Below are 288,358 nucleotides of genomic sequence, written 5' to 3'. Positions count from 1 at the left end.
AAAATTACCATTCTAAACTTGTCATTAATAGTGCACATTAAAGTTATCATTAATATCTTTAATCTGATCATTATTAGTATATTCTATAATTATCCTTATTAGTACACATTAAAGTTATCATTAATATCACTTTCTAACAATTAGAATATTCTAAACACATCTTAATTGACATGTTCTAAACTTTTTATTTATAGTGTTTATTAAACATATTCCAAACATGACAATATTAATGTATTCTAAAGTTGCCATTATTCTAAACTTGCCATTGTTATTATATTCTAAACTTGTTAGTATTAATACACATGATTGGTAGCATTATTCGTATATTCTAAATGTCATTATTAGTACATATTACAGTTATCATTGATATTACCTTCTAATATTTGTAATTATCAGTATCGTCTATTATTGTCATAATTAGTGCATATTAAAGTTATCATTAATAGCACCTTATCTTGTCCTTATTAGTATATTCTAAACATGTGATTATGAGTTATCATTAATAGTGCTTTCTAAACGTAATTATCTTTCATATACTAAGCTTAATTTGTTATTATTAGTAAACTTTGAGGTTATCACAAATATTACCTTCTAAACTTGTCATCATTAGTATATTCTAAACATGCCATTATTAGTATATTCTAATAATTCTTAGTATATTCTAAACTCGTCAATATTAGTTAACATTTATAGTATCTAGAATATTCTATTTTTTCATTATTAGTACACATCAACGATATCATTAATAGTACCTTTTAAACCTGTCACCATTAGAGTGTTCTATACTTTACATTCTTAGTACACATTAAAGTTATCATTAATAGTACTTTCTAGACTTCTCATTATACGTATATTATAAACATGTCAATATTGGTATATTCTAAATATGTCTTCATTGATGTATCTAAACTTGTCATTATTAATATGTTCAAAACTTGTTATAATATATCATATGAAATTTATCATTAATAGGACGTTATCATTAGTATATTCTAAGCCCGGCAATATGCTAAAGTTGCCATTATTTTAACTTTGTCATTATCATAATTTAAACTAGTATATTCTAAACATGTCATTAATAGTATATTCAAAACTCGTAATTATTAGTTAACTTATCATTAATAGTATATTCCAAATTTGCCATTATTAGTACATTCTAAGCTTGTATTTATATAGTACAAGTTAACGTTATTAATTATAGTACCTTCTAAACTTACCCTTATTAGTAAATAGTACTTTGTTTATATTGGTACACATTAAAATTATCATTAATAGTACTTGCTAAAAGTTGTCATTAAGGTACCTTCTGAACTTATCTTTTGTATATTACAATAATGCTATTTTTAGTGTATTCTAAAATTGTCATTATTACCACATTAGCACATATTAAATGTAACCGTAATATTACAAAATTGTCATTACTAGCATATTCTAAATCTGTCATTATTAGTGCACATTAAAGTTATGATGCAATAGTACCTTCTAAACTTGTCATTACTATATTCTAAACACGTTAAAATTATCATTAATAATACCTTCTAAACTTGTCATAATTAGAATATTATTAGTAATGACATGTTTAGAAGGTTACATTAAGGATAACGTTAATGTGTAGTAATAATGACACGTTTAAAATATACTATTAATGCAAGGTTTAGAAAATACTAACAATAGCATAGTAGAAGTTGCTATTAATGATAACTATAATACGTACTAATAAATAGTTTTGAATATACTAACAATAACATGTTTAGAAGACACTACTAATGATAACTTCAATATTATTACATGCCATACTCAATAGTATACTGTAGAATATGCTAATAATGACATGATTAGAATAATGATAAACTCGGAATATATTATTATTACCAATTTAAGAATATACTAATAATAATAAGGATACAAGGTCCTAGTAATGGTAACTTAATTTCATGTATACTAATAAAGTTTAGAATACCGAAGAAGATATGTTTAGTATTTACTAATAATGATGTTTCGAATTTACGAACAATGACCACTTAAAAAGTATTTTTAGTGATAACTAATGTGCACTAATAATGAGGGTTTAGAACATAAAACTGACAAGCTTTAATGGGTACTAGTTAAATATTGACAAGATTGACAAGTTTAGAAGATACTGTTAAAGATAAATTTAATGTGTAGAAATAGTGACAATCGTGGATTATACTAATAAGGATAAGTTTAGAAGGTTCTATTAATGATAACTTTATTTTGCACTAATAATGACAAGTTTAGCATATAAGTTTAGGTTGAATGATAAAACAAGTTTAAGGTGTATCAATAATCACAAGTTTAGAATATAATAATGATGATTTTAGAATATACTAATAATGATAATTTTAGAATATACTAATAATAATAAGTTTAGAATATACTAATAATGAAAGTTGAATATCCGAACAATGACAAAATTATAATGACAATTTTAAAGGCACTATGATTATAACTTTAATGTGTACTAATAATCACAGATTTACAATATTTTAATAATGACATGCACAGAAGGCTACATTGATGATAATGTTATTGTGTAGTAATAATGACACGTTTGAAATATATTAACAACGTAAGGTTTAGAAAATACATTATAAGCATGTTCTAAATACATTAGAAAATACATTAGAAAATACATTATAAGCATGTTCTAAATTTGTCATCAGTAGTATATTCTACACTTGTCATTATTGGTACAAATTAAAGCTTGTCAATACTTTCTAATGTTGTCATTGTTCGAAACATATCAGTATTATTATATACTAAACATATCTTCTTGGGTATTCCAAAATTTTCATTATTCGTACACATTAGAGTTATCATTATTAGGACCTTGTATACATATCATTATTAGTATATTCTAAACTTGGCAATACTAATATATTCCAAAGTTTATCATTATTCTAAACTTGTCATTATTGGTATATTCTAGACTTGTGAGTATCAATACATATTAAAGTTACCATTAGTAGTTTCTTCTAAACATGATATTGTTAGGCTATTCAAAACTACTGATTTTGCTATTACTAATATATTCCAAAGTTTATCATTATTCTAAACTTGTCATTATTGGTATATTCTAAACTTGTGAGTATTAATACATGTTAAAGTTACCATTAGTAGTGTCTTCTAAACATGATATTGTTAGGTTATTCAAAACTAATCATTATTAGTACGTATTATATTTATCATTAATAGCAACTTCTGATTTTTCTATTACAAGAATTTTCTAAACTTTGCATTATTAGTATGATTCAAACGTGTCATTATTACTACACATTAACGTTATCATTAATATAACCTCCAAAACTTGTCATTATTACAAAATTGTAAACTTGTGATTATTGGTACATATTAAAGTTATCATTAGTATTTTTCAAACATTATTAGAAGACATCAAAGTTTTCATTTATAGTACATTCTAAAATTGCCATTAGTACGTTCTGGTCATTATTATTACAAATTAAAGTTATGATATATATTACCTTCTAAAGTTGTCATTATTAGTAATTTCTAAACTTAATCAATATGTTCGAAACATGTACACATTAAAGTTATCATTAATAGTACCTTGTAAACTTGTCATTATTTCTACACATCAAAGTTATCTTGAGGATAAACCTGTCAATCTTAGCAGATATCTCAAGTTTATCATTTATTCTAAACTTGTGAGTATTAATACATGTTAAAGTTACCATTAGTAATGTCTTCTAATCTTCTAATCTTCTACCAGAACTTTGCATTATCAATATGATTCAAACGTGTCATTATTACTACACATTAACGTTATCATTAACAGAACCTCCAAAACTTGTCATTATTACAAAATTATAAACTTGTGATTATTGGTACATAAGTTATTATTTACAGTGCCTTTAAACTTTTAAATATTGGTATTTTTCAAACATTAATTATTAGAAGTTTTCATTTATAGTACATTCTAAATTTGTCATTAATACGTTCTGGTCATTATTAGTACAAATTAAAGTTATGATATATATTACCTTCTAAAGTTGTCATTATTAGTAATTTCTAAACTTAATCAATATGTTATCATTAAGATAACTCAGATATGTGTTAATAATAACAAGTTTATAATATACAAAAATTGATAAGTGTAGAGGGTACTAATGATAATGAATTGAATGTGTACTAAAATGACAAATTTAGAAAGATACTATTAATGATAACTTTAATGTGTAGTTACAAAGACAAGTTTATAAGGTACTATTAATGATAACTTTAATGTGTACTAATAATGACAAGTTTAAAATGCAGTAACAATGACAAGTTTAGAAAGTTCTATTAATATAAATTATAATAAATTCCAATAACGACAAATTTAAAAACACCAATAATGAAAAGTTTAAATTATATTAAAATGAGATGTTTAGAAGGTACTATTAATGATAACTTAAATGGCAAATGGCAAATGACGACAAGTTTAGAACATACTAATAAAAAGTTAAGAAAGTTAATGATAACTTCAGTGTGTACTAATACTGTCAAGATGCTAGTAATCACAAATTTGAAAAATGCAGTAAAAATATATTAAAAATGGCATGTTTAGATGAAAACTTTAGAAGATAAATTTAGAATGTACTGATAATAACAATTTTAATATAATGATAATGGCGATTTTAGAAGGTGCTAATATGTGGTAATGTGGTAATATTGACAAGTTTAGAATACATTGAAAATAGCATTTTTGTAATATACAAGTAAAGGTAAGTTCAGACTGTATCTTCATGACAACTTTTAGAGGGTACTATTAATGATAACTTTAATGTGTACTAATATAAATAAAATCACTATATACTAATAAGGGTAAGTTCAGAAGGTACTATAATTGATAACGTTAACTTGTACTAATAACGACAAGCTTGGAATAATGCCAAGTTTAGAAGGATAACTTTAATGTCTATTAATAGTGATAAGTTTAGTATACACTATTGATGAGAAGTTTAGAATAATAATGACAACTTTGGAAAGCACTATTAAAGATAAAATCTATGCGAAATGATGTTTCGAAGGTACTATTAATGACTTTAATTTTTACTAGTGATAAGTTTAGAACATACTAATAATGTCAAGTCTAGAATGTACTAGTTTAAACGATAACAATAATAATAATGTTTAATGACAATTTTAACATATACTTATAATGATAAGTTTAAAACGTCCTATTAATGATAAAATTGATATCAAGTATTAATGACAAGTTTAGAATATACCAATGAAGACATGTTTAGTCTATACAGAGGTTTAGAAAGTACTATTAATGATAACTTTAATGTGTACTAATAATGAAAAGTATAAAACATTCTAATTATGACAAGTTAGGTACTATTAATGATATCTTTGATGTAAAGAAGAAATGCACTAATAACCACAGGTTTACAATGTATACAATTAAAAGTTTAGAATCTACTAAGATTGACAAGTTTAGAAGATACTCTTCAAGATAATTTTGATGTGTAGAAATAATAAAAAGTGTGGAATATACAATACTTTCTAAAGTTGTCATTGTTCGTATATTCGAAAAATATCAGTATTAGTAAATACCATATCTTCTTTATTATTCTAAACTTGTCATTATTAGTACACATTAAAGTTATCATTATTAGGACCATTATTAGTATATTCTAAACTTGGCAATACTAATATATTCCAAAGTTTATAATTATTTAAAACTTGTCATTATTAGTATATTCTAAAATTGTGAGTATTAGTACATGTTAAAGTTACCATTATTACTGGCTTTTTAATATGACATTAATAGCTTTTTTCAAAACTAATCATTATTAGTACGTATTATAGTTATCATTGATAGGAACTTCTAATTATGTTATTATTAGATTTTATTAAACTTTACATTATCAATATATTTAAAACGTGTCATTATTGTTACACATTAACATTATTAATATAACCTTTTAAACTTTATTACACTATTGTAAACATGTGATTATGTGTACATAATACATGTCTTATAATAACATGTGAATAATAACATATGATATGTGAATATGTGTACATATTCAAGTTATCATTAATAGTACCTTTGAACTTGTCATTATTAATATATACCAAACATTAATTATCAGAAAACATTAAAGTTTTTATTTAAAAGTTGTCATTGTTCGTAAATTCGAAACATCACTATTAGGAGATACTAAACATATCTTCTTTGGTATTCTAAACTTTATTAGTATACATTGAAGTTATCATTACTAGGACCTTGTATCCTTACCATTATTAGTATATCCTACACTTGGTAATAATAATATATTCCGAGTTTATCATTATCCTAAACTTGTCACTATTACTATATTCTAAAATTTTGAGTATTAGTACATATTAAAGTTATCATTGGTAGTGTCCTCTAAACATGTCATTGTTAGTATATTCAAAACTAATGAAAATTTTGATTATATGGGAAATTTATTAAAAAAAAGTATAGCGTTTAGCAGGTACTATTATCAAAATCTTTAATGTGTACTAATAATTACTTTAATGAGTACTAATAGTGAAAAATTTACAAAATACTAGTAATGACATGTTTAGAATATACTTTTAATAACTTTAATATGCACTGATAGTAACAAGTTTAGAATATACTAAGAATAACATAGTCGGAACTATTGATGATAAATTTAATATCAAAAGTTTAGAATATATTAATAATGAATATTGTCGATAGTACTATTAATGATATATACAACAAATGATATTTGTAATAACTTTAATATGTTTTAATAATGACAATTTTAGAAGGTTCTATTAAATATCTTTGATATGTACTAATATTGAATAATTTGATCTGTGTTAATAATGAAAAGTTTAGAATATACTAACAATGACAACCATAGAATATCAGCATAATGTATATTAATAGGGACAAATTTATGATATTCTAATTATGACAAGTTTAGAAGGTATTATTAATGATAGCTTTAATGTGTACTAGTAATAACAAGTTTGGAATATACTAATAATAACAAGTTTAGAAGGTACTATTGCATGATAACTTTAATGTGCACTAATAATGATAAATTTAGAAATAGCAATTTTGTAATATGCAAATGATGTCAAGTTTAGAAGGTATACCTAAGTTTACAAAAAGTTTACTGATAATGCAAGGCACAGTTAATGATAACTTTTATGTGTACTAATAATGGAAAAACTAGAATATACCAATGTATTCTATTAATGAAAAATTAAAAGATACTAATAATGGCAAGTTTGTAATATACTTATATATATTGATAATGCATTTAACTTTGACAAGTTTAGAAGGTATTATTGATAATAACTTTAATGTGTAATAATAATCAGAAGTTTACAATATACTAATAAAAAGATGTTTAGAAGGAAAGAATTTAGAATTTAGAATAACTAATAATAATAAGTTTAGAAGGTACTAATAATGATAACGTTAATATGAACTAATAATGACAAGTTTAGAATATATAAAGAAAATCTAGGAGTAATAATAAAAAAATTAGAATATACTAATACTGACAAGTTTAGAATATAACAACAAAAACAAGATTAGAAGGTATTTTTAAAGATAACATTAATGTGTAGTAATCATGAGAATTTTAGAATATACTAATAATGAAGAGTGTGAAAATACAATTAATATATTTATTGTGTACTAATAATGACAAATATAGAACATACCTATAACGACATGTTGAAAAGGAACTATTAATGATAACTTTAATGTGTACTAATAAAAACAAGTTTGGAATATATATTCTAAACTTGTTTTTATTAGTACACATTAAAGTTTAGTAGTGATAAGTTTTTAACGATAATGATAACTTTAATTTGTAATAAGTTTAGAATATACTAATAATTACAAGTTAAAAGGATACTGTTAATGATTAGTGTATAAGGTACTATTAATAAGTTTAATTTTCACTGATAATAAGTTTAGAACACACTAATAATGCCAGGTTTAGAAAATACTAATAATGATAACTTTAATGTGTAATAAGTTTAGAATATACTAATAATAAGTAATAATAATAATAATAATAAAGTAATAATAATAATAAGTTTAGAATATACTAATAATTACAAGTTAAAAGGATACTGTTAATGATTAGTGTATAAGGTACTATTAATAACTTTAATTTTCACTAATAATAAGTTTAGAACACACTAATAATGCCAGGTTTAGAAAATACTAATAAAAACAGGATTAGTGGGTACTATTAATGATAGATTTAATGTGTACTAATAATGTCAAACTTGGAATATAGTAATAATGAGAAGATTAGAAGATAATATTAGTGATAAGTTTACTAATAATGGCGAGTTTTGAATATACTAATAACGACATCTTTAGAATATACTAGTTTAAACTATAATAATAATGACAAGGTTTAATGAAAACTTTAACATATACTAATATTACCAAGCTTAGAATATACTAATAATGATAGATTTAATATGAGCTATTAATGACAAGTTTAGAGCATACTAATAATGACAAGTTTAGAATATTCCAATGTAGACATGTTTAGAATATACGTATAATGAGAAATTTGGAAAGTACAATTAATGATAACTTTAATGTGTACTAATAATGAAAGGTATAGAACATTCTAATGATGACAAGTTTAAAAGGCACTATTAATGATATCTTTGATGGGTACTAATAATGAAAAGTTTAGAATATTCCGATAATGACAAGTTTAGAAGATACTACGAGTTTAAAATATGACGAGTTTAAAATATACTAATAATTACATATTTAAAGGGTACAGTTAATGATATTTTTCGAATGTACTATTAATGTTTTTATTAGTATGTTCTGAACTTATCATTATTTTAGAATGTTAAGAATATTCTAGTTTGAATGATAATAATAAAGACAACTTTAACATAATATTGCCAAGTTTAGAATATACTAATAAAGATAAGTTTAGAACATACTAATGATGACAAGTTTAGAATATACCAATGAAGACATGTTTAGAATATACATGTTTAGAATATACTGAAGTTTAGATAGTACTATTAATGATAACTTTAATGTGTACTAATAATGAAAAAATATAAAACATTCTAATAAGTTTAAAAAGGTTGATGTGTACTTATAATGAGAAGTACTATACTATTTAAAATGTACTGTTAATGAGTAGTACTATACTATTTAAAATGTACATTTAATGATAAGTTTAGAACGTACTATTAATTACTTTAATTTTTACTAATGATAAGTTAAAATGTACTAATAAAACAAGAATAGAAGGTACTTTTAATTATAAATTTAATGTGTGCTAATAATGGCAAATTTGGAATATACCAATAATAAAGATTAGGATATACTATTAATGATAAGTTAACTAATAATTACGAGTTTTGAATATACTATTAATGACATGTTTAGAATATACTAGTTTAAATTATGATAATGACAAAGTTAGAATAATGGCAACTTTAGCATATTGCCAAGCTTAGAATATACTAATGATAACGTCATATTAATGATAAATTTCATATGATATATTATAACAAGTTTTGAACATATTAATAATGACAAGTTTAGATACATCAATGAAGACATATTTAGAATGTACCAATATTGACATGTTTATGATATACGTATAATGAGAAGTCTAGAAAGTACTATTACTGGTAACTTTAATGTGTACTAATAATGGAAAGTATAGAACACTAATGGTGACAGGTTTAAAAGGTACTATTAATGATATCTTTGATGTGTACTAATAATGGAAAAATTAGAATATTCTAGATGCTATAAATGTTAACTAATATTGACGAGTTTAGAATATACTAAGAATTATTAGAATATACTAATAATGGCATGTTTAGAATATACTAATGATGACAAGTTTAGAAGGCAATATTTGTGATAACCTCAAAGTTTACTAATAATAACAAATTTAGAATATACTAATAGTAAGAAGTGTGCGATTAATGATTAATTTTATTTGCACAAATAATGACAAATTTAGAATGTGGTAATAGTCGGTACTTTTAATGACTTTATTGTGTTGTCAAGATTAGAATATAATAGTAATAATAATTTTAATGTATATTGATATTGACAGGATTCTCTTAGCAATATTTTTAACATGTACGATTAAAGAAAGTTTAGAATAATGACATTATGACAAGTTTTATGTGTCATAATGTCATATTCAAAAGGTACAATTAAAGGTACAATTAAAAGGTACAATTAAAGGTACTTTAATGTGTACTAATAATGAAAAGTTTAGAGTTTTTGAATAGTGACTAACAATAACAGTAACAATAACAATAACAATAACAATAACAATAACAATAACAATAACAATAACAATAACAATAACAATAACAATAACAATAACAATAACAATAACAATAACAATAACAATAACAATAATAATAACAATAATAATAACAATAATAACAATAACAATAACAATAACAATAACAATAACAATAACAATAACAATAACAATAACAATAACAATAACTAATAATGATTACTAACTAATGTTTGAATTATACTAATAATGACAAGTTGAAAAGGAATTATCAATGATAACTTGAATATGTTCTAGTAATGATATGTTTAAAATATACGATTAATGACTAATGTGTACTAATAATGACAAGTTAAGATTATGGTATTAACGAGTGCTATTAATGACAAGTTTAGGATATACCAATAACGACAAGTTCAGAATATTCTTTTAATAATAAATTAAATATGTAGTAATAGTGAAAACTATAGAATATACAAGTTTATACAAGCTTGGAAGCTACTTATAATGTGTACTAATTATGAAAGTTTACCAATAGTGACAAGCTTAGAATATGTTTAGAAAGTACTATGAATGATAATTCTAATATGTACTTATAATCACATAAGGACATAATCACATAAGGACAAGTTTAGAAGGTACTATTAATGATAACTTTGATATGCACTAATAATGGCAATTGTAGATACTGATAATAACAAATATTATGAAAGTTGAGAATATACTATTATGGGGAAGTTTATAATATACTAACAATGACAAGTTTAGAAAGTTTAATGTACAGTATTGATGATACGTTAAGAATATACTTATAATGACGAGTTTAGAGCATACTGATAATGGCAAGTTTACAAGATACTGTTAATGATAACTAATACTAATAATGATAATTATAGAACACTAATAATGATCAGAATAAAGATACTATTAATGATAACTGTAATTGTACTATTAATGACAAGTTTAGAATATACTAATAATGAAATTTTAGAATATTCTATTAATGATAACTTTAAAGTGTATTAATAGTGAAAAGCTTAGTATATGAAAGATAATTACGTTTAGAAAGCACTATTAATGATAACTCATAATCACATGTTTAGAATATACTAATAAGGACAAGCTTAGAAGGTACTATTAATGATAACTTTAATATGCACTAATTATGACAATAATAGACGATACTGATAATTACAAATATTAGAAGGTAATATCAATGATAACTGTAATATGTACTAATAAAGACAGTTAGAATATACGAATAATGACAACTTTGGAAAGTGCTACCAATCATGTTTAGAATATAATAACAATGACAAGTTTAGAATAATGGTAACTTTAAATTACACTAATATTGCCATGTTTAGAATATGTTGAATAAACACTATAAATAAAAAGTTTAGAGCATGTCAATTAAGATGTGTTTAGAATATTCTAATGGTTAGAAAGTGATATTAATGATAACTTTAATGTGCACTATTAATGACAAGTTTAGAATGGTAAATTTAATGTGTTCTAATGTGTTCAAATAAACATTTGGAAAATTCCTTTAATGATAGTTTTAACATGTACTAATAAATTTTTTAAAAGGTATTTTTGATAAAACAAGTTTACAATATACTAATGATGTCAAGTTAAGAAGGTAATATTGATAACAACGTTAATGTGTACTTATAACGAAAAATTTAGAATATACTAATGTTTAGAAAAAACTCTTAATGTGTACTATTAATACTAGAATATACAAGTAATGAAAAGTTTAGAAGATACTACTAATAATAACTTTAATATGTAGCAATAATAACAGGTTTATAATATACTAATAAAGAAAAGTTTAGAATACACTAATACTAACAAGTTTGGATAAGTTTAATATGTAGTAATAATGACAACTTTATAATGTACTAACAATGACAAATTAAGAAGGTGCTATTAACTATAAATTTAATGAGTCCTAATAATGACAAAATTTTAATATATATTAATAATCACAGGTTTAGAATATACTTTAATTAAATAATGACAATTTTAGAATGTATTTCAAATGATAACTTGAATGTGTACTAGTAATAGTAACCTTAAAGTGAATAATAATGACATATTTAGAGTATACTAATAATAAGTTTAGAATATACAAATAAAGACAGGGTAAGTACTATTGATGACAACTTTATTATATACCAATGATGAGATGCTTAGAATATACTAAAAATGACAGTTTAAAAGGAACTATTAATGATAACCTTAAAGTTTAGTAATAATAACAAGTTTTGAGTATACAATATATGAATATACAATATAATGACAAGTTTAGAAAATACTATCAATGATAACTTTAATGACAAGTTTAATACACAAGAATAAAATGTTTAGAATAAAAGGTAATGACAACTTTAGAAGAATCTAATATTGACATGTTTAAGATATAGCAATAATGATGAATTGAAAAGATCCTATTAATGATAACTTTATGTGAACTAATAATGGCACGTAATAATGAGAAGTTTAGAAGGTACTGTTAATGAAATACAAGTAATAAAACGTTTAGAATAAAAGATAATGACAAGTTTACAAGAATGTAATACTCACATGTTTAAAATATAGCAATAATGATAAGTTTAAAGGATCCTATTAATAATAACTTAAATATTTACAAATAATGACACGTAATAATGAGAAGTTTAGAAAGTACTGTTAATGAAAACTTTCATGTGTACTAATAATGAAAGTTTAGAATATACTAATAATAACAAGTTGAGAAGTTATTATAACTGTTAACTATAATATAATAATAATGACAAGTTTAGAAGGTACTATTAGTGATAAATCTAATGTGTTCTAAAAATGACAAGCTTAGAATATATAGGTATATATTGGAATAATATATAGGTTCTGAAGGCACTGTTAATGAGTGCTAATAATGAGAATCTTAGAATATACCAATAGTGATAAGTTTAGAAGGTACTAATAAAAAAAACTTTAATTTGTATTATTAATGAAAAGTTTATCATATAACGATAATAGCAACTTTTAAAAAATGAAAGTTTCCTGTCTACTTATTATGATAAGTTTAGAATATACAAATAGTAACAGGTTTAGAAGGAACTATTACTGATAGCTATAAGGTATTCTAAAAATGACAAGTTATAATATACTAATAATGGCATGTTTAGAATATACCTACATTGAGAAGTTTAGAAGGTACTATTAATGAAAACTTTAATGTGTAATAATAATGACAAATTTACAAGGTACTACTAATAGTAACTTTAATGTGTATTAATAATTAAGAATATACTCACAATTATAAGTTTAGAAGGTGCTATCAGATATAACTTTAATTTGAACAAATAAGGACAAGTTTAGAACATACTAATAATGACAAATTTAGACCGTTCTATGAATAAATAATGTCATGTTTAGAAGTTACTATTAATGATGACTTTAATGTGCACTAATAACATGTTTAGAATATACTAATAATGAGAAGTTTAGAAGGTACGATCAACTATATCTTTAATGTACTAATAAGAAGAACTTTAGAATGTACTAATGATATATCTAATTTGTACTAATAATCACAAATTTAAAATGTACGATAATTTTAATGTGTTCTAATAAGAAGAGGTTAATAATATCCAAATAATGAAAAATTAGGAAGGTATATTTAATGATAATTTTAATGTCTACTAACTGACAAGTTTAGAATATAGTAATAATGACAAATTTAGAATATACTATTAATGATTACTTACATGTGTATAATATACTAATGATGTCAAGTTACTGTTAAGGTAGAAGGTACTGTTAACGTGTACTAATAATATTAGAATATACATAATAGCTTTTATATGTATGGATAATGACAAATTTATAAAATACTAATAAAGAAAAGTTAAAAAACAGCAATAATGACATGTTTAGAAGGTTATATTAATGATAACGTCAATGTGTAATGACACGTTTGAATTATATTAATAATGCAAAGTTTAGAAAATACTAATACTATCAATGATTTATTTTGAATAAACCAACAATGTCATGTTTAGAAGACACTACTACTTTAACATTTACCAATACTCACAAGTTTAGAATATACCAATAATGACAAGTTTAGAAAAATGATAAACTTTGGAATATATTAGTTTTGCCAAGTTTAGAATATACTAATAATAAGTATACGAGGTCCTAATAGTTTTAATATGTACTAATAATGAAAAGTTTAGAAGGTATTTCTACTGATAACTTTACTGTGTACTAAAAATGAGAAGTTAAGAATATACTGATAATGACAATTTTAGAATATACTATTAATGATTAATTTAATGTGTACTGATAATGACAAGTTTAGAATATACTAATAATGATGTTTAAAAGGTACTGTTAACGTGTACTAATAATACAAGTTTAGGAGATACTACTAATAATAGTTTTAATATGTATCAATAAAGACAATTTTATAATACAGAAATAAAGAAAAGTTTAGAATGCACTAATACTGACAAGTTTGGAAGGTGTTATGATTGATAAGTTTAATGTGTACTAATAATGAAAAGTTTATAATATAACAACAATAACGAATCAAGAAGGTGCTATTAGCTATAACTTTAAGTTGTCCTAAAAATGACAAAATTAGAATATACTAATAACGACATGCATAGAAGAAATGCACTAATAAAAAGTGTGGAATATACTAATAATGATAAGTTTAGAAGGTTCTAGTAATTATAACTTTATTTTGTAATAATAATGGCAAGTTTAGCATATAAGTTTTAAGTATTTAAGTTTTAAGTATTAATGATAACATATTGATTAAGTTTAGAAATTACTAATAATGACAACTTTAGAAGGTAATATATATCATAACTTTAATTTGTACTAATAATGACCAGAACGTACTAATGACAAATTTAGAATGTACTATAAATGAAAACTTCTAATAATTAATGTTTGAAAAATACCAATATTGAAAAGTTTAAAGGCACTGTTAATAACTTTAATATGTACCGATAATCACAAGTTTACAATTTTGTAATAATGACAAGTTTTGGAGGTTCTATTAATGATAACGTTAATGCGTAGTAATAATGACACGTTTGAATCATATTGATAATGCAAAGTTCTGGTAATAGCAAAATCAGAAGTCACTATTAATAATAAATATGATACGTACTAATAATGATTAGTTTTGAATAACCTAATAATATCATGCTTAGAAGACATTACTAATGGTAACTTTAACATGTATTAATACTCACAAGTTTAGAATATACCAATATTGACAAGTTTAGAATAATGATAAACTTGAGAAATGATAAATAATGACAATAATGATAAACTTGAGAAATGATAAACTTGAGATATCTGCTAATAACCACAGGTTATGTATATACAGGTTATGTATATACAATCAAACGTTTAGAATCTACTAAGATTGACAGGTTTATCCTCAAAATAACTTTGATGTGTAGAAATAATGACAAGTTTACAAGGTACTATTAATGATAACTTTAATGTGTATCAATAAATACATGTTTCGAACATATTGATTAATTTTAGAAATTACTAATAATGACAATTTAGAAGTTAATATATATCATAACTTTAATTTGTAATAATAATGACCAGAACGTACTAATGGCAAATTTAGAATGTACTATAAATGAAAACTTTGATGTCTTCTAATAATTAATGTTTGAAAAATACTAATATATAAAAAGTTAAAGGCATTGTTAATGATAACTTTAATATGTACCAATAATCACAAGTTTACAATTTTGTAATAATGACAAGTTTTGGAGGTTATATTAATGATAACGTTAATGTATAGTAATAATGACACGTTTGAATCATACTAATAATGCAAAGTTTAGAAAATTCTTGTAATAGAAAAATCAGAAGTTGCTATTAATAATAAATATAATACGTACTAATAATGATTAGTTTTGAATAACCTAACAATATAATGTTTAGAAGACACTACTAATGGTAACTTTAACGTGTATTAATACTCACAAGTTTAGAATATACCAATAATGACAAGTTTAGAATAATGATAAACTTTGGAATATATTAGTAACAGCAAAATCAGAAGTTGCTATTAATGATCAATATAATACGTACTAATAATGATTAGTTTTGAATAGCCTATTAATATCATGTTTAGAAGAAACTACTAATGGTAACTTTAATATGTATTGATACTCTCAAGACCTAGAATATACCAATAATGACAAGTTTAGAATAATGATCAACTTTGGAATATATTAGTATTGCCAAGTTTAGAATATACTAATAATGATATGTATATGGGTACGAATAATGAAAAATTTGGAATACCCAAGAAGATATGTTTAGTATTTAATAATACTGATATGTTTCGAACAATGACAACATTAGAAAGTATTGACAAGCTTTAATTTGTACCAATAATGACAAGTGTAGAATATACTACTGATGACAAATTTAGAACATGCTTATAATGTATTTTCTAATGTATTTTCTAATGTATTTTTCAATGTATTTAGAACATGCTTATAATGTATTTTCTAAACCTTACGTTGTTAATATATTTCAAACGTGTCATTATTACTACACAATAACATTATCATCAATGTAGCCTTTTGTGCATGTCATTAAAATATTGTAAATCTGTGATTATCAGTACACATTAAAGTTACAATCAATAGTGCCTTTAAAATTGTCATTATAATTTTGTCATTGTTCGGATATTCAACTTTCATTATTAGTATATTCTAAAATTATTATTATTTTTAGTATATTCTAAAATTATCATTATTAGTATATTCTAAAATCATCATTATTATATTCTAAACTTGTGATTATAGATACACCTTAAATGTGTACTAATGGCAAATTTGGAATATACTACTAATAATAATTAGGATATACTATTAATGATAAGTTTACTAATAATATCAACGCGTTTTGAATATACTAATAATAATATGTTCAGAATATACTAGTTTGAATTACAATGACAAGGTTAGAATAATGACAACTTTAACATATACTAAAATTGCCAGACTTAGAATATACTGATGGTAACGTCCTATTAATGATAAATTTAATATGAAAATACTAATATTGACATTTAGAATATACCAATATTGACATGTTTAGAATATACGTATAATGAGAAGTCTAGAAAGTACGAATAATGACGACTTTAATGTGTACTAATAATGAAAAGTATAGAACACTCTAATGGTGACAGGTTTAAAGGGATATCTCATAATGACAGGTTTAGAACACTATAATAATGACAGATTTAGAAGATACTATTTAGAATACTATTTAGAATAATTATTAGAATATACTAATAATGACATGTTTAGAATATACTAATGATGACAAGTTTAGAAGGTAATATTTATGATAACTTCAATGTTTACTAATAATAACAAATTTAGAATATACTGATAATAAGAATGTGGTAATAATCGGTACTTTTGACAATTTTATTGTGTTGTAATAATGTCAAGATTAGAATATAATAGTAATAATAACTTTAAAGTATATTGATACTGACAAGATTAAGATTCTCTTAACAATATCTTTAACGTGTACTATTAAAGAAAGTTTAGAATAATAATGACAAGTTTAATGTGTCATAATGTCATATTTAAAAGGTACAATTAATTGAAATTTTAATGTGTACTAATAAAGAAAACTTTAGAGTTTTTGAATAATGACTAATAATAACAAGTTTAGAATACACTAATAATGATTACTAATTAATGTTTGAATTATACTAATAATGACAAGTTGAAAAGGAATTATCAATGATAACATTAATATGTCCTAGTAATGGCAAGTTTAGAATATACGATTAATGACTCTTTTAGGTACTTCTAATAAAAACTTTAATGTGTACTAATAATGACAAATTAATGATAATTTTAACGAATGCAATTTTAGGATATACCAATAACGACAAGATCAGAAGATTCTTTTAATAATAACTTGAATATGTACTAAGAATGACAACTTTAGAATATACAAGGTTATACAAGTTTGGAAGCTACTATTAATTGTAAGTTTAATGTATAGTGATTATGATACGTTAAGAATATACTTATGACAAGTATAGAAGATACTAATAATGACAAGTTTACAAGATACTCTTAATAATAACTAATACTAATAATGATGATTATAGAGCATGCTAATAATGATCATATTAAAGATACTATTAATGAGAACTTTAAAGTGTACTATTAATGACAAGTTTAGAATATACTGATAATGAATTTTAAAATTTGAAAGTACATGTTGCGAAAGTACTATTAATGATAACTAATATGTACTCATAATCACATGTTTAGAATATACTAATAACGACAAGTTTAGAAGTTACTATTAATGATAACTTTAATATGCACTAATAATGGCAATTGTAGAGGATACTGATAATAAATATTAGAAAATATTATGAAAGTTGAAAATATACTATTATGGTTAAGTTTATAATATTACAAATAATAACAAGTTTAGAAAGTACTATTAATGGTGAGTCTAATGAATAGTAATAATGATACGTTAAGAATATACTTATAATAATAAGTTGAGAACATACTAATAATGACAAGTTTACAATACAAATAATGATCAGATTAAAGTTACTATTAATGATAACTTTAATGTGTACTCCTAGTGACAATTTCAGAATGTGCTAATAATGAAATTTTAGGACATTCTACTAATAACTTTAAAGTGCATTATTAATATATCTTTAAAACTAGTCATTATTAGTATATTGCAAACTTGCCATTATTAGTATCTTTTATTTTTTCATTAATGCTACACATTAAAGTCATTGTTGGTATATTCTAGTCTTTCCATTATTAGTACACATAAAAGTTATCATTAACTGTGCCTTGCATTATAAGTATATTGTAAACTTGTCACATTAAAGCTATTATTAATAATACCTTCTAAACTTGTACATGTTATTCTTAGTATATTCTAAACTTGTTACTATTAGTGCATATTAAAGTTATCATTAAAAGTACATTCTAAACATGTCATTACTAGTGTTTTGTAAACTTTTCACTATTAGTACTCATTTAAGTAATTATTAGTACACATTAAATTTTTTACTAACAGTACCTGTTAAACACTATACGTTTTTTGTAAAAAAATTCATAAACAACTTGTCATATTCTAAAATTTTCATTATCATTTCACATAGATTTATCACTAATAGTGCTCTCCAAACTTGTCATTATTAGTATATTCTAAACTTCACATTAAAAGAATATACTAAACTTACCACTGTTAGTAGACATTAAAGTTATCCTTAATAGTACCTTCTAAACTTGGCATTATTAGTATATTCTAAGCTTGTCTTTATTAGTACAAGTTAACGTTATTAATTATAGTACCTTCTAAACTTACCCTTATTAGTAAATAGTACTTTGTTTATATTAGTACACATTAAAGTTATCATTAATGGTACCTTCTAAAAGTTGTCATTAAGGTACCTTCTGAACTTATCTTTTCTTGTATATTACAAAAATGCTATTTTTAGTGTATTCTAAACTTGTCATTATTACCACATTAGCACATATTAAATCTAACCGTAATATCACAAAATTGTCATTACTAGCATATTCTAAATCTGTCATTATTAGTGCACATTAAAGTTATCATGCAATAGTACCTTCTAAACTTGTCATTATTAGTATATTCTAAACACGTTAAAATTATCATTAATAATACCTTCTAAACTTGTCATAATTAGAATATTATTAGTAATGACATGTTTAGAAGGTTACATTAAGGATAACGTTAATGTGTAGTAATAATGACACGTTTAAAATATACTATTAATGCAAGGTTTAGAAAATACTAACAATAACATGTTTAGAAGACACTACTAATGATAACTTTAATATGTACTAATATTCAAAAGTTTAGAATATACTAATAATGACAAGATTAGAATAATGATAAACTCGGAATATATTATTATTACCAAGTTAAGAATATACTAATAATGATAAGGATACAAGGTCCTAGTAATGATAACTTTAATGTATACTAATATAGATATTTACTAATAATGATGTTTCGAATTTGTGAACAATGACCACTTAAGAAAGTATTTTTAGTGATAACTAATGTGTACTAATAATGAGGGCATAAGATTGACAAGCTTTAATGGGTACTAATATTGTCAAGTGTTAAATATTGACAAGATTGACAAGTTTAGAAGATACTGTCAAAAATAACTTTAATGTGTAGAAATAGTGACAATTGTGGATTATACTGATAACGATAAGTTTAAAAGGTTCTATTAATGATAACTTTATTTTGTACTAATAATGACAAGTTTAGCATATAAGTTTACAAGGTTTAATGATAAGACAAGTTTGTATCAATAATCACAACTTTAGAATATAATAATGATGATTTTAGAATATACTAATAATGATAATTTTAGAATATACTAATAATAATGTTTAGAATATACTAATAATGAAAGTTGAATATCCGAACAATGACAAAATTATAATGACAATTTTAAAGGCACTATTGATTATAACTTTAATGTGTACTAATAATCACAGGTTTACAATATTTTAATAATGACATGTACAGAAGGTTACATTAATGATAATGTTAATGTGTAGTAATAATGACACGTTTGAAATATATTAACAACGTAAGGTTTAGAAAATACTAATAAACCTGCATGTTCTAAATTTGTCATCATTAGTATATTCTACACTTGTCATTATTAGTACAAATTAAAGCTTGTCAATATTTGCATGTTCTAAACCCTCATTATTAGTACATATTAAAATCATCATTAACAATACTTTCTAATGTTATCATTGTTCGAAACATATCAGTATTAGTATATACTAAACATATCTTCTTGGGTATTCCAAACTTGTCATTATTAGTACACATTAGAGTTATCATTATTAGGACCTTGTATACATATCATTATTAGTATATTCTAAACTTGGCAATACTAATAATAGTCCTAATAATGATAGCTTTAATGTGTACTAACAATGACAAAGAAGATATGTTAGTATTTACTAATACTGATATTTTTCGAATATACGAACAATGACAACTTTAGAAAGTATTGTTAATGATAACTTTAACGTGTACTAATAAGGAGAAGCTTTTAATTATAACTTAGATATGTGTTAATAATAAGTTTATAATATACAAAAATTGGCAAGTGTAGAGGGTACTATTGATAATGAATTGAATGTGTACTAAAATGACAAATTTAGAAAGATACTATTAATGATAACTTTAATGATACTAATTATACTAATGATACTTTAATGATACTAATGATACTAATGATACTAATGATACTATTAATGATAACTTTAATGTGTAGTTAGAAAGATAAGTTTATAAGGTACTATTAATGATAACTTTAATGTTAATGACAAGTAACAATGCAGTAACAATGACAAGTTCAGATACTAATGATACTAATGATACTATTAATGATAACTTTAATGTGTAGTTAGAAAGATAACTTTAATGTGTACTAATAATGACAAGATTAAACTGCAATAACAATGACAAGTTCAGAAAGTTCTATTACTGTAAACTTTAATAAAATCCAATATTGACAAATCTAGAAAACACCAATAATGAGAAGTTTAAATTATACTAAAAATGAGATGTTTAGAAGGTACTATTAATGAAAACTTACATGGCAAATGGCAAATGACGACAAATTTAGAACATACTAATGAAAAGTTAAGAAACTACTATTAATGATAACTTCAATGTGTACTAATACTGTCAAGATTATGATATGCTAATAATCACAAATTTGAAAGGTACAGTAAAATATATAAAGAAAGGCATGTTTAGAAAAAACTTAAGAAGATAAATTTAGAATATACTGATAATGACAAGTTTAATATAATAATAATGACGATTTTAGAAGGTGCTAATATGTGGTAATATGGTAATATCGACAAGTTTAGAATACATAAAAAATAGCATTTTTATAATATACAAGTAAAGATAAGTTCAGACTGTACCTTAATGACAACTTTTAGAAGGTACCATTAATGATAACTTTAATGTGTACTAATATAAACAAAGCACTATATACTAATAAGTGTAAGTTTAGAAGGTACTATAATTGATAACGTCAACTTGTACTAATAGAGACAAGCTTGGAATATACTAATAATGCCAAGTTTAGAAGGTACTATTAAGGATAACTTTAATGAGAAGTTTAGAATATACTAATAATGACAAGTTTGGAAAGCACTATTAAAGATAAAATCTATGCGAAATGATAATGAAAAGTTTAGAATATGACAAAGTATAATTCAATTTATAATAAAATGGGAAATTTAGAAAGAAAACGTATAGCGTTTAGCAGGAACTTTAATATGTACTAATAATTACTTTAATGAGTACTAATAGTGAACAATTTACAAAATACTAGTAATGGCATGTTTAGAATATACTTTTAATGATAACTTTAATATGCACTGATAGTAACAAGTTTAGAATATACTAAGAATATCCTCTACAATTGCCATTATTAGTGCATATTAAAGTTATCATTAATAGTACCTTCTAAACTTGCCCTTATTAGTACAAATTATGTGATTATTAGTACACTTGAGTACATATTAGAATTATCATTAATAGTGATACACTTTAAAGCTATCATTAGTAGAATGTTCTAAAATTTCATTATTAATATATTCTGAAATTGTCATTAATAGTACACATTAAAGTTATCATTAATAGTATATTTAATCCGATCATTATTTGTATTTTAAACTTCTCATTATTAGTATGTTCTCAACTTGTTCTTAACGTATTACTATTCTTAACGTATTACTAATTTTAACGTATTACTATTCTTACCGTATTACTATTCATTAAACTTACCATTAATAGTACTTTCTAAACTTGTCATTATTAGTATATTATAAACTTGCCCATAATAGTATATTTTCAACTTTCATAATATTTTCTATTATTTGTTATTATCAGTATCCTCTACAATTGCCATTATTTGTGCATATTAAAGTTATCATTAATAGTACCTTCTAAACTTATCGATATTAGTATATTCTAAACATGTGATTATGAGTACATATTAGAGTTATCATTAAGAGTACTTTCTCAACATGTACCTGCATATTCTAAGGTTGCCACTATTGGTACACTTTAAAGTTATCATTAATAAAATATTCTAAATTTCATTATTAGTATATTCTAAACTTGTAATTAATAGTACACTTTAAAGTTTTCATTAATAGTATCTTTAATATGATCATTATTAGCATGTTCTATAATCATCATTATTAGTATTAGTTATTATTAAGAGTATCTTGTAAACTTGTCATTATTAGTATCTTCTATACTTGTCATTATAAGTATATTCTTAACGTATCATAATCATTATACTTTAAACTTACCATTAATAGTACTTTCTAAACTTGTCATTATTCTCAACTTTTATAATTAGTACACATTAATGTTATCATTAATAGGAGATTCCAAACTTGTATAACCTTGTATATTCTAAAGTTATCGTTTTTAGTACATATTTGAGTTATTATCAAAAGAATCTATTAATTTTGTTGTTATTGGTATATCCTAAACTTGCACTCGTTAAAATTATCATTAATAACATAATCTTAATTTGTCATTATTAGTACACATTAAAGTTTTTTATTAGAAGTACCTAAAAGTGTCATTAATCGTATATTCTAAACTTGTCATTACTAGGACATATTAAAGTTATCATTGATAATTCCTTTTCAACTTGCCATTATTAGTATAATTCAAACATTAATTAGTAATCATTATTGTTATTATTAGTCATTATTCAAAAACTTTACAATTTTCTTTATTAGTACACATTAAAGTTTCAATTAATTGTACCTTTTAAATATGACATTATGACACATTAAACTTGTCATTATTAGTATATTCTAAACTTTCTTTAATAATACTCGTTAAAGATATTGCTAAAAGAATCTTAATCTTGTCAGTATCAATATACATTAAAGTTATTATTACTATTATATTCTAATCTTGACATTATTACAACACAATAAAATTATCAAAAGAACCAATTATTACCACATTCTAAATTTGACATTTTTTGTGCAAATAAGATTTATCAGTAATGGCAGACCTCTTATTATCAGTATATTCTAAATTTGTTATTATTAGTAAACATTGAAGTTATCATAAATATCATCTTCTAAACTTGTCATCATTAGTATATTCTAAACATGTCATTATTAGTATATTCTTATAATTATTCTAAATAGTATTCTAAATAGTGTCATTATTAGAATGTTCTAAACTTGCCATTATAAGATATCATTAATAGTACCTTTTTAACCTGTCACCATTAGAGTGTTCTATACTTTTCATTATTAGTACACATTAAAGTTATCATTAATAGTACTTTCTAGACTTCTCATTATACGTATATTCTAAACATATATTCTAAACATATATTCTAAACATATTGGTATGTTCTAAATGTGTCTTCAACTTGTCATTATTAGTATGTTCTAAACTTGTCATTAATAGTTCATATTAAATTTATCATTAATAGGACATCATTAGTATATTCTAAGTCTGGCAATTTTAGACTATGTTAAAGTTGTCATTATTCTAACCTTGTCATTATTATTATAATTCAAACTAGTATATTCTGAACATATCATTATTAGTATATTCAAAACTCGTTATTATTAGTAAACTTATAATTGATAGTATATCCTAATTATTATTAGTAGTATATTCCAAATTTGATATTATTACTACACATTGAATTTATCATTAAAAGTACCTTCTAATCTTGTTTTTATTAGTACATTCGAAAATTGACATTATTAGTATGTTCTAAACGTATCATTAGTAAAAAATAAAGTAATTAATAGTACCTTCTAAACTTATCATTAACAGCACCCTTTAAACTTGTAATAATTAGTGTATTCTGAACTCGTTATCATTAGTTATTTTTGTAGTATCTTCTAAACCTGTCATTATTAGAATATTGTAAACTTGTCATTGTAAGTACACATCAAAGATATTATTAATAGTACCTTTTAAACTTGTCATCATTAGAATGTTTTATAATTTTCATTATTAGTACACATTAAAGTTATCATTAATAGTACTTTCTAAACCTCTGTATAGACTAAACATGTCTTCATTGGTATATTCTAAACTTGTCATTAATACTTGATATCAATTTTATCATTAATAGGACGTTTTAAACTTATCATTATAAGTATATTCTAAACTTGGCAATATTAGTATATGTTAAAATTGTCATTGAACCTTATCATTATTGTTATCGTTTAAACTAGTACATTCTAGACTTGACATTATTTGTATGTTCTAAACTTATCACTAGTAAAAATTAAAGTCATTAATAGTACCTTCGAAACATCATTAACAGTACCCTTTGTCATATTCTAAACTTTCATTATCATTTCGCATAGATTTTATCTTTAATAGTGCTTTCCAAACTTGTCATTATTATTATATTCTAAACTTCTCATTAATAGTGTATACTAAACTTATCACTATTAATAGACATTAAAGTTATCCGTAATAGTACCTTCTAAACTTGGCATTATTCCAAGCTTGTCGTTATTAGTACAAGTTAACGTTATCAATTATAGTACCTTCTAAACTTACCTTTATTAGTATATAGTGATTTTATTTATATTAGTACACATTAAAGTTATCATTAATAGTACCTTCTAAAAGTTGTCATTAAGATACAGTCTGAACTTACCTTTACTTGTATATTACAAAAATGCTATTTTCAATGTATTCTAAACTTGTCAATATTACCACATTATCACATATTAGCACCTTCTAAAATCGCCATTATCATTATATTAAACTTATCATCAGTATACTAAATTTATCTTCTAAAGTTTTCATCTAAACATATATATTTTTACTGCATTTTTCTTGACAGTATTAGTACACACTGAAGTTATCATTAACTTTCTTAACTTTTCTTTAGTATGTTCTAAACTTGTCGTCATTTGCCATTTGCCATATAAGTTATCATTAATAGTACCTTCTAAACACCTCATTTTAATATAATTTAAACTTCTCATTCTTGGTGTTTTTAAATTTGTCGTTATTGGAATTTATTAAAATTTATATTAATAGAACTTTCTGAACTTGTCATAGTTACTGCATTTTAAACTTTTCATTATTAGTACACATTAAAGTTATCATTAATAGTACCTTATAAACTTGTCTTTGTAACTACACATTAAAGTTATCATTAATAGTATCTTTCTAATTTGTCATTTTAGCACACTTGTCAATTTTTGTATATTATTATTAACACATATCTGAGTTATCATTAAAAGCTTCTCTTTATTAGTACACGTTTAAGTTATCATTAACAATACTTTCTAAAGTTGTCATTGTTCGTATATTCGAAAAATATCAGTATTAGTAAATACTAACATATCTTCTTTATTATTCTAAACTTGTCATTATTAGTACACATTAAAGTTATCATTATTAGGACCATTATTAGTATATTCTAAATTGGCAATACTAATATATTCCAACGTTTATAATTATTTAAAACTTGTCATTATTAGTATATTCTAAAATTGAGTATTAGTACATGTTAAAGTTACCATTATTACTGGCTTTTTAATATGACAATGTTAGCTTTTTTCAAAACTAATCATTATTAGTACGTATTATAGTTATAATTGATAGGAACTTCTAATTATGTTATTATTAGAATTTATTAAACTTTACATTATCAATATATTTAAAACGTGTAATTATTGTTACACATTAATATTATTATTAATATAACCTTTTAAACTTTAATACACTATTGTAAACATGTGATTATGTGTACATAATACATGTCTTATAATAACATGTGAATAATAACATATGATAACATGTGAATATGTGTACATATTCAAGTTATCATTAATAGTGCCTTTGAACTTGTCATTATTAATATATACCAAACATTAATTATCAGAAAACATTAAAGTTTTTATCTAAAAGTTGTCATTGTTCGTAAATTCGAAACATCACTATTAGGAGATACTAAACATATCTTCTTTGGTATTCTAAACTTTATTAGTATACATTGAAGTTATCATTACTAGGACCTTGTATCCTTACCATTATTAGTATATCCTACACTTGGTAATAATAATATATTCCGAGTTTATCATTATCCTAAACTTGTCATTATTACTATATTCTAAACTTGAGTATTAGTACATATTAAAGTTATCATTAGTAGTGTCTTCTAAACATGTCATTGTTAGTATATTCAAAACTAATGAAAAATTTAATTTATATGGGAAATTTATATAAAAAAAAGTATAGCGTTTAGCAGGTACTATTATCAAAATCTTTAATGTGTACTAACAATTACTTTAATGAGTACTAATAGTGAAAAATTTACAAAATACTAGTAATGACATGTTTAGAATATACTTTTAATAACTTTAATATGCACTGATAGCAACAAGTTTAGAATACTAAGAATAACGTAGTCGGAACTATTGATGATAACTTTAATATCAAAAGTTTAGAATATATTAATAATGAATATTGTCGATAGTACTATTAATGATATATACAACAAATGATATTTGTAATAACTTTAATATGTTTTAATAATGACAATTTTAGAAGGTTCTATTAAATATCTTTGGTATGTACTAATATTGAATAATTTGATCTGTGTTAATAATGAAAAGTTTAGAATATACTAACAATGACAACCATAGAATGTCAGCATAATGTATATTAATAGGGACAAATTTATGATATTCTAATTATGACAAGTTTAGAAGGTATTATTAATGATAGTTTTAATGTGTACTAGTAATAACAAGTTTGGAATATACAAATAATAACAAGTTTAGAATGTACTATTCCATGATGACTTTAATGTGCACTAATGATAAATTTAGAAATAGCAATTTTGTAATATGCAAATGATGTCAATTTAAGAAGGTATAGCTTTAATGTGACAAGTTTACAATATACTGATAATGCAAGGCACAGTTAATGATAACTTTTATGTGTACTAATAATGGAAAAACTAGAATATAATGTGTACTAATAAAAACAAGTTTGGAATATATATTCTAAACTTGTTTTTATTAGTACACATTAAAGTTTAATAGTGATAAGTTTTTAACGATAATGATAACTTTAATTTGTAATAAGTTTAGAATATACTAATAATTACAAGTTAAAAGTATACTGTTAATGATTAGTGTATACGGTACTATTAACAACTTTAATTTTCACTAATAACAAGTTTAAACACACTAATAATGCCAGGTTTAGAAAATACTAATAATCATAACTTTAATGTGTAATAAGTTTAGAATATACTAATAATTACAAATTAAAAGGATACTGTTAATGATTAGTGTATAAGGTACTATCAATAACTTTAATTTTCACTAATAATAAGTTTAGAACACACTAATAATGCCAGGTTTAGAAAATACTAATAAAAACAGGATTAGTGGGTACTATTAATGATAGATTTAATGTGTACTAATAATGTCAAACTTGGAATATAGTAATAATAAGAAGATTAGAAGGTATTATTAGTGATAAGTTTACTAATAATGACGAGTTTTGAATATACTAATAACGACATCTTTAGAATATACTAGTTTAAACTATAATAATAATGACAAGGTTTAATGAAAACTTTAACATATACTAATATTACCAAGCTTAGAATATACTAATAATGATAGATTTAATATGAGCTATTAATGACAAGTTTAGAGCATACTAATAATGACAAGTTTAGAATATTCCAATGTAGACATGTTTAGAATATACGTATAATGAGAAATTTGGAAAGTACAATTAATGATAACTTTAATGTGTACTAATAATGAAAGGTATAGAACATTCTAATAATGAAAAGTTTAGAATATTCTGATAATGACAAGTTTAGAAGATACTACTAATAATGAGTTTAAAATATACTAATAATTACATATTTAAAGGGTACTGTTAATTATTAATTTTGAAGGTACTATTAATGTTTTTTATTAGTATGTATTAGTTTAGAATATTTAGAATATTCTAGTTTAAACGATAATAATAGAGACAACATTAACATAATATTGCCAAGTTTAGAATATACTAATAAAGAGAAGTTTAGAACGTCCTATTAATGATGAATTTTAGACCATACTAATGATGACAAGTTTAGAATATACCAATGAAGACATGTTTAGAATATACATGTTTAGAATATACTGAAGTTTAGATAGTACTATTAATGATAACTTTAATGTGTACTAATAATGAAAAATATAAAACATTCTAATGATAAGTTTAAAAAGGTTGATGTGTTGAGAAGTGTTGAGAAGTTTAGAACATTCTAATAATAATAGGTTTAGAAGATACTATTTACTATACTATACTATTTAAAATGTACTATTAATGATAAGTTTAGAAGGTACTATTAATTACTTTAGTTTTTACCAATGATAAGTTAAAATGTACTAATAAAACAAGAATAGGTACTTTTAATGATAAATTTAATGTGTACTAATAATGGCAAATTTGGAATATACCAATAATAAAGATTAGGATATACTATTAATGATAAGTTAACTAATAATTACGAGTTTTGAATATACTATTAATGACATGTTTAGAATATACTAGTTTAAATTATGATAATGACAACTTAAGCATATTGCCAGGCTTAGAATATACTAATGATAACGTCCTATTAATGATAAATTTCATATGATATATTATAACAAGTTTTGAACATATTAATAATGACAAGTTTAGATACATCAATGAAGGCATATTTAGAATATACCAATATTGACATGTGATATACGTATAATGAGAATTCTAGAAAGTACTATTAATGATAACTTTAATGTGTACTAATAATGGAAAGTATAGAACACTCTAATGGTGACAGGTTTAAAAGGTACTATTAATGATATCTTTGATGTGTACAAATAATGAAAAAATTAGAATATTCTAGATACTATAAATATTGACGAGTTTAGAATATACTAAGAATTATTAGAATATACTAATAATGGTTTAGTTTGAAGGTAATATTTGTGATAACCTCAAAGTTTACTAATAATAACAAATTTAGAATATACTAATAGTAAGAAGTGTGCGATTAATGATAAATTTTATTTACACAAATAATGACAAATTTAGAATGTGGTAATAATCGGTACTTTTAATGACTTTATTGTGTTGTCAAGATTAGAATATAATAGTAATAATAATTTTAATGTATATTGATATTGACAAGATTCTCTTAGCAATATCTTTAACATGTTCAATGAAAGAAAGTTTAGAATAATGGCATTATGACAAGTTTAATGTGTCATAATGTCATATTCAAAAGGTACAATTAATTGAAACTTTAATGTGTACTAATAATGAAAAGTTTAGAGTTTTTGAATAGACTAACAATAATAGGTTTAGAATACACTGATAATGACAAGTTGAAAAGGAATTATCAATGATAATTCTAATATGTTCTAGTAATGATAAGTTTAAAATATACGATTAATGACACTTTTTAGGTACAACTAATAAAAACTATAATGTGTACTAATAATGACAAGTTAAGATTATGGTATTAAGTGCCAATAACGACAAGATCAGAAGATTCTTTTAATGATAACTTAAATATGTAGTATGAGTGACAACTATAGAATATACAAGTTTATACAAGTTTGGAAGCTACTTATAATGTGTACTAATTATGAAAGTTGAGAATATACTATTATGGGTAAGTTTGTAATATACTAATAATGACAAGCTTAGAAAGTACTGTTAATGGTAAGTTTAATGTATATGCAACATACTAATAATAAGTTTACAAGATACTGTTGATGATAACTAATACTAATAATGATAATTATAGAACATACTAATAATTATCAGATTAAGGACACTGTTAATGATAACTTTAATTGTACTATTAATGTCAAGTTTGAAATATACTAATAATGAAATTTAAAGAATATTATATTAATGATAACTTTAAAGTGTACCAATAGTGACAAGCTTAGAATATGAAAGATAATTATATGTTTAGAAAGTACTATTAATGATAACTCTAATATGTACTCATAATCACATGTTTAGACTAACTAATAAGGACACTGATAATAACAAATATTATGAAAGTTGAGAATATACTATTATGGGGAAGTTTATAATATACTAACAATGACAAGTTTAGAAAGTTTAATGTACAGTATTGATGATACGTTAAGAATAACGGCATGTTTATAAGATACTGTTAATGATAACTAATACTAATAATGATAATTATAGAACACTAATAATGATCAGAATAAAGATACTATTAATGATAACTGTAATTGTACTATTAATGACAAGTTTAGAATATACTAATAATGAAATTTTAGAATATTCTATTAATGATAACTTTAAAGTGTATTAATAGTGAAAAGCTTAGTATATGAAATATAATTACGTTTAGAAAGCACTATTAATGATAACTCATAATCACATGTTTAGAATAAGGACAAGCTTAGAAGGCACTATTAATGATAACTTTAATATGCACCAATTATGGCAATAATGGACGATACTGATAATTACAAATATTAGAAGGTAATATCAATGATAACTGTAATATGTACTAATAATAACAGTTAGAATATACGAATAATGACAACTTTGGAAAATGCTACCAATCATGTGTATTAATACTAGCAAGTTTAGAATATAATAACAATGACAAGTTTAGAATAATGGCAACTTTAGAATACACTAATATTGCCATGTTTAGAATATGTTTAATAAACACTATAAATAAAAAGTTTAGAACATGTCAATTAAGATGTGTTTAGAATATTCTAATGGTTAGAAAGTGATATTAATGATAACTTTAATGTGTACTAATAAGGATAATTATAGAATATACTAATAATGATCAGATTAAAGATATTATTAATGATAACTTTAATGTGCACTATTAATGACGTTTAGAATGTTTTCTAATGTGTTCAAATAAATATTTGGAAAATTCCTTTAATGATATTTTTAACATGTACTAATAAATTGTTAAAAGGTATTTTTGATAAAACAAGTTTACAATATAATGATGTCAAGTTAAGAAGATAATATTGATAACAACGTTAATGCGTACTTATAACGAAAAGTTTAGAAAAAACTCTTAATGTGTACTATTAATACTAGAATATACAAGTAATAAAAATTTAGAAGATACTACTAATAATAACTTTAATATGTAGCAATAATAACAGGTATAATATACTAATAAAGACAAGTTTAGAATACACTAATACTAACAAGTTTGGATAAGTTTAATGTGTAGTAATAATGACAAGTTTATAATGTACTAACAATGACAAATGACAATGACAAAGGTGCTATTAACTATAGTTAATGAGTCCTAATAATGACAAAATTTTAATATATACTAATAATCACAGGTTTAGAATATACTTACAATGATATTTAGAATATGCTAAGATTGACAAGTAATACAAGTAATAAAACGTTTAGAATAAAAGATAATGACAAGTTTAGAAGAATGTAATACTCACATGTTTAAAATATAGCAATAATGATAAGTTTAAAGGATCCTATTAATGATAACTTAAATATGTGCAAATAATGACACGTAATAATGAGAAGTTTAGAAAGTACTGTTAATGAAAACTTTCATGTTGTTACCATAGTCACCCCCTGGTGCTAATTACATTCTCTATTTTTCTAAATGCTTGTAGTGCCTAGCTAGTGTAGCTAATGTTTACATACGGACGCGAATTCACGGTCTGATATTAAAGTGTTTTAGATAAAATGTATCTAGAGATACGTTTATACTTTTGAGATCCACGGTGCTCTAGTTATGTAAGAATTTATAGAAATACGTATTGTAGTTGCGTTTTGGTGTATGACCCATGTACGGTGTGTATTGTACGATATTGAACGTGTCGTTAGGAGGGTGCCAAGATTGTTCGAACAAGTTGTGAATTCAAATCCAAACAAAGGGTGCTTTGTTCCTCCTCTTTCTCTGCTGCGTGAAATTGGAAATGGACGCTTAGTCCTTTTGCTGGGGGAGGTTATGACTGCATATCTGGTAAGGATGTATACATAATACAGATTGAAGTGATTAGCAAGGATCCAATTTTCATGTGTTTATAGGAGCAGAACTTGTTTGAGGTGGTTAGATAGAGATTGTATAATTTGTGCATGTTTGTGAAACCCATGATGATAATAGGAATTGGTGCTTTTAATTACATGGAATGTTACTGTAATACAATGATTATGTTGAAGTGGAGGCAGTAGCTCAACTGAGTAGCAGTGGAAACATTGAATAATTACCTCATATGATAAGAATGGACTTGAATTGAGATGCAATGATAAATGTACACATTTAGTTCTGTACTATTAGGCTTATTCAATATAGGTATAGATATAATTACCTACTATCTTTTTGTATCCTCCATTTATGATGATAATTAATGTGGGATGATGATTTTTCCTGACTGAAAGGGGATAAGATATATTTACAGAAGGAAGTGTTTTGGAGGAAGTGAAATAGATATCCGTTTATTGTCACTCCACCTTTAAGGGATGAGGCAAGATCTGTTGTTGTCCTCCTAGATCCTTTATTTACTAACTAATTGCTTTAAGGTTAGAGGTGGTGCCGTGACAATGACTAATGGTAACTTTAACATGTATTAATACTCACAAGTTTAGAATATACCAATAATGACAAGTTTAGAATAATGATAAACTTGAGAAATGACAAACTTGAGATATCTGCTAATAACCACAGGTTTAGAATGTATATACAATTAAAAGTTTAGAATCTACTAAGATTGACAGGTTTATCCTCAAGATAACTTTGATGTGTAGAAATAATGACAAGTTTACAAGGTACTATTAATGATAACTTTAATGTGTATTAATAAATACATGTTTCGAACATATTGATTAATTTTAGAAATTACTATTAATGACAACTTTAGAAGGTAATATATATCATAACTTTAATTTGTAATAATAATGACCAGAACGTACTAATGGCAAATTTAGAATGTACTATAAATGAAAACTTTGATGTCTTCTAATAATTAATGTTTGAAAAATACTAATATTGAAAAGTTTAAAGGCACTGTTAATGATAACTTTAATATGTACCAATAATCACAAGTTTACAATTTTGACATAATGACAAGTTTTGGAGGTTATATTAATGATAACGTTAATGTGTAGTAATAATGACACGTTTGAATCATACTAATAATGCAAAGTTTAGACAATTCTTGTAATAGCAAAATCAGAAGTTGCTATTAATAATAAATATAATACGTACTAATGATTAGTTTTGAATAACCTAATATCATGTTTAGAAGACACTACTAATGGTAACTTTAACATGTATTAATACTCACAAGTTTAGAATATACCAATAATGACAAGTTTAGAATAATGATAAACTTTGGAATATATTAGTAATAGCAAAATCAGAAGTTGCTATTAATGATCAATATAATACGTACTAATAATGATTAGTTTTGAATAGCCTATTAATATCATGTTTAGAAGAAACTACTAATGGTAACTTTAATATGTATTGATACTCACAAGTCTAGAATATACCAATAATGACAAGTTTAGAATAATGATAAACTTTGGAATATATTAGTATTGCCAAGCTTAGAACATACTTTTAATGATATGTATACAAGGTCCTAATAATGATAACTCTAATGTGTACGAATAATGAAAAATTTGGAATACCCAAGGAGATATGTTTAGTATATAATAATACTGATATGTTTCGAACAATGACAACATTAGAAAGTATTGACAAGCTTTAATTTGTACCAATAATGACAAGTGTAGAATATACTACTGATGACAAATTTAGAACATGCTTATAATGTATTTTCTAATGTATTTTCTAATGTATTTGGAACATGCTTATAATGTATTTTCTAAACCACGTTGTTAATATGTTTCAAATGTGTCATTATTACTACACAATAACATTATCATCAATGTAGCCTTCTGTGCATGTCATTATTAAAATATTGTAAACCTGTGATTATTAGTACACATTAAAGTTACAATCAATAGTGCCTTTAAAATTGTCATTATAATTTTGTCATTGTTCGGATATTCAACTTTCATTATTAGTATATTCTAAACTTATTATTATTAGTATATTCTAAAATTATCATTATCAGTATATTCTAAAATCATCATTATTATATTCTAAACTTGTGATTATTGATACACCTTAAACTTGTTTTATCATTAAACCTAAACTTATATGCTAAACTTGTCATTATTAGTGCAAAATAAAGTTATCATTAATAGAACCTTCTAAACTTATCCTTATTAGTATAATCCACGATTGTCACTATTTCTACACATTAAATTTATCTTTAACAGTATCTTCTAAACTTGTCAATCTTGTCAATATTTAACTAGTACCCATTAAAGCTTGTCAGTTTTATGTTCTAAACCCTCATTATTAGTGCACATTAGCTATCACTAAAAATACTTTTTAAGTGGTCATTGTTCGTAAATTCGAAACATCATTATTAGTAAATACTAAACATATCTTCTTCGGTATTCTAAACTTTATTAGTATACATGAAATTAAGTTACCATTACTAGGACCTTGTATCCTTATTATTATTAGTATATTCTTAAATTGGTAATAATAATATATTCCGAGTTTATCATTATTCTAAACTTGTCATTATTAGCATATTCTATGCTTTTGAGTATGGCACGTAATAATATTGAAGTTATCATTAGTAGTGTCTTCTAAACATGTTATTGTTAGTATATTCAAAACTGTTTATTAGTACGTATTATAGTTATCATTAATAGCAACTTCTACTATGCTATTGTTAGTATTTTCTAAACCTTGCAATAATAGTATATTTTAAACGTGTTATTATTACTACACATTAAGGTTATCCTTAATGTAACCTTCTAAACATGTTATTACTAATAATATTCTAATTATGACAAGTTTAGAAGGTATTATTAATGATAATTTTAACATGTTTAGGATATGCTAGTAATGACAAGTTTAGAAGGTACTATTGCATGATAACTTTAATGTGCACTAATAATGACAGATTTAGAATATGCTAGTAATGACAATTTTGTGATATTACGGTTAGATTTTATATGTGCTAATGTGGTAATAATGACAATTTTAGAATACACTAAAAATAGCATTTTTGTAATATACAAAAGATAAGTTCAGAAGGTACCTTAATGACAACTTTTAGCAAGTACTATTAATGATAACTTTAATGTGTACCAATATAAACAAAGTACTATTTACTAATAAGGGTAAGTTTAGAAGGTACTATAATTAATAACGTTAACTTGTACTAATAAATACAAGCTTAGAATATACTAATAATGCCAAGTTTAGAAGGTACTATTAAGGATAACTTTAATGTCTACTAATAGTGGTAAGTTTAGTATATACTATTAATGTGAAGTTTAGAATATACTAATAATGACAATTTTCCAAAGCACTATTAGTGATAAATCTATGTGAAATGATAATGAAAAGTTTAGAATATGACAAGTTTACATGTCTTTAATATGTACTAATAATTACTTACATGAGTACTAATAGTGAAAAGTTTACAAAATACTAGTAATGACATGTATAGAATATACTTTTAATGATAGCTTTAATATGCACCAATAGTAACAAGTTTAGAATATACTAAGAATAACATGTACAAGTTTAGAAGGTATTATTAATAATAGCTTTAATGTGACAAGTTTACAATATACTTATAATGCAAGGCACAGTTAATGATAACTTTTATGTGTACTAATAATGGAAAGACTAGAATATACCAACAATGACTTTAATGTGTACTAATAATGAAAATAATAAAATATACTAATAATGGCAAGTTTGTAATATACTAATAATGACTTGTTTTAAAGATATGTTAATAATGCATTTAACTTTGACTAGTTTAGAAGGTATTATTAATCAGAGTTTTAGAAGGTACAGGTATGTGTACTAATAATGGAAAGATTAGAATGTACCAATAATGACAAGTTTAAAGAGTACTGTTCAAGAAAACTTTAATTTGTACTGATAATAAGTAAGTTTGTAATATACTAATAAAGACAAGTTTAGAATGCACTCTAATGAATTTAATGTGTACTAATAATAAAAAGTTTAGAATATTGTAATGATAAGTTTAGAAGGTACTATTGAGATCTTTAATGTGTACTAATAGTGACAAGTTTAGAATATAGTAATAATGAGAAATTTAGAAGGTACTATCATTGACAAGTTTACAATGCACTAATAATGTAATGTTATACTAATAAATACAAACAAATAAAAAACTACAAAATACAAAAAATATATATATACATATATATAAATACAAAACAAATACAAATACAAATGTATAGGCTATCAATAATAACTTTAATGTGTTCTGAAAATGAAAAGTTAAAAGTTTAGAATATACCAATAGGTTTAGAATAAGCTAATAGTGTACTAGTAATGACAGGTTAAAGGTACTATTAATAGTAACTTTAAAGTGAACTAATAATGACATATTTAGAGTATACTAATACTAAGTTTAGGATATACAAATAAAGGACGGGTAGGTACTATTAATGATAACTTTGTGTACCAATAATGAGATGGTTAGACTATACTATATATGACAATTTTATAAGGAACTATTAAAGTTTAGTAATAATGACAAGTTTAGAATATACTAGTAATGTCAAGTTTAGAAAGTACTATTAATGATAACTTTAGAGTGTACTAATACTGTAAAGTTTATAATATACAAATAATAAAAAGTTAAGAATAAAGAATAATGACAAGTTTAGAAGTAACTAATATTGACATGTTTAAAATATAGCAATAATGATCATTTTAAAATATCCTATTAAATGATATATTTAATGTATACTAATAATGACACGTAATAATAAGAAGTTTAGAAGGTACTGTTAAGTTTAGAATATACTAATAATAACAAGTTGAGATGTTACTATAATTGTTAACTATAATATGTGCTAATAATGAATTTAGAATATACTAATAATAATAAGTTTAGAAGGTGCTCTCCAAACTTGTCATTATTAGTATACTCTAAACTTCACATTAATAGTATATACTAAACTTACCACTATTAGTAGACATTAAAGTTATCCTTAATAGTACCTTCTAAACTTGGCATTATTAGTATATTCTAAGCTTGTCTTTATTAGTACAAGTTAACGTTATTAATTATAGTACCTTCTAAACTTACCCTTATTAGTAAATAGTACTTTGTTTATATTAGTACACATTAAAGTTGTCATTAAGGTACCTTCTAAAAGTTGTCATTAAGGTACCTTCTGAACTTATATTTTCTTGTATATTACAAAAATGCTATTTTTAGTGTATTCTAACCGTAAATCTAACCGTAATATCACAAAATTGTCATTATTAGCATATTCTAAATTTGTCATTATTAATGGTACATTGTAAGCTTGTCATTATTAGTATATTCTAAACATGTAGACACTAAAGTTATCATCAATACTGTATTCTAAACTTCTCATTTTTAATATTAGTAGTACTTGCCATTGTTAGTATATTCTAAACTTTTCATTATTATTACACATTAAAGTTTTCATTAATAGTACCTTCTAAACTTTTCAATGTTAGTATATTCTAAACATGCCATTATAAGAATATTATAACTTGTCATTTTTAGAATACCTTATAGCTATCAGTAATAGTTCCTTCTAAACCTGTTACTATTTGTATATTCTAAACTTATCATAATTAGTAGACAGGAAACTTTCATTATTAAAAAGTTGCTATTATCATCATATGATAAACTTTTCATTAATAATACAAATTATTTTTTTTAGTACCTTCTAAACGTATCACTAAAATTCTCATTATTAGCACTCATTAACAGTGCCTTCAAAACCTATATATTAGTATATTCTAAGCTTGTCATTTTTAGAACACATTAGATTTATCATTTATCATATCTTAATTAGTATATTGTAAACTTTCATTATTAGTACACATGAAAGTTTTCATTAACAGTACTTTCTAAACTTCTCATTATTACGTGTACATATTTAAGTTTTCATTAACAGGATCTTTTAAACTTATCATTATTGCTATATTTTAAACATGTGAGTATTAGATTCTTCTAAACTTGTCATTATCTTTTATTCTAAATGTTTTATTACTTGTATTTCATTAAAAGTACCTTCTAAACTTCTCATTATTACGTGCCGTTATTAGTTCATATTTAAGTTATCATTAATAGGATCTTTTCAATTTATGATTATTGCTATATCTTAAATATGTCAATATTAGATTCTTCTAACGTTGTCATTACCTTTTATTCTAAACTTGTCATTATTAGTATATTGAAAAGTTATCGTTGATAGCATTATCATTACTAAACTTTAAGGTTATCATTAATAGTTCCTTCTAAAACTTTCATTTTTAGTATATTCTAAGCATCTCATTGTTGGTATATATTAAAGTTATCATCAATATATCCTGTCTATTTGTATATTCTAAACTTATTATTAGTATACTCTAAATATGTCATTATTAATTCACTTTAAGGTTACTATTCAAGTTATCATTAAAAGTACATTCTAAAACTGTCATTACTAAATTATTCTAAACTTCTCATTATCAGTATATTCCAATCTTTTTATTTTGATAACACATTGAAGTTATTATTTTTAGATTCCAAATTTGTATTTATTAGTACACATTAACGTGCATTATGAAATTGTCAATAATACTTCCTTCTAAACTTCTCATTATCACTATATTCTAAACTTGTAACACATTGTAGCACATATTATAGTTAACAATTATAGTAACATCTCAACTTGTTATTATTAGTATATTCTAAACTTAACAGTACCTTCTAAACTTGTAACACATTGTAGCACATATTATAGTTAACAATTATAGTAACATCTCAACTTGTTATTATTAGTATATTCTAAACTTAACAGCACCTTCTAAACTTCTTATTATTACGTGTCATTATTAGTATACATTAAATATATCATTTAATAGGATCTTTTAAAATGATCATTATTGCTATATTTTAAACATGTCAATATTAGTTTCTTCTAAACTTGTCATTATTTTTTATTCTTAACTTTTTATTATTTGTATATTATAAACTTTACAGTATTAGTACACTCTAAAGTTATCATTAATAGTACTTTCTAAACTTGTCATTACTAGTATATTCTAAACTTGTCATTATTACTAAACTTTAATAGTTCCTTATAAAATTGTCATTATCAGTATATTCTTAACTTGTCATTGTTAGTACACAGTAAAGTTATCAGTAGAAATACCTTCTAATCTTTTCATTATTAGTACATGTTAAAACTATTAGGACCTCGTATACTTATTATTAGTATATTATTCATTCTTAGTATATTCTAAACTTGGCTAAACTAATATATTCCAAAGTTTATCATTTTTCTAAACTTGTCATTATTGGTATATTCTAAACTTGTGAGTATTAGTACATGTTAAAGTAGTAGTGTCTTCTAAACATGACATTGTTGGTTTATTCAAAACAAATCATCGATAGTATTAGTATTTTCTAAACTTTGCATTATTAATATAATTCAAACGTGTCATTACACATTAACGTTATCATTAATATAACCTTCTAAACATGTCATTGTTGCTGTTTTTTTAACTTTTCTTTATTAGTATTTAATAAATTTGTCATTATCCATACATATAAAAGCTATTTGTGGAAAATCCCGATATGCATAATTTGTACCAGCTTAAGGTAGACGACTTGCACAAGTTAGCGGAGGTATATGAGATTACGGTGTCAGACGCTCCCAAGGGTCATTTACAGAAACAAATCATGACAGCCTTTGGTTAGGAAGGAATTTCTTGGCGGAATTAGTGGGAATGAGTCAGAGAAAGAAGAAGGGCAGTTAAGTGGCAATGTAGAGTCGGATAAATGTGACTGGCGAGCGCAAGTTGAGATAGAGAAAATCCGAGCAGATAAGGAATTAAAACTCAAGGAGATGGAAAACAAAATAAGATTAAAAGAGATAGAAGTCTTTGGTGCACAAGGAGGAAGAAACGCAGGAGGCGGAGGAGATGATAGGGTCAGTCAGTTACCCGAATTTATAGAAGGAGAGGCAGAAGATTTCTTTATCCAGTTCGAAAAACTGGCCACCATCAGAAAGAGAGAGCGGATGGGCGATGTTGGTTCAAGCGAAATTCACGGGAAAAGCGAGGGAGGCCTTTGCAGGTTTATCATTACATTATTCAGTCCGATACCACAGAGTGAAGGAGGCTGTGCTCAAGACAAGTGAGATGACACCTGAAGTATATAGGAGGAAACTCAGAAATATGAAGAAGACAGATGGACAGACATATGGCGAGTTGGCCAGGGAGAGTACCATGCGATTCGAACGGTGGTGCAAATCGGAGAGAGTAGAAGACTTTGAGGACCTGAAACAGTTGATGTTGTTGGAACACTTTACAGAGATGGCGCACCCTGATATCAGATATGAAATCTGTAGGAGTCGGATTAAGAATATAACGGATGCAGCACTGTTAGCGGATGAATTGACTGTTATGCGGAAGATGCGTACAGGGCAAGTGAGCCACAAGCCAGTTGGAATAAGGAATGTGGGACATGCTCATGGAAGGAATGACCAAAGAGTAGGCCACTTTGATTATAGGCAGGACCATTACAACCCCCAGAGATCACAACCCCATTATGTTCCGCAGTATCAAGAGAGAAGCAAACCTAGGAACCCACCCCAGTATAACCCTATGAGGCAGCAGAATTTTAACGGTTATGTGAACAGGCAGGAAAGGTCGCATGTGAAATGTTACGGATGTGGAGAGAGTGGTCATGTGCAGTATCAGTGTAGGAAAGTGTCCAAATCTACTGGATTGACTGTGGCATGGAGGAAACCACAAGTGAGCTTGGATGTAGAACCTAAGAGGAAGGAAAAAATTGTGGATAGTTTCCAACCGTTCATAACAGAAGGAACGATATCATTACCTGGAGGATCAAAGAAGCAAATAAAAATCCTAAGGGATACAGGGGCGAATCTGAGTCTAGTCCTCCGAGAGACATTGGATTGGACCGAAAGTTCATATACCGGTGAAGAGGCTAGAATAAGAGGTGTGGTTGCAGGAACGAATACCCCATTGCATTATGTAGAAATAGACACAGGATATGTTAGTGGCAAGGTGAAAGTTGGAGTCCGTGAAGAACTCCCTATAAATGGTGTGGATATGCTTTTGGGAAATGACTTAGCCGGAGATAAGGTGGTCCCAGAGCCAATAATGATTGCTAAACCCCTCGGGAATGTGAAGGATGGGAATGTCGACGTGCAAGGTGAAGGAGATGTCTTAGATATTGGAATTCGGAAGAAGGTCCAAAGTGACTGTGGAAATGGAGAAGGAACTCCAGTTGCAGGGAGTAAGGAATCTCTGAGCGGAGGTGAAGTAAATGCAAGTGAGGAGAGTGCGGATGATGGAAGTATCCAAAGAATTTACCCAGCTTGTGTAGTGACCAGAGCCATGATGAGGAATAAGGAAACTAACGATGAGGATATGGGTTTAGGTGATATAATTGATGAGGAAAAGGAACATAAGCCTGTGAAAGATGAAAGCGTGGAGATGAAATTAGAGATATCCCCTGATTTCAATGTTGGCAGGAAGGAACTTATCGAGGCCCAGCGCAATGATCCTACTTTGAAGGAATGCTTTGGAGAAGCAAATAGAAATGGCGTGTCTGATGATAGTTCTACTGGATTCTATCTTCACGACCATGTATTGATGAGGAAGTGGAGACCTGCGAGTGTACCCGCAACAGAACATTGGGAAATGAAAATGCAGATAGTGGTACCGAAGAAGTATAGGCATACATTGATAGCCTTGTCTCACGAGTCTAGTTTGGCAGGACATCTAGGAGTGAGGAAAACAGCAGGGAAACTGTTGACTCATTTCTATTGGCCAAGTCTGAAGAAAGATGTTGCGGAGTTCTGTAGAACTTGTGACGTGTGCCAGAGAGTGGGTAAACCGAATCAAGTGATCCCACGAGCACCATTGCAGCCCATACCAGCATTTTGCAAGCCGTTCAGCAAAATAGTGATAGACTGCGTTGGACCTTTACCGAGAACTAGGAGAGGAAATTCCTATCTACTGACAATAATGTGTGTAGCCACGAGATTCCCAGAAGCTATTCCACTAAGGAGCATTCATGCCAAGAGTATAGTGAGAGAGTTGGTGAAATATTTCTCTTGGGTAGGACTCCCAGAGGTGATACAATCCGACAGAGGAAGTAACTTCACTTCCGGCATGTTCAGGAAGATATTGAAGGGCTTGCATATTGAACAGAAGTTGGCAAGTGCTTACCATCCACAATCACAAGGTAGCTTGGAGAGATTCCACCAAACTCTTAAGAACATTCTGAGAGTATACTGTGAGGATCTTGGTATAGATTGGGATGAGGGAGTCCCACTAGCTTTATTTGCGGTCAGAGATGCAGTACAGGAATCGACTGGATTCAGTCCATTCGAACTAGTGTACGGCCATGATGTGAGAGGTCCTTTGAGCATGATGAAAGAGAAGTGGCTCGGCAAGAGTGATGACCCGCATTTGTTAACGTATGTATCAGAATTCAAGAGTAGATTGATGAAGGCGAGGGAACTTGTCGCAGAAGAAGAACCAGTTGTGCCATGTGAACATGATCAAACCATATCATGGAAGGGAGGAGGAGAAGACGGAAGTACCCGAGGAGATGACTGAGTTGAGTTGCGGCGTGGTGAATGCAGAACAAGAAATGGATGATGGAGAGGAGGAGAAATTCAGCAGGTGCGAGGAGAAGAACTTGGAGAACTCGATGGTGTTGGAGAACCTAGGAGCTAAGCTGAATCATCTGAGCAGTGAAAGGAGAGATGATATCATCCATGAAATACATAAGTGTGGAACCTTATTTTCGGATACTCCGAGAAGATGTACTGTGGTGGAACATGATGTCGATGTAGGTGATGCCAGGCCGATAAAGCAACACCCATACCGAGTGAATCCAAAGAAAAGGGAAATTATGAAAAAGGAAGTCCAGTATATGTTGGAAAATGGATTAATTGAGGAAAGTAACAGTGCGTGGAGTTCCCCGTGTGTGTTAGTGCAGAAGGCAGGTAGTGATTCGTACAGGTTCTGTACAGACTTTCGGAAAGTGAACCAAGTGACTAAGAGTGATTCGTACCCGATACCAAGGTTGGATGACTGTATCGATTGTGTGGGAAAGGCGAAGTTTGTCAGTAAGCTAGATATGTTGAAAGGGTACCGGCAAATAGGTTTGACGGAGAGGGATTATGATCTAATTATCCGGAGTGTCAAGGGAGCGGATAATATCCTGGCGGATACACTGTCCCGTCTTCCTTCTCCAACATGAGTCAATCCAAGGATCGCCTCATGTCTTGAAGGGGGAGGGTGTTACCATAGTCACCCCCTGGTGCTAATTACATTTTCTATTTTCCCAAACGCTGGCAGTGCTTAGCTAATGTTTATATACAGACGCGAATTCACGGTTTGACATTAAAGTGTTTTAGATAAAATGTGTCTAGAGATACGTTTATACTTTTGAGATCCACGGTGCTCTAGTTATGTAAGAATTTATAGAAATACATATTGTAATTGCTTTTGATGTATGATCCATGTACGGTGTGTATTTTACGATATTGAATGTATCGTTAGGATGATGCCAAGAGTATTGTTGGAACTGTGGTGCCAACTCAAACGCTTAGAACAATGAAAGCGTTGTTCTTTCCGTCTCTTTCTCTGCTGCATGAAAATGGAGATAGACGTTTAGTCCTTTTGCTGTTGGAAGTAATAGTTGGGAAAAGAATAAATGGGAGGAATAACGGGAATAGATATAATGGAAAACACGCAGGAGGGAGAGAGCAATGATTTCTGGTAAGTTGTGACTGCATGTCTTGGTAGGATGTATATTATTTGAGATGATTAGCAAGGATCCAATTTTCATGTGTTTATAGGAGCAGAACTTGTTGAAGTGGTTAGATGGAGATTGTATAATTTGTACGTGTTTGTAGAACTGTGAGGATAATAGGAATTGGTGTAAATTGCATGGAATGCAATATGATGACTATGTTGATGTAGAGGCAGTAGCTCAACTGAGTAGCAGTGGAAACATTGAATATATATGATAAGAATGAACCCGGTTTGAGATGCAAGGATAAATGCATTCATTTAGCTCTGTACTGTTAGGCTTATTCAATATAGGTATAGAGAAAATTACCTACTATCTTTTTGTATCCTCCATTTGCCATGATTATTAATGTGGGATGATGATTTTTCCTAACTGAAAGGGGATAAGATATATTTACAGAAGGAAGTGTAAAGAGGGAAATGAAATAGATATCCGTTTATTGTCACTCCACCTTTAAGGGATGAGGCAAGATCTGTTGTTGTCCTCCTAGGTCCTTTATTTACTAACCAGACGTTATCATTAGCATATTCTAAGTCTGGCAAATTTAAACTATGTTAAAGTTGTCATTATTCTAACCTTGTCATTATCATTGTAATTCAAACTAGCATATTCTGAACATATTATTATTAGTATATTCAAAACTCGTTGATATTATTAGTAAACTTATCATTAATAGTATATCCTAATTATTATTATTGCTATATTCCAAATTTGCCATTATTAGTACACATTTAAGGTGTATCAATAATCACAAGTTTAGAAAATAATGATTTTAGAATATACTAATAATGATAATTTTAGAATATACTAATAATAATAAGTTTAGAATATACTAATAATGAAAGTTAAATATCCGAACAATGACAAAATTATAATGACAATTTTAAAGTCTATTGATTATAACTTTAATGTGTACTAATAATCACACGTTTACAATATTTTAATAATGACATGCACAGAAGGCTACATTGATGTAGTAATAATGACACGTTTGAAATATATTAACAACGTAAGGTTTAGAAAATACATTATAAGCATGTTCTAAATACATTAGAAAATACATTAGAAAATACATTATAAGCATGTTCTAAATTTGTCATCAGTAGTATATTCTACACTTGTCATTATTGGTACAAATTAAAGCTTGTCAATACTTTCTAATTAATCAATATGTTCGAAACATGTATTTATTAATACACATTAAAGTTATCATTAATAGTACCTTGTAAACTTGTCATTATTTCTACACATCAAAGTTATCTTGAGGATAAACCTGTCAATCTTAGTAGATTCTAAACTTTTATCTATTAACCTGTGGTTATTAGCAGATATCTCAAGTTTATCATTTCTCAATTTTGTCATTATTGGTATATTCTAAACTTGTGAGTATTAATACATGTTAAAGTTACCATTAGTAATGTCTTCTAATCATGATATTGTTAGATATCAAAACTAATCATTATTAGTACGTATTATATTTATTATTAATAGTAACTTCTGATTTTGCTATTACCAGAACTTTGCATTATCAATATGATTCAAACGTGTCATTATTACTAAACATTAACTTGTGATTATTGGTACATATTAAAGTTATTAACAGTGCCTTTAAACTTTTCAATATTGGTATTTTTTCAAACATTAATTATTAGAAGTTTTCATTTATTTTGTCATTAGTACGTTCTGGTCATTATTAGTACAATTTAAAGTTATGATATATATTACCTTCTAAAGTTGTCATTATTAGTAATTTCTAAACTTAATATGTTATCATTAATACTTAAAACTTAAATACTTAAAACTTATATGCTAAACTTGTCATTATTAGTACAAAATGAAGTTATCATTACTAGAACCTTCTAAACTTATCATTATTAGTATATTCCACACTTTTTATTATTTGTACACATCAAAATTATCTTGAAGAGTATCTTCTAAACTTGTCAATCTTAGTAGATTCTAAACTTTTAATTCTATATACATTCTAAACATTATTAGGACACCTTAAAGTTATAGCTAATAGCACCTTCTTGATTCGTTATTGTTGATATATTATAAATTTTTCATTATTAGTACACATTAAACTTATCAATCATAACACCTTCCAAACTTGTGCATTCTAAAATTTTCTTTATTTTTATATTATAAACTTGTCGTTATTGATACATATTAAAACTATTATTAGTAGTATCTCTTAAACTTGTATTATTACTACACGTTAACAGTACCTTTTAAACATCATTATCAGTATATTCTAAACTTGCCATTATCAGTACACATTAACGTTAATATCAACATTACCTTCTTAACTTGACATCATTAGTATAGTATAAACTTGCCATATTAGTACACATTAAATTAATCCTTAATAGTATATTCTAAAATTGTCATTATCAGTATATTCTTAACTTGTCATTGTTAGTACATAGTAAAGTTATCAGTAGAAATACCTTCTAATCTTTTCATTATTAGTACATGTTAAAACTATTAGGACCTCGTATACTTATTATTAGTATATTATTCATTCTTAGTATATTCTAAACTTGGCAAAACTAATATATTCCAAAGTTTATCATTTTTCTAAACTTGTCATTTTGGTATATTCTAAACTTGTGAGTATTAGTACATGTTAAAGTAGTAGTGTCTTCTAAACATGACATTGTTGGTTTATTCAAAACAAATCATTGATAGTATTAGTATTTTCTAAACTTTGTATTATTAATATAATTCAAACGTGTCATTACACATTAACGTCCTTAATATAACCTAAACATGTCATTATTGCTGTTTTTTAACTTTTCTTTATTAGTATTTTATAGATTTGTCATTATCCATACATATAAAAGCTATTAGTAGTAGTATCTTCTAAAATTGTCATTATTCGTATATTCTAGTATTATTAGTACACGTTAACAGTACCTTCTACCTTAACAGTAACTTGACATCATTAGTATATTATACACATGTAAGTAATCATTAATAGTATATTCTAAATTTGTCATTATTACTATATTCTAAACTTGTCATTGTTAGTAGACATTAAAATTATCATTAAATATACCTTCCTAATTTTTCATTATTTGGATTATAAACTTCTTATTAGAACATTAAAATTATCGTACATTTTAAATTTGTGATTATTAGTACAAATTAAATATATCATTAGTAGATCCGTCTAAGCCTGTCATTTAGTACATTCTAAACTTCTTCTTATTAGTACATTAAAGTTATAATTGATCGTACCTTCTAAACTTCTCATTATTAGTATATTCTAAACATGTTATTAATGCACATTAAAGTCATCATTAATAGTAACTTCTAAACATGACATTATCTATTCATAGAATTTGTCATTATTAGTATGTTCTAAACTTGTCCTTATTTGTTCAAATTAAATTTATATCTTATAGCACCTTCTAAACTTATAATTGTGTGTATATTATTAATTATTAATACACATTAAAGTTACTATTAGTAGTACCTTCTAAATTTGTCATTATTAGGACACATTAAAATTTTCCTTAATGGTACATTGTAAGCTTGTCATTATTAGTATATTCTTAACATGTAGACACTACTTGCCATTTGTTAGTATATTCTAAACTTTTCATTATTATTACAAATTAAAGTTTTCATTAATAGTACCTCAAAACTTCTCAATGTAGGTGTATTCTAAACGTGCCATTATTAATATATCATAACTTGTCATTTTTAGAATACCTTATAGCTATCAGTAATAGTTCCTTCTAAACCAGTTATTCTAAACTTATCATAATAAGTAGACAGGAAACTTTCATTTTTCAAAAGTTGCTATTATCGTTATATGATCAACTTTTCATTGATAATACAAATTAAAGTTTTTTTATGTACCTTCTAAACTTATCACTATTGGTATATTCTAAAATTCTCATTATTAGCACTCATTAACAGTGCCTTCAGAACCTATATATTATTCCAATACATTATACCTATATATTCTAAGCTTGTCATGTTTAGAACACATTAGATTTATCACTAATAGTACCTTCTAAACTTGTCATTATTATTATATCATAGTTAACAGTTATAGTAACTTCTCAACTTGTTATTATTAGTATATTCTAAACTTGTAAACTGTAAACTTTCATTATTAGTACACATGAAAGTTTTCATTAACAGTACTTTCTAAATTTCTCATTATTACGTGTCATTATTTGTACATATTTAAGTTATCATTAATAGGATCCTTTAAACTTATCATTATTGCTATATTTTAAACGTGAGAGTATTACATTCTTCTAAACTTGTCATTATCTTTTATTCTAAACGTTTTATTACTTGTATTTCATTAACAGTACCTTCTAAACTTCTCATTATTACGTGCCATTAATAGGATCTTTTCAATTCATCATTATTGCTATATTTTAAACATGTCAATATTAGATTATTCTAAAGTTATTAGTATATCCTACACTTGGTAATAATAATAATATATTCCGAGTTTATAATTATCCTAAACTTGTCATTATTACTATATTCTAAACTTGAGTATTAGTACATATTAAAGTTATCATTAGTAGTGTCTTCTAAACATGTCATTGTTAGTATATTCAAAACTAATGAAAAATTTAATTTATATGGGAAATTTATATAAAAAAAAGTATAGCGTTTAGCAGGTACTATTATCAAAATCTTTAATGTGTACTAACAATTACTTTAATGAGTACTAATAGTGAAAAATTACAAAATACTAGTAATGACATGTTTAGAATATACTTTTAATAACTTTAATATGCACTGATAGCAACAAGTTTAGAATACTAAGAATAACATAGTCGGAACTATTGATAACTTTAATATCAAAAGTTTAGAATATATTAATAATGAATATTGTCGATAGTACTATTAATGATATATACAACAAATGATATTTGTAATAACTTTAATATGTTTTAATAATGACAATTTTAGAAGGTTCTATTAAATATCTTTGATATGTACTAATATTGAATAAATTGATCTGTGTTAATAATGAAAAGTTTAGAATATACTAACAATGACAACCATAGAATGTCAGCATAATGTATATTAATAGGGACAAATTTATGATATTCTAATTATGACAAGTTTAGAAGGTATTATTAATGATAGTTTTAATGTGTACTAGTAATAACAAGCTTGGAATATACTAATAATAACAACTTTAGAAGGTACTATTGCATGATAACTTTAATGTACACTAATAATGATAAATTTAGAAATAGCAATTTTGTAATATACAAATGATGTCAAGTTTAGAAGGTATAGCTTTAATATGACAAGTTTACAATATACTGATAATGCAAGGCACAGTTAATGATAACTTTTATGTGTACTAATAATGGAAAAACTAGAATATAATGTGTACTAATAAAAACAAGTTTGGAATATATATTCTAAACTTGTTTTTATTAGTACACATTAAAGTTTAATAGTGATAAGTTTTTAACGATAATGATAACTTTAATTTGTAATAAGTTTAGAATATACTAATAATTACAAGTTAAAAGTATACTGTTAATGATTAGTGTATACGGTACTATTAACAACTTTAATTTTCACTAATAACAAGTTTAAACACACTAATAATGCCAGGTTTAGAAAATACTAATAATGATAACTTTAATGTGTAATAAGTTTAGAATATACTAATAATTACAAATTAAAAGGATACTATTAATGATTAGTGTATAAGGTAACTTTAATTTTCACTAATAATAAGTTTAGAACACACTAATAATGCCAGGTTTAGAAAATACTAATAAAAACAGGATTAGTGGGTACTATTAATGATAGATTTAATGTGTACTAATAATGTCAAACTTGGAATATAGTAATAATGAGAAGATTAGAAGATATTATTAGTGATAAGTTTACTAATAATGACGAGTTTTGAATATACTAATAACGACATCTTTAGAATATACTAGTTTAAACTATAATAATAATGACAAGGTTTAATGAAAACTTTAACATATACTAATATTACCAAGTTTAGAATATACTAATAATGATAGATTTAATATGAGCTATTAATGACAAGTTTAGAGCATACTAATAATGACAAGTTTAGAATATTCCAATGTAGACATGTTTAGAATATACGTATAATGAGAAATTTGGAAAGTACAATTAATGATAACTTTAATGTGTACTAATAATGAAAGGTATAGAACATTCTAATAATGAAAAGTTTAGAATATTCTGATAATGACAAGTTTAGAAGATACTACTAATTATGAGTTTAAAATATACTAATAATTACATATTTAAAGGGTACTGTTAATTATTAATTTTGAAGGTACTATTAATGTTTTTTATTAGTATGTATTAGTTTAGAATATTTAGAATATTCTAGTTTAAACGATAATAATAAAGACAACTTTAACATAATATTGCCAAGTTTAGAATATAGTAATAAAAATAAGTTTAGAACGTCTTATTAATGATGAATTTAAATTGAAGTATACCGATGAAGACATGTTTATAATATACATGTTTAGAATATACTGAAGTTTAGATAGTACTATTAATGATAACTTTAATGTGTACTAATAATGAAAAATATAAAACATTCTAATGATAAGTTTAAAAAGGTTGATGTGTACTTATAATGAGAAGTTTAGAACATTCTAATAATAATAGGTTTAGAAGATCCTATTTACTATACTATACTATTTAAAATGTACTGTTAATGATAAGTTTAGAATGTACTATTAATTACTTTAGTTTTTACTAATGATAAGTTAAAATGTTTTAATAAAACAAGAATAGGTACTTTTAATGATAAATTTAATGTGTACTAATAATGGCAAATTTGGAATATACCAATAATAAAGATTAGGATATACTATTAATGATAATAATAATTACGAGTTTTGAATATACTATTAATGACATGTTTAGAATATACTAGTTATGATAATGACAACTTTAGCATATTGCCATGCTGAGAATATACTAATGATAATGTCCTATTAATGATAGATTTCATATGATATATTATGACAAGTTTAGAACATACTAATAATGACAAGTTTAGATACATCAATGAAGGCATATTTAGAATATACCAATATTGACATGTGATATACGTATAATGAGAAGTCTAGAAAGTACTATTAATGATAACTTTAATGTGTACTAATAATGGAAAGTATAGAACACTCTAATGGTGACAGGTTTAAAAGGTACTATTAATGATATCTTTGATGTGTACTAATAATGAAAAAATTAGAATATTCTAGATACTATAAATATTGACGAGTTTAGAATATACTAAGAATTATTAGAATATACTAATAATGGTTTAGTTTAGAAGGTAATATTTGTGATAACCTCAAAGTTTACTAATAATAACAAATTTAGAATATACTAATAGTAAGAAGTGTGCGATTAATGATAAATTTTATTTGCACAAATAATGACAAATTTAGAATGTGGTAATAATCGGTACTTTTAATGACTTTATTGTGTTGTCAAGATTAGAATATAATAGTAATAATAATTTTAATGTATATTGATATTGACAAGATTCTCTTAGCAATATCTTTAACATGTACGATTAAAGAAAGTTTAGAATAATGACATTATGACAAGTTTAATGTGTCATAATGTCATATTCAAAAGGTACAATTAATTGAAACTTTAATGTGTACTAATAATGAAAAGTTTAGAGTTTTTGAATAGTGACTAACAATAACAGGTTTAGAATTATACTAATAATGACAAGTTGAAAAGGAATTATCAATGATAACTTTAATATGTTCTAGTAATGATAAGTTTAAAATATACGATTAATGACACTTTAAGGTACAACTAATAAAACTTTAATGTGTACTAATAATGACAAGTTAAGATTATGGTATTAACGAGTGCTATTAATGACAAGTTTAGGATATACCAATAACGACAAGATCAGAAGATTCTTTTAATAATAACTTAAATATGTAGTAAGAGTGACAACTATAGAATATACAAGTTTATACAAGTTTGGAAGCTACTTATAATGTGTACTAATTATGAAAGTTGAGAATATACTATTATGGGTAAGTTTGTAATATACTAATAATGACAAGCTTAGAAAGTACTGTTAATGGTAAGTTTAATGTATATGCAACATACTAATAATAAGTTTACAAGATACTGTTGATGATAACTAATACTAATAATGATAATTATAGAACATACTAATAATTATCAGATTAAGGACACTGTTAATGATAACTTTAATTGTACTATTAATGTCAAGTTTGAAATATACTAATAATGAAATTTAAAGAATATTATATTAATGATAACTTTAAAGTGTACCAATAGTGACAAGCTTAGAATATGAAAGATAATTATATGTTTAGAAAGTACTATTAATGATAACTCTAATATGTACTCATAATCACATGTTTAGACTAACTAATAAGGACACTGATAATAACAAATATTATGAAAGTTGAGAATATACTATTATGGGGAAGTTTATAATATACTAACAATGACAAGTTTAGAAAGTTTAATGTACAGTATTGATGATACGTTAAGAATAACGGCAAGTTTACAAGATACTGTTAATGATAACTAATACTAATAATGATAATTATAGAACACTAATAATGATCAGAATAAAGATACTATTAATGATAACTATAATTGTACTATTAATGACAAGTTTAGTATATACTAATAATGAAATTTTAGAATATTCTATTAATGATAACTTTAAAGTGTATTAATAGTGAAAAGCTTAGTATATGAAAGATAATTACGTTTAGAAAGCACTATTAATGATAACTCATAATCACATGTTTAGAATAAGGACAAGCTTAGAAGGTACTATTAATGATAACTTTAATATGCACTAATTATGGCAATAATGGACGATACTGATAATTACAAATATTAGAAGGTAATATCAATGATAACTGTAATATGTACTAATAATAACAGTTAGAATATACGAATAATGACAACTTTGGAAAGTGGTACCAATCATGTGTATTAATACTAGCAAGTTTAGAATATAATAACAATGACAAGTTTAGAATAATGGCAACTTTAGAATACACTAATATTGCCATGTTTAGAATATGTTTAATAAACACTATAAATAAAAAGTTTAGAACATGTCAATTAAGATGTGTTTAGAATATTCTAATGGTTAGAAAGTGATATTAATGATAACTTTAATGTGTACTAATAAGGATAATTATAGAATATACTAATAATGATCAGATTAAAGATATTATTAATGATAACTTTAATGTGCACTATTAATGACGTTTAGAATGTTTTCTAATGTGTTCAAATAAATATTTGGAAAATTCCTTTAATGATATTTTTAACATGTACTAATAAATTGTTAAAAGGTATTTTTGATAAAACAAGTTTACAATATAATGATGTCAAGTTAAGAAGATAATATTGATAACAACGTTAATGCGTACTTATAACGAAAAGTTTAGAAAAAAACTCTTAATGTGTACTATTAATACTAGAATATACAAGTAATAAAAATTTAGAAGATACTACTAATAATAACTTTAATATGTAGCAATAATAACAGGTTTATAATATACTAATAAAGAAAAGTTTAGAATACACTAATACTAACAAGTTTGGATAAGTTTAATGTGTAGTAATAATGACAAGTTTATAATGTACTAACAATGACAAATGACAATGACAAAGGTGCTATTAACTATAGTTAATGAGTCCTAATAATGACAAAATTTTAATATATACTAATAATCACAGGTTTAGAATATACTTACAATGATATTTAGAATATGCTAAGATTGACAAGTAATACAAGTAATAAAACGTTTAGAATAAAAGATAATGACAAGTTTAGAAGAATGTAATACTCACATGTTTAAAATATAGCAATAATGATAAGTTTAAAGGATCCTATTAATGATAACTTAAATATGTGCAAATAATGACACGTAATAATGAGAAGTTTAGAAAGTACTGTTAATGAAAACTTTCATGTTGTTACCATAGTCACCCCCTGGTGCTAATTACATTCTCTATTTTTCTAAATGCTTGTAGTGCCTAGCTAGTGTAGCTAATGTTTACATACGGACGCGAATTCACGGTCTGATATTAAAGTGTTTTAGATAAAATGTATCTAGAGATATGTTTATACTTTTGAGATCCACGGTGCTCTAGTTATGTAAGAATTTATAGAAATACGTATTGTAGTTGCGTTTTGGTGTATGACCCATGTACGGTGTGTATTGTACGATATTGAACGTGTCGTTAGGAGGGTGCCAAGATTGTTCGAACAAGTTGTGAATTCAAATCCAAACAAAGGGTGCTTTGTTCCTCCTCTTTCTCTGCTGCGTGAAATTGGAAATGGACGCTTAGTCCTTTTGCTGGGGGAGGTTATGACTGCATATCTGGTAAGGATGTATACATAATACAGATTGAAGTGATTAGCAAGGATCCAATTTTCATGTGTTTATAGGAGCAGAACTTGTTTGAGGTGGTTAGATAGAGATTGTATAATTTGTGCATGTTTGTGGAACCCATGATGATGATAGGAATTGGTGCTTTTAATTACATGGAATGTTACTGTAATACAATGATTATGTTGAGAGGCAGTAGCTCAACTGAGTAGCAGTGAAAACATTGAATAATTGCCTCATATGATAAGAATGGACTTGAATTGAGATGCAATGATAAATGTACACATTTAGTTCTGTACTATTAGGCTTATTCAATATAGGTATAGATATAATTACCTACTATCTTTTTGTATCCTCCATTTATGATGATAATTAATGTGGGATGATGATTTTTCCTGACTGAAAGGGGATAAGATATATTTACAGAAGGAAGTGTTTTGGAGGAAGTGAAATAGATATCCGTTTATTGTCACTCCACCTTTAAGGGATGAGGCAAGATCTGTTGTTGTCCTCCTAGATCCTTTATTTACTAACTAATTGCTTTAAGGTTAGAGGTGGTGCCGTGACAATGACTAATGGTAACTTTAACATGTATTAATACTCACAAGTTTAGAATATACCAATAATGACAAGTTTAGAATAATGATAAACTTGAGAAATGATAAACTTGAGATATCTGCTAATAACCACAGGTTTAGAATGTATATACAATTAAAAGTTCAGAATCTACTAAGATTGACAGGTTTATCCTCAAGATAACTTTGATGTGTAGAAATAATGACAAGTTTACAAGGTACTATTAATGATAACTTTAATGTGTATTAATAAATACATGTTTCGAACATATTGATTAATTTTAGAAATTACTATTAATGACAACTTTAGAAGGTAATATATATCATAACTTTAATTTGTAATAATAATGACCAGAACGTACTAATGGCAAATTTAGAATGTACTATAAATGAAAACTTTGATGTCTTCTAATAATTAATGTTTGAAAAATACTAATATTGAAAAGTTTAAAGGTACTGTTAATGATAACTTTAATATGTACCAATAATCACAAGTTTTGGAGGTTATATTAATGATAACGTGTAGTAATTTGTAGTAATAATGACACGTTTGAATCATACTAATAATGCAAAGTAATAGCAAAATCAGAAGTTACTATTAATAATAAATATAATACGTACTAATGATTAGTTTTGAATAACCTAATATCATGTTTAGAAGACACTACTAATGGTAACTTTAACATGTATTAATACTCACAAGTTTAGAATATACCAATAATGACAAGTTTAGAATAATGATAAACTTTGGAATATATTAGTAATAGCAAAATCAGAAGTTGCTATTAATGATCAATATAATACGTACTAATAATGATTAGTTTTGAATAGCCTATTAATATCATGTTTAGAAGAAACTACTAATGGTAACTTTAATATGTATTGATACTCACAAGTCTAGTATATACCTATAATGACAAGTTTAGAATAATGATAAACTTTGGAATATATTAGTATTGCCAAGCTTAGAACATACTTTTAATGATATGTATACAAGGTCCTAATAATGATAACTCTAATGTGTACCAATAATGAAAAATTTGGAATACCCAAGGAGATATGTTTAGTATATAATAATACTGATATGTTTCGAACAATGACAACATTAGAAAGTATTGACAAGCTTTAATTTGTACCAATAATGACAAGTGTAGAATATACTACTGATGACAAATTTAGAACATGCTTATAATGTATTTTCTAATGTATTTTCTAATGTATTTGGAACATGCTTATAATGTATTTTCTAAACCACGTTGTTAATATGTTTCAAATGTGTCATTATTACTACACAATAACATTATCATCAATGTAGCCTTCTGTGCATGTCATTATTAAAATATTGTAAACCTGTGATTATTAGTACACATTAAAGTTACAATCAATAGTGCCTTTAAAATTGTCATTATAATTTTGTCATTGTTCGGATATTCAACTTTCATTATTAGTATATTCTAAACTTATTATTATTAGTATATTCTAAAATTATCATTATCAGTATATTCTAAAATCATCATTATTATATTCTAAACTTGTGATTATTGATACACCTTAAACTTGTTTTATCATTAAACCTAAACTTATATGCTAAACTTGTCATTATTAGTGCAAAATAAAGTTATCATTAATAGAACCTTCTAAACTTATCCTTATTAGTATAATCCACGATTGTCACTATTTCTACACATTAAATTTATCTTTAACAGTATCTTCTAAACTTGTCAATCTTGTCAATATTTAACTAGTACCCATTAAAGCTTGTCAGTTTTATGTTCTAAACCCTCATTATTAGTGAACATTAGCTATCACTAAAAATACTTTTTAAGTGGTCATTGTTCGTAAATTCGAAACATCATTATTAGTAAATACTAAACATATCTTCTTCGGTATTCTAAACTTTATTAGTATACATGAAATTAAGTTACCATTACTAGGACCTTGTATCCTTATTATTATTAGTATATTCTTAAATTGGTGATAATAATATATTCCGAGTTTATCATAATTCTAAACTTGTCATTATTAGCATATTCTATACTTTTGAGTATGGCACGTAATAATATTGAAGTTATCATTAGTAGTGTCTTCTAAACATGTTATTGTTAGTATATTCAAAACTATTTATTAGTACGTATTATAGTTATCATTAATAGCAACTTCTACTATGCTATTGTTAGTATTTTCTAAACCTTGCATTAATAGTATATTTTAAACGTGTCATTATTACTACACATTAAGGTTATCCTTAATGTAACCTTCTAAACATGTTATTACTAATAATATTCTAATTATGACAAGTTTAGAAGGTATTATTAATGATAATTTTAACATGTTTAGGATATGCTAGTAATGACAAGTTTAGAAGGTACTATTGCATGATAACTTTAATGTGCACTAATAATGACAGATTTAGAATATGCTAGTAATGAAAATTTTGTGATATTACGGTTAGATTTTATATGTGCTAATGTGGTAATAATGACAATTTTAGAATACACTAAAAATAGCATTATTGTAATATACAAAAGATAAGTTCAGAAGGTACCTTAATGACAACTTTTAGCAAGTACTATTAATGATAACTTTAATGTGTACCAATATAAACAAAGTACTATTTACTAATAAGGGTAAGTTTAGAAGGTACTATAATTAATAACGTTAACTTGTACTAATAAATACAAGCTTAGAATATACTAATAATGCCAAGTTTAGAAGGTACTATTAAGGATAACTTTAATGTCTACTAATAGTGGTAAGTTTAGTATATACTATTAATGTGAAGTTTAGAATATACTAATAATGACAATTTTCCAAAGCACTATTAGTGATAAATCTATGTGAAATGATAATGAAAAGTTTAGAATATGACAAGTTTACATGTCTTTAATATGTACTAATAATTACTTAAATGAGTACTAATAGTGAAAAGTTTACAAAATACTAGTAATGACATGTATAGAATATACTTTTAATGATAGCTTTAATATGCACTAATAGTAACAAGTTTAGAATATACTAAGAATAACATGTACAAGTTTAGAAGGTATTATTAATAATAGCTTTAATGTGACAAGTTTACAATATACTTATAATGCAAGGCACAGTTAATGATAACTTTTATGTGTACTAATAATGGAAAGACTAGAATATACCAACAATGACTTTAATGTGTACTAATAATGAAAATAATAAAATATACTAATAATGGCAAGTTTGTAATATACTAATAATGACTTGTTTTAAAGATATGTTAATAATGCATTTAACTTTGACAAGTTTAGAAGGTATTATTAATCAGAGTTTTAGAAGGTACAGGTATGTGTACTAATAATGGAAAGATTAGAATGTACCAATAATGACAAGTTTAAAGAGTACTGTTCAAGAAAACTTTAATTTGTACTGATAATAAGTAAGTTTGTAATATACTAATAAAGACAAGTTTAGAATGCACTCTAATGAATTTAATGTGTACTAATAATAAAAAGTTTAGAATATTGTAATGATAAGTTTAGAAGGTACTATTGAGATCTTTAATGTGTACAAGTGACAAGTTTAGAATATAGTAATAATGAGAAATTTAGAAGGTACTATCATTGACAAGTTTACAATGCACTAATAATGTAAAGTTTGGAAAATATTACCAATGATAACGTTAATGTTATACTAATAAATACAAACAAATAAAAAACTACAAAATACAAAAAATATATATATACATATATATAAATACAAAACAAATACAAATACAAATGTATAGGCTATCAATAATAACTTTAATGTGTTCTGAAAATGAAAAGTTAAAAGTTTAGAATATACCAATAGGTTTAGAATAAGCTAATAGTGTACTAGTAATGACAGGTTAAAGGTACTATTAATAGTAACTTTAAAGTGAACTAATAATGACATATTTAGAGTATACTAATACTAAGTTTAGGATATACAAATAAAGGACGGGTAGGTACTATTAATGATAACTTTGTGTACCAATAATGAGATGGTTAGACTATACTATATATGACAATTTTATAAGGAACTATTAAAGTTTAGTAATAATGACAAGTTTAGAATATACTAGTAATGACAAGTTTAGAAAGTACTATTAATGATAACTTTAGAGTGTACTAATACTGTAAAGTTTATAATATACAAATAATAAAAAGTTAAGAATAAAAAATAATGACAAGTTTAGAAGAAACTAATATTGACATGTTTAAAATATAGCAATAATGATCATTTTAAAAGATCCTATTAAATGATATATTTAATGTATACTAATAATGACACGTAATAATAAGAAGTTTAGAAGGTACTGTTAAGTTTAGAATATACTAATAATAACAAGTTGAGATGTTACTATAATTGTTAACTATAATATGTGCTAATAATGAATTTAGAATATACTAATAATAATAAGTTTAGAAGGTGCTCTCCAAACTTGTCATTATTAGTATACTCTAAACTTCACATTAATAGTATATACTAAACTTACCACTATTAGTAGACATTAAAGTTATCCTTAATAGTACCTTCTAAACTTGGCATTATTAGTATATTCTAAGCTTGTCTTTATTAGTACAAGTTAACGTTATTAATTATAGTACCTTCTAAACTTACCCTTATTAGTAAATAGTACTTTGTTTATATTAGTACACATTAAAGTTATCATTAATGGTACCTTCTAAAAGTTGTCATTAAGGTACCTTCTGAACTTATCTTTTCTTGTATATTACAAAAATGCTATTTTTAGTGTATTCTAACCGTAAATCTAACCGTAATATCACAAAATTGTCATTATTAGCATATTCTAAATTTGTCATTATTAATGGTACATTGTAAGCTTGTCATTATTAGTATATTCTAAACATGTAGACACTAAAGTTATCATCAATACTGTATTCTAAACTTCTCATTTTTAATATTAGTAGTACTTGCCATTGTTAGTATATTCTAAACTTTTCATTATTATTACACATTAAAGTTTTCATTAATAGTACCTTCTAAACTTTTCAATGTTAGTATATTCTAAACATGCCATTATAAGAATATTATAACTTGTCATTTTTAGAATACCTTATAGCTATCAGTAATAGTTCCTTCTAAACCTGTTACTATTTGTATATTCTAAACTTATCATAATTAGTAGACAGGAAACTTTCATTATTAAAAAGTTGCTATTATCATCATATGATAAACTTTTCATTAATAATACAAATTATTTTTTTTAGTACCTTCTAAACGTATCACTAAAATTCTCATTATTAGCACTCATTAACAGTGCCTTCAAAACCTATATATTAGTATATTCTAAGCTTGTCATTTTTAGAACACATTAGATTTATCATTTATCATATCTTAATTAGTATATTGTAAACTTTCATTATTAGTACACATGAAAGTTTTCATTAACAGTACTTTCTAAACTTCTCATTATTACGTGTACATATTTAAGTTTTCATTAATAGGATCTTTTAAACTTATCATTATTGCTATATTTTAAACATGTGAGTATTAGATTCTTCTAAACTTGTCATTATCTTTTATTCTAAATGTTTTATTACTTGTATTTCATTAAAAGTACCTTCTAAACTTCTCATTATTACGTGCCGTTATTAGTTCATATTTAAGTTATCATTAATAGGATCTTTTCAATTTATGATTATTGCTATATCTTAAACATGTCAATATTAGATTCTTCTAAAGTTGTCATTACCTTTTATTCTAATTTCTAAACTTGTCATTATTAGTACATTGAAAAGTTATCGTTGATAGCATTATCATTACTAAACTTTAAGGTTATCATTAATAGTTCCTTCTAAAACTTTCATTTTTAGTATATTCTAAGCATCTCATTGTTGGTATATATTAAAGTTATCATCAATATATCCTGTCTATTTGTATATTCTAAACTTATTATTAGTATACTCTAAATATGTCATTATTAATTCACTTTAAGGTTACTATTCAAGTTATCATTAAAAGTACATTCTAAAACTGTCATTACTAAATTATTCTAAACTTCTCATTATCAGTATATTCCAATCTTTTTATTTTGATAACACATTGAAGTTATTATTTTTAGATTCCAAATTTGTATTTATTAGTACACATTAACGTGCATTATGAAATTGTCAATAATACTTCCTTCTAAACTTCTCATTATCACTATATTCTAAACTTGTAACACATTGTAGCACATATTATAGTTAACAATTATAGTAACATCTCAACTTGTTATTATTAGTATATTCTAAACTTAACAGTACCTTCTAAACTTGTAACACATTGTAGCACATATTATAGTTAACAATTATAGTAACATCTCAACTTGTTATTATTAGTATATTCTAAACTTAACAGCACCTTCTAAACTTCTTATTATTACGTGTCATTATTAGTATACATTAAATATATCATTTAATAGGATCTTTTAAAATGATCATTATTGCTATATTTTAAACATGTCAATATTAGTTTCTTCTAAACTTGTCATTATTTTTTATTCTTAACTTTTTATTATTTGTATATTATAAACTTTACAGTATTAGTACACTCTAAAGTTATCATTAATAGTACTTTCTAAACTTGTCATTACTAGTATATTCTAAACTTGTCATTATTACTAAACTTTAATAGTTCCTTATAAAATTGTCATTATCAGTATATTCTTAACTTGTCATTGTTAGTACACAGTAAAGTTATCAGTAGAAATACCTTCTAATCTTTTCATTATTAGTACATGTTAAAACTATTAGGACCTCGTATACTTATTATTAGTATATTATTCATTCTTAGTATATTCTAAACTTGGCTAAACTAATATATTCCAAAGTTTATCATTTTTCTAAACTTGTCATTATTGGTATATTCTAAACTTGTGAGTATTAGTACATGTTAAAGTAGTAGTGTCTTCTAAACATGACATTGTTGGTTTATTCAAAACAAATCATCGATAGTATTAGTATTTTCTAAACTTTGCATTATTAATATAATTCAAACGTGTCATTACACATTAACGTTATCATTAATATAACCTTCTAAACATGTCATTGTTGCTGTTTTTTTAACTTTTCTTTATTAGTATTTAATAAATTTGTCATTATCCATACATATAAAAGCTATTTGTGGAAAATCCCGATATGCATAATTTGTACCAGCTTAAGGTAGACGACTTGCACAAGTTAGCGGAGGTATATGAGATTACGGTGTCAGACGCTCCCAAGGGTCATTTACAGAAACAAATCATGACAGCCTTGGTTAGGAAGGAATTTCTTGGCGGAATTAGTGGGAATGAGTCAGAGAAAGAAGAAGGGCAGTTAAGTGGCAATGTAGAGTCGGATAAATGTGACTGGCGAGCGCAAGTTGAGATAGAGAAAATCCGAGCAGATAAGGAATTAAAACTCAAGGAGATGGAAAACAAAATAAGATTAAAAGAGATAGAAGTCTTTGGTGCACAAGGAGGAAGAAACGCAGGAGGCGGAGGAGATGATAGGGTCAGTCAGTTACCCGAATTTATAGAAGGAGAGGCAGAAGATTTCTTTATCCAGTTCGAAAAACTGGCCACCATCAGAAAGAGAGAGCGGATGGGCGATGTTGGTTCAAGCGAAATTCACGGGAAAAGCGAGGGAGGCCTTTGCAGGTTTATCATTACATTATTCAGTCCGATACCACAGAGTGAAGGAGGCTGTGCTCAAGACAAGTGAGATGACACCTGAAGTATATAGGAGGAAACTCAGAAATATGAAGAAGACAGATGGACAGACATATGGCGAGTTGGCCAGGGAGAGTACCATGCGATTCGAACGGTGGTGCAAATCGGAGAGAGTAGAAGACTTTGAGGACCTGAAACAGTTGATGTTGTTGGAACACTTTACAGAGATGGCGCACCCTGATATCAGATATGAAATCTGTAGGAGTCGGATTAAGAATATAACGGATGCAGCACTGTTAGCGGATGAATTGACTGTTATGCGGAAGATGCGTACAGGGCAAGTGAGCCACAAGCCAGTTGGAATAAGGAATGTGGGACATGCTCATGGAAGGAATGACCAAAGAGTAGGCCACTTTGATTATAGGCAGGACCATTACAACCCCCAGAGATCACAACCCCATTATGTTCCGCAGTATCAAGAGAGAAGCAAACCTAGGAACCCACCCCAGTATAACCCTATGAGGCAGCAGAATTTTAACGGTTATGTGAACAGGCAGGAAAGGTCGCATGTGAAATGTTACGGATGTGGAGAGAGTGGTCATGTGCAGTATCAGTGTAGGAAAGTGTCCAAATCTACTGGATTGACTGTGGCATGGAGGAAACCACAAGTGAGCTTGGATGTAGAACCTAAGAGGAAGGAAAAAATTGTGGATAGTTTCCAACCGTTCATAACAGAAGGAACGATATCATTACCTGGAGGATCAAAGAAGCAAATAAAAATCCTAAGGGATACAGGGGCGAATCTGAGTCTAGTCCTCCGAGAGACATTGGATTGGACCGAAAGTTCATATACCGGTGAAGAGGCTAGAATAAGAGGTGTGGTTGCAGGAACGAATACCCCATTGCATTATGTAGAAATAGACACAGGATATGTTAGTGGCAAGGTGAAAGTTGGAGTCCGTGAAGAACTCCCTATAAATGGTGTGGATATGCTTTTGGGAAATGACTTAGCCGGAGATAAGGTGGTCCCAGAGCCAATAATGATTGCTAAACCCCTCGGGAATGTGAAGGATGGGAATGTCGACGTGCAAGGTGAAGGAGATGTCTTAGATATTGGAATTCGGAAGAAGGTCCAAAGTGACTGTGGAAATGGAGAAGGAACGCCAGTTGCAGGGAGTAAGGAATCTCTGAGCGGAGGTGAAGTAAATGCAAGTGAGGAGAGTGCGGATGATGGAAGTATCCAAAGAATTTACCCAGCTTGTGTAGTGACCAGAGCCATGCCAGCGCAATGATCCTACTTTGAAGGAATGCTTTGGAGAAGCAAATAGAAATGGCGTGTCTGATGATAGTTCTACTGGATTCTATCTTCACGACCATGTATTGATGAGGAAGTGGAGACCTGCGAGTGTACCCGCAACAGAACATTGGGAAATGAAAATGCAGATAGTGGTACCGAAGAAGTATAGGCATACATTGATAGCCTTGTCTCACGAGTCTAGTTTGGCAGGACATCTAGGAGTGAGGAAAACAGCAGGGAAACTGTTGACTCATTTCTATTGGCCAAGTCTGAAGAAAGATGTTGCGGAGTTCTGTAGAACTTGTGACGTGTGCCAGAGAGTGGGTAAACCGAATCAAGTGATCCCACGAGCACCATTGCAGCCCATACCAGCATTTTGCAAGCCGTTCAGCAAAATAGTGATAGACTGCGTTGGACCTTTACCGAGAACTAGGAGAGGAAATTCCTATCTACTGACAATAATGTGTGTAGCCACGAGATTCCCAGAAGCTATTCCACTAAGGAGCATTCATGCCAAGAGTATAGTGAGAGAGTTGGTGAAATATTTCTCTTGGGTAGGACTCCCAGAGGTGATACAATCCGACAGAGGAAGTAACTTCACTTCCGGCATGTTCAGGAAGATATTGAAGGGCTTGCATATTGAACAGAAGTTGGCAAGTGCTTACCATCCACAATCACAAGGTAGCTTGGAGAGATTCCACCAAACTCTTAAGAACATTCTGAGAGTATACTGTGAGGATCTTGGTATAGATTGGGATGAGGGAGTCCCACTAGCTTTATTTGCGGTCAGAGATGCAGTACAGGAATCGACTGGATTCAGTCCATTCGAACTAGTGTACGGCCATGATGTGAGAGGTCCTTTGAGCATGATGAAAGAGAAGTGGCTCGGCAAGAGTGATGACCCGCATTTGTTAACGTATGTATCAGAATTCAAGAGTAGATTGATGAAGGCGAGGGAACTTGTTGCAGAGAATCTGAAGAATGCACAACAGGAGATGAAGAAGTGGTATGACAAGAAGGCGAGAGTTAGAGAATTCAAACCAGGTGACAGAGTTTTGGTGTTATTACCTATCCAAGGGGATCCCTTGAAGGCAAGATATTGTGGTCCATGGACAGTTGAGAAGAAGGTAGGAGAGCTGAACTACATAGTCAACACTCCTGGTAGGCAGAAGAAGAACCAGTTGTGCCATGTGAACATGATCAAACCATATCATGGAAGGGAGGAGGAGAAGAGATGACTGAGTTGAGTTGCGGTGTGGTGAATGCAGAACAAGAAATGGATGATGGAGAGGAGGAGAAATTCAGCAGGTGCGAGGAGAAGAACTTGGAGAACTCGATGGTGTTGGAGAACCTAGGAGCTAAGCTGAATCATCTGAGCAGTGAAAGGAGAGATGATATCATCCATGAAATACATAAGTGTGGAACCTTATTTTCGGATACTCCGAGAAGATGTACTGTGGTGGAACATGATGTCGATGTAGGTGATGCCAGGCCGATAAAGCAACACCCATACCGAGTGAATCCAAAGAAAAGGGAAATTATGAAAAAGGAAGTCCAGTATATGTTGGAAAATGGATTAATTGAGGAAAGTAACAGTGCGTGGAGTTCCCCGTGTGTGTTAGTGCAGAAGGCAGGTAGTGATTCGTACAGGTTCTGTACAGACTTTCGGAAAGTGAACCAAGTGACTAAGAGTGATTCGTACCCGATACCAAGGTTGGATGACTGTATCGATTGTGTGGGAAAGGCGAAGTTTGTCAGTAAGCTAGATATGTTGAAAGGGTACCGGCAAATAGGTTTGACGGAGAGGGATTATGATCTAATTATCCGGAGTGTCAAGGGAGCGGATAATATCCTGGCGGATACACTGTCCCGTCTTCCTTCTCCAACATGAGTCAATCCAAGGATCGCCTCATGTCTTGAAGGGGGAGGGTGTTACCATAGTCACCCCCTGGTGCTAATTACATTTTCTATTTTCCCAAACGCTGGCAGTGCTTAGCTAATGTTTATATACAGACGCGAATTCACGGTTTGACATTAAAGTGTTTTAGATAAAATGTGTCTAGAGATACGTTTATACTTTTGAGATCCACGGTGCTCTAGTTATGTAAGAATTTATAGAAATACATATTGTAATTGCTTTTGATGTATGATCCATGTACGGTGTGTATTTTACGATATTGAATGTATCGTTAGGATGATGCCAAGAGTATTGTTGGAACTGTGGTGCCAACTCAAACGCTTAGAACAATGAAAGCGTTGTTCTTTCCGTCTCTTTCTCTGCTGCATGATGGAGATAGACGTTTAGTCCTTTTGCTGTTGGAAGTAATAGTTGGGAAAAGAATAAATGGGAGGAATAACGGGAATAGATATAATGGAAAACACGCAGGAGGGAGAGAGCAATGATTTCTGGTAAGTTGTGACTGCATGTCTTGGTAGGATGTATATTATTTGAGATGATTAGCAAGGATCCAATTTTCATGTGTTTATAGGAGCAGAACTTGTTGAAGTGGTTAGATGGAGATTGTATAATTTGTACGTGTTTGTAGAACTGTGAGGATAATAGGAATTGGTGTAAATTGCATGGAATGCAATATGATGACTATGTTGATGTAGAGGCAGTAGCTCAACTGAGTAGCAGTGGAAACATTGAATATATATGATAAGAATGAACCCGGTTTGAGATGCAAGGATAAATGCATTCATTTAGCTCTGTACTGTTAGGCTTATTCAATATAGGTATAGAGAAAATTACCTACTATCTTTTTGTATCCTCCATTTGCCATGATTATTAATGTGGGATGATGATTTTTCCTAACTGAAAGGGGATAAGATATATTTACAGAAGGAAGTGTAAAGAGGGAAATGAAATAGATATCCGTTTATTGTCACTCCACCTTTAAGGGATGAGGCAAGATCTGTTGTTGTCCTCCTAGGTCCTTTATTTACTAACCAGACGTTATCATTAGCATATTCTAAGTCTGGCAAATTTAAACTATGTTAAAGTTGTCATTATTCTAACCTTGTCATTATCATTGTAATTCAAACTAGCATATTCTGAACATATTATTATTAGTATATTCAAAACTCGTTGATATTATTAGTAAACTTATCATTAATAGTATATCCTAATTATTATTATTGCTATATTCCAAATTTGCCATTATTAGTACACATTTAAGGTGTATCAATAATCACAAGTTTAGAAAATAATGATTTTAGAATATACTAATAATGATAATTTTAGAATATACTAATAATAATAAGTTTAGAATATACTAATAATGAAAGTTAAATATCCGAACAATGACAAAATTATAATGACAATTTTAAAGTCTATTGATTATAACTTTAATGTGTACTAATAATCACACGTTTACAATATTTTAATAATGACATGCACAGAAGGCTACATTGATGTAGTAATAATGACACGTTTGAAATATATTAACAACGTAAGGTTTAGAAAATACATTATAAGCATGTTCTAAATACATTAGAAAATACATTAGAAAATACATTAGAAAATACATTATAAGCATGTTCTAAATTTGTCATCAGTAGTATATTCTACACTTGTCATTATTGGTACAAATTAAAGCTTGTCAATACTTTCTAATTAATCAATATGTTCGAAACATGTATTTATTAATACACATTAAAGTTATCATTAATAGTACCTTGTAAACTTGTCATTATTTCTACACATCAAAGTTATCTTGAGGATAAACCTGTCAATCTTAGTAGATTCTAAACTTTTATCTATTAACCTGTGGTTATTAGCAGATATCTCAAGTTTATCATTTCTCAATTTTGTCATTATTGGTATATTCTAAACTTGTGAGTATTAATACATGTTAAAGTTACCATTAGTAATGTCTTCTAATCATGATATTGTTAGATATCAAAACTAATCATTATTAGTACGTATTATATTTATTATTAATAGTAACTTCTGATTTTGCTATTACCAGAACTTTGCATTATCAATATGATTCAAACGTGTCATTATTACTAAACATTAACTTGTGATTATTGGTACATATTAAAGTTATTAACAGTGCCTTTAAACTTTTCAATATTGGTATTTTTCAAACATTAATTATTAGAAGTTTTCATTTATAGTACATTCTAAATTTGTCATTAGTACGTTCTGGTCATTATTAGTACAATTTAAAGTTATGATATATATTACCTTCTAAAGTTGTCATTATTAGTAATTTCTAAACTTAATCAATATGTTATCATTAATACTTAAAACTTAAATACTTAAAACTTATATGCTAAACTTGTCATTATTAGTACAAAATGAAGTTATCATTACTAGAACCTTCTAAACTTATCATTATTAGTATATTCCACACTTTTTATTATTTCTACACATCAAAATTATCTTGAAGAGTATCTTCTAAACTTGTCAATCTTAGTAGATTCTAAACTTTTAATTCTATATACATTCTAAACATTATTAGGACACCTTAAAGTTATAGCTAATAGCACCTTCTTGATTCGTTATTGTTGATATATTATAAATTTTTCATTATTAGTACACATTAAACTTATCAATCATAACACCTTCCAAACTTGTGCATTCTAAAATTTTCTTTATTTTTATATTATAAACTTGTCGTTATTGATACATATTAAAACTATTATTAGTAGTATCTCTTAAACTTGTATTATTACTACACGTTAACAGTACCTTTTAAACATCATTATCAGTATATTCTAAACTTGCCATTATCAGTACACATTAACGTTAATATCAACATTACCTTCTTAACTTGACATCATTAGTATAGTATAAACTTGCCATATTAGTACACATTAAATTAATCCTTAATAGTATATTCTAAAATTGTCATTATCAGTATATTCTTAACTTGTCATTGTTAGTACATAGTAAAGTTATCAGTAGAAATACCTTCTAATCTTTTCATTATTAGTACATGTTAAAACTATTAGGACCTCGTATACTTATTATTAGTATATTATTCATTCTTAGTATATTCTAAACTTGGCAAAACTAATATATTCCAAAGTTTATCATTTTTCTAAACTTGTCATTTTGGTATATTCTAAACTTGTGAGTATTAGTACATGTTAAAGTAGTAGTGTCTTCTAAACATGACATTGTTGGTTTATTCAAAACAAATCATTGATAGTATTAGTATTTTCTAAACTTTGCATTATTAATATAATTCAAACGTGTCATTACACATTAACGTTATCATTAATATAACCTTCTAAACATGTCATTGTTGCTGTTTTTTAAACTTTTCTTTATTAGTATTTAATAAATTTGTCATTATCAATACATATAAAAGCTATTAGTAGTAGTATCTTCTAAACTTGTCATTATTCGTATATTCTAGTATTATTAGTGCACGTTAACAGTACCTTCTACCTTAACAGTAACTTGACATCATTAGTATATTATACACATGTTAGTAATCATTAATAGTATGTTCTAAATTTGTCATTATTACTATATTCTAAACTTGTCATTGTTAGTAGACATTAAAATTATCATTAAATATATCTTCCTAATTTTTCATTATTTGGATATTATAAACCTCTTCTTATTAGAACATTAAAATTATCGTACAATTTAAATTTGTGATTATTAGTACAAATTAAATATATCATTAGTAGATCCGTCTAAGCCTGTCATTTAGTACATTCTAAAGTTCTTCTTATTAGTACATTAAAGTTATAATTGATCATACCTTATAAACTTCTCATTATTAGTATATTCTAAACATGTTATTAATGCACATTAAAGTCATCATTAATAGTAACTTCTAAACATGACATTATTTATTCATAGAACGGTCTAAATTTGTCATTATTAGTGTTCTAAACTTGTCATTATTTGTTCAAATTAAAGTTATATCTGATAGCACTTTCTAAACTTATAATTGTGAGTATATTCTTAATTATTAATACACATTAAAGTTACTATTAGTAGTACCTTTTAAATTTGTCATTATTAGGACACATTAAAATTTTCCTTAATGGTACATTGTAAGTTTGTCATTATTAGTATATTCTAAACATGTAGACACTACTTGCCATTTGTTAGTATATTCTAAACTTTTCATTATTATTACAAATTAAAGTTTTCATTAATAGTACCTCAAAACTTCTCAATGTAGGTACATTCTAAACATGCCATTATTAGTATATTATAACTTGTCATTTTTAGAATACCTTATAGCTATCAGTAATAGTTCCTTCTAAACCTGTTACCATTTGTATATTCTAAACTTATAATTAGTAGACAGGAAACTTTCATTATTAAAAAGTTGCTATTATCGTTATATGATCAACTTTTCATTAATAATACAAATTGAATTTTTTTATTAATACCTTCTAAACTTATCACTATTGGTATATTCTAAAATTCTCATTATTAGCACTCATTAACAGTGCCTTCAGAACCTATATATTATTCCAATATATTATACCTATATATTCTAAGCTTGTCATGTTTAGAACACATTAGATTTATCACTAATAGTACCTTCTAAACTTGTCATTATTATTATATCATAGTTAACAGTTATAGTAACTTCTCAACTTGTTATTATTAGTATATTCTAAACTTGTAAACTGTAAACTTTCATTATTAGTACACATGAAAGTTTTCATTAACAGTACTTTCTAAATTTCTCATTATTACGTGTCATTATTTGTACATATTTAAGTTATCATTAATAGGATCCTTTAAACTTATCATTATTGCTATATTTTAAACGTGAGAGTATTACATTCTTCTAAACTTGTCATTATCTTTTATTCTAAACGTTTTATTACTTGTATTTCATTAACAGTACCTTCTAAACTTCTCATTATTACGTGCCATTAATAGGATCTTTTCAATTCATCATTATTGCTATATTTTAAACATGTCAATATTAGATTATTCTAAAGTTGTCATTACCTTTTATTCTAAACATTTTATTACTTGTGTATTAAACTTGTCATTAAAGTTATCATTGATAGTATTTTCTAAACTTGTCATTATTAGTATATTCAAAACTTGTTATTATTACTAAACTTTAAGGTTATCATTAATAGTTCCTTTTAAACTGTCATTGTTAGTATATTCTAAGCATCTCATCGTTAGTATATAATAAAGTTGTCATCAATAGTACTTACCCTGTCTTTATTTGTATATTCTAAACTTATTATTAGTATACTCTAAATATGTCATTATTAATTCACTTTAGGGTTACTATTACTAGTACACATTCAAGTTATCATTTAAAGTACATTCTAAAATTGTCATTATTGAATTATTCTAAACTTCTCATTATCAGTATATTCCAAACTTTTTATTTTGATAACACATTAATGTTATTATTATTAGATTCCAAATTTGTATTTATTAGTACACATTAACGTTTTCATTATTTGTGCATTATGAAATTGTAAATAATACTACCTTCTAAACTTCTCATTATCACTATATTCTAAACTTGTAACACATTAAAGTTATCATTAATAGTACCTTCTATACTTGTTGTTATTACCATATTATAAACTTTTTATTATTAGTATTTTACTATTAGTACATACTGAATTTATTATTTATCTTCTAAACTTGTCTTTATTAGTATATTGTAAACTTGCTTATTATCAGTACAAATTAAAGTTATCTTGAACAGTGCTTTTAATTATTGGTATATTCTAATCTTTTCATTATTAGTACATATACCTGTACCTTCTAAACCTCTGATTATTAGTATATTGCAAACTTCTGATTATAAGTACACATAAAAGTTATTATTAACAATAACTTGTCAAAGTTTAAAAGTTAATATTAGTAGAACATATCGTTATTAGTATATTCCACACTTGCCATTATTTCTAAACATTAAAGCTACCATTAACAGTATCTTCTGAACTTGTCAATCTTAGCATATTCTAAATATCATTGTAAGTATATTCTAAACCTGTGATTATTAGTATATATTAAAATTTTGTCATTATTAGGACTCATTAAATTTATAGTTAATAGCACCTTCTTAATTTGTCATTGTTAGTACATTATAAACTTGTCATTATTACTACACATTAAACTTATCCAAACTTGTTAGTATTAGTGTATTCTAAACTTTTCTTTATTAGTATATTATAAACCTGTTATTATTGCTACATATTAAAGTTATTATTATTAGTATCTTCTAAACTTTTCACTACTTGTATATTCTAGTATTAAAAGAGTTTTTTCTAAACATTAGTATATTCTAAACTTTTCGTTATAAGTACACATTAACGTTGTTATCAATATTACCTTCTGAACTTGACATCATTAGTATATTGTAAACTTGTTTTATCAAAAATACCTTTTAAAAAAAATTATTAGTACATGTTAAAACCATCTTTAAAGGAATTTTCCAAATGTTTATTTGAACACATTAGAACACATTAAAATTACCATTCTAAACTTGTCATTAATAGTGCACATTAAAGTTATCATTAATAATATCTTTAATCTGATCATTATTAGTATATTCTATAATTATCCTTATTAGTACACATTAAAGTTATCATTAATATTCTAACCATTAGAATATTCTAAACACATCTTAATTGACATGTTCTAAACTTTTAATTTATAGTGTTTATTAAACATATTCTAAACATGGCAATATTAGTGTATTCTAAAGTTGCCATTATTCTAAACTTGTCATTGTTATTATATTATAAACTTGTTAGTATTAATACACATGATTGGTAGCACTTTCCAAAGTTGTCATTATTCGTATATTCTAACTGTCATTATTAGTAAATATTACAGTTATCATTGATATTACCTTCTAATATTTGTAATTATCAGTATCGTCTATTATTACCACAATTAGTGCATATTAAAGTTATCATTAATAGTACCTTCTAAGCTTGTCCTTATTAGTGTATTCTAAACATGTGATTATGAGTTATCATTAATAGTGCTTTCTAAACGTAATTATCTTTCATATACTAAGCTTAATTTGTTATTATTAGTAAACTTTGAGGTTATCACAAATATTACCTTCTAAACTTGTCATCATTAGTATATTCTAAACATGCCATTATTAGTATATTCTAATAATTCTTAGTATATTCTAAACTCGTCAATATTAGTTAACATTTATAGTATCTAGAATATTCTATTTTTTCATTATTAGTACACATCAACGATATCATTAATAGTACCTTTTAAACCTGTCACCATTAGAGTGTTCTATACTTTACATTCTTAGTACACATTAAAGTTATCATTAATAGGACGTTATCATTAGTATATTCTAAGCCCGGCAATATGCTAAAGTTGCCATTATTTTAACTTTGTCATTATCATAATTTAAACTAGTATATTCTAAACATGTCATTAATAGTATATTCAAAACTCGTAATTATTAGTTAACTTATCATTAATAGTATATTCCAAATTTGCCATTATTAGTACATTCTAAGCTTGTATTTATATAGTACAAGTTAACGTTATTAATTATAGTACCTTCTAAACTTACCCTTATTAGTAAATAGTACTTTGTTTATATTGGTACACATTAAAATTATCATTAATAGTACTTGCTAAAAGTTGTCATTAAGGTACCTTCTGAACTTATCTTTTGTATATTACAATAATGCTATTTTTAGTGTATTCTAAAATTGTCATTATTACCACATTAGCACATATTAAATCTAACCGTAATATCACAAAATTGTCATTACTAGCATATTCTAAATCTGTCATTATTAGTGCACATTAAAGTTATCATGCAATAGTACCTTCTAAACTTGTCATTACTAGCATATCCTAAACGTGTTAAAATTATCATTAATAATACCTTCTAAACTTGTTATAATTAGTAATAATGACACGTTTAAAATATACTATTAATGCAAGGTTTAGAAAATACTAACAATAGCATAGTAGAAGTTGCTATTAATGATAACTATAATACGTACTAATAAATAGTTTTGAATATACTAACAATAACATGTTTAGAAGACACTACTAATGATAACTTCAATATTATTACGTGCCATACTCAAAAGCATAGAATATGCTAATAATGACAAGTTTAGAATAATGATAAACTCGGAATATATTATTATTACCAATTTAAGAATATACAGTACTAATAATAATAAGGATACAAGGTCCTAGTAATGGTAACTTAATTTCATTTATACTAATAAAGTTTAGAATACCGAAGATGATATGTTTAGTATTTACTAATAATGATGTTTCGAATTTACAAACAATGACCACTTAAAAAGTATTTTTAGTGATAGCTAATGTGCACTAATAATGAGGGTTTAGAACATAAAACTGACAAGCTATGGGTACTAGTTAAATATTGACAAGATTGACAAGTTTAGAAGATACTGTTAAAGATAAATTTAATGTGTAGAAATAGTGACAATCGTGGATTATACTAATAAGGATAAGTTTAGAAGGTTCTATTAATGATAACTTTATTTTGCACTAATAATGACAAGTTTAGCATATAAGTTTAGGTTGAATGATAAAACAAGTTTAAGGTGTATCAATAATCACAAGTTTAGAATATAATAATGATGATTTTAGAATATACTAATAATGATAATTTTAGAATATACTAATAATAATAAGTTTAGAATATACTAATAATGAAAGTTGAATATCCGAACAATGACAAAATTATAATGACAATTTTAAAGGCACTATGATTATAACTTTAATGTGTACTAATAATCACAGATTTACAATATTTTAATAATGACATGCACAGAAGGCTACATTGATGATAATGTTATTGTGTAGTAATAATGACACGTTTGAAATATATTAACAACGTAAGGTTTAGAAAATACATTATAAGCATGTTCTAAATACATTAGAAAATACATTAGAAAATACATTATAAGCATGTTCTAAATTTGTCATCAGTAGTATATTCTACACTTGTCATTATTGGTACAAATTAAAGCTTGTCAATACTTTCTAATGTTGTCATTGTTCGAAACATATCAGTATTATTATATACTAAACATATCTTCTCGGGTATTCCAAAATTTTCATTATTCGTACACGTTAGAGTTATTATTATTAGGACCTTGTATACATATCATTATTAGTATATTAAAAAATTGGCAATACTAATATATTCCAAAGTTTATCATTATTCTAAACTTGTCATTATTGGTATATTCTAGACTTGTGAGTGTCAATACATATTAAAGTTACCATTAGTAGTTTCTTCTAAACATGATATTAATAGGCTATTCAAAACTAATCATTATTAGTAACTTCTGATTTTGCTATTACTAATATATTCCAAAGTTTATCATTATTCTAAACTTGTCATTATTGGTATATTCTAAACTTGTGAGTATTAATACATGTTAAAGTTACCATTAGTAGTGTCTTCTAAACATTATATTGTTAGGTTATTCAAAACTAATCATTATTAGTACGTATTATATTTATTATTAATAGCAACTTCTGATTTTTCTATTACAAGAATTTTCTAAACTTTGCATTATTAGTATGATTCAAACGTGTCATTATTACTACACATTAACGTTATCATTAATATAACCTCCAAAACTTGTCATTATTACAAAATTGTAAACTTGTGATTATTGGTACATATTAAAGTTATTAACTTTTCAATATTAGTATTTTTCAAACATTATTAGAAGACATCAAAGTTTTCATTTATAGTACATTCTAAAATTGCCATTAGTACGTTCTGGTCATTATTATTACAAATTAAAGTTATGATATATATTACCTTCTAAAGTTGTCATTATTAGTAATTTCTAAACTTAATCAATATGTTCGAAACATGTACACATTAAAGTTATCATTAATAGTACCTTGTAAACTTGTCATTATTTCTACAAATCAAAGTTATCTTGAGGATAAACCTGTCAATCTTAGCAGATATCTCAAGTTTATAATTTCTCAAGTTTATCATTATTCTAAACTTGTCATTATTGGTATATTCTAAACTTGTGAGTATTAATACATGTTAAAGTTACCATTAGTAATGTCTTCTAATCTTCTAATCTTCTACCAGAACTTTGCATTATCAATATGATTCAAACCTCCGAAACTTGTCATTATTACAAAATTATAAACTTGTGATTATTGGTACATAAGTTATTATTAACACTGCCTTTAAACTTTTAAATATTGGTATTTTTCAAACATTAATTATTAGAAGTTTTCATTTATAGTACATTCTAAATTTGTCATTAATACGTTCTGGTCATTATTAGTACAAATTAAAGTTATGATATATATTACCTTCTAAAGTTGTCATTATTAGTAATTTCTAAACTTAATCAATATGTTATCATTAAGATAACTCAGATATGTGTTAATAATAACAAGTTTATAATATACAAAAATTGATAAGTGTAGAGGGTACTAATGATAATGAATTGAATGTGTACTAAAATGACAAATTTAGAAAGATACTATTAATGATAACTTTAATGTGTAGTTACAAAGACAAGTTTATAAGGTACTATTAATGATAACTTTAATGTGTACTAATAATGACAAGTTTAAAATGCAGTAACAATGACAAGTTTAGAAAGTTCTATTAATATAAATTATAATAAATTCCAATAACGACAAATTTAAAAACACCAATAATGAAAAGTTTAAATTATATTAAAATGAGATGTTTAGAAGGTACTATTAATGATAACTTAAATGGCAAATGGCAAATGACGACAAGTTTAGAACATACTAATAAAAAGTTAAGAAAGTTAATGATAACTTCAGTGTGTACTAATACTGTCAAGATGCTAGTAATCACAAATTTGAAAAATGCAGTAAAAATATATTAAAAATGGCATGTTTAGATGAAAACTTTAGAAGATAAATTTAGAATATACTGATAATAACAATTTTAATATAATGATAATGGCGATTTTAGAAGGTGCTAATATGTGGTAATGTGGTAATATTGACAAGTTTAGAATACATTGAAAATAGCATTTTTGTAATATACAAGTAAAGGTAAGTTCAGACTATCTTAATGACAACTTTTAGAAGGTACTATTAATGATAACTTTAATGTGTACTAATATAAATAAAAGCACTATATACTAATAAGGGTAAGTTTAGAAGGTACTATAATTGATAACGTTAACTTGTACTAATAACGACAAGCTTGGAATAATGCCAAGTTTAGAAGGTACTATTACGGATAACTTTAATGTCTATTAATAGTGATAAGTTTAGTATACACTATTGATGAGAAGTTTAGAATAATAATGACAAGTTTGGAAAGCACTATTAAAGATAAAATCTATGCGAAATGATAATGAAAAGTTTAGAATATGACAAAGGGTACTGTTAATGATGTTTCGAAGGTACTATTAATGACTTTAATTTTTACTAGTGATAAGTTTAGAACATACTAATAATGTCAAGTCAAGAATGTTTAAACGATAACAATAATAATAAGGTTTAATGACAATTTTAACATATACTTATAATGATAAGTTTAAAACGTCCTATTAATGATAAAATTGATATCAAGTATTAATGACAAGTTTAGAATATACCAATAACTTTAATGTGTACTAATAATGAAAAGTATAAAACATTCTAATTATGACAAGTTAGGTACTAATAATGATATCTTTGATGTGTAGAAGAAATGCACTAATAACCACAGGTTTACAATGTATACAATTAAAAGTTTAGAATCTACTAAGATTGACAAGTTTAGAAGATACTCTTCAAGATAATTTTGATGTGTAGAAATAATAAAAAGTGTGGAATATACTAATAATGATAAGTTTAGAAGGTTCTAGTAATGATAACTTTATTTTGTACTAATAATGACAAGTTTAGCATATAAGTTTTAAGTATCTAAGCTTATCATTAAAAGCTTCTCTTTATTAGTACACGTTTAAGTTATCATTAACAATACTTTCTAAAGTTGTCATTGTTCGTATATTCGAAAAATATCAGTATTAGTAAATACCATATCTTCTTTATTAGTACACATTAAAGTTATCATTATTAGGACCATTATTAGTACATTCTAAACTTGGCAATACTAATATATTCCAAAGTTTATAATTATTTAAAACTTGTCATTATTAGTATATTCTAAAATTGTGAGTATTAGTACATGTTAAAGTTACCATTATTACTGGCTTTTTAATATGACATTAATAGCTTTTTTTAAAACTAATCATTTTTAGTAGGTATTATAGTTATCATTGATAGGAACTTCTAATTATGTTATTATTAGATTTTATTAAACTTTACATTATCAATATATTTAAAACGTGTCATTATTGTTACACATTAACATTATTAATATAACCTTTTAAACTTTATTACACTATTGTAAACATGTGATTATGTGTACATAATACATGTCTTATAATAACATGTGAATAATAACATATGATATGTGAATATGTGTACATATTCAAGTTATCATTAATAGTACCTTTGAACTTGTCATTATTAATATATACCAAACATTAATTATCAGAAAACATTAAAGTTTTTATTTAAAAGTTGTCATTGTTCGTAAATTCGAAACATCACTATTAGGAGATACTAAACATATCTTCTTTGGTATTCTAAACTTTATTAGTATACATTGAAGTTATCATTACTAGGACCTTGTATCCTTACCATTATTAGTATATCCTACACTTGGTAATAATAATATATTCCGAGTTTATCATTATCCTAAACTTGTCACTATTACTATATTCTAAACTTTTGAGTATTAGTACATATTAAAGTTATCATTAGTAGTGTCTTCTAAACATGTCATTGTTAGTATATTCAAAACTAATGAAAAATTTAATTTATATGGGAAATTTATAAAAAAAAAAGTATAGCGTTTAGCAGGTACTATTATCAAAATCTTTAATGTGTACTAACAATTACTTTAATGAGTACTAATAGTGAAAAATTTACAAAATACTAGTAATGACATGTTTAGAATATACTTTTAATAACTTTAATATGCACTGATAGTAACAAGTTTAGAATATACTAAGAATAACATAGTCGGAACTATTGATGATAAATTTAATATCAAAAGTTTAGAATATATTAATAATGAATATTGTCGATAGTACTATTAATGATATATACAACAAATGATATTTGTAATAACTTTAATATGGTTTAATAATGACAATTTTAAAAGTTTGGAATATACTAACAATGACAACCATAGAATATCAGCATAATGTATATTAATAGGGACAAATTTATGATATTCTAATTGTGACAAGTTTAGAAGGTATTATTAATGATAGCTTTAATGTGTACTAGTAATAACAAGTTTGGAATATACTAATAATAACAAGGTTAGAAGGTACTATTGCATGATAACTTTAATGTGCACTAATAATGATAAATTTAGAAATAGCAATTTTGTAATGTACAAATGATGTCAAGTTTAGAAGGTATAGCTAAGTTTACAAAAAGTTTACTGATAATGCAAGGCACAGTTAATGATAACTTTTATGTGTACTAATAATGGAAAAACTAGAATATACCAATGTATACTATTAATGAAAAATTAAAAGATACTAATAATGGCAAGTTTGTAATATACTGATAATGACTAGTTTAAAAGATATATTGATAATGCATTTAACTTTGACAAGTTTAGAAGGTATTATTGATAATAACTTTAATGTGTAATAATAATCAGAAGTTTACAATATACTAATAAAAAGATGTTTAGAAGGAAAGAATTTAGAATTTAGAATATACTAATAATAATAAGTTTAGAAGGTACTAATAATGATAACGTTAATATGAACTAATAATGACAAGTTTAGAATATATAAAGAAAATCTAGGAGTAATAATGAAAAAATTAGAATATACTAATACTGACAAGTTTAGAATATAACAACAAAAACAAGATTAGAATGTATTTTTAAAGATAACATTAATGTGTAGTAATCATGAGAATTTTAGAATATACTAATAATGAAGAGTGTGAAAATACAATTAATATATTTATTGTGTACTAATAATGACAAATATAGAACATACCTATAACGACATGTTGAAAAGGAACTATTAATGATAACTTTAATGTGTACTAATAAAAACAAGTTTGGAATATATATTCTAAACTTGTTTTTATTAGTACACATTAAAGTTTAATAGTGATAAGTTTTTAACGATAATGATAACTTTAATTTGTAATAAAATTAGAATATACTAATAATTACAAGTTAAAAGGATACTGTTAATGATTAGTGTATAAGGTTCTATTAATAACATTAATTTTCACTAATAATAAGTTTAGAACACACTAATAATGCCAGGTTTAGAAAATACTAATAATGATAATTTTGATGTACTAATAATAATAAAGTAATAATAATAATGATAATAATAATAATAATAATAAGTTCAGAATATACTAATGATTACAAGTTAAAAGGATACTGTTAATGATTAATGTATAAGGTACTATTAAAAACTAATTTTCACTAATAATAAGTTTAGAACACACTAATAATGCCAGGTTTAGAAAATACTAATAAAAACAGGATTAGAGGGTACTATTAATGATAGATTTAATGTGTACTAATAATGTCAAACTTGGAATATAGTAATAATGAGAAGATTAGATGATACTATTAGTGATAAGTTTACTAATAATGACGAGTTTTGAATATACTAATAACGACATCTTTAGAATATACTAGTTTAGACTTTAATAATAATGACAAGGTTTAATGAAAACTAATAATATACTAATATTACCAAGCTTAGAATATACTAATAATGATAGATTTAATATAAGCTATTAATGACAAGTTTAGAGCATACTAATAATGACAAGTTTAGAATATTCCAATGTAGACATGTTTAGAATATACGTATAATGAGAAATTTGGAAAGTACAATTAATGATAACTTTAATGTGTACTAATAATGAAAGGTATAGAACATTCTAATGATGACAAGTTTAAAAGGCACTATTAATGATATCTTTGATGGGTACTAATAATGAAAAGTTTAGAATATTCCGATAATGACAAGTTTAGAAGATACTACGAGTTTAAAATATGACGAGTTTAAAATATACTAATAATTACATATTTAAAGGGTACTGTTAATTATGAATTTTGAAGGTACTATTAATGTTTTTTTATTAGTATGTGTTAAACTTATCATTAGTTTAGAATATTTAGAATATTCTAGTTTAAATGATAATAATAAAGACAACTTTAACATAATATTGCCAAGTTTAGAATATACTAATAAAGATAAGTTTAGAACGTCCTATTAATGATGAATTTTAGAACATACTAATGATGACAAGTTTAGAATATACCAATGAAGACATGTTTAGAATATACATGTTTAGAATATACTGAAGTTTAGATAGTACTATTAATGATAATTTAATGTGTACTAATAATGAAAAATATAAAACATTCTAATAAGTTTAAAAAGGTTGATGTGTACTTATAATGAGAAGTACTATACTATTTAAAATGTACTGTTAATGAGAAGTACTATACTATTTAAAATGTACATTTAATGATAAGTTTAGAAGGTACTATTAATTACTTTAATGTTTACTAATGATAAGTTAAAATGTACTAATAAAACAAGATTAGAAGGTACTTTTAATGATAAATTTAATGTGTACTAATAATGGCAAATTTGGAATATACCAATAATAAAGATTAGGATATACCATTAATGATAAGTTAACTAATAATTACGAGTTTTGAATATACTATTAATGACATGTTTAGAATATACTAGTTTAAATTATGATAATGACAAAGTTAGAATAATGACAACTTTAGCATATTGCCAGGCTTAGATTATACTAATGATAACGTCCTATTAATGATAAATTTAGAACATACTAATAATGACAAGTTTAGATACATCAATGAAGACATATTTAGAATATACCAATATTGACATGATATACGTATAATGAGAAGTCTAGAAAGTACTATTAATCATAACTTTAATGTGTACTAATAATGGAAAGTATAGAACACTAATGGTGACAGGTTTAAAAGGTACTATTAATGATATCTTTGAGGTTTAGAAGATGTTAACTAATATTGACGAGTTTAGAATATACTAGAATTATTAGAATATACTAATAATGGCATGTTTAGAATATACTAATGATGACAAGTTTAGAAGGTAATATTTATGATAACCTCAAAGTTTACTAATAATAACAAATTTAGAATATACTAATAGTAAGAAGTGTGCGATTAATGATTAATTTTATTTGCACAAATAATGACAAATTTAGAATGTGGTAATAATCGGTACTTTTAATGACTTTATTGTGTTGTCAAGATTAGAATATAATAGTAATAATAATTTTAATGTATATTGATATTGACAAGATTCTCTTAGCAATATCTTTAACATGTACGATTAAAGAAAGTTTAGAATAATGACATTATGACAAGTTTAATGTGTCATAATGTCATATTCAAAAGGTACAATTAATTGAAACTTTAATGTGTACTAATAATGAAAAGTTTAGAGTTTTTGAATAGTGACTAACAATAACAATAACAATAACAATAACAATAACAATAACAATAACAATAACAATAACAATAACAATAACAATAACAATAACAATAACAATAACAATAACAATAACAATAACAATAACAATAACAATAACAATAACAATAATAATAATAATAATAATAATAATAATAATAATAATAATAATAATAATAATAACAATAACAATAACAATAACAATAACAATAACTAATAATGATTACTAACTAATGTTTGAATTATACTAATAATGACAAGTTGAAAAGGAATTATCAATGATAACTTGAATATGTTCTAGTAATGATAACTTATGTGTACTTATAATGACAAGTTAAGATTATGGTATTAACGAGTGCTATTAATGACAAGTTTAGGATATACCAATAACGACAAGTTCAGAATATTCTTTTAATAATAAATTAAATATGTAGTAATAGTGAAAACTATAGAATATACAAGTTTATACAAGCTTGGAAGCTACTTATAATGTGAACTAATTATGAAAGTTGAGAATATAATATTATGGGTAAGTTTATAATATACTAATAATGACAAGTTTAGAAAGTACTGTTAATGGTAAGTTTAATGTATATGCAACATACTAATAAGTTTACAAGATACTGTTGAAGATAACTAATACTAATAATGATAATTATAGAACATACTAATAATTATCAGATTAAGGACACTATTAATGATAATTTTAATTGTACTATTAATGACAAGTTTAAAATATACTAATAATGAAATTTAAAGAATATTCTATTAATGATAACTTTAAAGTGTACCAATAGTGACAAGCTTAGAATATGTTTAGAAAGTACTATTAATGATAATTCTAATATGTACTTATAATCACATAAGGACATAATCACATAAGGACAAGTTTAGAAGGTACTATTAATGATAACTTTAATATGCACTAATAATGGCAATTGTAGAGGATACTGATACTAACAAATATTATGAAAGTTGAGAATATACTATTATGGGGAAGTATATACTAACAATGACAAGTTTAGAAAGTTTAATGTACAGTAATGATGATACGTTAAGAATATACTTATAATGAGTTTAGAGCATACTGATAATGGCAAGTTTACAAGATACTGTTAATGATAACTAATACTAATAATGATAATTATAGAACACTAATAATGATCAGAATAAAGATACTATTAATGATAACTGTAATTGTACTATTAATGACAAGTTTAGAATATACTAATAATGAAATTTTAGAATATTCTATTAATGATAACTTTAAAGTGTATTAATAGTGAAAAGCTTAGTATATGAAAGATAATTACGTTTAGAAAGCACTATTAATGATAACTCATAATCACATGTTTAGAATATACTAATAAGGACAAGCTTAGAAGGTACAATTAATGATAACTTTAATATGCACTAATTATGACAATAATAGACGATACTGATAATTACAAATATTAGAAGGTAATATCAATGATAACTGTAATATGTACTAATAATAACAGTTAGAATATACGAATAATGACAACTTTGGAAAGTGGTACCAATCATGTGTATTAATACTAACAAGTTTAGAATATAATAACAATGACAAGTTTAGAATAATGGTAACTTTAAATTACACTAATATTGCCATGTTTAGAATATGTTTAATAAACACTATAAATAAAAAGTTTAGAACATGTCAATTAAGATGTGTTTAGAATATTCTAATGGTTAGAAAGCGATATTAATGATAACTTTAATGTGCACTATTAATGACAAGTTTAGAATGGTAAATTTAATGTGTTCTAATGTGTTCAAATAAACATTTGGAAAATTCCTTTAATGATAGTTTTAACATGTACTAATAAATTTTTTAAAAGGTATTTTTGATAAAACAAGTTTACAATATACTAATGATGTCAAGTTAAGAAGGTAATATTGATAACAACGTTAATGTGTACTTATAACGAAAAATTTAGAATATACTAATGTTTAGAGAAAACTCTTAATGTGTACTATCAATACTAGAATATACAAGGAATGAAAAGTTTAGAAGATACTACTAATAATAACTTTAATATGTAGCAATAATAACAGGTTTATAATATACTAATAAAGAAAATTTTAGAATACACTAATACTAACAAGTTTGGATAAGTTTAATGTGTAGTAATAATGACAACTTTATAATGTACTAACAATGACAAATTAAGGTGCTATTAACTATAAATTTAATGAGTCCTAATAATGACGAAATTTTAATATATATTAATAATCACAGGTTTAGAATATACTTTAATTAAATAATGACAATTTTAGAATGTACTTTTAATGATAACTTGAATGTGTACTAGTAATAGTAACCTTAAAGTGAATTAATAATGACATATTTAGAGTATACTAATACTAAATTTTAGAATATACAAATAAAGACAGGGTAAGTACTATTGATGACAACTTTATTATATACGAATGATGAGATGCTTAGAATATACTAAAAATGAGTTTAAAAGGAACTATTAATGATAACCTTAAAGTTTAGTATTAATAACAAGTATTGAATATACAATATATGAATATACAATATAATGACAAGTTTAGAAAATACTATCAATGATAACTTTAATGACAAGTTTAATACACAAGAATAAAATGTTTAGAATAAAAGGTAATGACAACTTTGGAAGAATCTAATATTGACATGTTTAATATATAGCAATAATGATGAATTGAAAAGATCCTATTAATGATAACTTTATGTGAACTAATAATGGCACGTAATAATGAGAAGTTTAGAAGGTACTGTTAATGAAATACAAGTAATAAAACGTTTAGAATAAAAGATAATGACAAGTTTACAAGAATGTAATACTCACATGTTTAAAATATAGCAATAATGATAAGTTTAAAGGATCCTATTAATAATAACTTAAATATTTACAAATAATGACACGTAATAATGAGAAGTTTAGAAAGTACTGTTAATGAAAACTTTCATGTGTACTAATAATGAAAGTTTAGAATATACTAATAATAACAAGTTGAGAAGTTATTATAACTGTTAACTATAATATAATAATAATGACAAGTTTAGAAGGTACTATTAGTGATAAATCTAATGTGTTCTAAAAATGACAAGCTTAGAATATATAGGTTTAATATATTGGAATAATATATAGGTTCTGAAGGCACTGTTAATGAGTGCTAATAATGAGAATCTTAGAATATACCAATAGTGATAGGTTTAGAAGGTACTAATAAAAAAACTTTAATTTGTATTATTAATGGAAAGTTTATCATATAACGATAACAGCAACTTTTTAAAAATGAAAGTTTCCTGTCTACTTATTATGATAAGTTTAGAATATACAAATAGTAACAGGTTTAGAAGGAACTATTACTGATAGCTATAAGGTATTCTAAAAATGACAAGTTATAATATACTAATAATGGCATGTTTAGAATATACCTACATTGAGAAGTTTAGAAGGTACTATTAATGAAAACTTTAATGTGTAATAATAATGAAAATTTTAGAGTACAATGGCAAGTACTGCTAATATTAAAGGGAGAAGTTTAGAATGCAGTATTGATGATAACTTTAGTGTCTACATGTTAAGAATATACTAATAATGACAAGCTTACAATGTACCATTAAGGAAAATTTCAATGTGTCCTAATAATGACAAATTTAGAAGGTACTACTAATAGTAACTTTAATGTGTATTAATAATTAAGAATATACTCACAATTATAAGTTTAGAAGGTGCTATCAGATATAACTTTAGAATGTACTAATGATATATCTAATTTGTACTAATAATCACAAATTTAAAATGTACGATAATTTTAATGTGTTCTAATAAGAAGAGGTTAATAATTTCCAAATAATGAAAAATTAGGAAGGTATATTTAATGATAATTTTAATGTCTACTAACTGACAAGTTTAGAATATAGTAATAATGACAAATTTAGAATATACTATTAATGATTACTTACATGTGAATAATATACTAATGATGTCAAGTTACTGTTAAGGTACTGTTAACGTGTACTAATAATATTAGAATATACATAATAGCTTTTATATGTATGGATAATGACAAATTTATAAAACACTAATAAAGAAAAGATTAAAAAACAGCAATAATGACATGTTTAGAAGGTTATATTAATGATAACGTTAATGTGTAATGACACGTTTGAATTATATTAATAATGCAAAGTTTAGAAAATACTAATACTATCAATGATTTATTTTCAATAAACCAACAATGTCATGTTTAGAAGACACTACTACTTTAACATTTTCCAATACTCACAAGTTTAGAATATACCAATAATGACAAGTTTAGAAAAATGATAAACTTTGGAATATATTAGTTTTGCCAAGTTTAGAATATACTAAGAATGAATAATATACTAATAATAAGTATACGAGGTCCTAATAGTTTTAACATGTACTAATAATGAAAAGTTTAGAAGGTATTTCTACTGATAATTTTACTGTGTACTAATAATGACAAGTTAAGAATATACTGATAATGACAATTTTAGAATATACTATTAATTATTAATTTAATGTGTACTGATAATGACAAGTTTAGAATATACTAATAATGATGTTTAAAAGGTACTGTTAACGTGTACTAATAATACAAGTTTAGGAGATACTACTAATAATAGTTTTAATATGTATCAATAACGACAAGTTTATAATATGAAAATAAAGAAAAGTTTAGAATGCACTAATACTGACAAGTTTGGAAGGTGTTATGATTGATAAGTTTAATGTGTACTAATAATGAAAAGTTTATAATATAACAACAATAACGAATCAAGAAGGTGCTATTAGCTATAACTTTAAGGTGTCCTAAAAATGACAAAATTAGAATATACTAATAACGACATGTATAGAAGAAATGCACTAATAAAAAGTGTGGAATATACTAATAATGATAAGTTTAGAAGGTTCTAGTAATGCTAACTTTATTTTCTACTAATAATGACAAGTTAAGCATATAAGTTTTAAGTATTTAAGTTTTAAGTATTAATGATAACATTGATTAATATTAGAAATTATTATTAATCACAACTTTAGAAGGTTATATATATTATAACTTTAATTTGTACTAATAATGACCAGAACGTACTAATGACAAATTTAGAATGTACTATAAATGAAAACTTCTAATAATTAATGTTTGAAAAATACCAATATTAAAAAAGTTTAAAGGCACTGTTAATAAACTTTAATATGTACCAATAATCACAAGTTTATAATTTTGTAAAAAAAAAAGACAAGTTTTGGAGGTTCTATTAATGATAACGTTAATGTGTAGTAATAATGACACGTTAAATGTGTACTAATGGCAAATTTGGAAGATACTACTAATAATAATTAGGATATACTATTAATAAGTTTACTAATAATATCAACGCGTTTTGAATATACTAATAATAATATGTTCAGAATATACTAGTTTGAATTACAATGCCAAGGTTAGAATAATGACAACTATAACATATACTAAAATTGCCATACTTAGAATATACTAATAGTAACGTCCTATTAATGATAAATTTAATATGAAAATACTCATATTGACATTTAGAATATACCAATATTAACATGTTTAGAATATACGTATAATGAGAAGTCTAGAAAGTACTATTAATGATGACTTTAATGTGTACTAATAATGAAAAGTATAGAACAATCTAATGGTGACAGGTTTAAAGGGATATCTCATAATGACAGGTTTAGAACACTATAATAATGACAGTTTTAGAAGATACTATTTAGAATACTATTTAGAATGATTATTAGAATATACTAATAATGACATGTTTAGAATATACTAATGATGACAAGTTTAGAAGATAATATTTATGATAACTTCAATATTTACTAATAATAACAAATTTAGAATATACTGATAATAAGAATGTGGTAATAATCGGTATTTTTGACAATTTTATTGTGTTGTAATAATGTCAAGATTAGAATATAATAGTAATGATAACTTTAATGTATATTGATACTGGCAAGATTAAGGTTCTCTTAGCAATATCTTTAATGTGTACTATTAAAGAAAGTTTAGAAAAATAATGACAAGTTTAATGTGTCATAATGTCATATTTAAAAGGTACAATTAATTGAATCTTTAATGTGTATTAATAATGAAACTTTAGAGTTTTTGAATAATGACTAATAATAACAAGTTTAGAATATACTAATAATGATTACTAATTAATGTTTGAATTATACTAATAATGACAAGTTGAAAAGGAATTATCAATGATAACTTTAATATGTTCTAGTAATGACAAGTTTAGAATATACGATTAATGACTCTTTTAGGTACTTCTAATAAAAACTTTAATGTGTACTAATAATGACAAATTAAAATTATGGTATTAATGATAATTTTAACGAGTGCAAGTTTAGGATATACCAATAACGACAAAATCAGAAGATTCTTTTAATAATAACTTAAATATGTACTAATAATGAAAATTTTAGAATATACAAGGTTATACAAGTTTGAGGCTACTATTAATTATAAGTTTAATGTATAGTGATTATGATACGTTAAGAATATACTTATAATGACAAGTATAGAAGATACTAATAATGACAAGTTTACAAGATACTCTTAATAATAACTAATACTAATAATGATTATCATTATTAGTATGTTCTATAGAACATACTAATAATGATCATATTAAAGATACTATTAATGAGAACTTTATAGTGTACTATTAATGGCAAGTTTAGAATATACTGATAATGAAATTTTAAAATATGAAAGAACATGATGAGAAAGTACTATTAATAATAACTAATATGTACTCATAATCACATGTTTAGAATATAATAACGACAAATTTAGAAGGTACTAATAATGATAACTTTAAAATGCACTAATAATGGCAATTGTAGAGGATACTGATAATAAATATTAGAAAATATTATGAAAGTTGAAATATACTATTATGGGTAAGTTTATAATGTTACAAATAATAACAAGTTTAGAAAGTACTATTAATGGTAAGCGTAATGAATAGTAATAATGATACGTTAAGAATATACTTATAATAATAAGTTGAGAACATACTAACAATGACAAGTTTACAATACAAATAATGATCAGATTAAAGTTACTATTAATGATAACTTTAATGTGTACTCCTAATGACAATTTCAGAATGTGCTAATAATGAAATTTTAGGACATTCTACTAATGATAACTTTAGAGTGCATTATTAATATGTATTTAAAACTAGTCATTATTAGTATATTACAAACTTGCCATTATTAGTATCTTTTATTTGTTTCATTATTTCTACACATTAAAGTCATTGTTGGTATATTCTAGTCTTTCCATTATTAGTACACATAAAAGTTATCATTAACTGTGCCTTGCATTATAAGTATATTGTAAACTTGTCACATTAAAGCTATTATTAATAATACCTTCTGAACTTGTACATGTTATTCTTAGTGTATTCTAAACTTGTTACTATTAGTGCATATTAAAGTTATAATTAAAAGTACATTCTAAACATGTCATTACTAATGTTTTGTAAACTTTTCACTATTAGTACTCATTTAAGTAATTATTAGTACACATTAAAAGTTTTACTAACAGTACCTGTTAAACACTACATTTTTTTTAAATTTTTCATTAACATATAAACTTGTCATATTCTAAAATTTTCATTATCATTTCACATAGATTTAACACTAATAGTGCTTTCGAAACTTGTCATTATTAGTATATTCTAAACTTCACATTAACTTACCACTATTAGTAGACATTAAAGTTATCCTTAATAGTACCTTCTAAACTTGGCATTATTAGTATATTCTAAGCTTGTCTTTATTAGTACAAGTTAACGTTATCATTAATAGTACCTTCTAAAAGTTGTCATTAATTTACCTTCTGAACTTATCATTTGTATATTACAAAAATGCTATTTTAGTGTATTCTAAACTTCTCATTATTACCACATTAGCACATATTAAATCTAACCGTAATATCACAAAATTGTCATTACTAGCATATTCTAAATCTGTCATTATTAGTGCACATTAAAGTTATCATGCAATAGTACCTTCTAAACTTGTCATTATTAGTATATTCTAAACACGTTAAAATTATCATTAATAATACCTTCTAAACTTGTCATAATTAGAATATTATTAGTAATGACATGTTTAGAAGGTTACATTAAGGATAACGTTAATGTGTAGTAATAATGACACGTTTAAAATATACTATTAATGCAAGGTTTAGAAAATACTAACAATAACATGTTTAGAAGACACTACTAATGATAACTTTAATATGTACTAATATTCAAAAGTTTAGAATATACTAATAATGACAAGATTAGAATAATGATAAACTCGGAATATATTATTATTACCAAGTTAAGAATATACTAATAATGATAAGGATACAAGGTCCTAGTAATGATAACTTTAATGTATACTAATAAAGTTTAGAATACCGAAGAAGATATTTACTAATAATGATGTTTCGAATTTACGAACAATGACCACTTAAGAAAGTATTTTTAGTGATAACTAATGTGTACTAATAATGAGGGTTTAGAGCATAAAATTGACAAGCTTTAATGGGTACTAATAATGTCAAGTGTTAAATATTGACAAGATTGACAAGTTTAGAAGATACTGTTAAAGATAACTTTAATGTGTAGAAATAGTGACAATTGTGGATTATACTAACGATAAGTTTAAAAGGTTCTATTAATGATAACTTTATTCTGTACTAATAATGACAAGTTTAATATATAAGTTTACAAAATTTAATGATAAGACAAGTTTGTATCAATAATCACTACTTTAGAATATAATAATGATGATTTTAGAATATACTAATAATGATAATTTTATAATATACTAATAATAATGTTTAGAATATACTAATGATGAAAGTTGAATATCCGAACAATGACCAAATTATAATGACTATTGATTATAACTTTAATGTGTACTAATAATCACAGGTTTACAATATTTTAATAATTACATGTACAGAAGGTTACATTATTGATAATGTTAATGTGTAGTAATAATGACACGTTTGAAATATATTAACAACGTAAGGTTTAGAAAATACTAATAACCTGCATGTTCTAAATTTGTCATCATTAGTATATTCTACACTTGTCATTATTAGTACAAATTAAAGCTTTTCAATATTTGCATGTTCCAAACCCTCATTATTAGTACATATTAAAATCATCATTAACAATAATTTCTAATGTTATAATTGTTCGAAACATATCAGTATTAGTATTCCAAACTTGTCATTATTAGTACACATTAGAGTTATCATTATTAGGACCTTGTATACATATCATTATTAGTATATTCTAAACTTGGCAATACTAATAATAGTCCTAATAATGATAGCTTTAATGTGTACTAACAATGACAAAGAAGATATGTTAGTATTTACTAATACTGATATTTTTCGAATATACGAACAATGACAACTTTAGAAAGTATTGTTAATGATAACTTTAACGTGTACTAATAAGGAGAAGCTTTTAATTATAACTTAGATATGTGTTAATAATAAGTTTATAATATACAAAAATTGGCAAGTGTAGAGGGTACTATTGATAATGAATTAAATGTGTACTGAAATGACAAATTTAGAAAGATACTATTAATGATAACTTTAATGATACTAATGATACTAATGATACTTTAATGATACTAATGATACTAATGATACTAATGATACTATTAATGATAACTTTAATGTGTAGTTAGAAAGATAAGTTTATAAGGTACTATTAATGATAACTTTAATGTGTACTAATAATGACAAGTAACAATGCAGTAACAATGACAAGTTCAGATACTAATGATACTAATGATAACTTTAATGTGTAGTTAGAAAGATAACTTTAATGTGTACTAATAATGACAAGTAACAATGCAGTTACAATGACAAGTTCAGAAAGCTCTATTACTGTAAAATTTAATAAAATCAAATATTGACAAATCTAGAAAACACCAATAATGATAAGTTTAAATCATACTAAAAATGAGATGTTTAGAAGGTACTATTAATGAAAACTTACATGGCAAATGGCAAATGACGACAAATTTAGAACATACTAATAAAAATTTAAGAAACTACTATTAATGATAACTTCAATGTGTACTAATACTGTCAAGCTTATGATATGCTAGTAATCACAAATTTGAAAGGTACAGTAAAATGTTTAGAAAAAAATAATATAAATTTAGAATATACTGATAATGACAAGTTCAATATAATAATAATGACGATTTTAGAAGGTGCTAATATGTGGTAATGTGGTAAAATTGACAAGTTTAGAATACATAAAAAATAGCATTTTTGTAATATACAAGTAAAGATAAGTTCGGACTGTACCTTAATGACAACTTTTAGAAGGTACTATTAATGATAACTTTAATGTGTACTAATATAAACAAAGCACTATATACTAATAAGGGTAAGTTTAGAAGGTACTATAATTGATAACGTTAACTTGTACTAATAAAGACAAGCTTGGAATATACTAATAATGCCAAGTTTAGAAGGTACTATTAAGGATAACTTTAATGAGAAGTTTAGAATATACTAATAATGACAAGTTTGGAAAGCACTATTAAAGATAAAATCTATGCGAAATGATAATGAAAAGTTTAGAATATGACAAAGTATAATTTAATTTATAATAAAATGGGAAATTTAGAAAGAAAACGTATAGCGTTTAGCAGGAACTTTAATATGTACTAATAATTACTTTAATGAGTACTAATAGTGAAAAATATACAAAATACTAGTAATGGCATGTTTAGAATATACTTTTAATGATAACTTTAATATGCACTGATAGTAAGAAGTTTAGAATATACTAAGAATACTCTACAATTGCCATTATTAGTGCATATTAAAGTTATCATTAATAGTACCTTCTAAACTTGTCCTTTTTAGTACAAATTATGTGATTATTAGTACACTTGAGTATATATTAGAATTATCATTAATAGTGCTTTCTAAACATGTAATTATCTTTCATATTCTAAGCTATTGGTACACTTTAAAGTTATCATTAGTAGAATGTTCTAAAATTTCATTATTAGTATATTCTGAAATTGTCATTAATAGTACACATTAAAGTTATCATTAATAGTATCTTTAATCTGATCATTATTTGTATTTTAAACTTCTCATTATTAGTATGTTCTCAACTTGTTCTTATAAGTATATTCTTAACGTATTACTATTCTTAACGTATTACTAACTTTAACGTATTACTATTCTTAACGTATTACTATTCATTAAACTTACCATTAATAGTACTTTCTAAACTTGTCATTATTAGTATATTATAAACTTACCCATAATAGTATATTTTCAACTTTCATAATATTTTCTAATATTTGTTATTATCAGTATCCTCTACAATTGCCATTATTAGTGCATATTAAAGTTATCATTAATAGTACCTTCTAAACTTATCGATATTAGTATATTCTAAACATGTGATTATGAGTACATATTAGAGTTATCATTAAGAGTACTTTCTCAACATGTACTTGCATATTCTAAGGTTGCCACTATTGGTACACTTTAAAGTTATCATTAATAAAATATTCTAAATTTCATTATTAGTATATTCTAAACTTGTAATTAATAGTAAACTTTAAAGTTTTCATTAATAGTATCTTTAATATGATCATTATTAGCATGTTCTATAATCATCATTATTAGTATTAGTTATTATTAAGAGTATCTTGTAAACTTGTCATTATTAGTATCTTCTATACTTGTCATTATAAGTATATTCTTAACGTATCATAATCACTATACATTAAACTTACCATTAATAGTACTTTCTAAACTTGTCATTATTAGTATATTCTCAACTTTTATAGTCAGTACACATTAATGTTATCATTAATAGTAGCTTCCAAACTTGTATAACCTTGTATATTCTAAAGTTATCGTTTTTAGTACATATTTGAGTTATTATCAAAAGAATCTATTAATTTTGTTGTTATTGGTATATCCTAAACTTGCACTCGTTAAAATTATCATTAATAACATAATCTTAATTTGTCATTATTAGTACACATTAAAGTTTTTTATTAGAAGTACCTAAAAGTGTCATTAATCGTATATTCTAAACTTGTCATTACTAGGACATATTAAAGTTATCATTGATAATTCCTTTTCAACTTGTCATTATTAGTATAATTCAAACATTAATTAGTAATCATTATTGTTATTATTAGTCATTATTCAAAAACTTTACAATTTTCTTTATTAGTACACATTAAAGTTTCAATTAATTGTACCTTTTAAATATGACATTATGACACATTAAACTTGTCATTATTAGTATATTCTAAACTTTCTTTAATAATACTCGTTAAAGATATTGCTAAAAGAATCTTAATCTTGTCAGTATCAATATACATTAAAGTTATTATTACTATTATATTCTAATCTTGACATTATTACAACACAATAAAATGATCAAAAGTACCAATTATTACCACATTCTAAAATTGACATTATTTGTGCAAATAAGATTTATCAGTAATGGCAGACCTCTTATTATCAGTATATTCTAAATTTGTTATTATTAGTAAACATTGAAGTTATCATAAATATTACCCTCTAAACTTGTCATCATTAGTATATTCTGAACATGTCATTTCATTATTAGTATATTATAATAATTATTCTAAATAGTATTCTAAATAGTATCATCTAAATCTGTCATTATTAGAATGTTCTAAACTTGCCATTATAAGGTATTATTAATAGTACCCTTTAAACCTGTCACCATTAGAGTGTTCTATACTTTTCATTATTAGTACACATTAAAGTTATCATTGATACTTTCTAGACTTCTCATTATACGTATATTCTAAACATATATTCTAAACATATATTCTAAACATATTGGTATGTTCTAAATGTGTCTTCAACTTGTCATTATTAGTATGTTCTAAACTTGTCATTAATAGTTCATATTAAATTTATCATTAATAGGACGTTATCATTAGTATATTCTAAGTCTGGCAATTTTAGACTATGTTAAAGTTGTCATTATTCTAACCTTGTCATTATTATTATAATTCAAACTAGTATATTCTGAACATATCATTATTAGTATATTCAAAACTCGTTATTATTAGTAAACTTATAATTAATAGTATATCCTAATTATTATTATTAGTATATTCCAAATTTGATATTATTACTACACATTGAATTTATCATTGAAAGTACCTTATAATCTTGTTTTTATTAGTACATTCGAAAATTGACATTATTAGTATGTTCTAAACGTATCATTAGTAAAAAATAAAGTAATTAATAGTACCTTCTAAACTTATCATTAACAGCACCCTTTAAACTTGTAATAATTAGTATATTCTGAACTCGTCATCATTAGTTATTTTTTGTAAACTTGTCATTATAAGTACACATTAAAGTTATCATTAATAGTACCTTTTAAACTTGTCATCATTAGAATGTTTTATACTTTTCATTATTAGTACACATTAAAGTTATCATTAATAGTACTTTCTAAACCTCTGTATAGACTAAACATGTCTTCATTGGTATATTCTAAACTTGTCATTAATACTTGATATCAATTTTATCATTAATAGGACGTTTTAAACTTATCATTATAAGTATATTCTAAACTTGGCAATATTAGTATATGTTAAAATTGTCATTAAACCTTATCATTATTGTTATCGTTTAAACTAGTACATTCTAGACTTGACATTATTAGTATGTTCTAAACTTATCACTAGTAAAAATTAAAGTCATTAATAGTACCTTCGAAACATCATTAACAGTACCCTTTGTCATATTCTAAACTTTTCATTATCATTTCGCAGAGATTTTATTTTTAATAGTGCTTTCCACACTTGTCATTATTATTATATTCTAAACTTCTCATTAATAGTGTATACTAAACTTATCACTATTAATAGACATTAAAGTTATCCGTAATAGTACCTTCTAAACTTGGCATTATTCCAAGCTTGTCGTTATTAGTACAAGTTAACGTTATCAATTATAGTACCTTCTAAACTTACCCTTATTAGTATATAGTGTTTTTATTTATATTAGTACACATTAAAGTTATCATTAATAGTACCTTCTAAAAGTTGTCATTAAGATACAGTCTGAACTTACCTTTACTTGTATATTACAAAAATGCTATTTTCAATGTATTCTAAACTTGTCAATATTACCACATTATCACATATTAGCACCTTCTAAAATCGCCATTATCATTATATTAAACTTATCATCAGTATACTAAATTTATCTTCTAAAGTTTTCATCTAAACATACCATTTTTTATATATTTTTACTGCATTTTTCTTGACAGTATTAGTACACACTGAAGTTATCATTAACTTTCTTAACTTTTCTTTAGTATGTTCTAAACTTGTCGTCATTTGCCATTTGCCATATAAGTTATCATTAATAGTACCTTCTAAACACCTCATTTTAATATAATTTAAACTTCTCATTCTTGGTGTTTTTAAATTTGTCGTTATTGGAATTTATTAAAATTTATATTAATAGAACTTTCTGAACTTGTCATAGTTACTGCATTTTAAACTTTTCATTATTAGTACACATTAAAGTTATCATTAATAGTACCTTATAAACTTGTCTTTGTAACTACACATTAAAGTTATCATTAATAGTATCTTTCTAATTTGTCAAAGTTTAGAATGCACTAATACTGACAAGTTTGGAAGGTGTTATGATTGATAAGTTTAATGTGTACTAATAATGAAAAGTTTATAATATAACAACAATAACGAATCAAGAAGGTGCTATTAGCTATAACTTTAAGGTGTCCTAATAATGACAAAATTAGAATATACTAATAACGACATGTATAGAAGAAATGCACTAATAAAAAGTTTGGAATATACTAATAATGATAAGTTTAGAAGGTTCTAGTAATGATAACTTTATTTTGTAATAATAATGGCAAGTTTAGCATATAAGTTTTAAGTATTTAAGTTTTAAGTATTAATGATAACATATTGATTAAGTTTAGAAATTACTAATAATGACAACTTTAGAAGGTAATATATATCATAACTTTAATTTGTACTAATAATGACCAGAACGTACTAATGACAAATTTAGAATGTACTATAAATGAAAACTTCTAATAATTAATGTTTGAAAAATACCAATATTGAAAAGTTTAAAGGCACTGTTAATAATAACTTTAATATGTACCAATAATCACAAGTTTATAATTTTGTAATAATGACAAGGTTTGGAGGTTCTATTAATGATAACGTTAATGTGTAGTAATAATGACACGTTTGAATCATATTGATAGTGCAAAGTTCTGGTAATAGCAAAATCAGAAGTTACTATTAATAATAAATATAATACGTACTAATAATGATTAGTTTTGAATAACCTAACAATATCATGATTAGAAGACATTATTAATGATAACTTTAACATGTATTAATACTCACAAGTTTAGAATATACCAATAATGACAAGTTTAGAATAATGATAAACTTGAGAAATGATAAATAATGACAATAATGACAAGTTTAGAATAATGATAAACTTGAGAAATGATAAACTTGAGATATCTGCTAATAACCACAGGTTATGTATATACAGGTTATATTAATAAATACATGTTATATTAATAAATACATGTTTCGAACATATTGATTAATTTTAGAAATTACTAATAATGACAACTTTAGAAGTTAATATATACCATAACTTTAATTTGTAATAATAATGACCAGAACGTACTAATGGCAAATTTAGAATGTACTATAAATGAAAACTTTGATGTCTTCTAATAATTAATGTTTGAAAAATACTAATATTGAAAAGTTTAAAGGCACTGTTAATGATAACTTTAATATGTACCAATAATCACAAGTTTACAATTTTGTAATAATGACAAGTTTTGGAGGTTATATTAATGATAACGTTAATGTGTAGTAATAATGACACGTTTGAATCATACTAATAATGCAAAGTTTAGAAAATTCTTGTAATAGAAAAATCAGAAGTTGCTATTAATAATAAATATAATACGTACTAATAATGATTAGTTTTGAATAACCTAACAATATCATGTTTAGAAGACACTACTAATGGTAACTTTAACATGTATTAATACTCACAAGTTTAGAATATACCAATAATGACAAGTTTAGAATAATGATAAACTTTGGAATATATTAGTAATAGCAAAATCAGAAGTTGCTATTAATGATCAATATAATACGTACTAATAATGATTAGTTTTGAATAGCCTATTAATATCATGTTTAGAAGAAACTACTAATGGTAACTTTAATATGTATTGATACTCTCAAGACCTAGAATATACCAATAATGACAAGTTTAGAATAATGATAAACTTTGGAATATATTAGTATTGCCAAGTTTAGAATATACTAATAATGATATGTATACAAGGTCCTAATAATGATAACTCTAATGTGTACGAATAATGAAAATTTTGGAATACCCAAGAAGATATGTTTAGTATTTAATAATACTGATATGTTTCGAACAATGACAACATTAGAAAGTATTGACAAGCTTTAATTTGTACCAATAATGACAAGTGTAGAATTTACTACTGATGACAAATTTAGAACATGCTTATAATGTATTTTCTAATGTATTTTTCAATGTATTTAGAACATGCTTATAATGTATTTTCTAAACCTTACGTTGTTAATATATTTCAAACGTGTCATTATTACTACACAATAACATTATCATCAATGTAGCCTTCTGTGCATGTCATTAAAATATTGTAAATCTGTCATTATCAGTACACATTAAAGTTAAAATCAATAGTGCCTTTAAAATTGTCATTATAATTTTGTCATTGTTCGGATATTCAACTTTCATTATTAGTATATTCTAAAATTATTATTATTATTAGTATATTCTAAAATTATCATTATTAGTTTATTCTAAAATCATCATTATTATATTCTAAACTTGTGATTATTGATACACCTTAAATGTGTACTAATGGCAAATTTGGAAGATACTACTAATAATAATTAGGATATACTATTAATGATAAGTTTACTAATAATATCAACGCGTTTTGAATATACTAATAATAATATGTTCAGAATATACTAGTTTGAATTACAATGCCAAGGTTAGAATAATGACAACTATAACATATACTAAAATTGCCAGACTTAGAATATACTAATAGTAACGTCCTATTAATGATAAATTTAATATGAACATACTAATATAGACATTTAGAATATACCAATATTAACATGTTTAGAATATACGTATAATGAGAAGTCTAGAAAGTACTATTAATGATGACTTTAATGTGTACTAATAATGAAAAGTATAGAACAATCTAATGGTGACAGGTTTAAAGGGATATCTTATAATGACAGGTTTAGAACACTATAATAATGACAGATTTAGAAGATACTATTTAGAATACTATTTAGAATAATTATTAGAATATACTAATAATGACATGTTTAGAATATACTAATGATGACAAGTTTAGAAGGTAATATTTATGATAACTTCAATGTTTAATAATAATAACAAATTTAGAATGTGGTAATAATCGGTACTTTTGACAATTTTATTGTGTTGTAATAATGTCAAGATTAGAATATAATAGTAATAATAACTTTAATGTATATTGATACTGACAAGATTAAGATTATCTTAACAATATCTTTAACGTGTACTATTAAAGAATGTTTAGAAAAATAATGACAAGTTTAATGTGTCATAATGTCATATTTAAAAGGTACAATTAATTGAATCTTTAATGTGTATTAATAATGAAACTTTAGAGTTTTTGAATAATGACTAATAATAACAAGTTTAGAATACACTAATAATGATTACTAATTAATGTTTGAATTATACTAATAATGACAAGTTGAAAAGGAATTATCAATGATAACTTTAATATGTTCTAGTAATGACAAGACTCTTTTATGTACTTCTAATAAAAACTTTAATGTGTACTAATAATGACAAATTAAAATTATGGTATTAATGATAATTTTAACGAGTGCAAGTTTAGGATATACCAATAACGACAAAATCAGAAGATTCTTTTAATAATAACTTAAATATGTACTAATAATGAAAACTTTAGAATATACAAGGTTATACAAGTTTGAGGCTACTATTAATTATAAGTTTAATTTATAGTGATTACGATACGTTAAGAATATACTTATAATGACAAGTATAGAAGAAACTAATAATGACAAGTTTACAAGATACTATTAATAATAACTAATACAAATAATGATTATCATTATTAGCATGTTCTAAAAACATGCTAATAATGATCATATCAAAGATACTATTAATGAGAACTTTAAAGTTAACTATTAATGGCAAGTTTAGAATATACTGATAATGAAATTTTAAAATTTGAAAGTACATATTGAGAAAGTACTATTAATGATAACTAATATGTATTCATAATCACATGTTTAGAATATACTAATAACGACAAGTCTTGAAGGTACTAATAATGATAACTTTAATATGCACTAATAATGGCAATTGTAGAGGATACTGATAACAAATATTAGAAAATATTATGAAAGTTGAAAATATACTATTAGGGGTAAGTTTATAATATTACAAATAATAACAAGTTTAGAAAGTACTATTAATGGTAAGCGTAATGAATAGTAATAATGATACGTTAAGAATATACTTATAATAATAAGTTGAGAACATACTAATAATGACAAGTTTACAATACAAATAATGATCAGATTAAAGTTACTATTAATGATAACTTTAATGTGTACTCTTAATGACAATTTCAGAATGTGCTAATAATGAAATTTTAGGACATTCTACTAATAACTTTAAAGTGCATTATTAATATATCTTTAAAACTAGTCATTATTAGTATATTGCAAACTTGCCATTATTAGTATCTTTTATTTTTTCATTAATGCTACACATTAAAGTCATTGTTGGTATATTCTAGTCTTTCCATTATTAGTACACATAAAAGTTATCATTAACTGTGCCTTGCATTATAAGTATATTGTAAACTTGTCACACTAAAGCTATTATTAATAATACCTTCTGAACTTGTACATGTTATTCTTAGTGTATTCTAAACTTGTTACTATTAGTGCATATTAAAGTTATAATTAAAAGTACATTCTAAACATGTCATTACTAATGTTTTGTAAACTTTTCACTATTAGTACTCATTTAAGTAATTATTAGTACACATTAAAAGTTTTACTAACAGTACCTGTTAAACACTACATTTTTTTTAAATTTTTCATTAACATATAAACTTGTCATATTCTAAAATTTTCATTATCATTTCACATAGATTTATCACTAATAGTGCTCTCCAAACTTGTCATTATTAGTATATTCTAAACTTCACATTAAAAGAATATACTAAACTTACCACTGTTAGTAGACATTAAAGTTGTCCTAAATAGTACCTTCTAAACTTGGCATTATTAGTATATTCTAAGCTTGTCTTTATTAGTACAAGTTAACGTTATTAATGGTCCCTTCTAAAAGTTGTCATTAAGGTACCTTCTGAACTTATCTTTTCTTGTATATTACAAAAAAATTATTTTTAGTGTATTCTAAAATTGTCATTATTACCACATTAGCACATATTAAATCTAACCGTAATATCACAAAATTGTCATTACTAGCATATTCTAAATCTGTCATTATTAGTGCACATTAAAGTTATCATGCAATAGTACCTTCTAAACTTGTCATTTAGTATATTCTAAACACGTTAAAATTATCATTAATAATACCTTCTAAACTTGTCATAATTAGAATATTATTAGTAATGACATGTTTAGAAGGTTACATTAAGGATAACGTTAATGTGTAGTAATAATGACACGTTTAAAATATACTATTAATGCAAGGTTTAGAAAATACTAACAATAACATGTTTAGAAGACACTACTAATGATAACTTTGATATGTACTAATATGCAAAAGTTTAGAATATACTAATAATGACAAGATTAGAATAATGATAAACTCGGAATATATTATTATTACCAAGTTAAGAATATACTAATAATGATAAGGATACAAGGTCCTAGTAATGATAACTTTAATGTATACTAATAAAGTTTAGAATACCGAAGAAGATATTTACTAATAATGATGTTTCGAATTTACGAACAATGACCACTTAAGAAAGTATTTTTAGTGATAACTAATGTGTACTAATAATGAGGGTTTAGAGCATAAAATTGACAAGCTTTAATGGGTACTAATAATGTCAAGTGTTGAATGTTGACAAGATTGACAAGTTTAGAAGATACTGTCAAAGATAACTTTAATGTGTAGAAATAGTGACAATTGTGGATTATACTAACGATAAGTTTAAAAGGTTCTATTAATGATAACTTTATTCTGTACTAATAATGACAAGTTTAGTATAAGTTTACAAGGTTTAATGATAAGACAAGTTTGTATCAATAATCACAACTTTAGAATATAATAATGATGATTTTAGAATATACTAATAATGATAATTTTAGAATATACTAATAATAATGTTTAGAATATACTAATGAAAGTTGAATATCCGAACAATGACCAAATTATAATGACTATTGATTATAACTTTAATGTGTACTAATAATCACAGGTTTACAATAATAATGACATGTACAGAAGGTTACATTATTGATAATGTTAATGTGTAGTAATAATGACACGTTTGAAATATATTAACAACGTAAGCTTTAGAAAATACTAATAAACCTGCATGTTCTAAATTTGTCATCATTAGTATATTCTACACTTGTCATTATTGGTACAAATTAAAGCTTGTCAATATTTGCATGTTCTAAACCCTCATTATTAGTACATATTAAAATCATCATTAACAATACTTTCTAATGTTATCATTGTTCGAAACATATCAGTATTAGTATATACTAAACATATCTTCTTGGGTATTCCAAACTTGTCATTATTAGAGTTATCATTATTAGGACCTTGTATACATATTATTAGTATATTCTAAACTTGGCAATACTAATAATGGTCCTAATAATGATAGCTTTAATGTGTACTAACAATGACAAAGAAGATATGTTAGTATTTACTAATAATTTTACGAATATACGAACAATGACAACTTAAGAAAGTATTGTTAATGATAACTTTAACGTGTACTAATAAGGAGAAGCTTTTAATTATAACTTAGATATGTGTTAATAATAAGTTTATAATATACAAAAATTGGCAAGTGTAGAGGGTACTATTGATAATGAATTAAATGTGTACTAAAATTACAAATTTAGAAAGATACTATTAATGATAACTTTAATGATACTAATGATACTAATGATACTTTAATGATACTAATGATACTAATGATACTAATGATACTATTAATGATAACTTTAATGTGTAGTTACAAAGACAAGTTTATAAGGTACTATTAATGATAACTTTAATGTGTACTAATAATGACAAGTAACAATGCAGTAACAATGACAAGTTCAGATACTAATGATACTAATGATAACTTTAATGTGTAGTTAGAAAGATAACTCTAATGTGTACTAATAATGACAATGCAGTAACAATGACAAGTTCAGAAAGTTCTATTACTGTAAACTTTAATAAAATCCAATATTGACAAATCTAGAAAACACCAATAATGAGAAGTTTAAATTATACTAAAAATGAGATGTTTAGAAGGTACTATTAATGAAAACTTACATGACAAATGGCAAATGACGACAAATTTAGAACATACTAATGAAAAGTTAAGAAACTACTATTAATGATAACTTCAATGTGCACTAATACTGTCAAGATTATGATATGCTAGTAATCACAAATTTGAAAGGTACAGTAAAAATATAAAAATAAAAATGGCATGTTTAGAAGAAAACTTAAGAAGATAAATTTAGAATATACTGATAATGACAAGTTTAATATAATAATAATGACGATTTTAGAAGGTGCTAATATGGGGTAATATTGACAAGTTTAGAATACATAAAAAATAGCATTTTTGTAATATACAAGTAAAGATAAGTTCAGACTGTACCTTAATGACAACTTTTAGAAGGTACTATTAATGATAACTTTAATGTGTACTAATATAAACAAAGCACTATATACTAATAAGGGTAAGTTTAGAAGGTACTATAATTGATAACGTTAACTTGTACTAATAAAGACAAGCTTGGAATATACTAATAATGCCAAGTTTAGAAGGTACTATTAAGGATAAAGTTTAGAATATACTAATAATGACAAGTTTGGAAAGCACTATTAAAGATAAAATCTATGCGAAATGATAATGAAAAGTTTAGAATATGACAAAGTATAATTTAATTTATAATAAAATGGGAAATTTAGAAAGAAAACGTATAGCGTTTAGCAGGAACTTTAATATGTACTAATAATTACTTTAATGAGTACTTATAGTGAAAAAAATACAAAATACTACTAATGGCATGTTTAGAATATACCTTTAATGATAACTTTAACATGCACTGATAGTAACAAGTTTAGAATATACTAAGAATATCCTCTACAATTGCCATTATTAGTGCATTTTAAAGTTATTATTAATAATACCTTCTAAACATGCCCTTATTATTACAAAATACGTGATTATTAGTACACTTGAGTTCATATTAGAATTATCATTAATAGTAATTTTTAAACATATAATTATCTTTCATATTCTAAGCTATTGGTACACTTTAAAGCTATCATTAGTAGAATATTCTAAAATTTCATTATTAATATATTCTGAAATTGTCATTAATAGTACACATTAAAGTTATCATTAATAGTATATTTAATCCGATCATTATTTGTATTTTAAACTTCTCATTATTAGTATGTTCTCAACTTGTTCTTAACGTATTACTATTCTTAACGTATTACTAATTTTAACGTATTACTATTCTTACCGTATTACTATTCATTAAACTTACCATTAATAGTACTTTCTAAACTTGTCATTATTAGTATATTATAAACTTGCCCATAATAGTATATTTTCAACTTTCATAATATTTTCTATTATTTGTTATTATCAGTATCCTCTACAATTGCCATTATTTGTGCATATTAAAGTTATCATTAATAGTACCTTCTAAACTTATCGATATTAGTATATTCTAAACATGTGATTATGAGTACATATTAGAGTTATCATTAAGAGTACTTTCTCAACATGTACCTGCATATTCTAAGGTTGCCACTATTGGTACACTTTAAAGTTATCATTAATAAAATATTCTAAATTTCATTATTAGTATATTCTAAACTTGTAATTAATAGTAAACTTTAAAGTTCTCATTAATAGTATCTTTAATATGATCATTATTAGCATGTTCTATAATCATCATTATTAGTATTAGTTATTATTAAGAGTATCTTGTAAACTTGTCATTATTAGTATCTTCTATACTTGTCATTATAAGTATATTCTTAACGTATATCACTATACATTAAACTTACCATTAATAGTACTTTCTAAACTTGTCATTATTAGTATATTCTCAACTTTTATAATTAGTACACATTAATGTTATCATTAATAGGAGATTCCAAACTTGTATAACCTTGTATATTCTAAAGTTGTCATTCTTAGTACATATTTAAGTTATTATCAAAAGAATCTATTAATTTTGTCGTTATTGGTATATCCTAAACTTGCACTCGTTAAAATTATCATTAATAACATAATCTTAATTTGTCATTATTAGTACACATTAAAGTTTTTTATTAGAAGTACCTAAAAGTGTCATTAATCGTATATTCTAAACTTGTCATTACTAGGACATATTAAAGTTATCATTCATAATTCCTTTTCAACTTGTCATTATTAGTATAATTCAAACATTAATTAGTAATCATTATTACTTGTTATTATTAGTCATTATTCAAAAACTTTACAATTTTCTTTATTAGTACACATTAAAGTTTCAATTAATTGTACCTTTTAAATATGACATTATGACACATTAAACTTGTCATTATTAGTATATTCTAAACTTTCTTTAATAATACTCGTTAAAGATATTGCTAAAAGAATCTTAATCTTGTCAGTATCAATATACATTAAAGTTATTATTACTATTATATTCTAATCTTGACATTATTACAACACAATAAAATTATCAAAAGTACCAATTATTACCACATTCTAAATTTGACATTTTTTGTGCAAATAAGATTTATAAGTAATGGCACACCTCTTATTATCAGTATATTCTAAATTTGTTATTATTAGTAAACATTGAAGTTATCATAAATATCATCTTCTAAACTTGTCATCATTAGTATATTCTAAACATGTCATTATTAGTATATTCTAATAATTATTCTAAATAGTATTCTAAATAGTATCTTCTAAATCTGTCATTATTAGAATGTTCTAAACTTGCCATTGTAAGATATCATTAATAGTACCTTTTAAACCTGTCACCATTAGAGTGTTCTATACTTTTCATTATTAGTACACATTAAAGTTATCATTAATAGTACTTTCTAGACTTCTCATTATACGTATATTCTAAACATATATTCTAAACATATATTCTAAACATATTGGTATGTTCTAAATGTGTCTTCAACTTGTCATTATTAGTATGTTCTAAACTTGTCATTAATAGTTCATATTAAATTTATCATTAATAGGACGTTATCATTAGTATATTCTAAGTCTGGCAATTTTAGACTATGTTAAAGTTGTCATTATTCTAACCTTGTCATTATTATTATAATTCAAACTAGTATATTCTGAACATATCATTATTAGTATATTCAAAACTCGTTATTATTAGTAAACTTATCATTAATAATATATCCTAATTATTATTATTAGTATATTCCAAATTTGACATTATTACTACACATTGAATTTATCATTAAAAATATCTTCTAATCTTGTTTTTATTAGTACATTCTAAAATTGACATTATTAGTATGTTCTAAACTTATCATTAGTAAAAAATAAAGTAATTAATAGTACCTTCTAAACTTATCATTAACAGCACCCTTTAAACTTGTAATAATTAGTATATTCTGAACTCGTCATCATTAGTTATTTTTTGTAGTATCTTCTAAACCTGTCATTATTAGAATATTGTAAACTTGTCATTGTAAGTACACATCAAAGATATCATTAATAGTACCTTTTAAACTTGTCATCATTAGAATGTTTTATACTTTTCATTATTAGTACACATTAAAGTTATCATTAATAGTACTTTCTAAACCTCTGTATAGACTAAACATGTCTTCATTGGTATATTCTAAACTTGTCATTAATACTTGATATCAATTTTATCATTAATAGGACGTTTTAAACTTATCATTATAAGTATATTCTAAACTTGGCAATATTAGTATATGTTAAAATTGTCATTAAACCTTATCATTATTGTTATCGTTTAAACTAGTACATTCTAGACTTGACATTATTTGTATGTTCTAAACTTATCACTAGTAAAAATTAAAGTCATTAATAGTACCTTCGAAACAGTACCCTTTGTCATATTCTAAACTTTCATTATCATTTCGCATAGATTTTATCTTTAATAGTGCTTTCCAAACTTGTCATTATTATTATATTCTAAACTTCTCATTAATAGTGTATTATCAGTATTAATATGACATTAAAGTTATCCGTAATAGTACCTTCTAAACTTGGCATTATTCCAAGCTTGTCGTTATTAGTACAAGTTAACGTTATCAATTATAGTACCTTCTAAACTTACCCTTATTAGTATATAGTGATTTTAATTATATTAGTACACATTAAAGTTATCATTAATAGTACCTTCTAAAAGTTGTCATTAAGATACAGTCTGAACTTACCTTTACTTGTATATTACAAAAATGCTATTTTCAATGTATTCTAAACTTGTCAATATTACCACATTACCACATATTACCACCTTCTAAAATCGCCATTATCATTATATTAAACTTGTTATCATCAGTATATTCTAAATTTATCTTCTAAAGTTTTCATCTAAACATGCCATTTAATATATTTTCACTGCATTTTTCTTGACAGTATTAGTACACACTGAAGTTATCATTAACTTTCTTAACTTTTCTTTAGTATGTTCTAAACTTGTCGTCATTTGCCATTTGCCATATAAGTTATCATTAATAGTACCTTCTAAACACCTCATTTTAATATAATTTAAACTTCTCATTATTGGTGTTTTTAAATTTGTCGTTATTGGAATTTATTAAAATTTATATTAATAGAACTTTCTGAACTTGTCATTGTTACTGCATTTTAAACTTGTCATTATTAGTACACATTAAAGTTATCATTAATAGTACCTTATAAACTTGTCTTTGTAACTACACATTAAAGTTATCATTAATAGTATCTTTCTAAATTTGTCATTTTAGTACACATTCAATTCATTATCAATAGTACCCTCTACACTTGTCAATTTGTGTATATTATTATTAACACATATCTGAGTTATCATTAAAAGCTTCTCTTTATTAGTACACGTTTAAGTTATCATTAACAATACTTTCTAAAGTTGTCATTGTTCGTATATTCGAAAAATATCAGTATTAGTAAATACTAACATATCTTCTTTATTATTCTAAACTTGTCATTATTAGTACACATTAAAGTTATCATTATTAGGACCATTATTAGTATATTCTAAACTTGGCAATACTAATATATTCCAAAGTTTATAATTATTTAAAACTTGTCATTATTAGTATATTCTAAAATTGTGAGTATTAGTACATGTTAAAGTTACCATTATTACTGGCTTTTTAATATGACATTGTTAGCTTTTTTCAAAACTAATCATTATTAGTACGTATTATAGTTATCATTGATAGGAACTTCTAATTATGTTATTATTAGAATTTATTAAACTTTACATTATCAATATATTTAAAACGTGTCATTATTGTTACACATTAACATTATTATTAATATAACCTTTTAAACTTTATTACACTATTGTAAACATGTGATTATGTGTACATAATACATGTCTTATAATAACATGTGAATAATAACATATGATAACATGTGAATATGTGTACATATTCAAGTTATCATTAATAGTGCCTTTGAACTTGTCATTATTAATATATACCAAACATTAATTATCAGAAAACATTAAAGTTTTTATCTAAAAGTTGTCATTGTTCGTAAATTCGAAACATCACTATTAGGAGATACTAAACATATCTTCTTTGGTATTCTAAACTTTATTAGTATACATTGAAGTTATCATTACTAGGACCTTGTATCCTTACCATTATTAGTATATCCTACACTTGGTAATAATAATATATTCCGAGTTTATCATTATCCTAAACTTGTCATTATTACTATATTCTAAACTTGAGTATTAGTACATATTAAAGTTATCATTAGTAGTGTCTTCTAAACATGTCATTGTTAGTATATTCAAAACTAATGAAAAATTTAATTTATATGGGAAATTTATATAAAAAAAAGTATAGCGTTTAGCAGGTACTATTATCAAAATCTTTAATGTGTACTAACAATTACTTTAATGAGTACTAATAGTGAAAAATTTACAAAATACTAGTAATGACATGTTTAGAATATACTTTTAATAACTTTAATATGCACTGATAGCAACAAGTTTAGAATACTAAGAATAACGTAGTCGGAACTATTGATGATAACTTTAATATCAAAAGTTTAGAATATATTAATAATGAATATTGTCGATAGTACTATTAATGATATATACAACAAATGATATTTGTAATAACTTTAATATGTTTTAATAATGACAATTTTAGAAGGTTCTATTAAATATATTTGATATGTACTAATATTGAATAAATTGATCTGTGTTAATAATGAAAAGTTTAGAATATACTAACAATGACAACCATAGAATGTCAGCATAATGTATATTAATAGGGACAAATTTATGATATTCTAATTATGACAAGTTTAGAAAGTATTATTAATGATAGTTTTAATGTGTACTAGTAATAACAAGTTTGGAATATACTAATAATAACAAGTTTAGAAGGTACTATTGCATGATAACTTTAATGTGCACTAATAATGATAAATTTAGAAATAGCAATTTTGTAATATGCAAATGATGTCAATTTAAGAAGGTATAGCTTTAATGTGACAAGTTTACAATATACTGATAATGCAAGGCACAGTTAATGATAACTTTTATGTGTACTAATAATGGAAAAACTAGAATATAATGTGTACTAATAAAAACAAGTTTGGAATATATATTCTAAACTTGTTTTTATTAGTACACATTAAAGTTTAATAGTGATAAGTTTTTAACGATAATGATAACTTTAATTTGTAATAAGTTTAGAATATACTAATAATTACAAGTTAAAAGTATACTGTTAATGATTAGTGTATACGGTACTATTAATAACTTTAATTTTCACTAATAATAAGTTTAGAACACACTAATAATGCCAGGTTTAGAAAATACTAATAATCATAACTTTAATGTGTAATAAGTTTAGAATATACTAATAATTACAAATTAAAAGGATACTGTTAATGATTAGTGTATAAGGTACTATTAATAACTTTAATTTTCAATAATAATAAGTTTAGAACACACTAATAATGCCAGGTTTAGAGAATACTAATAAAAACAGGATTAGTGGGCACTATTAATGATAGATTTAATGTGTACTAATAATGTCAAACTTGGAATATAGTAATAATGAGAAGATTAGAAGATATTATTAGTGATAAGTTTACTAATAATGACGAGTTTTGAATATACTAATAACGACATCTTTACAATATAATAGTTTAAACTATAATAATAATGACAGGGTTTAATGAAAACTTTCACATATACTAATATTACCAAGTTTAGAATACACTAATAATGATAGATTTAATATGAGCTATTAATGACAAGTTTAGAGCATACTAATAATGACAAGTTTAGAATATTCCAATGTAGACATATTTAGAATATACGTATAATGAGAAATTTGGAAAGTACTATTAATGATAACTTTAATGTGTACTAATAATGAAAGGTATAGAACATTCTAATAATGAAAAGTTTAGAATATTCTGATAATGACAAGTTTAGAAGATACTACTAATAATGAGTTTAAAATATACTAATAATTACATATTTAAAGGGTACTGTTAATTATTAATTTTGAAGGTACTATTAATGTTTTTTATTAGTATGTATTAGTTTAGAATATTTAGAATATTCTAGTTTGAATGATAATAATAAAGACAACTTTAACATAATATTGCCAAGTTTAGAATATACTAATAAAGATAAGTTTAGAACATACTAATGATGACAAGTTTAGAATATACCAATGAAGACATGTTTAGAATATACATGTTTAGAATATACTGAAGTTTAGATAGTACTATTAATGATAACTTTAATGTGTACTAATAATGAAAAATATAAAACATTCTAATGATAAGTTTAAAAAGGTTGATGTGTTGAGAAGTGTTGAGAAGTTTAGAACATTCTAATAATAATAGGTTTAGAAGATACTATTTACTATACTATACTATTTAAAATGTACTATTAATGATAAGTTTAGAAGGTACTATTAATTACTTTAGTTTTTACCAATGATAAGTTAAAATGTACTAATAAAACAAGAATAGGTACTTTTAATGATAAATTTAATGTGTACTAATAATGGCAAATTTGAAATATACCAATAATAAAGATTAGGATATACTATTAATGATAAGTTAACTAATAATTACGAGTTTTGAATATACTATTAATGACATGTTTAGAATATACTAGTTTAAATTATGATAATGACATTTTAAGCATATTGCCAGGCTTAGAATATACTAATGATAACGTCCTATTAATGATAAATTTCATATGATATATTATAACAAGTTTTCAACATATTAATAATGACAAGTTTAGATACATCAATGAAGGCATATTTACAATATACTAATGATGTCAAGTTAAGAAGATAATATTGATAACAACGTTAATGCGTACTTATAACGAAAAGTTGAGAAAAAATCTCTTAATGTGTACTATCAATACTAGAATATACAAGTAATAAAAATTTAGAAGATACTACTAATAATAACTTTAATATGTAGCAATAATAACAGGTTTATAATATACTAATAAAGAACAAGTTTGGATAAGTTTGATGTGTAGTAATAATGACAAGTTTATAATGTACTAACAATGACAAATGACAATGACAAAGGTGCTATTAACTATAGTTAATGAGTCCTAATAATGACAAAATTTTAATATATACTAATAATCACAGGTTTAGAATATACTTACAATGATATTTAGAATATGCTAAGATTGACAAGTAATACAAGTAATAAAACGTTTAGAATAAAAGATAATGACAAGTTTAGAAGAATGTAATACTCACATGTTTAAAATATAGCAATAATGATAAGTTTAAAGGATCCTATTAATGATAACTTAAATATGTGCAAATAATGACACGTAATAATGAGAAGTTTAGAAAGTACTGTTAATGAAAAATTTCATGTTGTTACCATAGTCACCCCCTGGTGCTAATTACATTCTCTATTTTTCTAAATGCTTGTAGTGCCTAGCTAGTGTAGCTAATGTTTACATACGGACGCGAATTCACGGTCTGATATTAAAGTGTTTTAGATAAAATGTATCTAGAGATACGTTTATACTTTTGAGATCCACGGTGCTCTAGTTATGTAAGAATTTATAGAAATACGTATTGTAGTTGCTTTTGGTGTATGACCCATGTACGGTGTGTATTGTACGATATTGAACGTGTCGTTAGGAGGGTGCCAAGATTGTTCGAACAAGGTGTGAATTCAAATCCAAACAAAGGGTGCTTTGTTCCTCCTCTTTCTCTGCTGCGTGAAATTGGAAATGGACGCTTAGTCCTTTTGCTGGGGGAGGTTATGACTGCATATCTGGTAAGGATGTATACATAATACAGATTGAAGTGATTAGCAAGGATCCAATCTTCATGTGTTTATAGGAGCAGAACTTGTTTGAGGTGGTTAGATAGATATTGTATAATTTGTGCATGTTTGTGGAACCCATGATGATAATAGGAATTGCTGCTTTTAATTACATGGAATGTTACTGTAATACAATGATTATGTTGATGTGGAGGCAGTAGCTCAACTGAGTAGCAGTGAAAACATTGAATAATTGCCTCATATGATAAGAATGGACTTGAATTGAGATGCAATGATAAATGTATACATTTAGTTCTGTACTATTAGGCTTATTCAATATAGGTATAGATATAATTACCTACTATCTTTTTGTATCCTCCATTTATGATGATAATTAATGTGGGATGATGATTTTTCCTAACTGAAAGGGGATAAGATATATTTACAGAAGGAAGTGTTTTGGAGGAAGTGAAATAGATATCCGTTTATTGTCACTCCACCTTTAAGGGATGAGGCAAGATCTGTTGTTGTCCTCCTAGATCCTTTATTTACTAACTAATTGCTTTAAGGTTAGAGGTGGTGCCGTGACAATGACTAATGGTAACTTTAACATGTATTAATACTCACAAGTTTAGAATATACCAATAATGACAAGTTTAGAATAATGATAAACTTGAGAAATGATAAACTTGAGATATCTGCTAATAACCACAGGTTTAGAATGTATATACAATTAAAAGTTTAGAATCTACTAAGATTGACAGGTTTATCCTCAAGATAACTTTGATGTGTAGAAATAATGACAAGTTTACAAGATACTATTAATGATAACTTTAATGTGTATTAATAAATACATGTTTCGAACATATTGATTTATTTTAGAAATTACTATTAATGACAACTTTAGAAGGTAATATATATCATAACTTTAATTTGTAATAATAATGACCAGAACGTACTAATGGCAAATTTAGAATGTACTATAAATGAAAACTTTGATGTCTTCTAATAATTAATGTTTGAAAAATACTAATATTGAAAAGTTTAAAGGCACTGTTAATGATAACTTTAATATGTACCAATAATCACAAGTTTACAATTTTGACATAATGACAAGTTTTGGAGGTTATATTAATGATAACGTTAATGTGTAGTAATAATGACACGTTTGAATCATACTAATAATGCAAAGTTTAGACAATTCTTGTAATAGCAAAATCAGAAGTTGCTATTAATAATAAATATAATACGTACTAATGATTAGTTTTGAATAACCTAATATCATGTTTAGAAGACACTACTAATGGTAACTTTAACATGTATTAATACTCACAAGTTTAGAATATACCAATAATGACAAGTTTGGAATAATGATAAACTTTGGAATATATTAGTAATAGCAAAATCAGAAGTTGCTATCAATGATCAATATAATACGTACTAATAATGATTAGTTTTGAATAGCCTATTAATATCATGTTTAGAAGAAACTACTAATGGTAACTTTAATATGTATTGATACTCACAAGTCTAGAATATACCAATAATGACAAGATTACAATAATGATAAACTTTGGAATATATTAGTATTGCCAAGTTTAGAACATACTTTTAATGATATGTATACAAGGTCCTAATAATGATAACTCTAATGTGTACGAATAATGAAAATTTTGGAATACCCAAGAAGATATGTTTAGTATATAAAAATACTGATATGTTTCGAACAATGACAACATTAGAAAGTATTGACAAGCTTTAATTTGTACCAATAATGACAAGTGTAGAATATACTACTGATGACAAATTTAGAACATGCTTATAATGTATTTTCTAATGTATTTTCTAATGTATTTAGAACATGCTTATAATGTATTTTCTAAACCTTACGTTGTTAATATATTTCAAACGTGTCATTATTACTACACAATAACATTATCATCAATGTAGCCTTCTGTGCATGTCATTATTAAAATATTGTAAACCTGTGATTATTAGTACACATTAAAGTTACAATCAATAGTGCCTTTAAAATTGTCATTATAATTTTGTCATTGTTCGGATATTCAACTTTCATTATTAGTATATTCTAAACTTATTATTATTAGTATATTCTAAAATTATCATTATTAGTATATTCTAAAATCATCATTATTATATTCTAAACTTGTGATTATTGATACACCTTAAATTTGTTTTATCATTAAACCTAAACTTATATGCTAAACTTGTCATTATTAGTGCAAAATAAAGTTATTATTAATAGAACCTTCTAAACTTATCCTTCTTAGTATAATCCACGATTGTCACTATTTCTACACATTAAATTTATCTTTAACAGTATCTTCTAAACTTGTCAATCTTGTCAATATTTAACTAGTACCCATTAAAGCTTGTCAGTTTTATGTTCTAAACCCTCATTATTAGTGAACATTAGCTATCACTAAAAATACTTTTTAAGTGGTCATTGTTCGTAAATTCGAAACATCATTATTAGTAAATACTAAACATATCTTCTTCGGTATTCTAAACTTTATTAGTATACATGAAATTAAGTTACCATTACTAGGACCTTGTATCCTTATTATTATTAGTATATTCTTAAATTGGTTTATCATTAAATTGGTTTATCATTATTCTAAACTTGTCATTATTAGCATATTCTATACTTTTGAGTATGGCACGTAATAATATTGAAGTTATCATTAGTAGTGTCTTCTAAACATGTTATTGTTAGTATATTCAAAACTATTTATTAGTACGTATTATAGTTATCATTAATAGCAACTTCTACTATGCTATTGTTAGTATTTTCTAAACCTTGCATTAATAGTATATTTTAAACGTGTCATTATTACTACACATTAAGGTTATCCTTAATGTAACCTTCTAAACATGTTATTACTAATAATATTCTAATTATGACAAGTTTAGAAGGTATTATTAATGATAATTTTAACATGTTTAGGATATGCTAGTAATGACAAGTTTAGAACTTTAATGTGCACTAATAATGACAGATTTAGAATATGCTAGTAATGACAATTTTGTGATATTACGGTTAGATTTTATATGTGCTAATGTGGTAATAATGACAATTTTAGAATACACTAAAAATAGCATTTTTGTAATATACAAAAGATAAGTTCAGAAGGTACCTTAATGACAACTTTTAGCAAGTACTATTAATGATAACTTTAATGTGTACCAATATAAACAAAGTACTATTTACTAATAAGGGTAAGTTTAGAAGGTACTATAATTAATAACGTTAACTTGTACTAATAAAGACAAGCTTAGAATATACTAATAATGCCAAGTTTAAAAGGTACTATTAAGGATAACTTTAATGTCTACTAATAGTGGTAAGTTTAGTATATACTATTAATGTGAAGTTTAGAATATACTAATAATGACAATTTTCCAAAGCACTATTAGTGATAAATCTATGTGAAATGATAATGAAAAGTTTAGAATATGACAAGTTTACATGTCTTTAATATGTACTAATAATTACTTAAATGAGTACTAATAGTGAAAAGTTTACAAAATACTAGTAATGACATGTATAGAATATACTTTTAATGATAGCTTTAATATGCACTAATAGTAACAAGTTTAGAATATACTAAGAATAACATGTACAAGTTTAGAAGGTATTATTAATAATAGCTTTAATGTGACAAGTTTACAATATACTTATAATGCAAGGCACAGTTAATGATAACTTTTATGTGTACTAATAATGGAAAGACTAGAATATACCAACAATGACTTTAATGTGTACTAATAATGAAAAGATACTAATAATGGCAAGTTTGTAATATACTAATAATGACTTGTTTTAAAGATATGTTAATAATGCATTTAACTTTGACAAGTTTAGAAGGTATTATTAATCAGTTTTAGAAGGTACATGTATTTGTACTAATAATGGAAAGATTAGAATGTACCAATAATTACAAGTTTAAAGAGTACTGTTCAAGAAAACTTTAATTTGTACTGATAATAAGTAAGTTTGTAATATACTAATAAAGACAAGTTTAGAATGCACTCTAATGAATTTAATGTGTACTAATAATAAAAAGTTTAGAATATTGTAATGATAAGTTTAGAAGGTACTATTGAGATCTTTAATGTGTACTAATAGTGACAAGTTTAGAATATAGTAATAATGAGAAATTTACAATGCACTAATAATGTAAAGTTTGGAAAATATTACCAATGATAACGTTAATGTTATACTAATAAATACAAACAAATAAAAAACTACAAAATACAAAAAATATATATATACATATATATAAATACAAAACAAATACAAATACAAATGTATAGGCTATCAATAATAACTTTAATGTGTTCTAAAAATGAAAAGTTAAAAGTTTAGAATATACCAATAGGTAATAAGCTAATGTGTACTAGTAATGACAGGTTAAAGGTACTATCAATAGTAACTTTAAAGTGAACTAAAATGACATATTTAGAGTATACTAATACTAAGTTTAGGATATACAAATAAAGGACGGGTAGGTACTATTAATGATCATTTTAATGTGTACCAATAATGAGATGGTTAGACTATACTATTAATGATAACTTTAGAGTGTACTAATACTGTAAAGTTTATAATATACAAATAATAAAAAGTTAAGAATAAAAAATAATGACAAGTTTAGAAGAAACTAATATTGACATGTTTAAAATATAGCAATAATGATCATTTTAAAAGATCCTATTAAATGATATCTTTAATGTATACTAATAATGGCACGTAATAATAAGAAGTTTAGAAGGTACTGTTAAGTTTAGAATATACTAATAATAACAAGTTGAGATGTTACTATAATTGTTAACTATAATATGTGCTAATAATGAATTTAGAATATACTAATAATAATAAGTTTAGAAGGTGCTCTCCAAAGTTGTCATTATTAGTATACTCTAAACTTCACATTAATAGTATATACTAAACTTACCACTATTAGTAGACATTAAAGTTATCCTTAATAGTACCTTCTAAACTTGGCATTATTAGTATATTCTAATCTTGTCTTTATTAGTACAAGTTAACGTTATTGATTATAGTACCTTCTAAACTTACCCTTATTAGTAAATAGTACTTTGTTTATATTAGTACACATTAAAGTTATCATTAATGGTACCTTCTAAAAGTTGTCATTAAGGTACCTTCTGAACTTATATTTTCTTGTATATTACAAAAATGCTATTTTTAGTGTATTCTAACCGTAAATCTAACCGTAATATCACAAAATTGTCATTATTAGCATATTCTAAATTTGTCATTATTAATGGTACATTGTAAGCTTGTCATTATTAACATGTAGACACTAAAGTTATCATCAATACTGTATTCTAAACTTCTCATTTTTAATATTAGTAGTGCTTGCCATTGTTAGTATATTCTAAACTTTTCATTATTGTTACACATTAAAGTTTTCATTAATAGTACCTTCTAAACTTTTCAATGTTAGTATATTCTAAACATGCCATTATAAGAATATTATAACTTGTCATTTTTAGAATACCTTATAGCTATCAGTAATAGTTCTGTTACTATTTGTATATTCTAAACTTATCATAATTAGCAGACAGGAAACTTTCATTATTAAAAAGTTGCTATTATCATCATATGATAAACTTTTCATTAATAATACAAATTATTTTTTTTGTACCTTCTAAACGTATCACTATTGGTATGTTCTAAAATTGTCATTATTAGCACTCATTAACAGTGCCTTCAGAACCTATATATTAGTATATTCTAAGCTTGTCATTTTTAGAACACATTAGATTTATCATTAATAGTACTTGTCATTATTATTATATTATAGTTAACAGTTATAGTAACTTCTCAACTTGTTATCATTAGTATATTCTAAACTTGTCTTAATTAGTATATTGTAAACTTTCATTATTAGTACACATGAAAGTTTTCATTAACAGTACTTTCTACTTCTCATTATTACGTGTACATATTTAAGTTTTCATTAATAGGATATTTTAAACTTATCATTATTGCTATATTTTAAACATGTGAGTATTAGATTCTTCTAAACTTGTCATTATCTTTTATTCTAAATGTTTTATTACTTGTATTTCATTAAAAGTACCTTCTAAACTTCTCATTATTACGTGCCGTTATTAGTTCATATTTAAGTTATCATTAATAGGATCTTTTCAATTTATGATTATTGCTATATCTTAAACATGTCAATATTAGATTCTTCTAAAGTTGTCATTACCTTTTATTCTAATCTTTTTATTACTTGTATACCTTTCAGTATTAGTACATTCTAAATTAATGGTATTTTCTAAACTTGTCATTATTAGTATATTGAAAAGTTATCATTGATAGCATTATCATTACTAAACTTTAAGGTTATCATTAATAGTTCCTTCTAAAACTTTCATTTTTAGTATATTCTAAGCATCTCATTGTTGGTATATATTAAAGTTGTCATCAATATTACTTACCCTGTCTATTTGTATATTCTAAACTTATTATTAGTATACTCTAAATATGTCATTATTAATTCACTTTAAGGTTACTATTCAAGTTATCATTAAAAGTACATTCTAAAACTGTCATTACTAAATTATTCTAAACTTCTCATTATCAGTATATTCCAATATTTTTATTTTGATAACACATTAAAGTTATTATTATTAGATTCCAAATTTGTATTTATTAGTACACATTAACGTTATCATTAATAATATCTTCCAAACTTTTCATTATTAGTGCATTATGAAATTGTCAATAATACTACCTTCTAAACTTCTCATTATCACTATATTCTAAACTTGTAACACATTAAAGTTATCATTAATAGCAACTTCTATACTTGTTATTACCATATTCTAAACTTTTTATTATTAGTATTTTACTATTAGTATATACTGAATTTATTATTTATCTTCTAAACTTGTCTTTATTAGTATATTGCAAACTTGCTTATTATCAGTACAAATTAAAGTTATCTTGAACAGTACCTTTTAAACTTTTAATTATTGGTATATTCTAATCTTTTCATTATTAGTACACATACCTGTACCTTCTAAACCTCTGATTATGTATATTGTAAACTTCTGATTATAAGTACACATAAAAGTTATTATTAACAAAACTTGTCAAAGTTTAGAAGTTAATATTAGTAGAACCTTCTAAACTTATCGTTATTAGCATATTACACACTTGTCATTATTTCTGAACATTAAAGTTACCATTAACAGTATCTTCTGAACTTGTCAATCTTAGCATATTCTATATATCATTGTAAGTATATTCTAAACCTGTGATTATTAGTGTATATTAAAATTTTGTCATTATTAGGACTGATTAAATTTATAGTTAATAGCACCTTCTTAATTTGTCATTGTTAGTACATTATGAACTTGTCATTATTAGTACACATTAAACTACATATATAGCAGGTACTATTAAGATAACTTTAATGTACAAGTTTAAATTATACTACAGTATTAATAACAACTTTAATGTGTGCTATGTTTAGAATATACTAATGATGATGAGTTTAGTAGGCAATATTTATGATAACTTTAATAAAATGAATATACGAACGAATATAGTGATAATGGCAATTTTATAATATACTAATAATGACAAATTTAGAAGGGACTATTAATGATAAATCTAATGTGTTCGAAAAATGACAAGCTTTAAATATACTAATACATAGGTTCAGAAGGCATTGTTAATGAGTGCTAATAATGAGAATTTTAGAAGATACCAATAATGATAAGTTTAGAAGGTTCTGATAACAAAAACATTAATTTGTATTATTAATGAAAAGTTTATAATATAATAATAATGGCAATTTTTTAATAATGAAAGTTTCCTGTCTACTAATTATTATAAGTTTAGATAATATGTAAATAGTAACAGGTTTAGAAGGAACTATTACTGATAGCTATAAGGTATTCTGAAAATGACAAGTTTAATATAATAACATGTTTAGAATATACTAACATTCAGAAGTTTAGAAGGTACTATTAATGAAAACTTTCATGGGTAATAATTGTGAAAAGTTTAGAATATACTAACAATGGCAAGTACTGATTAGAAGTTTAGAATACAGTATTGATGATAACTTTAGTGTCTACATGTTTAGAATATACTAATAATGACAAGCTTACAAGGTACCATTAAGGAAATTTTTAATGTGTCCTAATAATGACAAATTTAGAAGAAGGTACTATTAATAGTAACTTTAATGTGTATTGATAATTTAGAATATACTCATAATTAGAAGTTTAGAAGGTGCTATCAGATATAACTTTAATTTGAACTAATAAGGACAAGTTTAGAACATACTAATAATGACAAATTTAGACCGTTTTATGAATAGATGATACTAATAATTAGAGGTTACTATTAATGCTGACTTTAATGTGAACTAATAACATGTTTAGAATATACTAATAATGACAAGTTTAGACTATTTTCCCCCCACAGAGAGGGATAGTGGACCCAAGGCCAACCCTGCACCTGCAAGGTGTCCCGAAAAGGGTGTAGAGAGTACGATGAGCGTACAGGTACAGATTAAAAACAGCTTTCATACATTGCTACTATCATCCCAACAGGCAGGGGGGCAGATCGATGGAGGGTCTGCCTGCGCCATGCCAGCCGTAGGAGCCATTTATGCCTTTATTAAAAAATTCTTTCTTATAACATAAAGAACAAAAATTATAACATAGCAGTAGATAGAGTAGTCAGTGTTAGAGGGAACATAAAATGAAAGTGAAATAATGAACAAAATAATAACGGGGAGGGGTCAAAACAAAGGAAAATTTAAAATAGAAATAATGGAAATTAAACACAATTGTACTCTATCTTAGCCTTACATTAAAAAATAAACAAACAAAGAAATAAAACATAATAGAAATAATGGCAACATGAAAATAGTGCAGGGGAGACAAAAAATGACTGTGCCGCCCAGGAAAGAGTGAGAGGTGTGGTAGGTATATGGAAAAGCTAAAAACGGAAATAAAAAATTCAAACATTCCGTCCGCTACAAGGATCAAACAAGAACGGGATCCCGTAAGCTGACAACACTCATACTCGGGAGATGGGGGATGGAACCGCCCGTGTGGTGACGGAAACGGGCAGTAGGGAGGCCAGTGAGATATCCCATGGGATTAATCTCTACCTTCCTACACCACAGCTTGTGGAAGGGGGCCATCCATTTACCCGCTCACAGCGGTCCCACCCCCGATCTCCCAGGGGAAGGATTGGGGAAGCATTCATGCATAGAAAGAGGAAAAGATGAAAAGAAAACAGTCGGAGATCAAAGGAGGGTAAAAGGGGACAGCGTGACAAGGGAGGGTACGGATATCCACGGAAGATCAGTTCTGTAGCCGCACGGGCTAGGACGACTCATGGAAGACCGATTCCACCTCCCCAGCCAGCAGTGTGGTGCCAGGTGCGCCTACTAATAATGACAAGTTTAGAATATACAGATAATAACAAATTTAGAGTATACTATTGATGTGATACTATTTAATGTGTACTAATAAGGCAAGTTTATATACTAATGATGTCAAATTAAGAAGGTAATATTGATAATAACGTTAATGTGTGCTAACAATGACAAGTTTAGAATATACTAATAATGATGTTTAGAAGGTACTATTAATAATTACAAGTTAAAAGGATACTTTAATTTTCACTAATAATAAGTTTAGAACACACTAATAATGCCAGGTTTAGAAAATACTAATAAAAACAGGATTAGTGGGTACTATTAATGATAGATTTAATGTGTACTAATAATGTCAAACTTGGAATATAGTAATAATGAGAAGATTAGAAGATACTATTAGTGATAAGTTTACTTATAATGACGAGTTTTGAATATACTAATAACGACATCTTTAGAATATACTATTTTAAACTATAATAATAATGACAAGGTTTAATGAAAATTTTAACATATACTAATATTACCAAGCTTAGAATATACTAATAATGATAGATTTAATATGAGCTATTAATGACAGGTTTAGAGCATACTAATAATGACAAGTTTAGAATATTCCAATGTAGACATGTTTAGAATATACGTATAATGAGAAATGTGGAAAGTACAATTAATGATAACTTTAATGTGTACTAATAATGAAAGGTATAGAACATTTTAATGTTGACAAGTTCAAAAGGCACTATTAATGATATCTTTGATGGGTACTAATAATAAAAAGTTTAGAATATTCCGATAATGACAAGGTTAGAAGATACTACTAATAATGACGAGTTTAAGATATACTAATAATTACAAATTTAGAGGGTACTGTTAATTATGAATTTTGAAGGTACTATTAATGTTTTTATTAGTATGTTCTAAACTTATCATTAGTTTAGAATGTTTAGAATATTCTAGTTTAAATGATAATAATAGAGACAACTTTAACATAATATTGCCAAGTTTAGAATATACTAATAAAGATAAGTTTAGAACGTCCTATTAATGATGAATTTTAGAACATACTAATGATGACAAGTTTAGAATATACCAATGAAGACATGTTTAGAATATACATGTTTAGAATGTACTGAAGTTTAGATAGTACTATTAATGATAACTTTAATAATAATGAAAAATATAAAACATTCTAATGATGACAAGTTTAAAAAGGTTGATGTGTACTTACAATGAGAAGTTTAGAACATTCTAATAATGATAGGTTTAGAAGATCCTATTTACTATACTATACTATTTAAAAGGTACTGTTAATGATAAGTTTAGAAGGTACTATTAATTACCTTAATTTTTACTAATGATAATTTTAGAACATACCAATGCCAAGTTAAAATGTACCAATAAAACAAGGATAGAAGGTACTTTTAATGATAAATTTAATGTGTACTAATAATGGCAAATTTGGAATATACCAATAATAAAGATTAGGATATACTATTAATGATAAGTTAAATAATAATTTACGAGTTTTGAATATACTATTAATGACATGTTTAGAATATACTAGTTTAAATTATGATAATGACAAAGTTAGAATAATGGCAACTTTAGCATATTGATAAATTTCATATCATATATTATTACAAGTTTTGAACATATTAATAATGAAGACATATTTAGAATATACCAATATTGACATGTTTATAATATACGTATAATGAGAAGTCTATTAATGATAACTTTAATGTGTACTAATAATGGAAAGTATAGAACACTAATGGTGACAGGTTTAAAAGGTACTATTAATGATATCTTTGATGTGTACTAACAATGAAAAAATTAGAATATTCTAGTAATGACAGGTTTAGAAGATACTATTAATGTTAACTAATATTGACGAGTTTAGAATATACTAAGAATATACTAATATACTAATAATATACAATATACTAATAATGGCATGTTTAGAATATACTAATGATGACAAGTTTAGAAGGTAATATTTGTGATAACCTCAAAGTTTATTACTAATAATAAATTTAGAATATACTAATAGTAAGAAGTGTGCGATTAATGATAAATTTTATTTGCACAAATAATGACAAATTTAGAATGTGGTAATAATCGGCACTTTTAATGACTTTATTGTGTTATCAAGATAAGAATATAATAGTAATAACAATTTTAATATTCTCTTAGCAATATCTTTAACATGTACGATTAAAGAAAGTTTAGAATAATGACATTATGACAAGTTTAATGTGTCATAATGTCATATTCAAAAGGTACAATTAATTGAAACTTTAATGTGTACTAATAATGAAAATTTTAGAGTTTTTGAATAGTGACTAATAATGATTACTAATTAATGTTTGAATTATACTAATAATGACAAGTTGAAAAGGAATTATCAATGATAACTTTAATATGTTCTAGTAATGATAAGTTTAAAATATACGATTAATGACACTTTTAAGGTACAACTAATAAAAACTTTAATGTGTACTAATAATGACAAGTTAAGATTATGGTATTAACGAGTGCTATTAATGACAAGTTTAGGATATACCAATAACGACAATATCAGAAGATTCTTTTAATAATGACTTGAATATGTACTATGAGTGACAACTATAGAATATACAAGTTTATACAAGTTTGGAAGCTACTTATAATGTGTACTAATTATGAAAGTTGAGAATATACTATTATGGGTAAGTTTATGATATACTAATAATGACAAGTTTAGAAAGTACTGTTAATGGTAAGTTAAATGTATATGGAACATACTAATAATAAGTTTACAAGATACTGTTGATGATAACTAATACTAATAATGATAATTATAGAACATACTAATAATGATCAGATTAAGGACACTATTAATGATAACTTTAATTGTACTATTAATGACAAGTTTAAAATATACTAATAATTAAATTTAAAGAATATTCTATTAATGATAACTTTAAAGTGTACCAATAGTGACAAGCTTAGAATATGAAGGATAATTATATGTTTAGAAAGTACTATTAATGATAACTCAAATATGTACTCATAATTTCACATGTTTAGAAGGTACTATTAATGATAACTTTAGAAATTTAGGAGGAAATATTAATGATAACTTTAATATGCACCAATAATGGCAATTGTAGAGGATACTGATAATAACAAATATTATGAAAGTTGAGAATATTCTATTATGGGCAAGTTTATAATATACTAACAATGACAAGTTTAGAAAGTTTAATGTATAGTAATGATGATACGTTAAGAATATACTTATAATGACGAGTTTAGAGCATACTGATAATGGCAAGTTTATAAGATACTGTTAATGATAACTAATACTAATAATGATAATCATAGAACACTAATAATGATCAGAATAAAGATACTATTAATGATAACTGTAATTGTACTATTAATGACAAGTTTAGAATATACTAATAATGAAATTTTAGAATATTCTATTAATGATAACTTTAAAGTGTACTAATAGTGAAAAGCTTAGTATATGAAAGATAATTACGTTTAGAAAGCACTATTAATGATAACTCATAATCACATGTTTAGAATATACTAATAAGGACAAGCTTAGAAGGTACTATTAATGATAACTTTAATATGCACTACTAATGGCAATTATAGACGATACTGATAATTACAAATATTAGAAGGTTATATCAATGATAACTGTAATGTGTACTAATAATGACAGAGTTAGAATATACGAATAATGACAACTTTGGAAAGTGCTACCAATCATGTGTATTAATACCAACAAGTTTAGAATATAATAACAATGACAAGTTTAGAATAATGGCAACTTTAGAATACACTAATATTGCCATGTTTAGCATATGTTTAATGAACACTATAAATAAAAATTTTAGAACATCCTCATGGTTAGAAAGTGATATTAATGATAACTTTAATGTGTACTATTAATGACAAGTTTAGAATGGTAATTTTAATGTGTTCTAATGTGTTCAAATAAACATTTGGAAAATTCCTTTAATGATAGTTTTAACATGTACAAATAATTTTTTAAATGTATTTTTGATAAAACAAGTTTACAATATACTAATGATGTCAAGTTAAGAAGGTAATATTGATAACAACGTTAATGTGTACTAATAACGAAAAGTTTAGAATATACTATTGTTTAGAAAAAACTCTTAATGTGTACTATTAATACTAGAATATACAAGTAATGAAAAGTTTAGAAGATACTAAAAATAATAACTTTAATATGTAGCAATAATAAATATACTAATAAAGAAAAGTTTAGAATACACTAATACTAACAAGTTTGGATAAGTTTAATGGGTACTAATAATGACAAGTTCATAATGTACTAACAATGACAAATTAAGAAGGTGTTATTAACTATAAATTTAATAAGTCCTAAAAATGACAAAATTTTAATATACACTAATAATCACAGGTTTAGAATATACTTACAATGATATTTAGAATATGCTAAGATTGACAGGTTCAGAAGATACTGTTAATGGTAACTTTAATGTTCAGAAATAATGACAAGTGTGTAATATGCTAATAACGATAAGTTTAGAAGGTTCTACTAATATTAACTTCTAAACTTTGACAAGTTTTGTTAATAATAACTTGTATGTGAACTTATAATCAGAAGTTTACAATATACATATTCAGAGGTTTAGAAGGTACAGGTATGTGTACTAATAATGAAAAGATTAGAATATACCAATAATTAAAAGTTTAAAAGGTACTGTTCAAGATAACTTTAATTTGTACTGATAATAAGCAAGTTTAGAAGACAAGTTTAGAAGATAAATAATAAATTCAGTATATACTAATAGTAAAATACTAATAATAAAAAGTTTAGAATATGGTAATAACAAGTATAGAAGTTGCTATTAATGATAACTTTAATGTGTTACAAGTTTAGAATATAGTGATAATGAGAAGTTTAGAAGGAAGTATTATTGACAAGTTCATAATGCACTAATAATGAAAAGTTTGGAAAATATTATTAATGATAACGTTAATGTGTACTAATAAATACAAATTTGGAATCTAATAATAATAACTTCAATGTGTTATCAAAATAAAAAGATTGGAATATACTGATAATGAGAAGTTTAGAATAATTTAGTAATGACAGTTTTAGAATGTACTTTTAATGATAACTTGAATAGTAACCTTAAAGTGAATTAATAATGACATATTTAGAGTATACTAATAATAAGTTTAGAATATACAAATAGACAGGATATATTGATGACAACTTTAATATATACCAACAATGAGATGCTTAGAATATACTAAAAATGAAAGTTTTAGAAGGAACTATTAATGATAACCTTAAAGTTTAGTAATGATAATGCTATCAATGATAACTTTTCAATATACTAATAATGACAAGTTTAGAAAATACCATTAATTTAGAATGTACTAATACTGAAAGGTATACAAGTAATAAAAAGATTAGAATAAAAGGTAATGACAACTTTAGAAGAATCTAATATTGACATGTTTAAGATATAGCAATAATCATAAATTGAAAAGATCCTATTAATGATAACTTAAATATGAACTAATAACGGCACGTAATAATGAGAAGTTTAGAAGGTACTTTTAATGAAATACAAGTAATAAAACATTTAGAATAAAAGATAATGACAAGTTTAGAAGAATCTAATACTCACATGTTTAAAATATAGCAATAATGATAAGTTTAAAAGATCCTATTAATGAAAACTTAAATATGTACACGTAATAATGAGAAGTTTAGAAAGTACTGTTAATGAAAACTTTCATGTGTACTAATAATGAAAGTTTACAATATACTAATTAAGATATGATAAATGATAAATCTAATGTGTTCTAAAAATGACAAGCTTAGAATATACTAATATATAAGTTCTGAAGGCACTGTTAATGAGTGCTAATAATGAGAATTTTAGTGATACGTTTAGAAGGTACTAAAAAAAATAATTTGTATTATTAATGAAAAGTTTATCATATGATGATAATAGCAACTTTTTAATAATGAAAGTTTCCTGTCTACTAATTATGATAAGTTTAGAATATACAAATAGTAACAGGTTTAGAAGGAACTATTACTGATAGCTATAAGGTATTCTAAAAATGACAAGTTATAATATTCTTATAATGGCATGTTTAGAATATACTAACATTGAAAAGTTTAGAAGTTTAAAATGAGAAGTTTAGAATACAGTATTGATGATAACTTTAGTGTCTACACGTTTAGAATATACTAATAATGACAAGCTTACAATGTACCATTAATAATGACAAATTTAGAATATGCTAATAATGACAATTTTGTGATATTACGGTTAGATTTACGGTTAGAATACACTAAAAATAGCATTTTTGTAATATACAAGAAAAGATAAGTTCAGAAGGTACCTTAATGACAACTTTTAGAAGGTACTAATATAAACAAAGTACTATTTACTAATAAGGGTAAGTTTAGAAGGTACTATAATTAATAACGTTAACTTGTACTAATAAAGACAAGCTTAGAATATACTAATAATGCCAAGTTTAGAAGGTACTATTAAGGATAACTTTAATGTCTACTAATAGTGGTAAGTTTAGTATATACTATTAATGTGAAGTTTAGAGTATACTAATAATGACAAGTTTGGAGAGCACCTTCTAAACTTATTATTATTAGTTAACAATTATAGTAACATCTCAACTTGTTATTATTAGTATATTCTAAACTTAACAGTACCTTCTAAACTTCTTATTATTACATTAGTATACATTAAATATATCATTTAATAGGATCTTTTAAAATGATCATTATTGCTATATTTTAAACATGTCAATATTAGTTTCTTCTAAACTTGTCATTATTTTTTATTCTTAACTTTTTATTATTTGTATATTATAAACTTTACAGTATTAGTACACTCTAAAGTTATCATTAATAGTACTTTCTAAACTTGTCATTACTAGTATATTCTAAACTTGTCATTATTACTAAACTTTAATAGTTCCTTATAAAATGGTCATATATAGTATAGTCTAACCATCTCATTATTGGTACACAAAGTTATCATTAATAGTACCTACCCGTCCTTTATTTGTATATCCTAAACTTAGTATTAGTATACTCTAAATATGTCATTATTAGTTCACTTTAAAGTTACTATTAATAGTACCTTTAACCTGTCATTACTAGTACACATTAAAGTTATCGTTAAAAGTACATTCTAAAATTGTCACTATTAGCTTATTCTAAACCTATTGGTATATTCTAAACTTTTAACTTTTCATTTTCAGAACACATTAAAGTTATTATTGATAGCCTATACATTTGTATTTGTATTTGTTTTGTATTTATATATATGTATATATATATTTTTTGTATTTTGTAGTTTTTTATTTGTTTGTATAAATTAGTATAACATTAACGTTATCATTGGTAATATTTTCCAAACTTTACATTATTAGTGCATTGTAAACTTGTCAATGATAGTACCTTCTAAATTTCTCATTATTACTATATTCTAAACTTGTCACTATTAGTACACATTAAAGATCTCAATAGTACCTTCTAAACTTGTTATCATTACAATATTCTAAACTTTTTATTATTAGTACACATTAAATTCATTAGAGTGCATTCTAAACTTGTCTTTATTAGTATATTACAAACTTACTTATTATCAGTACAAATTAAAGTTTTCTTGAACAGTACTCTTTAAACTTGTCATTATTGGTACATTCTAATCTTTCCATTATTAGTACACATACCTGTACCTTCTAAAACTCTGATTAATAATACTTTCTAAACTTGTCAAAGTTAAATGCATTATTAACATATCTTTAAAACAAGTCATTATTAGTATATTACAAACTTGCCATTATTAGTATATTTTATTATTTTCATTATTAGTACACATTAAAGTCATTGTTGGTATATTCTAGTCTTTCCATTATTAGTACACATAAAAGTTATCATTAACTGTGCCTTGCATTATAAGTATATTGTAAACTTGTCACATTAAAGCTATTATTAATAATACCTTCTAAACTTGTACATGTTATTCTTAGTATATTCTAAACTTGTTACTATTAGTGCATATTAAAGCTATCATTAAGAGTATATTCTAAACATGTCATTACTAGTATTTTGTAAACTTTTCACTATTAGTACTCATTTAAATAATTATTAGTACACATTAAAGACATGTAAACTTGTCATATTCTAAACTTTTCATTATCATTTCACATAGATTTATCACTAATAGTGCTTTGGAAAATTGTCATTATTAGTATATTCTAAACTTCACATTAATAGTATATACTAAACTTACCACTATTAGTAGACATTAAAGTTATCCTTAATAGTACCTTCTAAACTTGGCATTATTAGTATATTCTAAGCTTGTATTTATTAGTACAAGTTAACTTTATTAATTATAGTACCTTCTAAACTTACCCTTATTAGTAAATAGTACTTTGTTTATATTGGTACACATTAAAGTTATCATTAATAGTATTTGCTAAAAGTTGTCATTAAGGTACCTTCTGAACTTATCTTTTGTATATTACAAAAATGCTATTTTTAGTGTATTCTAAAATTGTCATTATTAGTATATTCTAAACTTCACATTAGCACATATTAAATCTAACCGTAATATCAAAAAATTGTCATTACTAGCATATTCTAAATCTGTCATTATTAGTGCACATTAAAGTTATCATGCAATAGTACCTTCTGAACTTGTCATTACTAGCATAACATGTTAAAATTATCATTAATAATACCTTCTAAACTTGTCATAATTAGAATATTATTAGTAATAACATGTTTAGAAGGTTACATTAAGGATAACCTTAATGTGTAGTAATAATGACACGTTTAAAATATACTATTATTGCAAGGTTTAGAAAATACTAACAATAACATGTTTAGAAGACACTACTAATGATAACTTCAATATTATTACCAATTTAAGAATATACTAATAATAATAAGGATACAAGGTCCTAGTAATGGTAACTTAATTTCATGTATACTAATAAAGTTTAGAATACCGAAGAAGATATGTTTAGTATTTACTAATAATGATGTTTCGAATTTACGTGATAGCTAATGTGCACTAATAATGAGGGTTTAGAACATAAAACTGACAAGCTTTAATGGGTACTAGTAATGTGAAGAGTTAAATATTGACAAGATTGACAAGTTTAGAAGATACTGTTAAAGATAAATTTAATGTGTAGAAATAGTGACAATCGTGGATTATACTAATAAGGATAAGTTTAGAAGGTTCTATTAATGATAACTTTATTTTGCACTAATAATGACAAGTTTAGCATATAAGTTTAGGTTTAATGATAAAACAAATTTAAGGTGTATCAATAATCACAAGTTTAGAATATAATAATGATGATTTTAGAATATACTAATAATGATAATTTTAGAATATACTAATAATAATAAGTTTAGAATATACTAATAATGAAAGTTGAATATCCGAACAATGACAAAATTATAATGACAATTTTAAAGGCACTATTGATTATAACTTTAATGTGTACTAATAATCACAGATTTACAATATTTTAATAATGACATGCACAGAAGGCTACATTGATGATAATGTTATTGTGTAGTAATAATGACACGTTTGAAATATATTAACAACGTAAGGTTTAGAAAATACATTATAAGCATGTTCTAAATACATTAGAAAATACATTAGAAAATACATTATAAGCATGTTCTAAATTTGTCATCAGTAGTATATTCTACACTTGTCATTATTGGTACAAATTAAAGCTTGTCAATACTTTCTAATGTTGTCATTGTTCGAAACATATCAGTATTTTTATATACTAAACATATCTTCTTGGGTATTTCAAAATTTTCATTATTCGTACACATTAGAGTTATCATTATTAGGACCTTGTACATATCATTATTAGTATATTCAAAAAATGGCAATACTAATATATTCCAAAGTTGATCATTATTCTAAATTTGTCATTATTGGTATATTCTAGACTTGTGAGTGTCAATATATATTAAAGTTACCATTAGTAGTTTCTTCTAAACATGATATTAATAGGCTATTCAAAACTAATCATTATTAGTACGTATTATATTGATCATTAATAGCAACTTCTGATTTTGCTATTACTAATATATTCCAAAGTTTATCATTATTCTAAACTTGTCATTATTGGTATATTCTAAACTTGTGAGTATTAATACATGTTAAAGTTACCATTAGTAGTGTCTTCTAAACATTATATTGTTAGGTTATTCAAAACTAATCATTATTAGTACGTATTATATTTATTATTAATAGCAACTTCTGATTTTTCTATTACAAGAATTTTCTAAACTTTGCATTATTAGTATGATTCAAACGTGTCATTATTACTACACATCAACGTTATCATTAATATAACCTCCAAAACTTGTCATTATTACAAAATTGTAAACTTGTGATTATTGGTACATATTAAAGTTATCATTAACTTTTCAATATTAGTATTTTTCAAACATTATTAGAAGACATCAAAGTTTTCATTTATAGTACATTCTAAAATTGCCATTAGTACGTTCTGGTCATTATGATTACAAATTAAAGTTATGATATATATTACCTTCTAAAGTTGTCATTATTAGTAATTTCTAAACTTAATCAATATGTTCGAAACATGTACACATAATAGTTATCATTAATAGTACCTTGTAAACTTGTCATTATTTCTACACATCAAAGTTATCTTGAGGATAAACCTGTCAATCTTAGCAGATATCTCAAGTTTATCATTTCTCAAGTTTATCATTATTCTAAACTTGTCATTATTGGTATATTTTAAACTTGTGAGTATTAATACATGTTAAAGTTACCATTAGTAATGTCTTCTAATCTTCTAATCTTCTACCAGAACTTTGCATTATCAATATGATTCAAACGTGTCATTATTACTACACATTAACGTTATCATTAATAGAACCTCCAAAACTGTCATTATTACAAAATTATAAACTTGTGATTATTGGTACATAAGTTATTATTAACAGTGCCTTTAAACTTTTAAATATTGGTATTTTTCAAACATTAATTATTAGAAGTTTTCATTTATAGTACATTCTAAATTTGTCATTAATACGTTCTGGTCATTATTAGTAAAAATAAAGTTATGATATATATTACTTTCTAAATTTGTCATTATTAGTAATTTCTAAACTTAATCAATATGTTATCATTAAAACTTAAAGCTTAAATACTTAAAACTTATATGCTAAACTTGTCATTATTAGTACAAAATAAAGTTATCTTTACTAGAACCTTCTGAACTTATCATTATTAGTATATTCCACACTTTTTATTATTTCTACACATCAAAATTATCTTGAAGAGTATCTTCTAAACTTGTCAATCTTAGTAGATTCTAAACTTTTAATTGTATATACATTGTAAACCTATGGTTATTAGTGCATTTCTTCTATACATGTCGTTATTAGTATATTCTAATTTTGTCATTATTAGGACACCTTAAAGTTATAGCTAATAGCACCTTCTTGATTCGTTATTGTTGTTATATTATAAACTTTTCATTATTAGTACACATTAAACTTATCAATCATAACACCTTCCAAACTTGTCAGTATTAGTGCATTCTAAACTTTTCTTTATTTCTATATTATAAATTTGTCGTTATTGATACATATTAAAACTATTAGTAGTATCTCCTAAACTTGTACACGTTAACAGTACCTTTTAAACATCATTATTACTATATTCTAAACTTGTCATTATCAGTACACATTAACGTTATTATCAATATTACCTTCTTAACTTGACATCATTAGAATAGTATAATATATTATAGTATAGTATATTCTAAACATTTTATTACTTGTGTATTTAACTTGTCATCAAAGTTATCATTGATAGTTTTCTAAACTTGTCATTATTAGTATATTCAAAACTTGTTATTATTACTAAACTTTAAGGTTATCATTAATAGTTCCTTTTAAACTGTCATTTTTAGTATATTCTAAGCATCTCATCGTTGGTATATAATAAAGTTGTCATCAATAGTACTTACCCTGTCTTTATTTATATATTCTAAACTTATTATTAGTATACTCTAAATATGTCATTATTAATTCACTGTATGGTTACTATTACTAGTACACATTCAAGTTATCATTTAAAGTACATTCTAAAATTGTCATTATTAAATTATTCTAAACTTCTCATTATCAGTATATTCCAATCTTTTTATTTTGATAACACATTAATGTTATTATTATTAGATTCCAAATTTGTATTTATTAGTACACATTAACGTTTTCATTATTTGTGCATTATGAAATTGTAAATAATACTACCTTCTAAACTTCTCATTATCACTATATTCTAAACTTGTAACACATTAAAGTTATCATTAATAGTACCTTCTATACTTGTTGTTATTACCATATTCTAATTTTTTATTATTAGTATTTTACTATTAGTATATACTGAATTTATCATTTATCTTCTAAACTTGTCTTTATTAGTATATTATAAACTTGCTTATTATCAGTACAAATTAAAGTTATCTTGAACAGTAGCTTTTAAACTTTTAATTATTGGTATATTCTAATCTTTTCATTATTAGTATACATACCTGTACCTACTAAACCTCTGATTATTAGTATATTGTAAACTTCTGATTATAAGTACACATAAAAGTTATTATTAACAATTACTTGTCAAATTTAGAAGTTAACATTAGAAGAACCTTCTAAATTTATCGTTTATTAGTATATTCCACACTTGTCATTATTTCTAAACATTAAAGCTACCATTAACAGTATCTTCTGAACTTGTCAATCTTAGCATATTCTAAATATCATTGAAAGTATATTATAAACCTGTGATTATTAGTATATATTAAAATTTTGTCATTATTAGGACTCATTAAATTTATAGCACCTTAATTTGTCATTGTTAGTACATTATGAACTTGTCATTATTACTACACATTAAACTTATCCAAACTTGTTAGTATTAGTGTATTCTAAACTTTTCTTTATTAGTATATTATAAACCTGTTAATATTGCTACATATTAAAGTTATTATTTGTAGTATCTTCTAAACTTTTCCTTACTTGTATATTCTAGTATTAATAGTACACATTAAGAGTTTTTTCTAAACATTAGTATATACTAAAATTTTCGTTATAAGTACACATTAACGTTGTTATCAATATTACCTTCTTAACTTGACATCATTAGTATATTGTAAACTTGTTTGATCAAAAATACCTTTTAAAAAAATGTATTAGTATCATTAAAGGAATTTTCCAAATGTTTATTTGAACACATTAGAACACATTAAAATTACCATTCTAAACTTGTCATTAATAGTGCACATTAAAGTTATCATTAATAATATCTTTAATCTGATCATTATTAGTATATTCTATAATTATCCTTATTAGTACACATTAAAGTTATCATTAATATCACTTTCTAACCATTAGAATATTCTAAGCACATCTTAATTGACATGTTCTAAACTTTTTATTCATAGTGTTTATTAAACATATTCTAAACATGGCAATATTAGTGTATTCTAAAGTTTCCATTATTCTAAACTTGTCATTGTTATTATATTCTAAACTTGTTAGTATTAATACACATGATTGGTAGCACTTTCCAAAGTTGTCATTATTCATATATTCTAACTGTCATTATTAGTACATATTACAGTTATCATTGATATTACCTTCTAATATTTGTAATTATCAGTATCATCTATTATTGCCATAATTAGTGCATATTAAAGTTATCATTAATAGTACCTTCTAAGCTTGTCTTTATTAGTATATTCTAAACATGTGATTATGAGTTATCATTAATAGTGCTTTCTAAACGTAATTATCTTTCATATATTAAGCTTTTCACTATTAATACACTTTAAAGTTATCATTAATAGAATGTTCTAAGATTTCATTATTAGTATATTCTAAACTTGTCATTAATAGTACAATTACAGTTATCATTAATAGTATTTTCATTCTGATCATTATTAGTGTTCTATAATTATCATTATTAGTATTAGTTATCATTAACAGTATCAACTTGCCATTATCAGTATGCTCTAAACTCGTCATTATATGTATATTCTTAACGTATCATCATTACTGTACATTAAACTTTCTAAACTTGTCATTGTTAGTATATTATAAACTTCCCCATAATAGTATATTCTCAACTTTCATAATATTTGTTATCAGTATCCTCTACAATTGCCATTATTAGTGCATATTAAAGTTATCACTAATAGTACCTTCTAAACTTGCCCCTATTAGTATATTCTAAACATGTGATTATGAGTACATATTAGAGTTATCATATAATTATATAAACATATAATTATCTTTCATATTCTTTAAATTTCATTATTAGTATATTTTAAACTTGTCATTAATAGTACAATTAAAGTTATCATTAATAGTGTCCTCAATCTGATAATTATTAGTATTAGTTATCATCAACAGTATCTTGTAAACTTATTATTAGTATGTTCCATATACATTAAACTTACCATTAACAGTATTTTCTAAACTTGTCATTATTAGTATAATATAAACTTTCATAATTAGTACACATTATAAGTAGCTTCCAAACTTGTATAAACTTGTATATTCTATAGTTGTCACTCTTACTAAATATTGAAGTTATTATTAAAAGAATCTTCTGATCTTGTCGTAATTGGTATATCCTAAACTTGCCATTAATAGCACTCGTTAATACCATAATCTTAACTTGTCATTATTAGTACACATTTAAGTTTTTATTAGGTGTACCTTAAAAGTGTCATTAATCGTATATTTCAAACTTATCATTACTAGAACATATTAAAGTTATCATTGATAATTCCTTTTCAACTTGTCATTATTAGTATAATTCAAACATTAATTAGTAATGATTATTAGTGTTTTCTAAACCTGTTATTCTCAGTCACTATTCAAAAACTCTAAACTTTTCATTATTAGTACACATTAAAGTTTCAATTAATTGTACCTTTTGAATATGACATTATGACACATTAAACTTGTCATAATGTCATTATTCTAAACTTTCTTTAATCGTACATGTTAAAGATATTGCTAAGAGAATCTTGTCAATATCAATATACATTAAAATTATTATTACTATTATATTCTAATCTTGACAACACAATAAAGTCATTAAAAGTACCGATTATTACCACATTCTATATTTGTCATTATTAGGTGCAAATAAAATTTATCATTAATCGCACACTTCTTACTATTAGTATATTCTAAATTTGTTATTATTGTAACGTAATATTAGATATTACGTCATATGTGTAATTATGTTATAGAATTGTGTTCCTTTGTATTACATAACTATGTTCATATTTCTTATCTATGTATGTATTGTAACAATGTTAAGCAGTAACGCCCGTCCACTATATGTAATCTTGCCTACGTGCGGAGAGGTGCGCACTCTTGTAGAACAAACAGACAAGCGAAATCCTGAATAGTTCGGAGCGCACAGATTTGACAGTTACTAAATAAATAGATTGTTCAAGCAAGTCGAGGGTCCTAAAACTACCCATGTTGACGTGTTAACTTACCCTCCTCCTCACCCGCACCCTTAACCGGAAGTATCCCGCTTCCGGTCCAATGGTATATAAGCGGTTGAAACCGCTCATTCCTTGTCATATTCCCACATATTGATCTCTTGATAAAAACTAGAAGGTTTAGATTCATGAGACGATTGGTGTGAAGTGATCACCCTTTTTGCCTACATTACGTGTCTGATATACATTGCATTACTTTACTTATATTTGTACTTATTACTTATTCTGATGCATGTTCCTGATCTCTTTGTACTTAGATAGTACCATATTGTATACTTATCTTGTGTTTCTTATTTGAACGATAATTTCCATATTCTTATAATCATGTAACGGTCCCATTGACCCTACTGCCCATTCTCTTTTGTGTTGATTGCCTGTAAATATTTTCCATTAATAATTTCGTTTACTAGTTTTATCGCTAGTTTAATATTCCTTTCCTGGAATCTTCTTTGTTACCTTTACTTCTAGTCTTACGAATTATCTAGGCCCTGACCAGATAGTTCAGTCCTACAGTGGCTTCTAGAAGTGAGCTGGTTCTTAAGCACTTAGACGTTATACGTAACGTCTCTTCACATACCAGCAGTCCGTAACAAAGTGGCGACCTTGCCAGGATATTTTATAAGGTATTTAACACATTCTTATAGAGATGGATGATATAATTCAAGAATTCGTTCAAAATCCCAAGGTAAGTTTCTTAAAGAAACAAACTAAAGACACTTTGATAGAAATAGGCAAGCACTTTGGAGTAGACATTGATACAAGTTTGCGAAAGAAAAAAATACTTCAGGAACTCGTTGAAAATCTGATCGAAGATGAGATCTTATCTCCAGAAGAGATTACAGCTATACAAATTCCTTCAAATAGGTTAGAAATAGAGGCACGACTAACCGAACTTAAGATTAAGGAGATAGAATTAAAGGTCAGGAGAGTAGAAATTGAGGAGGAAGCTAAACTGAAACAAATGCAAATTGAGGCAGAATTTAGAGCTAGAGAAGAGGAAGCTAAAGTGAAACAAATAGAAAGAGAGGACGAAACTAAAATCAAATTGGCAGAATTTAAAGCTAGAGAAGAGGAAGCTAAAGTGAAACAAGTAGAGTTAGAATTAAAGAAGACAGAAGTAGAAGCTAGGATTGTTGATAGACAACCCGTAGTTCAGGAAGGTCATATAGATATTTCCAAGTATGTAAAACTTCTACCCCAATTTTCAGAAGGAGAGCCAGAAATATTCTTTCTTCAGTGGGAAAAATTGGCGCAACAGTTACAAATCCCTAAAGAAAATTGGCCATTAATCATTCAAACACAATTTAAGGGTAAGGCTCAGCAAATTTATACTTCTCTTTCAGAAGCAGAAAGCGAGTATGATAATATGAAAGCTTGTATTTTAAAAGCTTATGAACTAATACCAGAGGCCTATAGACAGAAATTCCGTAATTATAGGAAGACACCTCAGTTAACATACGTAGAATATGCGGCTCAACAAGAGAGGTTATTCAATAGGTGGTGTTTGGCTAGTGAAACGGACACCTTAGATAGACTTAAACAGTTGATTTTGTTGGAGCAGTTTAAGAATACCTTAGAGACAGATCTTAGGATTTTTATAGATGATCATGTTCCCGAAACTTTAACTAAAGCTGCTGTATTGGCTGATGAGTTCACACTAAATCATAAACCTAAGTCAAGACAAATGGAATCCCAAAAGTCAAAGTCATATATTCCAGATTCAACAAAATACTCTGATCCTTGGTCCCCAAAGAAACGCTTTGAAAATCAGTCTAGCCCATCACATTTCAGTTACAGGTCTGATTTCAATCAATATCCTCCAAACCAACCTTGGCAAAGAATGGAAAGGTTTAAGACTAATCCCCCTGTAACTTGTTCATATTGTAAACAGGTTGGCCATCACATTTCTAATTGCAGAAAGAGACTGACACCCTCATTCTCCAATAAGACACCAACTCTTGTAAGTAATATAAAATCAGATGATTCAAAATCCTCTATTCGGGATAAACTACCAAAGAAGCCGGTATTGTCAAGTAATGTAGAACCCCCCTCATCAGATCATGATCCTTGTTTCAAACCATTTGTATCTTCAGGAACTATATCTCATAGTAGTAGTTCACAACAATATCCTATTTCCATACTCCGAGACACAGGAGCAAAGCAAAGTCTGATTTTAAATTCTGTCTTGCAGAATCTGGGTGAGTCATATACAGGTTATGATATATTGATAGAAGGAGTTGGAGGAATTGTAAAATGTCCATTACATAATGTTTTCTTGCGGTCTGATTTAACAACCGGAATGGTTAAAGTAGCAGTAGTAGACTCTCTTCCCATAGTAGGAATATCCTTATTGTTGGCCAATGACATCGCTGGAAGCAAAGTCATTTCTCCCTTAATAACAAATAACCCTAAGACCTCAGTAGAACCTTCAGATAACTTACAGTTGTTTCCCGCTTGTGCTGTAACCAGATCTCAGTACAAGAAATCTGAAGAGGAGACCTATAATTTAGAATCCCTATTCTCCCAAACTGACCCATCTTCTTCTTCACCAGTTTCTCTATCTAGAGCAGAATTAATCAAAGAACAGAAGTCAGATCATTCTCTTAAAAATTTGTACGAGATTGTTTCATCTCCAGAAGTTGAAAATATGTCACGAGGTTTCTATATAGAAAACGGAGTCCTAATGCGAAAATGGAGAGCATCCACCGCAACCGCTGACCAGCCATGGCAAGTAAGGAATCAAATAGTCCTCCCTCTTGGTTTCAGGAATAATGTTCTAAGATTGGCTCATGATACTCCCTTAGCAGGTCACTTAGGGGTAAGAAAGACCTTGTTCAACATAACCCAACATTTCCATTGGCCCACGGTTGTCAAAGATGTTGCCCAATATTGTAAAACATGTCATACATGTCAACTTGTAGGTAAGCCCAACCAGAAAATTGTAGAAGCTCCACTCCATCCCATTCCTGTAATGGAAGAGCCATTTAAAAAAGTTCTTATTGACTGTGTAGGACCTTTACCTCCTTCAAGTAAAGGAAATCAGTACATTCTCACAATCATGTGTATGAGCACTCGTTTTCCAGAAGCCATTCCTTTGAAAAATATTAAAGCTCAAAACATAATCAGAGAAATGTTGAAATATTTCACTATGGTAGGATTTCCTAAGAACATTCAAAGTGATCAAGGAAGTAATTTTCTTTCCAACAAGTTTAGAGAAACTCTTGTAACACTAGTAAATCATGTAACTTCCTCCGCCTATCATCCTCAATCACAAGGTGCTCTAGAGCGCTTTCACCAAACGCTCAAGACAATGTTAAGAATCTTCTGTGCCGAGAACACTCGAAATTGGGAAGACGGACTCCCCTTTTTGTTGTTCGCCACCCGAACAACAATTCAAGAAAGCCTTGGATTCAGCCCGTCAGAATTAGTCTTCGGTCATGAAGTCCGTGGTCCCCTAAAGATACTTCATGAACAATGGATGAAAGAAGAACCACCAGTTCCTTCTTTGAAATACGTGTCCCAGGTCACCGAGAAGTTGTTAGAAGCTTGGAAGTTGGCAAGAGAGAACTTGACGAATGCTCAACGAGTAATGAAAGGTCGGTATGATAAAAATTCTAAACTTAGAACTTTCTCTCCAGGAGATCAAGTGTTACTTTATCTTCCCATACCAGGAGATCCATTGCAGGCTAAATACAAAGGACCCTATGAAGTCTTGTCCAGAGCCAGTGATCTCAACTACATAATCAAAACTCCAGACAGAAGAAAGAGTTCCCGTCTCTGTCACATAAATACCTTAAAACCTTATCATTCCAGAGATCCAATTCCAATTTGCAGCTCTACCACAATAGAATCGGAAGAGCCTCCTGATAACCTGCCTAATCCTCCTGAGATTCCCTTGGAAAACTCTCAGATACTACAAAATCTTCAGATAAAAGTAGGACACTTATCTGAGAAACAAGGTAAAGACATTCTTTTCCTCTTAAGAAGTTTTCCAAAATTATTTCTAGATTCCCCAAGATTCACTTCTTTGATAGAACACGAAATAATTCTAGACTCGCCAAGGGCTATCAAACAAGCCCCTTATAGAGTCAATCCAAAAAAGAAGGAGTTCATAAAAGCAGAAATAAACACTCTGCTTCAACAGGGAATAATTGAACCCTCCAGTAGTCCTTGGGCATCTCCTTGCATTCTTGTCCCTAAATCTGACAATTCTTATCGCCTGTGCATTGACTACAGGAAAATCAATGCCCATACTAAGGCCGATGCTTTTCCTATCCCTAGGATAGATGATATCATAGACAGTCTAGAAACTGCCAAGTATGTATCCAAGTTGGATATGTTAAGGGGATACTATCAAATCCCTGTACACCCTCGCTCAAGAGAAGTTACCGCTTTCATTACGGAAGAGGGATTGTTCCAATTCAGAGCAATGCCATTTGGGCTTAAAAATGCCCCTGCCACTTACCAAAGAATGATAAGTAATCTTGTTGCAGGATTGCCAGGAGTAAAAACTTATCTAGATGATGTGATAATATTTAGTCAGTCTTGGACAGAACACATTGAACACCTAAATAATTTCTTTTATAGAGCAGACCAAGCAAACCTTACCATCAATTTGTCCAAATGTGATTTCGGACATACACAGGTCCCCTATTTGGGATTTAAAGTTGGAAATTCCCAAGTGTTTCCAATAGACGCCAAGATAAAAGCCATCAATGATGTACCAACACCCACTAATCGTAGAGAGGTACGTCGATTCCTCGGAATGAGTGGCTATTATCGCCGTTTTTGTCCAAATTTTTCAGATGTAGCAGAACCATTGACTGACCTGTTGAGAAAAGACCACGACTTCGTGTGGACACCTACCTGTGAGACGGCCTTCAAAAACCTGAAGTCCCTTCTCACTAACGCACCAGTTCTAAGGGCACCCGATTTCCAACGACCCTTTCTTCTGCAAGTCGACGCCAGCGACACCGGTATCGGTGCCGCCCTCTTGCAAGAACACAATGAAGTTCTTCACGCTATCGCCTACTACAGCAAGAAGCTGTCCCCTGCGCAGAAGAACTACTCAACAATTGAGAAGGAGACGCTCGCTTTGGTCCAGGCCCTTATCCACTTCGAAGTCTACTTGGGTTCCTCAACTACCATTCAAGTATATTCGGATCACAACCCCTTAAAGTTCCTACAGACTATGAAAAACAAGAATCTGAGACTTACACATTGGAGTTTATTTCTCCAACCCTTTAATCTAACAATTCATCATATAAAAGGCGTCTTTAATGTTTTAGCCGACGTCCTTTCTAGAACATAGCTTTTCAACAGAAAATGAAAAGCTTTCCCAAACGGTGGAGGTGTAACGTAATATTAGATATTACGTCATATGTGTAATTATGTTATAGAATTGTGTTCCTTTGTATTACATAACTATGTTCATATTTCTTATCTATGTATGTATTGTAACAATGTTAAGCAGTAACGCCCGTCCACTATATGTAATCTTGCCTACGTGCGGAGAGGTGCGCACTCTTGTAGAACAAACAGACAAGCGAAATCCTGAATAGTTCGGAGCGCACAGATTTGACAGTTACTAAATAAATAGATTGTTCAAGCAAGTCGAGGGTCCTAAAACTACCCATGTTGACGTGTTAACTTACCCTCCTCCTCACCCGCACCCTTAACCGGAAGTATCCCGCTTCCGGTCCAATGGTATATAAGCGGTTGAAACCGCTCATTCCTTGTCATATTCCCACATATTGATCTCTTGATAAAAACTAGAAGGTTTAGATTCATGAGACGATTGGTGTGAAGTGATCACCCTTTTTGCCTACATTACGTGTCTGATATACATTGCATTACTTTACTTATATTTGTACTTATTACTTATTCTGATGCATGTTCCTGATATCTTTGTACTTAGATAGTACCATATTGTATACTTATCTTGTGTTTCTTATTTGAACGATAATTTCCATATTCTTATAATCATGTAACGGTCCCATTGACCCTACTGCCCATTCTCTTTTGTGTTGATTGCCTGTAAATATTTTCCATTAATAATTTCGTTTACTAGTTTTATCGCTAGTTTAATATTCCTTTCCTGGAATCTTCTTTGTTACCTTTACTTCTAGTCTTACGAATTATCTAGGCCCTGACCAGATAGTTCAGTCCTACAGTGGCTTCTAGAAGTGCGCTGGTTCTTAAGCACTTAGACGTTATACGTAACGTCTCTTCACATACCAGCAGTCCGTAACATTATTAGTAAACTTTGAGGTTATCACAAATATTACCTTCTAAACTTGTCATCATTAGTATATTCTAAACATGCCATTATTAGTATATTCTAATAATTCTTAGTATATTCTAAACTCGTCAATACATTTATAGTATCTAGAATATTCTAATTTTTTCATTATTAGTACACATCAAAGATATCATTAATAGTACCTTTTAAACCTGTCACCATTAGAGTGTTCTATACTTTCCATTATTAGTACACATTAAAGTTATCATTAATAGTACTTTCTAGACTTCTCATTATACGTATATTATAAACATGTCAATATTGGTATATTCTAAATATGTCTTCATTGATGTATCTAAACTTGTCATTATTAATATGTTGAAAACTTTTTATATATCATATGAAATTTATCATTGATAGGATGTTATCATTAGTATATTCTAAGCCTGGCAATATGCTAAAGTTGCCATTATTCTAACTTTTCATTATCATAATTTAAACTAGTATATTCTAAACATGTCATTAATAGTATATTCAAAACTCGTAATTATTAGTTAACTTATCATTAATAGTATATCCTAATCTTTATTATTGGTATATTCCAAATTTGCCATTATTAGTACACATTAAATTTATCATTAAAAGTACCTTCTATTCTTGTTTTATTAGTACATTTTAACTTATCATTAGTAAAAATTAAAGTAATTAATAGTACCTTCTAAACTTATCATTAACAGTACATTTTAAATAATATAGTATAGTAAATAGGATCTTCTAAACCTATCATTATTAGAATGTTCTAAACTTCTCATTATCTACCTTTTTAAACTTATCATTAGAATGTTTTATATTTTTCATTATTAGTACACATTAAAGTTATCATTAATAGTACTTTCTAAACTTCAGTATATTCTAAACATGTATATTCTAAACATGTCTTCATTGGTATATTCTAAACTTGTCATCATTAGTATGTTCTAAAATTCATCATTAATAGGACGTTCTAAACTTATCTTTATTAGTATATTCTAAACTTGGCAATATTATGTTAAAGTTGTCTTTATTATTATCGTTTAAACTAGAATATTCTAAATATTCTAAACTAATGATAAGTTTAGAACATACTAATAAAAAAACATTAATAGTACCTTCAAAATTCATAATTAACAGTACCCTTTAAATATGTAATTATTAGTATATATTAAACTCATTATTAGTAGTATCTTCTAAACTTGTCATTATAGGAATATTCTAAACTTTTCATTATTAGTACCCATCAAAGATATCATTAATAGTGCCTTTTAAACTTGTCAACATTATACCTTTCATTATTACACATTAAAGTTATCATTAATTGTACTTTCCAAATTTCTCATTATACGTATATTCTAAACATTGGAATATTCTAAACATTGGAATATTCTAAACTTGTCATTATTAGTATGCTCTAAACTTGTCATTAAGAGCTCATATTAAACATTTAATTATTAGTATATTCTAAACTTGGTAATATTAGTATATGTTAAAGTTTTCATTAAACCTTGTCATTATTATTATAGTTTAAACTAGTATATTCTAAAGATGTCGTTATTAGTATATTCAAAACTCGTCATTATTAGTAAACTTATCACTAATAGTATCTTCTAATCTTCTCATTATTACTATATTCCAAGTTTGACATTATTAGTACACATTAAATCTATCATTAATAGTACCCACTAATCCTGTTTTTATTAGTATTTTCTAAACCTGGCATTATTAGTGTGTTCTAAACTTATTATTAGTGAAAATTAAAGTTATTAATAGTACCTTATACACTAATCATTAACAGTATCCTTTTAACTTGTAATTATTAGTATATTCTAAACTTATTATTATTATTACTCTATTATTATTATTATTATTATTATTATTACTTATTATCAGTATATTCTAAACTTATTACACATTAAAGTTATCATTATTAGTATTTTCTAAACCTGGCATTATTATTGTGTTCTAAACCTATCATTAGTGAAAATTAAAGTTATTAATAGTACCTTATACACTAATCATTAACAGTATACTCTTAACTTGTAATTATTAGTATATTCTAAACTTATTACAAATTAAAGTTATCATTATCGTTAAAAACATATCACTACTAAACTTTAATGTGTACTAATAAAAACAAGTTAAGAATATATATTCCAAACTTGTTTTTATTAGTACACATTAAAGTTATCATTAATAGTTCCTTTTCAACATGTCGTTATAGGTATGTTCTATATTTGTCATTAGTAGTACACAATAAATATATTAATTGTATTTTCACACTTCTTCATTATTAGTATATTCTAAAATTCCCATGATTACTAGACATTAATTTTATATTTAAAAATACTTTCTAATCTTGTTTTTGTTGTTATATTCTAAACTTGTCAGTATTAGTATATTCTAATTTTTTCATTATTACTCCTAGATTTTCTTTATATATTCTAAACTTGTCATTATTAGTTCATATTAACGTTATCATTATTAGTACCTTCTAAACTTATTATCATTAGTATATTCTAAATTCTAAATTAGTATATTTTAAATTCTAAATTCTTTCCATACATGTTCCTTCTAAACATCTTTTATTAGTATATTGTAAACTTCTGATTATTATTACACATTAAAGTTATTATCAATAATACCTTCTAAACTTGTCAAAGTTAAATGCATTATCAATATATCTTTTAAACTAGTCATTATCAGTATATTACAAACTTGTCATTATTAGTATCTTTTAATTTTTCATTATTAGTATACATTGGTATATTCTAGTTTTTCCATTATTAGTACACATAAAGAGTTATCATTAACTGTGCCTTGCATTATCAGTATACTGTAAACTTGTTACATTAAAGCTATACCTTCTTAAATTGACATCATTTGCATATAACAAAATTGCTATTTCTAAATATATCATTATTATTGCACATTAAAGTTATCATGCAATAGTACCTTCTAAACTTGTTATTATTAGTATATCCCAAACTTGTTATTACTAGTACACATTAAAGCTATCATTAATAATACCTTCTAAACTTGTCATAATTAGAATATCATAAATTTGTCCCTATTAATATACATTATGCTGACATTCTATGATTGTCATTGTTAGTATATTCTAAACTTTTCATTATTAACACAGATCAAATTATTCAATATATTTAATAGAACCTTCTAAAATTATTATAATAATGTAAAGTTATTACAAATATCATTTGTTGTATATATCATTAATAGTACTATCGACAATATTCATTATTAATATATTCTAAACTTTTGATATTAAAGTTATCATCAATAGTTCCGACTATGTTATTCTTAGTATATTCTAAACTTGTTACTATCAGTGCATATTAAAGTTATTAAAAGTATATTCTAAACATGTCATTACTAGTATTTTGTAAATTTTTCACTATTAGTACTCATTACAGTAATTGTTAGTACACATTAAAGATTTTGATAATAGTACCTGCTAAACGCTATACTTTTTTTTTTATAAATTTCCCATGTAAATTAAATTTTTCATTAGTTTTGAATATACTAACAATGACATGTTTAGAAGACACTACTAATGATAACTTTAATATGTACTAATACTCAAAAGTTTAGAATATAGTAATAGTGACAAGTTTAGGATAATGATAAACTCGGAATATATTATTATTACCAAGTGTAGGATATACTAATAACGGTAAGGATACAAGGTCCTAGTAATGATAACTTCAATGTATACTAATAAAGTTTAGAATACCAAAGATATGTTTAGTATCTCCTAATAGTGATGTTTCGAATTTACAAACAATGACAACATTTAAATAAAAACTTTAATGTTTTCTGATAATTAATGTTTGGTATATATCAATAATGAAAAGTTCAAAGGCACTATTAATGATAATAATGTTAATGTGTAACAATAATGACACGTTTTAAATATATTGATAATGATAACTATAATACGTACTAATAATGATTAGTTTTGAAAAAGCTAACAATGTCATATTAAAAAGCCAGTAATAATGGTAACTTTAACATGTACTAATACTCACAATTTTAGAATATACTAATAATGACAAGTTTTAAATAATTATAAACTTTGGAATATATTAGTATTGCCAAGTTTAGAATATACTAATAATGGTCCTAATAATGATAACTTTAATGTGTACTAATAATGACAAGTTTAGAATAATAAAGAAGATATATTAGTATTTACTAATACTGATATTTTTCGAATATACGAACAATGACAACTTTAGAAAGTATTGTTAATGATAACTTAAATGTGTACTAATAAAGAGAAGCTTTTAATGATAACTCAGATATGTGTTAATAATAACAAGTTTATAATATGCAAAAATTGAATGTGTACTAAAATGACAAATTTAGAAAGATACTATTAATGATAACTTTAATGTGTAGTTACAAAGACAAGTTTATAAGGTACTATTAATGATAACTTTAATGTGTACTAATAATGACAAGTTTAAAATGCAGTAACTATGACAAGTTCAGAAAGTTCTATTAATATAAATTTTAATAAATTCCAATAACGACAAATTTAAAAACACCAATAATGAGAAGTTTAAATTATATTAAAATGAGGTGTTTAGAAGGTACTATTAATGATAACTTATATGGCAAATGGCAAATGACGACAAGTTTAGAACATACTAATGAAAAGTTAAGAAAGTTAATGATAACTTCAGTGTGTACTAATACTGTCAAACCTCAAATTTGAAAAATGCAGTAAAACATATAAAAAATGGCATGTTTAGATGAAAACTTTAGAAGATAAATTTAGAATATACTGATAATAACAAGTTTATAATGATAATGGCGATTTTAGAAGGTGCTAATATGTGGTAATGTGGTAATATTGACAAGTTTAGAATACATTGAAAATAGCATTTTTGTAATATACAAGTAAAGGTAAGTTCAGACTGTATCTTAATGACAACTTTTAGAAGGTACTATTAATGATAACTTTAATGTGTAATATAAATAAAATCACTATATACTAATAAGGGTAAGTTTAGAAGGTACTATAATTGATAACGTTAACTTGTACTAATAACGACAAGCTTGGAATAATGCCGAGTTTAGAAGGTACTATTATGGATAACTTTAATGTCTATTAATAGTGATAAGTTTAGTATACACTATTAATGAGAAGTTTAGAATATAATAATAATGACAATTTTGGAAAGCACTATTAAAGATAAAATGTATGCGAAATGATAATGAAAAGTTTAGAATATGACAAAGGGTACTGTTAATGATGTTTTGAAGGTACTATTAATGACTAGTGATAAGTTTAGAGCATACTAATAATGTCAAGTCTAGAATGTACTAGTTTAAACAATAACAATAATGATAAGGTTTAATGACAATTTTAACATATACTAATATTGCCAAGTTTAGAATATACTTATAATGATAAGTTTAAAACGTCCTATTAATGATAAAATTGATATCAAGTATTAATGACAAGTTTAGAATATACCAATGAAGACATGTTTAGTCTATACAGAGGTTTAGAAAGTACTATTAATGATAACTTTAATGTGTACTAATAATGAAAAGTATAAAACATTCTAATGATGACAAGTTTAAAAGGTACTATTAATGATATCTTTGAAGTGTACTTACAATGACAAGTTTACAATATTCTAATAATGACAGGTTTAGAAGATACTACAAAAAATAACTAATGATGACGAGTTCAGAATATACTAATTATTACAAGTTTAAAGGGTGCTGTTAATGATAAGTTTAGAAGGTGCTATTAATTACTTTATTTTTTACTAATTATAAGTTTAGAACATACTAATAATATCAATTTTAGAATGTACTAATAAGAACAAGATTTAATGATAAATTCAATGTGTAGTAATAATGTCAAATTTGGAATATACTACTAATAATAATTAGGATATACTATTAATAATAAGTTTACTAATAATAACGAGTTTTGAATATACTAATAATGATATACTAGTTTGAATTATTACAAGTTTAAAGGGTGCTGTTAATGATAAGTTTAGAAGGTGCTATTAATTACTTTATTTTTTACTAATGATAAGGTTAGAATAATGACAACTTTAACATAGTTTAAATTTGCCAGACTTAGAATATACTAATGATAACGTCCTATTAATGATAAATTTAATATGAACTATTAATGACAAAGTTTAGAACATACTAATAATGACAAGTTGAAGACACATTTAGAACATACCAATATTAACATGTTTAGAATATACATATAATGATAAGTCTAGAAAGTAATATTAATGATAACTTTAATGTGTACTAATAATGAAAAGTATAGAACACTCAAATGGTGACAGGTACTATTAATGATATCTTACAATGACAATTTTAGAACATTCTAATAATGACAGATTTAGAAGATACTATTTAGAATACTATTTAGAATAATTATTAGAATATACTAATAATGACATGTTTAGAATATACTAATGATGACACGTTTAGAAGATAATATTTATGATAACTTCAATGTTTACTAATAATAACAAATTTAGAATATACTGATAATAAGAGGTGTGCCACTACTGATAAATCTTATTTGCACAAAAATGTCAAATTTAGAGTGTGGTAATAATCGGTACTTTTGATCTTAATATTGTGTTGTAATAATGTCAAGATTAGAATATAATAGTAATAATAACTTTAATGTATATTGATACTGACAAGATTAAGATTCTTTTAGCAATATCTTTAACGAGTACTATTAAAGAAAGTTTAGAATATACTAATAATGACAAGTTTAATGTGTCATAATGTCATATTTAAAAGGTACAATTAATTGAAACTTAGAGTTTTTGAATAATGACTAATAATAAGTTTAGAATACACTAATAATGATTACTAATTAATGTTTGAATTATACTAATAATGACAAGTTGAAAAGGAATTATCAATGATAACTTTAATATGTCCTAGTAATGACAAGTTTAGAATATACGATTAATGACACTTTCAGGTACTTCTAATAAAAAACTTTAATGTGTACTAATAATGACAAATTAAGATTATTAATGGTAATTTTAACGAGTGCAAGTTTAGGATATACCAATAACGACAAAATCAATATATTCTTTTGATAATAACTCAAATATGTACTAAGAATGACAACTTTAGAATATACAAGGTTATACAAGTATGGAATCTCCTATTAATGATAACATTAATGTGTACTAATTATAAAAGTTGAGAATAATGACAAGTTTAGAAAGTACTATTAATGGTAAGTTTAATGTATAGTGATTATGATACGTTAAGAATATACTTATAATGACAAGTATAGAAGATACTAACAATGAGAAGTTTACAAGATACTCTTAATAATAACTAATACTAATAATGATGATTATAGAACATGCTAATAATGATCATATTAAAGATACTATTAATGAGAACTTTAAAGTGTACTATTAATGACAAGTTTAGAATATACTAATAATGAATTTTTAGAATATTTTATTAATGATAACTTTAAAGTGTACCAATAGTGGCAACTTTCTCATATTCTAAACTTTTCATTATCATTTCGCATAGATTTTATCTTTAATAGTGCTTTCCAAACTTGTCATCATTAGTATATTCTAAACTTCTCATTAATAGTATATACTAAGCTTATCACTAATAATAGACATTAAAATTATCCTTAATAGTACCTTCTAAACTTGGCATTATTAGTATACTCCAAGCTTGTCTTTATTAGTACAAGTTAACGTTATTAATTATAGTACCTTCTAAACTTACCCTTATTAGTATATAGTGCTTTGTTTATATTAGTACACATTAAATTTGTAATTAACAGTACCTTGTAAAAGTTGCCATTAAGGTACAGTCCGAACTTATCTTTACTTGTATATTACAAAAATGCTATTTTTAATGTATTCTAAACTTGTCAATATTACCACATTACCACATATTAGCACCTTCTAAAATCGTCATTATTATTATATTAAACTTGTAATTATCAGTATACAATATTCTAAATTTATCTTCTAAAGTTTTCTTCTAAACATGCCATTTCTTTATATGTATTTTTACTGTAACTTTCAAATTTGTGATTATTAGCATATCATAATCTTGACAGTATTAATACACATTGAAGTTATCATTAATAGTAGTTTCTTAACTTTTCATTAGTATGTTCTAAATATCGTCATTTGCCATTTGCCATGTAAGTTTTCATTAATAGTACCTTCTAAACATCTCATTTTTAGTATAATTTAAACTTCTCATTATTGGTGTTTTCTAGATTTGTCAATATTGGATTTTATTAAAGTTTACAGTAATAGAACTTTCTGAACTTGTCATTGTTACTGCATTTTAAACTTGTCATTATTAGTACACATTAAAGTTATCATTAATAGTACCTTATAAACTTGTCTTTGTAACTACACATTAAAGTTATCATTAATAGTATCATTAGTATCATTAGTATCATTAGTATCATTAGTATCATTAGTATCATTAGTATCATTAGTATCATTAAAGTATCATTAGTATCATTAGTATCATTAAAGTTATCATTAATAGTATCTTTCTAAATTTGTCATTTTAGTACACATTCAATTCATTATCAATAGTACCCTCTACACTTGTCAAAATTTGTATATTATAAACTTGTTATTATTAACACATATCTAAGTTATCATTAAAAGCTTCTCCTTATTAGTACACGTTAAAGTTATAATTAACAATACTTTCTAAAGTTATCATTGTTCGTATATTCGAAAAATATCAGTATTAGTAATTACTAATATCTTCTTTATTATTCTAAACTTGTCATTGTTAGTACACATTAAAGCTATCATTATTAGGACCATTATTAGTATTGCCAAGTTTAGAATATTCTTATAATGACATGTATACAAGGTCCTAATAATGATAACTCTAATGTGTACTAATAATGACAAGTTTGGAATACTAATATGTTTCGAACAATGATAACATTAGAAAGTATTGTTAATGATGATTTTAATATGTACTAATAATGAGGGTTTAGAACATGGAAATATTGACAAGCTTTAATTTGTACTAATAATGAGAAGTGTAGAATATACTAATGATGACAAATTTAGAACATGCAGGTTTATTAGTATTTTCTAAATCTTACGTTGTTAATATATTTCAAACGTGTCATTATTACTACACATTAACATTATCATTAATGTAACCTTCTGTACATGTCATTATTAAAATATTGTAAACCAGTGATTATTAGTACACATTAAAGTTATAATTAATAGTGCCTTTAAAATTTTCATTATAATTTTGTCATTGTTCGGATATTCAACTTTCATTATTAGTATATTCTAAACATCATTATTAGTATATTCTAAAATTATCATTATTAGTATATTCTAAAATCATCATTATTATATTCTAAAGTTATGATTATTGATACAAACTTGTCTTATCATTAAATTTTGTAAACTTATATACTAAACTTGTCATTATTAGTACAGAATAAAGTTATCATTAATAGAACCTTTTAAACTTATCGTTAGTATAATCCACAATTGTCACTATTTCTACACATTAAAGTTATCTTTGACAGTATCTTCTAAACTTGTCAATCTTGTCAATATTCAACACTTGACATTATTAGTACCCATTAAAGCTTGTCAATTTTATGCTCATCATTAGTACACATTAGTTATCACTAAAAATACTTTCTTAAGTGGTCATTGTTCGTAAATTCGAAACATCATTATTAGTAAATATCTTCTTCGGTATTCTAAACTTTATTAGTATACATTAAAGTTATCATTACTAGGACCTTGTATCCTTATCATTATTAGTATATTCTTAACTTGGTAATAATAATATATTCCGAGTTTATCATTATTCTAATCTTGTCATTATTAGTATATTCTAAACTTTTGAATATTAGTACATATTAAAGTTATCATTAGTAGTGTCTTCTAAACATGTTATTGTTAGTATGTTCAAAACTAATTATTAGTGTGTATGATAGTTATCATTAATAGCAACTTCTACTATGCTATTGTTAGTATTTTCTAAACCTTGCATTAATAGTATATTTTAAACGTGTCATTATTACTACACATTAACGTTATCCTTAATGTAACCTTCTAAACATGTCATTACTAATAATATTCTAATTATGACAAGTTTAGAAGGTATTATTAATGATAATTTTAACGTGTTTAGAATATACTAATAATGACAAGTTTAGAAGGTACTATTGCATGATAACTTTAATGTGCACTAATAATGACAGATTTAGAATATGCTAGTAATGACAATTTTGTGATATTACGGTTAGATTTAATATGTGCTAATGTGGTAATAATGACAATTTTAGAATACACTAAAAATAGCATTTTTGTAATATACAAGAAAAGATAAGTTCAGAAGGTACCTTAATGACAACTTTTAGAAGGTACCATTAATGATAACTTTAATGTGTACTAATATAAACAAAGTACTATTTACTAATAAGGGTAAGTTTAGAAGGTACTATAATTAATAACGTTAACTTGTACTAATAAAGACAATTTTAGAATATACTAATAATGCCAAGTTTAGAAGGTACTATTAAGGCTAAATTTAATGTCTACTAACAGTGGTAAGTTTAGTATATTCTTTTAATGTGAAATGATAATGAAAATTTGAGAATATGACAAGTTTATATGTTAATGAAAAAAATTACAAAAAACGTATAGTGTTTAACAGGTACTGTTAGTAAAAAATTTAATATGCACTAAAAATTACTTAAATGAGTACTAATAGTGAAAAGTTTACAAAACACTAGTAATGACATGTTTAGAATGTACTTTTAATGATAACTTTAATATGCACTAATAGTAACAAGTTTAGAATATACTAAGAATAACATGTACAAGTTTAGAAGGTATTATTAATAATAGCTTTAATGTGACAAGTTTACAATATACTTATAATGCAAGGCACAGTTAATGATAACTTTTATGTGTACTAATAATGGAAAGACTAGAATATACCAACAATGACTTTAATGTGTAGTATTAATGAAAAAAATAAAAGATACTAATAATGGCAAGTTTGTAATATACTAATAATGACTAGTTTTAAAGATATATTAATAATGCACTTTAAAGTTATTAGTAGAATGTCCTAAAATTTCATTAATAGTACATTCTGATTTTGTCGTTATTGGTATATCCTAAACTTGCACTCGTTAAAATTATCATTAATACTTTAATTTTAATTTGTCATTATTAGTACACATTAAAGTTATTATTAGAAGTACATAAAAGAGTCATTAATCGTATATTCTAAACTTGTCATTACTAGAACATATTAAAGTTATCATTGATAATTCCTTTTCAACTTGTCATTATTAGTATAATTCAAACATTAATTAGTAATCATTATTAGTGTATTCTAAACTTGTTATTATTAGTCATTATTCAAAAACTCTAAAGTTTTCATTATTAGTACACATTAAAGTTTCAATTAATTGTACTTTTAATTAATTTCAATTAATTGTACCTTTTAAATATGACATTATGACACATTAAACTTGTCATTATTATTCTAAACTTTCTTTAATAGTACACGTTAAAGATATTGTTAAGAGAATCTTAATCTTGTCAGTATCAATATACATTAAAGTTATTATTACTATTATATTCTAATCTTGACATTATTACAACACAATAAAATTGTCAAAAGTACCGATTATTACCACATTCTAAATTTGACATTATTTGTGCAAATAAAATTTATCATTAATCGCACACTTCTTATCAGTATATTCTAAATTTGTTATTATTTGTAAATATTGAAGCTATCATAAATATTACCTTCTAAACTTGTCATCATTAGTATATTCTAAACATGTCATTATTAGTATATTCTAATAAATATTCTAAATAGTATTCTAAATAGTATCTTCTAAATCTGTCATTATTATAGTGTTCTAAACCTGTCATTATAATATCCCGTTAAACCTGTCACCATTAGATTGTTCTATACTTTTCATTATTAGTACACATTAAAGTCATCATTAATAGTACTTTCTAGACTTCTCATTATACGTATATTCTAAACATGTCAATATTGGTATATTCTAAATGTCTTCAACTTCTCATTATTAGTATGTTCTAAACTTGTCATTAATAGTTCATACTAAATTTATTATTAATAGGACGTTATCATTAGTATATTCTAAGTCTGGCAATTTTAGTATATGTTAAAGTTGTCATTATTCTAACCTTGTCATTATCATTGTAATTTAAACTAGTATATTCTGAACATATTATTATTAGTATATTCAAAACTCGTTGATATTATTAGTAAACTTATCATTAATAGTATATCCTAATTATTAATATTAGTATATTCCAAATTTGCCATTATTAGTACACATTTAAGGTGTATCAATAATCACAAGATTAGAAAATAATGATGATTTTAGAATATACTAATAATGATAATTTTAGAATATACTACAGAAGGCTACATTGATGTAGTAATAATGACACGTTTGAAATATATTAACAACGTAAGGTTTAGAAAATACATTATAAGCATGTTCTAAATACATTGAAAAATACATTAGAAAATACATTAGAAAATACATTATAAGCATGTTCTAAATTTGTCATCAGTAGTATATTCTACACTTGTCTTTATTGGTACAAATTAAAGCTTGTCAATACTTTCTAATGTTGTCATTGTTTGAAACATAGTATTATTATATACTAAACATATCTTCTTGGGTATTCCAAAATTTTCATTATTCGTACACATTAGAGTTATCATTATTAGGACCTTGTATACATATCATTATTAGTATATTCTAAAATTTATCATTATTGGTATATTCTAGACTTGTGAGTATCAATACATATTAAAGTTACCATTAGTAGTTTCTTCTAAACATGATATTAATAGCCTATTCAAAACTAATCATTATTAGTACGTATTATATTGATCATTAATAGCAACTTCTGATTTTGCTATTACTAATATATTCCAAAGTTTATCATTATTCTAAACTTGTCATTATTGGTATATTCTAAACTTGGTATATTCTAAACTTGTATACATGTTACAGTTACCATTAGTAGTGTCTTCTAAACATGATATTAGGTTATTCAAAACTAATCGTATTATATTTATTATTAATAGCAACTTCTGATTTTGCTATTACAAGAATTGTCTAAACTTTGCATTATTAGTATGATTCAAACGTGTCATTATTACTACACATTAACGTTATCATTAATATAACCTCCAAAACTTGTCATTATTACAAAATTGTAAACTTGTGATTATTGGTACATATTAACAGTGCCTTTAAACTTTTCAATATTAGTATTTTTCAAACATGAATTATTAGAAGACATCAAAGTTTTCATTTATAGTACATTCTAAATTTGCCATTAGTACGTTCTGGTCATTATTATTACAAATTAAAGTTATGATATATATTACCTTCTAAAGTTGTCATTAATAGTAATTTCTAAAATTAATCAATATGTTCGAAACATGTATTTATTAATACACATTAAAGTTACCATTAATAAACTTGTAAACTTGTCATTATTTCTACACATCAAAGTTATCTTGAGGATAAACCTGTCAATCTTATTAGATTCTAAACTTTTAATTGTATATACATTCTAAACCTGTGGTTATCTCAAGTTTATCATTTCTCAAGTTTATCATTATTCTAAACATTATTTCTACACATCAAAGTTATCTTGAGGATAAACCTGTCAATTCTATTATATTCTAAACTTTTAATTGTATATACATTCTAAACCTGTGGTTATTAGCAGATATCTCAAGTTTATAATTTCTCAAGTTTATCATTATTCTAAACTTGTCATTATTGGTATATTCTAAACTTTTGAGTATTAATACATGTTAAAGTTACCATTAGTAATGTCTTCTAATCATGATATTGTTAGGTTATTCAAAACTAATCATTATTAGTACGTATTATATTTATTATTAATAGTAACTTCTGATTTTGCTATTACCAGAACTTTGCATTATCAATATGATTCAAACGTATCATTATTACTACACATTAACGTTATCATTAATAGAACCTCGAAAACTTGTCATTATTACAAAATTATAAACTTGTGATTATTGGTACATATTAAAGTTATTATTAACAGTGCCTTTAAACTTTTCAATATTGGTATTTTTCAAACATTAATTATTAGAAGTTTTCATTTATAGTACATTCTAAATTTGTCATTAGTACGTTCTGGTCATTATTAGTACAAATTAAAGTTATGATATATATTACCTTCTAAAGTTGTCATTATTAGTAATTTCTAAACTTAATCAATATGTTATCATTAATACTTAAAACTTAAATATGCTAAACTTGTCATTATTGGTAGAAAATAAAGTTATCATTACTAGAACCTTCTAAACTTATCATTATTAGTATATTCCACACTTTTTATTATTTCTACACATCAAAATTATCTTGAAAAGTATCTTCTAAACTTGTCAATCTTAGTAGATTCTAAACTTTTAATTGTATATACATTCTAAACCTGTGGTTATTAGTGCATTTCTTCTATACATGTCGTTATTAGTATATTCTAATTTTGTCATTATTAGGACACCTTAAAGTTATAGCTAATAGCACCTTCTTGATTCGTTATTGTTGTTATATTATAAACTTTTCATTATTGGTACACATTAAACTTATCAATCATAACACCTTCCAAACTTGTCATTCTAAACTTGTCATTCTAAACTTTTCTTTATTTTTATATTATAAACTTGTCGTTATTGATACATATTAAAACTATTATCAGTAGTATCTCCTAAACTTGTATTATTAGTACACGTTAACAGTATCTTTTAAACATCATTATTAGTATATTCTAAACTTGTCATTATCAGTACACATTAACGTTATTATCAATATTACCTTCTTAACTTGACATCATTAGTATAGTATTAATCATTATTAGTATATTCTAAAATTGTCATTATCAGTATATTCTTAACTTGTCATTATTAGTACACAGTAAAGTTATCAGTAGAAATACCTTCTAAATTTTTCATTATTAGTACATGTTAAAACTATTAGGACCTCCTATACTTATTATTAGTATATTTTTCATTCTTAGTATAAACTTGGCAAAACTAATATATTCCAAAGTTTATCATTTTTCTAAACTTGTCATTATTGGTATATTCTAAACTTGTGAGTATTAGTACATGTTAAAGTAGTAGTGTCTTCTAAACATGACATTGTTGGTTTATTCAAAACAAATCATTGATAGTATCAGTATTTTCTAAACTTTGCATTATTAATATAATTCAAACGTGTCATTACACATTAACGTTATCATTAATATAACCTTCTAAACATGTCATTATTGCTGTTTTGTTTAACTTTTCTTTATTAGTATTTTATAAATTTGTCATTATCCATACATATTTAAGCTATTAGTAGTAGTATCTTCTAAACTTGTCATTATTCGTATATTCTAGTATTATTAGTACATTAGTACATTATTAGTTAACAGTACCTTCTACCTTAACAGTAACTTGACATCATTAGTATATTATACACATGTAAGTAATCATTAATAGTATATTCTAAATTTGTCAATATTACTATATTCTAAACTTGTCATTGTTAGTAGACATTAAAATTATTATTAAATATACATTCCTAATTTTTCATTATTTGGATATTATAAACCTCTTCTTATTAGAACATTAAAATTATCGTACATTTTAAATTTGTGATTATTAGTACAAATTAAATATATCATTAGTAGATCCGTCTAAGCCTGTCATTTAGTACATTCTAAAGTTCTTCTTATTAATACATTAAAGTTATAATTGATCGTACCTTCTAAACTTCTCATTATTAGTATATTCTAAACATGTTATTAGTGCACATTAAAGTCATCATTAATAGTAACTTCTAAACATGACATTATTTATTCATAGAACGGTCTAAATTTGTCATTATTATGTTCTTAACTTGTCCTTATTTGTTCAAATTAAAGTTATATCTGATAGCACCTTCTAAACTTATAATTGTGAGTATATTCTTAATTATTAATACACATTAAAGTTACTATTAGTAATACCTTCTAAATTTGTCATTATTAGGACACATTAAAATTTTCCTTAATGGTACATTGTAAGCTTGTCATTATTAGTATATTCTTAACATGTAGACACTAAATTTATCATCAATACTGCATTCTAAACTTCTCCTTTTAATATTAGCAATACTTGCCATTGTTAGTATATTCTAAACTTTTCATTATTATTACACATTAAAGTTTTCATTAATAGTACCTTCTAAACTTCTCAATGTAGGTATATTCTAAACATGCCATTATTAGTATATTATAACTTGTCATTTTTAGAATACCTTATAGCTATCAGTAATAGTTCCTTCTAAACCTGTTACTATTTGTATATTCTAAACTTATCATAATAAATAGACAGGAAACTTTCATTTTTAAAAAGTTGCTTTTATCGTTATATGATAAACTTTTCATTAATAATACAAATTAAAGTTTTTTTTATTAGTACCTTCTAAACTTATCACTATTGGTATATTCTAAGATTCTCATTATTAGCACTCATTAACAGTGCCTTCAGAACCTATATATTATTCCAATATATTATACCTATATATTCTAAGCTTGTCATGTTTAGAACACATTCGATTTATCACTTATAGTACCTTCTAAACTTGTCATTATTATTATATTATAGTTAACAGTTATAGTAACTTCTCAACTTGTTATTATTATTATATTCTAAACTTTCATTATTAGTACACATTGTCACGGCACCACCTCTAACCTTAAAGCAATTAACTATAAAGTAATCTCGTAACACATTCGTAAAGATTCAACAAAAACCCACTGTGTTGGATAAGAAGAAATGAAATAAAATTAATTCCATATATTTCGATCACGGACTGTGATCCTCTTCAGTGACCTAGAGAAGAAATACATCAAGGTGTGTATAAACTCCCTTGCTCTGATTGTAACAATGTATATTGGGGACAAACAGGTAGAGATTTATACACTAGGATGAAAGAACATAAAAATTCAATTAAATACGCACAACATAATTCCGCTGTCTTCCAACATGTAGACAAGGAAGGCCATCATATGGATTGGAATGAGGCAAAGATTATCTTTAATTCAAAATGCAGTTTTAAAAGAAAAAAAAAATAATAGAATCATCCCTGATTAACAAATTTCCAAATTTTAATATGTCATATGGACAGTGGTCACCTGACTGCATTACCACCTGGGCAGTCAACAAATTGTTACCATCGTTGGTGAAGGCGGGTGACCTGCCCCGCAAAGTACTAGACGCTACCTGAGTCCTACCCTTGTCCCTTATTTTTATTGTATATAAGACATGCCATTTGCTCTACCTTTCTGTATTCCACTGAAGAGGATCACAGTCCGTGATCGAAATATATGGAATTAATTTTATTTCATTTCTTCTTATCCAACACAGTGGGTTTTTGTTGAATTTTTAAAGCAATTAGTTAGTAAATAAAGGATCTAGGAGGACAACAACAGATCTTGCCTCATCCCTTAAAGGTGGAGTGACAATAAACGGATATCTATTTCACTTCCTCCAAAACACTTCCTTCTGTAAACATATCTTATCCCCTTTCAGTTAGGTAAAATCATCATCCCACATTAATTATCATCATAAATGGAGGATACAAAAATATAGTAGGTAATTATATCTATACCTATATTGAATAAGCCTAATAGTACAGAACTAAATGTGTACATTTATCATTGCATCTCAATTCAAGTCCATTCTTATCATATGAGGCAATTATTCAATGTTTCCACTGCTACTCAGTTGAGCTACTGCCTCTCAACATAATCATTGTATTACAGTAACATTCCATGTAATTAAAAGCACCAATTCCTATCATCATCATGGGTTCCACAAACATGCACAAATTATACAATCTCTATCTAACCACCTCAAACAAGTTCTGCTCCTATAAACACATGAAAATTGGATCCTTGCTAATCACTTCAATCTGTATTATGTATACATAACCTCCCCCAGCAAAAGGACTAAGCGTCCATTTCCAATTTCACGCAGCAGAGAAAGAGGTGGAACAAAGCACCCTTTGTTTGGATTTGAATTCACACCTTGTTCGAACAATCTTGGCACCCTCCCAACGACACGTTCAATATCGTATACACACCGTACATGGGTCATACACCAAAAGCAACTACAATACGTATTTCTATAAATTCTTACATAACTAGAGCACCGTGGATCTCAAAAGTATAAACGTATCTCTAGATACATTTTATCTAAAAATAGAGAATGTAATTAGCACCAGGGGGTGACTATGGTAAACACATGAAAGTTTTCATTAACAGTACTTTCTAAACTTCTCATTATTACGTGTCATTATTTGCACATATTTAAGTTATCATTAATAGGATCCTTTAAACTTATCATTATTGCTATATTTTAAACATGTGAGTATTACATTCTTCTAAACTTGTCATTATCTTTTATTCTAAACGTTTTATTACTTGTATTTCATTAATTGTACCTTCTAAACTCCTCATTATTACGTGCCATTATTAGTTCATATTTAAGTTATCATTAATAGGATCTTTTCAATTCATCATTATTGCTATATCTTAAACATGTCAATATTAGATTCTTCTAAATTGTCATTACCTTTTATTCTAAACATTTTATTACTTGTCATTAAAGTTATCATTGATAGTATTTTCTAAATTTGTCATTATTAGTATATTCAAAACTTGTTATTATTACTAAACTTTAAGGTTATCATTAATAGTTCCTTTTAAACTGTCATTTTTAGTATGTTCTAAGCATCTCATCGTTGGTATATAATAAAATAGTCATCAATAGTACTTACCCTGTCTTTATTTGTATATTCTAAACTTATTATTAGTATACTCCTTAAGGTTACTATTACTAGTACACATTCAAGTTATCATTTAAAGTACATTCTTAAATTGTCATTATTAAATTATTCTAAACTTCTCATTATCAGTATATTCCAAACTTTTTATTTTGATAACACATTAATGTTATTATTATTAGATTCCAAATTTGTATTTATTAGTACACATTAACGTTTTCATTATTTGTGCATTATGAAATTGTAAATAATACTACCTTCTAAACTTCTCATTATCACTATATTCTAAACTTGTAACACATTAAAGTTATCATTAATAGTACCTTCTATACTTGTTGTTATTACCATATTCTAAATATTTTATTATTAGTATTTTACTATTAGTATATACTGAATTTATCATTTATCTTCTAGACTTCTCATTATACGTATATTATAAACTTGCAATTATTGGTATATTCTAATCTTTTCATTATTAGTACACATACCTGTACCTTCTAAGCCTCTGATTATTAGTATATTTTAAACTTCTGATTATAAGTACACATAAAAGTTATTATTAACAATAACTTGTCAAAGTTTAGAAGTTAATATTAGTAGAACCTTCTAAACTTATCGTTATTAGTATATTCCACACTTGTCATGATTTCTAAGTATATTCTAAACCTGTGATTATTAGTATATATTAAAATTTTGTCATTATTAGGACTCATTAACTATAGTTAATAGCACCTTTGTCATTGTCATTTGTCATTGTTAGTACATTATAAACTTGTCATTATTACTACACATTAAACTTATCCAAACTTGTTAGTATTAGTGTATTCTAAACTTGTCTTTATTAGTATATTATACCTGTTATTATTGCTACATATTAAAGTTATTATTAGTAGTATCTTCTAAATTTTTATTACTTGTATATTCTAGTATTAATAGTACACATTAAGAGTTTTTTCTAAACATTAGTATATTCTAAACTTTTCGTTATAAGTACGCATTAACGTTGTTATCAATATTATCTTCTTAACTTGACATCATTATATTGTAAACTTGTTTTATCAAAAATACCTTTTAACAATTTATTAGTACATGTTAAAAATATAAACGTCATTAATAGTGCACATTAAAGTTATCATTAATAATATCTTTAAACTTATCATTATTAGAATGTTTTATAATTTTCATTATTAGTACACATTAAAGTTATCATTAATAGTACTATCTAAACTTCAGTATATTCTAAACACATCTTAATTGAGTTCTAAACTTTATATTCTAAACATGGCAATATTAGTGTATTCTAAAGTTGCCATTATTCTAAACTTGTCATTGTTATTATATTCTAAACTTGCTAGTATTAATACACATGATTGGTAGCATTTTCCAAAGTTGTCATTATTCGTATATTCTAACTGTTATTATTAGTACATATTACAGTTATCATTGATATTACCTTCTAATATTTGTAATTATCAGTATCGTCCATTATTGCCATAATTAGTGCATATTAAAGTTATCATTAATAGTACCTTCTAAGCTTGTCTTTATTAGTATATTCTAAACATGTGATTATGAGTTATCATTAATAGTGCTTTCTAAACGTAATTATCTTTCATATACTAAGCTTTTCACTATTAATACACTTTAAAGTTATCATTAATAGAATATTCTAAAATTTCATTATTAGTATATTCTAAACTTGTCATTAATAGTACAATTACAGTTATCATTAATAGTATGTTTATTCTGATCATTATTAGTGTTCTATAATTATCATTATTAGTATTGGTTATCATTAACAGTATCTTGTAAACTTGCCGTTATCAGTATGCTCTAAACTCGTCATTATAAGTATATTCTTAACGTATCATCAATACTTTACATTAAACTTTCTAAACTTGTCATTGTTAGTATATTATAAACTTCCCCTTAATAGTATATTCTCAACTTTCATAATATTTGTTATTATCAGTATCCTCTACAATTGCCATTATTAGTGTATATTAAAGTTATCATTAATAGTACATTCTAAACTTGTCCTTATTAGTATATTCTAAACATGTGATTATGAGTACATATTAGAGTTATCATTAATAGTACTTTCTAAACATATAATTATCTTTCATATTCTAAGCTTGTCACTATTGGTACACTTTAAAGTTATCATTAATAGAATATTCTTTAAATTTCATTATTAGTATATTTCAAACTTGACATTAATAGTACAATTAAAGTTATCATTAATAGTGTCCTTAATCTGATAATTATTAGTATGTTCTATAATTATCATTATTAGTATTAGTTATCATCAACAGTATCTTGTAAACTTATTATTAGTATGTTGCATATACATTAAACTTACCATTAACAGTACTTTCTAAGCTTGTCATTATTAGTATATTACAAACTTACCCATAATAGTATATTCTCAACTTTCATAATTAGTACACATTATAAGTAGCTTCCAAACTTATATAAACTTGTATATTCTATAGTTGTCACTCTTACTACATATTTAAGTTATTATTAAAATAATCTTCTGATCTTGTCGTTATTGGTATATCCTAAACTTGTCATTAATAGCACTCGTTAATACCATAATCTTAACTTGTCATTGTTAGTACACATTAAAGTTTTATTAGTTGTACCTTAAAGTGTCATTAATCGTATATTTTAAACTTATCATTACTAGAACATATTAAAGTTATCATTGATAATTTCTTTTCAACTTGTCATTATTAGTATAATTCAAACATTAATTAGTAATCATTATTAGTGTATTCTAAACCTGTTATTGTAAGTCACTATTCAAAAACTCTAAACTTTTCATTATTAGTACACATTAAAGTTTCAATTAATTGTACCTTTTGAATATGACATTATGACACATTAAACTTGTCATAATGTCATTATTCTAAACTTTCTTTAATCGTACATGTTAAAGATATTGCTAAGAGAATCTTGTCAATATCAATATACATTAAAATTATTATTACTATTATATTCTAATCTTGACAACACAATAAAGTCATTAAAAGTACCGATTATTACCACATTCTAAATTTGTCATTATTTGTGCAAATAAAATTTATCATTAATCGCACACTTCTTACTATTAGTATATTCTAAATTTGTTATTATTAGTAAACTTTGAGGTTATCACAAATATTACCTTCTAAACTTGTCATCATTAGTATATTCTAAACATGCCATTATTAGTATATACTAATAATTCTTAGTATATTCTAAACTCGTCAATATTAGTTAAATTTATAGTATCTAGTATATTCTAATTTTTCATTATTAGTACACATCAAAGATATCATTAATAGTACCTTTTAAACCTGTCACCATTAGAGTGTTCTATACTTTCCATTATTAGTACACATTAAAGTTATCATTAATAGTACTTTCTAGACTTCTCATTATACGTATATCATAAACATGTCAATATTGGTATATTCTAAATATGTCTTCATTGATGTATCTAAACTTGTCATTATTAATATGTTCAAAACTTGTTATAATATATCATATGAAATTTATCATTAATAGGACATTGTCATTAGTATATTCTAAGCCTGGCAATATGCTAAAGTTTTCATTATCATAATTTAAACTAGTATACTCTAAACATGTCATTAATAGTATATTCAAAACTCGTAATTATTAGTTAACTTATCATTAATAGTATATCCTGATCTTTATTATTGGTATATTCCAAATTTGCCATTATTAGTACACATTAAATTTATAATTAAAAGTACCTATTCTTGTTTTATTAGTACATTTTAACTTATCATTGGTAAAAACTAAAGTAATTAATAGTACCTTCTAAACTTATCATTAATAGTACATTTTAAATAGTATAGTATAGTAAATAGGATCTTCTAAACCTATCATTATTAGAATGTTCTAAACTTCTCATCAACCTTTTTAAACTTATCATTAGAATGTTTTATATTTTTCATTATTAGTACACATTAAAGTTATCATTAATAGTACTTTCTAAACTTCAGTATATTCTAAACATGTATATTCTAAACATGTCTTCATTGGTATATTCTAAACTTGTCATCATTAGTATGTTCTAAAATTCATCATTAATAGGACGTTCTAAACTTATCTTTATTAGTATATTCTAAACTTGGCAATATTATGTTAAAGTTGTCTTTATTATTATCGTTTAAACTAGAATATTCTAAATATTCTAAACTAATGATAAGTTTAGAACATACTAATAAAAAAACATTAATAGTACCTTCAAAATTCATAATTAACAGTACCCTTTAAATATGTAATTATTAGTATATATTAAACTCATTATTAGTAGTATCTTCTAAACTTGTCATTTTCGGAATATTCTAAACTTTTCATTATTAGTACCCATCAAAGATATCATTAATAGTGCCTTTTAAACTTGTCATCATTATTACTAGTACACATTAAAGTCATCATTAATTGTACTTTCCTAATTTCTCATTATACGTATATTCTAAACATGTCTACATTGGAATATTCTAAACTTGTCATTATTAGTATGCTCTAAACTTGTCATTAATAGCTCATATTAAATATCATTATTAGTATATTCTAAGCTTGGTAAAATTAGTATATGTTAAAGTTGTCATTAAACCTTGTCATTATTATTATAGTTTAAACTAGTATATTCTAAAGATGTCGTTATTAGTATATTGAAAACTCGTCATTATTAGTAAACTTATCACTAATCTTCTCATTATTACTATATTCCAAGTTTGACATTATTAGTACACATTAAATCTATCATTAATAGTACCCACTAATCCTGTTTTTATTAGTATTTTCTAAACCTGGCATTATTAGTGTGTTCTAAGCTTATTATTAGTGAAAATTAAAGTTATAAATAGTACCTTATACACTAATCATTAACAGTATCCTTTTAACTTGTAATTATTAGTATATTCTAAACTTATTACATATTAAAGTTATCATAATTAGTATTTTCTAAACCTGGCATTATTAGTGTGTTCTAAACTTATTATTAGTGAAAATTAAAGTTATTAATAGTACTAATCATTAACAGTATCCTTTTAACTTGTAATTATTAGTATATTCTAAACTTATTACAAATTAGAGTTATCATTATCGTTAAAAACTTATCACTACTAAACTTTAATGTGTACTAATAAAAACAAGTTTAGAATATATATTCCAAACTTGTTTTTATTAGTACACATTAAAGTTATCATTAATAGTTCCTTTTCAACATGTCGTTATAGGTATGTTCTATATTTGTCATTATTAGTACACAATAAATATATTAATTGTATTTTCACACTTCATTATTAGTATATTCTAAAATTCTCATGATTACTACACATTAATGTTATCTTTAAAAATACCTTCTAATCTTGTTTTTGTTGTTATATTCTAAACTTGTCAGTATTAGTATATTCTAATTTTTTCATTATTACTCCTAGATTTTCTTTATATATTCTAAACTTGTCATTATTAGTTCATATTAACGTTATCATTATTAGTACCTTCTAAACTTATTATCATTAGTATATTTTAAATTCTAAATTCTTTCCATACATGTTCCTTCTAAACATCTTTTATTAGTATATTGTAAACTTCTGATTATTATTACACATTAAAGTTATTATCAATAATACCTTCTAAACTTGTCAAAGTTAAATGCATTATCAATATATCTTTTAAACTAGTCATTATCAGTATATTACAAACTTGTCATTATTAGTATCTTTTAATTTTTCATTATTAGTATACATTGGTATATTCTAGTTTTTCCATTATTAGTACACATAAAAAGTTATCATTAACTGTGCCTTGCATTATCAGTATACTGTAAACTTGTTACATTAAAGCTATACCTTCTTAAATTGACATCATTTGCATATAACAAAATTGCTATTTCTAAATATATTATTACTGCACATTAAAGTTATCATGCAATAGTACCTTCTAAACTTGTTATTATTAGTATATTCCAAACTTGTTATTACTAGTACACATTAAAGCTATCATTAATAATACCTTCTAAACTTGTCATAATTAGAATATCATAAATTTGTCCCTATTAATATACATTATGCTGACATTCTATGATTGTCATTGTTAGTATATTCTAAACTTTTCATTATTAACACAGATCAAATTATTCAATATTAGTACATATCAAATATATTTAATAGAACCTTCTAAAATTGTCATTATTAAAACATATTAAAGTTATTACAAATATCATTTGTTATATATATCATTAATAATACTATCGACAATATTCATTATTAATATATTCTAAACTTTTGATATTAAAGTTATCATCAATAGTTCCGACTGAATATGTAATTCTTAGTATATTCATAACTTGTTACTATCAGTGCATATTAAAGTTATTAAAAGTATATTCTAAACATGTCATTACTAGTATCTTGTAAATTTTTCACACATTAAAGATTTTGATAATAGTAGCTGCTAAACGATATACTTTTTTTTTTATAAATTTCCCATATCATAAATTAAATTTTTCTTTAGTTTTGAATATACTAACAATGACATGTTTAGAAGACACTACTAATGATAACTTTAATATGTACTAATACTCAAAAGTTTAGAATATAGTAATAGTGACAAGTTTAGGATAATGATAAACTCGGAATATATTATTATTACCAAGTGTAGGATATACTAATAATGGTAAGGATACAAGGTCCTAGTAATGATAACTTCAATGTATACTAATAAAGTTTAGAATACCGAAGAAGATATGTTTAGTATCTCCTAATAGTGATGTTTCGAATTTACAAACAATGACAACTTTTAAATAATAACTTTAATGTTTTCTGATAATTATTGTTTGGTATATATCAATAATGAAAAGTTCAAAGGCACTATTAATGATAACTTGATAATAATGTTAATGTGTAAAAATAATGACACGTTTTAAATATATTGATAATGTAAAAATGATAACTATAATACGTACTAATAATGATTAGTTTTGAAAAAGCTAACAATGTCATATTAAAAAGCCAGTAATAATGGTAACTTTAACATGTACTAATACTCACAATTTTAGAATATACTAATAATGACAAGTTTTAAATAATTATAAACTTTGGAATATATTAGTATTGCCAAGTTTAGAATATACTAATAATGGTCCTAATAATGATAACTTTAATGTGTACTAATAATGACAAGTTTAGAATAATAAAGAAGATATGTTAGTATTTACTAATACTGATATTTTTCGAATATACGAACAATGACAACTTTAGAAAGTATTGTTAATGATAACTTAAATGTGTACTAATAAAGAGAAGCTTTTAATGATAACTCAATTGATAATGAAATGTGTACTAAAATGACAAATTTAGAGAGATGCTATTAATGATAACTTTAATGTGTAGTTACAAAGACAAGTTTATAAGGTACTATTAATGATAACTTTAATGTGTACTAATAATGACAAGTTTAAAATGCAGTAACAATGACAAGTTCAGAAAGTTCTATTAATATAAATTTTAATATATTCCAATAACGACAAATTTAAAAACACCAATAATGAGAAGTTTAAATTATATTAAAAAGAGGTGTTTAGAAGGTACTATTAATGATAACTTATATGGCAAATGGCAAATGACAAGTTTAGAACATACTAAAGAAAAGTTAAGAAAGTTAATGATAACTTCAGTGTGTACTAATACTGTCAAGATGCTAGTAATCTCAAATTTGAAAAATGCAGTAAAAATATATTAAATGGCATGTTTAGATGAAAACTTTAGAAGATAAATTTAGAATATACTGATAATAACAAGTTTAATATAATGATAATGGCGATTTTAGAAGGAGATAATATGTGGTAATGGTGGTCATATTGACAAGTTTAGAATACATTGAAAATAACATTTTTGTAATATACAAGTAAAGGTAAGTTCAGACTGTATCTTAATGACAACTTTTAGAAGGTACTATTAATGATAACTTTAATGTGTAATATAAATAAAATCACTATATACTAATAAGGGTAAGTTTAGAAGGTACTATAATTGATAACGTTAACTTGTACTAATAACGACAAGCTTGGAATAATGCCGAGTTTAGAAGGTACTATTATGGATAACTTTAATGTCTATTAATAGTGATAAGTTTAGTATACACTATTAATGAGAAGTTTAGAATATAATAATAATGACAATTTTGGAAAGCACTATTAAAGATAAAATGTATGCGAAATGATAATGAAAAGTTTAGAATATGACAAAGGGTACTGTTTCGAAGGTACTATTAATGACTTTAATTTTTACTAGTGATAAGTTTAGAACATACTAATAATGTCAAGTCTAGAATGTACTAGTTTAAACAATAATAATGATAAGGTTTAATGACAATTTTAACATATACTAATATTGCCAAGTTTAGAATATACTTATAATGATAAGTTTAAAACGTCCTATTAATGATAAAATTGATTTCAAGTATTAATGACAAGTTCAGAATATACCAATGAAGACATGTTTAGTCTATACAGAGGTTTAGAAAGTACTATTAATGATAACTTTAATGTGTACTAATAATGAAAAGTATAAAACATTCTAATGATGACAAGTTTAAAAGGTACTATTAATGATAACTTAAAAGGTACTATTAATGATATCTTTGATGTGTACTTACAATGACAAGTTTACAATATTCTAATAATGACAGGTTTAGAAGATACTACAAAAAATAACTAATGATGACGAGTTCAGAATATACTAATACTGTTAATGATAAGTTTAGAAGGTACTATTAATTACTTTATTTTTTACTAATGATAAGCTTAGAACATACTAATAATGTCAATTTTAGAATGTACTAATAAAACAAGATTACAAGGTACTTATAATGATAAATTCTATGTGTAGTAATAATGTCAAATTTGGAATATACTAATAATAATAATTAGGATATACTATTAATTATAAGTTTACTAATAATAACGAGTTTTGAATATACTAATAATGATATACTAGTTTGAATTATAATAATAATGACAAGGTTAGAATAATGACAACTTTAACATAGTTTAAATTTGCCAGACTTAGAATATACTAATGATAACGTCCTATTAATGATAAATTTAATATGAACTATTAATGACAAGTTTAGAACATACTAATAATGACAAGTTGAAGACACATTTAGAACATACCAATATTAACATGTTTAGAGTATACGTATAATGAGAAGTCTCGAAAGTACTATCAATGATAACTTTAATGTGTACTAATAATGAAAAGTATAGAAGTCTAATGGTGACAAGTTTAAAAGGTACTACTAATGATATCTTATAATGACAAGTTTAGAACATTCTAATAATGACAGATTTAGAGGATACTATTTAGAATACTATTTAGAATAATTATTAGAATATACTAATAATGACATGTTTAGAATATACTAATGATGACAAGTTTAGAATATAATATTTATGATAACTTCAATGTTGACTAATAATAACAAATTTAGAATATAATGATAATAAGAAGTGTGCGATTAATGATAAATCTTATTTGCACAAATAATGTCAAATTTAGAATGTGGTAATAATCGGTACTTTTGATCATTTTATTGTGTTGTAATAATGTCAAGATTAGAATATAATAGTAATAATAACTTTAATGTATATTGATACTGACAAGATTAAGATTCTCTTAGCAATATCTTTAACGAGTACTATTAAAGAAAGTTTAGAATATACTAATAATGACAAGTTTAATGTGTCATAATGTCATATTTAAAAGGTACAATTAATTGAAACTTTAATGTGTACTAATAATGAAAACTTTAGAGTTTTTGAATAATGACTAATAATAACAAGTTTAGAATACACTAATAATGATTACTAATTAATGTTTGAATTATACTAATAATGACAAGTTGAAAAGGAATTATCAATGATAACTTTAATATGTCCTAGTAATGACAAGTTTAGAATATACGATTAATGACACTTTTAGGTACTTCTAAAAAAAAACCTTTAATGTGTACTAATAATGACAAATTAAGATTATGTTATTAATGATAATTTTAACGAGTGCAAGTTTAGGATATACCAATAACGACAAAATTAATAGATTCTTTTGATAATAACTCAAATATGTACTAAAAATGACAACTTTAGAATATACAAGGTTATACAAGTTTGGAATCTCCTATTAATGGTAAGTTTAATGTATAGTGATTATGATACGTTAGGAATATACTTATAATGACAAGTATAGAAGATACTAATAATGACAAGTTTACAAGATACTCTTAATAATAACTAATACTAATAATGATGATTATAGAACATGCTAATAATGATCATATTAAAGATACTATTAATTACAAGTTTAGAATATACTAATAATGAAATTTTAGAATATTTTATTAATGATAACTTTAAAGTGTACCAATTGTGGCAACCTTAGAATATGCAAGTACATGTTGAGAAAGTACTCTTAATGATAACTCTAATATGTACTCATAATCACATGTTTAGAATATACTAATATCGATAAGTTTAGAAGGTACTATTAATGATAACTTTAATATGCACAAATAATGGCAATTGTAGAGGATACTGATAATAACAAATAATAGAAAAAATTATGAAAGTTGAAAATATACTATTATGGGCAAGTTTATAATATACTAATAATGACAAGTTTAGAAAGTACTATTAATGGTAAGTTTAATGAATAGTAATACGTTAAGAATAGTAATACGTTAAAATTAGTAATACGTTAAGAATAGTAATACGTTAAGAACAAGTTGAGAACATACTAATAATGAGAAGTTTAAAATACAAATAATGATCGGATTAAAGATACTATCAATGATAACTTTAATGTGTACTATTAATGACAATTTCAGAATATACTAATAATGAAATTTTAGAACATTCTACTAATGATAGCTTTAAAGTGTACCAATAGCTTAGAATATGAAAGATAATTATATGTTTAAAAAACACTATTAATGATAATTCTAATATGCACTCAAGTGTACTAATAATCACATAATTTGTACTAATAAGGGCATGTTTAGAAGGTACTATTAATGATAACTTTAATATGCACTAATAATGGCAATTGTAGAGGATATTCTTAGTATATTCTAAACTTGTTACTATCAGTGCATATTAAAGTTATCATTAAAAGTATATTCTAAACATGCCATTACTAGTATTTATGTCATTTTTTCACTATTATTAGTACATATTAAAGTACCTGCTAAACGCTATACGTTTTCTTTCTAAATTTCCCATTTTATTATAAATTAAATTATACTTTCTCATATTCTAAACTTTTCATTATTATTTCGCATAGATTTTATCTTTAATAGTGCTTTCCAAACTTGTCATTATTAGTATATTCTAAACTTCTCATTAAAGTTATCCTTAATAGTACCTTCTAAACTTGGCATTAATAATGACATGTTTAGAATGTACTTTTAATGATAACTTTAATATGCACTAATAGTAACAAGTTTAGAATATACTAAGAATAACATGTACAAGTTCAGAAAGTATTATTAATAATAGCTTTAATGTGACAAGTTTACAATATACTTATAATGCAAGGCACAGTTAATGATAACTTTTATGTGTACTAATAATGGAAAGACTAGAATATACCAACAATGACTTTAATGTGTAGTAATAATGAAAAAAATAAAAGATACTAATAATGTCAAGTTTGTAATATACTAATAATGACTAGTTTTAAAGACATATTAATAATGCACTCTAAAGTTATCATTAGTAGAATGTCCTAAAATTTCATTATTAGCACATTCTGAAATTGTCATTAGGAGTACACATTAAAGTTATCATTAATAGTAACTTTAATCTGATCATTATTTGTATTGTAAACTTGTCATTGTTAGTATGTTCTCAACTTATTATTATAAGTATATTCTTAACGTATCATTATTACTATTCATTACACTTACCATTAATAGTACTTTCTAAACTTGTTATTATTTGTAATATTATAAACTTAACCATAATAGTATATTTTCAACTTTCATAATATTTTCTAATATTTGTTATCAGTATCCTCTACAATTGCCATTATTAGTGCATATTAAAGTTATCATTAATAGTGCCTTCTAAACTTGTCGTTATTAGTATATTCTAAACATGTGATTATGAGTACATATTAGTTATCATTAATAGTACTTTCGCAACATGTACTTTCAAATTTTAAAATTTCATTATCAGTATATTCTAAACTTGCCATTAATAGTACACTAGTAAGTTCTCATTAATAGTATCTTTAATATGATCATTATTAGCATGTTCTATAATCATCATTATTAGTATTAGTTATTATTAAGAGTATCTTTTAAACTTGTCATTATTAGTATATTTTATACTTGTCATTATAAGTATATTCTTAACGTATCATAATCACTATACATTAAACTTATCATTAATAGTAGCCTCAAACTTGTATAACCTTGTATATTCTAAATTTTTCATTATTAGTACATATTTAAGTTATTATTAAAAGAATCTTCCAATTTTGTCGTTATTGGTATATCCTAAACTTGCACTCGTTAAAATTATCATTAATACCATAATTTTAATTTATCATTATTAGTACACATTAAAGTTTTTATTAGAAGTACCTAAAAGAGTCATTAATCGTATATTCTAAACTTGTCATTACTAGAACATATTAAAGTTATCATTGATAATTCCTTTTCAACTTGTTATTATTAGTATAATTCAAACATTAATTAGTAATCATTATTAGTATATTCTAAACTTGTTATTATTAGTCATTATTCAAAAACTAAAGTTTCATTATTAGTACACATTAAAGTTTCAATTAATTGTACCTTTTAAATATGACATTATGACACATTAAACTTGTCATTATTATTCTAAACATTCTTTAATAGTACACGTTAAAGATATTGTTAAGATAATCTTAATCTTGTCAGTATCAATATACATTAAAGTTATTATTACTATTATATTCTAATCTTGACATTATTACAACACAATAAAATTGTCAAGAGTACCGATTATTACCACATTCTAAATTTGTTATTATTATTAAACATTGAAGTTATCATAAATATTACCTTCTAAACTTGTCATCATTAGTATATTCTAAACATGCCATTATTAGTATATTCTAATAATTATTCTAAATAGTATTCTAAATAGTATCTTCTAAATCTGTCATTATTATAGTGTTCTAAACCTGTCATTATAAGATATCCCTTTAAACCTGTCACCATTAGATTGTTCTATACTTTTCATTATTAGTACACATTAAAGTCATCATTAATAGTACTTGCTAGACTTCTCATTATACGTATATTCTAAACATGTTAATATTGGTATATTCCAAATGTCTATATTAGTATGTTCATATTAAATTTATCATTAATAGGACGTTACCATTAGTATATTCTAAGTCTGGCAATTTTAGTATATGTTAAAGTTGTCATTATTCTAACCTTGTCATTGTAATTCAAACTAGTATATTCTGAACATATTATTATTAGTATATTCAAAACGCGTTGATATTATTAGTAAACTTATCATTAATAGTATATCCTAATTATTATTAGTAGTATATTCCAAATTTGCCATTAGTACACATTTAAGGTGTATCAATAATCACAAGTTTAGAATATAATAATGATGATTTTAGAATATACTAATAATGATAATTTTAGAATATACTAATAATAATAATAAGTTTAGAATATACTAATAATGAAAGTTGAATATCCGAACAATGACAAAATTATAATGACAATTTTAAAGGCACTATTGATTGTAACTTTAATGTGTACTGATAATCACAGATTTACAATATTTTAATGACATGCACAGAAGGCTACATTGATGATAATGTTATTGTGTAGTAATAATGACACGTTTGAAATATATTAACAACGTAAGGTTTAGAAAATACATTATAAGCATGTTCTAAATACATTGAAAAATACATTAGAAAATACATTAGAAAATACATTATAAGCATGTTCTAAATTTGTCATCAGTAGTATATTCTACACTTGTCATTATTGGTACAAATTAAAGCTTGTCAATACTTTCTAATGTTGTCATTGTTCGAAACATATCAGTATTATTAAATACTAAACATATCTTCTTTAAAGTTACTATTAGTAGTACCTTCTAAATTTGTCATTATTAGGACACATTAAAATTTTCCTTAATGGTACATTGTAAGCTTGTCATTATTAGTATATTCTTAACATGTAGACACTAAAGTTATCATCAATACTGCATTCTAAACTTCTCCTTTTAATATTAGCAGTACTTGCCATTGTATTCTAAACTTTTCGTTATTATTACACATTAAAGTTTTCATTAATAGTACCTTCTAAACTTGTCAATGTAGGTATATTCTAAACATGCCATTATTAGTATATTATAACTTGTCATTTTTAGAATACCTTATAGCTATCAGTAATAGTTCCTTCTAAACCTGTTACTATATGTATATTCTAAACTTATCATAATAATTCAACAAAAACCCACTGTGTTGGATAAGAAGAAATGAAATAAAATTAATTCCATATATTTCGATCACGGACTGTGATCCTCTTCAGTGGAATACAGAAAGGTAGAGCAAATGGCATGTCTTATATACAAATGGCATGTCTGTATTCCACTGAAGAGGATCACAGTCCGTGATCGAAATATATGGAATTAATTTTATTTCATTTCTTCTTATCCAACACAGTGGGTTTTTGTTGAATCTTTACGAATGTGTTACGACATTACTTTATAGTTATCATAATAAGTAGACAGGAAACTTTCATTTTTAAAAAGTTGCTACTATCGTTATATGATAAACTTTTCATTAATAATGCAAATTCAAGTATTTTTATTACTACCTTCTAAACTTATCACTATTGGTATATTCTAAGGTTCTCATTATTAACACTCATTAACAGTGCCTTCAGAACCTATATATTATTCCAATATATTAAACCTATATATTCTAAGCTTGTCATTTTTAGAACACATTAGATTTATCACTAATAGTACCTTCTAAACTTGTCATTATTATTATATTATAGTTAACAGTTATAATAACTTCTCAACTTGTTATTATTAGTATATTCTAAACTTTCATTATTAGTACACATGAAAGTTTTCATTAACAGTACTTTCTAAACTTCTCATTATTCCGTGTCATTATTTGTAAATATTTAAGTTATTATTAATAGGATCCTTTAAACTTATCATTATTGCTATATTTTAAACATGTGAGTATTACATTCTTGTAAACTTGTCATTATCTTTTATTCTAAACGTTTTATTACTTGCATTTCATTAACAGTACCTTCTAAACTTCTCATTATTACGTGCCATTATTAGTTCACATAAAGTTATCATTAATAGGATCTTTTCAATTCATCATTATTGCTATATCTTAAACATGTCAATATTAGATTCTTCTAAAGTTGTCATTACCTTTTATTCTAAACATTTTATTCTTGTGTATTAAACTTGTCATTAAAGTTATCATTGATAGTATTTTCTAAACTTGTCATTATATTGTATATTCATATATTGTATACTCAAAACTTGTTATTATTACTAAACTTTAAGGTTATCATTAATAGTTCCTTTTAAACTGTCATTTTTAGTATATTCTAAGCATCTCATCATTGGTATATAATAAAGTTGTCATCAATAGTACTTACCCTGTCTTTATTTGTATATTCTAAACTTATAATTAGTATACTCTAAATATGTCATTATAATTCACTTTAAGGTTACTATTACTAGTACACATTCAAGTTATCATTTAAAATACATTCTAAAATTGTCATTATTAAATTATTCTAAACTTCTTATAATCAGTATATTCCAAACTTTTTATTTTGATAACACATTAATGTTATTATTATTAGATTCCAAATTTGTATTTATTAGTACACATTAACGTTTTCATTATTTGTGCATTATGATCATGATCAGTATATTCCAAACTTTTTATTTTGATAACACATTATGATCATGATCAGTATATTCCAAACTTTTTATTTTGATAACACATTATGATCATGATCAGTATATTCCAAACTTTTTATTTTGATAACACATTAATGTTATTATTATTAGATTCCAAATTTGTATTTATTAGTACACATTAACGTTTTCATTATTTGTGCATTTTGAAATTGTAAACTTCTCATTATCACTATATTCTAAACTTGTAACACATTAGAGTTATCATTAATAGTACCTTTTATACTTGTTGTTATTACCATATTATAAACTTTTTATTATTAGTATTTTACTATTAGTATATACTGAATTTATTATTTATCTTCTAAACTTGTCTTTATTAGTATATTGTAAACTTGCTTATTATCAGTACAAATTAAAGTTATCTTGAACAGTGCTTTTAATTATTGGTATATTCTAATCTTTTCATTATTAGTACACATACCTGTACCTTCTAAACCTCTGATTATTAGTATATTGTAAACTTCTGATTATAAGTACACATAAAAGTTATTATTAACAATAACTTGTCAAAATTTAGAAGTTAATATTAGTAGAACCTTCTAAACTTATCGTTATTAGTATATTCCACACTTGTCATTATTTCTAAACATTAAAGCTACCATTAACAGTATCTTCTGAACTTGTCAATCTTAGCATATTCTAAATATCATTGTAAGTATATTCTAAACCTGTGATTATTAATATATATTAAAATTTCGTCATTATTAGGACTCATTAAATTTATAGTTAATAGCACCTTAATTTGTCATTGTTAGTACATTATAAAGTTGTCATTATTACTACACATTAAACTTATCCAAACTTGTTAGTATTAGTGTATTCTAAAATTTTCTTTATTAGTATATTATAAACCTGTTATTATTGCTACATATTAAAGTTATTATTAGTAGTATCTTCTAAACTTTTCATTCATTGTATATTCTAGTATTAATAGTACACATTAAGAGTTTTTTCTAAACATTAGTATATTCTAATTTTTTCGTTATAAGTACACATAAACGTTGTTATCAATATTTCCTTCTTAACTTGACATCATTAGTATATTGTAAACTTGTTTTATCAAAAATACCTTTTAAAATATTTATTAGTACATGTTAAAACTATCATTAAAATATTTTTCCAAATGTTTATTTGAACACATTAAATTTACCATTCTAAACTTGTCATTAATAGTGCACATTAAAGTTATCATTAATATCACTTTCTAACCATTAGAATATTCTAAACACATCTTAATTGACATGTTTTAGACTTTTTATTTATAGTGTTTATTAAACATATTCTAAACATGGCAATATTAGTGTAATTTAAAGTTACCATTATTCTAAACTTGTCATTGTTATTATATTCTAAACTTGTTAGTATTAATACACATGATTGGTAGCACTTTCCAAAGTTGTCATTATTCGTATATTCTAACTGTCTTTATTAGTACATATTACAGTTATCATTGATATTACCTTCTAATATTTGTAATTATCAGTATCGTCTATTATTGTCATAATTAGTGCATATTAAAGTTATCATTAATAGTACCTTCTAAGCTTGTCCTTATTAGTATATTCTAAACATGTGATTATGAGTTATCATTAATAGTGCTTTCTAAATGTAATTATCTTTCATATACTAAGCTTTTCACTATTAATACACTTTAAAGTTATCATTAATAGAATATTCTAAAATTTCATTATTAGTATATTCTGAATAGTACAATTACAGTTATCATTACTAGTATCTTTATTCTGATCATTATTAGTGTTCTATAATTATCATTATTAGTATTAGTTATCATTAACAGTATCTTGTAAACTTGCCATTATCAGTATGCTCTAAACTCATTATAAGTATATTCTTAACGTATCATCATTACTGTACATTAAACTTTCTAAACTTGTCATTGTTAGTATATTATAAACTTCCCCATAATAGTATATTCTCAACTTTCATAATATTTGTTATTATCAGTATCCTCTACAATTGCCATTATTAGTGCATATTATGTGATTATGTCCTTATGTGATTATAAGTACATATGAGAATTATCATTAATAGTACTTTCTAAACATATTCTAAGCTTTTCACTATTGGTACACTTTAAAGTTATCATTAATAGAATATTCTTTAAATTTCATTATTAGTATATTTTAAACTTGTTATTAATAGTACAATTAAAATTATCATTAATAGTGTCCTTAATCTGATAATTATTAGTATGTTCTATAATTATCATTATTAGTATTAGTTATCATCAACAGTATCTTGCAAACTTATTATTAGTATGTTGCATATACATTAAACTTACCATTAACAGTACTTTCTAAACTTGTCATTATTAGTATATTATAAACTTACCCATAATATTATATTCTCAACTTTCATAATTAGTACACTTTATAAGTAGCTTCCAAGCTTGTATAAACTTGTATATTCTATAGTTTTCACTATTACTACATATTTAATTTATTATTAAAAGAATATTCTGAACTTGTCGTTATTGGTATATCCTAAACTTGTCATTAATAGCACTCGTTAATACCATAATCTTAACTTGTCATTATTAGTACACATTAAAGTTTTTATTAGTTGTACCTTAAAAGTGTCATTAATCGTATATTTTAAACTTATCATTACTAGAACATATTAAAGTTATCATTGATAATTCCTTTTCAACTTGTCATTATTAGTATAATTCAAACATTAGTTACTAATCATTATTAGTTATTGTTATTGTTGTTATTGTTATTGTTATTGTTATTGTTATTGTTATTGTTATTGTTATTGTTATTGTTATTGTTATTGTTATTGTTATTGTTATTGTTATTGTTATTGTTATTGTTACTGTTATTGTTAGTCACTATTCAAAAACTCTAAACTTTTCATTATTAGTACACATTAAAGTTTCAATTAATTGTACCTTTTGAATATGACATTATGACACATTAAACTTGTCATAATGTCATTATTCTAAACTTTCTTTAATCGTACATGTTAAAGATATTGCTAAGAGAATCTTGTCAATATCAATATACATTAAAATTATTATTACTATTATATTCTAATCTTGACAACACAATAAAGTCATTAAAAGTACCGATTATTACCACATTCTAAATTTGTCATTATTTGTGCAAATAAAATTAATCATTAATCGCACACTTCTTACTATTAGTATATTCTAAATTTGTTATTATTAGTAAACTTTGAGGTTATCACAAATATTGCCTTCTAAACTTGTCATCATTAGTATATTATAAACTTACCCATAATATTATATTCTCAACTTTCATAATTAGTACACTTTATAAGTAGCTTCCAAGTTTGTATAAACTTGTATATTCTATAGTTTTCACTATTACTACATATTTAATTTATTATTAAAAGAATATTCTGAACTTGTCGTTATTGGTATATCCTAAACTTGTCATTAATAGCACTCGTTAATACCATAATCTTAACTTGTCATTATTAGTAGACATTAAAGTTTTATTAGTTGTACCTTAAAAGTGTCATTAATCGTATATTTTAAACTTATCATTACTAGAACATATTCAAGTTATCATTGATAATTCCTTTTCAACTTGTCATTATTAGTATAATTCAAACATTAGTTAGTAATCATTATTAGTTATTGTTATTGTTATTGTTATTGTTATTATTATTGTTATTATTATTGTTATTGTAATTGTTATTGTAATTGTTGTTGTAATTGTTGTTGTTATTGTTATTGTTATTGTTATTGTTACTCTTATTGTTAGTCACTATTCAAAAACTCTAAACTTTTCATTATTAGTACACATTAAAGTTTCAATTAATTGTACCTTTTGAATATGACATTATGACATATTAAACTTGTCATAATGTCATTATTCTAAACTTTCTTTAATCGTACATGTTAAAGATATTGCTAAGAGAATCTTGTCAATATCAATATACATTAAAATTATTATTACTATTATATTCTAATCTTGACAACACAATAGTCATTAAAAGTACCGACTATTACCACATTCTAAATTTGTCATTATTTGTGCAAATAAAATTAATCATTAATCGCACACTTCTTAGTATTAGTATATTCTAAATTTGTTATTATTAGTAAACTTTGAGGTTATCACAAATATTGCCTTCTAAACTTGTCATCATTAGTATATTCTAAACATGCCATTATTAGTATATTCTAATAATTCTTAGTATATTCTAAACTCGTCAATATTAGTTAACATTTATAGCATCTAGAATAGTCTAATTTTTTCATTATTAGTACACATGAAAGATATCATTAATAGTACCTTTTAAACCTGTCACCATTAGAGTGTTCTATACTTTCCATTATTAGTACACATTAAAGTTACCATTAATAGTACTTTCTAGACTTCTCATTATACGTATATCATAAACATGTCAATATTGGTATATTCTAAATATGTCTTCATTGATGTATCTAAACTTGTCATTATTAATATGTTGAAAACTTTTTATAATATATCATATGAAATTTATCATTAATAGGACGTTATCATTAGTATATTCTAAGCTTGGCAATATGCTAAAGTTGCCATTATTCTAACTTTGTCATTATCATAATTTAAACTAGTATATTCTAAACATGTCATTAATAGTATATTCAAAACTCGTAATAATTATCATTAATAGTATATCCTAATCTTTATTATTGGTATATTCCAAATTTGCCATTATTAGTACACATTAAATTTATCATTAAAAGTACCTTCTAATCTTGTTTTATTAGTACATTCTAACTTATCATTAGTAAAAATTAAAGTAATTAATAGTACCTTCTAAACTTATCATTAACAGTACATTTTAAATAGTATAGTATAGTAAATAGGATCTTCTAAACCTATCATTATTAGAATGTTCTAAACTTCTCATTACAAGTACACATCAACCTTTTTAAACTTATTAGAATGTTTTATATTTTTCATTATTAGTACACATTAAAGTTATCATTAATAGTATTATCTAAACTTCAGTACATTCTAAACATGTATATTCTAAACATGTCTTCATTGGTATATTCTAAACTTGTCATCATTAGTATGTTCTAAAATTCATCATTAATAGGACGTTCTAAACTTATCTTTATTAGTATATTCTAAACTTGGCAATATTATGTTAAAGTTGTCTTTATTATTATCATTTAAACTAGAATATTCTAAATATTCTAAACTAATGATAAGTTTAGAACATACTAATAAAAAAACATTAATAGTACCTTCAAAATTCATAATTAACAGTACCCTTTAAATATGTAATTATTAGTATATTTTAAACTCGTCATTATTAGTAGTATCTTCTAAACTTGTCATTATCGGAATATTCTAAACTTTTCATTATTAGTACCCATCAAAGATATCATTAATAGTGCCTTTTAAACTGGTCAACATTAGAATGTTCTATACCTTTCATTATTAGTACACATTAAAGTTATCATTAATTGTATTTTCCAAATTTCTCTTTATACGTATATTCTAAACATGTCTACATTGGAATATTCTAAACTTGTCATTATTAGTATGCTCTAAACTTGTCATTAATAGCTCATATTAAATCTATCATTATTAGTATATTCTAAGCTTGGTAATATTAGTATATGTTAAAGTTTTCATTAAACCTTGTCATTATTATTATAGTTTAAACTAGAGGTTTAGACTAGATGTCGTTATTAGTATATTCAAAACTCGCCATTAATAGTAAACTTATCACTAATATTATCTTCTAATCTTCTCATTATTACTATATTCCAAGTTTGACATTATTAGTACACATTAAATCTATCATTAATAGTACCCTCTAATCCTGTTTTTATTAGTATTTTCTAAACCTGGCATTATTAGTGTGTTCTAAACTTATTATTAGTGAAAATTAGTTTTTAATAGTACCTTATACATTAATCATTAACAGTATCCTTTTAACTTGTAATTATTAGTATATTCTGAACTTATTATTATTATTATTATTATTATTATTATCATTATTATTATTACTTTATTATTATTATTACTTATTATTAGTATATTCTAAACTTATTACACATTAAAGTTATCATTATTAGTATTTTCTAAACCTGGCATTATTAGTGTGTTCTAAACTTATTATCAGTGAAAATTAAACTTATTAATAGTACCTTATACACTAATCATTAACAGTATCCCTTTAACTTGTAATTATTAGTATATTCTAAACTTATTACAAATTAAATTTATCATTATCGTTAAAAACTTATCACTATTAAACTTTAATGTGTACTAATAAAAACAAGTTTAGAATATATATTCCAAACTTGTTTTTATTAGTTAAAGTTATCATTAATAGTTCCTTTTCAACATGTCGTTATAGGTATGTTCTATATTTGTCATTATTAGTACACAATAAATATATTAATTGTATTTTCACACTCTTCATTATTAGTATATTCTAAAATTCCCATGATTACTACACATTAATGTTATCTTTAAAAATACTTTCAAATCTTGTTTTTGTTGTTATATTCTAAACTTGTCAGTATTAGTATATTCTAATTTTTTAATTATTACTCCTAGATTTTCTTTATATATTCTAAACTTGTCATTATTGGTTCATATTAACGTTATCATTATTAGTCCCTCCAAAACTTATAATTATTAGTATATTCTAAATTCTAAATTCTTTCCTTCTAAACATCTTTTTATTAGTATATTGTAAACAACATTAAAGTTATTATCAATAATACCTTCTAAACTTGTCAAAGTTAAATGCATTATCAATATATCTTTTAAACTAGTCATTATCAGTATATTACAAACTTGCCATTATTAGTATCTTTTAATTTTTCATTATTAGTATACATTGGTATATTCTAGTTTTTCCATTATTAGTACACATAAAAGTTATCATTAACTGTGCCTTGCATTATCAGTAAACTTTTTGTAAACTTGTCACATTAAAGCTATACCTTCTAAACTTGACATCATTTGCATATTACAAAATTGCTATTTCTAAATTTATCATTATTAGTGCACATTAAAGTTATCATGCAATAGTACCTTCTAAACTTGTTATTATTAGTATATTCCAAACTTGTTATTACTAGTACACATTAAAGCTATAATTAATAATACCTTCTAAACTTGTCATAATTAGAATATCATAAATTTGTCCCTATTAATATACATTATGCTGATATTCTATGGTTGTCATTGTTAGTATATTCTAAACTTTTCATTATTAACACAGATCAAATTATTCAATATTAGTACATATCAAAGATATTTAATAGAACCTTCTAAAATTGTCATTATTAAAACATATTAAAGTTATTACAAATATCATTTGTTGTATATATCATTAATAGTACTGGAATATATTAGTATTAGTAATAATGACAAGTTTAGAATAATAAAGCAGATATGTTAGTATTTACTAATACTGATATTTTTCGAATATACGAACAATGACAACTTTAGAAAGTATTGTTAATGATAACTTAAACGTGTACTAATAAAGAGAAGCTTTTAATGATAAGCTTAGATACTTAAAACTTATATGCTAAACTTGTCATTATTAGTACAAAATAAAGTTATCATTACTAGAACCTTCTAAACTTATCATTATTAGTATATTCCACACTTTTCATTATTTCTACACATCAAAATTATCTTGAGTATCTTCTAAACTTGTCAATCTTAGTAGATTCTAAACTTTTAATTGTATATACATTGTAAACCTGTGGTTATTAGTGCATTTCTTCTACACATCAAAGATATAATTAATAGTACCTTTTAAACTTGTCATCATTAGAATGCTTTATACTTTTCATTATTAGTACACATTAAAGTTATCATTAATAGTGCTTTCTAAACCTCTGTATAGACTAAACATGTCTTCATTGGTATATTCTAAACTCTTCATTAATACTTGATATCAATTTTATCATTAATAGGACGTTTTAAACTTATTATTATAAGTATATTCTAAACTTGGCAATATTAGTATATGTTAAAATTGTCATTAAACCTTATTATTATTGTTATCGTTTAAACTAGTACATGACTTGACATTATTAGTATGTTCTAAACTTATCACTAGTAAAAATTAGTCATTAATAGTACCTTCGAAACATCATTAACAGTACCCTTTGTCATATTCTAAACTTTTCATTATCATTTCGCATAGATTTTATCCTTAATAGTGCTTTCCAAAGTTGTCATTATTATTCTAAACTTCTCATCAATAGTGTATACTAAACTTATCACTATTAATAGACATTAAAGTTATCCGTAATAGTACCTTCTAAACTTGGCATTATTCCAAGCTTGTCGTTATTAGTACAAGTTAACGTTATCAATTATAGTACCTTCTAAACTTACCCTTATTAGTATATAGTGATTTTATTTATATTAGTACACATTAAAGTTATCATTAATAGTACCCTCTAAAAGTTGTCATGAAGATACAGTCTGTATATTACAAAAATGCTATTTTCAATGTATTCTAAACTTGTCAATATTACCACATTACCACATATTAGCACCTTCTAAAATCGCCATTATCATTATATTAAAATTTTTATTATCAGTATATTCTAAATTTATCTTCTAAAGTTTTCATCTAAACATGCCATTTTTAATATATTTTTACTGCATTTTTCAAATTTGTGATTACTGAAGTTATCATTAACTTTCTTAACTTTTTATTAGTATGTTCTAAACTTGTCGTCATTTGCCATTTGCCATTTAAGTTATCATTAATAGTACCTTCTAAACATCTCATTTTAATATAATTTAACCTTTTCATTATTGGTGTTTTTAAATTTGTCGTTATTGGAATTTATTATAATTTATATTAATAGAACTTTCTAAACTTGTCATTGTTACTGCATTTTAAACTTGTCATTATTAGTACACATTAAAGCTATAATTAAAAGTACCTTATAAACTTGTCTTTGTAACTACACATTAAAGTTATCATTAATAGCATCTTTCTAAATTTGTCATTTTAGTACACATTCAATTCATTATCAATACTACCCTCTACACTTGTCAATTTTTGTATATTATAAACTTGTTATTATTAACACATATCTGAGTTATCTTAATGATAACATATTGATTAAGTTTAGAAATTACTAATAATGACCAGAATGTACTATAAATGAAAACTTCTAATAATTAATGTTTGAAAAATACCAATATTGAAAAGTTTAAAGGCACTGTTAATAATAACTTATGTACCAATAATCACAAGTTTATAATTTTGTAATAATGACAAGTTTCGGAGGTTCTATTAATGATAACGTTAATGTGTAGTAATAATGACACGTTTGAATCATATTGATAATGCAAAGTTCTGGTAGAAGATTAGAAGATTAGAAGACATTACTAATGGTAACTTTAACATGTATTAATACTCACAAGTTTAGAATATACCAATAATGACAAGTTTAGAATAATGATAAACTTGAGAAATGATAAACTTGAGATATCTGCTAAGATTGACAGGTTTATCCTCAAGATAACTTTGATGTGTAGAAATAATGATAACTTTAATGTGTACATGTTTCGAACATATTGATTAAGTTTAGAAACCAGAACGTACTAATGGCAATTTTAGAATGTACTATAAATGAAAACTTTGATGTCTTCTAATAATGTTTGAAAAATACTAATATTGAAAAGTTAATGATAACTTTAATATGTACCAATAATCACAAGTTTACAATTTTGTAATAATGACAAGTTTTGGAGGTTATATAAATGATAACGTTAATGTGTAGTAATAATGACACGTTTGAATCATACTAATAATGCAAAGTTTAAATTCTTGTAATAGAAAAATCAGAAGTTGCTATTAATAATAAATATAATACGTACTAATAATGATTAGTTTTGAATAACCTAACAATATAATGTTTAGAAGACACTACTAATGGTAACTTTAACATGTATTAATACTCACAAGTTTAGAATATACCAATAATGACAAGTTTAGAATAATGATAAACTTTGGAATATATTAGTAACAGCAAAATCAGAAGTTACTAATAATGATTAGTTTTGAATAGCCTATCAATATCATGTTTAGAAGAAACTACTAATGGTAACTTTAATATGTATTGACACTCACAAGTCTAGAATATACCAATAATGACAAGTTTAGAATAATGATAAACTTTGGAATATATTAGTATTGCCAATTTTTTAATATACTAATAATGATATGTATACAATTTGGAATTTGCCAACCGTGTAGTTAATGAATGGAATAAACTTCCTGCACAGGTAGTGCAATGTAGTTCAGTTCGAAGCTTTAAGAATAATTTAGATAAATAGCTAAGTAAGATGCTGTAATGATTATAATTTATGTTATATTATTTGTTTTTGTTTTGTTATAATTTGTCTGTCTGATTTTCATTTATTATTAGTTATATGTCAATTTATAATCATTTACTATTTACCTTTTTGTTTGTTATTCAACTATACCTATGGATTTATTTATGTGTTTTATTTGTATTTTTTACATTATTATAGTTTTAATTTATTATTAATATGATTTTTTTTTTTTTTTTTTGCATCCGACCTAGATATGGATCAAAAGGTCTCCTGTCGGCATGCTCCGCCTTTGTAATCCTTTGTAATACAAGGTCCTAATAATGATAACTCTAATGTGTACGAATAATGAAAATTTTGGAATACCCAAGAAGATATGTTTAGTATATAATAATACTGATATGTTTCGAACAATGACAACATTGAAAGTATTGACAAGCTTTAATTTGTACCAATAATGACAAGTGTAGAATATACTACTGATGACAAATTTAGAACATGCTTATAATGTATTTTCTAATGTATTTTCTAATGTATTTAGAACATGCTTATAATGTATTTTCTAAACCTTACGTTGTTAATATATTTCAAACGTGTCATTATTACTACAGAATAACATTATCATCAATGTAGCCTTCTGTGCATGTCATTATTAAAATATTGTAAATCTGTGATTATTAGTACACATTCAAGTTATAATCAAGAGTGCCTTTAAAACTGTCATTATAATTTTGTCATTGTTCGGATATTCAACTTTCATTATTAGTATATTCTAAGCTTGTCTTTATTAGTACAAGTTAACGTTATTAATGATAGTACCTTCTAAACTTACCCTTATTAGTAAATAGTACTTTGTTTATATTAGTACACATTAAAGTTATCATTAATGGTACCTTCTAAAAGTTGTCATTAAGGTACCTTCTGAACTTATCTTTTCTTGTATATTACAAAAATGCTATTTTTAGTGTATTCTAACCGTAAATCTAACCGTAATATCACAAAATTGTCATTATTAGCATATTCTAAATTTGTCATTATTAATGGTACATTGTAAGCTTGTCATTATTAGTATATTCTAAACATGTAGACACTAAAGTTATCATCAATACTGTATTCTAAACTTCTCATTTTTAATATTAGTAGTACTTGCAATTGTTAGTATATTCTAAACTTTTCATTATCATTACACATTAAAGTTTTCATTAATAGTACCTTCTAAAGTTTTCAATGTCAGTATATTCTAAACATGCCATTATAAGAATATTATAACTTGTCATTTTTAGAATACCTTATAGCTATCAGTAATAGTTCCTTCTAAACCTGTTACTATTTGTATATTCTAAACTTATCATAATTAGTAGACAGGAAACTTTCATTATTAAAAAGTTGCTATTATCATCATATGATAAACTTTTCATTAATAATACAAATTATTTTTTTAGTACCTTCTAAACGTATCACTATTGGTATGTTCTAAAATTCTCATTATTAGCACTCATTAACAGTGCCTTCAGAACCTATATATTAGTATATTCTAAGCTTGTCATTTTTAGAACACATTAGATTTATCATTAATAGTACTTGTCATTATTATTATATCATAGTTAACAGTTATAGTAATTTCTCAACTTGTTATCATTAGTATATTCTAAACTTGTCTTAATTAGTATTTTGTAAACTTTCATTATTAGTACACATGAAAGTTTTCATTAACTTCTCATTATTACGTGTCATTATTTGTACATATTTAAGTTTTCATTAATAGGATCTTTTAAACTTATCATTATTGCTATATTTTAAACATGTGAGTATTAGATTCTTCTAAACTTGTCATTATCTTTTATTCTAAATGTTTTATTTCATTAAAAGTACCTTCATTAAAAGTACCTTCTAAACTTCTTATTATTACGTGCCGTTATTAGTTCATATTTAAGTTATTATTAATAGGATCTTTTCAATTTATGATTATTGCTATATCTTTAACATGTCAATATTAGATTCTTCTAAAGTTGTCATTACCTTTTATTCTAATCTTTTTATTACTTGTACATTCTAAATTAATGGTATTTTCTAAACTTGTCATTATTAGTATATTGAAAAGTTATCATTGATAGCATTATCATTACTAAACTTTAAGGTTGTCATTAATAGTTCTTTCTAAAACTGTCATTTTTAGTATATTCTAAGCATCTTATTGTTGGTATATATTAAAATTGTCATCAATATTCACTTTAAGGTTACTATTCAAGTTATCATTAAAAGTACATTCTAAAACTGTCATTACTAAATTATTCTAAACTTCTCATTATCAGTATATTCCAATCTTTTTATTTTGATAACACATTGAAGTTATTATTATTAGATTCCAAATTTGTATTTATTAGTACACATTAACGTTATCATTAATAATATCTTCCAAACTTTTCATTATTAGTGCATTATGAAATTGTCAATAATACTACCTTCTAAACTTCTCATTATCACTATATTCTAAACTTGTAACACATTAAAGTAATCATTAATAGCAACTTCTATATTTGTTATTACCATATTCTAAACTTTTTATTATTAGTATTTTACTATTAGTGTATACTGAATTTATTATTTATCTTCTAAACTTGTCTTTATTAGTATATTGCAAACTTGCTTATTATCAGTAGAAATTAAAGTTATCTTGAACAGTACCTTTTAAACTTTTAATTATTGGTATATTCTAATCTTTTCATTACTAGTACACATACCTGTACCTTCTAAACCTCTGAATATGTATATTGTAAACTTCTGATTATAAGTACACATAAAAGTTATTATTAACAAAAATTGTCAAAGTTTAGAAGTTAATATTAGTAGAACCTTCTAAACTTATCGTTATTAGCATATTACACACTTGTCATTATTTCTGAACATTAAAGTTACCATTAACAGTATCTTCTGAACTTGTCAATCTTAGCATATTCTAAATATCATTGTAAGTATATTCTAAACCTGTGATTATTAGTGTATATTAAAATTTTGTCATTATTAGGACTCATTAAATTTATAGTTAATAGCACCTTCTTAATGATACTAATGATACTAATGATACTATTAATGATAACTTTAATGTGTAGTTACAAAGACAAGTTTATAAGGTACTATTAATGATAACTTTAATGTGTACTAATAATGACAAGTTTAAAATGCAGTAACAATGACAAGTTCAGAAAGTTCTATTACTGTAAACTTTAATAAAATCCAATATTGACAAATCTAGAAAACACCAATAATGAGAAGTTTAAATTATACTAAAAATGAGATGTTTAGAAGGTACTATTAATGAAAACTTACATGGCAAATGGCAAATGACGACAAATTTAGAACATACTAATGAAAAGTTAAGAAACTACTATTAATGATAACTTCAATGTGTACTAATACTGTCAAGATTATGATATGCTAATAATCACAAATTTGAAAGGTACAGTAAAAATATATATAAAAAATGGCATGTTTAGAAGAAAACTTTAGAAGATAAATTTAGAATATACTGATAATGACAAGTTTAATATAATAATAATGACGATTTTAGAAGGTGCTAATATGTGGTAATGTGGTAATATTGACAAGTTTAGAATACATTAAAAATAGCATTTTTGTAATATACAAGTAAAGATAAGTTCAGACTGTACCTTAATGGCAACTTTTAGAAGGTACTATTAATGATAAATTTAATGTGTACTAATATAAACAAAGCACTATATACTAATAAGGGTAAGTTTAGAAGGTACTATAATTAATAACGTTAACTTGTACTAATAAAGACAAGCTTGGAATATACTAATAATGCCAAGTTTAGAAGGTACTATTACGGATAACTTTAATGTCTATTAATAGTGATAAGTTTAGTATACACTATTGATGAGAAGTTCAGAATAATAATGACAAGTTGTTTATATTAGTACACATTAAATTTATCATTAATAGTACCTTCTAAGAGTTGTCATTAAGATAGTCTGAACTTACCTTTACTTGTATATTACAAAAATGCTATTTTCAATGTATTCTGAACTTGTCAATATTACCACATTACCACATATTAGCACCTTCTAAAATCGCCATTATCATTATATTAAAATTGTTATTATCAGTATATTCTAAATTTACCTTCTAAAGTTTTCATCTAAACATGCCATTTTTTATATATTTTTACTGCATTTTTCAAATTTGTGATTACTAGCATCTTGACAGTATTAGTACACACATTAACTTTCTTAACTTTTCATTAGTATGTTCTAAACTTGTCGTCATTTGCCATTTGCCATATAAGTTATCATTAATTGTACCTTCTAAACATCTCATTTTTAATATAATTTAAACTTCTCATTATTGGTGTTTTTTAATTTGTTATTGGAATTTATTAAAGTTTATATTAATAGAACTTTCTGAACTTGTCATTGTTACTGCATTTTAAACTTGTCATTATTAGTACACATTAAAGTTATCATTAATAGTACCTTATAAACTTGTCTTTGTAACTACACATTAAAGTTATCATTAATAGTATCTTTCTAAATTTGTCATTTTGTGCACATTCAATTCATTATCAATAGTACCCTCTACAGTTGTCAATTTTTGTATTTTATAAACTTATTATTAACACATATCTGAGTTATCATTAAGAGCTCTTTATTAGTACACGTTTAAGTTATCATTAACAATACTTTCTAAAGTTGTCATTGTTCGTATATTCGAAAAATATCAGTATTAGTAAATACTAACATATCTTCTTTATTATTCTAAACTTGTCATTATTAGTACACATTAAAGTTATCATTATTAGGACCATTATTAGTATATTCTAAACTTGGCAATACTAATATATTCCAAAGTTTATAATTATTTAAATCTTGTCATTATTAGCATATTCTAAAATTGTGATTATTAGTACATGTTAAAGTTATCATTATTACTGGCTTTTTAATATGACATTGTTAGCTTTTTTCAAAACTAATCATTATTAGTACGTATTATAGTTATCATTGATAGGAACTTCTAATTATGTTATTATTAGAATTTATTAAACTTTACATCATCAATATATTTAAAACGTGTCATTATTGTTACACATTAACATTATTATTAATATAACCTTTTAAACTTTATTACACTATTGTAAACATGTGATTATGTGTACATAATACATGTCTTATAACATGTTAATAATAACATATGATAACATGTGAATATGTGTACATATTCTAGTTATCATTAATAGTGCCTTTGAACTTGTCATTATTAGTATATACCAAACATTAATTATCAGAAAACATTAAAGTTTTAATTTAAAAGTTGTCATTGTTCGTAATTTCGAAACATCGCTATTAGGACTAAACATATCTTATTAGTAGTGTCTTCTAAACATGACATTGTTAGTATATTCAAAACTAATGAAAATTTTAATTTATGATAATATGGGAAATTTATAAGAAAAAAGTATAGTGTTTAGCAGGCACTATTACAAAATCTTTAATGTGTACTAATAATTACTTTAATGAGTACTAATGATAATTTTTTTTTACAAAATACTAGTAATGACATGTTTAGAATATACTTTTAATGATAACTTTAATATGCACTGATAGTAACAAGTTTAGAATATACTAAGAATAACATTAATAATGAATATTGTCGATAGTACTATTAATGATATATACAACAAATGATATTTGTAATAACTTTAATAAGTTTTAATAATGACAATATAGAAGGTTCTATTAAATATCTTTGATATGTACTAATATTGAATAATTTGATCTGTGTTAATAATGAAAAGTTTAGAATATACCAACAATGACAACCATAGAATGTCAGCATAATGTATATTAATAGGGACAAATTTATGATATTCTAATTATGACAAGTTTAGAAGGTATTATTAATGATAGTTTTAATGTGTACTAGTAATAACAAGTTTGGAATATACTAATAATAACAAGTTTAGAAGGTACTATTGCATGATAACTTTAATGTGCACTAATAATGAAAAATTTAGAAATAGCAATTTTGTAATATGCAAATGATGTCAATTTTAGAAGGTATAGCTTTAATGTGACAAGTTTACAATATACTGATAATGCAAGGCACAGTTAGTTTATGTGTACTAATAATGGAAAAACTAGAATATACCAATGTATACTAATAATGAAAAATTAAAAGATACAAATAATGGTAAGTTTGTAATATACTAATAATGACTAGTTTAAAAGATATATTGATAATGCATTTAACTTTGACAAGTTTAGAAGGTATTATTGATGTGTAATAATAATCAGAAGTTTACAATATACTAATAAAAATATACTAATAATGGAAAGAATTTAGAATTTAGAATATACTAATAATAATAAGTTTAGAAGGTACTAATAATGATAACGTTAATATGAACTAATAATGACAAGTTTAGATTATATAAAGAAAATCTAGGAGTAATAATGAAAAAAATTAGAATATACTAATACTGACAAGTTAAGAATATAACAAAAACAAGATTAGAAGGTATTTTTAAAGATAACATTAATGTGTAGTAATCATGAGAATTTTAGAATATACTAATAATGAAGAGTGTGAAAATACAATTAATATATTTATTGTGTACTAATAATGACAAATATAGAACATACCTATAACGACATGTTGAAAAGGAACTATTAATGATAACTTTAATGTGTACTAATAAAAACAAGTTTGGAATATATATTCTAAACTTGTTTTTATTAGTACACATTAAAGTTTAGTAGTGATAAGTTTTTAACGATAATGATAACTTTAATTTGTAATAAGTTTAGAATATACTAATAATTACAAGTTAAAAGGATACTGTTAATGATTAGTGTATAAGGTACTATTAATAACTTTAATTTTCACTAATAATAAGTTTAGAACACACTAATAATGCCAGGTTTAGAAAATACTAATAATGATAACTTTAATGTGTAATAAGTTTAGAATATACTAATAATAAGTAATAATAATAATAAAAGTAATAATAATATACTAATAATTACAAGTTAAAAGGATACTGTTAATGATTAGTGTATAAGGTACTATTAATAACTTTAATTTTCACTAATAATAAGTTTAGAACACACTAATAATGCCAGGTTTAGAAAATACTAATAAAACAGGATTAGTGGGTACTATTAATGATAGATTTAACTTGGAATATAGTAATAATGAGAAGATTAAAAGATATTATTAGTGATAAGTTTACTAATAATGACGAGTTTTGAATATACTAATAACGACATCTTTAGAATATACTAGTTTAAACTATAATAATAATGACAAGGTTTAATGAAAACTTTAACATATACTAATATTACCAAGTTTAGAATATACTAATAATGATAGACAAGTTTAGAGCATGCTAATAATGACAAGTTTAGAATATACGTATAATGAGAAATGTGGAAAGTACAATTAATGATAACTTTAATGTGTACTAATAATGAAAGGTATAGAACATTCTAATGTTGACAAGTTCAAAAGGCACTATTAATGATATCTTTGATGGGTACTAATAATGAAAAGTTTAGAATATTCCGATAATGACAAGTTTAGAAGATACTACTAATAATGACGAGTTTAAAATATACTAATAATTACATTTTTAAAGGGTACTGTTAATTATGAATTTTGAAGGTACTATTAATGTTTTTATTAGTATGTTCTAAACTTATCATTAGTTTAGAATGTTTAGAATATTCTAGTTTAAATGATAATAATAAAGACAACTTTAACATAATATTGTCAAGTTTAGAATATACTAATAAAGATAAGTTTAGAACGTCCTATTGATGATGAATTTTAGAACATACTAATGATGACAAGTTTAGATTATACCAATGAAGACATGTTTAGAATATACATGTTTAGAATATACTGAAGTTTAGATAGTACTATTAATGATAACTTTAATGTGTACTAATAATGAAAAATATAAAACATTCTAATGATAAGTTTAAAAATGTTGATGTGTACTTATAATGAGAAGTTTAGAACATTCTAATAATGATAGGTTTAGAAGATCCTATTTACTATACTATACTATTTAAAATGTACTGTTAATGATAAGTTTAGAAGGTACTATTAATTACCTTAATTTTTACTAATGATAATTTTAGAACATACTAATAATGCCAAGTTAAAATGTACTAATAAAACAAGGATAGAAGGTATTTTTAATGATAAATTTAATGTGTACTAATAATGGCAAATTTGGAATATACCAATAATAAAGATTAGGATATACTATTAATGATAAGTTAACTAATAATTACGAGTTTTGAATATACTATTAATGACATGTTTAGAATATATTAGTTTAAATTATGATAATGACAAAGTTAGAATAATGGCAACTTTAGCATATTGATCAATTTCATATCATATATTATAACAAGTTTTGAACATATTAATAATGTTTATAATTCCAAAATTTTCATTATTCGTACACATTAGAGTTATCATTATTAGGACCTTGTACATATCATTATTAGTATATTCACAAATTGGCAATACTAATATATTCCAAAGTTTATCATTATTCTAAATTTGTCATTATTGGTATATTCTAGACTTGTGAGTGTCAATACATATTAAAGTTACCATTAGTAGTTTCTTCTAAACATGATATTAATAGGCTATTCAAAACTAATCAATATTAGTACGTATTATATTGATCATTAATAGCAACTTTTGATTTTGCTATTACTAATATATTCCAAAGTTTATCATTATTCTAAACTTGTCATTATTGGTATATTCTAAACTTGTGAGTATTAATACATGTTAAAGTTACCATCAGTAGTGTCTTCTAAACATGATATTGTTAGGTTATTCAAAACTAATCATTATTAGTACGTATTATATTTATCATTAATAGTAACTTCTGATTTTGTTATTACAAGAATTTTCTAAACTTTGCATTATTAATATGATTCAAACGTGTCATTATTACTACATATTAACGTTACCATTAATATAACCTCCAAAACTTGTCATTATTACAAAATTATAAACTTGTGATTATTGGTACATATTAAAGTTATCATTAACTTTTCAATATTAGTATTTTTCAAACATTATTAGAAGACATCAAAGTTTTCATTTATAGTACATTCTAAAATTGCCATTAGTACGTTCTGGTCATTATTATTACAAATTAAAGTTATGATATATATTACCTTCTAAAGTTGTCTTTATTAGTAATTTCTAAACTTAATCAATATGTTCGAAACATGTACACATAAAAGTTATCATTAATAGTACCTTGTACTGATAATGGCAAGTTTAATAATGATAGACAAGTTTAGAGCATGCTAATAATGACAAGTTTAGAATATACGTATAATGAGAAATGTGGAAAGTACAATTAATGATAACTTTAATGTGTACTAATAATGAAAGGTATAGAACATTCTAATGTTGACAAGTTCAAAAGGCACTATTAATGATATCTTTGATGGGTACTAATAATGAAAAGTTTAGAATATTCCGATAATGACAAGTTTAGAAGATACTACTAATAATGACGAGTTTAAAATATACTAATAATTACATTTTTAAAGGGTACTGTTAATTATGAATTTTGAAGGTACTATTAATGTTTTTATTAGTATGTTCTAAACTTATCATTAGTTTAGAATGTTTAGAATATTCTAGTTTAAATGATAATAATAAAGACAACTTTAACATAATATTGTCAAGTTTAGAATATACTAATAAAGTATAAGTTTAGAACGTCCTATTGATGATGAATTTTAGAACATACTAATGATGACAAGTTTAGATTATACCAATGAAGACATGTTTAGAATATACATGTTTAGAATATACTGAAGTTTAGATAGTACTATTAATGATAACTTTAATGTGTACTAATAATGAAAAATATAAAACATTCTAATGATAAGTTTAAAAATGTTGATGTGTATTTATAATGACAAGTTTAGAACATTCTAATAATGATAGGTTTAGAAGATCCTATTTACTATACTATACTATTTAAAAGGTACTGTTAATGATAAGTTTAGAAGGTACTATTAATTACCTTAATTTTTACTAATGATAATTTTAGAACATACTAATAATGCCAAGTTAAAATGTACCAATAAAACAAGGATAGAAGGTATTTTTAATGATAAATTTAATGTGTACTAATAATGGCAAATTTGGAATATACCAATAATAAAGATTAGGATATACTATTAATGATAAGTTAACTAATAATTACGAGTTTTGAATATACTATTAATGACATGTTTAGAATATATTAGTTTAAATTATGATAATGACAAAGTTAGAATAATGGCAACTTTAGCATATTGATCAATTTCATATCATATATTATAACAAGTTTTGAACATGTTTATAATGTTTATAATTCCAAAATTTTCATTATTCGTACACATTAGAGTTATCATTATTAGGACCTTGTACATATCATTATTAGTATATTCACAAATTGGCAATACTAATATATTCCAAAGTTTATCATTATTCTAAATTTGTCATTATTGGTATATTCTAGACTTGTGAGTGTCAATACATATTAAAGTTACCATTAGTAGTTTCTTCTAAACATGATATTAATAGGCTATTCAAAACTAATCATTATTAGTACGTATTATATTGATCATTAATAGCAACTTCTGATTTTGCTATTACTAATATATTCCAAAGTTTATCATTATTCTAAACTTGTCATTATTGGTATATTCTAAACTTGTGAGTATTAATACATGTTAAAGTTACCATTAGTAGTGTCTTCTAAACATGATATTGTTAGGTTATTCAAAACTAATCATTATTAGTACGTATTATATTTATTATTAATAGCAACTTCTGATTTTTCTATTACAAAAATTTTCTAAACTTTGCATTATTAGTATGATTCAAACGTGTCATTATTACTACACATTAACGTTATCATTAATATAACCTCCAAAACTTGTCATTATTACAAAATTGTAAACTTGTGATTATTGGTACATATTAAAGTTATCATTAACTTTTCAATATTAGTATTTTTCAAACATTATTAGAAGACATCAAAGTTTTCATTTATAGTACATTCTAAAATTGCCATTAGTACGTTCTGGTCATTATTATTACAAATTAAAGTTATGATATATATTACCTTCTAAAGTTGTCTTTATTAGTAATTTCTAAACTTAATCAATATGTTCGAAACATGTACACATAAAAGTTATCATTAATAGTACCTTGTACTGATAATGGCAAGTTTAATAATGATAGACAAGTTTAGAGCATGCTAATAATGACAAGTTTAGAATATACGTATAATGAGAAATGTGGAAAGTACAATTAATGATAACTTTAATGTGTACTAATAATGAAATGTATAGAACATTCGAATGTTGACAAGTTCATAAGGCACTATTAATGATATCTTTGATGGGTACTAATAATGAAAAGTTTAGAATATTCCGATAATGACAAGTTTAGAAGATACTACTAATAATGACGAGTTTAAAATATACTAATAATTACATTTTTAAAGGGTACTGTTAATTATGAATTTTGAAGGTACTATTAATGTTTTTATTAGTATGTTCTAAACTTATCATTAGTTTAGAATGTTTAGAATATTCTAGTTTAAATGATAATAATAAAGACAACTTTAACATAATATTGCCAAGTTTAGAATATACTAATAAAGATAAGTTTAGAACGTCCTATTGATGATGAATTTTAGAACATACTAATGATGACAAGTTTAGATTATACCAATGAAGACATGTTTAGAATATACATGTTTAGAATATACTGCAGTTTAGATAGTACTATTAATGATAACTTTAATGTGTACTAATAATGAAAAATATAAAACATTCTAATGATAAGTTTAAAAATGTTGATGTGTACTTATAATGAGAAGTTTAGAACATTCTAATAATGATAGGTTTAGAAGATCCTATTTACTATACTATACTATTTAAAAGGTACTGTTAATGATAAGTTTAGAAGGTACTATTAATTACCTTAATTTTTACTAATGATAATTTTAGAACATACTAATAATGCCAAGTTAAAATGTACCAATAAAACAAGGATAGAAGGTACTTTTAATGATAAATTTAATGTGTACTAATAATGGCAAATTTGGAATATACCAATAATAAAGATTAGGATATACTATTAATGATAAGTTAACTAATAATTACGAGTTTTGAATATACTATTAATGACATGTTTAGAATATATTAGTTTAAATTATGATAATGACAAAGTTAGAATAATGGCAACTTTAGCATATTGATCAATTTCATATCATATATTATAACAAGTTTTGAACATATTAATAATGTTTATAATTCCAAAATTTTCATTATTCGTACACATTAGAGTTATCATTATTAGGACCTTGTACATATCATTATTAGTATATTCACAAATTGGCAATACTAATATATTCCAAAGTTTATCATTATTCTAAATTTGTCATTATTGGTATATTCTAGACTTGTGAGTGTCAATACATATTAAAGTTACCATTAGTAGTTTCTTCTAAACATGATATTAATAGGCTATTCAAAACTAATCATTATTAGTACGTATTATATTGATCATTAATAGCAACTTCTGATTTTGCTATTACTAATATATTCCAAAGTTTATCATTATTCTAAACTTGTCATTATTGGTATATTCTAAACTTGTGAGTATTAATACATGTTAAAGTTACCATTAGTAGTGTCTTCTAAACATTATATTGTTAGGTTATTCAAAACTAATCATTATTAGTACGTATTATATTTATTATTAATAGCAACTTCTGATTTTTCTATTACAAAAATTTTCTAAACTTTGCATTATTAGTATGATTCAAACGTGTCATTATTACTACACATTAACGTTATCATTAATATAACCTCCAAAACTTGTCATTATTACAAAATTGTAAACTTGTGATTATTGGTACATATTAAAGTTATCATTAACTTTTCAATATTAGTATTTTTCAAACATTATTAGAAGACATCAAAGTTTTCATTTATAGTACATTCTAAAATTGCCATTAGTACGTTCTGGTCATTATTATTACAAATTAAAGTTATGATATATATTACCTTCTAAAGTTGTCTTTATTAGTAATTTCTAAACTTAATCAATATGTTCGAAACATGTACACATAAAAGTTATCATTAATAGTACCTTGTAAACTTGTCATTATTTCTAAACATCAAAGTTATCTTGAGGATAAACCTGTCAATCTTAGCAGATATCTCAAGTTTATAATTTCTCAAGTTTATCATTATTCTAAACTTGTCATTATTGGTATATTCTAAACTTGTGAGTATTAATACATGTTAAAGTTACCATTCGTAATGTCTTCTAATCTTCTAATCTTCTACTTTAATTTTTACTAATATTATGAATGTTGAGAATATACTATTATGGGTAAGTTTATAATATACTAACAATGACAAGTTTAGAAAGTTTAATGTATAGTAATGATGATACGTTAAGAATATACTTATAATGACGAGTTTAGAGCATACTGATAATGGCAAGTTTATAAGATACTGTTAATGATAACTAATACTAATAATGATAATTATAGAACACTAATAATGATAATTATAGAACACTAATAATGATAATTATAGAACACTAATAATGATCAGAATAATGATACTATTAATGATAACTGTAATTGTACTATTATTGACAAGTTTAGAATATACTAATAATGAAATTTTAGAATATTCGATTAATGATAACTAATAGTGAAAAGCTTAGTATATGAAAGATAATTACGTTTAGAAAGCACTATTAATGATAACTCATAATCACATGTTTAGAATATACTAATAAGGACAATTATAGACGATACTGATAATTACAAATATTAGAAGGTAATATCAATGATAACTGTAATGTGTACTAATAATGACAAAGTTAGAATATACGAATAATGACAACTTTGGAAAGTGCTACCAATCATGTGTATTAATACTAACAAGTTTAGAATATAATAACAATGACAAGTTTAGAATAATGGCAACTTTAGAATACACTAATATTGCCGTGTTTAGAAAGTGTTTAGAACACTATAAATAAAAAGTTTAGAACATGCCAATTAAGATGTGCTTAGAATATTCTAATGGTTAGAAAGTGATATTAATGATAACTTTAATGTGTACTAATAAGGATAATTATAGAATATACTAATAATGATTAGATTGAATATATTAATGATATTAAGATATTAATGATATTAATGATATTAAGATATTAACTATAATGTGTACTATAAATGACAAGTTTAGAATGGTAATCTTAATGTGTTCTAATGTGTTCAAATAAATATTTGGAAAATTCCTTTAATGATAGTTTTAACATGTACTAATCATTTTTTTAAAGGATTTTTGATAAAAAAAAAGTTTACAATATACTAATGATGTCAAGTTAAGAAGGTAATATTGATAACGTTAATGCGTACTAATAACGAAAAGTTTAGAATATACTAATGTTTAGAAAAAAACTCAATGTGTACTATTAATACTAGAATATACAAGTAATGAGAAGTTTAGAAGATACTACTAATGATAACTTTAATATGTAGCAATAATAACAGGTTTATAATATACTAATAAAGAAAAGTTTAGAATACACTAATACTAACAAGTTTGGATAAGTTTAATGTGTACTAATAATGACAAGTTTATAATGTACTAACAATGACAAATTAAAAAGGTGCTATTAACTATAAATTTAATGAGTCCTAATAATGACAAAGTTTTAATATATACTAATAATCACAAGTTTAGAATATACTTACAATGATGTTTAGAATATGCTAAGATTGACAAGTTCAGAAGATACTGTTAATGATAACTTTAATGTTTAGATATAATGACAAGTGTGTAATATGGTAATAACGATAAGTTTAGAAGGTTCTACTAATATTAACTTCTAAACTTTGACAAGTTATTGTTAATAATAACTTTTATGTGTACTTATAATCAGAAGTTTACAATATACTAATAATTAAAAGATGATATACCAATAATTAAAAGTTTAAAAGGTACTGTTCAAGATACTGATAATAAGCAAGACAAGTTTAGAAGATAAATAATAAATTCAGTATATACTAATAGTAAAATACTAATAATAAAAAGTTTAGAATATGGTAATAACAAGTATAGAAGTTACTATTAATGATAACTTTAATGTGTTACAAGTTTAGAATATAGTGATAATGAGAAGTTTAGAAGGTAGTATTATTTACAATTTCATAATGCACTAATAATGAAAAGTTTGGAAGATATTGTTAATGATAACGTTAATGTGTACTAATAAATACAAATTTGGAATCTAATAATAATAACTTTAATGTTTTATCAAAATAAGAAGTTTGGAATATACTGATAATGAGAAGTTTAGAATAATTTAATAATGACAATTTTAGAATGTACTTTAAATGATAACTTGAATGTGTACTAGTAATAGTAACCTTAAAGTGAATTAATAATGATATATGTAGAGTATACTAATAATAAGTTTAGAATATACAAATAAAGACAGGGTAAGTACTATTGATGACAACTTTATTATACACCAACGATGAGATGCTTAGAATATACTAAAAATGACAGTTTAAAAGGAACTATTAATGATAAGTTTAGTAATAATAACAAGTAATAATTAAAAGATGATATACCAATAATTAAAAGTTTAAAAGGTACTGTTCAAGATAACTTTAATTTGTACTGATAATAAGCAAGTTTACAATATACTAATAAAGACAAGTTTAGAAGATAAATAATAAATTCAGTATATACTAATAGTAAAATACTAATAATAAAAATTTTAGAATATGGTAATAACAAGTATAGAAGTTACTATTAATGAAAACTTTAATGTGTTACAAGTTTAGAATATAGTGATAATGAGAAGTTTAGAAGGTAGTATTATTTACAATTTCATAATGCACTAATAATGAAAAGTTTGGAAGATATTGTTAATGATAACGTTAATGTGTACTAATAAATACAAATTTGGAATCTAATAATAATAACTTTAATGTTTTATCAAAATAAGAAGTTTGGAATATACTGATAATGAGAAGTTTAGAATAATTTAATAATGACAATTTTAGAATGTACTTTAAATGATAACTTGAATGTGTACTAGTAATAGTAACCTTAAAGTGAATTAATAATGACATATTTAGAGTATACTAATAATAAGTTTAGAATATACAAATAAAGACAGGGTAAGTACTATTGATGACAACTTTATTATATACCAACGATGAGATGCTTAGAATATACTAAAAATGACAGTTTAAAAGGAACTATTAATGATAACCTTAAAGTTTAGTAATAATAACAAGTTTTGAATATACTAATAATGACAAGTTTAGAAAATACTATCAATGATAACTTTAATGACAAGTTTAATACACAAGTAATAGACATGTTTAAGATATAGCAATAATGATGAATTGAAAAGATCCTATAAGTGATAACTTAAATATGAACTAATAATGGCACGTAATAATGAGAAGTTTAGAAGGTACTGTCAATGAAATACAAGTAATAAAACGTTTAGAATAAAAGATAATGACAAGTTTAGAAGAATGTAATACTCACATGTTTAAAATATAGCAATAATGATAAGTTTAAAGGATCCTATTAATGGTAACTTAAATATGTATAGATAATGACACGTAATAATGAGAAGTTTAGAAAGTACTGTTAATGAAAACTTTCATGTGTACTAATAATTAAAGTTTACAATATACTAAGACAAGTTTGGAATATTCTAATAATAACAAGTTGAGAAGTTACTATAACTGTTAACTATAATATAATAATAATGACAAGTTTAGAAGGCACTATTAGTGATAAATCTAATGTGTTTTAAAAATGACAAGCTTAGAATATACTAATATTTAGGTTCTGAAGGCACTGTTAATGAGTGCTAATAATGAGAATTTTAGAATATACCAATAGTGATAAGTTTAGAAGGTACTAATAAAAAAAAACTTTAATTTGTATTATTAATGAAAAGTTTATCATATAACGATAATAGCAACTTTTTAAAAATGAAAGTTTCCTGTCTACTAATTATGATAAGTTTAGAATATACAAATAGTAACAGGTTTAGAAGGAACTATTACTGATAGCTATAAGGTATTCTAAAAATGACAAGTTATAATATACTAATAATGGCATGTTTAGAATATACCTACATTGAGAAGTTTAGAAGGTACTATTAATGAAAACTTTAATGTGTAATAATAATGAAAAGTTTAGAATATACTAACAATGGCAAGTACTGCTAATATTAAAATGAGAAGTTTAGAATGCAGTATTGATGACAAGCTTACAATATACCATTAAGGAAAATTTTAATGTTTCCTAATAATGACAAATTTAGAAGGTACTACTAATAGTAACTTTAATGTGTATTAATAATTAAGAATATACTCACAATTATAAGTTTAGAAGGTGCTATCAGATACAACTTTATTTTGAACAAATAAGGACAAGTTTAGAACATACTAATAATGATAAATTTAGACCGTTCTATGAATAAATAATGTCATGTTTAGAAGTTACTATTAATGATGACTTTAATGTGCACTAATAACATGTTTAGAATATACTAATAATGAGAAGTTTAGAAGGTACGATCAATTATAACTAAATGACAGGCTTAGACGGATTTACTAATGATATATTTAATTTGTACTAATAATCACAAATTTAAAATGTACTATTGATGACAAGGTTAGAATATCTTAAGAACGATCGTGGTAGTACACATTAAAGATTTTAGTAATAGTACCTGCTAAACGTTATACGTTTTTTCTAAACTTCCCATTTATATTATAAATTAAATTTTATAATATATTATAATATTATAATATAATTATATTATAAATTAAACTTGTCATATTCTAAGCTTTTCATTATCATTTCACATAGAATTTATCTTTAATAGTGTCTTCCAAACTTGTCATTATTAGTATATTCTAAACTTCTCATTGATAGTATATATTAAACTTATCACTATTAATAGACATTAAAGTTACCATTAATAGTACCTTTTAAACTTGTCATTATTAGTTTGTCGTTATTAAGCTAAGCTTGTCATTACTAGTACAAATTAACGTTGTCAATTATAGTACCCTCTAAACTTACACATTAAAGTCATCGTTAACGGTACCTTATAAAAGTTGTCATTAAGGTACCTTCTGAACTTATCTTTATCTGTACATTACAAAAATGCTATTATTATCATTTAATGTGTACATTATTATCATTTAATGTGTACATTATTATCATATTCAATATAAGTATTATCATATTCTTTATAAGTATATTCTATACTTTTCATTATTAGAATTTTTGAATTTGTCATTATTACTGTATTTTAAATTAAAATTATCATACCTTTCTTTATTAGTATACTCTAAACTTTTCATTGTTAGTATATTGTAAACATGTTATTAATAGTACCCTCTAAACTTGTATATTTTAAACTTTTTATTATTGCTAGACTTTAAAGTTATCGTTGATACTTCTCAATATTAGGAAAATCTATACTATTATTAGTACACAGTCATTATTAGAATATTCTGTACTTTTCATTATTAGTATACACTGAACTTTCTTTTATTAGTAAATAGAATATTTTACAATTCATTATTAGTATATACTAAACTTTTCTTTACCAATAAAGTTATGACTAATAGTGCCTTTTCAACTTGTAATTATTTTTATCATTAGTAGACATTAAAGTCATCATTAGTAGTACCTTCTAAACTTGTCATTATTTGGAAAATTCTAAACTTCGCATTATTAGTATATTCTAAACTTCTCTTTAATAATATGTTCTAAACTTGTCATTTTTAGATCATTCTAAAATACTCATTTTAGGTACAAATTGAAATTATCATTATTTTCTAAACTTGTCATTATTAGTGCAAACCAATAATACCTTTCAAGTTTGTCATTATTAGCCTTGTCATTATTTGTACCTTGTAAACTTCTGATTACAAGTACACATTAAAATTATCGACATGTCATTATCACTACACATTCATGTTATCCTTCATAGTGCCTTCTAAACTTGTCATAACACTGGTCAACAATTTTTTAAAAGTTGTCTGCTTCTTACATAAGATGAGCTAATTCCTATGTATTTTACTGTCCTCAATCCAAATATCACATTCAAAAATTAGTATTGGCGATAGGTTTAAAGATACCAGGCATGTAACATTTTGAGTATTTTATTATAACGTACAATATGTGTCATCATGTTTTAGTCCCTAATCTGTATCTACTCTCTGTCTTTTTGCTTTACGCTTAAACTGGGCTGAAGGAACATCTCTTGCCAATGTCCAGCAATAGTCTACAAGCATTGATGGGCTCCATTTGCCCTGGTACCGTTTTTCCATGGCTGAAATATCCTGGTGAAACCTTTCACCATGTTCATCACTAACTGTACCACAGTTTGCAGGAAAGAAGTCTAAATGTGAGTCCAAAAAGTGGATTTTAAGTGACATGTTACATCCCATGTTCTTGTAAGCCTTGATGAGATTTTCCACTAACTCTTCATAGTTTCCTTCCCTTTTGTTTCCCAGAAACCCCTTCGCCACTAACTTGAATGTCTCCCAAGCATCTTTCTCCTCCCCGTGAAGGGCCGTTTCAAAATCACTGTCTTTAAGAAGCTCACGAATCTGAGGACCGATAAAGACTCCCTCCTTTATCTTAGCATCGCTCAGTGAAGGGAATTTGGATGTTAAATACTTGAATCCCTGACCGGATTTGTCCATAGCTTTAACAAAGTTTTTCATCAGTCCCAGTTTAATGTGTAGCGGTGGAAGCAAAATTTTGTTTGGTTCAACGAGAGGTAGATGTTGAACATTTTTTATCCCAGGCTCCAATGACTGCCGAGGGGGCCAGTCTTTCCTGATATAATGGGAACCTCTTGAACGGCTGTCCCATTCACACAAAAAGCAGCAGTACTTGGTGTATCCGCTCTGCAATCCCATTAGAATGGCAACAACTTTTAAGTCGCCACAGAGCTGCCACTGATGCTCATCATATTTTATGCTTTGTAACATATGCTTTATATTCTCATAGGTTTCTTTCGTGTGTGGTGCATAGCCCACAGGAACTGATGGTTTACTATTGCCATTATGCAGCAAGACACCTTTCAGACTAGTTTTTGATGAATCTATGAACAACCTCCACTGACTGTGTTTGTATTCAATGCCAAGTGCTTACATCAAATCATTAATGTTGTTGCAGGCCACTAAATCACCTTCCATTACAAAGAAAACGTTGAGCAAGTGCTGACGGTCACGGAATTTTGAAATGTTCACATCTGCTGCTAGGAGATTCCACTGTTGAAGACGAGAGCCTAGCAGCTCTGCCTTATTCTTGGGTAGTTGGAAATCCCTAACAAGGTCATGGAGTTCCCCTTGTGTTATGAGATGTGGCCTAGAGGAGTGTGCTTCATTAAAATTTGGGCCACTCTGCAATCCAGCACTGTTATCCTCCTTTTCATCCTCCTCACCGCTTTCCTCATCTGACTCAACGGTTACTGAAGTTGGTGCATCAGGAACAGGTAGGCCTTCTCTATGTGGAACTGGACGAATAGCTGATGGAATGTCTGGATATACAATAGACAGCTTTTTCTTGGTTGACATGCCGTTTCGAACTGGAGGTACCATGCAGAGGTAACAATTGTTGGTATGGTTGGTTGGCTCCCGCCAGGTCATTGGCACACCAAAAGGCATTCTTTTCCTCTTCCTATTCAACCATTGGCGAAGGTTAGTAGCACAAGTGTTGCAGCATATGTGAGGAGCCCAGTTCTTATCCTGGTCACCAATCTTGCATCCAAAATATAGGTGATATGCCTTTCTAACCATAGCAGTTATACGGCGCTTCTGTGATGCAAAGGTCACCTCACCACAAATGTAGCAGAAGTTGTCTGCCTTATTCACACAAGTATGAGGCATCTAAAATAAAACAATAAACATTTAGAAGATAAGCAGACAGTTTATCAATTAATCATTACAATACTGAGCATAAGAACTTAGTACTTACATAATTCATTAAGAAAATAGAATGATGTAAAATAGCTCACATGCGTATGAATAACTTGCTCAATCAATAATTATTTGCTAAGAAACTGTTTCATTAAGAAAATCACTTACATTTCACCTCAGACTATATAATAATGCACAGCACCACCACCTTCTATGACAGCTGGAACAATAATGAAGGGCAGTGAGGATGTGAGTGTGGTGAGAAATGCACCGCAACAAACCTATTGAAGCCTGTTGTGACAGGTATGTATATCTTGAAAAGTAGAGCTAACAAACAATTTTAACCATGATATTCATTATCAGTGACCCAAAATTAATCACAAAATGCTACTCTGCTCTCGGAAGCATTTTGGTTGTTGACCAGTGTATAATTAGTACCTTCTAAACTTGCCATTCTGCCCGTGTCCTTATTAATACACATAGAATTTATCACAAGTACAGTAGTATCTTGCCATTATTAGTGCAAATTAAAGTTATCATTAATAGTATATTCTAATATTTTTATTATTGTACGTATTGATATATTCTGAACAGGTCATTCTTAGTATTTTCTAAACATGTCATTATTACTACACATTAGAATTATTATTAATAGCACCTTCTAAACTTGTCTTTTTTATTATATTCTAAACTTGTATATTCTAAATTTGTCTTTATTAGAATATTCTAAACTTATTATTATTATATCCTAAATATGCCATTGTTTAGTATATTCTGAACTTGTCATTATCAACTTATTGTAATTTTGTCATTTTTTGTATATTTTAAACTTGTCATTAATTTTAAACATTGTTTATTCTCACAACCTTCTAAAATTGTCAATAATAGTATATTCTTAAATCATCATTTTAGTACACATTAAAATATTCATTGGTAGTGCCTAATAAACTTGTCATTACTATTAGGTTCTAAATTTCTTATATTTAGCACATTATGAACTTGTTATTATTAGTTATTAATAGTTACTAATAGTTATTAATAGTAATTAATAAACTTGTCATTATTAGTATATTCTAAAGTTTTCATTGTAGGTATATTCTAAATTTGTTATTATTAGAACTCATTAAAGTTATCAATAGTACATCCTAAACTTGATATTATTTATATTTTCCAGACTTGTCTTTATAAGTACACATTGAAGTTATCATTAATGGTACTTTGTAAACTTGTCATTAGTAGTAATTTTTCAAACTAGTAAAGTTGAAGTTTTTATCATTAGTGCCTTCTAAACTTGTAATTATTAGTATATTCTCAACTTGTCATTATTAGTACATACCATTAATAGTACCCTCTAAACTTGTTATTTTAGTGTATCATGAACGTGTATATTCTAAAATTTCATTATTAGTATGTTCTAAACTTAACATAATTAATTTATTTTAAAGTTGCATTTATGAGTATACACTAAAATATTATCAATATATCTTCTTAACTTGTCATTTTAGTATATCTTAAAAATGTAATTATTAGTATATTCTAAACTTGTCGAATTAAGTATATTTAAAAAAATTCATTATTAGCATATTCTAAACTTGCATTATTAGTATACTCTAAACTTGTCTTTATTAGTATATTAATGTACACATTAAAGTTGTCATTATTAGTATATTCTGAACTTTTTATTAATTGTATATTCTAAACTTATCATTTTAGTATATTCTAACCATGTTTTTATTAGTATATTCTAAACTTGTTATTTTAGTATATTTTAAACGTGTTATTGTTAGTATTTTCTAAATTTTCATTATTAGTATGTTCTAAACTGTTCTAAACATTATTAGCATGTTCTAGTATGTTCTAGTATGTTCTAGTATGTTCTAGTATGTTCATTATTAGTATGTTCTAAAATGTTCTAAACATTATTGGAATAATCCAAACTTGTACACATTAAAGTTTTTATTAATACATTGTCTAAACTTGTCATTATTAGTATATTTTATACATGTAATTCTTAGTATATTTTAAACTTGTCATTTTAGTATATTAAACGTGTCATTATTAGTATATTCTGAACTTGTTACTTTACGTGTCATTATTATTATATTCTAAATTTTCATTATTAGTATGTTCTAAACTTAACATTATTGGTTTATTATAAATTTGTCACTAGTAGTTATTTTAGAAGTTATATTAGTTATCGTTAATATTTCCCAAATAATGTTCACCTTAGTTATCATTAATATTTTCCAAATACAACTTACCATTAGTATATTCTAAACATGTCATATTAGTACATTCTAAACTTGTTATTATTGGTATATTTTAAACTTTTTATTATTGCTACACATTATCATTAATACTAACTTCAAAACTTCTCAATATTAGTAAAATCTATACTTTTCATTATTAGTACATCCTAACCTTGTTATTATTAGAATATTCTACACTTGTAATTATTAGCATATACTAAACTTTCCTTTATTAGTACGCAATAAAGTAATGACTAATAGTGCCTTTTCAACTTGTAATTATTTTCATCATTAATAGTACCTTCTAAACTTGATATTATTTGTATATTTTAAACCTGTCGTTATTAGTATAGCTATTAGTATATTCTAAACTCTCTTTATAAGTACACATTAAAGTTATCATTTCGATTATTCCAAATTGTACACATTAACCCGTGGATGCACGATTTTTTTTCAAGTATTTAAAGTATTTTAGCATATTAAAGGTAAATAAAATGTTTCTAGCGTTAATATATATATATCCAATACCCGGTATATATAGAGAAACATCACTTCTTGATACCATAAAGGCAAAACAAATAATATATAATGAAGCAATGTACAAATATACGTAAAATCAATAGATAGTGAAAAAATATTTCCTCTAATATCACATCAAAATAAAATTAGAACTAGTGAACAGGAATGAACATATATATTCAACATACGGAATATAAAGAGAAACATCACAAGCTTCTTGATACCATAAAAGCAAAACAAATAGTATGTTATGAACCAATGTAGAAATATATGCGCTTGATAGTGAAAGAAAATATTTCCTCTAATATCACATCAAAATAAAGTTAGAACTAGTGAACAGGAATGAACATATATATTTAACATCCGGAATGTAAAGAGAAACATCACAAGCTTCTTGATACCATAAAAGCAAAGCAAATCATATGTTATGAACTAATGTACAAGTATATGCGCTTGGATAGTGAAAGAAAATATTTCCTCTAATATCACATCAAAATAAAGTTAGAATTAGTAAACCGAAAAAAACAACTAATAATTTGTGACACCTCATGTTACAGGAAATGACCATATGATTTGGGCATATGAACTGTTTACACTGTCCACATTTTGTACTCGTCTTCTTGTCATCAGCTCTATATAACATGTCATTATTAAAATATTGTAAACTTGTAATTATTAGTACACATTAAAGTTATGATTAATAGTGCCTTTAAGATTGTCATTATACACTAGTCATTGTTCGGATATTCTAAAATTTCATTATTAGTATATTCTTAACTTATTATTATTAGTATATTCTAATCTCATTATTATTATATTCTAAACTTGTCATTACTGGATTAGTACACCTTAAAGTTGTCTTTATTAATATACATTGATGTTATTATCAATAGTCCCTTTTAAACTTATATGCTAAACTTGTCCTTATTTGTACAAAATAAAGTTATCATTAGTAGAACCTTCTAAACTTATCGTTATTAGTATATTCCACACTTCTCATTATTTCTAAACATTAAAGTTACCTTTACCGGTATCTTCTGAACTTGTCAATCTTAGTATATTCTAAATGTCATTGTAAGTATATTCTAAACCTGTGATTATTAGTACATATTAATGTTATCATTCGTTCTATCTTCCATACATGTCATTATTAGTATATTCTATTTTTTTCATTATTAGGAATTATCAAAGTTATAGTTAATAGCACCTTCTTAATTTGTCATTGTTAGTACATTGTAAACTTGTCATTATTAGTACATATTAAACTTATCAATTATAACACCTTCCAAACTTCTCAGTATTAGCGTATTCTTAACTTTTCTTTATTAGTATATTATAAACCTGCTATTATTGATACATATTAAAGTTATTATTAGTAGTATCTTCTAAACTTGTCATTACTTGTATATTCTAGTATTAATAGTACACATTAGGAGTACTTTCTGAATATCACTATTAGTATATTCTAAACTTGTCATTATTAGTACACATTAACGTTATTATCAATATTACCTTCTTAACTTGACATCATTAGTATATTGTAAACTTGCCTTATCAAAAATACCTTAGTATATTGTAAACTATCATTAAAGGCATCCTAACTTTTTTTTATTTGAACACATTAGAACACATTAAAATTACCATTCTAAACTTGTCTTTACTTCCATATTCTAAACTTATACACATTAAAGTTATCATTAATAGTATCTTTAATCAGATCATTATTAGTATGTTCTATAATTATCATTATTAGTACACATTTAAGTTATCATTAATAGCACTTTCTATTCGTATAATCTAACCATTAGAATATTCTAAACATATCTTCATTGACATGTTCTAAACTTTTCATTTTAGTGCTTATTAAATATATTCTAAACATGGCAATATTAGTGTATTCTAAAGTTGTCATTATTCTAAACTTGTCATTATTATATTATTCTAAACTTGTTAGTATTAATACACATGATTAGTAGCACCTTCCAACGTTGTCATTATTCGTATATTCTAATATTTGTCATTATTAGTACACATTACAATTATCATTGATATTACCTTCTAATATATGTAATTTTCAGTATCTTCTACAATTGCCATTATTAGTGCATATTAAAGTTATCATTAATAGGACCTTCTAAACTTGTCCTTATTAGCATATTCTAAACATGTGATTATGAGTACATATTAAGAGTTATCATTAATAGTACTTTCTATTGGTACACTTAAAAGTTATCATTAATAGAATATTCTAAAATTTCATTATTAGTATATTCTAAACTTGCCATTAATAGTACACATTAAAGTTATCATTAATGGTATCTTTAATCTGATCATTATAAGTACGTTCTATAATTATCATTATTAGTATTTGTTATCATTAACAGTATCTTGTAAACTTGTCATTATTAGTATGTTCTAAACTTGTCATTATAAGTATATAATAAACTTACCCATAATAGTATATTCTCAACTTTCATAATATTTTCTAATATTTGTTATTATCAGTATCCTCTACAATTGCATATTAAAGTTATCATTAATATTACCTTCTAAACTTGTCCTTATTAGTATATTCTAAACATGTGATTATGAGTACATGTTAGAGTTATCATTAATAGTGCTTTCTAAACATGTAATTATCGTTCATATTCTAAGCTTGTCACTAATGGTATACTTTAAAGTTATCATTAATAGAATATTCTACAATTTCATTATTAGTATATTCTAAACTTGTTATTAATAGTACACATTAAAGTTATCATTAATAGTATCTTTATTCTGATCATTATTAGTATGTTCTATAATTATTATTATTATTATTATTATTATTATTATTATTAGTTATCATTAACAGTATATTGTAAACTTTTCATTATTAGTATGTTCTATACTTGTCATTATAAGTATATTCTTAACGTATCATTATTACTATACATTAAACTTACCATTAATAGTACTTTCTCAACTTTCATAATTAGTACACATTAAAAGTTATCATTAACTGTACCTTGCATTATAAGTATATTGTAAATTTGTCACATTAAAGCTATTACTAATTGTACCTTCTAAAGTTGACATTATTTGTATATTACAAAATTGCCATTACTAGCATATTTTAAATTTGTCATTATTAGTATATTCTAAACTTCTTATTATTAGTACACATTAAAGTTATCATTAATAATACCTTCTAAACTTGTCATAATTAGAATATTATAAATTTGTTCTTATTGATACACATTATGATATTCTATAATTGTCATTGTTACAAATCAAAGATATTTAATAGAACCTTCTAAAATTGTCATTATCAAAGCATATTAAAGTTATTATAAATATCATTTTCTAAAATATTGATTATTTACATTGTATATATCATTAATAGTACTATCGACAATATTTATTATTAATATATTCTAAACTTCTCATATTAAAGTTATCATCAATAGTTCCGACTGAACATGTTATTCTTTGTATATTTAGTACATATTAAAGTTATCATTAAAAGTATATTCTAAACATGTTATTACTAGTATTTTGTAAATGTTTCACTACTAGTACTTAATAAAGATTTTACTAAAAGTACCTGCTAAATGCTATACGTTTTTTTTTAAATTTCCCATTTTATTATAAATTAAATTTGTCATTAACATGTAAACTTGTCATATTCTAAACTTTTCATTATTATTTCACATAGATTTCATCTTTAATAGTGCTTATCAAACTTGTCATTATTTTTATATTCTAAACTTCTCATTAATAGTATATACTAAACTTATCACTATTAATAAACATTAAATTTATCCTTAATAGTACCTTCTAAACTTGGCATTATTAGTATATTCTAAGCTTGTAGTTATTAGTACAAGTTAACGTTATCAATTATAGTACCTTCTAAACTTACCCTTATTAGTATATAGTACTTTGTTTATATTATTACACATTAAAGTTATCATTAATAGTACCTTCTAAAAGTTGTCATTAAGGTACCTTCTGAACTTATCTTTACTTGTATATTACAAAAATGCTATTTTTAGTGTATTAACTCTAACTTTAATGAGTCCTAATAATGACAAAATTAGAATATACTAATAATGGCATGTATGGAAGATAAAACGAATGATAACTTTAATATGTACTAATAATCACAGATTCTGAATAACTAATGTGTACTAATAATCACAGGTTGACAATATTTTAATAATGATATGTTTAGAAGGTTACATTAATGATAACGTTAATGTGTAGTAATAATGACACGTTTGAAATATATTAATAATGCAAGGTTTAGAAAATACTAATAATAGCATAGTAGATGTTGCTATTAATGATAATTATAATACTATAACTATAACTATAATACTATAAAACTATAATTATAATTAGTTTTGAATATACTAACAATGACATGTTTAGAAGACACTACTAATGATAACTAATATGTACTAATACTCAAAAGTTTAAAATATACTAATAATGACAAGTTTAGAATAATGATAAACTCGGAATATATTATTATCACCAATTTTAGAATATACTAATAATGATATGGATACAAGGTCCTAGTAATGATAACTTTAATGTACAGTATACTGATAAAGTTTAGAATACCGAAGAAGATATGTTTAGTATATTTGAATATACTAATAATAATAAGTTTAGAATATACTAATAATGAAAGTTGAATATCCGAAAAATGACAAAATTATAATGAAAATATTAATTATAACTTTAATGTGTACTAATAATCACAGGTTTACAATATTTCAATAATGACATGTTACATTAATGATAACGTTAATGTGTAGTAATAATAACACGTTTGAAATATATTAGTAATGCAAAATACTAATAATAGCATAGTAGAAGTTGTTATTAAAGATAACTATAATACGTACTAATAATTAGTTTTGCATAATTAGTTTTGTATATGACAATGACATGTTTAGAAGACACTACTAATGATAACTTTAATATGTGCTAGTACTCAAAAGTTTAGAATATACTAATAATGACAAGTTTAGGATAATTATAAACTCGGAATATATTATATTACCAAGTTTAGAATATACTAATAATAGTAAGGATACAAGGTCCTAGTAATAACTTCAATGTATACTAATAAAATTTACAATACCAAAGAAGATATACTAATAGTTATGTTTCGAATTTACGAACAACGACAACTTAAGAAAGTATTGTCAGTGATAACTAATGTGTACTAATAATGAGGGTTTAGAATAAGCTTTAATGGGTACTAATAATGACAAGTGTTGAATATACCAATCATGACAAATTTAGAATATGCTGATAATGTCAGGTTTAGAATATACTTGTAATGACAAATTTTAGAATACACCAATAATAACAAATTAGAATGTATTATTAATAAAAAATTTAGTATGTACCAAAAATAACGAGCTCATAATATACTAAAAATCACAAGTTTAGAATAATGACACAATCAGAGTATACTAATGATAAGCTTAGAAGATAATATTCATGATAACTTTAATGTGTAAAAGTTAAGAATATACTGATAATGGCAAGTTTAGAAATTACTATAAATGACAACTTTAGAAGGTTCTATATATGATAACTATAATTTGTACTAATAATGACAAGTTTAGAACGTACAATGACAAACTTTGAATAGTATTATAAATAAAAATGTCTTCTAATAATTAATGTTTGGTATATACTAATAATGACAAGTTTAAAGGCACTATTAATGACAACTTTGATATGTACTAATTATCACATGTTTACAATATTGTAATAATTTAAAATTTAAAAGGTTATATTAATGATAATGTTCATGTGTAGCAATAATGACACATTTGAATTATATAAATAATAATAGCATGATTAGAAGTTGCTATTAATGATAACTATAATACGTACTAATGATTAGTTTTGAGAAAAAAACAACTAACAATGTCATGTTAAGGAGCCAGTAATAATGATAACTAACATGTACTAATACTCACAATTTTAAAATATACTAATAATGACAAGTTTTAAATAATCATAAACTTTGGAATATATTAGTATTGCCAAGTTTAGAATATACTAAGTTTACAAGGTCCTAATAATGATAACTTTAATGTGTAGTAATAAGGACAAGTTTAGAATAATAAAAAGATATGTTAGTATTTACTAATGCTGATATGTTTCGAATATACGAACAATGACAATTTTAAAAAGTATTGTTAATGATAACTTTAATGTGTACTAATAATGATGGTTTAGAACATACAAATATTGACAAGCTTTAATGTGTACTAATGACAAGTGTAGAATATACTAATAATGACAAATTTAGAATATGCTAATAATGTTAGGTTTAGAATATACGTATAGAATAATGATAAACTTTGGAATATATTAGTATTACCAAGTTTAGAATATACTAATAATGATAAGTTTTTAAGGTCCTAATAATTATAACTTAAATGTGTACTAATAAAGACAAGTTTAGAATACCAAAGAAAATATGTTTAGTATTTACTAATACTGATATGTTTCGAATACAAGAACAATGGCAACTTTAGAAAATATTGTTCATGATAACTTTAATGTGTACTAATAATTAGGGTTTAGAACATACAAATATTGACAAGCTTTAATGTGTACTAATAATGACAAGTGTAGAATATACTAATAATGACAAATTTAGAATATGCTAATAATGTCAGGTTTAGAATATACTTGTAATGGCAAGTTTAGATTACACTAATATTTACAGAGTTAGAAGGTATTATTAATGATAAATTTAATGTGTACTAATAATAGTGAGTTTAGAAGGTCCTATTAATGATAACTTATATGGCAAATGGCAAATGATGACAAGCTTAGAATATACTAATAAAACGTTAAGAAACTACTATTAATGATAACTTCAATGTGTACTAATACTGTCAAGATTATGATAAGCCAATAATCACAATAAAATAAATTAATGTGTACTAATGTTGAAAAGTTTAGAATATATAAAAATGGCATGTTTAGAAGAAAACTTTAGAAGATAAGTTTAGAATATACTGATAATGACAAGTTTATAATGATAATAATGACGTTTTTAGAAGGTGCTAATATACAGTAATAATGACAAATTCAGAAAGTACTATTACTGTAAACTTTAATGTAATCCTATAATGACAAATTTAGAAAACACCAATAATGAGAAGTTTATATTATACTATAAAATGAGATGTTTAGAAGGTACTATTAATGATAACTTATATGGCAAATGGCAAATGATAAGCTTAGAATATACTAATAAAAAGTTAAGAAACTACTATTAATGTGTATTCAATGTGTACTAATACTGTCAAGATTATGATATGCTAATAATCACAATAAAATAAATTAATGTGTACTAATGTTGAAAAGTTTAGAATACATATAAATGGCATGTTAGAAGATAAGTTTAGAATATACTGATAATGACAAGTTTAATATAATAATAATAATGACGATTTTAGAAGGTACTAATATGTGCTAATGTGGTTTAGAATACAATAAAATAGCATTTTTGTAATATACAAGTAAAGATAAGTTCAGAAGGTACCTTAATGACAACTTTTAGAAGGTACTATTAATGATAACTTTAATGTGTACTAATATAAACAAGGTACTATATGTGAGAATAAACACCTTGTGAGATCGAAACCTTTATTAGTACTACGTTTCGCTTGTTACAGCTTTTTCAAGTACAGACATGACACACACTCTGAGCACATATAAGCCAACAGGGAAGGAACTGGGAGAGGTTATCAGGGAGGGGTGGGTGGTAGGTGGAGGGGGAGGAGGGGGACGGGTGGGACTTGGTGGAGACAAAGGAGGACATTTCGGACAGTTTGTTGAAGTGGACTAAGGGGGACATTTCATACATTTATTTAATGCGGGTAACAGATGGATTATAGGAGGGGCGATGTTAAACATGCCTCTGTTCTGCTCAATGGTTTTGAAGCTTTGAATGGCGGCCGCTTCGAGGCATTTTCTCCTCATCCTATCTGGTTCACTAAACAGAAGTTCTGCGTTATCCCAATCCATCAGGTGGTCGTTGGTGTTCCCGTGGATAACACAGGCGTTGGTGGTGATGTTGTTCCGGGAATCGTAGCGATGCTCCCGGATCCGGGTCTTCAGGTCACGGGAAGTCTCGCCGATGTATACTTTATCACATCCAGCACAGGGTATGCGGTAGACACCAGCGTTTTTTTCCCCACATCTCGTCCTGGCTGTCATTCCTTCTTGAAAGCTCTTTGATAGTTCTGCTGGACTGGCCCACTACCTGAATGTTGCAACGCCCAAGTGTCCGGGTGAGGGTGGCGGTGACGCTGCTGGCTGGAAGGATAAGCCTCCTAGCTGGATCTTTTGCTGGTTCCCGCCCTTCCATTATTTTGAGTGCCTTTTTCTTACACTGGTGGATGATGCACTCTGGATATTTTAATTTATGAAAAACCTCCTTTATGTGCCTAAACTCGTCCTCTAAGAATTCAGGGCTACAAATTCTGAGAGCTCTGAGGTAGAAACCTATGACTACACCTCCTATAATCCATCTGTTTCCCGCATTAAATAAATGTATGAAATGTCCCCCTTAGTCCACTTCAACAAACTGTCCGAAATGTCCTCCTTTGTCTCCACCAAGTCCCACCCGTCCCCCTCCTCCCCCTCCACCTACCACCCACCCCTCCCTGATAACCTCTCCCAGTTCCTTCCCTGTTGGCTTATATGTGCTCAGAGTGTGTGTCATGTCTGTACTTGAAAAAGCTGTAACAAGCGAAACGTAGTACTAATAAAGGTTTCGATCTCACAAGGTGTTTATTCTCACAGTCTTGTCGGCTTTTGCCATTGTGATTCAAGGTACTATATACTAATAAGGGTAAGTTTAGAAGGTACTATAACTGATAACATTAACTTGAACTAATAACGACATCTTGGAATATACTAATAATGACAAGTTTAGAAGATACCACTAAAAATATCTTTATTGTCTATTAATAGTGATAAGTTTAGTTATATACTATTAATGAGAAGTTTAGAATATACTAATAATGACAAGTTTAGAAAGCACCATTATAGATAAAATCTATGCGAAATGATATTGAAAAGTTTAGAATATGACAAGTTTACATGTTAATGAAATTTTTTATTTACAATAAAATGGGAAATTTAGAGAAAAAAAACGTATAGCGTTTAGCAGGTACTATTAGTAAAATCTTTAATGTGTATTAATGATTACTTTAATGAGTACTAATAGTGAAGATTTTACAAAATACTTGTAATGACATGTTTAGAATATATATTTAATAATAACTTTAATACTCGTATGCACAAGTTTAGAATATACTAAGAATAACATGTTCAGTCGGAACTATTGATGATAACTTTAATATCAGAAGTTTAGAATATTAATAATGAATATTGTCGATAGAGCTATTAATGATATATACAATGTGTACTAATAATCAAACTTTAGAAAATGATATTCATAATAACTTTAATATGTTTTAATAATGACAATTTTAGAAGGTTCTATTAAATAAATTTATGTACTAATATTGAATTATTTGATTTGTACTAATAATGAAAAGTTTATAATATACTAACAATGACTATAGAATATTATTTATAATAACTTTAATATGTTTTAATAATGACAATTTTAGAAGGTTCTATTAAATAACTTTGATATGTACTAATATTGAATGATTTGATATGTACTAATAACACATTAAAGTTTACAATATACTTATAATGCAAGATACAGTTAATGAAAATTTTTGTGGAAAGACTAGAATATACCAACAATGATTTTAATATGTACTAATAATGATTTTTTTAAATATACTAATAACGGTAAGTTTGTAATATACTAATAATGACTAGTTTAAAAGATATATTAATAATGCATTTAATTTTGACAAGTTTAATGTGTACTAATAACCAGAAGTTTGCAATATACTAATAAAAAGAGGTTTAGAAAGTACAGGTACGTGTACTAATAATGGAAAGATTAGTATATACCAATAATTACAAGTTTAAAGGGTACTGTTCAGGATAACTTTAATTTGTACTAATAATAAGCAAGTTTGTAATAAAGACAAGTTTAGAATGCACTCTAACTAATAAATTTAATGTGTACTATTAATAAAAAGTTTAGAATATGGTAATGATAACAAGTTTAGATCTTTAATGGCAAGTTTAGAATAGAGTAATAATGAGAAGCTTAGAAGGCACTATCATTGACAAGTTTAGAATGTACTTATAATGAAAAGTTTGGAAAATATTTTCAACGTTAATGTTATACTAATAAATACAAACAAATAAAAAACTACAAAATACAAAAATACAAAAACTTTAAAAAATACACACATATGAAAATTACAAAACAAATATAAATATAAATATAAATATAAATACAAATACAATTACAAATTTATAAGCTATTAATAATAACTTAATGTGTACTAGTAATGTGTACTATTAATGATAACTTTAATGTGTACCAATAATGAGATGTTTAGAATATACTAAAAATGAAAATTTTATACGGAACTATTTATGATAACCTTAAAGTTTAGTAATAATGACAAGTTTAGAATATACTAATAATGAAAGTTTAGAAAGTACTATTAATGATAACTGAAGAGTTTATAATATACAAATAATAAAAAGTTTAGAATAGAAAATAATGCAAGTTTAGAAGAAACTAATATTGACATGTTTAAAATATAGCAATAGTGATATGTTTAAAAGATCCTATTAAATGATAACTTTAATGTGTACTAATAATGGCACGTAATAATAAGTTTAGAAGTTACTGTCAATGAAAGTTTATAATATACTAGTTAAGAAAAGTTTAGAATATACTAATAATAACAAGTTGAGAAGTTAGTATAATTGTTAACTATTATATGTAATAATAATGACAAGTTTAGAATTTAGAATATACTAATAATGATAAGATTAGAAGGTACTCTTAATTATAATTTTAAAGATTAGAATATACTATTAATGATAAGCTGACTAATAATGACGAGTTTTGAATATACTAATAATGATGTGTTTAGAATATACTAGTTTGAATTATAATAATAATGGCAAGGTATGATAACTTTAATATGTACTAATAATCACAGGTTTAGAATATACTTGCAATGACATTTAGAATACACTAAGATTGACAGGTTTAGAAGATACTGTTAAAGGTAACTTTAATGTTTCGAAATAATGACAAGTGTGGAATATACTAATAACTATAATTTTAGAAGGTTCTACTAATGATAACTTTATTTTGTACAAATAATGACAAGTTTAGCATATAAGTTTACAAGGTACTATTAATAATAACTTTAATTTGTATTAACGAATACAACTTTAAGGTGTACTAATCCAATAATGACAAGTTTAGAATATAATAATAATGAGTTTAGAATATACTAATGATGATAAGTTTAGAATATACTAATAATGAAAGTTTAGAATATCCGAACAATGACAAGATTTTAATAACTTTAATGTGTACTTTAATAATGACATGTTATATTAATTATGACGTTAATATGTAGTAATAGTGACAAGTTTGAAATATATTAATAATGCAAAGTTTAGAAAATACTAATAATAGCAAATTAGAAGTTATTATTAATGACAAGTATGATACGTACTAATAATAAGTTTTCAATATACTAACAATGACATGTTTAGAAGACACTACAAATGATAACTTTAATATGTACTAATACTCATAAGTTTAGAATAGAATAATAATGACAAGTTTAGAATAACGGTAAACTCGGTATATAATATTATTACCAAGTTTAGAATATACTAATAATGATAAGTATGGAAGGTCCTAGTAATGATCATTTTAATGTATACTAATAAAGTTTAGAATAACAAGAAAGATATGTTTAGTATTTACTAATAATGATATGTTTCGACTTTACGAACAGTGACAACTTTAGAAAGTATTGTTAATGATAACTAATGTGTACTAATAATGACAAATCTAGAATATGCTCATAATGTCAAGATTAGAATACATTAATAATAACAAATTTAGAAGGTATTATTAATGATAAATTTAGTATGTACTAATAATAACGAGCTTAGAATATACTAAGAATGGCAAGATTAGAATAATGACATGTTTAGAGTATACTAATGATATGCTTAGATGATATTTATGATAACTTTAATGTTTAGAATATATTAATAATGACAAGTTTAGAAATTACTAAAATGACAACTTTAGAAAGTTCTATATATGATAACTATAATTTGTACTAATAATGACAAGTTTAGAACGCACTAATAAAGACAAATTTAGAATGTACTATAAATAAAAACTTTAATGTCTTCATATAATTAATGTTTGGAATATACTGATAATGGCAAGTTTAAATGCACTATTAATGATAACTTTAATATGTACTAATAATCACAAGTTTACAATATTGTAATGAAGAAGTACTCTATGAATCCCTCCAGAATGTTAAGAACGACTTACCATACGCCGAAAATGTAGTTATCATGGGTGATCTGAATGGACACATTGAAAAAGATCGCAAAGGATTTGGTACGGGTAGAAAAGCACACAGCAAAAATACACCGCCAAGCTCATAATTCACCTTATATCACATAAGATTTTTCAGAGATGTAAAAAACATATTATTGATGTCATACAGTTCAGACCACAGGCTAGTTGTGGGCAAACTGGAACATGCCAAATCAAAACCTCTGAAAAGTATAGGCATAAAACGATTTTTGAACAAATATATTCCAATGTAGATTGAGAGAAAATAGAACCGAAGATGTTGGAAGAGAAGGTTTGGTAGGTCGCCTTCCATTCGGCGATTACAAGACTTGACAAAGAAGTTATGCAATACTTATACAGTTGGAAGAAAAAAATGAACACTCTAGTGCAATGTTTGTCAACCTTTTTACCCTTGCGTAACCTTTAGAATAAATTACAAAAAAAACAACTATCTTATTTTAACTTCATCGTAATAATAGGTTAGATAGGATGATGTATACATCACATTATTACAATAACCAAGAATATGTCGTGCGTGTTTAATTATATTACGTATATGAAATTGAATAAAAAATCTTGTTATCTCGTAACCCTGGGATCTTTTCGGAACCCTGGTTGAGAAACTCTGCTCTAGATCGAAAATAGTAAAGAAGCTGTCAAAATAAATAAATAAATAAATAAATAAATAAATAAATAAATGAATAAATAAATAAAAATAGAAATATATAAAAGATAAGAAATCAAAAATAAAAATTCTGAAAATGGATGAGCACGAAGAGAATAGAAGGTTAAGAAAAGTATGTTCAAGCTAGAAGATAGGGAGAGAGAGTGAAAAAAATTTATCATTACTCGCAACATTTCTAACTAATGGTTAAATGGATTTTTATCATGAGAACGCAAGCAGTATTTGGAAAACGCAAAGTTGGAAGCTGACAAATCAAAAGCTTTTAATCTTATCCGGACCAATAATATTCATTCTCACATTTGCCATTTGCCCTTTCATAGTACCCGAGTGTATTCTTGGAATCATAGTCGTGTCAGTAATCTCGTGAACATTTTACTAAAGAATAGTTGTTAAACACTACAGTCATTCCTATCATACTTTGCTTTCTTTGGCTATATAGAATCTAAGAAAACTTGATATTACATGGGTAACTATAGTATTTGACATTTCTGCGTATTTCCCAGAATTGACCATGACCAGTTCTTCTAAGGCTAGAGGGTTGGGATATACGACCTTTTTCCTAAAATACAACTTAAATAAAACCAAATGTTTGATTGAAATAGCATATGTAAATAAAGCTCAAGTAGGAGATTGCACAAAAGCTCTCGATCAAATTTTCAAATTCTCACAAGAGAATGAGAGGAGGTGTGTGTGTGTGTGTGTGTGTGTGTGTGTGTGTGTGTGTGTGTGTGTGTGTGTGTGTGTGTGTGTGTGTGTGTGTGTGTGTCGAGACAACCAGACACCACCCTACGGCAGTGAGCTCAGAGCTCATTATTTGCCGATCTCTGGGTAGGTCTGAGACCACTCACACACCACACTTCTGTGTGTGTGTGTGTGTGTGTGTGTGTGTGTGTGTGTGTGTGTGTGTGTGTGTGTGTGTGTGTGTGTGTGTATTCACTTGGTCTTTGGATCACGTGTTGGACTCGTGATCGACAGCTATTTCCCTCCTGGAAGAGAGCTCAGAGCTCGTAGGTCCGATCTATGGGTAATGCTATGACCTTGCACACACACACACCCCCAACTCCCCGCCCACGAGAGTTGGAGTAACACCCCTCAACGCTGCGATACTGATATTATTTCAGCCCCGGGCGAGAGTCGAACCCGGACCTCCGTAGTGGCAGGCCAGAGCTCTAACCACAGCGCCATGAGAGGTGTGTGTGTGTGTGTGTGTGTGTGTGTGTGTGTGTGTGTGTGTGTGTGTGTGTGTGTGTGTGTGTGTGTGTGTGTGTGTGTGTATGTGTGTGTGTGTGTGTGTGTGTGTGTGTGTGTGTGTGTATGTGTGTGTGTGTGTGTGTGTGTGTGTGTGTGCGTGTGTAAATGTGTGTGTGTGTGTATTTTGTGTGTGTATATATACACATATACGCACACACACACACACACACACACACACACACACACACACACACACACACACACACACACACACACACACACACACACACACACACACACACACACACACACACACACACACATTATTAGTACACATTAAAGTTTTCATTAACAGTACCTTCTAAACTTCTTATTATTACGTGTCATTATTAGTACACTTTAAATTTATAATTAATAGGCACTTTTAAACTTATCATTATTACTATATTTTAAACATGTCATTCTAAACTTCTAAACTTGTCATTATTTTTTATTCTAAACTTCTTATTATTACGTGTCATTATTAGTACACATTAAAGTTATCATTAATAGGATCTTTTAAGCATATCACTATGGCTATATTTTAAACATGTCAATATTAGTTTCTTCTAAACTTGTCATTATTTTTTATTTTAAACTTTTTATTATTTGTATATCATAGACTTCTCAGTATTAGTACATTGTACATTTATCATTAATAGCACTTTCTAAACTTGTCATTACTAGTATATTCTAAACTTGTCATTATTACTAAGCTATCATTAGTTATCATTAATAGTTCCTCTATTGTCATTTTTAGTATATTCTAAACATCTCATTCTTGGTACACATAAAAGTTATCATTAATAGTACCTTCCCGATCTTTATTTGTAAATCCTAAACTTATTATTAGTAATTATTAGTTTATTTTAAAGATACTATTATTAGTACCTTTATTTTGAGAACACATTAAAGTTACTATCATTAATAATATTTTCCAAAATTTTCAATATTAGTACATTCTAAACTTGACAATAATAGTACCTTCTAAACTTCTCATTATTACTATATTCTAAACTTGTCACTATTAGTACACATTAAAGATATTCATAGTACCTTCTAAACTTGTTATCATTACCATATTCTAAACTTTTTATTATTAGTACATATTGAATTCATCAGAGTGCATTCTAAACTTGTCTTTATTAATATATCACAATCTTGCTTATTATTACTACAAATCAAAGTTATCTTGAACAGTACATTTTAAATTTGTAATTATTGGTATATACTAATCTTTCCATTATTAGTACACATACCTGTACCTTCTAAATCTCTAATTATTATTATATTGTAAACTTCTGATTATTAGTACACATTAAAGTTATTATTAATAATACCTTCTAAATCTCTCATTATTAGTATATTGTCACCTTCTGTACACATTAAAGTTATTATTAATAATACCTTCTATACTTGTCAAAGTTACATGCATTATTAATTTACCTTTTAAACTTTTCATTATTAGTATATTACAAACTTGCCATTATTAGTATATTTTACATTTTTCATTATTAGTACACATTAAAGTCATTGTTAGTACACATAAAAGTTATCATTTACTGTACCTAGCATTATAAGTATATTGTAAACTTCTCATTATTAGTACACATTAAAACTATTATAATTATAATAGTTATGTTAATTATATATATTAAGTTAATTATAATAGTTATGATAACTTGTCAAAGTTGATGTTTATATATTTTTTAAACTTGACATAATTCTTAACTTGCCATTATTAGCATATTCTAGATTTGTCATTATTAGTGCACATTAAAGTTATCATACAATAGTGCCTTCTGAACTTGTCATTATTAGTATATTCTAAACTTGTTATTACTAGTACACATTAAAGTTATCATTAATAATACCTTCTAAACTTGTCATATTTAGAATATTATAAATTTGTCCCTATTGATACACATTATTAGGATATTCTTGAGTTGTCATTATTAGTATTTTCTAAACTTGCCATTATTAGTACAAATTAAATCGATAATGAATTTCTTCTAAACTTCTCATTTTTTGTGTTAGCACACATTAAAGATTTTAGTAATAGTACCTGCTAAACGTTATACGTTTTTTTCTAAACTTCCCATTTATATTATGATTTAAAATTTTCATTAATATGTAAACTTGTCATATTCTAAACTTTTCATTATCATTTCACATAGAATTTGTCTTTAATAGTGTCTTCCAAACTTGTCATTATTAGTATATTCTAAACTTCTCATTGATAGTATATATTAAACTTATCACTATTAATCGACATTAAAGTTACCATTAATAGTACCTTCTAAACTTGTCATTATCAGCTTGTCGTTATTAAGCTAAGCTTGTCATTATTAGTACAAATTAACGTTATCAATTGTAGTACCCTCTAAATTTACTCTTATTAATATATTGTACTTTGTTTATATTAGTACACATTAAAGTCATCGTTAACGGTACCTTATAAAAGTTGTCATTAAGGTACCTTCTGAACTTATCTTTATCTGTACATTACAAAAATGCTATTATTATCATTTTAGTTTATATTAAACTAGTCATTAGTAGTATATTGTTAACTCGTAGGTATTTCTATATTCTCAACTTCTCATTATTAGTATACCTAAACGTTTTATTATTAGTACACATTAAAATTACCATTAATGATACCTTCTAAATTTGTCATTATTATTATATTTTGAACTTGTCATTATTTGTATATTCTAAGCTTGTCATTCTTAATATATTCTAAAATTCTAATTAACAGACAAGTCTAGAATATACAAATAATGACAAGTTTAGGATGTATTATTGATAACTTTAATGAGTACTTATGATAAGTTTAGGATATACTTACAATGACAACTTTAATATATACAAATAATGAAAAGTTCATAAGTAACCATTAATGATAAATATGTATTAATAAACAAGTTCATAATGTGATAAATATAAAAATTTAGAACATAATAATTAGGACATGTATATTAGCTACTATTAATGACAATTTTAATGTGGACTAATAATAAAAATAGGAATATACTATTATTGACAAGTTTAGGTAGTATTAATAATGATATTAATGTTTAAATAATAATGAGAAGTTTAGATATACTAATAATGATAATTTTAGAACATACTAATAATAACAAGTTTAAAATATACAAAAAATAACAAAATTACAATAAGTTAATCATTACAAATTCAGAATATACTAAACAATGCTAATAAAGACAAGTTTAGAATATACTTATAATAACAAGTTTAGAACATACTATTAATGATAACTTTAATATGTACTAGTACAAATAATGACAAGTACTAATAATGTCAAGCTTAGAAACTATTAAATAACTATTAACTTTTAATTGTTGTATACTAATATTGACAAGTTTAGAAGGTTCTATTAAATAAAATTGTGTACTAATAATGACAAATTTAGAATAATGACACTTTCAGAATATACAAATGATGATAATTTTGGAAGGTATTAGACACTATAGCTTAAATGTATACTAAAAATGACAAGCAAAGAATACACTAATAATGACAAGTTTGGAATATACGAATAATGACAACATGAAAATGCTCTAATAATTAAACTTTACAAGGTAATGTTATTGATATACTGAGAATGAAAAGTCTAAATTATCCTAATAATGAAAAGTTTAGTAACTTTAATATGTACTTATAATGACAAGTTTATATTAATGACATATACAGACATTTAGACATATACAAGTTTAGATTAATGACATATATAGAAGGTACTATTAAGATAATTTTAATGTGGCTAATAATGACAAGTTTAAAATATACTACAGTAATAATAACAACTTTAATGTGTGCTTATAATGATATGTTTAGAATATACTAATGATGACAAGTTTAGTAGGAAATAATTATGATAACTTTAATAATAAAATGAATATACGAACGAATATAGTAATAATGGCAGCTTTATAATATACTAATAATGACAAGTTTAGAAGGCACTATTAATGATAAATCTAATGTGTTCTAAAAATGACAAACTTAGAATATACTAATACATAGGTTCAGAAGGCACTGTTAATGAGTGCTAATAATGAGAATTCTAGAATATACCAATAATAATAAGTTTAGAAGGTGCTAATAACAAAAACTTTAATTTGTATTATTAATGAAAAGTTTATCTTATAATATAATTATGTGATAAACTTTTCATTAATAATACAAATTAAAGTTTTTAACTTTTTGATAATTATGATAAATTTAGAATATACAAATAGTAACAAGTATAGAAGGAACTATTACTGATAGCCATAAGGTAGTCTAAAAATGACAAGTTTACAATATACTAATAATGACATGTTTAGAATATACTAACATAGAGAAGTTTAGAAGGTACTATTTATAAAATCTTTAATGTGAAATAATAATGAAAAGTTTAGAATATACTAACATTGGCAAGTGCTATCAGATATAACTCATTTGAACTAATAAGAACAAGTTTAGAACATACTAATAATGACCGTTCTATGAATAAATAATACTAATAATGCCATGTTTAGAAGTTACTATTAACGATGACTTTAATGTACACTAATAACATGTTTAGAATACTAATAATGACAAGTTTAGAAGGTACGATCAAATATAACTTTAATGTACTAATAAGTAGAAGTTTAGAATATACTAAGAATGACAGGCTTAGGCGGATCTATTAATGAAATATTTCATTTGTTCTAATAATCACAAATTCAAAATATACAAGGTTAGAATATTCTAAGAACGATAATTCTAATGTGTTCTAATAATAGCCAAATAATGAAAAGTTAGGAAGATACCTTAAATGAAAGTTTAGTATATACTATCAATGAGAAGTTTAGAATATACTAATAATGACAAGTTTGGAAGGCACTATTAAAGATAAATTCTATGCGAAATGATAATGAAAAGTTTAGAATATGACAACTTTACATATTAATGAAAAATTTCATTTATAATATAATTGGGAAGTTTAGAAAAAAAGTATAACGTTTAGCAGGTACTATTAGTAAAATCTTTAATGTGTACTAATAATTACTTTAATGAGTACTAATAATGAACAATTTACAAAATATTAGTAATGACACGTTTAAAATATACTTTTAATGATAGCTTTAATATGCACTAATAATAACAAGTTTAAAATATACTAATAATAACATATTCAGTCGGAACTATTAATATGAGAAGTTTAGAATATAATAATAATGAATATTGTCTATAGTACTATTAATGATAAATATAATGTGTAATAGTAATTAAAATTTTAGAAAATTATATGTATAATAACTTTGATGTTTTAATAACGACAATTTTAGAAGATTCTGTTAAATAACTTTGATATGTACTAATATTGAATAATTTAGAATACACTAATAATGACAATTAAAACATACAAATAATGAGAAGATCGATTTAATTTGTACTAATAATGACAAGTTTAGAAAATACCAATAATGACAACTATAGAATGTCCTAATAATGTGTGTTAATAAGGACAAATTTATAATATTCTAATTATATAGAAGGTATTATTAATGATAACTTTAATGTGTACTAGTAATAACAAGTTTAGAATATACTAATAATGACAAGTTCAGAAGGTACTATTGTATGATAACTTAATAATGACAAATTTAGAATATCCTAATAATGGCAAGGTTGTAATGTAAGAATAATGTCAAGTTTGAAAAAATATATAAACTTCAACTTTGACAAGTTTAGAAGGTATTACTAATAATAGTTTTAATGAGAAGTTTACAATATACTTATAATGGAAGGTACAGTAAATGATAACTTTTATGTGTACTAATAATGGAAAGACATATAATGACTTTAATGTGTACTAATAATGAATATTTTAAAATATACTAATAATGGTAAGTTTGTAATATACTAATAATGAAAATTTTAAAAGGTATATTAATAATTCATGTAACTTTGACAAGTTTAGAAGGTATTATTAATAATAACTTTAATGTGTACTAATAATCAGAAGTTTACAATATACTAATAATGAGAGGTAAGTTTATGCATGTAACTTTGACAAGTTTAGAAGGTATTATTAATAATAAATTTAATGTGTACCTGTACCTTCTAAATCTCTCATTATTAGTGTATTGTAAACTTCTGATTATTAATCAGAAGTTTACAATACACTAATAATGAGATTTAGAAGGTACAGGTATGTGTACTAATAATGGAAAGATTAGAATATACCAATAAATACATACATACATATACCAAGGTTTTTCCCCCTTACATGGGAGGTAGCCCACCAATAATTACAAATCTAAAATGTACTGTTCAAGATAACTTTAATTTGTACTAATAATAAGCAAGTTTGTAATATATTAATAAAGACAAGTTTAGAATGCACTCTAACTGATAAATTTAATATGTACTAATATTAAAAAGTTTAGAATATGGTAATGATAATTCAAGAGGAAGAACTATGGAAGAGGTGGAGAGTGTGCAGCTGTATCCTGATAGGGACTTGTGGAGGGACTTCGTGAGGCATCATCGCTGACAGGGCATCGCCCTACCTGGTGTATGGTGGTGGTGGTAATGATAACAAGTTTAGAAGGCACTATTAATATCTTTAATGTGTACTAATAGTGACAAGTTTAGAATATATTAACCCTTAACAGGTAAAGGTCTTTTTGGGAAACGCCTCAGGTAAAGCGGGGTCTGACAGACCCCCCCCCCCAAAAAAAAAAAAAAAAAAAATTCCACTGCATTTATTGACATAGAAATCAAAACATATGTACTTCAACTTATCTTCTTCCATTTACGTGCTTAAAAGTGACTAATTGTTAGACATATATTTTAATGAAAATTACAAAAAAATATGAAAAATAAGGTATTGCTGAATTTAGAGGGTACTTAACTGAAAACATGAAACATGAGGCGGTTGGTCATCATCATTTTGTAGAGACTAATGTCCCAACTATCTTTAAGGAAAAGCAGAGCTACAACAAATGAATAATGAATATGTTTCATAAACCATAAAATCTTTAAAAAAAAAAATCGGAGGTAATTATTTTGACTTTGACCAACTTTACGCAAAAATTATGAACAGGTTTTAATGACATTTTTAGGGAAGGTTGATACTAGGTCCAGCAAACAATCTATAAGTTTTTAATGGTATCTAAGTTCATTATCTATGAGTTTTTATGGCTCTAAGCACTCCTATCCTGACTCAGCAAAACCCCATCCTTCGTTGACGGAAGTTTGTGGTCTCGGTGGGTTTTGAGTTTTCTCGAGAGCAATTCATACATAATGCTAGTGATAATGAAGAACATATTCTATTGGATATACTGAAAGTGGGATTTGTGATACTGAAGAATCTAATTGCAGTCATTGCAGATGGGGGTTGAATGGTCCTGACACACTGGTCTTTTGTAGTGTAGGCAGTAGTTCTTGGTCTTCCTGTCAGACTTCCGGTCACACAAGGCACATCGCTTTCTCACAGCAGAGGTGATACAAAATATGATACAAATTAAATTTGAACAAAAAAGGGGAAGGATAAATTAATAAAATAAAATGTGGCAGAATGTCATCTTTTATGATAATATGAGTATAGTGTGACCATGATATGAAAAGAAACTCACATTACCAGAACAGAAATTAAATATTGTGATAAAAAATGTGATCAAAAGAGGGAAAATGGATAAATTAAATAAATCAAATCAAACTCGGATGTATGTGTGGGAATAGAGTGGCTGAGGTGTCCTAAAATGTGGCGAGACGTCACATTTTATGATGATATGAGAATAGTGTGTGAGAAGAAACATATATTAACAGAACAGAAAAGATTAAGCATTTATATGTGATACAAAATATGTGATACAAATTACATTTGAACAAAAGAGGGGAAGGATAAATTAATCAAATAAAATGTGGCGGAATGTCATCTTTTATAATATGAGTATAGTGACCATGATATGAAAAAAACTCACATTACCAGAACAGAAATAAAACATTGTGATAAGAATTAATGTGATCAAAAGAGGGAAAATGGAATAAATTAAATAAATCAATGGAATAAATTAAATCAAACTCGGATGTATGTGTAGGAATAGAGTGGCTGAGGTGTCCTAAAATGTGGCGAGATGTCACATTCTATGATGATATGAGAATAGTGTGTGAGAAGAAACATATTATTAAACATTTATGTGATACAAAATATGTGATACAAATTAAATTTGAACAAAAAGAGGTGAAGGATGGAATAAATTACAGTTGTATGTGTGGGAATAGAGTGGCTGAGGTGTCCTAAAATGTGGCGAGATGTCACATTTTATGATAATATGAGAATAGTGTGATCTTGTTGTGAGAAGAAACATATTAACAAAACAGAAAATATTAAGCATTTATATGTGATACAAAATATGTGATACAAATTAAATTTGAACAAAAGAGGGGAAGGATAAAATAATCAAATAAAATGTGGCAGAATATCATGTTTTATGATAATATGAGTATAGTGTGACCATGATATGAAAAGAAACTCACATTACCAGAACAGAAATTAAACATTGTGATAAGAATTAATGTGATCAAAAGAGGGAAAATGGAATAAATTAAATAAATAAATAAAATCAAACTCGGATGTATGTTTTTCTGTTGATAAAAAAGAAGAAATTATTATTTACCCATAAGTATAAATAATAAAACAAACATGAACAAACCTCAGGTAAAGTGGGGTCTGACAAACCCCACGCTACTCACACCTCAGGTAAAGTGGGGTCTGACAAACCCCACGCTACTCACACGTCAGGTAAAGTGTGACCCCACTTTACCTGAGGTGTGAGTAGCGTGTGTGTGTGTGTGTGTGTGTTTGTATACACACAAAAAATAGACACACACATGCACCACGCACAAACGCACGCACACACACACTCACACACACACTCACACACACACACACACACACACACACACACACACACACATACACACACACACACACACACACACACACACACACACACACACACACACACACACACACACACACACACACACACACACACACACACACACACACACACACACACACACACACACACACACACACACACACACACACACACACACACACACACACACACACACACACACACACACACACACACACACACACACACACACACACACACACACACACACCTATCTTCTAGCTTGAACATACTTTTCTCAACCTTCTATTCTCTTCGTGCTCATCCATTTTCAGATTTTTTTTATCTATTATATATTTTTATTTATTTATTTATTTATTTATTTATTTATTTATTTATTTATTTATTTATTTATTTATTTATTTATTTATTTATTTATTTATTTATTCATTCATTCATTCATTCATTCATTCATTCATTCATTCATTCATTCATTCATTCATTCATTCATTCATTCATTTATTTATTTATTTACTTATTTATTTATTTATTCATTCATTCATTCATTCATTCATTCATTCATTCATTTTGACAGCTTCTTTACTATTTTCGATCTAGAGCAGAGTTTCTCAACCAGGGTTCCGAAAAGGTCCCAGGGTTACGCGAGAACAAGTGAGATAAGCTAATGCCCTTTTGATTTTTTATTTAACTTAATATACGTAATATACTTAAACACGCACGACATATTCTTGGTTATTGTAATAATGTGATGTATACATAATCGTATTTAACCTATTATTACGATTAAATTAAAATGAGAAAGATTTTTTTTTTTTTTTTTTTTTTTTTTTTGCAGGGGTTCCTTGAGACATGTAATTTATTCTAAAGGGTAAAAAGGTTGAGAAACGCTGCACTAGAGTGATTATTTTTTTCTTCCAACTGTATAAGTATTGCATAACTTCTTTGTCAAGTCTTGTGATCGCCGAATGGAAGGCGACCTACCAAATCTTCTCTTCCAGCATCTTCGGCTCTATTTTCTCTCAATCTGCATTGGAATGTTTCTTTATAGCCTTCATCTATCATATATTTGTTCAAAAAATCGTTTTATGGCTATACTTTTCAGAGGTTTTCATTTGACGTTTCAGTTTGCCCACAACTAGCTTGTTGTCTTAACTGCATGACATCAATATTATGTTTTTTACATCTCGGAAAAATCTTATGTTTTAACATAAGGTGAATTATGGGCTTGTCGGTGTATTTTTGCTGTATGCTTTTCTACACGTACCTAATCCTTTGCGATCTTTTTCAATGTGTCCATTCAGATCACCCATGATAACTACATTTTCGGCGTATGGTAAGTCGTTCTTGACATTCTGGAGGGATTCATAGAATACTTCTTCATTACAATATTGTAAACTTGTGATTATTAGTACATATTAAAGTTATCATTAATAGTGCCCTTAAACTTGTCATTATCAGTATATTCCAAACATTAATTATTAGAAGACATTAAAGTTTTCATTTATAGTACATTCTAAATTTGTCTTTATTAGTACGTTCTAAACTTGTCATTATTAGTACAAATTATAGTTATCATATATAGAACCTTCTAAAGTTGCCATTTTAGTAATTTCTAACTTGTCATTATTAATGTATTCTCAACATTAAAGTTATCATATCATCTAAGCATATCATCAGTATACTCTAAACATGTCATTATTCTAATCTTGTTATTCTTAGTATATTCTAAGCTCGTTATTATTAGCACATACTAAATTTATCATTAATAATACCTTCTAAATGTGTTATTATTAGTGTATTCTAATCTTGACATTATCATCATATTCTAGATTTGTCATTATTGGGATATTCTACACTTGTCATTATTAGTACCCATTAAAGCTTGTCAATTGTATGTTCTAAACCCTCATTATTAGTACACATTAGTTTTCATTAACAATACTTTCTAAAGTTGTCACTGTTCGTAAATTCGAAACATATCATTATTAGTAAATACTAAACATATCTTTCTTGGTATTCTAAACTTTATTAGTATACATTAAAATGATCATTACTGGGACCTTCTATACTTATTATTAGTATATTCTAAACTTGGTAATAATATTATATACCAAGTTTGCCATTATTCTAAACTTGTCATTATTATTCTATTCTAAACTTATGAGTAATCAAAGTAATCATTTGTACTGTCTTCTAAACATGTCATTGTTAGTATATTGAAAACTTATTATTAGTACATATCATAGTTATCATTAATAGCAACTTCTAATTTGCTATTATTAGTATTTCCTAAACTTTGCATTATTAATACATTATTACTACATATTAACGTCATCATTAATATAACATATATAACATGTCATTATTAACATATATAACATGTCATTATCAAAATATTGTAAACTTGTGATTATTAGTACACATTAAAGTTATAATTAATAGTGCCTTTAAGATTGTCATTATAAACTTGTCATTGTTCGGATATTCTAAACTTTCATTATTAGTATATTCTAAACTTATTATTATTATTATATTCTAATCTCATTATTATTATATTCTAAACTTGTCATTACTGGATTAGTACACCTTAAAGTTGTCTTTGTTAATATACATTAAAGTTATTATTAATAGTGCCTTGTAAACTTATATGCTAAACCTGTCGTTATTTGTACAAAATAAAGTTAACATTAGTAGAACCTTCTAAACTTATCGTTATTAGTATATTCCACACTTCTCATTATTTCTAAACATTAAAGTTACCTTTAACAGTATCTTCTGAACTTGTCAATCTTAGTATATTCTAAATGTCATTGTAAGTATATTCTAAACCTGTGATTATTAGTACATATTAATGTTATCATTCGTTCTATCTTCCATACATGTCATTATTAGTATATTCTAATTTTTTCATTATTAGGACTTATTAAAGTTATAGTTAATAGCACCTTCTTAATTTGTCATTGTTAGTACATTGTAAACTTGTCATTATTAGTACACATTAAACTTATCAATTATAACACCTTCCAAACTTGTCAGTATTAGCGTATTCTTAACTTTTCTTTATTAGTATATTATAAACCTGTCATTATTGATACATATTAAAGTTATTATTAGTAGTATCTTCTAAATTGGCATTACTTGTATATTCTAGTATTAATAGTACACATTAAGAGTACTTGCATCATTATTAGTACTTACATCATTATTAGTATATTCTAAACTTGTCATTATTAGTACACATTAACGTTATTATCAATATTACCTTCCTAACTTGACATCAAAAATACCTTTAAACTTTTTTTTAGTACATGTTAAAACTATCATTAAAGGCATCTTCCTAACTTTTTTTATTTGAACACATTAGAACACATTAAAATTACCATTCTAAACTTGTCTTTACTTCTATATTCTAAACTTGTACACATTAAAGTTATCATTAATAGTATCTTTAATCTGATAATTATTAGTATGTTCTATAATTATCATTATTAGTACACATTAAAGATATCATTAATAGCACTTTCTATTCGTATAATCTAACCATTAAAATATTCTAAACATATCTTCATTGACATGTTCTAAACTTTTCATTATTAGTGCTTTAAATATATTCTAAACATGGCAATATTAGTGTATTCTAAAGTTGTCATTATTCTAAACTTGTCATTATTATCATATTCTAAACTTGTTAGTATTAATAGACATGATTAGTAGCACCTTCCAAAGTTGTCATTATTCGTATATTCTAATATTTGTCATTATTAGTACACATTACAGTTATCATTGATATTACCGTCTAATATATGTAATTATCAGTATCTTCTACAATTGCCATTATTAGTGCATATTAAAGTTATCATTAATAGTGTCACGTTACCACCTCTAACCTTAAAGCAATTAGTTAGTGAATAAAGGATTTAGGAGGACAACCACAGATCTTGCCTCATCCCTTAAAGGTGGAGTGACAATAAACGGATATCTATTTCATTTCCTTCTTCACACTTCCTTCTGTAAATATATCTTATTATCTCTCAGTTAGGAAAAATCATCATCCCACATTAGTCATCATAATAAAATGGAGGTTACAAAAAGATAGTAGGTAATTTTCTCTATACCTATATTGAATAAGCCTATCAGTACAGAACTAAATGAATGCATTTATCATTGCATCTCAAAATCCAGCACATTCTTATCATATGAGGTAATTATTCAATGTTTCCACTGCTACTCAGTTGAGCTACTGCCTCTACATCAACATAGTCATCACATTGCATTCCATGCAATTAAAATACCAATTTCTATTTACCATCACAGTCCTACGACCACACACAAATTATATTATCTCTATCTAACCACTTCAACAAGTTCTGCTCCTATAAACACATGAAAATTGGATCCTTGCTAATCATCTCAAATAACATACATCCTACCAAGATATGCAGTCATAACTTACCAGAAATCATTGCTCTCTCCCTCCTGCGTGTTTTCCATTATATCTATTCCCGTTATTCCTCCCATTTATTCTTTTCCCAACCATTACTTCCCCCAGCAAAAGGACTAAACGTCTATCTCCATTTTTCACGCAGTAGAGAAAGAGACAGAAAGAACAACGCTTTCATTGTTGTAAGCGTTTGAGTTGGCACCATGGTTCCAACAATCTCTTGGCATCATCCTAACGATACATTCAATATCGTAAAATACACACCGTACATGGATCATACATCAAAAGCAATTACAATATGTATTTCTATAAATTCTTACATAACTAGAGCACCGTGGATCTCAAAAGTATAAACGTATCTCTAGACACATTTTATCCAAAACACGTTAATATCAGACCGTGAATTCGCGTCTGTATATAAACATTAGCTGGGCACCAGCGTTTGGAAAATAGAGAATGTAATTAGCACCAGGGGGTGACTATGGTAACAATAGTACCTTCTAAACTTGTCCTTATTAGTATATTCTAAACATGTGATTATGAGTACATATTAAGAGTTATCATTAATAGTGCTTTCTAAACATGTAATTATCTTTCTTATTCTAAGCTTGTCACTATTGGTACATTTAAAAGTTATCATCAATAGAATATTCTAAAATTTCATAATTAGTATATTCTAATTATGAAATTTATCATTAATAGTATCTTTAATCTGATCATTATAATTATGTTCTATAATTATCATTATTAGTATTTGTTATCATTAACAGTATCTTGTAAACTTGTCATTATTAGTATGTTCTAAACTTGTCATTATAAGTATATTCTTAACGTATCATTATTATCAAGTAAGTAATCTTGAACAATTAGTTGAATTTCAATAGTTCACATTCCTTAATCTTCTAACACAAACATAACCATGAACACTACAACTAACACAAAAACTAAAACAAACATATAAAAAAACTGTTCTTCATGTCATACCCTTGTCCCTACAAATCACCTCAAATGTACATTATGCAAACATTTATATCATTTCATGTGTGCAAATATACCCGTAAATACTGCCAAAAATAACCCCAATATTTTCAAAAACTGGTTCTGCCCAGACTGCTCAAAAACATTTCCCTATCATGCCATCTCAAACACAGAAATTAATTTGTTGTTTTCCGCGCCAAATCACGCATCAAAAAACCCAGATGTATATACCGCCATTAAGAAGTATAAAGAAATAGACAAAATATCAGAAAAGGAATTTTCGATATCTAATCACAATAATACCCAAATTGACGCCGAATTAAATTTTTACTCAAAACTAACAAAAGACAGCGATTACTATAGTGATACACAATTTGACACGGTATTTCGTGATATTGATGGTTTCACATTAATTCACATCAATGCAAGGAGCCTAAACGCCAATTATCAGAAAATTGACTGTTATCTCAAGTTACTCAATAAAAGCTTTGACGTTATAGTGATAAGCGAAACATGGATTGACCCAGGATGTCTAGTAAACTTCTTACAAGACTATACTCCCTACAGTGCTAATAGACAGATCCAAAAAGGCGGCGGAGTCTCTATCTTCATAAAAAAATCAATTTCATGCAAACTAATAAATCAGTCCACTAATTCGTATGAAAACCTATTTGATTGCGTAGCTGTTGAGATTTTCAGTAAAACTAATAAAAATACCGTCATAACAAGTATTTACAGAAAGCCAGGCACAAACATCAATGAGTTCACAAATATGCTTGAAGAAATCATAACTCCATTTAGAAATAAAAATCTATATCTCTGTGGTGACTTCAACATAGATTTACTTAAGTATGAGACTCATGAACAAACAAGACACTTTACAGATATGATATTCTCTTTAGGTACATATCCTTTGATAAATAAACCAACCCGAATAACAAATACAAGTGAAACATTGATAGATAACATTTTCACCAATATTGTAAGCTCCAAGATTCATAGTGGTATCTTAATAAGTGATATAAGTGACCATCTACCGGTATTCACTATCAGTCCAAAAGAAATGCACTGCATAACAAAACCCAGAATTGTACTTAAACGTAAAATTGACGAAAAAGATATTGCAAAATTAAATCAATGCTTAAAAGAAGAAAATTGGGATCAGGTTTACGAGTCAGAAAATGCCAATCTATCATATAACGAATTTGTAAGCATTATCATGAGTAATGTAAACAAATGCTGCCCAGAGAGAGAAGTAGAAATAAAACCACGTAACGTAAACTCAAAACCATGGTTTACAAACGGTCTTAAGAACGCGTGTCGAAAGAAAAACCAACTTTACAAGAAATCTATTCAAAGCAAGTCCTTGACAGACGAAAACAAATACAAAGTGTACAAAAACAAACTTACAAAAATTTTACGCAACTGTGAAAAAAAATACTATGACACACTGCTTGAAGGTTATAAAGGTAATATAAAAAAGACATGGGAAGTAATAAACAACTTAACTAGGCACAAAATTAATAACACCAATGAATTCATAGACATTATTAAAAAAGGAAAAACTAAAAATGAAGTGGCAAATGAATTTAATGAATTTTTCTCCCATGTAGGACTTAACCTCGCGAAACAAATAAAGACAACACATCAAACTTACGAGACATTTTTGAAACACCGAATAAATAACACTATGTTTTTAAAACCCGTCACGGAAAACGAACTTATGAACACAGTAAAATCAATGCAGAACAAGAAATCACTCGATTGCACAGGAATCAATATGAACCTCATAAAACAAATTATGCCTATCATCAAAGATCATTTTCTGACAATATGCAACAAATCATTTGAACAAGGGATATTTCCAGATGCTATGAAAATAGCAAAAGTAATACCGATATTCAAATCAGCCGACAAATCAAGTTATAATAACTATAGACCAATTTCACTATTACCACAGTTTTCCAAAATTCTTGAAAAGTTATTCACAATTCGCCTTGACTCATTTCTAAAAAAAAAATGACGTCATTTACCATAGTCAATATGGATTTCAACGAAATCTTTCAACGTCTACAGCAGTAATGGAATTAATTGAAGAGATAACTAACAATATAGAACAAAAGAAAAAGACAGCCGGCATATTTATTGATCTTAAAAAGGCATTTGACACAGTAAATCATGAAATCCTAATTCGAAAGGCCGAATACTATGGGCTAAGAGGTAAAGTTAATGAATGGTTAAAAAGTTATCTAAAAAACAGGAAACAATATGTGGCCATTGAGGAAAAAAGATCACACATTCTACCAGTTACATGCGGAGTACCTCAAGGTTCAGTTCTAGGACCCAAACTATTCTTACTATACATTAATGACATCACAAATGTATCCAACCTTATGAAATTTATACTGTTCGCCGACGATACCACCATTCTATGCTCCGATACAAATTCCGACAAACTGATCAAGACAATTAATGAAGGATTATGTCAACTATCCAACTGGTTTTCAGCCAATAAGCTATCCTTAAACGTATCAAAAACTAACTACCTGCTTTTCTACAAAAAGAATGAAAGTACTAAGCCGATCAAAATAAACAACGATATTATTGAAAAAGCGTCCGTCAGTAAATTCCTAGGCGTGTATTTAGACGATCAACTTAATTGGAAACATCATATAAATCACGTGATAAATAAGATATCCAAAACTTAAGGAATTATGCATAAAATGAGAAATATCCTCAATGAAAATACCCTACGTACCATTTATTGTAGTCTACTACTACCATACTTAAACTATTGTTCAGAAATTTGGGGTAATACTTATCAAACTAATCTTCAACGCATAATTACCTCTCAAAAAAAGGCACTGCGTATAATCTGCAATGTAGGTCGTTTGGAACATACAAATAATTTATTTAAAAAACTAAATCTACTCAAATTCAATGACTTAATAAAGTACAAAACTGCCATTGTTATGCATCAAATCTACAATAAACAAATGAATCAAAACATATTGAAATTTTACTCAACTTACGAAACTCGCTATGCGACTAGGCAAACAAACGACTTCTTTAAAACTCAATACAGAACAACCAAAAAAAGCCAATGCTTATCTATTATAGGTGTTAACACATGGAATAAACTGGAAAAGGATTTACCTAAGACAAAATGTTTATCAACATTCAAACGATACTTAAAAAAGTCTTTAATCTATAAGTATTAGTATATTGAACACTTCAGGTCCATTTCATGGTTGTATTCATGGAGAAACTGTCATGTACTGCCCAAGTCTGCCGCTCTTTTTTTTTTTTCTATTCCAGCAGGTCACGGTGACCCAGATCTGCGCATTAAGCAATTATCGTCCCGTCAACAATCGACCTGACCTCTCACCTCTCACCTGACCCCCACAAGTTGCGATGCTCGCTCGTGCCCCCGATTTCTACGTGAGGTCGGAGTTAGCGGACGTCGTGACGCATGTCATTGTGTGTGTGTATATATGTGTATGCATATATGTGTGTATATATGTGTGTAGATGTGTATGTACCATACTGATATGTAACAAAAATAAATAAATAAAGATAATTTTTTTCCTTAAGGGAGAGCAACTCCCCATAAGCTTTGCTTCTCGCTCTCCCTTTTCAACTACCAATTTTGTAAAAAATGTATATATGTATGTCTAATTGTATTTAATATTGTTGAATAAACCTATACTACTACTACTACTATACATTAAACTTACCATTAATAGTATATTCTCAACTTTCATAATATTTTCTAATATTTGTTATCATCAGTATCCTCTACAATTGCATATTAAAGTTATCATTAATATTACCTTGTCCTTATTAGTATATTCTAAACATGTGATTATGAGTACATATTAGAGTTATCATTAATAGTACTTTCTAAACATGTAATTATCGTTCATATTCTAAGCTTGTCACTATTGGTACACTTAAAGTTATCATCAATAGAATATTCTAAATTTTCATTATCAGTATATTCTAAACTTGTCATTAATAGTACACATTAAAGTTATCATTAATAGTATCTTTAATCTGATCATTATTAGTATGTTCTATATTATTATTAGTATTAGTTATCATTATTGGTATGTTCTATACTTGTCATTATAAGTATATTCTTAACGTATCATTATTACTATACATTAAACTTACCATTAATAGTACTTTCTAAACTTGTCATTATTAGTATATTATAAACTTACATTATTAGTATATTATTACATTATTAGTATATTATAAACTTACCCCATTCATAATTAGTACACATGAAAAGTTATCATTAACTGTACCTTGCATTATAAGTATATTGTAAAATTGTCACATTAAAGCTATTATTAATAATACCTTCTAAAGTTGACATTATTTGTATATTACAAAATTGCCATTACTAGCATATTCTAAATTTGTCATTATTAGTATATTTTAACTTCTTATTAAAGTTATCAAATCACATTAAACTTATCATACCTTCTAAACTTGTCATAATTAGAATATTATATATTTGTCCTTATTGATAGACATTATGTTATTCTACAGTTGTCATTGTTAGTATACTATAAACTTTTCAATATTAGTACATATCAAAGATATTTAATAGAACTTTCTAAAATTGTCATTATCAAAACGTATTAAAGTTATTATAAATATCATTTTCTAAAATATTTATTATATATTGGTACACATTGTATATATAGTATATAGTACTATCGACAATATTTATTATTAATATATTCTAAACTTCTCATATTAAAGTTATCATCAATAGTTCCGACTGAACATGTTATTCTTCGTATATTCTAAAATTGTTACTATTAGTACATATTAAAGTTATCATTAAAAGTATATTCTAAACATGTCATTACTAGTATTTTGTAATTTTTTCACTATTAGTACTCATTAAAGTAATTATTAGTATACATTAAACGCTATACGCTTTTTTTTTCTTCTAAATTACCCATTTAATTATCAATTAAATTTGTCATTAACATGTAAACTTGTCATATTCTAAACTTTTCATTATCATTTCACATAGATTTTATCTTTAATAGTGCTTATCATTATTTTTATATTCTAAACTTCTCATTAATAGTATATACTAAACTTATCACTATTAATAAACATTAGTTATCTTTAATAGTACCTTCTAAACTTGGCATTATTAGTATATTCTAAGCTTGTCGTTATTAGTACAAGTTAACGTTATCAATTATAGTACCTTCTAAACTTACCCTTATTAGTATATAGTACTTTGTTTATATTAGTGCATATCAAATTAAATTTATCATTAATAGTACCTTCTAAAAGTTGTCATTAAGGTACCTTCTGAACTTATCTTTATTTGTATATTACAAAAATGCTATTTCTAGTGTATTAACTCTAACTTTAATGAGTCCTAATAATGACAAAATTAGAATATACTAATAATGGCATGTATGGAAGATAAAACGAATGATAACTTTAATATGTACTAATAATCACAGATTCAGAATAACTAATGTGTACTAATAATCACAGGTTTACAATATTTTAATGATGATATGTTAAGAAGGTTACATTAATGATAATGTTAATGTGTAGTAAAAATGACACGTTTGAAATATATCAATAATGCAAGGTTTAGAAAATACTAATAATAGCATAGTAGGTGTTGCTATTAATGATAACTATAATACTACAACTATAACTATAATACTATAACTATAATACTATAAAACTATATAACAATTAGTTTTGAATATACTAACATTGACATGTTTAGAAGACACTACTCTAATATGTACTAATACTCAAAAGTTAAAAATATACTAATTATGACAAGTTTAGAATAATGATAAACTCGGAATATATTATTATTACCAATTTTAGAATATACTAATAATGATAAGGATACAAGGTCCTAGTAATGATAACTTTAATGTACAGTATACTGATAAAGTTTAGAATACCGAAGAAGATATGTTTAGTATATTTGAATATACTAATAATAATAAGTTTAGAATATACTAATAATGAAAGTTGAATATCCGAAAAATGACAAAATTATAATGACAATTTTAAAGGCACTATTGATCATAACTTTAATGTGTACTAATAATCACAGGTTTACATATTTCAATAATGACATGTTTAGAAGGTTACATTAATGATAACGCTAATGTGTAGTAATAATAACATGTTTGAAATATATAAGTAATGCAAGGTTTAGAAAATACTAATAATAGCATAGTAGAAGTTGCTATTAAAGATAACTATAATACGTACTGATAATTAGTTTTGAATAATTAGTTTTGAATATGACAATGACATGTTTAGAATATGCTAATAACAAGTTTAGGATAATGATAAACTCGGAATATATTATATTACCAAGTTTAGAATATACTAATAATGATAAGGATACAAGGTCCTAGTAATGATAACTTCAATGTATAATAATAAAATTTACAATACCAAAGAAGATATACTAATAGTGATGTTTCGAATTTACGAACAATGGCAACTTAAGAAAGTATTGTCAGTAATAACTAATGTGTACTAATAATGAGGGTTTAGAATAAGCTTTAATGGGTACTAATAATGACAAGTGTTGAATATACCAATAATGACAATTTTAGAATATGCTAATAATATCAGGTTTAGAATATACTTGTATTGACAAGTTTAGAATACACCAATAATAAAAAAAATAGAAGGTATTATTAATGAAAAATTTAGTATGTATCAATAATAACGAGCTCAGAATATACTAAGAATCACAAGTTTAGAATAATGACATAATTAGAGTATACTAATGATAAGCTTAGAAGATAATATTTATGATAACTTTAATGTGTAAAAGTTTAGAATATATTGATAATGGCAAGTTTAGAAATTACTATAAATGACAACTTTAGAAGGTTCTATATATGATAACTATAATTTGTACTAATAATGACAAGTTTAGAACGCACTAATAATGACAAACTTAGAATAGTATAAATAAAAAAATTGTCTTCTAATAATTAATGTTTGGTATATACTAATAATGACAAGTTTAAAGGCACTATTAATGATAACTTTAATATGTACTAATTATCACATGTTTACAATATTGTAGTAATTTAAAGTTTAAAAGGTTATATTAATGATAATGTTCATGTGTAGCAATAATGACACGTTTGAATTATATTAATAATGCAAAGTTTAGTAAATACTAATAATAGCATGATTAGAAGTTGCTATTAATGATAACTATAATACGTAGATTAGTTTTGAAAAAAAGCTAACAATGTCATGTTAAGGAGCCAGTAATAATTATAACTAACATGTACTAATATTCACAATTTTAGAATATACAAATAATGGCAAGTTTTAGAATATACTAATAATGATAAGCTTACAAGGTCCTAATAATGATAACTTTAATGTGTAGTAATAAGGACAAGTTTAGAATAATAAAAAGATATGTTAGTATATACTAATACTGATATGTTTCGAATATACGAACAATGACAATCTTAAAAAGTATTGTTAATGATAACTTTAATGTGTACTAATAATGATGGTTTAACATACAAATATTGACAAGTGTAAAATACACTAATAATGACAAATTAAGAATATGCTAATAATGTTAGGTTTAGAATATAAGTATAGAATAATGATAAACTTTGGAATATATTAGTATTACCAAGTTTAGAATATACTAATAATGATTAGTTTAGAATACACCAATAATAACAAATTTAGAAGGTATTATTAATGAAAAATTTAATGTGTACTAATAACGACAAGTTTAGAATACCAAAGAAAATATGTTTAGTATTTACTAATACTGATATGTTTCGAATATAAGAACAATGGCAACTTTAGAAAATATTGTTAATGATAACTTTAATGTGTACTAATAATTAGGGTTTAGAACATACAAATATTGACACGCTTTAATGTGTACTAATAATGACAAGTGTAGAATATACTAATAATGACAAATTTAGAATATGCTAATAATGTCAGGTTTAGAATATACTTGTAATGGCAAGATTAGATTACACTAATATTTACAAAGTTAGAAGGTATTATTAATAATAAATTTAATGTGTACTAATAATAGCGAGTTTAGAATATACTAAGAATGACAAATTTAGAATAATGACATGTTTAGAATATACTAATGATAAGCTTAGACGGTAATTATTATGATAACTTCACTGTGTACAAGTTTAGTATATATTAATCATAACAAGTTTAGAAATTACTAATAATGACAACTTTAGAAGGTACTATATATTATAAATTTAATTTGTACTAATAATGACGTTTAATAATGATCAAGTAAAATATGATATAAATGAAAACTTCCATGTCTTCTAATGATTAATGTTTGGCATATACTAATAATGACAAGGTACTGTTAATGATCATTTTGATGTGTACTAATAACAAGCTTGGAATATATGAATATTGACATCACTAGAAAATATTGATGATATCTTTATTGTGCACTAATAATGACATTTATAATATACTATTAATGATAACTTTAACGTGTACTAATAAAGAGAATTGACAAGTGTACTAAAATGAAAAATTTAGAAAGGTACTATTAATGATAACTTTAATGTCTAGTTACAAAGACAAGTTTATAAGGTACTATTAATGATAACTTTAATGACAGTTTAAATACAGTAATAAATAAATACAGTAATAATAGTCAGAAAGTAAAGAAACTTTACTATCCAATAATGACAAATTTAGAAAACACCAATAATGAGAAGTTCAAATTATACTAAAAATGAGATGTTTAGAAGATACTATTAATGATAACTTATATGGCAAATGGCAAATGATGACAAGCTTAGAATATACTAATAAAAAGTTAAGAAACTACTATTAATGATAACTTCAATGTGTACTAATACTGTCAAGATTATGATATGCTAATAATCACAATAAAATTAATTAATGTGTACTAATGTTGAAAAGTTTAGAATATATAAAAATGGCATGTTAAGAGGAAACTACTATTAATGATAACTTCAATGTGAACTAACACTGTCAAGATTATGATATGATAAAATAAATTAATGTGTACTAATGTTGAAAAGTTTAGAATATATAAAAATGGCATGTTTAGAAGAAAACTTTAGAAGATAAGTTTAGAATATACTGATAATGACAAGTTTAATATAATGATAATAATGACGATTTTAGAAGGTGCTAATATACAGTAATAATGGCAAGTTCAGAAAGTACTATTACTGTAAACTTTAATGTAATCCAATAATGACAAATTTAGAAAACACCAATAATGAGAAGTTCAAATTATACTAAAAATGAGATGTTTAGAAGGTACTATTAATGATAACTTATATGGCAAATGGCAAATGATGATGTAGTGACGCAGCCACAGGCGGTCACACACTTCCCATAGTTGGCAAGAGGTGAATATGAGCTAGCCAATCAGGAGCCAGCAAATGGTTCTCGAGCGGCTAGCGACCTCTCTTGCCAACTACGCTGAGCCGCGAGCGACCCTTAAATAGGGCAGCGGCGGCCAGTCAGGGCAGAATAGTAATAGCCACGGCAGCAGCAACAACATCTCGTCCAGTCTTGTAGCAGTCCCATCGAGCCTCGCCGTCATCAGCCGCCACCGCCTCTGACGTTAGGCTCACCGTCCAGCTACGACTGATCAGATCCACTAACCAGTGGCTATTACTTGTGGTTTTACCAAAGAGATTAGAATAAGAGACCAAAGTGAATTTAATTTTCTATGGCTTGTTCGAACCAAACCACTACAAATTGGTGACCCCGGTGAAGGACAACCAGGATTATGGAAAATTCACAAGTGAAACTTCCCAGTTTCTCCCGTGACTTGGAGAGCTGGCTACTTCACACAGAAGCCTATTTAGCCACTCAAGGTGACGTTCCAGACCACCAAGCCTTCGGCGCGTACATCGCCGCTCTACCAACGGACGTCATCGCCCTTGTCCGTAACGCCGTCTCTTCTCCTCCGGAAGAAGGCAAGTGTGCCGCCCTCAAGACTGCCTTACGGAAGCTATGCGCCAGGCCTGACGACCAGCTCTACCGAGATATCCAGCAGAGCGAACTCGGCGACACCACCCCCTCACAGCTATACACCCGTATGGCCAACCTCAACACCCGGGCAAAGGTGTCATTGCCCAAGGAACTCCTCCGCTCCATTCACCTCTCCAAGATGCCGGACGCCCTCCACTTACACCTGGAAGCTTTAGCCGGCGATAAGGACGACGAACAATACTGCGAAATAGCAGATAGGTTGTTCCAGCGACATACCTCGGTACACAAACCAGTGCATAGTGTTCGTGCAAAGTGTAGTGACAACCCAGGTGTTACTGACCATAGTGCTGTGAGTGAAAACATTCCCATGTCATATAGTGCCAGTGACCAAAGTATGCAGCAACTACGGCAGGAAGTCGCCGACATGAAGACTTTGCTCAACCAGTTGCTTGCCGAGAAGGGAACCCCCCCTCAACCACCACCTAGCCCCGCTCCACGACAGGATACTGCCTCCTGTTGGTACCATACCCGCTTCGGAGCCAAGGCGCTCAGATGCACACAACCATGCAGCTGGTCGCAGGGAAACGCCAAACGCGGGGGTCGGTAAGCACTCCTACCCCCGCTAACCATACTCACACCCTCCTGTCAGTGCGTGATCGCCACTCTGGCCTCTCTTTCCTGGTAGACACGGGCTCAGCCGTCAGCATCATACCCCCGACGGAAGAACCCAACCACGGTACACGGTGGCCATCCTACGACCTGCTTGCAGCCAACGGTACGCCCATTGCAACGTACGGCAGCCACCACAGCGTCCTGGACCTCCACGATGTCAAGTTCCCTTGGACATTCGTCATAGCAGCGGTCCAGCACCCCATTCTTGGCTACGACTTCCTCCAGCATTACAATATGGTAGTAAACGCCAAGGATAACTGCTTGTACCACGGCACGACAAGCATACCGGGAACCACCACTAACGCCAAATCCCACCAGATATCGTCCCTCCAGTCCGCTGGCGATTATGTATGCATCCTGCAGGAGTTTCCCCAGCTAACATCGCCAGACAAGACCAACACCACCACCACCCCTCACAACATCATGCACCACATCCAGACATCTGGACCGCCAGTACACAGCAAGCCTCGACGACTTTCCCCAGAGAAGTTGGCCGCTGCCAAACAGGAGTTCCAAGAACTCCTAGACCAGGACATCATCCAACCATCGGAGAGTGCTTGGGCATCACCACTCCACATGGTTCCCAAGCCACCCCCACCGCCCAACCAATGGCGGGCTTGCGGTGACTACCGTCAACTTAACCGAAATCACGAAGCCCGACCGCTACCCCATCCCTCACGCTCAAGACTTCCACTTCAAGCTTCACGGGAAGCAGGTCTTCTCCAAAATTGACCTGGTCAGGGCGTTTCATCAAATCCCTGTAGCGCCGGAAGACGTCCAGACGACAGCCATAGCCACTCCGTTCGGCCTCTTCGAGTGGAAGATGATGGCCTTTGGCCTCCGGAATGCCGCCCAGACGTTCCAGAGGTTCATAGACCATGCCCTCAGAGACTTCGACTTCATCACCGTTTACATCGACGACATCCTCGTAGCCTCCGATACCCACGACCAACACCGCCAACACCTCCGCCTCCTCTTCCGCCGCCTCCAAGATTATGGCCTCCGGGTACATCCGTCCAAGTGTCTCCTCGGAGTTTCATCTCTCGACTTCCTCGGACACCGCATCTCAACAGCAGGTCTGTATCCTCTCCCTCAGAAAGTAGACACAATCCAAGATTTCCCACAGCCAACAACCATCAAGATGCTCCGACGATTCCTAGGAATCGTCAATTATTACCACAGATTCATCCCCAACGCAGCTGCAAAACTCGCTCCCTTGAACGACCTCACCAAGAACCATTCCAAGCGGTCGGTCAAACCTGTGAGATGGTCTTCCTAAGCGACCCAGGCATTCGAACAAGCCAAGGCGGCAATCGCTGAAGCCGCCCGCTTGTCCTACCCAGTAGCTCACGCACCCACATTCCTTACCACTGATGCCTCCTCCACAGCAATTGGCGCCGTCCTCCAACAGAAGATCAACGGCCAGCTCCAGCCTATCGCCTTTTTCTCCAAACGTCTGGACCCTCCTCAAATTCGCTACAGCGCCTTTGGCAGGGAACTGCTAGCCATAGTCTCGGCTGTCAAGCACTTCCTTTACTTCCTGGAAGGCCGGCCTTTCGTTATCCTTACAGACCACAAGCCACTCGCCCATGCCCTAGACAGAGTCTCCGACCATCACTCCCCAAGAGTCTCCCGGCAGCTGTCCTTCCTCTCCCAATTTGATACTCGCATTGAATACATCAAGGGAGAGGATAACCAGGTAGCCGACGCCTTGTCTAGAATCACCTCCAGCATCCTCCCTAACCACAACATAGACTACGCACGCATCGCCGCATCTCAGAACAACGACGGTGAACTCCGCCTCCTACGTATGCACGACACCTCGTCCCTCCAAGGAACTTGAGGAGGCTGGACCATAGGTCAGATTCGAACTGGGGGCCCCTATCGGTGACAATGATGTGAGGTGCGCCGAATCTGGATACCCATCCGGAGAGGAAAGCACGGGCGGTCGTCTCGGCGGATATATCCGGAAGGGGGATCGCTTCTGGCCACCTGGTGTACCTGTCGATACACGTAAGGAGGTAACGCATGCCGCGAGAAGGCGGAAGGGGGCCCACAATGTCCACATGAACTGACTGGAAACGTGCCGTTGGTGCAGGAAAACGCTGGAGTGGTGCGTGGACGTGGCGCGTAACCTTGGCCGTCTGGCAGGGGAGGCAGGTCCGGGTCCATTGTCTGACATCCTTGTTGATGCCTGGCCAGACGACTCGATCCGTGATGAGGCGTTGTGTCGCGCGGATGCCCGGATGACTGTGGTCATGGAAGGAGGAGAAGACGTCCTTACGGTGACAGGCGGGAATGTACGGACGGGGTTTGCCTGTGGAGATGTCACACCACAATGGTACGGGGTTGTTGGGAAGCTGTCTTAGCTGTTGGCACCAAACGTAACCGGACTACCGCTTACCACCCCCAAGCCAATGGACTCGTGGAACGGTTCCACCGCCAACTGAAGGAGTCGCTGAAGGCACAACCCTCATGCGACTGGGTCGACGCCCTTCCCCTGGTGCTTCTCACGATCCGCGTCACACCTAAGGTCGACAATGACATTTCCCCATCGCAGCTACTTTACGCTGAGAACCTTCGCCTCCCTGGGGAAATTGCCACGCCTGCCGTCGGCGATCCGGATCGTCACGCCCTCCTCCAACTCATCAAGGACACATTCGCCAACACCCGTCCAACACCCCCTCGTCCACCACAACCACAACCGGAGCACCTTCCCCCGGCCCTGTCTACAAGTGACTACGTCTTCGTCAGGAAAGACTCCACACGAGCTCCTCTTCAGCGCCCATACGACGGCCCCTTCCGAGTCCTCAGCAGATCACCAAAGTACTTCGTGATCAACCGAGGTGCCAAACCGGATAGCGTCTCCATCGACAGGCTCAAGCCGGCCCATCTCCCCATCAATCCCCCTACCAAACCTCCAGGGCCACTACAATACCTCTTACAACATGGTCCTAACCCCATCCTCACCACCGAACCAAGTCATTCCTCACCCCCCGAAACACTCTCCCTTCCAAACCAACACTCCCCTCCAGGGCCACTACAATACATCTTACAACACGGTCCTAACCCCATCCTCACCACCGAACCAAGTCATTCCTCACCCCCCGAAACACTCTCCCTTCCAAACCAACACTCCCCTCCTGCCCCTGACTCTTCACCATACACAGATCACACGCACACAACAGCGAACCCTTCTCCTTCTCCCACCCCGCAACCACATCCTTCTACAACTGTTCCCGGCACCCCGCAAGATCCTCCCCACCCTACGCCCCCACTCTACCATGCAATGCAACAATTCTCACCCAACCTTATGTCTCCACAGCTCCATACTCAACCGACCCCACCTCGCCAGGCATCTGACTTCGACCACACCACCCTGCATTCGAGCCCCCCTCCATCAAGGCCCTCCTCGCCAGACATGCCCCCTGATGGAATGACCACACGTTTTGGGCGAGTGATACGAAGGCCACACCGATTCAACCACGTCGCGCGCGTCGCTCCCTATCTCCCTCGACGCCCGCTCTCGAAGAGAGGGGGAGTGGTGTAGTGACGCAGCCACAGGCGGTCACACACTTCCCATAGTTGGCAAGAGGTGAATATGAGCTAGCCAATCAGGAGCCAGCAAATGGTTCTCGAGCGGCTAGCGACCTCTCTTGCCAACTACGCTGAGCCGCGAGCGACCCTTAAATAGGGCAGCGGCGGCCAGTCAGGGCAGAATAGTAATAGCCACGGCAGCAGCAACAACATCTCGTCCAGTCTTGTAGCAGTCCCATCGAGCCTCGCCGTCATCAGCCGCCACCGCCTCTGACGTTAGGCTCACCGTCCAGCTACGACTGATCAGATCCACTAACCAGTGGCTATTACTTGTGGTTTTACCAAAGAGATTAGAATAAGAGACCAAAGTGAATTTAATTTTCCCTGGCTTGTTCGAACCAAACCACTACAATGACAAGCTTAGAATATACTAATAAAAAGTTAAGAAATTACTATTAATGATAACTTCAATGTGTACTAATACTGTCAAGATTATGATATGCTAATAATCACAATAAAATAAATGAATGTGTACTAATGTTGAAAAGTTTAGAATATATAAAAATGGCATGTTTAGAAGAAAACTTTAGAAGATAAGTTGATAATGACAAGTTTAATATAATGATAATAATGACGATTCTAGAAGGTGCTAGTATACAGTAATAATTACAAGTTCAGAAAGTACTATTACTGTAAACTTTAATGTAATCCAATAATGACAAATTTAGAAAACACCAATAATGAGAATAATTATACTAATAATTATACAATACTAAAAATGAGATGTTTAGAAGGTACCTTTAATGATAACTTATATGGCAAATGGCAAATGATGACAAGCTTAGAATATACTAATAAAAAGTTAAGAAACTACTATTAATGATAACCAATGTGTACTAATACTGTCAAGATTATGATATGCTAATAATCACAATAAAATAAATTAATGTGTACTACTGTTGAAAAGTTTAGAATATATAAAAATGGCAAGTTTAATATAATAATAATAATGACGATTTTAGAAGGTGCTAATATGTGCTAATGTGGTTTAGAATACACTAAAATAGCATTTTTGTAATATACAAGTAAAGATAAGTTCAGAAGGTACCTTAATGACAACTTTTAGAAGGTACTATTAATGATAACTTTAATGTGTACTAATATAAACAAGGTACTATATACTAATAAGGGTAAGTTTAGAAGGTACTATAACTGATAAAAATAACTTGTACTAATAACGACAAGCTTGGAATATACTAATAATGACAAGTTTGGAAGATACTACTAAAGATATCTTTAATGTTTATTAATAGTGATCAGTTTAGTATATACTATTAATGAGAAGTTTAGAATATACTAATAATGACAAGTTTGGAAAGCACTATTAAAGATAAAATCTATGCGAAATGATAATGAAAAGTTTAGAATATGACAAGTGTACATGTTAATGAAAATTTTAATTTACAATAAAATGGGAAATTTAGAACAAACGTATAGCGTTTAGCAGGTACTATTAGTAAAATCTTTAATGTGTATTAATAAATACTTCAATGAGTACTAATAGTGAAAATTTTACAAAATACTAGTAATAACATGTTTAGAATATACATTTAATAAAAACTTTAATACTCGTATGCACTAATAGTAACAAGTTTAGAATAAACTAAGAATAACATGTTCAGTCGGAACTATTGATGATAACTTTAATATCAGAAGTTTAGAAAATATTAATAATGAATATTGTCGATAGTACTATTAATGATATGTTTTAATAATGACAATTTTAGAAGGTTCTATTAAATAACTTTGATATGTACTAATATTGAATGATTTGAAAGTTTACAATATACTTATAATGCAAGATACAGTTAATGATAATTTTTATGGAAAGACTAGAATATACCAACAATGACTTTAATGTGTACTAGTAATGAAATTTTTAAAATATACTAATAACGGTAAGTTTGTAATATACTAATAATGACTAGTTTAAAAGATATATAAATAATGCATTTAATTTTGACAAGTTTAATGTGTACTAATAATCAGAAGTTTGCAATATACTAATAAAAAGATATTTAGAAGGTACAGGTATGTGTACTAATAATGGAAAGATTAGAATATACCAATAATTACAAGTTTAAAGGGTACTGTTCAGGATAACTTTAATATGTACTAATGATATGCAAGTTTGTAATATACTAATAAAGACAAGTTTAGAATGCACTCTAATAAATTTAATGTGTACTAATAATAAAAAGTTTAGAATATGGTAATAATAACAAGTTTAGAATGTACTATTAAGATCTTTAATGACAAGTTTAGAATATAGTAATAATAAGAAGCTTAGAAGGTACTATCATTGACAAGTTTAAAATGTACTTATAATGAAAAGTTTGGAAAATATTTTCAACGTTAATGTTATACTAATAAATACAAACAAATACAAAATACAAAAATACAAAAAATACATAAAAAATACAAACATACGAAAATTACAAAACAAATACAAATACAAATACAAATACAAATACAAATACAAATACAAATACAAATACAAATACAAATACAAATACAAATACAAATACAAATACAAATGCAAATACAAATTTATAAGCTATTAATGATAACTTTAATGTGTTCTGAAAATGAAAAGTTTAGAATATACCAATAATAAGAAGTTTAGAATAAGCTAATATTGACAATTTTAGAATGTACTTTTAATGATAACTTTAATGTGAACTAGTAATGTGTACTAGACAGGTTAAAGGTACTATTGATAGTATCTTAAAAGTGAACTAATAATGTGTACTAATAATGGCACGTAGTAATAAGAAGTTTAGAAGTTAATGTTAATGAAAGTTTATAATATACTAGTTAAGACAAGTTTAGAATATTATAATAATAAGTTTAGAAGTTAATGTTAATGAAAGTTTATAATATACTAGTTAAGACAAGTTTAGAATATACTAATAATAACAAGTTGAGAAGTTACTATAATTGTTAACTATTATATGTACTAGTAATGACAAGTTTAGAATTTAGAATATACTAATAATGATAAGATTAGAAGGTACTCTTAATGATAAATTTAATGTGTACTAATAATGGCAAATTTGGAATATACTAATAATAAAGATTAAAATATACGATAAGTTGACTAATAATGACGAGTTTTGAATATACTAATAATTTAAACTAGTATATTCTAAATATACTAGTTTAAATTATAATAATAATGACAAGGTATGACAACTTTAATATGTACTAATAATCACAGGTTTAGAATATACTTACAATGACATTTAGAATATACTAAGATTGACAAGTTGAGAAGATACTGTTAAAGGTAACTTTAATGTACATGTGTGGAATATACTAATAACAATAAGTTTAGAAGGTTCTACTAATGATAACTTTATTTTGTACTAATAATGACAAGTTTAGCATATAAGTTTACAAGGTGCTATTAATAATAACTTTAATTTGTATTAATGAATACAACTTTAAGGTGTACTAATTCAATAATGACAAGTTTAGAATATTATAATAATGAGTTTAGAATATACTAATAATAATAAGTTTAGAATAATGAAAGTTTAGAATATCCGAACAATGACAATTTTCTAATATTGATTATAACTTTAATGTGTACTAATAATCACAAGTTTACAGCATTCTAATAATGACATGTTATATCAATGATGACGTTAATATGTAGTAATAATGACAAGTTTAAAATATATTAATAATGCAAAGTTTAGAAAATACTAATAATAGCAAATTAGAAGTTGACAAGTGTGATACGTACTAATAATAAGTTTTCAATATATAAACAATGACATGTTTAGAAGACACTACAAATGATAACTTTAATATGTACTAATACTCATAAGCTTAGAATAGACTAATAATGACAAGTTTAGAATAATGGTAAACTCGGTATATAATATTATTACCAAGTTTAGATTAACTAATAATGATAAGTATAGAAGGTCCTAGTAATGATCATTTTAATGTATACTAATAAAGTTTAGAATAACAAGAAAGATATGTTTAGTATTTACTAATAATGATATGTTTCGAATTTACGAACAGTGACAACTTTAGAAAGTATTGTTAATGATAACTAATGTGTATCAATAATGACAAATCTAGAATATGCTCATAATGTCAAGATTAGAATACACTAATGATAACAAATTTAGAAGGTATTATTAATGATAAATTTAGTATGTACTAATGATAACGAGCTTAGAATATACTAAGAATGACAAGATTAGAATAATGACATGTTTAGAGTATACTAATGATATGCTTAGATGATATTTATAATAACTTTAATGTTTAGAATATATTAATAATGACAAGTTTAGAATATATTAATAATGACAAGTTTAGAAATTACTAAAATGACAACTTTAGAAAGTTCTATATATAATAACTATAATTTGTACTAATAATGACAAGTTTAGAACGTACTAATAAAGACAAATTTAGAATGTACTTTAAATAAAAACTTTAATGTCTTCATATAATTAATGTTTGGAATATACTAATAATGACAAGTTTAAATACACTATTAATGATAACTTTAATATGTACTAATAATAACAAGTTTACAATATTGTAATGAAGAAGTACTCTATGAATCCCTCCAGAATGCTAAGAACGACTTACCATACGCCGAAAATGTAGTTATCATGGGTGATCTGAATGGACACATTGAAAAAGATCGCAAAGGATCTGGTACGGGTAGAAAAGCATACAGCAAAAATACACCGACAAGCCCATAATTCACCTTAAATCACATAAGATTTTTCAGAGATGTAAAAAAACATAATATTGATGTCATGCAGTTCATACCACAGGCTAGTTTTGGGCAAACTGGAACTTGCCAAATCAAAACCATTGAAGAGTATAGGCATAAAACGATTTTTGAACAAATGTATTCCAATGCAGATTGAGAGAAAATAGAACCGAAGATGCTGGAAGAGAAGGTTTGGTAGGTCGCCTTCCATTCGGCGATTACAAGACTTGACAAAGAAGAAAAAATGAACACTCTAGTGCAATGTTTGTCAACTGTAGCGAGGTCGCTACGAGGTCTGCAGGGGGGGATACTTGCCACACACTTTAGAGTTTTTCTGGTTTATTTATAAATGTCTTAAACACTCAGTTACATAGTTTGTACACAATTCATCACTAGGGCACGTCACCAACCGACTGCTGGTGGAGCTCTGCACTCGGTTTTTGTCCCCGGAAGTGACGAGGTCAGCACTTTCTTGAGGTGCCTTTCATCCTTTTGTTTAACAATTCTACCTTGAAAGTCCGTCGCCTCACATGGCTAGGACAACCCACTAATTACCTACTATATTTTTTATATAAGTCATAATATATACATATCCAGGGGGTGGCTCGTTAATATGTAATGTTTCCGTGTGTTATGTGGGTCGTGTCTAATGGCATCCATTATGTGTGTGTGTTCGTGAGTCCGTTTGTGGGCCCTCGGCTGGTGCGCTCGGCTGGTGCGCTCGGCTGGTAACATGCAACTTCAGCAATTTGAGCGGATATTGGTAGGCGCCAGTCAGACTGTGAGGTTGGACATCGAGTGGTGTTGCATGAGAATGGTGATGTATACACAACCTTTTTACCCTTGCGTAACCTTTAGAATAAATTACAAAAAAAAAAAAGAAATATCTTTCTCATTTTAATTTCATCGTAATAATAGGTTAGATAGGATGATGTATACATCACATTATTACAATAACCAAGAATATGTCGTGCGTGTTTAATTATATTACGTATATGAAATTGAATAAAAAATCAAAAGTGCATTAGCTTATCTCACTTGTTCTCGCGTAACCCTGGGATCTTTTCGGAACCCTGGTTGAGAAACTCTGCTCTAGATCGAAAATAGTAAAGAAGCTGTCAAAATAAATAAATAAACAAATAAAAATAGAAATATATAAAAAATAAGAAATCAAAAATAAAAATTCTGAAAATGGATGAGCACGAAGAGAATAGAAGGTTAAGAAAAGTATGTTCAAGCTAGAAGATAGGGAGAGAGAGTGAAAAATAAGTATCATTACTCGCAACATTTCTAACTAATGGTTAAATGGATTTTTATCATGAGGACGCAAGCAGTATTTGGAAAACGCAAAATTGGAAGCTGACAAATCAAAAGCTTTTAATCTTATCCGGACCAATAATATTCATTCTCACATTTGCCATTTGCCCTTTCATAGTACCCGAGTGTATTCTTGGAATCATAGTCGTGTCAGTAATCTCGTGAACATTTTACTAAAGAATAGTTGTTAAACACTACAGTCATTCCTATCATACTTTGCTTTCTTTGGCTTTATAGAATCTCAAAAACCTTCATATTACATGAGTAACTATAGTATTTGACATTTCTGCGTTGACAATGACCAGTTCTTCTAAGGCTAGAGGGTTGGGATAAACGGCCTTTTTCCTAAAATACAACTTAAATACAACCAATGTTTGATTGAAATAGCATATGTAAATAAAGCTCAAGTAGGAGATTTCACAAAAGCTCTCGATCAAATATTCAAATTCTCACAAGAGATTGAGAGGAGCTTAGGAAAAGAAGTGTGTGTGTGTGTGTGTGTGTGTGTGTGTGTGTGTGTGTGTGTGTGTGTGTGTGTGTGTGTGTGTGTGTGTGTGTGTGTGTGTGTGTATGTGTGTGTGTATGTATGTGTGTTTGTATGTATGTGTGTGTGTGTGTGTGTGTGTGTGTGTGTGTGTGTGTGTGTGTGTGTGTGTGTGTGTGTGTGTGTGTGTGTGTGTGTGTGTGTGTGTGTGTGTGTGTGTGTGTGTGTGTATTCACCTCGGATCTGCTGCAGTCTCTGTCGAGACAACCAGATACCACCCTACGGCAGTGAGCTCAGAGCTCATTATTTGCCGATCTCTGGGTAGGTCTGAGACCACTCACACACCACACACCGGGACAGCAAGGTCACAACTCCTTGAATAACGTCCGTACCTACTCACTGCTAGGTGAACAGGGGTTACGCGTGAAAGGAGACAAACCCAACTTATCTCCGCCTGGCCGGGGAATCGAACCCCGGTTCTCTGGCTTGTGAGGCCAGTGCTTTACCAATCCGCCACCGAGCCGTGTGTGTGTGTGTGTGTGTGTGTGTGTGTGTGTGTGTGTGTGTGTGTGTGTGTGTGTGTGTGTGTGTGTGTGTGTGCGTGTGTGTGTGTTTGTGTGTGTGTGTATGTGTGTATGTGTGTGTGTGTGCGTGTGTGTTTGTGTGCATGTGTGTGTGTGTGTGTGTGTATGTGTGTGTGTGTGTGTGTGTGTGTGTGTGTGTGTGTGTGTGTGTGTGTGTGCGTTTGTGCGTGTGTAAATGTGTGTGTGTGTATTTTGTGTGTGTATACACACACACACACACACACACACACACACACACACACACTACGGAGGTCCGGGTTCGATCCTCGCCCGGGGCTGAAATAATATCAGTATCGCAGCGCTGAGGGGTGTTACTCCAACTCTCGTGGGCGGGGAGTTGGGGGTGTGTGTGTGTGCAAGGTCATAGCATTACCCATAGATCGGACCTACGAGCTCTGAGCTCTCTTCCAGGAGGGAAATAGCTGTCGATCACGAGTCCAACACGTGATCCAAAGACCAAGTGAATACAAAGACCAAGTGAATACACACACACACACACACACACACACACACACACACACACACACACACACATACATTATTAGTACACATTAAATTTTTCATTAACAGTACCTTCTAAACTTCTTATTATTACGTGTCATTATTAGTACACTTTAAAGCTATAATTAATAAGCACTTTTAAACTTATCATTATTGCTATATTTTAAACATGTCAATATTAGTTTCTTCTAAACTTGTCATTATTTTTTATTCTAAACTTCTTATTATTACGTGTCATTATCAGTACACATTAAAGTTATCATTAATAGGATCTTTTAATTATATCACTATGGCTATGTTTTAAACATGTCAATATTAGTTTCTTCTAAACTTGTCACTATTTTTTATTTTAAACTTTTTATTATTTGTATATCATAAACTTCTCAGTATTAGTACATTGTAAATTTGTCATTAATAGCACTTTCTAAAACTTTTCATTATTAGTATATTCTAAACTTGTCATTATTACTAAGCTATCATTAGTTATCATTAATAGTTCCTTTTAATATTGTAATTTTTAGTATATTCTAAACATCTCATTCTTGGTACACATTAAAGTTATCATTAATAGTACCTTCCCGATCTTTATTTGTAAATCCTAAACTTATCATTAGTAATTATTAGTTCACTTTAAAGATACTATTATTAGTACCTTTTACCTTACATTGCTAGTACACATTCAAGTTATCATTAGAAGTACATTCTAAAATTGTCATTATTAGCTTATTCTAAACTTCTCATTATTAGTATACTCTAAACTTTTCATTTTGAGAACACATTAAAGTTACTATCATTAAAAATATTTTCCAAACATTTCATTATTAGTACATTCTAAACTTGTCAATAATAGTACCTTCTAAACTTCTCATTATTACTATATTCTAAACTTGTCACTATTAGTACACATTAAAGATATTAATAGTACCTTCTAAACTTGTTATCATTACCATATTCTAAACTTTTTATTATTAGTACATATAAATTTATCAGCTAGAGTGCATTCTAAACTTGTCTTTATTAATATATAACAAACTTGCTTATTATTACTACAAATTAAAGTTATCTTGAACAGTACATTTTAAATTTGTAATTATTGGTATATTCTAATCTTTCCATTGTGAGTACACATACCTGTACCTTCTAAATCTCTCACTATTAGTATATTGTAAACTTCTGATTATTAGTACACATTAAAGTTATTATTAATAATACCTTCTAAATCTCTCATTATTAGTATATTGTAAACTTCTGTACACATTAAAGTTATTATTGATAATAACTTCTATACTTGTCACATGCATTATTAATTTACCTTTTAAACTTTTCATTATCAGTACATTACAAACTTGCCATTATTAGTATATTTTACATTTTTCATTATTAGTACACATTAAAGTCATTGTTAGTACACATAAAAGTTATCATTTACTGTACCTTGCATTATAAGTATATTGTAAACTTCTCATTATTAGTACACATTAAAACTATTATTAATAATAGTTATAATAACTTGTCAAAGTTGATGTTTATATATTTTTTAAACTTGACATTATTCTTAACTTGCCATTATTAGCATATTCTAGATTTGTCATTATTAGTGCACATTAAAGTTATCATACATCTGAACTTGCCTTCTGAACTTGTCATTATTAGTATATTCTAAACTTGTTATTACTAGTACACATTAAAGTTATCATTAATAATACCTTCTAAACTTGTCATATTTAGAATATTATAAATTTGTCCCTATTGATACACATTATTAGAATATTCTTGAGTTGTCATTATTAGTATTTTCTAAACTTGCCATTATTAGTACAAATTAAATCGATAATGAATTCCTTCTAAACTTATCATTAGAATATACTAATGATGACAACTTTAGTAGGAAATATTTATGATAACTTTAATAATAAAATGAATATACGAACGAATATAGTAATAATGGCAGCTTTATAATATACTAATAATGACAAGGTTAGAAGGTACTATTAATGATCAATCTAATGTGTTCTAAAATGACAAGCTTAGAATATACTAATACATAGGTTCAGAAGGCACTGTTAATGAGTGCTAATAATGAGAATCTTAGAATAACAATAATGATAAGTTTAGAAGGTACTAATAACAAAAACTTTAATATGTATTATTAATGAAAAGTTTATTATATAATATAATCATATGATAAACTTTTCATTAATAATACATATTAATGTTTTTAACTTTTTATTAATGAAAGTTTCCTGTCTACTTATTATGATAAGTTTAGAATATACAATTAATAACAAGTATAGAAGGAACTATTACTGATAGCCATAAGGTGTTCTAAAAATGACAAGTTTACAATATACTAATAATGACATGTTTAGAGTATACTAACATAGAGAAGTTTAGAAGGTACTATTAATGAAAACTTTAATGTGACATAATAATGAAAAATTTAGAATATACTAACAATGTGCTATCAGATATAACTAATTTGAACTAATAAAGACAAGTTTAGAACATACTAATAATGATCGTTCTATGAATAAATAATACTAATAATGCCATGTTTAGAAGTTACTATCAATAATGACTTTAATGTACACTAATAACATGTTTAGAATATACTAATAATGACAAGTTTAAAAGGTACGATCAAATATAACTTTAATGTTAAATATAAACTTTAATAAGGAGAGGTTTAGAATATACTAAGAATGACAGGCTTAGGCAGATCTATTAATGAAATATTTAATTTATTCTAATAATCACAAATTCAAAATATACAATTGGTGACAAGGTTAGAATATTTTAAGAACGATAATTTTAATGTGTTCTAATAAGGAGATGTTCATATTAGCCAATTAATGAAAAGTTAGGACGATACCTTAAATGAAAGTTTAGTATATACTCTCAATGAGAAGTTTAGAATATACTAATAATGACAAGTTTGTTAATGAAAATTTTAATTTACAATAAAATGGGAAATTTAGAAAAAACGTATAGCGTTTAACAGGTACTTTTAGTAAAATCTTTAATGTGTATTGATAATTACTTTAATGAGTACTAATAGTTTAGAATATACATTTAATAATAACTTTAATACTCGTATGCACTAATAGTAACAAGTTTAGAATATACTAAGAATAACATGTTCAGTCGGAACTATTGATAACTTTAATATCAGAAGTTTAGAAAATATTATTAATGAATATTGTCGATAGTACTTTTAATGATATATACAATGTGTACTAATAATCAAACTTTAGAAAATAATATTTATTACTTTAATATGTTTTAATAATGACAATTTTAGAAGTTTCCATTAAATAACTTTGATATGTACTAATATTGAATGATTTGATTTGTACTAATAATGAAAAGTTTATAATATACTAACAATGACAACTATAGAATATTATCATAATATGTATTAATAATTCTAATTATGACAAGTCTAGAAGGTATTATTAATGAAAACTTTAATGTGTACTAGTAATAACAAGTTTAGAATATAGTAACAATGACAAGTTTAGAAGGTACTATTGCATGATAACTTTAATGTACACTAATGATGACAATATACAAATAATGTCATGTTTAGAAGGTATTATTAATAATAGCTCTAATGTGACAAGTTTAAAATATACTTATAATGCAAGATACAGTTAATGATAATTTTTATGGAAACACTAGAATATACCAATAATGACTTTAATGTGTACTAATAATTAAATTTTTAAAATATACTAATAACGGTAAGTTTGTAATATACTAATAATAACTAGTTTAAAAGATATATTAATAATGCATTTAACTTTGACAAGTTTAATGTGTACTAATAATCAGAAGTTTGCAATATACTAATAAAAAGAGGTTTAGAAGGTATGTGTACTAATAATGGAAAGATTAGAATATACCAATAATTACAAGTTTAAAGGGTACTGTTCAGGATAACTTTAATATGTAAGCAAGTTTGTAATATACTAATAAAGACAAGTTTAGAATGCACTCTAATAAATCTAATGTGTACTAATAATAAAAAGTTTAGAATATGGTAATGATAACAAGCTTAGAATGTACTATTAAGATCTTTAATGACAAGTTTAGAATATAGTAATAATGAGAAGCTTAGAAGGTACTATCATTGACAAGTTTAGAATGTACTTATAATGGAAAGTTTGGAAAATATTTTCAACGTTAATGTTATACAAAAATTACAAAACAAATACAAATACAAATACAAATACAAATTTATGAGCTATTAATAATAACTTTGATGTGTTCTGAAAATGAAAAGTTTAGAATATACCAATAATAAGAAGTTTAGAATAAGCTAATATTGACAATTTTAGAATATACTTTTAATGATAACTTTAATGTGTACTAGTAATGTATACTAGAGAGGTTAAAGGTACTATTAATAGTATCTTTAAAGTGAACTAATAATTACATATTTAGAGTATACTAATATTAAGTTTAGGATATACAAATAAACGCTGGGTAGGTACTATTAATGATAACTTTAATGTGTACCAATAATGAGATGTTTAGAATATACTAAAAATGGCCATTTTATACGGAACTATTTATGATAACCTTAAAGTTTAGTAATAATGACAAGTTTAGAATATACTAATAAAGAAAGTTTAGATATACAAATGATAAAAAGTTTATAATAGAAAATAATGACAAGTTTAGAAGAAACTAATATTGACATGTTTAGAATATAGCAATAGTGATATGTTTAAAAGATCCTATTAAATGATAATTTTAATGTGTACTAATAATGGCACGTAATAATAAGAAGTTTAGAAGTTACTGTCAATAAAAGTTTAGAATATACTAATAATAACAATTTGAGAAGTAACTATAATTGTTAACTATTATATGTACTAATAATGACAAGTTTAGAATTTAGAATATACTAATAATGATACGATTAGAAGGTACTCTTAATGATAATTTAATGTGTACTAATAGTGGCAAATTTGAAATATACTAATAATAAAGATTAGAATATACTGTTAATGATAAGTTGACTAATAATGACGAGTTTTGAATATACTAATAATGATGTGTATGATAACTTTAATATGTACTAATAATCACAGGTTTAGAATATACTTACAATGACATTTAGAATATACTAAGATTGACAAGTTTAGAAGATACTGTTAAAGGTAACTTTAATGTTTAGAAATAATGACAAGTGTGGAATATACTAATAACGATAACTTTATTTTGTACTAATAATGAAAATTTTAGCATATAAGTTTACAAGGTACTTATAATAACTTTGATTTGTATTAATGAATACAACTTTAAGGTGTACTACTCCAATAATGACAAGTTTAGAATATAATAATAATGCGTTTAGAATATACTAATAAATAAGTTTAGAATATACTAATAATGAAAGTTTAGAATATCCGAACAATCACAAGTTTATTATCAATTATAACTTTAATGTGTACTAATAATCACAAATTTACATTATTTTGATAATGACATGTTATATCAATGATGACGTTAACATGTAGTAATAATAACAAGTTTAAAATATATTAATAATGCAAAGTTTAGAAAATACTAATAATAGCAAATTTGAAGTTGCTATTAATGACAAGTATGATAAGTTTTCAATATACTAACAATGACATGTTTAGAAGACACTACAAATGATAACTTTAATATGTACTAATACTCATAAGTTTAGAATAGACTAATAATGACAAGTTTAGAATAATGGTAAACTCGGTATATAATATTATTACCAAGTTTAGTATATACTAATTATGATAAGTATAGAAGGTCCCAGTAATGATCATTTTAATGTATACTAATAAAGTTTAGAATAACAAGAAAGATATGTTTAGTATTTACTAATAATATGTTTCTAATTTACGAACAGTGATAACTTTAGAAAGTATTGTTAATGATAACTAATGTGTACTAATAATGACAAATCTAGAATATGCTCATAATGTCAAGATTAGAATGCACTAATAATAATTTTTTTAGAAGGTATTATTAATGATAAATTTAGTATGTACTAATAATAACGTGCTTAGAATCCTTAATAGTACCTTCTCAACTTGACATCATTAGTGCCCTCTAAAGTGTTCATTATTAGTATAAACCTATAAACTTGTCATTATTAGTATACATCAAAGTTTTTTGTTATGAGTACGTTCTAAACATGTCATTGCTAGTACACATTGAAGTTATAATTAATAATACCTTCTAAACGCGTTATTATTAGTACCTTGTAGACTTGTCTTTATTAGTACACATTAAAATGATCAGAAAGAGTACCTTCTAACCTTATTTATACTAGTACATATTAAATTTATAAACTATACTCCTTTCTAAACTTGATATCATTAGTACCTTAAAGTTATCATTAGTACCTTAAAGTTATCATTACAACACATTCAACAGTATAGGAGTATCTTCTAAACTTGTCATTATTAGAACACCTTAAAGTCATCATTAATAGTATCTTCTAAACTTCTCATTATTAGTATATTCTAAACTTGTCATTATTAGAACACATTAAAGTTATTATTGATAGTACCTTTCATCTTACCTTATTTGCATATTCCATATATGTCATTGTTATTACAGATGAGAACTATCATTAATAGTACCTTCTACACTGTCATTATCTGTATATTTTAAACTTTTCATTACTTGTATAATCTTTACGTTATAATTGTATTCTAAAACTGTAATTCTTCTTCTTCTGTTATTCTATTATTTCTTTATACTAATAGTATTTTCTATTAGTGTATTATAAACTCTTCTATATTAGTATACATGTTGACATTATTAGTACATATTAAATATGTCAATAATAATACCTTATAAACTTTTTATTATTAGTACACGTTAAACTTATTTTTAATAGTACCTCGTCATTATTAGTATATTCTAAACTTGTCATTATTATCATATTCAAAACATGTTTTATTAGTATATTATAAAAGTGTCTTTATAAGTATATTCTATACTTTTCATTATTAGTATTTTTAAATTTGTCATTATTACTGTATTTTAATTAAAATTATCATACCTTTCTTTATTAGTATATTCTAAACTTTACATTGTTAGTATATTATAAACATGTTATTAATAGTACCCTCTAAACTTGTATATTTTAAACTTTTTATTATTGCTACACTTTAAAGTTATCGTTGATACTTCTCAATATTAGGAAAATCTATACTATTATTAGTACATGATAACCTTGTCATTATTAGTACATAGAATATTTTACAATTCATTATTAGTATATACTAAACTTTTCTTTACCAGTACACAATAAAGTTATGACTAATAGTGCCTTTTCAACTTGTAATTATTTTCATCATTAGTAGTACCTTCTAAACTTGTCATTATTTGAAAAATTCTAAACTTCGCATTATTAGTATATTCTAAACTTCCCTTTATTAGTACACATTAAAGTTTTCTTTAATAATATGTTTTAAACTTGCCATTTTTAGATCATTCTAAAATACTCATTTTAGGTACAAATTGAAATTATCATTATTTTCTAAACTTGTCATTATTAGTGCAAACCAATAATACCTACTAAACTTATTAAAATTATCATTAATAGTACCTTTCAAGTTTGTCATTATTAGCCTTGTCATTATTTGTACCTTATAAACTTCTGATTACAAGTACACATTAAAATTATCGACATGTCATTATCACTACACATTCATGTTATCCTTCATAGTACCTTCTAAACTTGTCATTCTGCCCGTGTCCTTATTAATACACATAGAATTTATCACAAGTAGTATCTTGTCATTATTAGTGCAAATTAAAGTTATCATTAATAGTACCTTCTATCTTATTAGTATATTCTAATATTTTTATTATTGTACATATTGAAGTTATTGTTAATACTACATTCAATTTTTTTATTAATATATTCTGAACAGGTCATTCTTAGTATTTTCTAAACATTAGAATTATTATTAATAGCACCTTCTAAACTTGTCTTTTTTAGTATATTCTAAACTTTTTATTATAAGTATATTCTAAATTTGTATTTATTAGAATATTCTAAACTTATTATTATTAGTATATCCTAAATATGCTATTGTTTAGTATATTCTGAACTTGTCATTATCAACTTATTGTAATTTTGTAATTTTTTGTATATTTTAAACTTGTCATTAATTTCAAACATTAATTTCATTATTAATAGTACCTTCTAAACTTGTCAATAATACTATATTCTTAAATTATCATTTTAGTACACATTAAAATATTCATTGGTAGTGCCTAATAAACTTGTCATTACTATTAGGTTCTAAATTTCTTATATTTACCGCATTATGAACTTGTTATTATTAGTTATTAATAGTTACTAATAGTTATTAATAGTAATTAATAAACTTGTCATTATTAGTATATTCTAAAATTTTCATTGTAGGTATATTCTAAATTTGTTATTATTAGAACTCATTAAAGTTATCAATAGTACATCCTAAACTTGATAATATTTATATTTTCCAGACTTGCCTTTATAAGTACACATTGAAGTTATCATTAATGGTACTTTGTAAACTTGTCATTAGTAGTAATTTTCCAAACTAGTAAAGTTGAAGTTGTCATTATTAGTACCTTCTCAACTTGTCATTATTAGTACATATTAGTACATATCATTTTTGCATATTGTAATCGTGTCATTGTCACTATATTCTAAACTTGTTATTTTAGTATATCATGAACGTGTATATTCTAAAATTTCATTATTAGTATATTCTAAACTTAACATTATTAATTTATTCTAAAGTTGCATTTATGAGTATACACTAAAATATTATCAGTATATCTTCTTAACTTGCCATTCTAGTATATCTTAAAAATTTAATTATTAGTATATTCTAAACTTGTCGAATTAAGTATATCTCAAAATTTTCATTATTAGCATATTCTAAACTTGCATTATTAGTATACTCTAAACTTGTCTTTATTAGTATATTCAGGTATATTCCTTATAAGTACACATTAAAGTTGTCATTATTAGTATATTCTGAACTTTTTATTAATTGTATATTCTAAACTTATCATTTTAGTATATTCTAACCATGTTATTATTAGTATATTCTAAACTTGTTATTTTAATATATTTTAAACGTGTAATTGTTAGTATTTTCTAAATTTTCATTATTAGTATGTTCTAAACTGTTCTAAACATTATTAGTATGTTCTAGTATGTTCTAGTATGTTCTAGTGTGTTCTAGTATGCTCATTATTAGTATGTTCTAAAATGTTCTAAACATTATTGGAATAATCCAAACTTGTACACATTAAAGTTTTTATTAATACATTGTCTAAACTTGTCATTATTAGTATATTTTATACATGTAATTCTTAGTATATTTTAAACTTGTTATTTTAGTATATTAAACGTGTCATTATTAGTATATTCTGAACTTGTTACTTTACTATACGTGTCATTATTATTATATTCTAAATTTTCATTATTAGTATGTTCTGAACTTAACATTATTAGTTTATTATAAATTTGTCACTAGTAGTTATATTAGTTATCGTTAATATTTCCCAAATAACGTTCACCTTAGTTATCATTAATATTTTCCAAATATAACTTACCATTAGTTTATTCTAAACATGTCATATTAGTAAATTCTAAACTTGTTATTATTGGTATATTTTTAACTTTGTATTATTGCTACACATCATTAATACTAACTTCAAAACTTCTCAATATCAGTAAAATCTATACTTTTCATTATTAGTACATCCTAACCTTGTTATTATTAGAATATTCTACACTTGTGATTATTAGCATATACTAAACTTTCCTTTATTAGTACGCAATAAAGTAATGACTAATAGTGCCTTTTCAACTTGTAATTATTTTCATCATTAGTGGACATTAAGTCATCATTAATAGTACCTTCTAAACTTGCCATTATTTGTCGTTATTAGTATACCTGTCGTTATTAGTATAGCTATTAGTATATTCTAAACTCTCTTTATTAAAGTTATCATTTAGATTATTCCAAATTGTACACATTAACCCGTGGATGCACGATTTTTTTCAAGCAAATATGCACCGTGGGGTTAATTTGACCCAACCTCTTTTTTAAAGTTTTTTAGCATATTAAAGGTAAATAAAATATTTCTAGTGTTAATATATATATCCAATACCCGGTATATAAAGAGAAACATCACTTCTTGATACCATAAAGGCAAAACAAATAATATATAATAAACCAATGTACAAATATACGTGCTTTAAAGTAAACTCAATAGATAGTGAAAGAAAATATTTCCTCTAATATCACATCAAAATAAAGTTAGAACTAGTGAACAGGAATGAACATATATATTCAACATACGGAATATAAAGAGAAACATCACAAGCTTCTTGATACCATAAAAGCAAAACAAATAATATGTTATGAACCAATGTAGAAATATATGCGCTTGAAGGTAAATAAACTCTATAGATAGTGAAAGAAAATATTTCCTCTAATATCACATCAAAATAAAGTTAGAACTAGTGAACAGGAATGAACATATATATTTAACATCCGGAATGTAAAGAGAAACATCACAAGCTTCTTGATACCATAAAAGCAAAGCAAATAATATGTTATGAACCAATGTACAAGTATATGTGCTTGAAGGTAAACTCTATAGATAGTGAAAGAAAATTTTTCCTCTAATATCACATCAAAATAAAGTTAGAACTAGTAAACCGAAAAAAAAAATTGTGACACCTCATGTTACAGGAAATGACCATATGATTTGGGTCCACATTTTGTACTCGTCTTCTTGTCATCAGCTCTATATAACATGTCATTATTAAAATATTGTAAACTTGTGATTATTAGTACATATTAAAGTTATAATTAATAGTGCCTTTAAGATTGTCATTATAAACTTGTCATTGTTCAGATATTCTAAACTTTCATTATTTGTATATTCTAAACTTATTATTATTAGTATATTCTAATCTCATTATTATTATATTCTAAACTTGTCATTACTGGATTAGTACACCTTAAAGTTGTCTTTATCAATATACATTAAAGTTATTATTAATAGTACCTTGTAAACTTATATGCTAAACTTGTCATTATTTGTACAAAATAAAGTTATCATTAGTAGAACCTTCTAAACTTGTCGTTATTAGTATATTCCACACTTCTCATTATTTCTAAACATTAAAGTTACCTTTAACAGTATCTTCTGAACTTGTCAATCTTAGTATATTCTAAATGTCATTGTAAGTATATTCTAAACCTGTGATTATTAGTACATATTAATGTTATCATTCGTTCTATCTTCCATACATGTCATTATTAGTATATTCTAATTTTTTCATTATTAGGACTTATTAAATTTATAGTTTAGCACCTTCTTAATTTGGCATTGTTAGTACATTTAAACTTGTCATTATTAGTACATATTAAACTTATCAATTATAACACCTTCCAAACTTGTCAGTATTAGCGTATTCTTAACTTTTCTTTATTAGTATATCATAAACCAGTCATTATTGATACATATTTAAGTTATTATTAGTAGCATCTAAACTTGTCATTACTTGTATATTCTAGTATTAATAGTACACATTAAGAGTAGTTTCTAAACATCATTATCTAAACGTCATTATTAGTACACATTAACGTTATTATCAATATTACCTTCTTAACTTGACATCATTAGTATATTGTAAACTTGCCTTATCAAAAATAACTTTTAAACTTTTTTTTAGTACATGTTAAAACTATCATTAAAGGCATCTTCCTAACTTTTTATTATTTGAACACATTAGAACACATTAAAATTACCATTCTAAACTTGTCTTTATTCTATATTCTAAACTTGTACACATTAAAGTTATCATTAATAGTATCTTTAATCTGATAATTATTAGTATGTTCTATAATTATCATTATTAGTACACATTCAAGTTATTATTAATAGCACTTTCTATTCGTATAATCTAACCATTAGAATATTCTAACATATCTTCATTGACATGTTCTAAACTTTTCATTATTAGTGCTTATTAAATATATTATAAACATGGCAATATTAGTGTATTCTAAAGTTGTCATTATTCTAAACTTGTCATTATTATCATATTCTAAACTTGTTAGTATTAATACACATGATTAGTAGCACCTTCCAAAGTTGTCATTATTCGTATATTCTAATCTTTGTCATTATTAGTACACATTACAATTATCATTGATATTACCTTCTAATATATGTAATTATCAGTATCTTCTACAATTGCCATTATTAGTGCATATTAAAGTTATCATTAATAGCACCTTCTAAACTTTTCCTTATTAGTATATTCTAAACATGTGATTATGAGTACACATTAAGAGTTATCATTAATAGTGCTTTCTAAACATGTAATTATCTTTCATATTCTAAACTTGTCACTATTGGTACACTTAAAAGTTATCATTAATAGAATATTCTTAATTTTCATTATTAGTATATTCTAAACTTGTCATTAATAGTACACATTAAAGCTATCATTAAGAGTATCTGTAATCTGATCATTATAAGTATGTTCTATAATTATCATTATTAGTATTTGTTATCATTAACAGTATCTTGTAAACTTGTCATTATTAGTATGTTCTAAACTTGTCATTATAAGTATATTCTTAATGTATCATTATTACTATACATTAAACTTACCATTAATAGTATTTTCTAAACTTGTCATTATTAGTATATTATAAACTTACCCATAATAGTATATTCTCAACTTTCATAATATTTTCTAATATTTGTTATTATTAGTATCCTCTACAATTGCATATTAAAGTTATCATTAATATTACCTTCTAAACTTGTCCTTATTAGTATATTCTAAACATGTGATTATGAGTACATGTTAGAGTTATCATTAATAGTGCTTTCTAAACATGTAATTATCGTTCATATTCTAAGCTTGTCACTAATGGTATACTTTAAAGTTATCATTAATAGAATATTCTACAATTTCATTATTAGTATATTCTAAACTTGTTATTAATAGTACACATTAAAGTTATCATTAATAGTATCTTTAATCTGATCATTATTAGTATGTTCTATAATTATTATTATTAGTATTAGTTATCATTAACAGTATCTTGAAAATTTTCATTATTAGTATGTTTTATACTTGTCATTATAAGTATATTCTTAACGTATCATTATTACTATACATTAAACTTACCATTAATAGTACTTTCTAAACTTGTCATTATTAATATATTATAAACTTACCCATAATAGTATATTCTCAACTTTCATAATTAGTACACATCAAAAGTTATCATTAACTGTACCTTGCATTATAACTATATTGTAAACTTGTCACATTAAAGCTATTATTAATAATACCTTCTAAAGTTGACATTGATTGTATATTAAAAAATTGCCATTACTAGCATATTCTAAATTTGTCATTATTAGTATATTCTAAACTTCTTATTACTAGTACACATTAAAGTTATCATTAATAATTCCTTCTAAACTTGTCATAATTAGAATATTATAAATTTGTCCTTATTGATACACATTATGATATTCTATAGTTGTCATTGTTACAAATCAAATGATTCAATATTAGTACATATCAAAGATATTTAATAGAAATTTCTAAAATTGTCATTATCAAAGCATATTAAAGTTATTATAAATATTATTTTCTAAAATATTGATTATTGGTACACATTGTATATATCATTAATAGTACTATCGACAATATTTATTATTAATATATTCTAAACTTCTCATATTAAAGTTATCATCAATAGTTCCGACTGAACATGTTATTCTTAGTATATTCTAAACTTCTTACTATTAGTACATATTAAAGTTATCATTAAAAGTATATTCTAAACATGTCATTACTAGTATTTTGTAAAATTTTCACTATTAGTACTCATTAAAGTAATTATTAATACGCATTAAAGATTTTACTAAAAGTACCTGCTAAACGCTATACGTTTTTTCTAAATTTCCCATTTTATTATAAATTAAATTTGTCATTAACATGTAAACTTGTCATATTCTAAACTTTTCATTATCATTTCACATAGATTTTATCTTTAATAGTGCTTATCAAACTTGTCATTATTTTTATATTCTAAACTTTCATTAATACAGGTAGTATATACTAAACTTATCACTATTAATAAACATTAAAGTTATCCTTAATAGTACCTTCTAAACTTGGCATTATTAGTATATTCTAAGCTTGTAGTTATTAGTACAAGTTAACGTTATCAATTATAGTACCTTCTAAACTTACCCTTATTAGTACTTTGTTTATATTATTACACATTAAAGTTACCATTAATAGTACCTTCTAAAAGTTGTCATCAAGTTGTCATCAAGGTACTTGTATATTACAAAAATGCTATTGTTAGTGTATTAACTCTAACTTAAATGAGTCCTAATAATGACAAAATTAGAATATACTAATAATTGCATGATTGGAAGATAAAACGAATGATAACTTTAATATGTACTAATAATCACAGATTCAGAATAACTAATGTGTACTAATAATCACAGGTTTACAATATTTTAATAATGATATGTTTAGAAGGTTACATTAATGATAACGTTAATGTGTAGTAATAATGACACGTTTGAAATATATTAATAATGCAAGGTTTAGAAAATACTAATAATAGCATAGTAGATGTTGCTATTAATGATAACTATAATACTATAACTATAACTATAATACTATAAAACTATAATAATAATTAGTTTTGAATATACTAACAATGACATGTTTAGAAGACACTACTAATGATAACTAATATGTACTAATACTCAAAAGTTTAAAATATACTAATAATGACAAGTTTAGAATAATGATAAACTCGGAATATATTATTATTACCAAGTTTAGAATATACTAATAATGATAAGGATACAAGGTCCTAGTAATGATAACTTTAATGTACAGTATACTGATAAAGTTTAGAATGCCGAAGAAGATATGTTTAGTATATTTGAATATACTAATAATAATAAGTTTAGAATATACTAATAATGAAAGTTGAATATCCGAAAAATTACAAAATTATCATGAAAATATTGATTATAACTTTAATGTGTACTAATAATCACAGGTTTACAATATTTCAATAATGACATGTTTAGAAGGTTACATTAATGATAACGCTAATGTGTAGTAATAATAATACGTTTGAAATATATTAGTAATGCAAGGTTTAGAAAATACTAATAATAGCATAGTAGAAGTTGCTATTAAAGATAACTATAATACGTACTAATAATTAGTTTTGAATAATTAGTTTTGAATATGATAATGACATGTTTAGAAGACACTACTAATGATAACTTTAATATGTGCTAGTACTCAAAAGTTTAGAATATACTAATAATGACAAGTTTAGGATAATTATAAACTCGGAATATATTATCGATAATTTTTATGACAGTTGCATGCAGGGTTCGAACCCGCTATACTCGGCTATCCGTAAATTACATGTACGGTGCCCTAGACCACTACACCACAGAAGCTATAAAATCCTTGAAACCTGGAATCAAACTGATTCCCGAGGGAAGGAAGATCTCTTATTACGGCGATCCGAATTCCTGTTTTACTCAAGGACCAGCCCACCAGTTGTATGGGGTAAGGACTAGGACGAACCCCTTTCACATTTATCGCCATTGTAACTATGAGAGAAATACGCTAATGGCAGCGACATTAAACCGATAATTTTTATGACAGTTGCATGCAGGGTTCGAACCCGCTATACTCGGCTATCCGTAAATTACCTGTACGGTGCCCTAGACCACTACACCACAGTTACCAAGTTTAGAATATACTAATAATAGTAAGGATACAAGGTCCTAGTAATAACTTCAATGTATACTAATAAAATTTACAATACCAAAGAAGATATACTAATAGTGATGTTTCGAATTTACGAACAATGACAACTTAAGAAAGTATTGTCAGTGATAACTAATGTGTACTAATAATGAGGGTTTAGAATAAGCTTTAATGGGTACTAATAATGACAAGTGTTAAATATACCAATCATGACAAATTTAGAATATGCTAATAATGTCAGGTTTAGAATATACTTGCAATGACACGTTTAGAATACACCAATAATAACAAATCTAGAAGGTATTATTAATAACAAATTTAGTATGTACCAATAATAACGAGCTCAGAATATACTAAGAATCACAAGTTTAGAATAATGACATAATCAGATTATACTAATGATAAGCTTAGAAGATAATATTTATGATAACTTTAATGTGTAAAAGTTTAGAATATATTGATAATGGCACGTTTAGAAATTACTATAAATGACAACTTTAGAAGGTTATATATATGATAAATATATTTTGTACTAATAATAACAAGTTTAGAACGTACTAATAATGACAAACTTAGAATAGTATAAATAAAAACTTTAATGTCTTCTAATAATTAATGACAAGTTTAAAGGCACTATTAATGACAACTTTAATATGTACTAATTATCACATGTTTACAATATTGTAGTAATTTAAAGTTTAAAATGTTATATTAATGATAATGTTAATGTGTAGCAATAATGACACGTTTGAATTATATTTATAATGCAAAGTTTAGTAAATACTAATAATAGCTTGATTAGAAGTTGCTATTAATGATAACTATGATACGTACTAATGATGATTAGTTTTGAAAAAAACTAACAATGTCATGTTAAGGAGCCAGTAATAATGATAACTAACATGTACTGATACTCACAATTTTAGAATATACAAATAATGGCAAGTTTTGAATAATTATAAACTTTGGAATATAGTAGTATTGCCAAGTTTAGAATATACTAATAATGATAAGCTTACAAGGTCCTAATAATGATAACTTTAATGTGTAGTAATAAGGACAAGTTTAGAATAATAAAAAGATATGTTAGTATTTACTAATACTATGTTTCGAATATACGAACAATGACAATTTTAAAAAGTATTGTTAATGATAACTTTAATGTGTACTAATAATGATGGTTTAGAACATACAAATATTGACAAGCTTCAATGTGTACTAATGACAAGTGTAAAATATACTAATGACAAATATAGAATATGCTAATAATGTTAGGTTTGGAATATAAGTATAGAATAATGATAAACTTTGGAATATATTAGTATTACCAAGTTTAGAATATACTAATAATCATAAGTTTTTAAGGTCCTAACAATTATAACTTTAATGTGTATTAATAACGACAAGTTTAGAATACCAAAGAAAATATGTTTAGTATTTACTAATACTGATATGTTTCGAATATAAGAACAATGGCAACTTTAGAAAATATTGTTAATGATAACTTTAATGTGTACTAATAATTAGGGTTTAGAACATACAAATATTGACAAGCTTTAATGTGTACTACTAATAATGACAAGTGTAGAATATACTAATAATGACAAATTTAGAATATGCTAATAATGTCAGGTTTAGAATATACTTGTAATTGCAAGTTTAGATTACACTAATATTTACAGAGTTAGAAGGTATTATTAATGATAGATTTAATGTGTACTAAGAATAGCGAGTTTAGAAGGTACTATTAATGATAACTTATATGGCAAATGGCAAATGATGACAAGCTTAGAATATACTAATAAAAAGTTAAGAAACTACTATTAATGATAACTTCAATGTGTACTAATACTGCCAAGATTATGATATGCTAATAATCACAATAAAATAAATTAATGTGTACTAATGTTGAAAATTTTAGAATATATAAAAATAGCATGTTTAGAAGAAAACTTTAGAAGATAAGTTTAGAATATACTGATAATGACAAGTTTAATATAATGATAATAATGACGATTCTAGAAGGTGCCAAAATACAGTAATAATGACAAGTTCAGAAAGTACTATTACTGTAAACTTTAATGTAATCCAATAATGACAAATTTAGAGAACACCAATAATGAGAATTTTAAATTATACTAAAAATGAGATGTTTAGAAGGTACTATCAATGATAACTTATATGGCAAATGGCAAATGATGACAAGCTTGGAATATACTAATAAAAAGTTAAGCAATTACTATTAATGATAACTTCAATGTGTACTAATACTGTCAAGATGCTAATAATCACAACAAAATAAATTAATGTGTACTAATGTTGAAAAAATTTAAAATACATAAAAACGGCATGTTAGAAGATAAGTTTAGAATATACTGATAATGACAAGTTTAATATAATAATAATAATGACGATTTTAGAAGGTGCTAATATGTGCTAATGTGGTTTAGAATACACTAAAATAGCATTTTTGTAATATACAGGTAAAGATAAGTTCAGAAGGTACCTTAATGACAACTTTTAGAAGGTACTATTAATGATAAATTTAATGTGTACTAATATAAACAAGGTACTATATACTAATAAGGGTAAGTTTAGAAGGTACTATAACTGATAACGTTAACTTGTACTAATAACGACAAGCTTGGAATAATGACAAGTTTAGAAGATACTACTAAAGATATCTTTAATGTCTATAATAGTGATAAGTTTAGTTATATACTATTAATGAGAAGTTTAGAATATACTAATAATAACAAGTTTAGAAAGCACCATTAAAGATAAAATCTATGCGAAATGTTAATGAATATGACAAGTTTACATGTTAATGAAAAATTTAATTTACAATAAAATGGGAAATTTAGAAAAAACGTTTAGCGCTTAGCAGGTGCTATTAGTAAAAATTTTAATGTGTATTAATAATTACTTTAATGAGTACTAATAGTGAAAATAAAAAAAATACTAGTAATGACATGTTTAGAATATATATTTAATAATAACTTTAATACTCGTATGCATTAATAGTAACAAGTTTAGAATATACTAAGAATAACATATTCAGTCGGAACTATTGATGATAACTTTAATATCAGAAGTTTAGAAAATATTAATAATGAATATTGTCGATAGTACTATTAATGATATATACAATGTGTACTAATAATCAAACTTTAGAAAATTATATTTATAATAACTTTAATATGTTTTAATAATGACAATTTTAGAAGGTTCTATTAAATAACTTTGATATGTACTGATATTGAATGATTTGATTTGTACTAATAATGAAAAGTTTATAATATACTAACAATGACAACTATAGAATATTATTTATGATAACTTTAATATGTTTTAATAATGACAATTTTAGAAGGTTCTATTAAAAAACTTTGATATGTACTACTATTGAATGATTTGATTTGTACTAATAACACATTAAATTTTACAATATACTTATAATGCAAGATACAGTTAATGATAATTTTTATGGAAAGACTACCAACAATGACTTTAATGTGTACTAATAATGAATTTTTTTAAATATACTAATAACGGTAAGTTTGTAATATACTAATAATGACTAGTCTAAAAGATATATTAATGATGCATTTAATTTTGACAAGTTTAATGTGTACTAATAACCAGAAGTTTGCAATATACTAATAAAGAGAGGTTTAGAAGGTACAAGTATGTGTACTAATAATGGAAAGATTAGAATATACCAATAATTACAAGTTTAAAGGGTACTGTTCAGGATAACTTTAATTTGTACTAATGATAAGCAAGTTTGTAATAAAGATAAGTTTAGAATGCACTCTAACTAATAAATTTAATGTGTACTAATAATAAAAAAAAAATAGAATATGTTAATGATAAGTTTAGATCTTTAACGACAAGTTTAGAATATAGTAATAATGAGAAGCTTAGAAGGTACTATCATTGACAATTTTAGGATGTACTTATAATGAAAAGTTTGGAAAATATTTTCAACGTTAATGTTATACTAATAGATACGAACAAATACAAAAACTACAAAATACAAAAATACAAAAATATATAAAAAATACAAACATATGAAAATTACAAAACAAATAGAAATACAAATACAAATACAAATACAAATACAAATACAAATGCAAATACAAATTTATAAGCTATTAATAATAACTTTAATGTGTTCTGAAATGAAAAGTTTAGAATATACCAATAATAAGAAGTTTAGAATAAGCTAATATTGACAATTTTAGAATGTACTTTTAATGATAACTTTAATGTATACTAGTAATGTGTACTTGACAGGTTAAAGGTACTATTGATAGTATCTTCAAAGTAAACTAATAATTACATATTTAGAGTATACTAATATTAAGTTTACGGAACTATTTATGATAACCCTAAAGTTTAGTAATAATGACAAGTTTAGAATATACTAATAATGAAAGTTTAGAAAGTACTATTAATGATAACTGAAGAGTATAATATACAAATAATAAAAAGCTTAGAATAGAAAAAAATGACAAGTTTAGAAGAAACTAATATTGACATGTTTAAAATATAGCAATAGTGATATGTTTAAAAGATCCTATTAAATGATAACTTTAATGTGTACTATTAGTAATAATAAGTTTAGAAGTTACTGTCAATGAAAGTTTATAATATACTAGTTAAGACAAGTTTAGAATATACCAATAACAAGTTGGGAAGTTACAATAATTGTTAACTATTATATGTACTAATAATGACAAGTTTAGAATTTAGAATATACTAATAATGATAAGATTAGAAGGTACTCTTAATGATAAATCTAATGTGTACTAATAATGGCAAATTTGGAATATACTAATAATAAAGATTAGAATATACTATTAATGATAAGTTGATTAATAATGACGAGTTATGAATATACTAATAATGATGTGTTTAGAATATACTAGTTTGAATTATAATAATAATGACAAGGTATGATAACTTTAATATGTACTAATAATCACAGGTTTAGAATATACTTACAATGACATTTAGAATATACTAAGATTGACAAGTTTCGAAGATACTGTTAAAGGTAACTTTAATGTTTCGAAATAATGACAAGTGTGGAATATACTAATAACGATAAGTTTAGAAGGTTCTACTAATGATAACTTTATTTTGTACAAATAATGACAAGTTTAGCATATAAGTTTACAAGGTACTATTAATAATAACTTTAATTTGTATTAATGAATACAACTTTAAGGTGTACTAATCCAATAATGACAAGTTTAGAATATAATAATAATGAGATTAGAATATACTAATAATAATAAGTTTAGAATATACTAATAATGAAAGTTTAGAATATCCGAACAATGACAAGATTTTAATAACTTTAATGTGTACTAATAATCACAAGTTTACAGTATTTTAATAATGACATGTTATATTAATGATGACGTTATTTATATATATGTTTATGAGGTACTCGATGGGAGATCCGTTGACGCTCGGGTCGACCCCAGTGTGGTTGAGCCTCCACCCGAAAAAAAAGGCGAATGAAAATAGATTGAAGCCTTTATGGCCTCACTCACCCCCATGGTGTTCCGGTTGTCTCTCTAGTATGATAGTAACTGGACCCTAGGGAAAAAAAAAAGATGAAGTTCCTCGCTTTGAGTATGGTCCGCGGCGGGGTCTCCTTTTGGAGAACCTGGCGTCGGAGGTACTCAATGGGAGGTCCTATGATGCTAGGGTCAGCCCCAAATGGTTGAGCATCCATTAAAATGCTAATAATAATCGAGTCGAGCCTTTTTGGCCTTCTCACCCCTATTCGGTGTCCCGGCCTGCTCTTCAGCGTAGGAGAGGCTGGGCCCGGTGTTCCGGTTGTCTCTCTAGTATGAGAGTAACTGGACCCTAGGGGGGACAAAAAAAAAAAAATAGTCTAAACTTGTCATTATTAGTATATTCTAAACATGTTATTAGTGCAAATTAAAGTCAGCATTAATAGTAACTTCTAATCATGGCATTATTAGTATTATCTATTCATAAAACGGTTTAAATTTGTCATTATTAGTATGTTCTAAACATGTCCTTATCAGTTCAAATTAAAGTTATATCTGATAGCAC

This window comes from Oratosquilla oratoria, unplaced genomic scaffold (assembly GCF_046742065.1).
Source record: "Oratosquilla oratoria isolate Oo_2021 unplaced genomic scaffold, ASM4674206v1 SCAFFOLD65, whole genome shotgun sequence".
Lineage (NCBI taxonomy): Eukaryota > Metazoa > Arthropoda > Malacostraca > Stomatopoda > Squillidae > Oratosquilla > Oratosquilla oratoria.
The sequence above is the reverse complement of the archived record's forward strand: the minus strand, read 5'-3'. Positions refer to the sequence as shown.